Source organism: Siphateles boraxobius, unplaced genomic scaffold, assembly GCF_051911475.1.
Source record: "Siphateles boraxobius isolate OS27281-9 unplaced genomic scaffold, OSU_SipBor_1 65, whole genome shotgun sequence".
Classification (NCBI taxonomy): domain Eukaryota; kingdom Metazoa; phylum Chordata; class Actinopteri; order Cypriniformes; family Leuciscidae; genus Siphateles; species Siphateles boraxobius.
In genome coordinates, this window is record NW_027509192.1 from 411,756 (window position 1) to 700,113 (window position 288,358).

Below are 288,358 nucleotides of genomic sequence, written 5' to 3' on the forward strand. Positions count from 1 at the left end.
AGACATTTCCTCTTGAAATTCACCCAGTAATTGAAAGCCATATTTCTGCACTGAAGGAAGCTGTTTGCTTGATGCGAGAGGAACATTTTTAGTGTGTCTTTGCCTCCGTCCTCATCAGAGAGCAGCGGGGAGCTCTGAAATTAAGCGAACAAGCAGACACGGAGGCATTTCAGCCGATTTAGATGACTAAGTTGGATTAATAGCTCGTATTTTCATTCCCAATTGGACGTATGGAGGGACCCAAGCACTATGGGAGTGTGTGTGTGCGCGATCAAACTCTCTTTGGGCTCATTTCCATCTGCTAAAATGGGAAAAGCTCTGTGACAGCCAGACCAAAGCATCTCTCTCAACCGCTAATGCCTCCGCTTCATCCACTCCTACTTGAATTAGCCCTACAAATAGGCCAGTGTTTGAAATAATGAGTCAATTTAATGACTCTAAATCCAAAAGGTTTTGTCGGAAATTAGCAGCGTTGCCTTATAAATCAGAACAGTCATTAGCGCGGGCACCTAGGATAATGCTGTCCGTGGATCCGTTTGTGCACAAGTTTTGCTTTTAAACTCGGCCAAAACAAATACGAATGAGTTTCACTGCTGTTAAAGCAGTTAGCTATACACTAATGTATTTGTGCTTGAAAGCTGCGGTTTAGCTAAGCGCTACGCTCGACCTGATCTATAATGCTGTGAACATTCATTTCATACTTTGCTCTCAGTTTGGTCATGCTTGAAAGAGAGCTTTGATTCATGTGTTAGATGAAGTTCAGCAGTAAAAGTCTCTTAGATTTCTATCTGGTACACTATCGAGATTCACACACAGACACACACACAGAGAACTGAGCTTGTGCGATTACCTGTGTCTGTCCTTCTTCAGGTCAGGTCATATATTTGTGAAAAACATCAGCTGACTCAGTTTGCCATCAGTTGACAGAAGATAAGATGACACTTTTGAAAAGCCTCTTGTCCAGTCAGATTCGAGTATCAGAACTAACGGTTATACATATAGTAATAGCCCAATGAGCTTATTTATATTGCAAAATAATAATAAGTATAATAATATGCCAATTGTATCACAAATCGCGATATTGAGCCACTCAAAATCACCGCAAGGGAAATTTCTTTATCATGAAAGCCCTATATATATATATATATATATATATATGAATGTATAAATCAGGAGACAGAGACAGTCAATAATAAGTGAAGTGGGAGTCATTTAGTTAATATTTCGCATTAAATTTTTTTTCCTAAATATACATAAAGCATTATTTTTAGTGATAGTGTAATATAATTTGTGTTATTATTCAAAACTGATTCAAAAAAGTTTAGTTTTTTTTAAATAAAAGGTTTTTCTGGGAGACTCGAAATGTACCCCCGATTCTAGAATGAGTTGCATATATATGTGTATATATATATATATATGTATATAAAAAAATATAAATTGTCAAAGATTGATTGTTCATTGTGTGTATTACAGAGTCTCAGGTACCAGGAGTCCCCAGTTCTCTTCATGTTCGTCCTCTTGTGAACCGAATCGTGGTGACTTGGACTCCTCCAGAAAACCAGGATATTTTAGTCCGAGGTTATAAGATCGGATATGGGATCGGAAGCCCTCACGCCCACACGGTTACTCTGGATTACAAGCAGCGTTTCTACAGCATCGATAACCTCGGTGGGCGTCTTTAATGCTACAAATAATCAGCCATATTGTTGTATTAGGTGTGTTTTCAGACGTTTTATGTTTTCCTCTTCAGATCCCAGTTCCCATTACGTCATCACTCTCAAGGCGTACAACAACATGGGCGAAGGCGTTCCCATCTACAACAGCGCCACAACTAGACCTCAGTCCGGTAAGACACGCACACACATGTTAAATTGTGGCAGCTTAACCATCTCTATTCAGGCAAGATGACAAAAAAAAAACAGTCTTGATGTTATTTTGAAGCATACAGTCAAACCGAAAATTATTCAGACACCAGATATAATTTGTGATGTTTGTTTACTAGTGTGTGCAGGACACTTTAGTTCAGTTATGTAAGTGAGGATAGCAAAATAAAGTAAACTGACATATTATACACAAAAATTCTTCATAAAGTGACTATCAGTGAAATTTTTAAAAATTTGGGAGCAAAAATGATTGGGACACTTTGAGCTGATCATGTTTTGCTGAAGTGTTTTTTCTTTAATTGCTAATGCACATTTTTACACCACAGACTGAACAACATGAAGCATTGCTTGCTAATTGACTGAGCTAAACTGGTATTATCTAATTGTGTAGTTAAATTTAACAGCTGACAGATATTCAACATAATTCATGTGTGAGACAGTCTAACAGAAGGACGGACAAAACCAGTGAAATATCAATTCTTGTCATATTTTATTACCATTTTCTAAACAATGTGAGAAATGTTGCAGGTGTCTAAATAAATTTAGGTTTGACTGTGTATAGTTCATCAGAGCTCAGATCTCTGTTGTCTAGCACAAAACATGTTTGTGTTTCCGTGCTGAAAATGAAACGCATGTGTAAATCTGTTACACTGCAAGCTTTAGAAGTCAGTCTCAGATTGTTTTGTAGTGGAGACAAACTACGATGTGGAGTGTGTGTTTTAAATGTAAGATGACAGGAACCACACATGCGTCTGCCTCCCTCAGTTCTGGGATACGTGGCGTGTCACGTTAGCATACATCGAAACCTACAGGTGTGATGTGTCGCACGCTTCCATCCACACATCTTCCTCACTTTACATCAGATGTGTCACACAGCGAACGCCTCTGTTAAAGGTTTCCAGACCCCCTGCCGTCCCGTCAGCTTTGACTCGCTAGGCTTCGCAAACTTTTCTGACAGACTCCAGCTTCCAGAGCTAGTGTGCGAAGTGACCCAGAAATGAGTTGTTCGCCAAGAATGAGTGTTAGCATGTTTGCGGCAATCATTTGCTGCCGTTTTCTGCTGAGAATGCATTTTTTGTTGTTGTTGTTGACAATTAAATAAGTGGATATTTACTCAGAAGAAATCGATAGTCATTCCAGGTGTGTCTTAATTAAACAAATGTTCAGAGCTCCATCGATCAGCATGCTGAATCATGTGGGTTTGTGGCTCTTAAATTAGCACAGAAAAAACACTACAGCAGGAAAAACGTAAAAATACGCACTTTTTTACAGTACACTAGTATTATTGCTTTAGTAATATATGTCTTTATTGGTTTGTTTAATTTTTTGATCGAAATAATAATAAAGTAAAAAATATTATTTTGAATTATTATTATTGTTATTATTATTATCAAGAAAAAATGCAGGAAATATATCAGTAATGTGTAACCAGAGGTTCATCTGCTAAGAAAAGTAGGGTAACACTTTAACAATTTTACAGTTTCATTGTTTCATGTTACTATAGTTATAACTATAAATTATGCATAATTACATGCAACTAAAGCAAACCCTATAGTAAGTACAGTACTTGTATAATTACAGTGTAACAAAGACACCTTAAAATAAAGTGTAACCAAAAGTTTGCCCCACTGCTAAACACAAAAAAGGATGATTTTTCCAACAAATGACACTTTTCATTGACTTCCATTGTAAGTCCATTGCTGTGCACTGTAATATTGCTTGTTTTTACAATCAAAAGGATGAGTTTAAATTCATTTCTGTAATAATTGTCACAGATACTGTCCTTAAATTGCTTAGATTATATTGAACTTGGATTATTACTGTCCTTAAATTATATTGAACTTAATTTTCACTGAGTATTTTTCTGTATTTCTATAAATTCAGAATAATCCAAGATTCTTGTAATAGAAATTGTCCATTTGACAAATTATTATGTAATGTTTCTGCACTGTTTTATACTTTTAATTATGGATCTTGATTCTAATAATCTCTCTTTCTCTTTTTCATTCATTTTCCTCTTACTTGTCCACCACTGCACCATCTATCCATTTATTCCCGTCTAACGCTGATCAATCCTTCCATATTTTTTTTAAACCCATGTGATTTTTGTTTGTTTTGTTCTCCATTTATTATGATTTGCCTTGACTCATCTGTGTGTGTGTGTGTGACGCTGCTGTCAGACCCCATAGACCCTGATATTGATTTTTATGAACTCTTCAATAACCCATACACCCCAGCCCCCGACCCCACACCCATGCTGCCCCCGGTGGGCGTTCAGGCCACTGTCCTCAGCCACGACACCGTCAAAGTCAGCTGGGCCGACAACTCGCTCGCAAAGAACCAGAAGATCACCGACTCCAGATATTACTCCATCCGCTGGAAGACCAACATCCCCGCCAACACCAAATACAAGGTATCGTTATTTTGTTAGAAAAGGCTTAATTTCACTTTCATTTTCACTTAAACAGGGTTATTTTAGAGAAAGTCGACATGAAATGTAAGTTATGATAGTCTTTTATTACCCATTGTGACGTATATCCGAGTGAAACGGCTTCTCAAACAAGAACAAATGTAGGGCGGGGCTTGATTTTGTCCTAATGGAATTGATTGGATGGTTGTGGTTTGCTATTGGTGGATCTCATGTGAGTGACAGGTTGCCCCGCACTCATCATCAGAGAAGAGATGAGCTGCAAGAGCAAGGGAGAGTTATTCTGATTCAAGATTACGAAGGCACAACAGTAATGATATGCACAGATTTATCATTTATAATAAATACTGCAATATTCCATAAAAAAAGAATTGTCATATTTGATTTCATGGCGATTTTAAAGCTGCTGTCCATAACTTTTGGCGCTCTAGCGGTTAATAAACAGAACTGCAAGGAAGAACATTATAGCCGGAGCTACTTCTCTGTGTTTATGTCTATGACGAGACATCAGTGTAAAATAGTCCCATATAAACACTTATTATAGGTGCACCGTAGCTATTCAGGATGAGACAAAAACACGGTTTGGAAATTGGATTTATGATTGTATTTGCTTATTTTGTAACTTTTGTAAATTTTGTTCAAGAGGAAATGTCCGGGCCCCCAGAAAATAAATGATAAATGATAAGTTGTACAATGAAGATAAAATCTATTTTTTAGGGACAATTCAGAACATTTTCCCCTTAAATTCTCATTAGCACATTCAATTCTCACTGTTTATTTATTTATTTAAATCCTTATTAAGTTTATTCCATTCAATAAATATTACCATAATGTATCAAAACGAAAGTACATAAATAATAATAATATAAATAAAAGTATTTTTTCCTATTACTATAGGAAGCTTTTTGGGGGAATATGAGCTTATTATGAAAATAGATGTAAAAAAAAAAGAAAAAAGGCCCTAAAATGGCCATAATGGTCCTAAAAATAGACTTAACACAAAAAAAGTTACAGGCTTTAAAAGTAAAACCATAAAAAATAAATCATTACATGAAATTAAATAAAAGTTAACTGAAATAAAATATTTTTCAAAAAACGTATTGGTTTCACTTTATTTTGATGGTCCCTTAACACATTCTGTTGACTGTAAGTACATTTGCACATACATGTCTACTAACTCTCACTAGAGTATTAGTACAGTATAAGTAGACAGTTTAGTCTGGCAAAATGAAAAACACTCATTTTTATTCAATTTAACTTGATGTGAACTAAAATGAATGAAAAAAAAACTATATAGACATACTTTAAAAAGAAATTACTGAAACTTTAACCAAAAAAAAAAAGATATGACTATAACTAATTCAAAATATTAAGGAAAAACTATAATAGCATCTCAATGATACTAAAATCACGCTGGTTCTGAGGAGTGCGATTTCACTATAAGTGTTTTTCTCCTGCATGCGCTGAGCGCCCTCTAGTGAGCTTTCTCACACACTGCAGCGGAGACACCTGTGGGCAGTTCAATACTAGTGTCCTGCTTACTGCATACTACAGAGTATATAACATATTTTTTAATTAGTTATATGCAAAAAAAATCTGCAGTTAAACCTAGGTCTTCATAAATATGTTTGTTTTGTCAGACGGCAAACACCACGTCTCTGTTCCACACGGTGACGGCTCTGAAACCCAACACGCTTTACGAGTTCTCCGTGATGGTGACCAAGAGCCGCAGGAGCAGCACGTGGAGCATGACGGCCCACGGGACCACCTTTGAGACCAGTAAGAGCCCACAGCGCTTAAACACCATCACAATGATCGCTTTACCGTTTAGATGCTGTTCTGAAGATGAAATACTACAGGATTAAATGATAGTTAAACATTATTTTTTCTGTTACATTTTCTCTTAAACACTAATATACAGAACTTCAACAAATTGAGCATTTTGGTTATATATTGTATTTTGTTTATAATTTATGAACTAAATGCAATATATATCTATATTAGTGCTGTCAAATCGACTGAATGTGATTAATCACATCTAACATAAGTTTGTGTATGTATATATATATATATATATGTGTGTGTGTGTGTGTATAACCCTATATATAATTATATATATATATATATATATATATATATATATATATATATATATATATATATATATATATAATCACACATATATTATACAGACTTTTATGTTAGATGTGATTTAATCAATTTGACAGCACTAATATATATATATATATATATATATATATATATATATATATATATATATATATATATATATATATATATAATATATATTACATTAACATGCATGCACCAATTTTTTAACTAAGGTTCCCATTATGTTTATGCATGTATGATTGCAATTGAGCCTATTTTTATAAATAATGTACTTCAAATATGATTATCATTTGTGTTTTGTGTGTTGATGTTGACAACTTATTTTTTGTTTATATTAGTTATAAAGTACATTTAAAAAAAATGAAAAAGACAGATGTTTGGTTTCAGGATGCATGCAAAATTACTGCATATTTTATTAATGTCTCATTTGCATTTCAACATGATTTTGGGACAAATTGTTAAGACAATTATACTATCATAACTTGGTAAAGTTTTTAGTAATAGCCATTTACACTGTTTATTGTATTATATCCTTTTAATGGTGTTTGGTGTGTTTTGTAGTTCCCGGTTCTGCTCCAAAAGATGTGACTGTGATCAGTAAAGAAGGAAATCCACGAATGATCAACATCAACTGGCAGCCTCCAACCGAAGCCAACGGCAAAATCACAGGTGTGTGAAGAACAGGACGCAGTGTTTGACATATAACACACACAATCATTCTCATGATTTACACAGCCGTTCAAAAGTTGGGGTCGGTAAGATTTGTAATGTTTTTAAAAGAAGTCTCTTCTGCTCACCAAGGCTGCATTTATTTGATTAAAAAAATCTGTAAAATCAGTAATATTGTGAAATATTATTTCAATGTAGAACAGCTGTTTTCTATGTGAATATATAGTAAAGTGTAATTTATTCCTGTGATTAAAGCTGAATTTACAGCATTTTTACTCCAGTCTTCAGTGTCACATGATCCTTCAGAAATCAGTATAATAGGATGATGTGATTCTCAAGAAACATTTATGATTATTATCAATGTTGAAAACAGTCGTGTAACATTTTTTTTAGGATTCTTTGATGAACAGAAAGTTAAAAATAACAGCATTTATTTGAAATAGAATCTTTTGTAACATTATAAATGTCTTTACTGTCACTTTTGATCAATTTAATTCCTCCTTGATGAATAAAAGTATTGATTTATTTTATTTATTTCCCCAAAAAATTAAATAAAAATTCTTACCGACCCCAAAGTTTTGAACGGTAGTGTTTAATGTTACAAAAGACTCTATTTCAGAAAAATGCTGTTCTTTTGAACTTTCTGTTTATCAAAGAATCCTGAAATAAAAATGTAAATAACTGTTTTCAACAATGATAATAATCAGAAATGTTTCTTGAGCATCAAATCATCCTATTATACTGATTTCTGAAGGATCATGTGACACTGAAGACTGGAGTAATGATGCTGAAAATTCAGATTTGATCACAGGACTAAATTACACTTTACTATATATACTATATATTACGATATAGAAAACAGCTGTTTTACAGTGAAATAATATTTCACAATATTACTGGGTTTGTTTTGTATTTTTAATCAAATAAATACAGCCTTGGTGAGCAGAAGAGACTTCTTTTAAAAACATTCAAAATCGTACCGACCCCAAACTTTTGAACGGCAGTGTAAATTATGGATGCCAATCACAGGAACTAGATTACCGTAAAACTTCAAATAATAGCCGAGGCCCAAATAGACGCATGTCTCTTTTACACGCCTGGTGTGGCGACAGGTTTGGGTAAATAGAGGCCGGGTCTATTTTTTAGTTTCGGGTTGTATTTAATCTTCTAAAACCCGTCAGATCATCCGCTGTTTGGCGGCCGCCAAAGCAAATTTGTCTCCCGCCAAAGCCTTTTTTGATCGGTGAGTGATGTAATAGAATGATTGCTGCGCTTGACAAGGCGCAAACGAGCAGAGAGAGAGAGAGAGATAGAGAGAGAGAGAGAGAGAGCGCAACGGCCGCGCGCGCGCACTCTCACGTCTTCAAACAACACGAGCGCTGTCTTGCTCTCTCTCCCTCGCACATATTAATCAAAATCAATTGACACGATAGTAAAAGGTCGGAAGACCGCAGTTTCACGTGGAGCATTTGGAGATTTTAGAGACTCTAGGAACAACATCTCAATGAACAACATCTCAACACTAAATTATAAAAGTCTGTCTCATATAGACGCCTGTCTCAAATACAAGCCGGTGCAGTTCGACGATTTGGGAAAATAAAAGCCCGGGCTATTATTTGAAGTTTTACGGTATTGTATTATTACATGCGTCAGAAGGATGATTTTCAGACATCTCGTCTCTCAGGGTACATCATCTACTACAGCACCGATGTGAACGCTGAGGTTCATGACTGGGTCGTGGAGCCTGTGGTGGGAAACCGACTGACCCATCAGATTCAGGGTCTCACACTGGACACTGCTTACTACTTTAAGATCCAGGCCAGAAACTCCAAAGGCATGGGACCCATGTCAGACGCGGTGCACTTCCGCACCCCTAAAGGTGAACCCAGCTCATCGCTTACTCACATCCGTTACACACTACTTATGCTCACTTGTTCATTCTGTCTGTCTTCATTTTCAGCTGAACCATCTGACAAAATGTCAAGTGATCAAGGTAATTAAACATGTTTTTATTGTAAAGTTCAGGCAAACAAACAGGAATTTAATTAGTTCACAAGTTAGTCTAGTACAAAATAGTATAGAGAAATAAATAAAAAATAATAATACGATAAAAATGTGTCAAGGGCTTGGAACTGATTATTTCAACTTGAAAGCTCAACAATAAACCATGAGAAAACATGAGATCAAGTATGTGAACTTGCAACAGAACACAATTTATATTATTATTTTACATTTGATTATTTTATTTATTTCTAAATAACTCTTCGGTATATGTTGGTGTGCCTTAAGCATTCATTATAAACCAGTAATCATATGTTTGACAATTCTGCATGGATCGGATCAATATTTAAATTTTTCATTTATTTACTACTTAAATTATGACTGCATTTATTATGTAGCTGAATTATTTGTCCCATTTTTATTAAAATAATTTAGCACTTTTTAAACTTTTTTTAAATGCCATAAATTGTGTATGACAGATAGTTTAGTCATTTATCATGCATATATATGATTATTATTTATAAACGATTAATTAATAAATAACGTTAATTAATCTGTCTAATAACGTCTACAAATATAATAATAATCTGTTTACCAAGCTCTGACAATGTATGGAATATTATATTAAGAGATTAACAAATTGCAAGCCCAACTTTTACATGCATCATTCATTTTGACTGTCAATTTATTATGCATATATAATGAAATAATATTATAACTGTTTATGTGTACAAGTTTAATACGATCAAAACAATTTCCGGACATAAATATATCCTGTTAGCTATCTTTATTTGCAGGAGTTTAATTGTAGCTTTAAATTAGGGCTGCACGATTAATCGCAATTAAACCGCACGCGATTTGGCAAAGGCTGCGATTATTTTATGCACACTTTGTCAGTGCAGATCGCTAGTAAACGCTACTCCATCTGAACACCAGAGAGCGTCTCACACACACACACACACACAAGCCGCAGAAGTACGATAACACACATCATTCCAGGAAATCGCTGTAGCTGAATAAACAGAAGATTAAAACGCTTTAATTAAACATGACTAATAAACACACGACTGCCTTATTCTGTCAGAAGCACATCATCTCGCAGAAGGAGGAGCTCAACTGTCCTTATGAAGTGAGTTTGGAGTAAAGCATGTTATTAAATGTTGTATTTGTTGGGACAAGAGGTTCATAAATGCTTCTTACGTTTGACGCGTGTTTCTTTTTCAAATGCACGTTATAAGTGACTCAAACTCATAGTGCTTTCAGAGTGAGCAGCGTTTAAGAGCCGTACATCAATGACAAGCTGCGCATAAAACATAATCGCAGCCTTTGCAATTTCAAGCCATCTCGATTTAAGTGCGATTTCATGTAAATTGCGATTAATCATGCAGCCCGACTTTAAATGTAATTTCAGTGCAATTCTAGATAGTGTTCATCCCTGCTACATACCTGTCAATAACATGGCATTTATGTCAGATGCATTGTGGGATAGCTGAATGTCGCTGATGTCTTATTGCCTATAGGGCTGCAAGTCAAACCTGGTCACCCGACCCTGCCGGAGCACGGGATTGGATCCAATATGGGTAAACATGAAGACACACACTTTAAAGACAGACGCCATGATCTCAATGAGACTTGTGGTTTAGTAAATCTCTCTCTCTCTCTCTCTCTCTCTCTCTCTCTCTCTCTCTCTCTCACAGATAAACCAGGCATCACGGGCAGCCAGGAGAATCATATCCTGGTGATCGTGGTCATAGTTTCTGTGGGAGCGTTCACCATCATCGCTGTGGTCGTGGGAGCCGTCCTGTGCACGCGCCGGTCAAACTCCCATCAGAAAAAGTGTGTTCTTCACTCTTCTGCCATCTTTTAAAAACACCTGTATAACATCTGTATATAAAAACAACAAGCAATGAGACATTTTCTGTTACAGTGGTTTTACCACAGATAAAGAGTTTTCTTAGGCCTGTCATGACACAGTTTTTAATTACTTAATCAGTGCTGCATGATCTGACATTCGTCTCTCAAAACTATTGATTATTGTGTGATTGTTTTATTCCGTCACTACGAACCCTCGAAAAAATCCTGAAACTTTGTATTTTAATGTTATTAAAATACTAACTAATTATTATTAGTTGTTTTATTATATAATAAAATATTAAAATCCAAATTATTAAAATATGGGACTATAATTTTTTTTTAAATGCATATAATATATTTAAATGTGCATTTCGTAAGTATTTTATATTTTAATAACTTTTAAATATGTAATAAGATATTTATAATATTATGTATTAATATATGAAATCTATTTAATAATTTCATAAGATTCCAAAAAAATGTAATGAGGTCAAATCTAAATTTAATTTGAATTACTTTTAAACTGTATTTATGCACCATTGAAACTTTACTTGAAATAAAGATAAATTGAAATACAATAAAAAATATATATATATGTTAAATCAATTATTTTTTACTTTTATGTATATCCAATACATATATATATATATATATATATATATATATATATATATATATATATATATGTATATATGTGTGTGTGTGTGTGTGTATATATATATACAGAATTGTATACAGAATTAATGGCACCTCTGGTAAATATGATCAAAACTGGCTGTAAAAAATAAATCTGCATCGTTTATCCTTTTGTTCTTTCATATAAAAAAATTGCAAAATTCTAACCTTTCATTGAAGTGAATGAATTGAAAGTGGGGTGGAAATCACATTATGAAATAAATGTTTTTCTCCAAAACACGTTTGCCACAAATATTGGCACCCTTTTATTAAATACTTTTTGCAATCTCCTTTAGACAAGATAACAGCTCTGAGTGTTCTCCTATAATGCCGGATGAGTTTGGAGAACACCTGACCAGAGATCAGAGATCATTCCTTCATACAGAATCTCTCCAGATCCTTCAGATTCACAGATCCATGTTGGCGCTCCTCCTCTTCAGTTCAGTCCACTCATCAGGTCAGGGACTGGGACGGTCATGGCAGAAGCTTCATTTTGTGCTCCGTAACAAATTTTTGTGTTGATTTTGATGTTTGTTTTGGATCGTTGTCCTGATGGAAGATCCAAACATGGCCCATTATAAAATTTCTAGCAGAAGGCGTCAGGTTTTGATTTTTTATCTGTTGATATTTGATAGAATCCACGATGCCATGTATCTGAACAAGAAGTCCAGGACCTCCAGCAGAAAAATATGCCAACAACATTAAAGATCCAACAGTACATTCAATTGTACACATGGGGTACTCTTTATCCTTGTGTACCAAACCCATCTAGCGTGTTCGCTGCCAAAAAGCTCTTTTTTTAGTTTCATCTGAACACAGAAGCCTGTGCCGTTTGAAGTTCCAGTCGTGTCTGACAACTGAATTTGTTTGTTTGTTTTTTTTGTTTTTGGATGAGCGAGGAAGATTTCTCTTGAAACCCTCCCAAACAACATGACGTGATGTAGGGTTTTTTTTGTAGGTTTTTTTTTTTGGCTTTCTGACCCCCAAGACTCAACTAATCTCTGCAATTCTCCATCTGTGATCCTTGAAGAGTTTTTGGCCACTCAAACTCTCCTCACTGTGCATTATGGCAATATAGACACACGTCCTCTTCCTGGCAGATTCATAACATCTTTAGTTGATTGGAACTTCTTAATTATTGCCCTGATGGTCAAAATGGGGATTTTTAATTCTTTAGCTATTTTCTTACAGCCACGTTCTATTTTGTGATGGTCAACAATCTTTTGATGCACGTCAGAACTATATTCTTTGGTTTTACTCATTGTGATGGATGATTACGGGGATTTGGCATTTGTGTTTCCTCATATTTAAACTTCTGAGAAATAAGAAGTCATGGCTGGACAATGTCATGTTCCTAGTCACCCTGGTGTGTTAAAAAAGGTAAATATTAATGGGAATATACTTCAGACATATTTTACTCGTAAAAAAATTCTAGGGGTGCCAATAATTGTAGCCAACGTGTTTTGGAGAAAAACATTTATATAATAAAGTGATTTCCCCCCCACTTTCAATTCTTTTACTTCAATGAAAGGTTTGAATTTTGCAGATTTTTTTGAATGAAAGATCAAAAGGATAAACGATGCAGATTTATTTTTTACAGCCAGTTTTGATCATATTTACCGGGGGGGCCATTAATTCTGTGTGTGTGTGTGTGTGTGTGTGTGTGTGTGTGTGTGTGTGTGTGTGTGTGTGTGTGTGTGTGTGTGTGTGTGTGTGTGTGTGTGTGTGTGTGTGTGTGTGTGTGTGTGTGTGTGTGTGTGTGTGTGTGTGTGTGTGTGTGTGTGTGTGTGTGGCCTGGTAAACCCTACCTTATGGGGACAAAATGTCCCCATAAGGATGGCAATATCTGAAATCCTTGTTCGTGTGGGGACATTTTTTGGTCCCCATGAGGAAAACAGCTTATAAATCATACTAAGTGATGTTTTTTGAAAATGTAAAAATGCAGAAAGTTTTCTGTGATGGGTAGGTTTAGGGGTAGGGTTAGTGTAAGGGAATAGAATATACAGTTTGTACAGTATAAAAATCATTATGTCTATGGAAAGTCCCCATAAAACATGGAAACACTACATGTGTGTGTGTGTGTGTGCGTGCGTGCGTGCGTGCGTGTAAAAATTATTTTATTATAATCATGAACACCTTAAGTAAATTTAGCTGTAGAAACCAGTTAAATGCGTTAGAAAGGTTCAGTTGTGTTTGTGTTTTCAGGAAACGTGCAGCCTGTAAGTCCAGCACCGGCTCACACAAGTACAAGAGCTCGTCTAAAGACCTGAAACCTCCTGATCTCTGGATCCATCACGAGCGTCTGGAGCTCAAACCCATCGACAAATCCCCCGATCCCAACCCGGTCATGACGGAGACGCCCATCCCTCGCGCCACCCAGGACCCGGTGGAGCCCAGCCATCAGATTCAGGAGCTGGAGGAGAGTGTGTCCACTCGCCGGGGAGTGAGACCCAAAATCATGATGCCGTTCGACTCTCAGCCTCCACAACGTAAGTTCGCAGAGCAAACCGGCACATCGTTGATTGTCCCATAACATTTCAACCTGTCTTGTGCTCGTCATGCGGTACCATGTGTTTATGTGCTGTTCTTTCATGTCGTCTTGTGTCATAATAGCTAGATTCAAACCTAGTGAGCTTCCCTCTTAAGCAGCCTTTTTAGGCATTTAGGATATTCTCACTATGATAGTGCTTTGCTGAAAGATACGGATGTTGCCTTCTAAGAATAGTGATTCCAGGGATTGGCCTCAAGAATCCTGATCTTCATTTTTGCATTGCATATTATCCATCCTGGTCAAAATAATTCCAGAATGCAATACATTTAAAAAAAAAAAAAAAAATCCATTTACAATGGCAGATGATTGAAGATAAATTATTATAAATGTCTAATTCATTCAATCTAACAGATCAGTGTAATTTTAGTAAATACCGGTAGTGTGATTTCTATTTATTATGTTTATTAGAGCATCATAGGAACATGCTAACACCTAACTATTGAAATAATATACTATAATGAATAAAACTATTTTTTTTCATGAGATTTATTTTTATATCAGAATTTATTTTGATAATTTTATTTTTATTGATAAATATCAAAATGAGTATTTTTTTTTAATTTTCTAATTATTTGTGCACTAATGAAACTAACTGAAACATAATACAAGCATAATACAAAAAGTAAAATAGTTTTATATTTCTATTTAATATATTTTTACTTTTATAAAATAAAATATGTTCATATATAATATATAATCTTATTTTTGATTTTTGATTTTCAAACTATAATTTCAGTGAAGTAAAATTAAAACTACAACAATTTATTTAAATGACCAACAAAATAGAGCGCTCTAAATCAGTCAGTTGTGAGGCTGCGTCTCATTTAGGATGCTGCCTTAGTAGGGATGCTGTGTAGGCAGTAGTCTGAAAATCAGCTCACTAAGTGTGTAGCAGATGTGTTGTCGTGTTGATCTCACTGTGTGTGTGTGTGTGTCCTCTCTCAGCTGTGATTAGTGCTCACCCCATTCATTCCCTCGATCATCTTCATCACCATCATCATCACTATCACCTCCCGCCGCGCGGTTACCTTCATCACCAGATCAGCCTGAGAGCGCCCGCCTCCCCAAACACACACTTACACAAGTCTCCGTCTGCAGGTGAGACACACAGCTGACACCCCAAACACACACTTACACAAGTCTCCGTCTGCAGGTGAGACACACAGCTGACACCCCGAACACACATTTACACCCCAAACACACACTTACACCCCAAACACATACTTACACCCCAAACACACACTTACACAGGTCTCCGTCTGCAGGTGAGACACACAGCTGACACCCCAAACACACACTTACACAAGTCTCCATCTGCAGGTGAGACACACAGCTGACACCCCAAACACACACTTACACAAGTCTCCATCTGCAGGTGAGACACACAGCTGACACCCCAAACACACACTTACAACCCAAACACACACTTACACAAGTCTCCGTCTGCAGGTGAGACACAGCTGACACCCCAAACACACACTTACACAAGTCCCCGTCTGCAGGTGAGACACACAGCTGACACCCCAAACACACATTTACACAAGTCTCCATCTGCAGGTGAGACACACAGCTGACACCCCAAACACACACTTACACCCCGAACACACACTTACACAAGTCTCCGTCTGCAGGTGAGACACACAGCTGACACCCCAAACACACACTTACACAAGTCTCCATCTGCAGGTGAGACACACAGCTGACACCCCAAACACACACTTACACCCCAAACACACACTTACACAAGTCTCTGTCTGCAGTTGAGACACACAGCTGACACCCCGAACACACACTTACACAAGTCCCCGTCTGCAGGTGAGACACATAGCTGACACCCCGAACACACACTTACACAAGTCTCCGTCTGCAGGTGAGACACACAGCTGACACCCCGAACACACACTTACACAAGTCCCCGTCTGCAGGTGAGACACACAGCTGACACCCCGAACACACACTTAGACAAGTCTCCGTCTGCAGGTGAGACACACAGCTGACACCCCAAACACACACTTACACCCCAAACACACACTTACACCCCAAACACACACTTACACCCCAAACACACACTTACACAGGTCTCCGTCTGCAGGTGAGACACACAACTGACACCCCAAACACACACTTACACCCCAAACACACACTTACACCCCAAACACACACTTACACAGGTCTCCGTCTGCAGGTGAGACACACAGCTGACACCCCAAACACACACTTACACAAGTCTCCGTCTGCAGGTGATACACACAGCTGACACCCCAAACACACACTTACACAAGTCTCCGTCTGCAGGTGAGACACACAGCTGACACCCCGAACACACACTTACACCCCAAACACACACTTACACCCCAAACACACACTTACACAGGTCTCCGTCTGCAGGTGAGACACACAGCTGACACCCCAAACACACACTTACACAAGTCTCCGTCTGCAGGTGATACACACAGCTGACACCCCGAACACACACTTACACAAGTCTCCGTCTGCAGGTGATACACACAGCTGACACCCCAAACACACACTTACACAAGTCTCCGTCTGCAGGTGAGACACACAGCTGACACCCCAAACACACACTTACACAAGTCTCCATCTGCAGGTGAGACACACAGCTGACACCCCAAACACACACTTACACAAGTCTCCATCTGCAGGTGAGACACACAGCTGACACCCCAAACACACACTTACACCCCGAACACACACTTACACAAGTCTCTGTCTGCAGGTGAGACACACAGCTGACACCCCAAACACACACTTACACAAGTCTCCATCTGCAGGTGAGACACACAGCTGACACCCCAAACACACACTTACACCCCAAACACACACTTACACAAGTCTCTGTCTGCAGTTGAGACACACAGCTGACACCCCGAACACACACTTACACAAGTCCCCGTCTGCAGGTGAGACACATAGCTGACACCCCGAACACACACTTACACAAGTCTCCGTCTGCAGGTGAGACACACAGCTGACACCCCGAACACACACTTACACAAGTCCCCGTCTGCAGGTGAGACACACAGCTGACACCCCGAACACACACTTAGACAAGTCTCCGTCTGCAGGTGAGACACACAGCTGACACCCCAAACACACACTTACACCCCAAACACACACTTACACCCCAAACACACACTTACACCCCAAACACACACTTACACAGGTCTCCGTCTGCAGGTGAGACACACAACTGACACCCCAAACACACACTTACACCCCAAACACACACTTACACCCCAAACACACACTTACACAGGTCTCCGTCTGCAGGTGAGACACACAGCTGACACCCCAAACACACACTTACACAAGTCTCCGTCTGCAGGTGATACACACAGCTGACACCCCAAACACACACTTACACAAGTCTCCGTCTGCAGGTGAGACACACAGCTGACACCCCGAACACACACTTACACCCCAAACACACACTTACACCCCAAACACACACTTACACAAGTCTCCGTCTGCAGTTGAGACACAGAGCTGACACCCCAAACACACACTTACACAAGTCTCCGTCTGCAGTTGAGACACACAGCTGACACCCCAAACACACACTTACACAAGTCTCCGTCTGCAGGTGAGACACACAGCTGACACCCCAAACACACACTTACACCCCAAACACACACTTACACAAGTCTCCGTCTGCAGGTGAGACACACAGCTGACACCCCAAACACACACTTACACAAGTCTCCGTCTGCAGGTGAGACACACAGCTGACACCCCGAACACACACTTACACAAGTCTCCGTCTGCAGGTGAGACACACAGCTGACACCCCAAACACACACTTACACCCCTAACACACACTTACACAAGTCTCCGTCTGCAGGTGAGACACACAGCTGACACCCCAAACACACACTTACACAAGTCTCCGTCTGCAGGTGAGACACACAGCTGACACCCCAAACACACACTTACACAAGTCTCCGTCTGCAGGTGATACACACAGCTGACACCCCAAACACACACTTACACAAGTCTCCGTCTGCAGTTGAGACACACAGCTGACACCCCAAACACACACTTACACAAGTCTCCGTCTGCAGGTGAGACACACAGCTGACACCCCAAACACACACTTACACAAGTCTCCGTCTGCAGGTGATACACACAGCTGACACCCCAAACACACACTTACACAAGTCTCCGTCTGCAGGTGAGACACACAGCTGACACCCCAAACACACACTTACACAAGTCTCCGTCTGCAGGTGAGACACACAGCTGACACCCCAAACACACACTTACACAAGTCTCCGTCTGCAGTTGAGACACACAGCTGACACCCCGAACACACACTTACACAAGTCTCCGTCTGCAGGTGAGACACACAGCTGACACCCCAAACACACACTTACACAAGTCTCCGTCTGCAGCTGAGACACACAGCTGACACCCCAAACACACACTTACACAAGTCTCCGTCTGCAGGTGAGACACACAGCTGACACCCCAAACACACACTTACACCCCAAACACACACTTACACAAGTCTCCGTCTGCAGGTGAGACACACAGCTGACACCCCAAACACACACTTACACAAGTGTCCGTCTGCAGGTGAGACACACAGCTGACACCCCGAACACACACTTACACCCCAAACACACACTTACACAGGTCTCCGTCTGCAGGTGAGACACACAGCTGACACCCCAAACACACACTTACACAAGTCTCCGTCTGCAGGTGAGACACACAGCTGACACCCCGAACACACACTTACACAAGTCTCCGTCTGCAGGTGAGACACACAGCTGACACCCCAAACACACACTTACACAAGTCTCCGTCTGCAGGTGAGACACACAGCTGACACCCCAAACACACACTTACACAAGTCTCCGTCTGCAGGTGAGACACACAGCTGACACCCCAAACACACACTTACACAAGTCTCCGTCTGCAGGTGAGACACACAGCTGACACCCCAAACACACACTTACACAAGTCTCCGTCTGCAGGTGAGACACACAGCTGACACCCCAAACACACACTTACACAAGTGTCCGTCTGCAGGTGAGACACACAGCTGACACCCCGAACACACACTTACACCCCAAACACACACTTACACAGGTCTCCGTCTGCAGGTGAGACACACAGCTGACACCCCAAACACACACTTACACAAGTCTCCGTCTGCAGGTGAGACACACAGCTGACACCCCGAACACACACTTACACAAGTCTCCGTCTGCAGGTGAGACACAGAGCTGACACCCCAAACACACACTTACACAAGTCTCCGTCTGCAGGTGAGACACACAGCTGACACCCCAAACACACACTTACACAAGTCTCCGTCTGCAGGTGAGACACACAGCTGACACCCCAAACACACACTTACACAAGTCTCCGTCTGCAGTTGAGACACACAGCTGACACACCAAACACACACTTACACAAGTCTCCGTCTGCAGTTGAGACACACAGCTGACACACCAAACACACACTTACACAAGTCTCCGTCTGCAGGTGATACACACAGCTGACACCCCAAACACACACTTACACAAGTCCCCGTCTGCAGGTGAGACACAGAGCTGACACCCCGAACACACACTTACACAAGTCTCCGTCTGCAGGTGAGACACACAGCTGACACACCAAACACACACTTACACAAGTCTCCGTCTGCAGGTGATACACACAGCTGACACCCCAAACACACACTTACACAAGTCCCCATCTGCAGGTGAGACACAGAGCTGACACCCCAAACACACACTTACACAAGTCTCCGTCTGCAGGTGAGACACACAGCTGACACCCCAAACACACACTTACACAAGTCTCCGTCTGCAGGTGAGACACACAGCTGACACCCCAAACACACACTTACACAAGTCTCCGTCTGCAGGTGAGACACACAGCTGACACCCCAAACACACACTTACACCCCAAACACACACTTACACAAGTCTCCGTCTGCAGTTGAGACACAGAGCTGACACCCCAAACACACACTTACACAAGTCTCCGTCTGCAGGTGAGACACACAGCTGACACCCCAAACACACACTTACACAAGTCTCCGTCTGCAGGTGAGACACACAGCTGACACCCCAAACACACACTTACACAAGTCTCCGTCTGCAGGTGAGACACACAGCTGACACCCCAAACACACACTTACACAAGTCTCCGTCTGCAGGTGAGACACACAGCTGACACCCCAAACACACACTTACACCCCAAACACACACTTACACAAGTCTCCGTCTGCAGGTGAGACACAGAGCTGACACCCCGAACACACACTTACACAAGTCTCCGTCTGCAGGTGAGACACACAGCTGACACCCCGAACACACACTTACACAAGTCTCCGTCTGCAGGTGAGACACAGAGCTGACACCCCGAACACACACTTACACAAGTCTCCGTCTGCAGGTGAGACACACAGCTGACACCCCAAACACACACTTACACAAGTCTCCGTCTGCAGGTGAGACACACAGCTGACACCCCAAACACACACTTACACAAGTCTCCGTCTGCAGGTGAGACACACAGCTGACACCCCAAACACACACTTACACAAGTCTCCGTCTGCAGGTGAGACACAGAGCTGACACCCCGAACACACACTTACACAAGTCTCCGTCTGCAGGTGAGACACACAGCTGACACCCCAAACACACACTTACACAAGTCTCCGTCTGCAGGTGAGACACACAGCTGACACCCCAAACACACACTTACACAAGTCTCCGTCTGCAGGTGAGACACACAGCTGACACCCCAAACACACACTTACACAAGTCTCCGTCTGCAGGTGAGACACACAGCTGACACCCCAAACACACACTTACACCCCAAACACACACTTACACAAGTCTCCGTCTGCAGGTGATACACACAGCTGACACCCCGAACACACACTTACACAAGTCTCCGTCGGCAGGTGAGACACACAGCTGACACCCCAAACACACACTTACACAAGTCTCCGTCTGCAGGTGAGACACACAGCTGACACCCCAAACACACACTTACACAAGTCCCCGTCTGCAGGTGAGACACATAGCTGACACCCCGAACACACACTTACACAAGTCTCCGTCTGCAGGTGATACACACAGCTGACACCCCGAACACACACTTACACAAGTCTCCGTCTGCAGGTGAGACACACAGCTGACACCCCGAACACACACTTACACAAGTCTCCGTCTGCAGGTGATACACACAGCTGACACCCCGAACACACACTTACACAAGTCTCCGTCTGCAGGTGAGACACACAGCTGACACCCCAAACACACACTTACACAAGTCTCCGTCTGCAGTTGAGACACACAGCTGACACCCCGAACACACACTTAGACAAGTCTCCGTCTGCAGGTGAGACACACAGCTGACACCCCAAACACACACTTACACCCCAAACACACACTTACACAAGTCTCCGTCTGCAGGTGATACACACAGCTGACACCCCGAACACACACTTACACAAGTCTCCGTCTGCAGGTGATACACACAGCTGACACCCCGAACACACACTTACACAAGTCTCCGTCTGCAGGTGAGACACACAGCTGACACCCCAAACACACACTTACACAAGTCTCCGTCTGCAGTTGAGACACACAGCTGACACCCCGAACACACACTTACACAAGTCTCCGTCTGCAGGTGAGACACACAGCTGACACCCCAAACACACACTTACACAAGTCTCCGTCTGCAGTTTAGACACACAGCTGACACCCCAAACACACACTTACACAAGTCTCCGTCTGCAGGTGAGACACACAGCTGACACCCCGAACACACACTTACACAAGTCTCCGTCTGCAGGTGAGACACACAGCTGACACCCCGAACACACACTTACACAAGTCTCCGTCTGCAGGTGAGACACACAGCTGACACCCCAAACACACACTTACACAAGTCTCCGTCTGCAGGTGAGACACACAGCTGACACCCCGAACACACACTTACACCCCAAACACACAGTTACACCCCAAACACACTTACACAAGTCTCCGTCTGCAGTTTAGACACACAGCTGACACCCCAAACACACACTTACACAAGTCTCCGTCTGCAGGTGAGACACACAGCTGACACCCCGAACACACACTTACACAAGTCTCCGTCTGTAGGTGAGACACACAGCTGACACCCCGAACACACACTTACACCCCAAACACACTTACAAAAGTCTCCGTCTGCAGTTTAGACACACAGCTGACACCCCGAACACACACTTACACAAGTCTCCGTCTGCAGCTGAGACACACAGCTGACACCCCAAACACACACTTACACAAGTCTCCGTCTGCAGGTGAGACACACAGCTGACACCCCAAACACACACTTACACAAGTCTCCGTCTGCAGTTTAGACACACAGCTGACACCCCAAACACACACTTACACAAGTCTCCGTCTGCAGGTGAGACACACAGCTGACACCCCGAACACACACTTACACAAGTCTCCGTCTGCAGGTGAGACACACAGCTGACACCCCGAACACACACTTACACAAGTCTCCGTCTGCAGGTGAGACACACAGCTGACACCCCGAACACACACTTACACAAGTCTCCGTCTGCAGGTGAGACACACAGCTGACACCCCGAACACACACTTACACAAGTCTCCGTCTGCAGGTGAGACACACAGCTGACACCCCAAACACACACTTACACAAGTCTCCGTCTGCAGGTGAGACACACAGCTGACACCCCAAACACACACTTACACAAGTCTCCGTCTGCAGGTGAGACACACAGCTGACACCCCAAACACACACTTACACAAGTCTCCGTCTGCAGGTGAGACACACAGCTGACACCCCAAACACACACTTACACAAGTCTCCGTCTGCAGGTGAGACACACAGCTGACACCCCAAACACACACTTACACAAGTCTCCGTCTGCAGGTGAGACACACAGCTGACACCCCGAACACACACTTACACAAGTCTCCGTCTGCAGGTGAGACAGACAGCTGACACCCCGAACACACACTTACACAAGTCTCCGTCTGCAGTTGAGACACACAGCTGACACCCCAAACACACACTTACACAAGTCTCCGTCTGCAGGTGAGACACACAGCTGACACCCCGAACACACACTTACACAAGTCTCCGTCTGCAGGTGAGACAGACAGCTGACACCCCGAACACACACTTACACAATTCTCCGTCTGCAGGTGAGACACACAGCTGACACCCCGAACACACACTTACACAAGTCTCCGTCTGCAGGTGAGACACACAGCTGACACCCCGAACACACACTTACACAAGTCTCCGTCTGCAGGTGAGACACACAGCTGACACCCCGAACACACACTTACACCCCAAACACACACTTACACAAGTCTCCGTCTGCAGGTGAGACACACAGCTGACACCCCGAACACACACTTACACAAGTCTCCGTCTGCAGGTGAGACACACAGCTGACACCCCGAACACACACTTACACCCCAAACACACAGTTACACCCCAAACACACTTACACAAGTCTCCGTCTGCAGTTTAGACACACAGCTGACACCCCGAACACACACTTACACAAGTCTCCGTCTGCAGGTGAGACACACAGCTGACACCCCAAACACACACTTACACAGGTCTCCGTCTGCCGTTGAGACACACAGCTGACACCCCAAACACACACTTACACAAGTCTCCGTCTGCAGCTGAGACACACAGCTGACACCCCAAACACACACTTACACAAGTCTCCGTCTTCAGGTGAGACACACAGCTGACACCACAAACACACACTTACACAAGTCTCCGTCTGCAGGTGAGACACACAGCTGAAACCCCAAACACACACTTACACAAGTGTCCGTCTGCAGGTGAGACACACAGCTGACACCCCAAACACACACTTACACCCCAAACACACACTTACACAAGTCTGACACACCAAACAAACACACACTTACACAAGTCTCCGTCTGCAGTTGAGACACACAGCTGACACCACAAACACACACTTACACAAGTCTCTGTCTGCAGTTGAGACACACAGCTGACACCCCAAACACACACTTACACAAGTCTCCGTCTGCAGTTGAGACACACAGCTGACACCCCAAACACACACTTACACAAGTCTCCGTCTGCAGGTGAGACACACAGCTGACACCCCAAACACACACTTACACAAGTCTCCGTCTGCAGGTGAGACAGACAGCTGACACCCCGAACACACACTTACACAAGTCTCCGTCTGCAGGTGAGACACACAGCTGACACCCCGAACACACACTTACACAAGTCTCCGTCTGCAGGTGAGACACACAGCTGACACCCCGAACACACACTTACACCCCAAACACACACTTACACAAGTCTCCGTCTGCAAGTGAGACACACAGCTGACACCCCGAACACACACTTACACAAGTCTCCGTCTGCAGGTGAGACACACAGCTGACACCCCAAACACACACTTACACAAGTCTCCGTCTGCAAGTGAGACACACAGCTGACACCCCGAACACACACTTACACAAGTCTCCGTCTGCAGGTGAGACACACAGCTGACACCCCAAACACACACTTACACAGGTCTCCGTCTGCCGTTGAGACACACAGCTGACACCCCAAACACACACTTACACAAGTCTCCGTCTGCAGGTGAGACACACAGCTGACACCCCAAACACACACTTACACAAGTCTCCGTCTGCAGGTGAGACACACAGCTGACACCCCAAACACACACTTACACAAGTCTCCGTCTGCAGGTGAGACACACAGCTGACACCCCAAACACACACTTACACAAGTCTCCGTCTGCAGGTGAGACACACAGCTGACACCCCAAACACACACTTACACAAGTCTCCGTCTGCAGGTGAGACAGACAGCTGACACCCCGAACACACACTTACACAAGTCTCCGTCTGCAGGTGAGACAGACAGCTGACACCCCGAACACACTCTTACACAAGTCTCCGTCTGCAGGTGAGACACACAGCTGACACCCCGAACACACACTTACACAAGTCTCCGTCTGCAGGTGAGACACACAGCTGACACCCCGAACACACACTTACACCCCAAACACACACTTACACAAGTCTCCGTCTGCAAGTGAGACACACAGCTGACACCCCGAACACACACTTACACAAGTCTCCGTCTGCAGGTGAGACACACAGCTGACACCCCAAACACACACTTACACAAGTCTCCGTCTGCAAGTGAGACACACAGCTGACACCCCGAACACACACTTACACAAGTCTCCGTCTGCAGGTGAGACACACAGCTGACACCCCAAACACACACTTACACAGGTCTCCGTCTGCAGGTGAGACACACAGCTGACACCCCAAACACACACTTACACAAGTCTCCGTCTGCAGGTGAGACACACAGCTGACACCCCAAACACACACTTACACAGGTCTCCGTCTGCCGTTGAGACACACAGCTGACACCCCAAACACACACTTACACAAGTCTCCGTCTGCAGGTGAGACACACAGCTGACACCCCGAACACACACTTACACAAGTCTCCGTCTGCAGGTGAGACACACAGCTGACACCCCAAACACACACTTACACAAGTCTCCGTCTGCAGGTGAGACACACAGCTGACACCCCAAACACACACTTACACAAGTCTCCGTCTGCAGGTGAGACACACAGCTGACACCCCAAACACACACTTACACAAGTCTCCGTCTGCAGTTGAGACACACAGCTGACACCCCGAACACACACTTACACAAGTCTCCGTCTGCAGGTGAGACACACAGCTGACACCCCAAACACACACTTACACAAGTCTCCGTCTGCAGGTGAGACACACAGCTGACACCCCGAACACACACTTACACAAGTGTCCGTCTGCAGGTGAGACACACAGCTGACACCCCAAACACACACTTACACAAGTCTCCGTCTGCAGGTGAGACACACAGCTGACACCCCAAACACACACTTACACAAGTCTCCATCTGCAGGTGAGACACACAGCTGACACCCCGAACACACACTTACACAAGTCTCCGTCTGCAGTTGAGACACACAGCTGACACCCCGAACACACACTTACACAAGTCTCCGTCTGCAGGTGAGACACACAGCTGACACCCCGAACACACACTTACACAAGTCTCCGTCTGCAGGTGAGACACACAGCTGACACCCCAAACACACACTTACACAAGTCTCCGTCTGCAGGTGAGACACACAGCTGACTCCCCAAACACACACTTACACAAGTCTCCGTCTGCAGGTGAGACACACAGCTGACACCCCAAACACACACTTACACAAGTCTCCGTCTGCAGTTTAGACACACAGCTGACTCCCCAAACACACACTTACACAAGTCTCCGTCTGCAGGTGAGACACACAGCTGACACCCCGAACACACACTTACACAAGTCTCCGTCTGCAGTTGAGACACACAGCTGACACCCCGAACACACACTTACACAAGTCTCCGTCTGCAGGTGAGACACACAGCTGACACCCCGAACACACACTTACACAAGTCTCCGTCTGCAGGTGAGACACACAGCTGACACCCCAAACACACACTTACACAAGTCTCCGTCTGCAGGTGAGACAGACAGCTGACACCCCGAACACACACTTACACCCCAAACACACACTTACACCCCAAACACACACTTACACAAGTCTCCGTCTGCAGGTGAGACACACAGCTGACACCCCAAACACACACTTACACAAGTCTCCGTCTGCAGGTGAGACACACAGCTGACACCCCAAACACACACTTACACAAGTCTCCGTCTGCAGGTGAGACAGACAGCTGACACCCCAAACACACACTTACACAAGTCTCCGTCTGCAGGTGAGACACACAGCTGACACCCCAAACACACACTTACACAAGTCTCCGTCTGCAGGTGAGACAGACAGCTGACACCCCGAACACACACTTACACCCCAAACACACACTTACACCCCAAACACACACTTACACAAGTCTCCGTCTGCAGGTGAGACACACAGCTGACACCCCAAACACACACTTACACAAGTCTCCGTCTGCAGGTGAGACACACAGCTGACACCCCGAACACACACTTACACCCCAAACACACACTTACACAAGTCTGACACACCAAACAAACACTTACTATATATAGTTATTATTTTAAATTTGTGTGTATATATATTTGATATATATTAAATATAATTGTTATTAAGTTGAAACATATTATAGTACATAAATTAAATATAATCTAAAAAAATTTAATAAAAAAAGATTATACAATATTTAATATTCATGTATTACAATATTTTTTTATTTAACATTAAAAATATATATATTATATATATGTTATACAATATATTTTAAAATATTTGTGTATTTTAAAACATTTAATGTGTATATTATACAGTATATACACACAATAAAAAATATATATTAAATATAATTTATATTAAGTTTAATTTTTTTTTATAAATATAATATATTCTTCTTTTTTTTAAATGTTATATATATGTATACAAAACATTTTCTTTAAGAAAAGTATAATAATAATAATGTTATATAATATTTTAATATTTAAAGAAAATATGATGTATAGTGTATATATATATATATATAATATATATATATAGTTTTATTTTTTATATTCGTAAAATATGAAATAATTGTATTAATTGATTTATTTCTTCATCACTGTGTGTGTGTGTGTGTGTGTGTGTGTGTGTGTGTGTGTGTGTGTGTGTGTGTGTGTGTGTGTGTGTGTGTGTGTGTGTGTGTGTGTGTGTGTGTGTGTGTGTGTGTGTGTGTGTGTGTGTGTGTGTGTGTGTGTGTGTGTGTGTAGAATCTGTGAGGAACCCGCCGGCTGCACCTGAACCTCCGGTTGCCCCCAGTCAGCCCGTCACATCAGCTGATCTCCAGAAGACTGAGTCATTGATCAAAGAGGAAGATCCGCCCAGTATAAACCCAGCAGCGGCCCACATCCGGCCCATACATCCGCTCAAGAGCTTCGCTGTTCCAGCGCTCACGGTTTCTGCCCATAACCCGCCCACCTATGAGACGGCCTTACCCAGCACCCCCCTGCTGGCTCAGCCAGGTCCGCTCCCTGCTTCATCCATTCTAACATGATAAAAACGGTACTCTACGGCTTTCGCACCGGAGGAACCTTTTCATAGTTCCTAGAACTATTGGCGGAAGTTCCCGGATTTTAGCGTGTTCGCACCGCAGGAACTGGGAACGATTTTAATTCTAGGAACTCCTTTTGGAGGAACTAATTTAGCTCTTACTTCAGAGTCGGGTCTAAACCAGCACTACAGGAACTACAGTGACGTTAGTGTTCGCTGATTGGCCGAACGCACGCGAAACACCAGCACCCGCTATTTATTTTTTAAAAAACTGTGAACACAGATTATAGCCTGTATATTTACTCCAGAAATTAACTCTACGCACATGGAAAACAGTGATAGATGGGCCTCTTAACCTTTACCCTGAGGAGAAAATCCAACACAACTTTAAGGAGGCCAAGAGAAACATGATTATGTATTTCTGCTCAGCAACACGAAATACACACTAATACCTTTTCATATACTGTCTTTCTATGTATAACAGTTCTATCTAATAACGTATTAGACAGGACTGTTGGACAGATTGTAAACTAATGAACACTGAGAATGTGAGCTCAGGCTCTGGCTGGCGTCAAAATAAACACAACAACAAGCTCTGCTTACGACACTTCAGAGTTCATACTGGCGGTGCGAATGCAACCGGGAAAACATTCCTGTGGGAACCATTAGTTCTCGGGGAACCACTCCGGTGCGAAAGCCCCTTATGCAACTTTGTGGATTTATCATGAATCCATCCTCCACACCGTGTTTTCGTCATATCCTGATTCACTACGCCACGCCTATAATAAGTGGGACTATTTTAGACCGGGCAGCCGCTACTGCGTCGTATACGTAAACAGAGAGAAGCAGCTCTGACTACAATGTTCTTCCACAAGATGCATGCAGTTTTGATTATTAACCACTAGAGCGCCAAAAGTTTCATAGTGTACCTTTCAGAGAAACTACTGTGGTTGGTTGCTTTACGTGTGGGAGAGTTCATAGCATGTGCTGTTCTCTGTGTTTCAGCGCCCGGCGGGAAAACTGCGTCCATCGGGACACTAAATCGAGCTCGAGCTCCCGTGCCCGTAACAGTCCCGAATGCTCCTGACCAATCAGAAACCAGCAAGATGCTGGACATGGTGAGTGCCGGAGACACTTTTGAGTTTTTGTTGAATATTCATTATGAAACGTCTCGTTCACATTTCACCACAAATTTAAAAGAAGGAAATAAGATATTATGTTTTGCATATAGAAAATGAAGCCAATTTTTAGGACCAGTATTTTTTTTTTTTTTTACATTGTGACATAATTTGCATGACAAATAAACTGTTACTTAGTTTAATATTTAATAGATAATTAGTACACAGTCTCCAAATTTGTATTATTTTGTGCAGTAAAAAAATCTAAATTCTAAATCAATTCTCAAATCAAAATGGGACTTTCCCACACGGAAAAAAAGTCTATTGAATTTGTATATAAAATATATTTGTTGTCCATTGAAGTATTTGCTCGTTTACTTTATATTAAAAAATTCATGGAAATTGTAAAAAAAAAAAAAAAAAAAAAAAATTTCTTGTTTTCTATTTTTAATTTTAGAGTGAAGTGTGATCTTGACACCCTATTATTAAGAAAGTTGGAATCTGTGTTTAATTTGATTTATTTTTCTCTCTTCTTTTTTTTACCCATTTATCTTTTTACTCACCGGCCGAATTAATTTGAATCGCTTTCTCTTTCTGTGCCTAATTTAAAAAATGCACTGTTTTTCTTTTCCTTTTTGATTTGTTACACTTCTGAAATGCATGCCTTTTGTTTGTTTTGTCGTAGGTTGCGCTGTAGCGTTATTCTCTCGTTTCTCGGCTGCTCCAAACCCGTTTCCCTCCCTCGTGCTCCTCTCGCTTTTCCTCTTTCTGTTTGTTTTGTCGTTGTTTGTCCCTCCGTTGTCTTGCATCCCTCAGTCCTAACTCTAACATGGCTGGTCTGGCATGGCTCTCTCTCTCTCAGACGTATGAGACGGATGAGCTCTCGGAAGAAATGGCCCATCTGGAGGGTTTGATGAAGGATCTGAACGCCATCACTACAGGCTGAAGCGCTTCAACACACACGGCTGAACCTCGTCCTCAGGAACAACCAGGACATTTGAATGAACACTAAAACATCTCCGCTTCATCTTCTCCATCCTGCATGGATATTGCCAGAGAAATCTAGAAAACGATGAAAACTCAATGCCATTTTTCTCAAATCGGATGAGCCAATCTGCACAGAAAACATACTTTTAATGATTTTTTTTGGGGGGGGGGGGCGGGTGTATTTACGTATTCCATATTTTTAGCCTGTTTATGTACGTTTTCATTGTGTATACAGCCACTTTAGGACTTTTTTTTTCAAGGTCAAAAACCTCACATGCTCATCATACATTGGGCTTCATTCATGAAATGCAAGCAGAATAACTTTATGGAAATTATGCGTAAACCGTTCAAATCAGTGCAACAATTTACACATGAATTTATTAATGATTTAAACGTGTGGATCATGAATATGCTCGTTTGTTGCACATTCTTACATAAACGTTGCACATAAATGTTGCATTCAATCATTTCAACCATTCTTGCATAAATTGTCTATAACACCATGTTAATTGTTGCATTTGAATTGAATGCAGCAATTTACACAATAACAGTTTTTGGACAATTTACGAACCGTTATTTTTTGTTTGCTCATGATTTCAAATGAATGTGTCATGGCTTTATTTCAGTGTCTTACATCATGTTTAAATGCTTCATCTAATGCCGTCATCTCTGGAAGATCTCAGTGTCTCCTGCTCTGGGACGCTGGGAGCATTAAAGTCTGAATATGCATCTGCATTTTCCACTTCTCTCTTTATGCTCTGAACGACCATCTCAACTCAATCTGAATCCAGTGATGTTTGGTGCTTCAGAAACTCCTCAAACGTGGGACGCTTGTTCCTCATGTACGCTCCTCTACCTCCGGACCCTGACGCCTGTTTTCGGGGCCCCGGAGATTCATCATGAAGGAGTTTAATGCCAAGTGACTCTCAGATTTTTGTACTTTGAGAGGTATATATATATAGATATACAATGAACTGCAAATGTTTGCTTACATGAATACTTTGTACACTCTCAAAAAAGACAATTTTTATATATATTCATGTTTTGGTTGGTTTTTATATGAAAACGACACATTGCTTTGTAAACATTTTCCATGTAAGTTATGAAATATTCTGCGTTGTGTTTTCACCGTGCCGTTTAGCCGACCCCTTCTCCCAAAGAATGAGTGGAAGAAAATATCAGCGACGAACTCTGCCTTGCTCGTGTACAGTTTCTCACGTCATGAATGTCAATGTGGCTGTAACAAGGTCTGCTTATGAATTCTGTTGTTGTTTGTGTTTACAATAACAGGGGGAGATTTAAAAAAAAAAAAAAAAAGGAAAGAAGACACTGAACCATGTTGTGTGGCTGGTGTACCGTCAACTGTCATTTGCACTTTTTATATTTTGGATTTGAAATGAATCGCTGATGCCATGTGAAATATGAACCTATTTTATGTAACAATGATGTCACAAGTAAACAGCTGGTTTCAAAGACATTTAACTGTTGTTTATTTTGTTACGTTATTAAATAAGACCATATTTGCATTTGTTTTTTTGCTGGAAAACATATTGCTTATATTTGGTCAATGGAGAAAAATTGGATGTATAATTATTATTTATTGTAAATTATAGTAGCTTTTACACAACTTATCAATGCTGTTTTTACGCTCTGAAAAACCGTTGATGTATAAAAGGCAAGTTGTGGCCAAATCAAAATGGACCCAATACAAAGCCCTGTGGGACACCGCTGGTTAAAACAAAGAGCATGGGACTTTCCCACACTGAAAAAAAAGGCGTATTGAACTTAAAAGATTTATTCATGTTCATCAATTCCACGTGAATCAAAATTTGTTGGACATAATGGAGTTCCAAAGTGATATATGGTCCCCTGATTTATTTTATTTCAGTTATTTTTGTCACCACTAAATTATAAGATTGTGTTAGCTAGCTAACAAACTATTAGATAGAAATATCACATCAACTCTTTCCCTACCATTAACAAAATTTTCCGGCAATCCATGTTTCCACTGTTGTACGGTAGGGGGCGCTATTACACATCTTTGGAAAGAGTACTGACTATCTGGATCAAAAAACAGGCAATAAAGAAACAGGCAATAAAAGCATTGCTGATGATGTCCTTGACAAAAAATTCCACACTTTTTGTTCAAAATGTTGCTTTTTTAATGAAACACCCACAATAAATAAAATTTAAAAAAAAATTTAAACAGAGGCGCTTTCTTTTGATATATTCATACAACAAAATATTCTGGGGGCCATACATTTTGTTTAAATTATCAAAAATGCTGGAAGTGTCTTTCAACTTTGTTCAAAAACGCTAGCAGGGAAAGAGTTAATATCTAAGCATAGATAAGATAATGTTTGGTCATAACATTAAACTAACAAGTCTCCCCTTTTTATAATTTTGCTTAAAACACATTAAATAATACTCAATTTCAACATTTATTCAATATATTTTAAGTCCCATGCAAGTATGCTGGGAACTAGTTTCATAAATCAACAGCAAACCTGTTTTCGAGTGCTAGTTCACATTCTCGACTCAATGTTATCCAGCAGATTGAACGTTATCAAGTTTAGAAGAGAAGCATTATTTTGTTGTGTAAATCACAAATATCATGATTAAATCGGACACTCTGTTTTCCCTTTTGTTTTTAGCACATTTACAACCTACTAAGTAACATTGAAATTGATTGTGCTTGATATCATGTGACATGCAGCGTTTGTTAACTAGGAATTCTGCTCAAAATGCAAATGATATAGACCGAGTCATTTGTTTACGGTATCAAACAAAAATGAATAATCAGACAAAATGTGTTAATCAGAAAAAATTTATTTGCTCAAAAACTTGGATCTATACACTGTTGAAAAAAATCTTATCTCATCTGACAAAATTATATAACCCTTTCTGGTAATATCATCTGGCATTATTTTGTGTTGTTAACATGCATTTCAGGACCATTTTACTGCAAACCCTATTACACGTTTGTTTCAAAAGCTAGGACTTTCTGATGCTAAAAAAAATCAACCATGTTAAATTTAACCGAGTACTAGTAAAACTATTTTGATTTGACCGTTTACAATCAGTAGCGTAATAAGCCCGTACACATGAACAATGGTTATCCAACATTTATGCAGCGTGAAACAAACCTACATCACCTTCAGTCTTACGATTAAGACAATAATAGCAACGTTCTCCGTGTCCGTCAAGATTCCAAGGTAATGATTCTAATGCTTCCATGGAATTCTGAGTGCATGTCATTATTCTTTGGCACTAATAAAGAATGCAGAATAAAAATCTAATTATATTTTAGGAATGATGTTTTTGAAGTCTTCAGTAGAACATGTACCCTCTTCTTGCTATGAGAAGGGTTTGAGATCTTTTCATGATGTTTTTTTTTTATTTTTATTTAAGGACACTGATCACTCCTGTATCACTCTGGGTGACGGGGAAACATTAAATTACTTTATATACAGCATAACCGAGGTCAAAAAGGATACAGGAAATGTTCTGCATACATACAAATATACAAACTCACTGATGAACATTTAAACTTCATACCTTCAAAAAAAAAAAAAACACATAAAAGTAGTGCCTCTGCAGTCTAAACACCAAACTGGGACCAAATGAAGATCCAGAGCAAAAGCCGGTGATCGAGAGCAACGTTTGTGAGCGTAGCTGGGCTTTGGGTTCTGGATGAGCAGGAAGTGATGCGTGATTCCTGGCTCTAGTTCCTCTGAAACGAGCTCTGGGCGGCACTGGTGGCGGCGCTGGCGGCTGCGCTCTGGAAACTGCGATTCGTGAGGACGCCCTGGGAGAACTCCTGCTGGGCTTTCTGGAAACTGGCACCAGTGCGACGGTAGTTGGAATGAACCTGGAAAACACCAACGACACATGAATCCAAACCAAAGAGCCACAGATTTTTACTCAGAAACTCTGAGATACTCACCATTTTCAGTAAAAAGACGGACAGCGCGGCACTGGCCGTGAAGAAGGCCGCCACCACCATCATGATGACACCGACGGCTTTATTATGACCCATCGCTTCTATGGCAATAATCCAGCCGCTGGAACCAAGAACAACAGCGAGTAAACGATGTGTGGGTGATCCGGATAAATTATGCTTTGCCTACTACAGATGTCCATACAAAAGAATATTTCAGATCTTCTATTGTGAGTCGATACTTTTTTTTCTCCATGCATTTTTGCAATATATACTATTTGTTTTGTTTAAAATGAATAGAATTCAAATTTAAAAAATAAAATATTTACAATTGTTTGTATATCAAATCAAATTAATGCATATAACAAACCAATGAATAATATAAATATATATTCATACTGTATTAATATATATATATATATACACATTTTATATATTTTTATCTCTAATTGTATTCTATAAAATATGTATAAATACACATTTTATTAAATTCATATACACATATATATTAAATAAATGCTAAATAAATAATAAATAAAACTATTTGAAAACATGTTAAATATTTCCCATTTTTACAATATATATACTATTTGTTTTATTTATAATCTGAATTCTAAAAAAAGTAAAGAAAATACAAAAATAAAATTGTTTGATATTGAATTATATTCTATAAATGAATGCATTTATCAAACAAATAAATAATAGAACAATTATATAAATATATATATATATGCACACGTTATAATTTTATATATTTTATCTCTTATTGTTTTCTATAAAATATGTATACATGTATTACATTCATATTCATCATTATACGTATATATTAATTAAATTCTGAATAAATAAACATTATTTAAAAAATCTAAAACAAATGTTATACATTTCTAGCTATAATTCTACAATAGCCACATATCTATTTTTAACATTACATGCACATGAAATACTGATTTCAGCAGAATTTATGAAAACTAAACTAAAAGGAATCTAATCGTAGTTTCTAGTTTATAAATGAAACTTGCACAGATATGCAGGAAATCCCCAGTTTAGCCTCATTATACAAAAAATATTGAAATCTCAGAATGCTGCAACTGACCAATCAGAATGAAGAGAGTCTCATATTAATCATATTCTCATTAAATGTCATTAATGGAAGAGTACTGAGAAATCAAGCACTTTTATTTCAGGGCAAAGCGCTGCTTTAAGAGGAAAGGATAAAGCAAGAAGTTTCAAGTGCAAGAGAACATACTTCAGATAGGAAGCAAGAGTTTTAAAGGAAGTCCAGCAGCAGAAAACCGTTAGTTGAGGAAGAGACACTGGTCAAAGAGAAGAAGAGAGAGCCGAGTGTCAGAAAGAGGAGAAAAGACAAACGGTGCAGCTCACAGACTTATTTCTGCGCTCAAATATTCCTTTAACACTCGTATAGTGATAGAGATCCGTAACAAAAACTACTGGTGAATTACTGTAATCCAGAATGAAGCTGTGAAGAAATGCACTTATTTTCCTACCTGTTGCCCCATCTGGGAATGCCAACGCTGTGGATCACAGACACCACGATCTGAGCGAAGAAAACGAAGAAGAAGAAGAAGAAATTGAAGGAGCTGTCAGACCTGAAAGAGAAACACATATATGAATCAGCAAAGTGACAGAAATATGCTGACAAAATCCTATAAGGACACATCATCAGGGACCGGATTCACCAAAATCCTCACCATAGAACTTTTTTGCTTACAGTCGCTGTGGCTCGTGGTTTTACGAAGTTACTAGCCAATCAGCATTTTCACTGGCCACAATTTTGAGATCAATATCATGGGGAAAAACTGCCATATAGATATTTTTATATTATCTCATAATTTAGAAGCAGGATTATTAGGCTGCTGTGACTTTAAGACCTGAAGCACGGATCATTACATGCGTTTTCTTTCTCACCGGTTTATTTATTTTTTATTTTTTTTATTTATCCTTTATTTTACTAGGGGATGTCCCATTGAGATATTCAAATCTCTTTTACAAGGGGGCAACAATTACACAAGTTACACAGAATCACATAAACAAACACAACAAACTAAACAGATTTAGAGTACATGTTCACTTAAAACATAACTGACTGTATTTACGTGAATACTCATCAAGACTGGCATTTTGACATTATTTTGTGTGTATATGAATGTTTAAGTGCGATAAGCCGTGAAAAATAACTAAATTTAGTACCAAGTTTTTGGGAATGCACAAAATTCTTATCTTTATTCTTAAGTTAGAAAATAAGAAATAAACAGCAGTTAAAGGAATAATTCACTTCAAAATGAAAATTCTGTCATCATTTACTCGTCCTCAAGTTGTTTCAAACCTGTATGAATTTCTTTCTTCTGCTGAACACAAAGGAAGATATTTTGAAGAATGTTAAAGTCAGTCCTCGTGTGAGTTCACTAGTGTAACAGCGCAGCGCTTCTGTGTTGTACGTCACACGTAGGCTCACTATTGGCCGACGCTGGTCATGTGTGTGATGCGTGTAACGTACACTAGCGAACTCACTCGAGGCCCACAGAGAAGGAAATGAATAGTTGATTTAAAAGTCGTTATTTTTGTTTGTTTTTGCGCACAAAAAGTATTCTCGTCGCTTGATAAACTTAAGATTGAGCCACTGTAGTCACTTGGACTATTTTAACGATGTCTTTAATAACTTTTCGGGGAACAAGTTTCAATCCCTTAGAAGCCTATGGAGGAGTGATCCAGCTCTCAGATTTCATCAAAAATATCTTAATTCGTGTTCCGAAGATGAACGAAGGTCTTACGGGGTTGAACAACATGAGGGAGAGTAAATACTGACAGAATTTACATTTTTGGGTGAACTATCCATTTAAGATAGGTGGGGAAACGCATTTTTGTCTATGCTATCTGGCAACATAGGATTCCATTCATTATGCTAAGCTAAGCTAGCGGCGGTGCTGCCAAACTAAAACATTACATGCACTGAGACAAAAATGCGTTTGCCCAACTATCTAAATGTAGGAAAGACGGTGAATAAGCCCTATTTAAAAAAATGGTGCAGTGTTCCTTTAAGAAGAATTTCATTAAGAATGTTTGGTAAATCCGGCCCAGGTTGTGTCACATTAGTATATATTATATTAATATATTATATTATATATATTAAAGGAGAGACTCACCGGAAGGCTTTATAGACGGGCCTGTACCAGCAGAGGAAGGAGCACGGACTGAACAGGATGAACCAGAGGATGGAGAAGCCGAAGTCAATGCCTGCTTCTCCGTGATTGGTGAAGTACGCCAGACAGGCCAAGACGTTCAGAAACAGCGTCATACACTGCCCTGCACGGACACACACACACACACACACACACACACACATCAAACAAGAGCAATGTCTGATAATCTGATCCAGTCCTAAAGCTCAACACTGAAAGTCCTGTTTCCCTTCACAATACAGAAGTTAAATGGATTACAGAATTTAAAAAAATTTAAGTACAATTAAGTATAATAAATAATAAATTAATACAATATAATATTAAACTTAAACATTAGAAAAGGAAATTAAAGCTAAATAGAAATAAACTATTAAAAATAAAAATATTTAAAAAATAAAGTTTAATTCAAAATACTAACAAATACCACCACAGTATGTAAATAATAAATGAACACCGTTTAATATTCAACAAGAAAATAAAATGAGGTTTTATTAAGGTCTAAAATCAAACCATCAGTGGTCAATCAAATGAGACATTTTTTTAATGAAAAATTATGAATAATAAACTTTTTTTGTACTTGGAACAACATACTCCGATGAATCAATCAAAATAAAAGTATTTATATGTAATAAAGGAAAAAAGGGTTAAATTAAGCATTATTACCCAGTACTTTTTTAGGTAAGTACACGCAAGTTAACGTACTGTAAAAGGAAGCGTTTCCCACTATTTTACCATACGTGTACGCACAGTGTACTTACCCACAGAGTAAGTACAGAGTAGTGTAAGGGAACTACATGGGTGAAGTTCAGGTTTAGGGGTTGGTTCAGGGTTAGTGTCATTACTACATTAATCATGTGACGCAGGACTGTAAAATAAAGTGCTACTGAGAAAAACTTGATGTCGATGATGTTAAACTCACACATCCACAGGTAATACATCATCTTGCAGAGTCTCTGATGCTCCGCCGGGATCTCCTCCGAGAAGTCCTGGTAGAAGCAAGGCTTGATGGGAAAGAATTTGGGGAGAGGAGGCCAGTTGTTCTGTTTGCCTGAGGAGAAACAGATGCCCATATCACACAAAACTCGTCCAACAGTCACAACAAATAAAGCCGTCTGTTGATTTATGCAACTGTGTGAGTTCAGAGGTGTATGCAAACACACTCAGAAGGAAATACTAGCATATTGTGCACTAAAAACTGCATACTATTATTTTTAAAAGTAGCATGTGCCAGAGTTATTATTGATAACTTGTAACAAATTAGATTAATCGTGATTAATTGCATCATAAAAGTTTGTGTTTATATAATATGTTTGCATTATATATACGTGTGTGTGTGTGTGTGTGTGTGTGTGTGTGTGTGTGTGTGTGTGTGTGTGTGTGTGTGTGTGTGTGTGTGTGTGTGTGTGTGTGTGTGTGTGTGTGTGTGTGTTAAAATAAAATAGGTGACATTTTACAAAAGGTTCCATTAGTTAATTTATTAACTGACATGAACAAACAGTGAGTAATAAAACTTGTTTAAAAATAATGATTGATTTTAGTTAGTAATTGTTCATTGTTGGTTCATAGTTCACAGTGCATTAATTCATGTTAACAAAAAACACTTGATTTTGAAAATTCTATTATTAAATGTTGAAATATAACATTAACTAAGATACTGTAAGTAAAAGCTGCAGAAGTATTGTTCATTATTATCATTCATGCTAACTAATGAAACCATAAAAACTCAATATTGACTTTATTTCAGCCCAGGCAACATTTCTCATTTTTGTTTAGTTTAAGATGAAGTACTGCAATAACTAAAACTAAATCAACTCAAACTTATATAGACATATTTAAACGGCAAAAACACAAGAAAATGACCAAAAATTTAGAATTAAAATGAACCTGGAAAAATAGAATCTAATTAAAAACATGAACAAAAACTGTAATAGTATATCAATGAGTCTAAGAGCATAACATGCAGTGATAAATCTTTTAAACACGCAACATAAGCCCAGATTACACACAGTCATCTTGAAATTTAGTGTAGTTTTGTATAAAAATGCCTTAACTCGGGGCAGTCTGATTAAATTATGTCTCAAGAGCATGAAAATAGTGGCTGTAATTACAAATAGTTTATTCATCACACTGAATTTGAAGTCAGATGCATTGTGGGATACTGCATCTGATGCAAACGTAATGGTTTGGTGTACACACTGCGGGATGAGAGAAGAGTGTGTGTGTTACCTGCTGTCGCTCCTTGGCTCTGTAACTCTTGTTCTCGTCGATCGAGCTCGGCTGCTTTCCTCTCCAGCTCCTCCTGCTGTTTCTGCAGATTCACCTGCGCAGCCGCAGCCACGGCCTGCACACACAATTCAATTCACGTTTATTTGTATAGCGCTTTTTATAACACACATCATTTCAAAGCAGCTTTACAGAAAGTGCATGAGTCCACACTGCAATTTAGAGTGATCTGTTATCAGAGAAAACTGTTTAAGTTATGCATTTCAGAAATATACATATACAAACCCACAGGTAGCAAAAAAACGTATAAATTTAAACAATGTAATAATTTAATGCAGAAACAATGAGCTTATCGAAGTAATAAATACGTGTTTGTTAACAAATGATTATGACATTTAGAAAATACAGACAGAGATGGAACGCTTACAACCTTTGAAGAAGACACGTATAGATTGTGTGTGTGTGTGTGTGTGTGTGTGTGTGTGTGTGTGTGTGTGTGTGTGTGTGTGTGTGTGTGTGTGTGTGTGTGTGTGTGTGTGTGTGTGTGTGTGTGTGTGTGTGTGTGTGTGTGTGTGTGTGTGTGTGACGCTGACCTTTGGCCCGGGATCCACAGACGGCTGCAGGACCGCAGGTTGAGACGGGACGCTGGAGGCCGGGATGGTGCTTCCCTGACAACAAAAAACATCATTATTGGGATTTTATTAATGAATAATAAAATGCAAAAGATTGTTGTTTTGCATCATATTGCTGTTGGAGCATGCACACACGTCATGCACGGTTAACCATGGTAAAACCAGCTTATTGCTTTATTACATTAGAGTTCAGAGCACAATTACATAACTCTGATAAAGATACTCGTCTTATGCAAACAGTGGAATAATGTTTATTAGACTCACCGAGTTACCGTCAGGAAACGGAGTGAAACTTTCTATGCCATCGATTGTAGAGTTCGTCACCTGAGTGACAGACGGATCCTGAAAGAGATGGACAATATTATTATTAGATAATGATTATAATTAATTACTTATTATAATACTCACTATACCAATCAAATCATCATATTATAGTGATTTCTGAAGGTTCATGTGACACTGAAGACTGGAGTAATGATGCTGAAAATACAGCTTTAATCACAGGAATAAATTAGTTTACTATATATTCACATAGAAAATAGTTATTTTAAATTGGTGTGTGTGTGTGTGTGTGTGTGTGTGTGTGTGTGTGTGTGTGTGTGTGTGTGTGTGTGTGTGTGTGTGTGTGTGTGTGTGTGTGTGTAAATATTTATACATGAAATAAATATTATATTAAATAACTGAATATTATCGTTTCACAATAATAATTTATATTTTTTTATTGTAATTAAATGTTAATGTTTAAATGCCATTAAATTCATTTATTTAAAAATTAATATACATTTTTAGACATTATTATTATTTCATGGATCCAGAACAAATTAATCCAAATCAAATCTAAATTTATTTATAAAGCACCTTAAAAACCACAATGCACCCAAGTGCTGTAAAATTTCAAAAGGATAAAATAAAATACAAAAATATATATATTAAAAAAAAAATATATATATATATATATATATATAAATGAATGTAAATGCATCCAATTCCAACCCGAATGGTCCTTACAAAGTAGCAAAGGCCTCATTAAACAAATACGTCTTAAGATGTGTTTTAAACATGTTTACAGAGGCAGAGGATCTGATAGACACTGGTAAACCAATCACAGCTCAGGAAAGCTCGATCTCCTTCCTGACCGAGGGTTTTCAAGGAGCATCTGGTTTGCCATCTTTTCAAATTGAATTAAAAACATAATGCACAAGTTTTATTGAGTCACATGCCTCAATTACAATACGTAGTGACATCATCATCATCATCATCACAGCCTGGTGAACCGGTCACACTCATCCAATTATATTTCAGAGATGTCTCTGTGGCCACAATGAGGAAGTAAAATCCTGACATTAGTACTGATCCTTCCTTACACTAATTCACTCATACAGTCCATCAGTTCACGACTCTAAACCACAGCCGCCACACACACACACACACACACACACACACACACACACACACCTTCATTTGAGTGTTGTTTGCCCATGTTATTCTCTGCTATAGGCAGATGAGGACAACATCATCTAAATATATGTAGATTCCTCTAGAAGACTCTTCTCCTGAGAACGTTCACTGATTATTAATGTGAATGTATTCATTAATCATGTGACGTTGCATCAGCCAGTCAGAGCAGGACTTTACAGGAAGCAAGTTAAATATTGACCCAGTGCGGGACACATAAAACACAATAGATATGGAGGACTTCCTTTGTCCTCGGGAGGATCTTAAAAGGGTCAAATCTGGAAAAATCGAATTCATTGTCCTATAAAAATCAACTTTCAGAACATAAAACATCCAACAAAGGTCTTTTATTGAATCAAAGCTGAAAATATTCCTCAGAAAGTTGCAAAAAAATTACAAACGCACTTTTGAAATATGCAATAAGTGTGTTTGACTGTGTATCTGTAACACACCTGTTCTCATTCCCACAGGCCTCGACCCGAATCAACACAGAAACTCCCTTCAGACCGGCGCCTGACAGGACAACTGTGTTTTACAACACAAGTATCGTTTCAATTTGAGCAATTCTTATCAATTCCCAGTTTCAGTTCCAATATGGGAAAAAAAGTCACACATTTAGATATCAAACATATCCTGTGTTTTTGCAAAGCCTTCCGGATACCATGAACAAAAATCAGCCGCTTAAAGAACATCCAGTTAATAAACTAATATACATTTCCAACATTATTAAAGGCAAGTATACAGTCAGTAAATACAATGAGAACAAATATGCAGATTAGCACAAATAAATACAACTGAACAAAGTTCAGAAATTGATATTAATGTGAAACAACACTGTATAGGTTTCTTTTCATATTAATCCGTATTAAAGTTACAAAAGTTATTCAGTCAAGATCAGTGAGTGATTAAATTTTTCCTATGTTTATTGACTAACAGTAATGACACAGATTTATTAGGCTACTGTCACTTTAAGTCCTATACATGGATCTAATATACTGATACACTTGAGTGTTCTTTCTCAACTGTTTACATTCACTTCACACATAACCGACTGTGTTTACGAGGATATTTTGACACAATTTTATGAGTATTTCTATATTCAAGCTCAAGAAGACGGGTCATTAAGGTAATCATTAAGGTCTAAAATCTGAAAAGCACAAAAACGTCCATGTGTCAATCAAACTGTGATGTTTTGAAAGCACATCTCTGTGAGTGACAGGTTGCCCCGCCACCTCATCAGAGAAGAGAAGTCTCTGCAAGAGCGCGAGGGGAAGTTATTCTGATTCAAAATTATATTTCAACACACAAATAATGATGTGCACGGATAGGCTAAATCATTTTTGATCAATACTGCACTATTCTATTAAAAATAAGAATTGTCAGATTTCTCTACAGCCATATTCTCTTCTGGCCACAACAATCAACAGGTAATATGATGCAACTTATGAAACATGACATGCAATGTGAAAATGGACACTTTCATGAATCAAAACCATCAAAATCAGTGCATAAACATCCGAATTATGATTGTATTCCAGCAGACGAGCGATCTGTATTTCCCGTCGAGGGGGACGTGGAGCACAGGAATGTTTGCTTTGTGCATAACTCAATATTCTGCTGCATTAAAGAAACAGACGGAAACTATATGAGACTCCAGACAGTGAAAACACAACAGAGATGCCAGATGACAAACAGACTGTACAAATATCATTGTAAAACTAAAGCAAACCGTGATACGTCTGTGTGCAGGCGACACTTAAACTACACTTACAATGTCAAACTAATTGAGAGATTACAACATATTTTTACTTTTATAATTAAGCATTTGTCACACAGCAAGACTAAAAAACTAAACATGTTAATAAATGCACCTAAAATATACACTTCACATTTTACATTCATATTTACATGGATTTTAACCCAAAATTTTAATCTGGATTAAAACGGCATGTTATTTGTCAAATCCTGACTTGTTAATAAGCATATAATGTAATGCGTATAATGCATCATTATTATTTAATGTAGCATATAATGTCTATTTCTTATGCATGCCATATTTTCTTGCATTTAAAAATTGTGCATTTGAACTGCAAAAAAAACAAAATATTGCAATATATGCAATCTATATTCACATTACACATAGAAACTAGAATCATAGAATAACCGAATATTACCATTGATAAAAAGCTCATGATATCAAATACACCATTGTGAGATCTGACCGTTTTGCACTGTACAATGCATTATTGTCAGTCACGTTTGTTGTTTTCATTCAATAATCAAAATGCATGATTTCACTTGATAATGCAAATCATGTTGTGCAGAAAGAATAATGACAGCCATGCATGTCTTGATCTGATGCATTCAGAAATCTTGAGTTTTGTCTGACGCATTCCAGCTGGATTCTGTGGCGCATTAGAGATGATGAAGAGAAGAATAGTCGAGCACAGGTGATCAGAGCCTCACACTCACTGTGTGACTCACAGAGTTACATTCAGGCAGTTATAATGTTATTGCAGCGCTTGTTAACCGTGTTGTGACATTAACAGGAGTGGCGCTCTGGCCTTCAGCGTGTCACCAAACCTGCGCGGATACACACCCTTCACCAGCGACAACACAAGCTAACACCCGCATCAGAAACCATGACACGTCAACGGCCGAACCGAACTCATCTGACCCAAAACTCCCATCATCATTCTCATCATCATCAGCAACACAAACCCTGCGAAACTCCCCTAAACACCCGCTTAAACCCCTCAGAAGCGCTTCTCCTGTGGACCGCGCGTTTCTCACCTGGAATGGATTGACGTCGACTGTGTGATCGAACGGGTTAGAGTCAAATCCCGACATTGTGAGGGACTTTATCCGTCTTTAGAGTCCAAACTGAGCGGCACCAGAGAAACACTGCGAACTCTGCTGTTTCCTCTCCGCACTTCCGTAGTGAGTGCGAGACGCGCACGCGCTGCAGATCTGGCTGCGACGTCATCAGAAGAGACGGTTATTTTCTTGTTAATATTATTGTGAGGTGAACTTTTTTATATTCTGCATGAAAAAAATGTATATTCACAAACAAAATTTTCTGACTGTCAACTTAAATTTCACCTCTTTTTAAGGAACTCTATCTGCTAAAAAGAGTTTTTAAAATGATTAAAAATAAAAATACCACTTAATTACATTATATCGAGATTTTCTTTTTGTTATAAAAAAATACCGTATTTATTTTTATTTATTTAAAGTGAAACCACGTCACTATGTTAAGTTTGAATAATTGTTGTGTTGTAATTTTTTTCAGTGGGATAGAAAAATAAAAAGCATTTATTGTAGAATTATTCATATTATTGGGTTCTATAAACAATAAAATAGTCATAAACATGTTGTTCATTATACATTATACTTAAGTATTAAATTCTGTTCAATTTCATTATACTGAATGACATTTTCTCTATTGTTTCAATATGAATAAATAATAATAATATAAGAAAAACGTATTACATGTTTAACCTCCTTATTTTGTTACTTTAACTTAACCATTAGATATTCATAGAAATAGTCTAGATTACATTTTAAAATAAAATGTACATTAATGTTATTTTACGGAATGACATTTATTTACATCTAAAGGCCCGTGATTGGTTGGCGAGCCGTGACGTCACCTACGTGACTGTCAACGTTGCAGACATGGCGGAAGTGAAAGGTCAGTTTAATCTCACTTCACATTTCATTGTTTATTTTCCAAAGCGTTTACTAACAAGCAGCGGGCTGAAACAGAACTTGTTGTTGTTATCGTTGGTTTGTGTGTCGTTTGGGTGGATTCGTTATTTGTGCAGTTGTACGGATTTGAGTGTGTAAGCGTTTCTCATCGCTGTGATTCACATCCATTCATTCATATGACATCAGAGAATGTGATTTAGGTCACGCTTGTGCGCGGACGGTTTCGCTCAGATGATGATAGTGTCTCTGTGCCCGCAGTGTTTCCTCTGTGCTGTGTGGTGCAGAACTACGCCTGGGGTAAAGTGGGCCGGGACAGTGAGGTGGCCCGGCTCGTGCTCGGTGGAGACCCTCAGGCTCTCATCCAGGAGAACAAACCCTACGCAGAGGTACAGTGTGGATCTGACCCGAAAAACTCAATCCCCCACCAAACCCAAAAAACCCCCTCAAATTACTGTATAAAAATATAGATTATCTCTATATAAAATCCTTTCAAACTGATAGAAATTTCATGAAAAAAATAAACAGAATTTTGTTTATATCTTCCTCATGGATAACTTTTTGTTATTGCATGTGTTGTAATGAAAAATAGAAATAAAAACTCACTTTTGAGAAAGCCGAAGAGAGCCACATATACCTCTAAATTGTGTAATAATAATTATTATTGATGTTATAATTATACATCCCTGCATTAATTATAATTAGGGATGCACCGATATGAACAATTTGGCCGATACCGATAACTCTTTATATTTGAAAGACAATATATTGGCTGATAAATCTAAATTACAATTTTATGTAATTTTTGAGAGCCTGATTACAAAAACAAAAGTCTCACCATTTAAATCCAAGACATAAGCACACAATTATAATGTTCTTATAATAATTTTATGTAGCTTATATGACAGACTTGCGCTGAACATGTTTTTTCCTTTTTTTGATGTGATTTCAATCATATTTTAAGCAATTCAAAACATTCATGTTGAACAGTGCGCATCTGAAGTGTCTCAGCTGAAGGAAATAATACATTATTTAACAGCTTTAATATATCAGCCAAATTTTCTTATCAGGCCGATAACGGTAACATTTAAAATGAACATGATAACGATATAGTGGCCGATAAATCGTACATCCCTAATAATAATAATAAATAATAAAAAAACACACCTTTGAGAGCCAATGAGCCGAACATTGCAGAGACTGTCAAACTGTGTCTATATCCCTATTCAGACTATAATTGTTTCTCATTGTGTCGTAAGGTATTTTCAACATTTACTAGTCTGTGATTTTATTGCCGTCTGAATCCAGAATGTCAGTGTTTTTCTCCCAACACCCGCGTAAAAATCCACGGCCTACTGTTATTGACAAACACCAACGTCATACAGTGATTAGATTGCTGTCCAAATCCACATTCACTGTTTAAATCCTTTTTTGACCACTACCGAGTGCCAAACGAGAACTGTTTTACTTCAGATGCATTTTAAAGATCTAGCCTAGACTTTTATTACGGAAATCCTGAAAGAACAATATTAGTGTAACAATTTGAAATAGGCTGAATTATGTTTACCTCATGTAAATAAGGCTCTCTATTCATTTATTTCCACCAATTTCCACATTCTGAGATAAAATACAAGACAGAAAACCACAGTTTAAAATACAGTGCATTGTGCGGCTGTCGCACACATTGTGTATGAGACTTTAACAAGCGCAAGTGTCTCTGAAAATAGCAGCTCACTTAAAGGTCAGGTTGACATTCCCTTTATCTGGCAGTCTATTAATAAACCCACAGCATGTGTTCAGATATTCAGACAGTCTATTTTGAATAAATAACCATCTTAAAGGACCCTTCATTTTTGGTTTCATTACTTCTGCAGCAATTATGCACTTCACCCACTGATCTCTAAATATATATATATATCATTATACAGATCAGTGACTGCACCTTTAAGAACAGTTAATACTTATAGACAAAATGAATCTCTGATCATTACATCTTTGTTTTCTGTTGTCTTTCAAGCTTTGGATGGGTGCTCATCCCAAAGGCGACGCTCTCATCAAAGACAACAGGATATCCCAGAGGACACTGGGACAGTGGATAGCAGATTTCCCAGGCTGCCTGGGGTCAAAGGTCAAGGACACATTCCACGGTCAGCTCCCTTTCCTGTTCAAAGTGCTGTCCGTCAACACGGCTCTGTCCATCCAGGCGCATCCCAACAGGGTGAGATTGGAGAGCGTGCTCCTCATAGAAATGTACTCGGGTACGAACAGAACGATTCGCTGATTTAGTTTGTCCTTGTCTCTTGACAGGAGTTGGCTGCCAGACTCCATGCGCAGTTTCCTGAACATTACCCAGACAACAACCACAAACCGGAGATGGCCATCGCACTCACTCGCTTCGAAGGGCTCTGCGGCTTTCGGCCGATGGAGGAAATCTTGGGCTCCCTCAAAAGTGAGCGTTTAATGAACCAAACGAGATAACACTGGAGATGACACAAAATTGCAACCGTTTTACATTGTTATTATTATGTTTTTCTCATTGAATATCTCAACACCTGGAAATATGTCATATTGCAGAAGTTTAATGTGTTGCACACAGAGGACATTTGTGTGAATTGCAAATCTCCTAAAGCTTTTAAAATGATGGAAGTGTTTGTTTAATCATTGTTCACCAATGAAACAGAATCATAGCTAACTTCTGTATATTATACATGATTTTGTTTTGTACTTCGCTGTACTCATACAAATAATTTTATGGAAATTGTACTAGAAAAATAATTTAAAGTTTAGAGAACAAAAATAATTTAAATTATATATAAAAAATACATTATAATAAAATCTATCAATCTATAAATGTAATATATTTTGTATATTATATATATATATGTTATATATATATATATATTTGTTATATATATTTATTTATTTATTTATTTATTTAAGAACCTCAATACAATATCAGTAGCATACGTAAGTCGCTTTGGATAAAATCGTCTGATAAATGATTAAATGTAAATGTTAAATGTATATATTAGTTCAAACCATGCATAATATTAGCAATGAATATTTTTGATTGACTTTTCGCAGTAGAAGTGCCTTGGCTGCTCATATGAATACTGATTTAATAAAGAAGGTCTGTGTGTTTTCAGATGTCCCAGAGTTCCTTGCGCTGATCGGGACTGAAGCAGCTGAGGAGCTCCAGAGCGCTGTGGGAGACTCGGGCCGGACGTCTCTCGCGCTGAAGAAGTGTTTCACCAGAATGATGAACTGTGAGAAGAAGCTGTTTGTGGATCAGCTCAACATGTTGGTCAAGCGAATCTCAGAGGAAGGTGAGAGGAAACCAGCAGATTATTAAACGCATGCTATTCAAGACCTGTTCTGGTGAAACCCGTCTGACCTGTTAGATACCTGTGCATTTTAGAATTGAGTTTAAAATTGTTCTTTTTGTTTTTAAATACTTAAAGGGATAGTTCACCCAAAAATGAAAATTCTGTCAGTAATTACTCATGTTGTTCAACCCCGTAAGACCTTCGTTCATCTTCGGAACACGAATTAAGATATTTTTGATGAAATCTGAGAGCTGGATCACTCCTCTATAGGCTTCTAAGGGATTGAAACTTGTTCCCCGAAAAGTTATTAAAGACATCGTTAAAATAGTCCAAGTGACTACAGTGGCTCAATCTTAAGTTTATCAAACGAAGAGAATACTTTTTGTGCACAAAAAAACAAAAAGAACGACTTTTAAATCAACTATTCATTTCCTTCTCTGTGAGCCTCGAGTCAGTTCACTAGTGTAACAGCGCAGCGCTTCTGTGTTGTACGTCACACGCATCACACACATGACCAGCGTCGGCCAATAGTGAGCCTACGTGTGACGCACAACACAGAAGCGCTGCGCTGTTACACTAGTGATAAACTTAAGATTGAGCCACTGTAGTCACTTGGACTATTTTAACGATGTCTTTAATAACTTTTCGGGGAACAAGTTTCAATCCCTTAGAAGCCTAAGGAGGAGTGATCCAGCTCTCAGATTTAATCAAAAATATCTTAATTCGTGTTCCGAAGATGAACAAAGGTCTTACAACCCCGTAAGAACAACATAAAGGTGAATAATTACTGACAGAATTTTCATTTTTGGGTGAACTATCCCTTTAAACAATCCGGCATCGAGCTATTTGTCTGAGCTACTCTATCTACACAATCCCACACCTAATCTGAGATCTGGTGAAGAGAGACTTCTCTCTGTTTAAGCATAGAGGAGATCGAGCCTTCGCTATTGCCGGCTCTTCCGGCGTGTATCAGATCGACACAGGCTTTAAAGGTTGTATCAGCGATATCAGGCCCAAACAAAAATTATCACATTCATCTAATCTTTCCTAACGATCCGCTAGCTGCCCTCCCCATAAGCATGCTGTCAAAAAACCGCGTCTCTGTAGGCAGCCTAGGCTCTAAGATCTGCACACAAAAACAAATGGGTACAACCACCACTCAAAACCAAAATAAACAGTGTTCTAACCAATCACCGACAGGGGCGGGTGTTGTTTGTTTTTGCGCTCGTGCACGGCGCCTGCACGCGAAGTCGGAGCTGAAGAATAAGCCAGCGTCTATCAACCCTATGCTATCAACGGACCAGATACATTTAACATGGAAGAGGCAATCCCCAAGAAGAGAAGGAGGATTAGGGCGAGGGAATACCCTCGTTTTTCGTCAAAGAAACTAATAATAATCGGGAAGGCTTTTGAACGGTGGAGAGAACTCAAAGATTTGAAAAATTTTAAATCGGCCGCCGAGGTTGCACTGTTTCTTCTGGACAGGTGAGTAGCTTGTAGTGCTGACTTTTTTGTATGTGAACTGTGTGTGAAAATATAATTCTTTAAAAAATATGAGTGAAGCTCTACTAAACTCGGATAGCTCTAGCGAATATCAGATTGTAGGGATTTAGTGTGTGAGATTGGCATGCTAGTGAGCGAGTTGATTCTGACGAATTGGAATTCGTTGAGGGAGGGGCGAGCTAACTTGGTTTGTTTGGGATCTCGATTCAAACACAAACAGAAGTGATGTCACCCACAATCGCTGATACAACCTTTAACTGTTTTTTATTTGTCTCTTAAAGCCTTTTGTTTGTTTGTTTCCTTGGCTTCCAATTCACTGTGAGCTTCTGTCATGAAAGTGTGGTTTGCCCTGTGTTTCCTGTTTTTTTGTGTCTTTGTTCAGCTGTGCTTGCTGTTTTTAAATGTGCTAGATAAATCAAACAAACTTGAAACTCAACCCTGTTGTTTTGTCCCAGAGGCTGCAGGCAAAGACACCTCCAGTAGTAACGGAGAGCTGCTGCTCCGACTGCATTCCCAGTATCCCGGGGACATCGGATGCTTTTCCATTTACTTCCTGAACCGGATGGTGTTGCAGCCGGGGGAAGCCATGTTTCTGGGAGCAAACGAGCCTCATGCCTATCTGTCTGGAGGTCAGATGTCACCGCATTACTCATAAAACATGTTTCTTGAACATGGTATATCTTTGTAAAGTCTGAAAAAACTCAAAATTTAAATAGTAGTATTGTAGTTTCTGCTTAATATTCACAAATCATTCTTTAAGCAGGATGTGGAGTTGTAATTATTATATAAAAGTTATAATTTTTGTGAAACCTATTCATTTAATGTTCATTAATATTCATTTATTCCATACATTCATTTAGTTGTAATTTTTGTGAAATAAATTCAATAATATACACTTAATATTCATTTAATGTTCATTCATATTAATGTATTCAATTTAGGTTTTGTTGTTGTATTTTTTGTGATATATACAGTATTCATTAATATTCACTTAATAATCCATAATATTCATTTATTCCATGTAGGTTGTGTAGTTGTCATTTTTGTGAAACGTTCATTTAATATTCATTTATTCCATATATTCAATCAGTTGTACTTTTTGTGAAATATATTCACTTAATATTCATTTAATGTTCATTCATATTAATTTATTCCATATATTCAATTAGTTGTACTTTTTGTGAAATATATTCATTTAATGTTCATTCATATTCATTTATTCCATGTAAGTTGTGTCGTTGTTCTTTTTGTGAAACATATTTATTAATATTCACTTAATAATCCACAATATTCATTTAATATTCATTTATATCGTGTAGGTTGTGTAGTTGTACTTTTTGTTAAATATGTTTATTAACACTCATTAATATCAATTTACGATGTGTTGTGATCTTTGTGAATTATATTAATTAATATACATTTATTCCATTTAGGTTGTACTTTTTTTTTGTTGAGAAATATATTATTTAATATTCATTTAATAATCCATAAAATGTATTTAATATTCAGTTATTTCATGTAGGTTTTGTCATACTTTTTTGTGAAATATATTAATTATTCACTTAATGTTTATTAATTTGCATAATATTCAGTCATGCGTATTCGATGTTTAATGTTTCTCTGAATCCTGCAGACTGTGTGGAGTGTATGGCGTGCTCTGATAACACCGTACGTGCCGGACTGACTCCCAAATACATAGACGTGGATACGCTGTGTGAGATGCTGAATTACAGCCCGGCTCCGGTCAGTGCCAAAATCTTCCCCTGCGTACGGGACAACAGCGACCCCTGCGTCTACCTCTACGACCCTCCTGTGCCAGACTTCAGCGTCATGAGAATACAGGTGTGCCACACACCTGAGCTGTCTTTCATCACGATCCCATAGAGAGCAGTGGTCATGTATAGATATGAAACAGCTTCACTTCAACCATGCAGTATCATTATTTCTGTATTACAGTATTCCATATTATCACAGAAGCACTGGGATAAAAGTTTATAGTTGGGATATAAACACTGATGTCTATGGTAGCGATCAAAATAGAGCAAATCACCTTTTGAAAGTAACTCGATTCTTCAAACAGAATCATTATTACACCAGTAGGTGGCGACAAGAGACTGCTAATAATGTATTTGTCAATGAATCATTCATTCAATAGATTAATTCAAAAATGCTGATTCATCCAGTAATGAAACAAGTGGAGTCATGGGCTGCATCCAAAATCGCATACTTTCACTACTATATAGTAGGCGAAAAACATTATGTGTAAAAAAAAGTACGTCCGAAGTCACGGTACTCGTAAAAGAGATGACCTACTACTTCCGGCGAGATTCTTAAGTGTGTATTCGATGGACACTTTACTATCCCATAAGGCCAAGGGAGAGGATTTGTGAATGGAGGTGAACATGGATATATACACTAGATGTCGCCTTGGGGTTCTAAGCATGCGTCAAAACCGCCGCCATCTTGGAACAGGGGTCTTGTCATAGGAAGTAGCTAGGTAACGCTGAATTCATGGATGATGCCGGACTTTTCTGCTGCGTATGGATGTTCACACGAACCAAATCTAAAAACCAGACAGCAAGGGATTACATTTCACAAGAATGTGAATTTTTTTTAAATTTCTCTGGAGTCAATGATAAATACATGTCTGACCGTTGGAACGAACCAAAAAGACTAGAAAATCGCACTCATGGCGATTTCTGGTGATTTTATTTCCGTTAGACCTTTCCCTACCTTAGCCAAGTCGACATCTAGTGTATATATCTATGGGAGGTGATGTGACGCAACTGACGCTGGTAGGTCACATGACAATGACAACATGGTGAATGTAGTATGTCCAGATTACATTCATACTATATAGAACGTACTTTTAGCGGTCATGAAGTAATAACTTATTCAAAAGAAGTACCTACTCAAGAGAGTATGCAATTTTGGACAGTCGTTGAATCATTCATTCAAGAGATTCATTCAAAAATGATTCATCCAGTAATGAAACAGAGTCATTGAATCGTTCATTTAATAGGATTTTTTTTTTAAATCGAATGAATTAGATATTTTTTTTAATCGACTGCAGCAATGAACATTTCGTCAGAACCTCTAGTAAATTACATGTTATTTTATTTAGTTGTCTGTTCAGAATCGAGAGAGAATCATGACCTCTTTTTTTAATATTTTAATTAATTTAACGATTTTCAATTTATCACGAATTATGCAGCTCTAATATTATTATAGTAATATTATACTCATTTTCCTGGTGTTGTTCTCCAGATCCCCGCCTCAGAGCATCAGTACACCGTGAGCGCGCTGGAATCCGCCGGGATCCTGTTGGTAATCGACGGAGAAGCCGTCGCCACTTCTGCTGCCGCCCTCTCTGACATCACTCTGAAACGAGGCTCCGTGCTCTTTATTTCAGCCAATGAGAGCGTCTCCTTACAGGTGACATCATCGACGGGCATGACCATGTTCAGAGCCTTCTGCTTACTGTAGGAGACTTCATAAACATCCAGCGTCCATCTGTTCTGTCCTAATATAAACACACCGCTGAAACAGTTCAAGAAGAAACCATGTTCCCATGTTTTTGTCTTCATCACGAACTCGCATGACCCCTCTTTAGCCAGAAATTATGATCATTATGATGACATTTAAGAGTTAAAATTGCTATGCTTAACCAAAACAACTAAATATGAATAATGAATCGGTTTGAATTATGATTGAGGTTCTGTGTGCATGTTCTTTTAAAATATGTAAAAGTCAATGAATTCCTTTTAGTCAAAATGAAACGCAGTTCACAACGGTTTTAATTTAATATTGTGACACATTTACCGGGGAAACAGGATATTCAATCAGATTTGATTGGATTGTGAATGTTCCAGAATAAACTCAGACCAGAATGAGTTTAAACCACCAGCATTGAATGAACTATTGATGGGTTTTAGAAAATATGTTTTGCCTACAACAGTAACTTAAAACAATTGCTAACTGGGTATATTGTTAGCCCGCACTAGCGGTGATGTCAGCAAAAATTCAGATCAAGTTGTTACATTTTGATGAAGACAAATCATTTTTCTCTTTAGAATACCTTGCACTGCTGAATCATTCATAATAAGACAAGGAGCACGTCTTAACGGGGCCATATGTAAGAATTGTGTCATGTAGTAATCGCTGTTTTATTGCCAATGTGTGAACATCTTGTGATGAAACTTAAAAGACGAGGCCTTCCCCGTCTTCCTAAGTTGCCTATGAACGTCTGTCGATTGATTTTTATGCGAAGGACTCGGGAAGCTTTTGCGGGAAAAACAAAAGGATGTGATGGTTACGCGCTCCCGAGAGCCACTTCCGTTCTATGACACGTGAAATAATTTCTTATGTTCAGGATAGTGCCGAAAGAGCCATTATGTGCTGTACTGTCAATGTGTCATGCAAAGAAAAGGGATTCATTCAAATTATAGTCTCACCTCTATATACAGTAGTCTATACTACTCTCAGATGTATCCTAATCAAATATCTGTAATTTTAATTACCTCATCTGTCGACATGAAGGCAGTCAATCGCGGAGCTTGTGCTTACATACTCATATCAACATTGAATCACGATCATTCTCATGGACGTTACGAACACAAGCGATGTTGCTGACTGCAGTTCCCCTAACGGCCACCAGTGTCGCTAAAAAGTCGTTTCTGAAGTTGTGATTTCATGTTGAGGCATATAAATTAAATGCATGATCATCAGGGATGCATGATCACTCACTATTGGCTGCAAGATATAAACATTTAAAGAAACGAAATTTGTCCCGTTAGAGTTTTTTTGTTTTGTTTTTTGCATAAGGACGTATAACATAAAACCCAGACGGAGGACAGTAACAAATTAACTTTTACATAAAAATCAGGTAATGTAGACATGAGACCAATTTTAAAGTTTTTTAGACTTTTTCATGGTATTACTGCTGAAGAACATCGAGTCCTTGTTGCAGACATACTCTTCCATGAAGAACTTCCACGTTTTTTTTCACAGTTTTATGGGTTTATTGATTCACTTGATCTGACTACCAGTGCAACTGATTTTAAAAATAACCCTGCAACCTGAAAAAAGGGTTTTAATACATGTGAAACTTTATTAACGACTTTTATTCTCCTTTATTACTGTACGGCTTGATCTGTGGTTCTGTTTTATTGCTGTAGTTAGTTACTATTTGCACTAGAGAGCACAAAGGATGCTGGGAATCACCGGCATCCTGATGTTTGTTTACTGTATTTTTAGTGCCCTCTAAAGATTTGTACGTGTAAAACCAGAAGCCTGACCTCAACTCTGTTGGCCTCCGGGATTATTTCTATATTTTTGGAGCTGTATTATTCTGAATTGTTATGGGATCCAAGCATGTGTTCGACGGCTAAAGCGAGAGTCTGAATGAATGAAAGTATGGCACTTTCTGAGCTGTAATGGAGCATGTGTCTGACAAGAGGAACTCTGTATGTAATTCTAATCTCTAATAAATAACGGTTCTGTAATCTTTCAGCTGCTCATTTCTGACCAGTTTTTATTGCGTAAACACCAATGCAACAGGTTTTGCAGACAAAGGTTACGTTTCCCATTGCTCATTCAGCAGTTCATTAAACGCTTGTTGACAATGTCTTTTATTAGATCATCTTGTTTACTTTAACACAGTTATACTGTAGCGTCATGTTTCTGTTCTTACGGTTTCCTCTTGGATGAAATTCAAATAGGATATGATAGTAAATTTCATAAAATAATGCATTTTAGAGTTCATATCATGATGACATCATGCAACACAGCTGTTTTAAACATTTATGTTTTTTAACATAAAATCATCATATTAGAGTGATTTCTGAAGGATCATGTGACACTGAAGACTGGAGTAATGATGCTCATAATTCAGCTTTGATCACAGGAATAAATTACATTTTAACATATTCAAATAGAAAACAGTTATTTCATAATATTTCACTATATTCCTATTTTTATTGTATTTTTTATTAAATAAATTCAGCCTTGGTGAGCAGAAGAGACTTCTTTCGAAAATATTTAAAATCTTAATGACCTAATATATATGTATGTATATACAGGTCCTTCTCAAAAAATTAGCATATTGTGATAAAGTTCATTATTTTCCATAATGTAATGATAAAAATTAAACTTTCATATATTTTAGATTCATTGCACACCAACTGAAATATTTCAGGTCTTTTATTGTTTTAATACTGATGATTTTGGCATACAGCTCATGAAAACCCAAAATTCCTGTCTCAAAAAATTAGCATATTTCATCCGACCAATAAAAGAAGTGTTTTTAATAAATAAATAAAAAAGTCAATCTTCAAATAATTATGTTCATTTATGCACTCAATAGTCAATACTTGGTCGGGAATCCTTTTGCAGAAATGACTGCTGCAATGCGGCGTGGCATGGAGGCAATCAGCCTGTGGCACTGCTGAGGTGTTATGGAGGCCCAGGATGCTTCGATAGCGGCCTTAAGCTCATCCAGAGTGTTGGGTCTTGCGTCTCTCAACTTTCTCTTCACAATATCCCACAGATTCTCTATGGGGTTCAGGTCAGGAGAGTTGGCAGGCCAATTGAGCACAGTAATACCATGGTCAGTAAACCATTTACCAGTGGTTTTGGCACTGTGAGCAGGTGCCAGGTCATGCTGAAAAATGAAATCTTCATCTCCATAAAGCTTTTCAGCAGATGGAAGCATGAAGTGCTCCAAAATCTCCTGATAGCTAGCTGCATTGACCCTGCCCTTGATAAAACACAGTGCACCAACACCAGCAGCTGACATGGCACCCCAGACCATCACTGACTGTTGGTACTTGACACTGGACTTCAGGCATTTTGGCATTCCCTTCTCCCCAGTCTTCCTACAGACTCTGGCACCTTGATTTCCGAATGACATGCAAAACTGAGCAACAGTCCAGTGCTGCTTCTCTGTAGCCCAGGTCAGGCGCTTCTGCCGCTGTTTCTGGTTCAAAAGTGGCTTGACCTGGGGAATGCGGCACCTGTAGCCCATTTCCTGCACACGCCTGTGCACGGTGGCTCTGGATGTTTCTACTCCAGACTCAGTCCACTGCTTCCGCAGGTCCCCCAAGGTCTGGAATCGGTCCTTCTCCACAATCTTCCTCAGGGTCCGGTCACCTCTTCTCGTTGTGCAGCGTTTTTTGCCACACTTTTTCCTTCCCACAGACTTCCCACTGAGGTGCCTTGATACAGCACTCTGGGAACAGCCTATTTGTTCATAAATTTCTTTCTGTGTCTTACTCTCTTGCTTGAGGGTGTCAATGATGGCCTTCTGGACAGCAGTCAGGTCGGCAGTCTTACCCATGATTGCGGTTTTGAGTAATGAAACAGGCTGGGAGTTTTTAAAAGCCTCAGGAATCATTTGCAGGTGTTTAGAGTTAATTAGTTGATTCAGATGATTAGGTTAATAGCTCGTTTAGAGACCCTTTTCATGATATGCTAATTTTTTGAGACAGGAATTTTGGGTTTTCATGAGCTGTATGCCAAAATCATCAGTATTAAAACAATAAAAGACCTGAAATATTTCAGTTGGTGTGCAATGAATCTAAAATATATGAAAGTTTAATTTTTATCATTACATTATGGAAAATAATGAACTTTATCACAATATGCTAATTTTTTGAGAAGGACCTGTATATATATATATATATATATATATATTTATTTAATATTTTATTTTTATTTTATTTTTTTAAACAAGACATATAACAAAGCTTTTAGAAATGCAAGAATTGCAGCCTAAACTAAATTGTCTAAAGCTATTAAAATCATGCAAATTATTGAATCATTAACTTCTCTATATTATACATGATTTTGTTTTATACACTCATATTAACACACGTACATTTTTGAAAGTATTATTAAAAAAACTAATAGAAGAGATACTAATAGTAGAAGAGATCTAGTCCTGATATGCAAATGAAGGTTAACAGTTAATCTTTATGGGCCTCTTCCCAAAATCAGAAGAAAATAAATAATAATAAACAAATATTAATATTTAAATATAAAATACATAATACAAATATTTAAATATATTTATTTATTTTAAAAAAAACATCAGTACAATTTTAGTTCAAATCATAAAAAATATTACCAATGTACAAATTTGCTTCACTTGTTTGTTTGTTTTCTGAGACCAACTGGACATTTTCTAAGATGTGAATCATCCAAATGTTCCTCTGCTCTTTCTTCTCTTGTGATATCCAGTGCTTTACCGAAGTGATCATATTCAACACATTCAATAATGTTCCTAATGATTGACAGATGCAGCAGCCAATGAGTCCAGAGTGAAAATGTGCTGCTGAATCTGATTGGCCGTGGGTTTGAGGGCCCAGTAGAGTCTCTGCAGCGCTTGCACGTCCTCTAGAGCATTATGGGCCGCGTATGAAACTCCCAGAAGGCTCTTCACCAGGTCCTCCTGCTTGAAGCTCTGAAGGCCACTGTCTTTGAGAAGCTGTCGGGCCAACGGGAGTGTGTCCACAAATCCACACAGGTGTTTCTGGAAGTCTGACCTGAGGCTGAACTCATCCAGAGCTCTGACCAAAACAGGACAGTCGAACCTGCGGATGTTGTGACCCACCAGGAGCGGCCGACCCAACATCTGGAGAAAGGTAATGAAGGAGACCAGGGCTTCTCGGAGAGAGCTGGTGAGAAGCGGCCTGTGGTGGAGAAACAGACGCTGGCGTCTCACACTGAAACCTGTGATCCTGGAAGCGCTGGGTTGCATCGGACGACGAGGAACCATGAAGAGGTTGAAAGTGTGACTCCCACTCACTGCCGCCAGCTGGACCAGATCACATGAGCGGTCTGGAGATTCACAAGATATGCAGAAAGTAACATTACTGTATATTTACAGTCAAACCAACAATTACTCAGACACCAGATATAATTTGTGATGTTTGTTTACTAGTGTGTGCAGGACTCTATAGTTCATTTATGTAAGTGAGGATAGCAAAATAAAGTAAAATAAATAAATAGTAAATCGCATCCAAAATAACAGTTTGTGTTTACATAATATAAGTGTGTGTATTGTGTATAATTATTTTGTATATGTACATGCATGTACGTATATATTTAAGAAATATTTGCTTATATATATATATATAATTTGTAATATATATAAATAACACATTTTTCTTAGATATATACATGTATGTCTGTGTATTTATATATACAAAATAATTATACACAGTACACACACATATGTTATGTAAACACAAACTTTTATTTTGGATGCGATTAATCGTTTCACAGCCCTAATTTGGGAGCAAAAATGATTGGGACACTTTGAGCTGATCATGTTTTGCTGAAGTGTTTTTTCTTTAATTGCTAATGCACATTTTTACACCACAGACTGAACAACATGAAGCATTGCTTGATAATTGATTGAGCTAAACTGGTATTATCTAATTGTGTAGTTAAATTTAACAGCTGACAGATATTCAACATAATTCATGTGTGAGACAGTCTAACAGAAGGACGAACAAAACCAGTGAAATATCAATTCTTGTCATATTTTATTACCATTTTCTAAACTATAGCGAATAAACTGTGATAATGTGAGGAATGTTGCAGGTGTCTAAATACATTGTTTTGACTGTGTATACACCATACACGCAATACCAGTCAAAAGTTTGGAACATTACTATTTTTAAAGATTTTGAAAGAAAGTCTCTTCTGCACATCAAGGCTGGATTTATTTGATCAAAAATACAGAAAAATCTGTAATATTGTGAAATATTATTACAATTTAAAATAATGGTTTTCTATTTTAATATATTTTAAAATATAATTTATTCCTGTGATGCAAAGCTGAATTTTCAGGATCATTACTGCAGTCTTCAGTGTCACATGATCCTTCAGAAATCAGTATAATATAATGATTTATTATCAACGTTGAAAACAGTTGTGCTGCTTAATATTTTTTTTATAACCTGTGATACTTTTTTCGTGATTCTTTGATGAATTAAAACGTTTTTTAAAAAGACCAGAATTTATTTAAAATAGAAATATTTTGTAACATTATACACTACAGTTCAAAAGTTTGGGGTCAGTATTTTTTTTTAAAGAAATTAATGTTTTTTTTATTGACAGTAGAGATTTATATTGTTAGAACAGATTCCTATTTTGCATAAATGGTGTATTTATTTATCAAGGAATCCTGAAACAATTTCACAGGTTATAAAAAATATTAAGCAGCATGACTGTTTGCATTGAACTTTCAAAAGTTGCATTTGAACATAGAAAACCATTATTTAAAATTATAATATATTGCTGTTTTTTTCTGTATTTTTGATCAAATAAATACAGGCTTGATGACCATACACGACTTTTTTCATAATATTTCATAGACTAGGATTTGAGAATATGATTCCTAAAAATGATGTTACCAAGCCGTAGGTAACTTATGTTGTCAAAACTGAGCAGAGACTAGCATGGAAGCTACATCATTTACACATTTCTCATGGTTAATAAGGAATTGGTTTATAAAATCACATACCCAGACCAGTTGTTTCTAAATCAAAGAACACAGTACACGGTGGATGCTGAGAGCTAGAATCCATTACTCATTTTAAACTAATCGGATGTTGCTTTTCCGTCTGGTCTGCTATGTTGAATGTTTGGATCATGAATATTAATTACGGTACGACATGACGTTTGTCAGTAGTCCAAACTGATTGGCTTAAAGGTGTACGTCAGTAGGCGGTCGCTAATCCACAAGCGAATGAACGAACGCTCATGAGGGCGTGTCCTATGCATAACAATGTTCATCGATTGGACGCTCCTAACAAGAACGTCACCCTGAATGAATAAATATTCATGTTATAAACCTTCTACTTTAAACAGCGACATCAGGTGGACTGCAATAACCAGTCTATTTTTAAAAGAGTTAATACACTGTTTTTGGTGTAAATATTATGTTTTTGAAAGTATTTCAAAATCACACAAGTGTTTTTTTTTAAATAAAACAATTTTGATCTATTTTTTTAATCAGCACTTTTATTTTGAAAAGTGGCTCTAGTGATTTATGTACGGGCTAGAATAACGCGCCCGCCCGTGCATGTTTATGCCGTTACCCCCATAATTCGTGCACGTCTGATCACGTCTAACCTATTCGTCTAACACACTCCACTCTGCTTCTGGCTCTCGTTATAGATCTTGTGTTTTAAGCTATAAGGGCATATTAAGAAAGCACGCGTGCGTTGCCCTACATCTCCGTGTTTTGGTAAAGGATTCATTGTCTCAGGGTAAGTACATCAACTCATATTCAATAAACAGGGCCGTTATATTCACAGATTATTACTTATTTACATCGTATTGAATCTTGCTATCTACGCTTTGCATTATGTATATATATATATATATATATATATATATATATATAAATAATGAATTATAACGTTATAAGCACACACATTATGGAATTCAATATTTTATATAAAAATATGTGTGTGTGTGTATATATATATATATATATATATAAATAATGATGATTATATAATATATATTTTACATCACTAATGAAACATTTGTATGTCTAATTTATTTTCATGTGTTTCAGAATCATGGCTTCTCAGGTGAGGCAGAACTTCCATCAGGAGTGTGAGGCGGCCATCAACAGACAGGTTTACCTGGAGCTGTACGCATCATACGTCTACCTGTCCATGGTGAGAGAGCAGGCATTTATTATATCAGTGATCACTTATGACTAGGGCTGTATTATTATAATGAATAGTCTTCAGGGGTTCCATACTTACATTGCTTATTTATATTTGTATATAACCTGCTGTACATACACATATTGTCTATTGTGTATATTTATATTTTTATCATCCGTCTATGCCGTGGAAGCTTCTGTCATCAAGACAAATTGTATTTGTAAACATACTTGGCAATAAAGCTCATTCTGATTCTGATATGGGTTCATGGTTGACTTTTGTTCTCTCCAGGGATATTATTTTGACAGGGATGACAAGTCTTTGCCCAATTTTGCTAAGTTTTTCCACGAGCAGTCTAAGGAGGAGAGAGAACATGCAGAGAAGCTGATGAGTCTGCAGAACCAGAGAGGAGGACGGATCTTTCTGCAGGACATCAAGGTACGGGACAGGGCAATCGAGTTAGAAGTTCATCAGCTGGAGAGAATGAGCATTTGTTATGTGTGTGTGTGTGTGTGTGCACAGAAGCCGGATCGGGATGAGTGGGGCAGTGGTCTGGAAGCGCTGGAATGTGCTCTGGCTCTGGAAAAGAGCGTAAATCTGTCGTTACTGGAACTTCACAAGGTGGCAACTCAACACAACGATCCACATGTGAGTACACAACAAATAAGGTCATGACATTTTAAAATTGGCGATTAACTGGGTTATCTTCAACTAAAACTAAACCATTACAAAACATTGTTGTTTTAAAGTGGAATAAATGTAAACTGAAATTAAATATGTAAAAAATAAAATAAAAAAATAATAAAAATGGTTTTAACTTTAGTTAACGATAACACTGTTAATTACTCATTCTAATTTGTCAAAAAATATTTTTTTAAAAGACATTAAATTATTTTATTTAACTTTCATGCAATTTTAAGTACTAATATAACTAAAATTTAAATATATAAACATAAAAAACAATAAAATGACAAAAACACACTATAACTATAAATGTATATTAATTATAAAAAAATGTACTATGAATTATTTAATAATCACATGCCTGGAAAAGTCAAGAAAACTATAGTTAATATAAATTATAAACCACTTCATTGGTTATAAATTTCTCTTTGTTAGAAATGATTTTTGAAAATCCTTCTAAAGTAATCAGTAATCACTCCTGCAAAAGTTACAGTAGTTCTTCAAGTCAATAAGTTTGGGGACCTTCATAATTTGACTGGTAATGTGTCCAAAAAATCAATGAGTACTTTATTGTAAGAGATGTGAGCTTTGTTGGTCAGTTTTTCAAATGGGAGTTACCCAGAATGCCAAATCAGCCGGCTGGAAATAGACCTAATTTATACATTCGATCATCTCCTGTTGGGAGGGTTTGAGCTCAGACTGGTAGTTTAGCATCAAATTTGTCTGTGTGATCTCAAAGTCTGACCCTAGATCAGATCACGCCTGTAAAGAGTTTAACTGTATGTAGAACCCATGAATTAAAATCACCACCTGTAATTACTGCAACTCATTGTTAGTGGGAGAGCAACTAAAACCTGTTCTGAAGTCAATGGCGCAATATGTTTAATTTTTTTTGTTATTTAAAATGAGCCTATGGGCGGGTCACAACACGCACACACTCTGCTTATTACACACACACTCTGCTTATTACACACACAGGGACGCGCAGCAGCACACAAACATGCCAAATATTAAACATAAAAGGATTACAGTGTAAAAGATTATTATTGTGTACTTAAAGATATGGTGAATCAGGCTTGTCCCGTAGATGATCTGAGCTTTAACCTCACACACACACACACACAGCTTTAATCTCGTGTACGAGCAGATCCGCTTCCTCGCTAGAGAAGCGTTCAGTTTTTCCGCTTGCAATTTCGTCATGTAAATAGCGAATCCGCCATGGTGCGAGCACAACTGGCTTTTGAAGGGAATGGGAGATGAGACTCTGGTTGGTTTATTTCACGTTACGCCCAAAACACACCCAGTACTCATTAAGAGAATAGGGACGACCCTTCTAGACCATGCACCGACCATTTTTCCCGTTATTAAACTAGCAAAAGTGGATTCGGAACTAAAGCCCTGTTTACACGAGAACGCTTGCGGGTTAAAACGTAAAAATATTTTATCAGATGTGTCTTTCGTTTACACAGCGACAACGTTTTTGGGGCTTAAAGGATTAGTTCACTTTTTAAAAAACTTTTGCTGATAATTTACTCACCCCCATGTCATCCAAGATGTCCATGTCTTTCTTTCTTCAGTCGAAAAGAAATTGAGGTTTTTGATGAAAACATTCTAGGATTTTTCTCCATATAATGGACTTCACTGGGTACCAAACGGTCCAAGGTCCAAATTACAGTTTCTGTGCAGCTTCAAATGGCTTTAATAGATACCAGACGATGCATAAGGGTCTTAACTAGCGAAACGATCGGTCATTTCAAAAATAAATAAAAAAGTTTAAGTTTTACAAGCACAAATGCTCACCTTGCTCTGTTGTGTGATGCACGTTCGTGACTCTCCTGTTCGAACTCGTTCATCAAAATGAAAAAATCTTTTTTCGAGGCATTTCGTCCATTCAACAAACGAAATGACTCGAAAAAAGATTTGTTCATTTTGATGAACAAAGGGCGTCACAGAACAGAGCAAGGTGAGCATTTGTGCTTGTAAAACTTAAACTTTTTTATTTATTTTTGAAATGACCGATCGTTTCGCTAGATAAGACCCTTATTCATCGTCTGGTGTCGTTTAAAGCCCTTTGAAGCTGCACTGAAACTGTCATTTGGGCCTTGGACCGTTTGGTACCCAATGAAGTCCATTATATGGAGAAAAATCCTAGAATGTTTTCATCAAAAACCTTAAATTCTTTAAGCAAAAAAGTGAAACCACCCTCCAGAGTGGAAATATTAAAAACGCTCCACCGTCGCGTTCCCATCTAAAGGGTAAAAACACAAATCTGCTCACGGTGGCTCTCGTCGCGTACGCATTTACGTCACAGGCATGCGCCAGTACAGGAAAATAACAACCAACATGTCGGATTATTTCCATACGCCGGACCTTCAAGTTGCCCTAGCAGCTGATAAACGTACAAGAGTCTTTTGCTGTTCGCGTCACGTCGTTTGATTTCGCGCTACTAGGGAGAGAAGTAGAAGGAAGGTTGTACGCAGGCGCGAGGACTTAGTGTTGTTGTGTGTCAGTGCTTCACATTGCCACCTAGCCGTCTGGAGTGCATACTACATCGAATTTCACACACTTTCGCGTCACCATATGCATCCAGATTCCCCCCCCCCCCCCCATAACGCTCGTCTAAACGCAGAATAAAAAGTGATAACGCAACAACACTTTTGCGTTTTCTCTTCAGATCGTTTCCGTGTAAACATAGCCTAAGTGCACTTGCGCCGTGCGCTTTAGACCATGAGTTTAGATCCTTAAAATAGGGCCCTATATGTTTGTGAATGTCTGATGTGCTCTCCGCCGTTCTCTCACACCAGGTTTGTGATTTTCTGGAGACGCATTACCTGGACGAGCAGGTGAAGTCCATTAAAGAGCTGTCTGACTGGGTGGGCAGCCTGAGGCGTATGGGAGCTCCTCAGAACGGCATGGCCGAGTATCTGTTCGACAAGCACACTCTGGGGAAGAAAAGCTCTTAGACAGTCAGTCTCTCCTGTTTATGATGAAATCAGTCAGTCAGCCAATCATAGCCATGCTGGAAACCCTGCTGTAGTTTAGTAGAGAGCCTGCCCGAACATTTTATAAGCCGAGCTATAGCCAGGGTTCGAAACACACAATGGCCTTGTTCATTATCATTACATTCAGTAATATATGTATATATACTATTATAGTAATGAACACTAGGGATGCACTGATACTGAAATTTTGGCAGATAGCTGATAATTCTTTGTATTGAAAGCCGATAACTGATATTTTGGCCGATAAATCAACATTTTTATATAATTTTTGAGCCTGATTACAAAAACAAGTCTCACCATTAAAAGCGATGTCTCAAGCACACAATTATAATTATCTATTATAATTTTATGTAGCTTATATGACAGACTTTGCGCTGCACATGTCGCACTGAACTATATTTTCCTTTTTGAGGCAAAAAGCCTTTGATTTCAATCATATTTCAAGCAATTCAAAACCATCATGTTGAACAGTGCGCATCTGAAGTGTCTCAGTTGAAGGAAATAATACATTATTTATCGTCTTTAATACATCGGACAAAATTTCTTATCGCCCGACAACGGTAACATTTGAAATGAACATATATGGGCCGATGCCGATATGGTGGCCGATATATTGGCATCCCTAATACACACAACATTTCAAATGCAATTGATTGACAGATAAACTGTGTGCTCCTACTTCAGTGTTGTTGTGGATATTTTCAGCAAACAGTTTGCCTCGTACATTCAGATTAACAGTGTTAAAGACGGCAAATGTTATCATTCAACTGAACTGTTTATATGCCATATAAACGCATTATGTTCTTCGCCCATGCAATAAATGCACGACCCTGAATGAGTGCGGTTCAATATCGTATTTAATTCAACTACTCTGGTAAAGATAATGTTATGATCCATTTCTGATTTAAAATCAGTCTGAGCTAGAAACACATCTTCATATTTACTGTTAAAGCTTCACATTACAGGTAGACTACATTCTTTGACAAACATCTATTCGCACCCTGGCTATAGCCCAAATACCATATTCACACCACATTTAGTGCTTTAATTATATGCAATATTCTATATGTAATCATTCAAACTAGTTGATCTCAATAAAAATGCCTAAAATGAGTGAAGTTGTATGTGTATTTCTTTTAGACAGAACTGTATGGTATTCACTGGCAGGAAGTAACAAGGAAGAAAAAGTGACCACAATAGTTCAAAAAAAGAACAGAAGACATTTGAGAATAATCATGCATAATTAATGAAGTTTGAGAATAGATGCATAATTTATGAAGCTTTTCCTGGCTATGTGAAAGTGAGACAGCAAAAAAAAAAACTAATCTAGACCGATAACAACCTAAAATGAAAACTAGTTATTTTATTTCATTTTAATTTAACTAAAATAGCAAGCTAATTTCTGTTGAGTTTAATTTTAAGTACTAAATAACTAAAATTCAAATAAAAATGAATTACAAATAACTATTTTAGATATTTGAAACAACAAAAATAATACTCAAACTAAAATAAATATGAAAGCAGAAATATATATAAAAAAACTATAATAGGATATTAATGATACTTAAAATAACACACTTAATAAGTGACTTATTAATCACAGGTCAAGAAAAGTCATGGAAATTCCTATTCCTAGCCAAACATGTTAAACAACTGCATGCTAACTATAAACGTTCTGCAGTAAAATCCAGCCGAAAGTGAACAAGGCATTGATTTTACACATTTTTCACCTCATTCTGAGGAATAAGAATCACACTAAGTCCGTGTAAAGAGCACAAGTTGGTACAAAACACTTTAATTCTGTTGCAATCCCATAATGCATTGTGTTTGGGAGGTTTGTTCTGCATCAGTGGCTGTTTGTGAATCAAATCACTACATTTTCTTTAATATTATTTGGTTTTTCAATATCAAAAAATCATTCATTCGGCAACAATATTTATTAAAATGAGCAGTGGCGACTACCAATGAAGTGCATTCTATATAGACGCGTTTCTTGTATACAAACAGCGCATTCATGGGGCAAAGCCGCTAACAGGTGTAATGCCGAGTTCTGCATGCACCTCCCGGGAGGTAACAGTCATTTATGCAACAGTCAATCTCTGCAGATACCTTACAACATCTGTTCTGTCGAATTATTATCACCATTAATGAACCCCACAAATAATATTATAAAGGTTTTAAACAGTACTTGGAGCTGCATGCAATTCTTGGCATGAGTTAAGCAATACTACTGTTTTCTGCCTACTATAGTAATGAAGTATTTAGGATGCAGCCAGTAGTGAAATATAGACTTAATATGGAGAAGATCGAGTGGTTTTACTGATCCACATGATTTATCTCTTCCCACATACAGGAATATAATTTAAAAAAATGTGTGGAATCCATGTCAGAAATTGAATCAATTGTGCATGTTATGATTCATAATGCACTTTCTCCTCCAGAATATGAATTTAGGGGCAGCATATGTAATGTTGTTTTTTTAGGGTTTATGAGGTTTCTTAAATGTCCAAAAACACATCTGTAAGCCCTTCTCTAAACCAGCCTGAAAGAGCAAACTCACGCTGGTCTAAGCTGGTATTTTCCACCTAACTTAAGCTGGGTGCACACTGTACGAGTTTGGCTACGATTTGGCCGTCTAAAACAAATTTTGCAAATCCTAAAAGATTCCTCAGATCCTAAGCTAAAATCTGAAGTCTTTGATCATTAGTTTAACATGTTCACCGACAGCCGATTCATGACCATTGCGATCTATATCTATATGTGATCTATATAGAAGAATTTCTGGCAGTGTCAGAAGATTTGACTCCCAGTCCTTCAGTGTGACTTCTACGATGACGACCGTCAAATTGTCTTCGTTTTCCAAGAAAAGCCATGACCAAAATTAACGTTAGAGATTTCTTCGTAGCCACCATTTCAATCCCGCGTGTACCGCAGCTCACATCACGAACACGTCATCGATTAATGATGTGTAACTCCGGACGGATTTTCTTGCATGCGTCCATTTTTAACACGTCTTGACAATCTGTACTATTGTCAAGACGCGCGTCTGATGATGGTGCATTCAAGTCATCTCGTATAGATCGTATTTACGAGTTGAACGCACATGAACGCCACCACAATGTCGTGAATACAAGTGGGGAGCTCGGGATTTTCTTTAAAGGAGAACTCCGGGCAATTTTTAAGTTAATCTTGATCGTTATACCTTTGTGAGTAATGTCTATAGAAAAAAAAACGAACCGGATTGGTGCTTGCAACACGGAGCTGTTCCCGCAAACGCCCAGAGCTCCCCCTCAGCTACAAAAAACAGCAGTTATGGGGGCATATACATAAAGAGTGTCTTTGTGCATTTGTTTTAACAGACGCAAAATGCAATTAAAATGTCTGTCCAACATGAACAGGGCCCTTACATGTGACCAAGATGCGTTTAGCAACTTAGCCGTTGTTTAAATTCACCTAAATGGTGTTTTAGACGGCTAGCTGTAGTCTCGCGCTGAAGTCCCGTGGGAACTCAGTTGTAGCCCCGATCTTTAAGTTGGGGGCGTGTCAGTGAGAAACATGGCGGAATACCACGATACTTCTGTGATATTGTCAGGCTTTTCTATTTACAGCGCAGAAAGCTAATTGCCAGCACAGAATATGATAGCATTATAAAATAACAATGTAATATGTAACGATAAAGTTTGCAGTGGCTTCATAAATTAACTAAAAACATAAAAATGAAAAGCACACCTTATGCAAATCTTTGTTCTTCATTTTATAGAACTAGAGTTTAAGAGTATTTTTGTGTAATTAATTAAGAGAAAGTACACCGCCATCTTACATCGAACGCACCTGCCGTCGTAAACACGACTTTCCACCTCGTAAGTACGAACTTCCCAGGAAGACTTGAACGCACCCTATCAACTGCGATCTTACAGTGTGACATGGTTTACAGCGAGGATCATGTTCGTAGAGTCTGACGAGGAACAATCGTAAAGGACTATAATAAATCGCACAGTGTGCACTCGGCTTTAGAGCTGTTCCCTCGTTCTCAGCGCAACACCCAACAGATCCCCCTCAGCCAATGAGATGCCAGAGTCGTTGGGAGAGTTGTGCTGATTGGCTGTCGGCTGAGTCGCCATGGGGCTTGTGTTGACGGGATTGGCTGTGCTTGCGGTGGTGCTTCTGCTGATTGGCCAGGGGTTGTTTGCCGTACCGTTGATGTTTGTCGTGGTCGCCGCGTTCATGCTCCCAGAGCTGGCGGTGTTGATCGGCCAAGATTGAGGAGTGAAAGAAAACACCCTCTCTGGCGTAGACGGAGAAGGAGTCGTGTCTAACGAGAGACGTAAAGGCAGGGGACGTCGCAATGGCAATACGTGAACGGGCCGTGCTTTGGTTAACAGCTCGGGCACAGGATCTGGGAATGAGAAAGCTGGTCCTGAATGTTCACGGTCTTCTCCCACCCAAGGGAAAGCGGAGGAAGGAGGCGCGGGTGTATCGGGAGGAGCCAGGACTTGTGATCCCACCATTGGTTGTGCTAGTGAGCTGGAGCTGTCGTGAGCTCGTCGTGGTCTCGAGCGAGTAACAGGCGGAGGGATGCAGTGGATGGGCGTCTGAGGACAGCTGTAAAAACCAGGTCTTTCGTAGAGTGGCATTGAGGAGAAGGCGTCATCGGCCATGTCGGCGTCCCGGGAATGGTTGGGCATCGGAGCACTCTCGGGATTGAGGTAAAGCGGGAAGCGAGAGAAGGGGGCGCGGGGACGCCGACGCAGGAGCGAGACTCGAGACGTGGGAGTCGAGCGAGGGAAATTGGTCGACTGGACGCCCAGAAGACGACTCAAGCTGCCCAGGAACGGAGTGGAGTGATTGGCCTCCTCGTGCTCCTTAATCTGCTCCAGATTGTGCTGGAATTCCATGTCCTCTTTGGGAACGCTGAGAGACAGAGAGACAACCTTGTGAGCTTGTTTTTACCCCACAACTGGCCTTGAGGATCTACTGTTACAATACAATACAATTTTATTCATATGTGACCCTGGATCACAAAACCAGTCACAAGTATATTTGTGGCAATAGCCAACAATACATTGTATGGGTCAAAATTATCAATTTTATCTTTTATGCCAAAAATCATTAGGATATTAAGTAAAGATCATGTTCCATGAAGATATTTTGTAAATTTCCTACCGTAAATATATAAAACATTTATTTTGGTGAGTGAATGCAGCACAATTGCGAACATAAATGGACAACTTTAAAGGCGATTTTTTTCAATGTTTTAATTTTTTTGCACCCAGATTTTCAAATAGTTGTATCTCGGCCAAATATTGTCCTATCCTAACAAACCATACATAAATGAAAAGCTTATTTATTCAGGTTTCAGAAGGTGTATAAATGTCAATTTCATAAAATGTAACCATGTGACTGGTTTTGTGGTGCAGGGTCACATATACCACATTTAAAAACAACTGGTGTTGACCAAAGTGCTTTACAAAAGCCAAGGAAACAAACAATAAGATAGAAAACACATAAAACAGTAAAGCAAAATAAAGAACAATAAAATGGAAAACCTGTGAACTAAGGTAAAATATTGAAAAATATTGATAATCAAGAAATATTGAAACAATTGGCAAAAGATAAGTTTTCAAGGTGGATTTAAAAATGCACTAAGTTTGGGTGGATCTGATGTAAGCCGGGCTATTCCATAACTTGATCGCAAAAGCACGATCACCCCTATTTTTCAGTCTAGTTCTAGGAACAGATAGTAGATCTGAGTCGCCCGATCTAAGTGATCTTTACTGGGAGGGCGGATGAAATATTTCTGATAGGTACTGTTTAGCCTGGTTCCGAAAAGACTTAAATAACAAACAAATAACAAAACTTTAAAATCAATTCTGTATTTAACCGGTAGCCAATGAAGCAAAATCAAAACCGGTGTAATGTGTTTACTTTTACGCTTCCCTTTGAAGAGCTGTGCAGCGGCATACGTTTTAAAATCTTAAAAAATATTGTCTTTTGACTCATCATCACTGATCAGTGCGACTTGAAAACTTCCTTGTAAAGAAAAACAATAGATGGTAGCATTTGTTTTCAGTGTGAATGCTGCGATAAACACACGAAACACATCTAAAACGGGAAAGAGCTTTGAGATTGACTGCACAACTAGATTTGACCAGAAATCTGAGGTATATTTTCAGAGACTGCCGAAAGCTACAGAACAGAGAAGCAAATTAATTCACAGAAATAACTGGATCCAGGCAGTGAAAGGTGGATTTGCAGTTATTTTGTGTCAATGTGCTGAATTTAGGGGTAAAATAATATCCTATATATTCTATTGTTATATATTGTATTGATAACTCATCAATTAAATATTTACCATAATATATTCTGCATAATTGGATGTTTTTAAATAAACACTGGCAAAAAACTATACAAGTTTTAGGGCTGGACGATATGGTGATATATATAACAATGATTCCTGGTCTTAAAGGTCTTATTGTAATTCCAAAGTTTTCTTCCGCTAAATATTCTGTTTCACTTAGAAATGTCACATTACAGAAGTAAAGGTTTGTTTTTCACTGTGCTTTCAATGGCTGTAAAATCAAGAGAATTTAAAAAAAAATTTTTGTGCACCAGAATTTAAGGTTTAAGTGTGTGTATGTGAGGACGTCCATTCACCTGATGTCCAAAGCGGATCCCATGAATGAGGGTTTGCGGTGTTCTGCGCTGGCGGCGGTGTACGGCGGCTGAGGTTCAGATTCATCCCAGTATTTATCTCTCTCAATCAGAGGAACCAGATCATACATCTCATCCACTGACAGCAGAGACACCTGGGAGAAACACAACCATTTATCTTCGTATAAGCACAGGTGCTTACAAAAAGGAGAGATATTTTGGACACTTATTGCACTTCCCAGGAATTTTGCCATATTAGCTCACTAAATGTCATTTAAAAGTCTTTTAAGTCTACACTTAAAATTAGTTTTAGCTTGAAAAATGACTCCATTCTCTTGAAATATCAGTTTTATTCTACAAAAGGATAGATTTCCCTCATGGCCGCCATATATTGTTAATTATTACCATATTATATTATTAGACACTTTCAGTTGCCAAATATATAAAAAATTGGTGACAAATGCATCTGCAAACAGAGTATTTCTACAATGGCATCAGTAACCGAAGACGTTTGTGCAATACTGCATCTCTGCCAACAGATGTCAAAATAAATTCAATACATGATGCATAATCAAATATATATTTTTAGTGCACCTTTAAAAAATAGGGTCAGACAGTCATAAACAAATGTAAAAGAAGAAAATTGAACAGAGGCTGCGTCCTAAATCGCATACTTCCCTACTATATAGTAAGCGAAACAGTATGTGACAAAATAAGTGTGTCAATGTACCCGGATCACCTACTTTTTCCCGGAAAGATTCTGAAGTGTGCATTCGATGGACACTTTACTATCCCATGAGGCCACGGGAGAGGATTTATGAATGACAGTGAAGCGACAACTGACGCTGGTACTGTAGGTCACATGATAATGACAACATGGCAGATGTAGTACGTCAGGTTTACATTCATACTACACACACTTATACAATATAGAACTTACTTTTTTAGTGCTTGCTAAGTAAGTTATTCAAAAAAAGTACCTACTCAAAAGAGTATGTGATTTCGGACACAGCCAGAGAGATTGTACAACCAGACACAAATCCATAGAACGAGACAGAATGGCACAAAGGAGATCAACACACATGTCATTAGTGGGGCTGATGATGTACCTGTAAATTACGGTCCACAAGCCAGTTCGTCTCAAAGTCGTCATCATCCTCCCCAAAAGGATTAATAAGTTGCTCTGCTACCTGAAAAAAAAAACAATGCAATTATTTTCTGGGTTTTTTTAAAAGATGATGTAGCTACATTACGTCACTGTGATGTAACCATTATTAAAGTTGTGTTTCACTAAATTTGTTTTTATAATCAAGTTTTGTATATGCCATGTCAGCTGAGAGGAACACCATATAATTATGCTGAGGTTATTTAACACCAAACAGTCATTTTATTCATTATAACCGGTTATTAGTGACTGTGAATGTGAAGTGGAGAGCCAACTTATGTGACGCCTCACTATTAAGATAACATTATTAGCACACCTTGAGCCAGCCTGCATAGAAAAAGAACTGCAGTAAGGTGAACACAGGCAGGTAGAAGTCGAGGTTGTGACCCGGGTAACCCTGGGCGGGGTCAAGGAACTGTCGACCAATCAGACAAGTCAAAAAGAAACTGTACACAGCCACAGTTACCACCTAGCAGAGAGAACAGGACACACAACCTGCTTAAAATCATGACACATAATAATAATAGGCTTGTTTGAGATGCGCCTTGCCTCGTCTGAAATGTAGTCGAGAGTAAGCGCTGGAGGAGTGAAAAAAATCGTAGGCAAGTCGGACAGTTCTTGCTTCTCGCAGTGGATCTGACTCCTGCGAGATCAATGATGGATATCGCGGGATTCACGCTCATGCACAGTGTTGCCAATAAACTGGGTGTAATTTAAGTTCTGTTGCTTTTATATGAAAATAAATATAATGAACAAGACACCCAAAGTACTTGTTATTTAATTCCATTCCAAATAAGTGTTTATCAATCATTTTTTCTTTAATACAGACATAGACTATGTGTTTTACTTTTCTTTTCTTTGTGTGTCTGTGTGTGTGTATGTGTGTGGGGGTTTTTTTATAATAAAATGACATTGCATAACCCATAGAGATCGCACTGTCCGAGAGTTCGGGAAAATTCACACATAACATACACACATAAAACATGATATCCGAGTTTTAAAATCAAACATTACATCACAGTTGTTTAAAGCAGTGGTTCCCAACCCTGCTCCTGGAGTATCCCCAACACTGCACGTTTCCTTTGTCTCCCTAATGAAACACACCTGATTCAACTCATCAGCTCATTAACCCATGTGATAAGGAGCTGATGAGTTGAATCAGGTGTGTTTGATTAGGGAGACAAAGAAAACGTGCAGTGTTGGGGGTACTCCAGGAGCAGGGTTGGGAACCACTGCTTTAAACCAATCAACATTAAGCTGTGTCGTCAGCAAGTCGTTTCCTATCATGCTTTTGATCAGCGCAGTTGGTGGAGAGAACCTGCGTGTGACTGCAGAATCAGACACGTGCGCCTTGCGCTCGCGAGAGTTTTTTGACACACGTCAGCATGATATCAGAGCATGGCGGACCGCTCTCGGACACATTTCTAACCGGCATGCATTACGCACTGATCACCAGTGATCGGTTCTGCGCAGATTTTGCTCATCTCAAACAAGCCTAATAATACATCAAAAATTTCACACCCTTCAGAGTGCACAATTGTCCATTTCAACGAATCAGAGATCACTATTAGCCATTTGCAACCAATCAGAGATCACTATTAGCCATTGCAACCAATCAGAGATCACTATTAGCCATTCCAACCAATCAGAGATCACTACTAGCCATTCTAACCAATCAGAGATGACTATTAGCCATCCAATCAGAGATCACTATTAGCCATTCTAACCATTCCAACCAATCAGAGATCACTCTTAGCCATCCAGTCAGAGATCACTATTAGCCATTCCAACCAATCAGAGATCACTATTAGCCATTCCAACCAATCAGAGATCACTATTAGCCATTCCAACCATTCAGAGATCACTATTAGCCATTCCAACCAATCAGAGATCACTATTAGCCATTCCATCCAATCAGAGATCACTATTAGCCATTCCATCCAATCAGAGATCACTATTAGCCATTCCAACCAATCAGAGATCACTTTTAGCCATTCCAACCAATCAGAGATCACTATTAGCCATCCCAACCAATCAGAGATCACTATTAGCCATCCCAACCAATCAGAGATCACTATTAGCCATCCAATCAGAGATCACTATTAGCCATCCAATCAGAGATCACTATTAGCCATCCTAACCAATCAGTGATCACTATTAGCCATCCTAACCAATCACAGATCACTATTAGCCATCCAATCAGAGATCACTATTAGCCATTCAATCAGAGATCACTATTAGCCATTCTAACCAATCAGAGATAATTTCCATTCCAACCAGAGATTAATCAGACATCAAGCGGGTAGTTAATCATTTAGAAAATATTTTAGGTTTTATATATAATATTTGGTACAAATAATTTGACATTAACCAATGCTAAATCAATCAATACTGATTGTGAAAACTCATTGTCACAGGAGACACTACAATATCTGACTGAGATCATACAAACTTGATCAATTCAGCTTAGTTTCATTTCAGATTTTGCTTGGATCTATAAGGGGAAATCTGAACAAATAATAGTCTGGTTAGTTTTGTCTACTATTAGAACTAGTTAATGAAGCTAGTCGAGTTTGAAGCATCAAACCTGTGTGTACACGAGAGGCAGGCTGATCCAGTCATATCCGTACAGCCTCATACACTGAGAACGCAGTGTGTTCAACTCCTACCAGGAGAAAACCAAAGGAAAAAACGATTGTACACCGGAAGACTTAATCGAGTCCTCAGTTAAGTGTTATTTGAGTAACTTTTTCTCAGATTTGTCTCAAACTGCGCAATCTAGAGTTTCATGACAGAACTTGCCATTGATATTCATAACACAAAGGGTTAATTCAGGATAATTAGGAAATTTTTCCCAAACATCTCAATGGCAAAAATTGTCCAATTCACCTGAATTAACCCAATACAATCAGACTCACAGGAGTTATTAGTCTAAACACACAGACGAGTGTGAGACATACGTTGAGGATGGCGGTCATTGCGACGTCGTTATTGATGCGTCCTTCAGATCGAGCTCTCATGGCCAGACTGACGAACCACATGCAGGGAACCCAGAACTTATTATGAGGAGAAGGCAGTTCCTCTAAATGCCTCAGTTCCTCAGCCGTCATCAGACCTACAGCACAGGAGAGTTTCAGTCCAGCAGTCTCAGTTTGGTGAACCCATGGACTCATTTTTAATGAATTTAATTAATTGTAATACTGTGTGTGTGTGTTTGTTTGTGAGTGTGCATGTGTGAGTGTGTCCGTGCGTGAGTGAGTGTGCGCGTGCGTGCGTGAGTGAGTGTGTGTGTGCGTGTGAGTGTGTGTGTGTGTGTGTGTGTGTGTGTGTGTGTGTGTGTGTGTGTGTGTGAGTGCGTGTGAGTGAGTGAGTGAGTGCGTGTGAGTGAGTGAGTGAGTGAGTGTGTGTGTGTGTGTGAGTGGCTGTGAGTGAGTGAGTGAGTGCGTGTGAGTGAGTGAGTGTGTGTGTGTGTGTGTGTGTGAGTGAGTGCGTGTGAGTGAGTGAGTGAGTGCGTGTGAGTGAGTGAGTGCGTGCGAGTGTGTGTGAGTGTGTGTGTGAGTGAGTGCGTGTGAGTGAGTGCGCGTGTGTGAGAGAGTGAGTGAGTGAGTGAGTGAGTGCGTGTGAGTGAGTGTGTGTGTGTGAGTGAGTGTGTGTGTGTGCGAGTGAGTGAGTGTGTGTGTTTGTTTGTGAGTGTGCATGTGTGAGTGAGTGAGTGAGTGCGTGTGAGTGAGTGAGTGCGTGCGAGTGTGTGTGAGTGAGTGTGTGTGTGAGTGAGTGCGTGTGAGTGAGTGAGTGCGTGCGAGTGTGTGTGAGTGAGTGTGTGTGTGAGTGAGTGCGTGTGAGTGAGTGCGCGTGTGTGAGAGAGTGAGTGAGTGAGTGAGTGTGTGCGTGTGAGTGAGTGAGTGCGTGTGAGTGAGTGAGTGCGTGCGAGTGTGTGTGTGTGAGTGTGTGTGTGAGTGAGTGCGTGTGAGTGAGTGCGCGTGTGTGAGAGAGTGAGTGAGTGAGTGAGTGTGTGCGTGTGAGTGAGTGTGTGTGTGTGAGTGAGTGTGTGTGTGTGCGAGTGAGTGAGTGTGTGTGTTTGTTTGTGAGTGTGCATGTGTGAGTGAGTGAGTGAGTGCGTGTGAGTGAGTGAGTGCGTGCGAGTGTGTGTGAGTGAGTGTGTGTGTGAGTGAGTGCGTGTGAGTGAGTGCGCGTGTGTGAGAGAGTGAGTGAGTGAGTGAGTGAGTGAGTGAGTGCGTGTGAGTGAGTGTGTGTGTGTGTGAGTGAGTGTGAGGGTGTGTGTGTGTGAGTGAGTGCGTGTGAGTGAGTGAGTGAGTGCGTGCGAGTGTGTGTGTGCGAGTGTGCATGTGTGAGTGTGAGGGTGTGTGTGTGCGTTCGTGCGTGCGAGTGAGTGAGTGTGTGTGTGTGTGTGTGCCACAAGATGGCAATATCCGAAATCCTTGTCGGGACATTTTTTTGTCCCCATGAGGAAAACAGCTTATAAATCATACCAAGTGATGTTTTTTGAAAATGTAAAAATACAGAAAGATGTGTGTGATAGGCAGGTTTAGGGGTAGGGTTAGTGTAAGAGGAGAGAATATACAGTTTGTACAGTATAAAATCATTATGTCAATTGAAAGTCCCCATAAAACATGAAAACACAATGTGTGTGTGTGTGCATGTGTGTGTTACAAAAAGAAGAATGATATTTAATAGCTTCTAATTGACCTAGTTGCCAAGCCTTCATTTTTAATTTAATTATTTGCAGATTACATGTAATTATATACACAGTCATGAAATAATTTGCCTGAGTTTGTCCTGAGTTCACATTGTTTTGACCGTCATTAGGGAACGAAATGAGGGCAAGTTAAATCATGACAGGATTTTCATGTTTGAATGAACTATTTCTAAAACTGTTGCTAAAGCTCTTGGGAATCTGGCAGTAATTCCTTCATTTCCTCTTTGAGTTTAAATCCCAGATACCGGAGGGTACCGGCACAAAACATGGATTTAATCGCTGTTCTAGGCCACATTACTTTCCTGCGTGCAGTTTACCTGCTTGAACCAGGTGGCTCATGGTGGGGAACCTCTTGTACACAGCGGTGCTGATGGAGCGGTAGATCAGGATGCCTGACAGATTAGCGTAACGCATGAGACTCCTACGAACGAGTCTGGCCCCTTCATCCGCGCCCCGGACGTGTCCACTAACCAGCGCTGACAGGCGGTCCGTCCACGGGACGCTCTCGAACTGACCCCACCAACGGGACACCACAAGAGTCACGTAGAAACCTGCAGGAGTAATCCTGATTTTAGATATCCTCCTCTGATAGTCCCTTTTTACTTCCTTTAAATGTGTAATATGAGGATCTATTGGCAGAAATGCAATAGAAGAGCCATAACTATGTTTTCAGTGGTGTATAAAGACCTTGCATAATGAACCGTTATGTTTTTATTACCTTAGAATGAGACATTTATATCTCCATAACCGCGGGCGCCCCCTTCTATGGAGGTCGACATATTGTGTGTTCATGTTTCTAGTGTAGCCGACAGCGAACACACAGCGAACACAGAGCGCGTTTCCTCACTACCTTGAAAAATAAGTTTACAGTGGTGTATAAAGACCTTACTTAATGAACCGTTATATTTGTATTACCTTAGAATGACCAGTTTCTGTCTACACACACCGCTGGTTCCCTTATATCAAAGCCGTCTAAGGAAAGCCTGGCCACTCCCTATTAAAGGTGCAATGTGTAAACATTTTGAGTATCTATTAACAGAAATGCAATATGACATCCATAACTTTGTGTTCAGTGGTGTATAAAGAACTTACTTAATAAACCGTAATGTTTTTATTACCTTAGACATTTATATCTACACAGGCGCGGGAATCCCCTTCTATGAAGGTCGCCATATTGTGACGTCATGTTTCTACCGTAGCCGACAGCGAACAAACAGCGTTACAGAGCGCGTTTCGTCACTACCTTGAAAGAGAAGCCGCAGAAAGCTAGAAGAAGCTAGCCATAAACACCGTGAGCAGTGACTTTTCCCTTGTCAGTGGCGTAAATATGTAGTTGGATTGTTTCATGTAACTTAATTCTTCTCCCTCGCTGTGTTATGGCTTTGCTATGTGGGGATAAATGAGCTGGTTACGTTCGTGAGACAGCTGATTAGTACTCTTGGCATTGACCGTAAAACAGTTACAGGAATCACCAACCCGTCGATCTTGGAAGCATTTTAAGTCGATCAAGTTTCCAAAATCAGAGAAAAAAAGCCTATTGTGTGTAGTAAATGGTGTCTAGGGGATGCGGAGGCGCGAACGCTGTTACAATCATGTCATTTTTGCCGCACGTACCTTTGGGCTCATACGGACGCGTCCAGTATAAACAAGGCTTAACGCTTTAACCAGCTCAGCCACAGTAACAGCTCATATTAGCCAGCTAAACTTTTACTACCCTGTTAGAAAAAATATATAGTTGCATAGTTTCATGTGGTTCTTCTCCCTCGCTATATTATGGGTTTGCTATGTGGGGAGAAATGTGCTGGTTACGTTCGTGAGACAATCAACTAATTACTATTATTATATTATGTATTAAGACCCTTGATCCTCACCTGACTATGGCTTTGTAATCTTTATCCATGATGTGGTTTATAATGGACTGTGGTGGTACAAAAACTTGGTTTACTCTGGCTATTCTCTACTGTCTCAGTCGACGATGTTTGTCCCGTTTTAGCCACCGTAGCTTCTTCGAAAGGGAGGGGTGAGCAGTGGGCTGAGCCCTTAGTGCAAACTCGCAACCGAACCACTAGATGTCGCCAAAAGCTACACACTGCACCTTTAAGCCCTATTGTACCGAATTTTAGTTGTAGTTCCAACAGAGTTCCACTGGGGGGCGATCGTCCGAGTGCAAAATGAATGGGAGTCTATGGGGCTAGACGGCTAAATTTGTCTCTTTCACCCGATTGCCGTTGAAAAATCTCAGATTTGAATGTAGATTTTGCAAGTTCAACATGGGTTATTGGTCCAAAGTTGAATGAACAAGTACTTATGTCCTTTCGATTTCTTACAGGTTGAGTTGTTGTTGCCCCTAACACGCTAGCATTCTGCTAATGGACTTTGATTGGTCAGTGAAGGACTGATTACGTCCAGAGATACCGCTTGATGGCATCGTGGCATCCGAAGTATTTTCGGCGTGGTCTTTTAAAACAACAAAACAAAAACTCTTCTAGCACGTGTATTTACCTGTGTCAGCTTGTAAAAGAAAGTGCAGATCGCGAAAGCACCAAAGTGACTGAAGGATTGCCGTAAAGCAGTTCTCTGGTCGTACGATGTGTATGATGTCATTGCCATTTTAAAAGACTTTTTAAAGAAAATAAGTGACTCTAAAAAATCTTACACCCAGTAATCTGTAATTTCTTTGCATCTCCTTTCGAAAACAACATTCAAATTACTAGACAAAAAATTATATCCTGAGAAAAGTGGATTTTTTGGGGTATAGCTCCATAGACTTCCATTCATTCTGCACTCGTCCTGTGAGCGCCCTCATATGGAGCCAGAGTGGAACTGCAACCAGTTCAGAACCCGGAAGTTTACTGGGTGAAACTTCTTCCCATATTAGACATTCTCTGCTTATATTGAAACCCGCCGACATGTTTCTTTTCCCTAAACGGACAAACGCGTTTCGTTACTATGTTGCTCTTCGTGCGAGGAAGCAAGCTTAGTTCAGCGAATAAAACACTGACACAATGATGAACAAGTAACAATAATATTCGCAATAACATATAGTTTTACTGACTAATTAAGTAAACATCATTTCTTAATTTATCCTTGTAAAGAAACCTCATTGCTGAACTGCTACTCTCTGCTGTCTCAGACGACGACATCATTTCCTGTCGGCCACCGCAACTTTTGTTGGTTGCAATTCGTAACCTCACCACTAGATGCCGCTAAAAATCACACACTGCACCTTTAAGAAAATGTTCTAAAACCAATAATATCCTTGAGTCTGTTGTAAGCAGTGTTGGGTGTAACTAATTACTAATTAATTAGTTACTGTAATTTAATTACTTTTCCCTTGAAAAAGGGATTGCTCTTAATTTTTCTGTAATTTAATTACAGTTACTTCTGATGTAATTGAGCTATATACCGTGTATTGACCAATCCGATCTCACGGCAATACATATGCATTTTATGAGGTGTTTAAATCGTACAAATTCGTACGAATTAGCCATCTTGTAAAATAATTATTAAATGTCATTTGATCAGACTGGTATTAACTAGAAGAATTCTATATAAAACAATAGTGTTAACATCAAAATATATTGCAGATGTTAAAAAGTATGTTTATAATGTAACCTTCTCCCTTTAAATTGTTTGGTCAGTTTAAGGATAATTCATGCAATTTTATAGTGTTTATTTGAAAGAATTAAAACAGTTTCATGTCTATCCATGTATTCAGCTGGTTGAGGCTGATATCAGATTTAGAAAGTAATTAAATACTTTTTAGAGAGAGTAATTAGTACAGTAATCTAATTACACTGTTGAAGAGGTAATTAACTAGTAATTAATAAATTTTAGAGTAAGTTACCCAACACTGGTGGTAAAGAACCTTTCATTTTTCATATTGACAAAATGTAATATTGTATTGATTTGTGTAGCCTAATTCAATCTCTTATGATGTCCGTAAACCCCACTTGTTTTGTTTTATTTATTTTTTTCTCTTCTCACTGTTAATGTCTGTATCCTTTCATTTGCAATAATAATATAAAAAAATAAAAACCTGCAGGGCACATTCATCTGTGAGGACATTCTCATGAAAAGTCAAGAATAGTTTTAATCAAGAGAAAGAAAGCATTTACCCAGAACGAAGGACACAGGGATGAGTTGAGCGTATTGATCACAGTATATGGAGAGCTTCTCAAACATCCTGCGCTGCTCTTCAGTCAGAATACACCTGTCAATCAAACAGCGCTTGCTTAAATACTTGCTGCTTTTACCACATATTCAAATATTCAAAGTAAAGCCTTTTGACACTGTGGACTGAACGAAAATTTCAACAATATTCTACACTGATAAACAACACTAGCAAAAATATTCTATGCCTTTAACATGGTTTTGCAGATGGTAACACCATGTATTTAGATATACCATGGTAATACCTTTAAATTATTTTCAGTAACTTGAAGAAAGTAATTAAACATCATGATAAATGGATTTGGTAATCATTTAGTACCGCAGTATTATCATGTTTTTTGGACATAGTACAATGGTAACTCTATTTTTAAATTATGAAAATATCATGGTATGTATGTAACTATTTAGTTCCACAGTATATCAAAGTACCACTGTATTGTCATGTTTTTTGTACCATATATTAACAAAAGTCATGGTATATATGAATAGCCTATAGTACTTTTTTCTATGGGGGGGGGTTACCATTGTATTTTTAAAAATAATTTTTGGAGGACCATATAAAATTTACCCTTACAAAAAAGTCCCGGGGTAGCATCATGGTGTAATTCTGGTATCACGTGGTACTTTGAAATATAGCATTATTACTGAAATTAATTGTACTATGGTATTTACATGGTACTCCAATGTACTTACAGAAATACTATACTTGTCTACTACTATGGTAAATGTTGAAAAAATAATAAACCTGGTGATGGCATTAAATTATTTGCATTAGCTTTCTAAACATGAATATACCATGGTAATCATTTACTACCAAAGTACCATAGTATCGTCATGTTTTTTGGATATGTACTATATTAACTAATGCCATGGTATTTTAATAGCCTATAGTAATCATTTAGTACCCAGGTAATATTACACTTCCATAGTATTACTATATTTTCTATATACTATTTCTTTTTTTACCATAGTATTCTTTAAAATATCCTTTGAAGTACCAAAAAAGTGCATGGTACAACTGTGACATGTGTAGAATTGGTTCTGAAATTAATGTATCATGGTATTTCCATGCAACTACAATATACTTCCTGAAATAATATGCTACTATAATGGTAAATGTTAAAAAAAAACAAAAAAAAAACATGGTAATATCATGTCCCCCCAAAAATATGATAGTACTTTTATGTAAATGCATCTCCTTACAAAAATATACTGTGGTGGTACCATGGTACCGTGATAATTTTTAAAGATTTTGGACGTGGTACCATGATATTCTTGGACGTAAAAAAAAAAACATGATTTGTAGGTCATTCAATATCATGGGACATATCAAAGCACCATGATATAATTACCTGTGATACCATTATTTTACTATAGTAGCACCACTATAAAGGCAGTAAAACTGTAATAATAAGGTGAATGATCAGTGTTTACCTGTACGTGATGCTAATAGTGCAGTACATCACAGTGAAGATCAGCAGCTCTCGATACAGCAGCTTATAGATGCTTCCTTTCCATCGCAGCAGCAGACGATAAAAGGTGCCCAGACGCGCGTCTGCGACCTGCTGTGAGTACGTGACCGTCATCTCTGACGAGCCTCACAGCCCTCCTGAAGCTGACCTTTCACCTTTCAATTATTAGAGAGAAGGATGGACAACTACACATGCATGCTCAGCACTGAATCACAGTGCACACACACACACACACACACACACACACACAGATCACACGCTAGTTTGATGATAGTTAGCATGCAGCAACACCTAAACTGATTGCAACAAGTCAATTATATTCAAATGCATGCATGGGTAAAATGAAGCAAAACTAGAATTAAAAGAGAAACACAAAACTGTAAATCCAATGTAGCAAATGCAACTGCTTACTATTCCTCGTCTTTAGGCCTCAAATAAGAAATAAGCAACTCTACTCACAGCGTGTGATGTTGTGTGAGTTGATTTCGGTCTTTACCGGAACCGTTAAGAAGGAAGGAGAACATGAGACGCCCACACCTCCGGTCACTTGACCTGCTAATCTGTTTTCCACTAACAAAGAGGCATTGTGGAAAACTGGGGGGTTTGTTAATCTCAGCAAATCTTTCAAAACACAAGCACAAAAACTCACACATATTCAACTCGATCAATAGAGTCATGTATTAATTGCAGTTATGTAATGTAAATATGATGTCAATAATCAACCACTCCTAAATGATCCATGAGGAGTTCAGGCTCCGGTAAACACTCTGTGATGCTGAGGCCCTCAGCGGGTGTTTAGGGCTCGATGTAGGGCCCTCTAGTGGAGGAAATGCCCCGGTGTGTTTCATTAACCCCTGCCTGACCACAAGAGCTGCGGCTTCGTTCAGAAACAACCGTTCCGATCCTCCACACACGAGAACAGCATCTGAGGGTGTGTTTCACGGGAATGGAGAGACTGAAAGTGTGTGAAGAGAAAAACATGATCACTGCGGTAAGACTGATTTATCTGTTGTGCCGCTCACGCTGAATTAAAATAACACAGCATAGTGATTATAATCAAGGTATTAATCAATATTTCCCTTCTAAATATCAAATGAGTTGAATGACTTCTCTAAGCTTATGAGATTTTAAAGGAGAACTCCGGGCAATTTTTAAGTTAATCTTTATCGCTAGACCTTTGTGAGTACTGACTATAGAAAAAAAACGAACCAGATTGGTGCTTGCTATGCGGAGCTGCGACCGCGAATGCCCAGAGCTCCCCTCAGCTAAAACGGCAGCTATGGGGGCATGGACATAAAGAGCGTTTTTGAGCCTCTTAACAGACACAAAATGCAATTAAAATGTCTGTCCAACATGAACAGGGACCCTACATGTGAACAAGATGCGTTTAGCAATTTAGCCATTGTTTCAACTAACCTAAATAGTCTTTTAGACGGCAAGCTGTAGTCTCGCGCTGCAGTCCCGTGCTGTAGCCGGAAAAGGTAAACAATGTCCAGGTGGGAGGGATGAGCGCGATGGATTGTAAGGCGATAGAAACTAAACCATTTAGAGCTTTATAAGTCAAAAGCAATACCTTGTATTTAATACGGAACTAGATAGGTAACCAATGAAGTGATGATAAAATCGGTGTTATATGATCATATTTTCTTGATCTAGAAAGAACTCTAGCGGCTGCATTTTGGACTAACTGTAGCTTGTTTATTGAAGATGCAGAAGATGAATTATTGACTGATAGCATATTACGTAGCTTAGCAATGTTTCTAAGGTGGAAAAAGGCTGTTTTGGTAACATATGAAATATGCTTTTCAAAAGACAGGTTGCCATACCTGTCACGTATCCCGTTTTGGCCGGGAAAGTCCCGTATTTAACCCTTCTTTCCCGCCGTCCTCCCGTATTAGTATTTTCCCGTAAATCTCCCGTATTTTAACCTGCGCTATTAAAAAATAATAATGGCCCGGGGCGGATTAAAAAAACAAAAAACATTCGCAATCTGAGCTCTGTCACTAGCCACGCGATAACTGCCAACTGCAGTAGCCTACTACAGGTACAGTTGTCGCGAGGTTAGTGTGTTAGTGAGGTCAGAGTGACAACGCAGGAAAAAAAAAAAATCGCAGACGGATGATGGACGCTACGACAGAGACGGAAGGCACTCCTGCCACAAAACCAAAACCCTCATGTAAATACCGCGATCAATGGGACAGCGAATTTACTTTTCTGAAGAGGAGCAGGGTAGGGGACAGTCGCGCGTTTGGTAACTGCGACTTTAGCATCTTAAAACCTGTTAACCGTTGCCAGTGCGCCGGCGCATTGAAGCGTTTTTTGTTTGTTTAAATAGTTCAAAGTTACTATCAGATTTAATGTTATTACCTTGACAAACTATACATCATTAAAAAGATATAACACTCAAGTTTCAGTATTTGACCACTATTGTATTCTCAGAAACTTTGAAGATGTTTCATACAAAATAAATTTCTAATAACTTTACAAAACTTTGTAGCTATTAATAACTATTTTTTCATTATGACAATAATTAATTCTACATTTACAATAAACTGCCAGGTGTCAGCTTTCAAATGAGATCATACTTGTGATTTTAGTGCAAAGTGTTTATGAACTGTAGGCTATCTGTTTCAGTTTGGGTATGCCATTTCTGAGGATTTTTCAAAAGTGGGGTTGCAGCCTAAAAAGAATGCAAAGTCTGCAACAAATTTGAACAATAACTAACTAAAAGAGTAAAGAAAAGTTATGTGACATGTAAAGAAAAACTGTAAAAGAAAAGCAATATGAAATTAAAAGAATGTGTGGAATGAAAATAAAATGTAAATGTAGAGACAAGCAATGTTAAATGAACAGAAAATATGCAAATAAGCCTTTAAAATAAATGCTCTTCATATATACCCTTTTGTGTTTTCATTTAAGCTATAACACTTGTCTTAAAATGTAAGGGATAACGTGACTGGAGCTTGGTTGCGGTGGTGGGACTGTTCGCGGTGGGCGCCGGAAAATTTCCCTTATTTTCAAATCCAAAACTTGACAGGTATGCAGGTTGCGGTCTAGTATAACACCCAGGTCGATTACTGTAGCGGATAAAGTAACAGGGCATCCTACTATGTTAAAGTCGTGCTGTGAAAGGTTTTGTGGACGCTTTTTAGAACCGATAAGTATTACCTCTGTCTTGTCTGGATTTAATAAAAGAAAATTACGCGTCATCCAATCTTTTATATCATTAACAAAATCTGTCAATTTGGATAATTTAGCGTATTCATCTGGCCGTGATAAAATATATATTTGAGTGTCATCAGCATAACAATGGAAACTAATTCCATGTTTCCTTAGAATATTACCAAGTGGCAGCATATATATTGAGAATAATAAAGGGCCTAACACAGATCCCTGCGGCACTCCATAGTTTGCCGAAGTTATAATCGATTTTTCTCCATTTAAGTAGACGAAATGGTAGCGGTCAGATAAGTATGACCTGAACCAGCTTAATGCTTGTCCTTGAACACCAGTGTAATTTTGAAGTCGATCTAAGAGTATTGTGTGATCTATAGTATCGAACGCAGCACTAAGATCAAGTAAAACTAGTACTGAGATACAGCCTTGGTCCGAAGCTAAAAGTAAATCATTTGTGATTCTAACAAGCGCAGTTTCAGTGCTATGATGTGGCCTGAATCCAGACTGAAACTTTTCATAGATGTTGTTTTCTTGCAAGAAAGAGCCGATTGAGCAGGCACAACTTTTTCGAATATTTTTGACATAAATGGAAGATTCGAAATGGGTCTGTAATTAGCTAGGTTATTTGGATCTAATTGTGGTTTCTTAATAAGAGGTTTTATAACTGCCAGCTCGAAGGATCTTGGAACATGACCTAAAGATAAAGATGAGTTAATAATATTGAGAAGAGGCTCTTCCACTCTAGGTAACACTTCTTTCAGTAGTTCAGTTGGTATAGGATCTAATAAACATGTTGTTGTTTTAGATGAAGTGATAAGTTTATTTAACTCTTTTTGTTCTATGGTTGTAAAGCATTGTAATTGTTCTTGCGGGGTAATAATTGCGGCTGAATTATAAGGCGCGAGCAGAGATCGAACGTTTACGATTTTGATTCTGATGCTTTCAATTTTCTCGGTGAAGAAGTTCATGAAATCATTACTACTAAACTGTAACGAGGTATTTTGTTCAGAGGACGTCTGTTTATTTGTCAGTCTAGCCACGGTATTAAATAAAAACCTTGGATTATATCGGTTGTTTTCTATTAATTTGCTGAGGTGCTCCGCCCTGGCCATTTTAAGGGCCTTTTTATAACGTGACATACTGTCTTTCCACGCGATTCTAAAGACCTCTAAATTAGTTTTTTTCCATTTACGCTCTAAATTACGTGTTTCTCTCTTTAAAACATACGTAGTATTATTGTACCATGGTGCTATACTTTTTTCTCTGACCTTTTTTAATCTAATGGGTGCAACAATATCCAATGTTCTAGAGAGAATGGAGCTCATAGTACTAGTTAGTTCGTCTAGTTCATCTGTTTGTTTGGGTTCAGGCAGCAGCTGGGACAGATCAGATAAGCTATTTGTGTCATGATGGTACTATAGATCACAGGAAGCAAATGCGAGTGAAGATACTTCATTTAAACTCAGTCCAAAGCAGTAGCCAGAAGACACGGTGACGCAGGGACTTAAATGGTCAACCCGATGAGTGAAGACAAACGGTGCGAAGAATCCCAGGTGAACGAAGAACACACTCCAAGCACGATAAACACTCCACGGAACACGAGACGATCAGGAACAGGATAACCAGACAGGGACACACCAAACAACGATCTGACAAGGATGAGAGAACAGCAGTGAGTATAAATAGTGTGGTGGTGATCAACTGCAGCTGGTGATGTGATGATGAACAGCTGGAGCGGATCAGGTAATGCCATACAGACACGCCCCTCACACACGTGCGTTCATACAACAACATAAACACGAGACAAGAAGGGACAGAGAAAACGTCTACCGTGACAATTTGAGAAATGATCTATGGTGGATGGACGAATTGTTCTACCTGGTCGATAACGTGGCGCAGCATGACATATTATAGCAGTGCGTAATATGCAAGTTACCAAGTAGTGGTCAGTGACATCATCACTTTGCGGTACAATATCTATATCGGTTGGATCGGTTCCATATGATATAATTAAATCAAGTGTATGATTAAGACGATGAGTTGGTCCGGTGACGTTTTGCTTGACCCCGAAGGAGTTTAATAAATCTGTAAACGCAACCCCTAACGCATCATTTAAATTATCTACGTGTATTTTAAAATCTCCAACAATTAATGCTTTATCGACGTTGACCAAAAGATCTGATAGAAAGTCAGCAAACTCTTTTAGGAAATTGGCGTAAGGCCCTGGAGGTCTATATACGGTAGCCAATGCTAGGGATAATAGGGATTTTTTTCTTACATCTAAGAGCGTGACATTTAGCACAAGCACTTCAAACGAATTAAACCTATGACGAGTTTTGAGTAACATTAAGGGTATCTCTGTAAATTGTTGCAACACCGCCGCCACGACCGATCAGACGGGGCTCATGCTTATAACAGTATCCTGGCGGAGTAGACTCATTTAGACCAAAATAATCATTTGGTTTAAGCCAGGTTTCAGTAAGGCACAGAACATCGAAATTATTATCTGTGACCATTTCATTTACAATAACCGCCTTAGGTGTGAGCGATCTAATGTTTAGGAGACCTAGCTTTAGAAATTGTTTTTGTTCACTAATAGCGAGATTTTTAGTTTTAATAACAATTAGATTTTTTCTAGATCCCGCAGTAGATTTATTATTTGATCTTACTAAACGAGGAATAGACACAGTTTCTATGCAATGTTGTACACTAGTATTAATATCAATTAAATTGGTGCAGTAGAGACTGTGATTTGGATTTTTGGTTACTAGTCAAACGGTATTTAACATCTTGGAGATGTTATCCGACAGAAGATCTGCCCCGATTCTACTTGGGTGTAAGCCATCAGCGCGGAAGAGCCTTGGTCGCTCCCAAAACAGATTCCAATTATTTACAAAAATCAGTTTCTGCTCATTGCACCATGACAATAACCATTCATTTAGCGCAAATAATCTACTGAACTTTTCATGCCCTCGTCGGTACGTAGGAAGCGGTCCAGACACAATAATCGATGTTTCAGGCGATGTGCTGCGTACCGTATCGATAAGGCTCCTGAAGTCTTTCTTCAGAACCTCCGTCTGTCGCAGCCTAATGTCGTTAGCTCCCACGTGCAGCACAACAGCTCCGACGCGCTCGTCACCGTTCAAGATCCACTGCTGCTTCAATGTATATGTAATGACTGATTATAATTAAGGTATTAATCAATATTTTTCCTTCTAAATATCAAATGAGTTGAATGACTTCTCTGGAGATTTTACTTTATTTATATAAGTTACCAGTGTGATGACTGAAATGTTCTTTTCATGTATTCTTTAATGTCTGTATTTGATATCTGAATGCAGTGCTTGCTTATTTAACACAGCTTCCAGATATGAAATAGGGACTTGTTTTGTGTTTGAGAAAGGTCTTCAATGTGTTAAAACATATAGGGGTCATTGAAGCCAATAGTTTAAGGGGCCATTTCTTTGTAAAAGCCTTTCTTTCCAGTTAGACTAAAGTTTAGCTATCCTTGAGAGAAAGAACGCATTATCTTGAGGTTTTGAAAGGACTCTCCTGTTTATAGTGAGAGCCTGGCCAAATCCAACCTTGGAAAAGCTGTGTGTCGGTGTGTGTGTTAGTCTTCTTGGTTACAGGTTAAGGAACCACTGGCATTATTGGAGATTGACTGAGTTGTTGTTCTGGACATGCTGGTGCCCAGCAACCCAAATCTGCGACCTGGAAGGTCATGACGTGCCTAACTTCAGCTGCATAATCGATGGAGATACGCTTCAGTCTATCTGTATATGTGTGGAAAATTACTGTGTTTATCTATTTCATAGCCAATGAGAATCATTCATCCTGTAAGCAATGACGTAGCTTAGACCTTGGAAATCGTATAAATGCTGTGATCTTTGTAACTGTAAGCGGGGCGGCCTACGAACTCCTGTGCGAGTATTGAAGCTGACTTCTGCTGATGAAACTGCAAACTATCTTCAGTAAATATTTTCTTTAATTTTTTATAATTCTGACTCTGGGTCTTCATTCTTCATATCTGGTTCTGGGTCTTTAACTGTATACCCCCTACAGTAGATAACATACACCTGATATATTCGCCATTTTAACAGATGGACAGTAAGTTAGCAATGATGCAACCAGTGATGCTATTAATATTTATACTAATTTATGACTCAAGTCTTGGGTAAAAACCGTCTTTTTAGTGGTATGGGTGTAATGTAGACGCACGATAGACGGGAAAACAAACAAACTCCCAGCAGTCAACGAGGCTGACAAAAGCAGTCGATCGCAGGGCGAGCAGCAGTGAAGCAGTGTCTTGCTCTACGACCAACAACCAATGTTCAAACCGTATTTGCGGTTCCAGCCGTATAATGGCCAACAGTTCGAGTTGTAATTATGAGTTAAATGAGTTAAATGATTCAGACATATAGTAATAGTTACTTAGTGTATTAATAAATGGTTAATTAACATGTATTTCTACTGTAATTCAGGGTTAATTCAGGTAGTCATAAAACATTTAGTAGTGGTCAGTTAACTATTTTGTGAGCTCATCTAAAGTGAGGACTAGTTATGCCTTGAAAAGCATTTATAAAGGACATTTAGAGGCTCAGTTAAATATTTTGATGTTCTTTTATGTTCACAGTGTTGTTTGTTTCCTTTTTCTGTTTAGAAGAGAACTGAGTCTTTACATCTAATTTATAAATGCTTTACAAGGCATAACTAGTCCTCACTTTAGATGAGCTGCCAAAAATAGTTAACTGACCACTACTAAATGCTTCATAACTATCTGCATTTACTACATTTACTTACACTTAAGTGATCATATGAATCACTGACAACTCCTAAATAACTGGTTTGTAAATAATCCTATCCTTCATTTGGAAAGTATAAATTGATCATTAATAAAGAAAATACAATTACTAAACACAATATAGGTATGCTTCTAAATAAAGAATAAAGCATTTATACAAGAATAAAGCATTTATAGCTGTATTATAAACTTCTTATTAATGTCTATTAATGCTTTCTAAATTACAAATAAACTATTTACTGATGCTTAACTAATGATTAATAGCGTGCAGTTATTATAAAGTGTTAACAAACTTTCAAGTATTTTCAAACATACCCCAAAATACCTACTGTAATTATATAATGTTTACACAGGCATCAGAGATCACAATATGCATAGATAAACATATACAATAAAAAAAAGAATGATCAAACCATTAGTTATCAAAAAAAATTGAATTTTTTGAGGAAAGACCATTTGAATCCGTTTTTCATTCAACGGAGTAAAAAATACAGACGGCCCGGCGGCAACAGTTGGAAAGCAGAGGCGAGAAGACGCCTCTTATCATTCATAATATTATTTTTCTTATTTAACGCTCTCTCTTCATAGATACTTTCTATGCTTGGTTATACCAGTCCCTAACAATTTACTTGCCATTGTAATGTGCAATTGCACACACACACATATGTATAACTAAACACAGGGGACTATCGCTCTACACTGGCCAAGAGGGGACTAGACCTGCATCTCTTTCCGATGTCTACCTATACAACAGGGGACTCTCATAGCCTGCAATGGAACTGTGTGTGTGTGAACAGTGAAGTCTGTCTTCATTATTATTTTTCTCTCTTCATAGATACTGTCTATGCTTGGTTATGCTTTAGGGTTTATGACAGAAAATAGCTCTTTAAGATAACGATTTCAGGAAGTGAATAATGATTTTATTAATCAAAATTAACTCTTTTTTTTTTTTTTCAAAATGACCAGAAACACTACTCCCTTCTTGGGCAGTGTAGAGTGATAGTCCCCTGTTAGTAATATAAACGTGTATGTGTGTGTGTGTGTGTGTGTGTGTGTGTGAGTGTGTGTGTGAGAGTGTGAGTGTGTGTGTGTGTGTGTGTGTGTGTGCAGGTTTAGGGGGAGGGTTAGTGTAAGGGGACATAATATACAGGTTGTCCAGTATAAACGAACGTGTACGTGAAGCTTCTCTTCACGTACACGTTCTCTTTCATGTGTTCTGTTTAATATTTAAATATCCTATGTTTTCAATTAATCTCAATGAATCTCTTAATCAGACTCTTCAGATTGATGTTAATTTAACAGATTATATCTCTGGCTGCCTTTAATGCTAGACTGGACTGAGCACTGACATCAATTTTTAATAAAATATTTTTGTTTATGATCTGCCTTTGAGAAGTTTTCATAGAGCGAAGGATGTTACAGATGTTTTTAAGACAAAATTACACATACATAAATATAGTTGTGTCAAAATATGTAGAACTGTGGTTTTAAGGCAATTAACAAGACAAGACAAACTGCACATTTACTTCATTCTTGCAGGTTTATTAAGATGTCCTTTACAGTTAGGAAGATTAAAAGGAAAAGAAGAAAGTGATGCTGATGTTCAAGCGGCTGCTGCAGCTTCATGACGTTTTTTCTTGTGGTTTGGTCTTGCAGTTGTGCGCTGTTCATTCAGAATGTGCTGGTTTAACGCTGCTCTTATATTTTCCATTCCTCTGGCCCCTGGTCCAGCTATGGTTCCCTTCTACAAAAATATTACCATAATAAGAACATTATTTATCAAAATGTCCAAATGCTCAGAATGTAAGAGATATTTTTTAATTACTGATTTTAACATTTACTCTATATGCCATACCTGATTGCAGAAGGCTCTACCATATCGAACCATTGTGGCAATCTGTTCACAATTCCCTTTTATGAGATCATAATGTGCACACTGGTCACTTCCCATTAGTTCTTCAATGGTTTTGATCATGTCAGCCGTGCTCTGTGGTCTGTTTTGTTCATTGTCTACATTTTTCACTTTAAAGGGACCTGGTTTTTTACTGAATGCGCAGCCGGGTGTTGGGTTCTCTGTTGAAAAGTGATGCATTGTTAAAAGATTAATGAATGTATAATGGGTATGACAGTCTTTAAAAGATTTTGTAATAAATTTGAAAGACATGATGTCATACTCATCATCTCAAAAATGTTCTGATCTTCTGTCTTTCCCTTCACAGTCTCACCACCAACATATACAGCATAGTGACTAAATAAAGGTGTGCCGCCTAATATGGTTTGAGGAAATTCCACCAGGTCCCCAAATCTATACTGTGAAGATAAAAAGATTAAAATAAATAAATTATATATATATATATATATATATATATATGACATAACTGTAAACTGCACTAATAAACCATGCAGATACAGTAAGTAAATAAGTGAGTAAAACTGTGTTGTATATAAAATGTGTAAATCTTCTATCCTCACAGGTGCTGCTGTTGTCTGAGCTTTAACAACATGCACCGAGAAGCACAGCTGGAGAAACACAGCGATCAAAACACACTTCCCGCTCAACATCTTCATCTTTTATAGGCTCCTATATGAAAAAGAAACTCATTGAGACATGTGTACTGTCCTCTACAAATGTTTGACACTATAAGCAAAGATTTTCAAAAGAGATGCAGATACATCAAAGTGTTCTGCAATAGCTGATATTTTGGATATATTTCTCCCCAAATTATAAGATCGTGCTCTAAAACGATTAAAACAGCCATTTGAACATGTTTTTCACCAAACTAAGGTCAATGCTTTCAAAACAATTAATTAAAAAATTCCAATTCTTTAGATAGCACACAAAGTAATATCAAAACTATTGCAGTTTTCTCTATTCTTATGACAGATTTAGCTATATACACACACAGCTCAATTATTGGAATGAAAAATAATTATTTTTATTCCAGTTTATTCCACAATGAAGATCTGTTTTATATGAATAATATAAAGTTAAAAGTCCACACACATTGCTGCCACTGTATTCGTCAAGCCTCTTATTTCTAAGATTTTTTTATTCCAATACACAATATTGTTTAAACTGTGAATGTAGATTGTTTTTTAACAATAATTTAACACATTTTTTTTAAACCAAAAATATGCAAGTAAACCAACAACCCAAAATGGTTTGTTCCTCTACAGTGCTATAAAACTTGTACTCAAATTGTCCAATAAAAAATATCAAGTTCAAAACAGAAGCAAATCATCATTTTACATTTAATGCTAAGCTATTTAATTATATAAAGTATGTATAAAAAAAATACTTAGCCATGAAAGAAAGAAGGCTTTTACCTGAATTTGATGATCATGTAGTGAGGGCTACGAGAGACGGACGTTAAATAGTCATTTGCAATTATCATCTCATCAGAACCGTCATTCACGATTTACTTCTTATTTGAATAGACCCACTAATAAAACATTCACTTACAAGTCATATCGGAATATCTCTTGACGGCAGTTAAGACAATAAAAATGAGTGACAAAGAAGAGCAGAGCCTCAGATAATCCTGACAGACTGATAGGCTTCCATCTAAGCCAAGGCAAGTTTTTTTATATAGCACATTTCATACACAATGGTAATTCAAAGTGCTTTACATAGAAGGAATTAAAATAATCAAAATAAATAAGAAACAGTTAAAAATAAAAAAGGAAGTAAAATACAGTAGGCTACAAACAGTCGGACGAACAGTGGCACAGTGCTCATTCAGTAAATGCACAGTTAAACAGATGTTTTGAGTCTGGATGTGACTGTGACTGTAGGAGCACATCTGATCTCTTCTGGATCTGGTTCCAGCATAGTAAAAGCAGACTCGCCATGCTTACGGTGAACCCTTGGTACAGTATTTCTAGCTGATGGTATCCTAATGATCTGAGTGATCTGTTGGGTTTATATTCACTGAGCATATCTGCAATGTATTGAGGTCCTAGACCATTTAGTGATTTATATACCAGTAATAATACTTTAAAATCAATCCTATATGTAACTGGCAGCCAGTGTAAAGACCTGAGGACTGGTGTGATGTGTTAATATGTTCTGGTTCTGCTCAGCGTTCTGTATGAGCTGCAACGGTCTTATGGTGTTTTTGGGAAGGCCAGTGAGGAGTCCATTACAATAATCCACCCTACTGGTGATGAAAGCATGCACAAGTTTCTCTAAGTCTTGACTGGAAACAAAGCATCTTATTCTTGCAATATTTTTCAGAAGAAAAATCCAGTCTAATTTATCACCAGTCATCAAACATTGTTATTGTATTTGCATTGAAATTTTTCAGATGTTAAACATTTTTCAGATGTCTGGAGGTCAATTTGCACAGATGCAATCTTTAAATTTACATTTACTGATATAGCAGACATTATTCAAAGTGACATCACGAATGAACCCTACAGTGATTAAGTGCATGCACAAGTCTTTAAGTGTCTCCTTATAGAAGTATATGAACTATATATGCTTTTTTTATTACTACAACTGCAAGTCAATCTATTGAACCATTTACAGAGACTTTAAACCATGAGATCTAAAAGGATTTGTTATCCTGCAGTTTTAGTGAACAGCACAAAATGTCTTCTTGTCCATATTTATGAAGTTCTGTAAAATTTGGATTCAAACATTCAAAGTGATGGAAAATTATAGAAAAAATAGCTTTCTTGTGGTTTCCTAGTGGACAACATCAGTTCAGCGTGTCATTCTGAGTTGCCAAAACCTTTTTTTCCGACCTCCTCCTAAACCACTTGACTGATTCACTGAATCAACATTTATTTTCTCCAGTCAGCAGCAGTGTATGTGTGAGAGTAACACCAGTATGTGCACGTCACACGTGTATACATGCACAAACACGCGTACAACGGTCAACATGCTACAATTGACGCGAAAAACAAGGTGACCTCGAAAGCACCTGCTCTGACTCTACAGCACACACATTAAAAATGTGCTCAAATTCTGCTTAAACCCACATGCACGTGCGCACACTCAGCAGATGTTGCATCTTGCACAGTGTTTGTGTACACTAAAGGGTAAGAAATGGAGAATGAACACAAACACACACAATTTAAGCTATAGCCTAATATTAATTATTGATTAACTGCTCCACTGATCTGAGATGGCTTCTGGGTGAAAGCAGATGTACTGCGGATCCTTAAGGCCAGACACTACTGGCAAAAACAGTTTTTTCATGCATCTGTCAATTTTGGGCTTTTTGGCTTTTCACAAAGTGTTTTTTTTTTCAGACTAGTGGACAGAAAACATCCAAAATACACGTTTAACTGTATCTTTTAAAGCACTTTATCTATTTGCGTCTGTAGATTTTAATGACAGTAGATATCTTTAAAGGCCGTTTTCTATAAATATATATTTTTCCTCCTACATTGAGCCAGAAATTCCACTTCAGTAACACTTACATACACCAAACTTTACAGTTTTATTCTTATCTATATTATGAAGGTTTTTACAAAGGGGTTTGTTCATATACGATTTTTGTCACGATGACGTGGAAGCAAGGAGGGAGATGGATCCACATGCAGCACACTTTATTCAATAAACTGAAAACTATACAAAGACTCAGACAGGGGACTCACTAGGATTTTCATGGGGGCTAAGCCCCCAATGAGGGTATGTTTTTTTTTTTTAAATAATAAAAAAAAGTTAACACTTTAGTTTAGGATCTAATGCTCACTATCAATTTCATTGCCATGGAAAGGCAGGGTTTTAAAATCACTGTGGTCCCAAATGTGAGGCAGGTTAGGTAGGGGGGTTCGGGGTTTCCTCGAAAAAAATTTGAGGTTGGTAGGGGGTTCAAATTTTTTATTTCTCTGATATATGCATTTCAAGACATTTTTAAGACCAAAAAAAAGAATAAGAAATAGCTTTAAAACCATGTCAGTGGGCAGTAGATTATTTGTCAATACCTGCTCTCTCCTCATCTCCATCACTCTTTCTTTTTTTCTCAGCCTCTTCATCCCTTTCTCTTCCCCTCCTAAAGCTGGGCTTTTTTAATTTAGGCTACTAAAGGCTACAATTTGTATTATATTCTCAATATGTACACATTCATTATTACTCTTGTGCCTAACATGATGAAAACGGCTTTGTTAATGTTTCTTGTCCCCTCAGAATGACAGTAAACTAATTATTACATTACAGGTTACATAGGCCTATTTTCAGATCAAAATGGCGAAAATAGACTAAACTATATTAGTTTGTCTGATTATTTTTTGTCATTCGTTTAACATTTATGACCTAAAAAAATGTCAAATATGAAATGTTAAGTTTAGCTACTTACATCTTATCTCGCACTTGACCGTACGCGTCGAGTCACACTGTTAAAATTCGCGCTCAGCAGCGTCTGTGAACATAAAGCCCGCCTACTTTGATTTGATTGGTCATCTCAAATATTCTGACAGTGACGAGCAGTGACAGACCAATGAGGCTCAAATGAACACACACACACACACCCTGTCCTCTGTTTCTGACGTGCTCTCTGCTCGGCGCCACTGCGGATTGAAGATGAAGAATGCGCTGAATCTGATTATAACAAGACTGATGCGAACACGAATTTGTGTAGCCTACATTAATCACACATTTTTCTTAAATACAGGGGCAAACTAGCTAAACAAGATAACAAGGGGGCGTGGTTAATATGAAACACCTGGAGACTAATAGACATAATAGAGAACTGCTAAACAAGAAAAGACAGGGGAACACATCACAACATTGCTCATCCCTCGAGTGACCCTGGCGGAGGAGATCCCTCGAGTGACCCTGTCGGAGGAGATCCCTCGAGTGACCCTGTCGGAGGAGATCTCTCGAGTGACCCTGTCGGAGGAGATCCCTAGAGTGACCCTGTCGGAGGAGATCCAGGACCCTGGCAGAGGAGATCCCTCGAGTGGCCCTGGCAGAGGAGATCTCTCGAGTGACCCTGTCGGAGGAGATCCCTAGAGTGACCCTGTCGGAGGAGATCCAGGACCCTGGCAGAGGAGATCCCTTGAGTGGCCCTGGCGGAGTAGATCTCTCGAGTGACCCTGGCAGAGGAGATCCCTCGAGTGACCCTGGCGGAGGAGATCCCTCGAGTGACCCTGTCGGAGGAGATCTCTCGAGTGACCCTGTCGGAGGAGATCCCTCGAGTGACCCTGTCGGAGGAGATCCAGGACCCTGGCAGAGGAGATCCCTCGAGTGACCCTGTCGGAGGAGATCTCTCGAGTGACCCTGTCGGAGGAGATCCCTCGAGTGACCCTGTCGGAGGAGATCCAGGACCCTGGCAGAGGAGATCTCTCGAGTGGCCCTGGCGGAGGAGATCCCTCAAGTGGCCCTGGCGGAGGAGATCCAGGACCCTGGCAGAGGAGATCCCTCGAGTGGCCCTGGCGGAGGAGATCCAGGACCCTGGCAGAGGAGATCCCTCGAGAGATCCAGGCGGAGGAGATCCCTCGAGTTGCCCTGGCGGAGGAGATCCCTCGAGTGACCCTGGCGGAGGAGATCCCTCGAGTGACCCTGGCGGAGGAGATCCAGGACCCTGGCAGAGGAGATCCCTCGAGAGATCCAGGCGGAGGAGATCCCTCGAGTGGCCCTGGCGGAGGAGATCCCTCGAGTGACCCTGGCGGAGGAGATCCCTCGAGTGACCCTGGCGGAGGAGATCCCTCGAGTGACCCTGGCGGAGGAGATCTCTCGAGTGACCCTGGCGGAGGAGATCTCTCGAGTGGCCCTGGCGGAGGAGATCCCTCGAGTGGCCCTGGCAGAGGAGATCCAGGACCCTGGCGGAGGAGATCCCTCGAGTGACCCTGGCAGAGGAGATCCAGGACCCTGGCGGAGGAGATCCCTCGAGTGGCCCTGGCGGAGGAGATCCCTCGAGTGACCCTGGCGGAGGAGATCCCTCGAGTGACCCTGGCGGAGGAGATCCCTCGAGTGACCCTGGCGGAGGAGATCTCTCGAGTGACCCTTGCGGAGGAGATCCCTCGAGTGATCCTGGCGGAGGAGATCCCTCGAGGGACCCTGGCGGAGGAGATCTCTCGAGTGGCCCTGGTGGAGGAAATCCCTCGAGTGGAGGAAATCCCCCCCCCCCCCCCTGATGTAAACTGACTCAGGGGGTACTGTGAGCTTGTGGGGTGTTTCATCAGCCAAGCCCACAGTAAATGGCGAACCGCTCAAGTAAAGGGCCAGGTCAATATATCCTTCTGTGGTCCAGCCGGTATAGTCATCTGGCATTAGCTGAGCAATATCCTCATCCAGCCCGCTCCAGAACAGCTCCATGAGCTCGGTGTCATCAAATGATCCCAGATGACAGCAAGCCAAGAAGTCCTTCACATACCTCTCAATCGGCTGGCCATCTTGAAACATAGAAAGAAATCTTCTTAGCACCTGGTTTCTAAGAGCTGCTGGATCCATTTTGTGGTGAGTTCTTCTGTCACGATGAGGTGGAAGCAAGGAGGAAGCAGGATCCACATGCAGCCACTTTATTCAATAAACTGAAAACAGGACTCAGGAGAAGTACTCGGGACTCAGGAGCAGGACTCAGGAGCAGGACTCAGGAGCAGGACTCAGGAGCAGGACTCAGGACTCAGGAGTAGGACTCAGGAGCAGGACTCAGGAGCAGGACTCGGGAGCAGGACTCGGGAGCAGGACTCAGGAGCAGGACTCGGGAGCAGGACTCGGGAGCAGGACTCGGGAGCAGGACTCGGGAGCAGGACTCAGAAGCAGGACTCAGGACTCAGGAACAGGACTCAGGAGCAGGACTCGGGAACAGGACTCAGGATCAGGACTCAGGATCAGGACTCAGGAAATGTGTCATCAAATGATCCCAGATGACAGCAAGCCAAGAAGTCCTTCACATACCTCTCAATCGGCTGGCCAACTTGAAACATAGAAAGAAATCTTCTTAGCACCTGGTTGCTAAGAGCTGCTGGATCCATTTTGTGGTGAGTTCTTCTGTCACGATGAGGTGGAAGCAAGGAGGAAGCAGGATCCACATGCAGCCACTTTATTCAATAAACTGAAAACAGGACTCAGGAGCAGGACTCGGGACTCAGGAGCAGGACTCAGGACTCAGGAGCAGGACTCAGGAGCAGGACTCTGGGGCAGGACTCAGGAGCAGGACTCGGGAACAGGCCTCGGGAACAGGACTCGGGAGCAGGACTCGGGAACAGGACTCGGGAGCAGGACTCGGGAACAGGACTCGGGAACAGGACTCAGGAACAGGACTCATGAACAGGCCAACCACCATTGACAGTACAACACAAGAACTCACAAAGACTGAACTAAAACACAGGGCTTAAATATGAGGGCAAACAAACTAAACAAGATAACAAAGGGGCGTGGTTAATATGAAATGCCTGGGGAGACTAATAGACATAATAGAAAACTGATAAACAAGAAAAGACAGGGGAACACAGACTGACATCACAACAATTTTCCTGATTTTATGCATTTTATTCCTAAAGAAAATATGATTATTTTTGGCTGTTGACAGTATTTTCTGATTTGTGATAAATAGAGATATCCAAAATCACTTCTGTAAAAACCTTTGGCTCTAATATACCAAATAAATGAATCAATCATTTTCAACCTGACTTCATCCAATTTTCAGATTTTTGTTCTAGAAATGTATGCAAATTAGTGCATATTTAATTGGAACGCCTCATTTGCATATTTAAACATACAATTTCAGAAAACTTGTAATACAAAAAATGTTTGCTATTATTAATGTAATAAATCAACTAAAAAAGTATGGTGATCTTTATTAGTTATTTTTTTACCCTATTCACCTGGGGTGTCGGGAATACAGTCGGGAAGATGTGCGGTTTCCCTCAGTTAGGAAAATCCTGGCCGCCGATTGTTTTGAACTTGATGAAGAGTACTCTCCAATAAAGTCAGAATATGAATTACAAAGTTAACTCTTTTAGATTACTCAGTTAGAACGTGGAGCTCATACAGCTAAATATTACAATGGAGTCATTTCCCAGACAGCAACATAGTGTCTGCCCACATGTAACAGATGTGGGCCGGATCTGGGCCGACACTATGTTGCTGTCCAGGTTCTGACCGGCTGCTCCCATCTCTTAACCAAGTTTTTTACAGTAACAGTTTTGTGAAACTGTAAATAACTCTAGACTAGATACTTAAACCCTGAGCATGCGCATTCCTTTGTGTACGATTCTGTGAATGATTTCATTTGGCCGTATATTACACAAACATTAATGCTATAACTAGAATCGTAACCATAGTCGATGTAGTTGGCTCTAGTCAGATGCTCTAGTCAGATGAGTCGGTGAGAGAGAACTATGATTGGCTGTTCAGAATCAGCCAAAGAGCAAAAAGCAAAACTACGAGCAAAGAAGTCAAAACGGTACAGATGCCACTACAGGTACACCTGAGTCTTCTTTGGTGAATATTTTAATATTAAGATGAGCGGAGTGGAATAAAGAAAGTGATCAGCAGGACTGATATTCAGCGCTGCTTTGTTTTATGGTGTGTGTATCTGCAGTCTGCATATGTTTCAGTAAGACATTGGACAAACCTGAAACGATATGATTTGTTGTCCAATGCTTCACTCAGTTAACATCGCTAATAAAATGCTAATAAAATGTTTTCATGGCAAACCAATACTTCCCTGTTTACCTCTTAATTAAACATTTGGGCCTATATTGGTTGTAGGCTAGGACTATAATAGTTTTTAAAGCTTTTTTAAAGCTTTATTTTGGTCTTTTATCATAGACTTTTCACATTAGGGACACAACATTAGGAAGCTGCAGGTTCAGACGACTTGCACTAATAAGTCTATCATCTCTTTTATGAATGTGTTATCTGCATTTTCTCTTTTGATTAGGACACATCCTGGAGTTTCAAAATGGTATTGGGTGTGAATTTAATGTTTTGGCTACACATCGCAATATGTTGCAGAATTTTGAAATGCAAAAAATGTCAGGGAAATTCACCCTATCGACCCCTCATTGTGTGTGTTATAATCTTATACAAGGGATGAAATTATTTTCAATTATCCACACTCATTGTATAGCCATATAGCAAAGAAAAAAATCACTTGGAGGCTGTGTATTTGCAATATAGGTGAGCAGGGAGGACTGGAAGAATTTTTAAAAAGTGAAATCCCTCGAGTTTATTTAGTGTCACGGGGAATAAGAGAGGATTCAATTGCGAATGAAACAATAAACATTTATTCTAAAACACAGGTGAGAGTAGTTGAACGGTCAGATGAAGAAGTGGTGCCTGGGACGGTCTAGATAGCGCAGGGACTCAATGTTGGGCAACCCAGATCCTCCGTGGAAGTGAGAGGAACGATCAGGAAACCCAATCCACCGCTGAACAAGGACGGGAACGACGACAAGTGATCCTCAGGGAAGACAGGCAGAGCGAGCAATAATTCCGATAGGAAATCCACTGGAGACTCAGGAAATCAGCCAGGAGACAAGACACAAACCCAACGATCTGAAAAACACAAAACGAATGACAATAAATATAAATAGACATAGATGATGAGTGGCAGCTGGCGCTGATAATCAGCTGACTGGTAATCAAATATATGTATAATATCCCAGCGATGTATATGAGTATATGGTTTTTACAGTCAAAGATCCAGAGCCAGATATGATGAATGAAGACCCAGAGTCAGAATTATAATAAAGAAAAGGTTTACTGAAGATAGTTTGCAGTTTCATCAGCAGAAGTCAGCTTCAAGACTCACACGGGAGTTCGTAGGCCGCCCCGCCTGCAGTTACAATGATCACAGCATTTATACCCTTCACCAAGGTCTAAGCTACGTCATTGCTTCAGGTTGCAGTTTCTGATTGGCTAAGAACACATATATAGTCTAAGCAAATTTCCACACATGGATAGATAGGAGAGTAAGTCACCATTAGTCAAGATAGTTGTCGCACGATTCCTAGATTTAGCTCTGCGGTGACCTAGGAGGTCAGAGAATGGCGTCTTCGGGTCTGTTGTTGCAAGCCGAAGTGTCCCACAGCTCCTATACAAGACCTGCACAGAACATACAACACACACACAAAAGCACTAGGGAATCGCAGTTTCTCCAAGGTTGAAGAGGAGCTAACTATCATCAGGACAAACTACCAAAACATACTGATAATACATTCCCTCCTCAGGAAGAAGTACAGATATATAGACAACACATGCTGAGGGTCACATCAAAATGTATAAAAGCAGCTGGTTAACACTCACAGCAAACATTTGATTAAAAGTGCATTTAAATTATTCATTGAATATAGAAATGATTTATGTAGAAATGCTTATCCTTGATTATTAATCACTCATTACATATACATTTAAGCAGCAGTGGTTTCCAATCCAACCCCTTCAGTGGAGAAAAGGAGGGATCCAAGCATTGACTTTTCAGGTTCACCTGCGACTAGCTGATGTGCTTTGAATTCCTGAGGTTTACAGTGCAGTTTCCCATGATGCACAGCGATGAGAGGGTGGACAAAAGTATCTGATCGCTGACGTTGTCAAGCCAGTTGAACATATTTCATTTAAGATTAATATACACATCCCTTGATCAATTTTTACCTATCAAAGATCCAAATAAAGCGAGAGAATCTACCGGTGTCATGACAAATTCGGTCCTCCCTTGAAGTCGGGTCACCACAAACTGTCAATTAATGATTATTCTAAGTATTTCATTTACATAAATTTAAAATACGCATAGCTTACTATACAATGCGTAAGAAAAGACAATAGTGCATTGATTCACTGCATTAATTAATAATAATAATAATATCCTATTTAGTGAATTGAACATTTATAATGTTCATCACTTAATTTAACACATAATTACATTAAAAAAGATTGTAAATGCATGCAGGGTAATTGCAAATACGTGTATCATATCAGGCTAATCTGGTATCTGTAATGCTATGCTACATAAGTTAATACAGACAAAAATGGTCATTATAACGTATAGTTGATACTTTCTGTTTATTACTATTGGTTTTATGTACATATTTGTAAATAATTTCTTATTCTAAAGTTAGGGATTTTTTTACATCTGTTTTGTTGAAATAAATAATTTGTGAATACAGTCTGACTCTTAATTTTTTTAGTGGCATTTTAGTTGCATTTTTGCACATTTATGTGGCATTATTACAAAAACAGACACTTCAAACAACAACAACTAAAAATTTTAACCTTTCAAATATTTTCACAATATATAGCTAGCTATATAAAAAAGTTGTGATAGGAGCAGTAGGCCTAGTTGAATATATGGATCTATATGTCCCTCTGCTGGATATATAGAAAATATCTCTCCGTTGCTTTCTAATGCCAGTGACTTCATGCAGTCCTGCTCTCTAAAAGTGCCACTGATTTATCAGCTGGGTAAATTAATAAATACAATAGGTATAGTTAAATCTCAAACAGTGGGTAGTTTATAGCCACAAATATCGTCATGTCGCCAGGGGCGGTTCTGGGGGTTAGAACCGTTTTAAAGGGAACCGTCCCAGCGACAGCTTTTCTGAGACTGTAGGCTGTTAGATGTTTGGTTTTAAACAACTTGAAATAATTATGTAAACTTCGCAAAGCGTCTACTCTCAGAGAACAGATGTGGGTTACAAAATAACATGTTAAAAAAAATGGTTTAGTTTTGCTTTTATAAAGTGAGCGTGCATGATAATATTGCAAATCAATTAATTTTCCTATGTCAATTTCTGTTATGCCCATCTCTAAGATTATACAGCAGATTTTCTTTTGCGTTATTTGTTTTGTGTAGTATGTGTCAAGTTTACAGATGCAGATACATTAAACGTGTGTTATGTCATCACTGCTCTTTATTACACTACAATACAAGATTACGTGTCAAATAAATAAATAAGCTTGAAATCATTTTAGTTCATGTAAAGCGATTGCAGAGTGATACATGACCCAGTAAAAATTAATCCCAATAATCCTGAAAATATTTTAAAGGGATAGTTCACCCAAAAATTTTAATTCTGTCATAATTTATTGACCCTCATGCGCGCGTCTGCGACCTGCTGTGAGTAGGGGAGACCGGAGACAGTTGCAACACTTTTTGCATTTGGGTCTGTTACTCAGAGACGGTTTGGATTAGACGAACCAATTGTTTATAGAATAAACTTACATCTGTATGTTAATAGTCTAAACCATTTAAAGATAATTACAGAATCTACATTTTTCACAATTAGCATTTGAATTTAAGGAGTCAGATGTTGCAACTGACCCCGGGCCCGGGGACAGTTGCAACATTGTTTGGGGATGGTTGCAACATGTTACAAATACAATATATTACAATATATGTCGGTGTTAGCAAAATGATTATTATCAAAAATGTAAGTTATAATAATATTACAGTGTTATTTTATTCATCAGCTTTGATTAGATGACAATTATAGATTTGTTTAAATGATGGCCTTATGTGCAGATGTCAAATATTGAAATTGATATAAAATACAGTAGGCTTTTAGTGACAGGAAGAATGGAACAATTTGTAAGGCAATTAACTTTTATTTAGACTATTGTCATGTAAAACATTTTTTAAACTACATTTTATATAATATATATATACATACAACTTATGAAAAAGAGTTAAAAATACTACTATGTGGTCTGTTTTCATGCATTGTACGGGACTGTTGCAACTTTCCCGGTTCCTGTCAGCCATGATAAAACCACATGTGCTAGCTAAACAATTGACCTTGATACATCATACTAGCTTAAAGTTAACATATCACTAATTTAAACCATATAAGTTTGAGCTGAATCACAAAAACAGTGACAACAGTTTAACAAAAACAAAGCTCAAGAAAAAATACTTTCATACTCTAAAAACAGTTTTTCTTCAATAAATCCTGGAGAAGCTCAGGAATGTCCTTAATTTTTCTCTGGGCATCCGATTAAGCATGTGCAGTGTGAGTGTCATTACTCTAGCTTGTTTCTGGTTGGATAAAAAAGGACATGTTGCAACCATCCCCTGTTGCAACTGTCCCCGGTCTCCCCTACGTGACCGTCATCTCTGACGAGCCTCACAGCCCTCCTGAAGCTGACCTTTCACCTTTCAATTATTAGAGACAAGGATGGACAACTAGAACTACACATGCATGCTCAGCACTGAATCACAGTGCACACACACACACACACAGATCACATGCTAGTTTGATGATAGTTAGCATGCAGCAACACCTAAACTGATTGCAACAAGTCAATTATATTCAAATGCACGCATGGGTAAAATGAAGCAAAACTAGAATTAAAAGAGAAACACAAAACTGTAAAAACTTACTATTCCTCGTCTTTAGGCCTCAAATAAGAAATAAGCAACTCTACTCACAGCGTGTGATGTTGTGTGAGTTGATTTCGGTCTTTACCGGAACCGTTAAGAAGGAAGGAGAACATGAGACGCCCACACCTCCGGTCACTTGACCTGCTAATCTGTTTTCCACTAACAAAGAGGCATTGTGGAAAACTGGGGGGTTTGTTAATCTCAGCAAATCTTTCAAAACACAAGCACAAAAACTCACACATATTCAACTCGATCAATAGAGTCATGTATTAATTGCAGTTATGTAATGTAAATATGATGTCAATAATCAACCACTCCTAAATGATCCATGAGGAGTTCAGGCTCCGGTAAACACTCTGTGATGCTGAGGCCCTCAGCGGGTGTTTAGGGCTCGATGTAGGGCCCTCTAGTGGAGGAAATGCCCCGGTGTGTTTCATTAACCCCTGCCTGACCACAAGAGCTGCGGCTTCGTTCAGAAACAACCGTTCCGATCCTCCACACAGGAGAACAGCATCTGAGGGTGTGTTTCACGGGAATGGAGAGACTGAAAGTGCATGAAGAGAAACACATGATCACTGCGGTAAGCGTTCTGTGCTTGTATTTGACATGGAAAGGACTTTCGATGCACCGATTATATGGCATAATTAAAAATGACACTCTGTTAAAAGCAACCATGTTATTGACTGTTTCTTCATTTAATGCATCTGATAATGTATGGCACAATTAAAAATGACATTTACACTTCACTCTCTCTCTGTTAAAAGCAACTATAAATGTTACTGACTGCTGGATAAAGAGTATTAATTATTTCTTCTTCATTTAATGTAATAATGTTTATTTATAAATATTTAAATGCCTAAACATTTGTATATATCATTTATTATCAAGGTAATACCATGGTATTCATATAATTAACTTGAAAATAGCATTGTATATCATGGTAATCAGTATATATCAAAGCACTGTGGAATCATGTTTATATACTGTATATATATATATATATAAATATATATTTTAACCTCATATTTTAATGGTTTATTAATCAAAATTAAAAACAAATATCCCCTCCAGACATCACGTTTGACAACTACTGTATTTATTATTTTATACTTTAATAATAAGGATAAATGTTGTAGATCGACTATTTGTCCGTTTCTATGGTTAAATAGTTTCCGTTTAGTCTCTTCGAGAGCATGTTAGGTATATATTTAACTGACTACATTGTGACAAACATTAGTTCATGGTGCAACGCTTTAGTTACACTTTGATAAACTGAATGGACACTTTAACAGTGATGCATGCAGTAAAAAACTACAATGTCTTGTCTTCATCTCTGAACTTGAATCTCTTGTGTCTTTAACAGGCTGGCTGTGAGAAACGCAACTGAAGTGAACACTCTCAGGGCAAGTGTGTGTGTGTGTGTGTGTGTGTACTTTCCATGATGGACACTTTTGAAGGAATCCATCGTGTGCAGCTCTCCTGCTCTCCTGCACGATCCCGGTCTGTCCCGGGGTACGAGCTGCTGGTGGCAGGGAATTCTGGGATAGCAGTGTACTCATCACCTACGTTCTTCGGGAATGCTGATCTTACGGATCAGCACACAGCAGAGGAAGAGAGATGCCCGGTCGGGAGGTACGTCCAGACTTCACCTAAACAAAAATACCATAGTAATACTTTCTTTGTTTTAATAGCTTTAACAACAACCGGTCTAATGTTGTGTAAAAACTGTTAAAAAATGGTGACAGAGCAAAATCTTCCACCCACAATTGTTTTAGCGAACGAATAAAGAGGATGTAATCTCTAATTCTGCTGAATACACAGAACTGTACACACAATATCAATGTGTGAAAGTCAATCAGAATTAGGAACTTTTAAGTAACATAACATCACATAACAACAATAACATACACAACATAGCATAATAGAATGGAACAAACATGACAAACCAAAACCGAACAATACAACACAACACAACACGACATAACATAACATAACATAACATAACATAACACAACACAACACAACACAACATAACTTAAATCATAACACATAATGGAACAAACATGACATACCAAAACTGTACAATATAACAAAACATAACAACAATATAAACATAAAACATAAGATACACAACATAACATAACAAAATGGAACAAACATGACATACCAAAACTGAACAATATAACAAAACATAACATAACAACAATAACAAAACATTACATAACATAACATACACAGCATAACAGAATGAAACGAACATTACATACCAAAACTGAACAATATAACAAAAAAATAACATAACATAAAAACATTAACAGAATGGGACAAACATTACATAACAGAACTATACAAACAATTTAATACAAAATATCATTTACAGTACAAAAATAACAGAACAAACATGTTAGATCTGAACAAACAATATAGGCTAACAAAAATAAAAACATAACATAACATACAAAACAGAACAGATACAACAGAACAGGAGCACATAACATACAGAATAGAATAGAACCATTTGTTTGGGGCACATCACGTGATTCCTGGATGCCTCCACTGAGTCATGTGACCCGTGATTGACAGCTGGACATTTTTCCTGCTCAATCTCAGAGGAAAGTCTATCTGACTGTCCTATCCAAAACAAAACAAATCCAAACAGAGATTTCTCTCTCGGATCCGGATTCCGGAGTGTTTATCTGGATCAGATTTCTGCTATAAAGCTCAGTCGTGTTCGGAAAACCTCAGCGGGATCCACTGGTACTTTTTTTACTCTTTATTTCAGGAAGCGGAGCTGCAATTTTGCAACATTGTAACTTTGTTAGATTGTTTCATTGTCTGTGTTGTCGTCAGCGGGTCGCGGTGAGTCCTGTAGCCGGGCGAGGTGAGGGGAAGGGCGGGGAGTGCACACGGGAAATGCCGCGACTGCCTCGGAGCGATGACTTACATAAACAGGGCTGATTATGATCATAATCACAAACAAGCGTTTATTAATTCAAGCACAGGCAGCTCTTACATACTATATGAAGACGGGTGTGGCGTTATATTTTCATGACTGGATTAATTTGCGTACGATCCTTGTTGGGATTTTATGGGATTTTTTTATTGGCTAAAAATATGGACAGTTAGGAATCACAGTGGGATCTATTTGAGTGTTACTATCCTATAATCATATTTTTCTCTGAAGACTTGGGATATCCCTGTGATATATGAGAGTGTGATGTCCTCTTAGGGCTGAACGAATCGAATCGGGGGGGAAAGTGTGTTCATAAAGTTTAATCTTTACAGGAACCAACTTAAAGGGACAGTTCACCCAAAAATGAAAATTCTGTCATCATTTACCCGTCTTTAAGTTGTTCCAAATCTGTATTCTTTCTACTGCTGAAGACAAAAGAAGATATTTTGAAGAATATGGGTAAACAAATAGTTGATGACTTAAATATTTTGAAAAAATAAAATAAAATAAAAATAGTATGGAAGTCCCATCAACTGTTTAGTCACTAACATTCTTCAAAATATCTTCTTTTGTGTTTAACAGAAGAAAGAAACTCATACAGGATCGGAATAACTTGAGGACGAGTAAATGATGAAAGAATTTATAAACTATAAAGTGAACAGTTTAAAAAAAAAAATCTCTTTCCACTTGGGTTTTCATATAGGCCATATTGTTACCATAAAATAATTATAATTGTGTTTCCTGCAGATTGGTCGACCTGGAGCCAGAGCCGAGCCTCGGATTGGGGGGTGATGGGGGGCAGAGGAAGAAGATGCCCCCGGAGGAGGCAGGAGCACACAGACAAGAGACCTACAACATGTCCCGTCTGCGGAGTTCCTCTCTGGAGATCAAGGAGAAGGGAACAGAATTCCTCAGAGACCAGCTGGATGCTGCACAAAAGGTGCCACAAGTGCTATTCTTTTCCATTCTATTCCATTCTATTATATTCCGTTACATTCTATTCTGTTCTATTCTATTCCGTTCCATTATTCTATTCTATTCCATTCTATTCTAAACTATTAAAAGTAATGTTTTGCGGGGACTTTACATTTAGCGAAGAAAAAGGGTTTTGATGTTTCATTGTTGGTTCTTCAGATCAGTGTTTCGGATCTTTATAGCTCCAGCACACGGTTTCAGGTTACAAATTATGTGTTTCAGAGTAGTAATAACTGCTCACGTCTGTCAAACCATAATTGCAAGTTGGAAACGTAGTTTTTTGGTTAACTAGCCTACAACGTCACTCATTTGACTGTTGTGATGTCATGTCAGTCAAACAAAATGGCAGCAGTGTCAACAGTTCAATGATGGAGATACGTCTAGTCATATTATAGTTATTTTTAAATAAATGTTTTATTATTTTACTAAACTTATTTATTGTTTTATTATTCTATCTAATGATGATGGTGCCTGTTCGTTATTCATTATCTTCCAAGGCGATTTAGACATTAATGTACATGAATGTGAACTGCTTGGAAATAGCAATGAACCATTCAAATGTTCTCCTATTCAATTCTGTTTTATTGACCGCTGTCTGTGTTTTCAGGAGCTGAAGCTGAAAGACGAGGAGTGTGTCAGACTGTCTCATGTCAGGAATCAGCTCGAGCAGGAATTGGAGGAACTGACCGCCAGTCTGTTTGAGGTGGGCGGGACTAATGTGACATTATTGACACTGAATATAGAGGACTATTGTGTGGTGATGTAGATTTCAATAGTGAGACTAATATGTGTACCATAAAAAAACATGACATGCTCATGGATGGTTTTATTACATTATAAGGGTAAGTGGTCATCTAACTGGTCACTGTTTAAAGAAAAATATATAATCAATTTCCCTTCATAATCTCATTTTAAATGGTCCTGTTGTGTGACAAATTTATTTTTATTACAAAAATTATTTCACAATTGAAAATAGTTACTAGCCACTCAGCATTTTCAAACTGGCTAGTAGGACTGACTTCGTTACATGCCACTGCTGAAATACACACAAATTTAGCATGTGTTAATGTCAATCCCTGAATAAAACATATTATAAAGAATTTTTAATGTAAAAATATTTAATGTAATCTCACAATTATTATTAAATAAATAAATAAATAAATAAACACTGCAAGCATAGTTATAAAAACATTTGTAAAATGCTATTTAAAATAGTTGATCATGTCAGACCAGCGACATGTCCACTTCCCAGAAGTATTTCACGTCACAAACCTGTGTGTTCATCTCTGGTCTCTAGGAGGCTCATAAGATGGTACGAGAGGCCAACGTGAAGCAGGCGGCGGCGGAGAAACAGCTGAAGGAGGCGCAGGGCAAGGTGCTGTCGGTCTCTCTCTCTCACTCTCACTCTCTCTCTCTGTCTATCTCAGTCACTCTCTGCCTCACTCTGTCTGTCTCACTCTCTCTCTGTCTGTCTCTCTCTCTCACTCTGTCTGTCTCACTCTCTCTCTCTCTGTCTGTCTCACTCTGTCTCACTCTCTCTCTCTCTGTCTCACTCTCTCTCTCTCTGTCTCACTCTCTCTCTCTGTCTATCTCAGTCACTCTCTGCCTCACTCTGTCTGTCTCACTCTCTCTCTGTCTGTCTCTCTCTCTCACTCTGTCTGTCTCACTCTCTCTCTCTCTGTCTGTCTCACTCTGTTTGTCTCACTCTCTCTCTCTCTGTCTCACTCTCTCTCTCTCTCTGTCTCACTCTCTCTCTCTCTCTCACTCTCTCTCTGTCTGTCTCACTCTCTCTCTGTCTCACTCTGTCTGTCTCACTCTCTCTCTGTCTCACTCTGTTTGTCTCACTCTCTCTCTGTCTGTCTCACTCTCTCTCTGTCTGTCTCTCTCTCTCTCTGTCTGTCTCTCTCTCGCTCTCTGTCTGTCTCACTCTATCCGTCTCACTCTCTCTGTCTGTCTCACTCTATCTGTCTCACTCTCTCTCTGTCTCTCTATGTCTGTCTCACTCTATCCGTCTCACTCTCTCTCTGTCTGTCTCACTCACTCTCGGACTCTCTGTCTGACTTAGTCTCTCACTCTCACTCTGTCTGTCTCACTCTCTATCTGTATCACTCTGTCTGTCTCACTTTATCTGTCTCACTCTGTCTGCCTACTGTGCGTCTTACTCTATCTGTCTCACTCTTTCACTGTCTGTCTCACTCTCTCTCTATCTGTCTCACTCTATCTGTCTCTCTCTCTCTCTCTCTCTCTCTCTCTCTCTCTATCTGTCTCACTCTGTCTACTGTGCGTCTAACTCTGTCTGTCTCACTCTCTCTCTATCTGTCTCACTGTCTGTCTACTGTGCGTCTCACTCTCTGTCTCACTCTTTCACTATCTGTCTCACTCTATCTGTCTACTGTGCGTCTCACTCTCTGTCTCACTCTATCTCTCTCTGTCGGTCTCACTCTCAGTCTCACCCTTTCTGTTTCACTCTTTCTATGTCACTCTTTCTGCACATCTGTCGTCTCAGATTGACGTCCTGCAGGCGGAGGTCTCTGCTCTGAAAACCCTGGTGTTGACCTCTACGCCCTCCTCCCCGAACCGCCAGCTCCACCCTCAGCTGCTGTCTCCGGGCTCCAGCCGGTCCCGGGGCCACACGCGCAACAAGAGCGCCAGCGGAGCCCTCCAGCTGCAGACGGAGCCGCTGCCGACCGACGCAGCGACAAACCGGGAGGACAGAGAGGTGCACACACACTGCTGGACAAGATCACCGCCTTATAGTGTTGTCAAAAGTACCGACTTCGGTACCAAGTCGGTACTGAAATTAAAAAGATTTGACTCTTGCACTGTTGAGCAGAATCGTAAACACCTCTAATTGGCCATTGTTTTCATGCGCTCATTGGATATGTCTGTGATTGTCTACAATGAACAGCGCTTCAAAAACATTGTAAATATACATAAATGATGCTCTTCACCGAGCGCTTTAAAATTTCAGTACTGACTTGGTACCGAAGTCAGTACTTTTGACAACACTACTGGCTTTTAGAGACTAGTGTTGGTCTGTACCTGCATGATGAAAGTTTGATCACTGATTTCCTGCTGTTCTTCCTCTCTTTTCCTCCTCGGCCTGTATTTCTCTGATCTGTGCAGTTCCTGTTCTCCTCTCTCTGATACTGTGTGTCTGATTCCTGGTCAGCTGGTTAGTGTGACCTGTGTGTGAACTCTCTCTATGGCAACAGGGTACAAAGGGTTACAAATTAGAACTTTAGAACATATTTTTCTTTCTTGCTTGCTTTCTTTCCCTGGTGAAAAAAAAAGCAGCTTTTTAATTCAGCCCAAAAAGTGGTTTGCTGGTCTTTGCTGATTTAGCTGGTCCTGGGCAGCTGTAAAATACCCAAAACTCCCATTGTTAACTTAAACAAACTATTAAAAATCCTTATATATTATATAATCCTTTATATTAGATAAAAAATGACAAAAACACACAACACAATTACTAGAACTTAAACTAAAATGAAAATATAAAAATAAAATCTAATTCAAAATATTAATAAATACTTTAGTAGTATATAAATAATAGTCACACTTTACAATAAGATTCAATACGTTAACATACCTCTAAAGCTTTTAAAAGCATTTATTAATCAATTTCACCATTTACTAATACATTATTAAAATCAAAAGTTTTACCTGTTAATATTATTTAATGGACCTGAGCTGACATGAGCCAACAATGAACAGCTGTGTTTTTATATACTGACAATACTGTACTGTAATAAATGTATTGCTCATTTTTAGTTATTATTTGTTCATGCATTTAATTGCGTGAATTAATGGGAGCTTATTGTAAAGTCTTACCAACTATACTAAAATATCCTGAACCAGCAAACCAGCTTTTTCAGCAGAGAAACAAAACAAAATAGCAATCAACACATTAAAAAAAATAAAAAAGAGCATGAATTCATTGAGTGGTTAAAAATCATAAAGTGAATCTTCTGTGATGTAGATGGACTCAGTGTTGTTTGCGGAGTTCCTCTCGTGGAAGGACAAACCCGGTCTGGACCGTTCCTCAGCGTTCATCAGCAGGGTGTTCAGGGAAGATATCGGACCCTGCCTTTCATTCACATGTTCTGAGGTACGCCATCAGCTCTGTTATCTTTCTCTGTGTTCTCCGTTCCCTCAGACCTTCTCTCATGGTTTTTCTCCAGCTGTCTCAGTCTGTCCAGTGCGCAGTGGAGAACAACTCTCTCACCATCGAGCCTGTAGCGATGTCGTCGCTGCCCACGGTCAAAGACATCGAATGTGGAGGACCCAAGTAAGTCATGGATGGACTCACGGTAACTGTATAAACAAAACAGATCCGTCACCTTGTTTTCACACTTTTGGCCAATTTAAGGAATCAAATGTTGAATATTGCATGCATTTTACTGAAATTTAGACCGATAATACTATACTTTGTCAAATAATGTGCATTACTTTTCGTTATTTATATAATGACAAATCCAATCGAGTTTTTAACTCAAACTGAAAAACTAAAAAGTATGTGAACGCAAACAGTTTAGTTACGTGAGCACACTAAACAAAGGGGTGTCTTTTGGGCTCTACTAGAATAGGTTTTCATGCTTGAGTGTTCAAGAAACACTTTTTTTCCTCATATTCTCCATTGTTGCGGCTCCTCTCTTCCCAGTCTGTCAGTAACGCTCTGTTTAGTTCCTGTCTCTACGAAGCCCCTCCTTCTGAAAAGCACACTGTGCTCTGATTGGTCGGCTGGAGCAGTGTGTTGTGATTGGTCGAGCGCTTTGAGCGTGTTTGGGAAATGTCCCGCCCCTAAACCGGCAGTTTAACACACTACTAACTAACTCAACCAGGCCCCGCCCCTTTGTTCTGCGTATGAATTATTAGGAATATTTAGACGTGTTTGTTTCCGGAAGAAACTCAAAAAAAACAATGGAGGCGTTTCAGGGAGTTCAGAAACACTGACACTGATATAGAGAATCACTCATTTGATTACATGCATGGCCTAAATTTCCCAATACTGCATGCTTGAGTGCATAAACACTTACCTTCATACCAACACCTCTTTCAAACTGCTTACGCTCAGGACAATCCTGACTAAAGTTAAAATCCTTGGATTTGACATGTAGCATGTGGGACTCTATTTAAATTCTGCCTGGGGGCGACAAATACACATACCGTAAATCAGAGCAATTGCACTTTGATCTTGGAAGTCACGCTTTAATAGCACTTTAATCACACTTTAATCACACTTTAATCACTGTTTGATTTGGGGTTGTTTTCACAGCGTTTGCCGGACACCGATAGAAACGTAAGTGATTTCAAGAACCAAATGTGCATGAAATCCTGATTACACTCTAACACATCACATCGTCAGTTCCTCTCTGTATGGAGAATGTTTATTAGCTGATTTTTTAGATATAAATCTGGTAATTACGACATGGCATGACCACACCTATTGCCTGGTGTATCATTCTGTCCTGCTTGTGTCTCATTGGCCGTTAAGAGTGTTCAGGAATTTGATTGACAGCTTCATTGCCCAGTGTTCTCTTTTTGCTTGAACAGTAAATGTGCGTTGAGCGGGATGTCCCGCCCCTGCCGACATCGCATCAAACTGGGAGATAAAGAGAATTACTACTATATATCTCCGTCTAGCAGAGCACGGGTACATGTCTATATCACTACCTCTCATCCTTTATAACCGCATAAATTACGCAGGCTAACAGTAAACGAGATGTTAATTTCAGGAGGTTTTCTCTCCTCACAGATCACAGCGGTGTGTAATTTCTTCACTTACATCAGGTACATCCAGCAGGGCCTCGTCAGACAAGATGGTGAGTTCATCAACTGTAAACTAGTCTCCTAGAATTCACTTTCACATATATAAATATGAAAATATTTTATAATAAGAAAATGCATTAAGACAAATAATAGTAGTTAAAGTGTATATGTATATTTATATGTATTAATAATAATATATAATAAAATATGTATTTTATTTATATATATTATTTTAATATTTTATAAAAATCTATATATGAAATACCAATTTTATTTATTCATATATTTACATACAATATTGTAATAATATATATACGATTATATATACATTTATATATTTTTAATAATATATTTATATTTTAATATTACATTCATTTTAATATATTTTTTATATATATAAATATGACAATTTATTTAAGTCAAATAAGTGACCGAAAGTGTATATTTATATGTATTAATATATACAACAAAATATGTATTTTATACATATATACATACTATTTTAATATTATATTAAATAGTATATATATACATATAAATATATATAATATAATCTAAATATATATAATATTAAAATTAATGTAATATTAAATTATTATATATATATATATATATATATATATATATATATATAACAGATAAATAAATGTTTATTATATAAACATTTTATATATTAAAATAGTATATATAGATAAAATACATATATATATATATATATATATATATATATATATATATAATGTATAAAATATGTATTTTATTTATATATACTATTTTAATATTAATTAAATAACAAATCCCTTAATATTAAAATATTATATACCGGTGTGTGTGTGTGTATATATATATATATATATATATATATATATATATATATATATATATATATATATATATATAGGTACAATTCAAAAAATTTGATTATCGTGCAAAAGTTATAATTTTGATGATTATGGCTTACAGCTTATGAAAACCTCAAATTCAAAATCTATATTTTAATATTATATATCTAAAAAAATATTTTAATATTAAGTGATTTGTTATTGAATTATTTAGGTGGTATTTAAAAATACCATAATATACTACTAATAGTAAAATAGTGGATATTTTTATTACAATAAAGTATGTCAGAAGAAAACTGTAATTTTCCTCTGGTTGCAGTTCAGCAGATGTTTTGGGAAGTGATGCGTCTGCGGAGAGAGATGAGTGCGGCAAAACTGGGATATATCCTGACGGAGAAGAGCTAGAGAACCAGAAAACACACACACATCTCAACACTCACTCACACACTCCCATGACGGCGTTTTATAGCTACATATTCATGTATGTATTCAGGGAAACACTACAGAAGAATTCCCAGAATGCCTCTTTTCTCTGAGCCAATGGAATAACAGCATTACAGTTCTAGTTGACAGGTTTTGTGTTATTTTTGCTTTTGGAAGGACCGAACGCAATAAAAGTGCCACTTAACACTGAGGTAAACATCGGTAAGACATTTATATGTCAAGAAGTCAAACAACAGGACGTTTTCTTTCCATTTACCGGTAAAAAGTCTCCGACATTTAATTAGCCACTTTCAAAGTTCATAGCTTGAACCCTTATAGTCAAACCTATTGTTTTCAGCTCATCTAATGTTCCTCCGTTTACAAACAGTGACAAATCGGTCAAATCTCAGTTTGATAGAATTCTAAAAATATAGCAAAATTGGCTTTTATTTGCAGAAGTCTTATGCTGTGTGTGTTTTGTCGAAATTACAAAATTATATGCCGACATCCTGTATGTTCTTCCAAAAACAGTTTGACAAATATGTGAATGTTTTATATAATTCCAACAATAGAATGAGTTCTTGAATCATAAGGTCGTTCTAGAGCTTCATTTGATTTCACCTTGCAGTTTTGAACACTATCTTAGCACACTAAGGCGCTTTCTGTCCCAGCATGCTTTGTGCACCAGTTATTTCTGTGCACATTAACGGTTTACAGCTTTGAATGGGCAATCCTCCACAGGTCTTTTCTATGCAACCTCCTTAAAGTGCCAAGAAATGTGCCATGTGAGTTTGATGCACACATACGTCACTACCAGCACACATGTTATGAATGCTGAACCATCTTAGACACAAGTTATGGTACTTGTACCATGATGCATCACACTCCATATTATTCCCCTGTAGATAATAACTGTTGCTTGACTGACAATCGCTGTGTTACTGCACAAATACAGATTTTACGTGTTTACAGAGCCTTTTATGGGCCGTGGCCGCCATATTTAACTTGATGCGAGTGAAAACATGTCTTCAGATGGTTGTACCGTTTTGTTTTTTTAAACTGGAAATGTTTGGGAAATATGTGCAATGTTTTTTATCCTTGTTTTCATTCGCGACACATTAAATTTAGCGCCTACCCTCAGGTCCATTGCGTTTAAGTTATACTGCCTCGTCATGTTGAAATGACGGTGTGTGTTTTGAGTCTATTAAAGTCTTCAGAATATAAATTTGTGTGACTCGGATTTGTTTTGTGAATGTTGTCCCTGGAAATGTGCCAGAAAGAAGTGTATAGCATGTAAGAAACTGTGCTTTATTCATAATAATTTATGTATAAAAATCATGCTGGTCAAATATACATTTTTGGACTTCTACATGCATTGAATATGTATAATTATGATTTGATGAGATAATGGAACATAAATTAATTTATGATGCTTGAAATAATAGTTATGTCATATAATGTCAAAGCTTATTTAAATGCATCATACACACATGCATGCATGATGTCACAGCAAAAAGCCAGTCTCAATATGTGTACAAATTCAAGGCTAAGCTACAACAAAGCAAGGACAAGTACATCAGCTGATGTGACGTCACACGTGGGAGAGATTTACCTCAGACAAAAGCTTTTCTCAAGGGCGAGGACACTGGGAAAAATGTTAAAAATGCTTTGCAGGCTTGAACACGTTTCATTCATGTGTTTTTTCCATCATGGTTGACTGTGGTTATGAAACTGGAATATTGAACATGTAAACACACACCAATTGTGACCGAATCTGCACATTTTCCAAACCAGTTTTCCCTTGACTCCATTTCATCCTCCTCTCTGACAGCATTCTGCCTTCACCGTCTCCGCTTTCCGAAGGAAAACTCTGCAGGATTGACATTCTAGTATAAGTATATACTAGTTTAAACATACAAAACAACTGCTTGAACTGGAGATTCAGTCCTTCCAGAAAAATGCGGAGTTTTTTTGTGATTGTTGCGGCCAAAAATCCTTGATTATGTGGCACGTTTTCTTAAAGGGGTGGTAAAATGCCCTTTTCACAAGATGTAAAATAAATCTCTGATGTCCCCAGAGTGTGTGTGTGCAGTTATAGCACAAAATACCCCACAGATATTTTTATATAGCATGTTAAAGTTGTCCCTTTTTGAGGGTTAGCAAAAACACATCGTTTTATGCCGCGCCCTTTAAATGCAAATGAGCTTGAGCAGAGGGCGGGGTTTCGAGAGCTCTTGTGTGTTAGCAGACACGCAGACACACTAAAACGACAGAAACTGTTCTGCCCTTAATGTTAAAAGTGACAACATGTAGAATTCAACAGGACGTCTCTGAATGGTTAGTTGATGATTTATGTTGCTGATGTGGAGTTAACTATCTTCAATTAGCATATTCTGTCATGATAATCTATAAATCGCTCGTTGAGGAACTGTTGTGAGATGCACACAGAGTGACTTTTTATTGAATGTGAAAAGGAGGATGCTTAAGTTTGAGCTGACTCACAAATGTACTCTTAAACAACAACTTTTCCTCTTCTCCACATGGACTGCGTGTCCCGGGGGCGGGGTTTATGTACATTTTAGGGTTGCTGATGTCACTAACCCAGGAGGAATGTCGTGTAGTCTCTACCAGCTGTTTGTTGTAGTCCTTTGCTTTGAACTTTGAGCATTGTAACTTTGCAGAAGTTGTTTATGCTCAAACAGCAACATTTAACACTAGCTAAAGTTAGAAAAGTGAAATCGTGTTTTACCACCCCTTTAAAAAAATGTGATGGAATATGCGGGATATTTACGCAATTTTATGGGATGAAAGTGCGGGAACTTGCAAAAACTGCGGTTTGATGAAAAAGAGAAAAAAAGTGATTCCCCAACACCCTGTTCTCACTAGGCTACTACCTTAATGTAAAGAGTCATTTCTTATTACTTCCTATGTTTACATCTCGCAATTCTGACTTTATTTCTCAGAATTACGAGATATAAAGTCAGAATTGCGAGATATAAAGTCGCAATTGCGTTATAAAGTCAGAATTGCGTGTTATAAACTCACAATTCTGACTTTTTCTCTCAGAATTGCATGTTTATATCTCACAATTATGACTTTTTAATATGCAATTGCGAGATATAAAGTCAGAATCGCATGATATAAAGTCGCAATTGCGTGTTATACATTCAGAACTATTCTGAGAGAAAAAAAAGTCAGTCTTTTTTTTCCATAGAATTGGACTTTATAACTCGCAATTGCGAGTTTATATCTCACAATTCTGAGAAAATATGTCAGAATTGCGAGATATAAACTCACAATTATGTGTTATAAAGTCGGAATTGCGAGAAAAAAGTCGGAATTGTTAGTTTTTTCCTCTCACAATTCTGACTTTATATCACGCAATTCTGACTTTATATCACGCAATTGCAACTTTATTTCACACAATTCTGACTTTATATCTCGCAATTCTGAGAAATAAAGTCACAATTATCTTTTAAAATGTTTAATTCTGTGGCGAAAACAAGCTTCCATACTGTTTTACAGCTTTTCGATGATGGTCACGTCGCGTAATTACTACACTTCATAACGTTCCCATGGCAACAGGGGAAAATGGCTGCTCTTGTGTGAAGTAAACGCAACATTTTTCAACTTTCTGCTAAGATATATGTGACTTTTTTGCAACGAAAATGCGGGGATTATGAAATCCTGCATGCCCCGCATATTTTGCGCGGAAATCGGCAAATTATGCGTTGAAAGTGCGGCATATTTGTAAAAATGCAGCCCCCGCATAATTATTGCGGACTTGATTATGCATTGAATTATGCGATCGCATAATCACATTTTTCTGGAGGGACTGGAGATTATGACGCACCTTTTGTACCAGGCGAGGAAGAGCAGAAATAAAGCCACGCCCCCTAGGACTGACATCACTGACGCAACAATGGAGGAGGCAGAAAGGGGCGGAGCTGCAGCTTCTACATATGCAACAAAGAAAAGCTCATTTATGTGATTATGATTAATATATGCCATAGATGTCGGAGACTGCAGGTGATGGATGCTGCTCACCTGTACAGGTGTGACCTCCAGGTGTGTTGAAGCACTGCAGGTGTGGAGGGCAGACGGGCGGATGAGCAGAACATTCATCGATATCTCAAAGAACCAATAAAAACACTGTTTTAATAAACTGGCTGTAAAATGAATCAGTTCAAATTTTATTATAATATTTAATTTAATATTAATCGTTGAATATTATGCCATTAATATTTACCACATAATCTAATGTTATTTTACATTTAAAATTTAATTTAACTTAATTGGTCAATTGTTAGGAAATAAAAAAGCAAACTTTTTATAGGAGAATGATAATAGGAAATTCAATAATGATTAAAAATAAGTAAATTAAAAGAAAATGTACATACTTTTATGTCATGCAAGATATTATTGTAGCATGACATATATTGTAAGATAATGTCAGGAAATTCAAATATGGTTTGAAATAAGACCAAGTAAATAAATAAATAATATGTCATAATTTATCTTCTTATGTCATATAAGCTATTATTGCAATTTCTTTGTACACTTTATATTTTCATGAGTGTAAACATGACAGGATTTTAAATAAGTTTTAACAGAACATTTTCCAATACAGAAAAAAATAATAAATGCTGTAGGTTTTTACATTAATATTAATTGTTTCATATTTTTTCATTAATATTTACCATGTACATTTAATTCAATTTAATGACTGTCTATGAATGTTCAAACGTCCAAAAGTTTAATAGTAAATTTATTTACAATGAAATAATACTAAATGGATTAATTTATTTAATAGTAATTGTTTAATATTTTATCATTAATATTTATTTAATTTAAAATGTAGTCTACTGTTATTTTACATTTAATATTTATTGTAATATTTGATATTTAATTTAGTTTAGTCTGGTTTAAAGAATGTCAATGAAAGTCCTAACATCCAAAAGAAATGAGTAGATCATTCATCAATATTTGAAATAACCAATAAAAACATTGTTCTAAATTTTAATTTTAAATAGCCAATTTCTAAATTTAATTTAAATATTTATTTTAATTTAATATTTAACATAAACTGTTTAAAATTTTATTAATATTTACTATTTAATTTAATATGTAATCTAATGTTATTTGACATTTGATATTACATATTTAACATTTAATATTACATATTTAATTTAATTTAAAACACATGAACCTTGGCAGGTGGGTGGTTGTGCGCTCCAGCTGTGAGTGTTGGGGTCACAGGTGACGTGTGCGGCTCCCTGGAGAAAGTATCCAGTAGGACACTGATACATCACGGCAGAGTCACACAGCACAGAGAAACCCAGATGCAACCGCGGGACGGCACCACAGACCGGGTCTAAAAATGAGACCAAAACATAGGTTGAATATGAATAAAACACATAAAATAAAAGGATTATTTGATTCCCTTTATTCTTTCGGTCACTATTACCAGCGTCTGGTTCCCTCCACGCTGAGAGGTTCATGTGGGCGATGCGTGTGCAGGGCAGCAGGTCGTCAGGGCGGAGTGTGTGTGCGAAGGGATCATGGGGCACCAGACGGATGTGTGTGTTGTCACAGATGATGCGGGACAGAGATGTGGTGTGGAGAGCGTCTCTCTGAGCTGAGCTGAACACACCTTCACTCTGCCACCAGAACCTTAACCAGAATTACCATTTAACCCCCATCCTTCCCTCGGGGCATTTTGACCCAAAACAAATTTTTAAAACATGTTTAAAAAATTGAGTGTTCATCAGAGGGGTCCAAGACCCTAGGACTTTTTTCGCACTTGAACCACGAATACACACAAAAAAACAATTTTTTAAAGGATTCGAGGAGTTTTGTGTTAGAAATTTAAAAAAAGTAACAAATACTTCAATCGCGGGACAATTTGACCCCCTTAGGAATGAATGGAATGCGAAGAATGCTTCAGTACACATAGAAAAAACTCAAACTATAAATGTTAAAACCTTACCAAAAAAATTATTTTAAAACATTCACATGTGTATCTAAATGTATACTGAAGAGAAACTGACTTTAGGACCCAGCGGAACAGCTCATTTGCTCCATATAGAGCGGTAAGGCCATCAAGAGTCATGAAATATTGTGTTATATTATTTTTTTTCCACAAAAGGTCGGCAAAGACACACAATGTAGGAATTTTGACCTGAATGCATGAAATTGCGAATTATTTTGAATTTAAGTTGAAAGAATGTGAGGAATGTGCTTAAATGACTATTTATCAATTATTTATTAAAGGTCCCGTTCTTCGCGATTCCATTTTTCAAACTTTAGTTAGTGTGTAATGTTGCTGTTAGAGCATAAATAATACCTGTAAAATTATAAAGCTCAAAGTTCAATGCCTAGCGTGATATTTTATTTAACAGAAGTCCCCTTCCAAAGCCTACAGCGAACGTGCGGTTTGGACTACATCCCTCTACTTCCGTTTTTAATGACGTAATTAGAACAGTTTTTTGACTAATCTCCGCCCACAGGAATACACAAAAAAAGGGGGCGTGGTCTTGTTGAGCTCCCACGGCGAAGAGGAAGAGTATCGAGTGTGTTTGTCTTCATGTCGTCGAGACGCTGTTATTTTCATCACCTTTGTTTGGCCTTCCCAGGGACGCTGTGCTTAGAGATAACTGGTTACAATTTATGTTTAACTCGGTTCCCGAAAAATATAATCCTCATTTAAAACTATGTGCAGCACATTTTGCCGAGGACAGTTTCCTCAACCTCAATCTCAATCAGTTTAATGCCGGATTCGCACAAAGATTGTTCTTGAAAGATGGAGCAGTTCCCTCTTTGTCTGGAGAAGGCGTTGTTTATGGACCAAAACCGGTAAGTGTATTTTATTATTTAAGTTGGTGCGTTTAACCGTTTCTGTAACTAATTACACAAAGTGCAACGCTGTTTAGCTTTGTTAACTAGATGGGAATTGAAACTAATCCAACAAACCTTTTAAATAAGTGTAGTATTTCAATCAGACACCATCGATTGTTGGTGTTTGTAATCATCAGTTTAAATTATTTGTTGATTATATCTAATGTTTACTGTTTAACCACATGGTCGTTTAGCTGCAGCAACGCGAATCATTGTTCTATGTTTATGTAACGTTACTTACTGTAGTAAAGCCATGTTTGTTTACTATTCATTGCCAAGCTATTATGCTACACTAGTCATATGTACGAAATTGTAACTGTAAGAGGCGTGACCTTTCCGGGCAACGTGCGATAAGCTGCTGTCGAATCACAACACAGGATCAGAACTCGTTACGTATTTCTGGAGGAGGGACTTCATAGAACAAGGAAGTCATCGGCCTGTTTTTTGGACAGTGAAAACAGCTGTATACAGATAAGTAAATTGTGTGAAAAATACTGTGTTTTTTTACACGCGAAACATGAACACATGTTATATTTCACACTGTAAACGCAATCAAAGCTTCAAAAAAACATGAAGAACGGGACCTTTAATCAAATTTAATAATTGAAAGGTAAATTTAAAAAAAAGAGTAAAAAAATAGAAAGATTATTATCAAAATGAAATAAAAAAAGTATAATTTTAGGGCTTTGGGTCATTTTGACCCGTGAGGGAAAAATATGTTACAAAGTGCGGTGGGTTAATTATGTACTTCATATCATACATATAAATTATTACATTGTTTAAATTAATAAATTTTGTACATTTCTGAAAGGCATAACTCTAAATTGTAATGTGGACTCATGCACTTTCTGTAAAGCTGCTTTGAAACTATGTGTATTGTGAAAAGTGCTATACAAATAAATGTGAATTGAATTGAATATCATGCCAGATTGAAATCACTCAACGTTTAAATAAACAAGAAGTGTAACATCACGCTACCGGTCACCGTCTCGGAGCGTTCTGAACTGTTTTGCGATCAGGCATGCCAGCAGCGACCCCACACGACCCCCGGCCAGAGCGGGCTCTGAGATCGCCCCGACCCACACGTCTATGTTCTCGGCCGATCCATAGAGATGCAGCAGCTTCCTGGCCAGAACTACATTACCCAGAATCCCTGTTAAATCAGACTCGTTCGCAGGGGCAGAGAGGCCGCAGAGCTTTCGCCACGCACTGTAACCTGGGGAGAGAATGACATCACTGCAAGTCTAGCACAGCATCCTCACCCAGATTAAGGTCAATTAGTGAAATTCGTCAATTATAAGAAAATTAAATTAGCAAACTATTACTATTACTAAACTATTATTAAATATTTCAAATTATAGGGGAGAGATCATAAGAAATTTAATAATGATTGAAAAAAAAAGTACATTAAAAGAAAAAGTACAAGCCTTCTTATGTTCTTATGCAATTAATTATTGTATTTTGTCCCTTTTTTTCAGAAATTTTAAATCAAATTAAAATAGTTTTTTAGATTTGTTATGATTATTAGACTACTGCGTTTTGTAATGCAATTTTGTAATGTTTTAAGTAACACATATTCTGTATTTCTTTATATAATATGACTTGTTTTCCTTTTCTTATACAATGTTTTGCATTTCAAACAAATGCTGGCACTTCTGCTGAGAAAGCTTGTTTTTTTTTTCATTTTATTTGCATTGCTGCTCAAAAACATTGCACTATCAAAAGGCAACAACCAATTTATATATCAAAAATAATTCTGTAATATGCTTAGTAGAGTGCTTATGCAGCCATCAATTTCTTACATGGCATCAGAATCAATAGCAAGCATTAGTTTCAGCATTTTAAATGACTTGTGAGTTTGTAGTTCTGTTAGGATGCTCCCTCAGGGTCTTGTTTACACCTGGCCACATCATGTGTTTTCTGTGACCGGATAGCTATCAGATCGTGAAAAGACCAGGTGTAAATGCCCTCCGAAACGCATTTGAGAAGAATTTAAATCCGATCGCTCAAACAAACCACATCAGGAGGAAGTCTGAGACGCTTTACAGACGAAACTGGACAAGTCTAAATGCATCTGGTAGTTGAAACAACATATGTAAATTTTCCTCCTCCCAACAATGTTAAAAATAAACATGTGAGAGCGTGATATAGGCTATATGACATGTTCAGAGGTGTCAAGTAACGAAGTACAAATACTTTGTTACCTTGCTTAAGTAGAAATTTTGGGTATCTATACTTTACTGGAGTAATTATTTTTCAGCCGACTTTTTACTTCGACTCCTTACATTTTCACACAATTATCTGTGCTTTCTACTCCTTACATTTTAAAAATAGCCTTGTTAATCCTATTTCATTACGTCCGGCTTGTCATCGTTCAAAAAAAATAAACGAATAAACGATAAATCGCACCATCCGGAGAGAGTGATTGTGATTGTGGTTGGATGAGAGGTATAAACATATACTGTACCATAGACACCCTATTGGTTTCTGCACATGTAGTACACATATATGGTTCTTTAATGTATTTGCAATGTACTAAAATGCATTCATTTTCAATGGGCATATATGCGGCTGAAACAGGTAGCCTAGTGCATCCCAAATTTTTCAACATTAACATTTTAATATAACATTATAGTCATTATGGCCTTTAGAAAAATGTTTTTTGAGGAGGTGTGGTAGTGCAGGTGCGGCCTAAGCTTTTGTCCTTAATGGCATTTTTTTCCTTACATTACTTTTACTTTTATACTTTAAGGAGTTTTGAAACCAGTACTTTCACACTTTTACTTGAGTAAAAAGCTTGAGTTGATACTTCACCTTCTACAGATGTCTTTTTAAACCCTAGTATCTATACTTCTACCTGAGTAATGAATGTGAATACTTTTGACACCTCTGGACATGTTATAGCCAGATATGACGGCATCACTGCAGATGAGCAGCAGAGCATCTCTTTAGCAAGCCAACGTGCAAACTATCGCAAATCGGAGTTAAAGTAAGTCGCAGACGCTTAACACACAATCATCTTCTTTAAAAAGAAACAAAATGATCTTACCATGATGAAAGGTGCATCATATCTTCCGCTGATGCTGCTCTCTCCTATTGCAATCTTTGATTTTGAAATTAGCTGATGATCATATCTGTTGCACTGTCTTTTACTATGCCTATTGTTCCTTTAGTAATTTATTGTTTTGTACTGTCCCGTATTTTTTGCACACGTTTGCACGTGCACTTATGGAGGAAATTTTATCTAGTTTGTATAGTCTCATGTGGTTCTGTGATTGTCCTATGTTGTTTTTATGTAGCACCATGGTCCGGAGGAAAGTTGTCTCGTTTCACAGTGTACTGTACTAAACTATGATTGAACGACAATAAAAAAAACACTTGAACTTGTTGCTTTCGATGACGTGAACTCCATTAAATCTGCATATAGCGCGGGAATTGAAGATCGGATTTATATCCGTTTTACGAAAACACATTTATGTGACCAGGTGTAAATGGAATCGTGTTGATAAATCAGATATCTATCTGATCAGTAAAAACACATGAAGTGACCAGGTGTAAACAGGCCCTTAGAAGGCAGCTGCCTATATAGGTAATCGGTGATCTAATGACAGGCTGTTGACTGGCACCTTGTAAGCCGTGATCTCGTCCCCTCTGCAGGTTTAGCGCCGCTAGGTCGAGCGGCAGCCCTCCCTGAGCCTGGAAAAGCCTCTCGGTCAGCTCCTCCACCATCATCTGATCTGCTGTCTGCAGTTTAGCTGGGGACAAGAGTAAACCACGCAGCACAGGATCGATGCCTCCTGCACACACACAAATGTTCATTATGCATCATCATAATCTGATATGCATGATGAGTAAATTAGCATGCAATGATAAATATTGGCCTATTTTTCTTCTATCACATTTTGAGTGTCTGTTTGTCTGGAGCTGCTGGAGACTAACAACCAACTCTTGCTTGTATTTACACTTGAGTATTGTTTCCTTGTCATTCATTTGTCATAAAGTCACATCCACTCTTGCATTGAAGCAATGAAGGGAGGGCTGTGTTTGTTTCGGTTGATTTCAAATATTAACAGTGTTTCTCAGAAATCGCTTACTGCACCTTCAAGTGTTTATTTTAATACACTTTTTAAATTCTTGTGTCTTTAGATTTCATTTACAATACATATCTGTAAAGGCTTTGAGTCAGAAATCTCCACTTCACTAGCTTTACATACACCAAACTTTATTACTATCTATATTTTGAAGGTTTTTACTGAGGGGTTTTCATGTATATTACCATTTATATAACAATTTATTCCTAAAAACATGGTGAAATATTTTCTTATTCTGGATGTAAATTTTTTGGGGGGATTTATGAAGTGATAAAAAGAGATTTCCAAAACCCCTTCTAAAAAAAGTTAGACTCTAATGTCAACAAAATAAAACAAGCATTTTGAACCTGGCTTTATACAATGTTTGGATTTCTGTTCTGGAAATTCATGCAAATTAGTGCATATTCCATGAATAATAATAATAATACATTTTATTTAAAGCGCCTTATCAGGACACCCAAGGACACTGTACAAAGCAGATTAAAAAACATTAAAACAGTAATCAATAAAATTGGCAAGACAACATTAAAGTGATATGGGTCAGGTGGAATATGATTGTCTAAACAACAGAGTTTTGAGTTTGGATTTGAAAAGATTAAATGAGTCATGAATGCATCAGTAGCATATTAAAACTTAACATTTAAGAGAACTTGTAATATAAAACAACTGTGATTTCATTGTGAAATATGGTGATATCTGTTAGTTAAGTGTGTTTGTGAAACGAACCCTCTTGCACCATCCTCCAGGATGCAAACAAAGAGTGGTGTAACGGCAAAGCCGGGTGTTCGGGGCTCAACCGGTAATCGGGTCCGAGGCGGTTCACAACCGGGTGCACGGTCACGTGTGCAAACCGAAATGCAGCGGTGGAGAAAATGTTGGAGATGCTGGGGTCCGCATCAGGGTCGTAACCTTTGTACGAGGGCATGAGGACCAGGTTAGCACTGCGGCCCAGGACATGTGGCAAGTAGTGATCCCATGTCAAGATCTTCCAAAACAAGATTCAGCAAGTCCGATGCATGAATAAATAAAGTAACCTTTTTTTGTAACACTCGTTTTATATGTGGACATCTTCTCACCTGGTGGACAGCGCCCAGTATTTTCCTGGCCTCCTGGTACAGCGTGTCTGGGCTCCAGTGAGGATTGAGCTTGTGAAGCTCCTCGGCCAATCGGTTGTGTTCTCGCAGAAAGAGCGTGTGCAGAGCGATCATACCCAAGTGCTCATTGGCCCGAGAGTCACCTGAGACACGCCCACAAAAACAGAACGACAACCGGCCAGTTTGAATCAGAAAGCATTAGTGTGAAGACCTAGCTGTGACATTTTTGAATAAAAATATAAGGACAAATATTGACTTATGTTCGGTTTCGTTATAAGATGTTTTAGCTGTAATACCCTTAAAGTCAACATTAAATAAAAATTGAGCTATTAACTTTATTAATACACATTACTAGCCTACACACTACAGTTGGTACTGCATCTCCAGCACCCCACATTGGATGGAAAATAAATACTTAAAATAATTTATTTTATTTATTATTATTATTATTATTATAAAATTAAAATAAATTTAAAAAAATTAAAAAATACATAATAACAATAAAATAAAAAAAATAAAAAAGATTGTTTTATTTAATATTAATGCCAACAACCTGCTTGGAAACAGAACGATCGATTCCCTATGGATATGTTGAGCCTGTCCGCTGTCTCTGGTAGGGGGATGGTGTTGATGCGCTCTCGTGGGCCGCAGGGATCCAGGTGAGGTTGTGTGCGGGGCAGGTAGGGCATGAAGCCGAGCCCTTGGTCTGAGTGGAACTGATTGACAGCGAGCAGGCCGAGAGGGGACGAGAGGTTCCTCAGGACAGCGGCGAGCGCATCCGAGCTCCCGTAAACCATGCTGGCGTCCACGAATGCGGTGATGGCGTTCAGCTGCTCCCGGTGGCCGAGAGGGACGGAGCCGCCCGTACAGCTGGGAGCCGAGCGGAAGAACGGCATGCAGGTCTGAGTGCCCGTGCGAGGGTCAGAGAGGGGGATCTGAACGTGAAGAAAAAGAGACTGATGTTCAGACAGTGTTTACAATCTAGCAGGGTTTCCCTCGACTAAAGATTTCTCTAGTCGACTAGTAGTCGCTCATTTAAGCGATTATATTAATGAGCTACAAATCATAATAATCAGGGTTTGAAATTAACACCCGCCATAACGCTGTCAAATCACTAGCCAATTTGGTGTGTTACTTATTATGTTTACTCACTTTGCTGGGGAAGTTTGTGCAAGTCAAATCTGCGCAGATTTAGCGCAAAAACTCGTGAGTCATCATGATATATTAAATACAGCATATAGCGCAGAATCTGCTCATATGTGGCTTACTTGAACATAGACGTCACTACGTAACAAATAACGGCGCGCTTGTTCAGTTGCATTGAAGCTATAGCAAAGATTAAATAGCATTGTTATTTTCCAACATCCTTTTTTTTATGTTCTTTATATTGATACATCACACATTTTTGGTGAAAAGGATGACGATGAAAGAGGAAGGGAGGAGATGGCAGGATTTTGTTTGAATAAGAAATGAATGTGAATATATATTTATATAAGCTGTGACCTAGTTAATCTGGTTTATTTATTTTTGGCTAGTAGAAGTTCTGAATGGCCGGTAACCTAAAAATGTAGTAGCCGGTGAGTGCAAAAGTTCATTTCAAACCCTGATAATAAGCCTTTAATTGTCTATATATTACATAGCCTAATCACCACTCAAACGCACATATAAAGCTTGCCACAGTTCACCGGCAAAAGTAATAATTATGAGTGTGTCGTGAAAAAACAGGAGACTATTTAAACATTTTAATAATTTATTGATGTTTTGTGTTTTTGGCTTTAGATATTAAATCAATGATGCGGACTCGTCATCTTTGTGGACGCGCATATATATGCACACGTTTCATCTGGATTACATAATTAAGAATATTTGATTTCCACTTGAGTTTGTCTATTTAAAAGCAGACATTTCAAGCTTTCTATAAATATATATTTCTCATGTCTGTAAGGCAAGTATACAATAATTCTCAGTTAATTTTTTGTGACGCTCAAGTTTACTGAAACCGAGACGGCAGGAAGCGCATCCAGATTGTTTTCATTATTTTACAAAAGCACAACTTTTTGTTGTTATTGTGAGTTTACAGAAATAAAAGCAGACCCTATACAATTTTAATTACTCTTATCTGTATGACCAAAAATGTATTTTAAGTTAAACTTAAAATACGGCGCCTGTATGTCATGCAGTAAGCGCTCTCCACACAAACACAGTTATGCGCCTAATAATAGCGCACATTTCTCTAAGTTAACATTAGTGCAAACCAACTTGTAAAGTTGCTGCTATTTACATGTTTCAAGTGATAAGCCATATTTGAGGCTGATGAATAATAGGCGAATGTTTGGATTTCACTGACTAAATTTTTCACCACTTCCTGTGGAGTACATTTTTCTGCGACTAACCGACTAATACAATTTTGGTCGACCATGCCTCTTCTAGTTGACTAACTGTTAGTCGATTATTAGGGGGCAGCCCTACAATCTAGCATCTGTTTTCAGGGTGTACGTACACACCTGTATTGGGAAACACGGCGTGTCCCTGCTGCAGGTGTGTGTGCAGTCGGCTCCGGTCTTAAAGGCCGCAGTGCTGGGACTCTGAGGGGTCAGAGTCAGGTCATGATCGATCCACTGACCCCACTCCACCAGCAGATGAGACAGAGACGTGTCCAGAGAGATGTTCTCATTATGAGTGTACAAAACCTCCTGCGACACACTGCGGACCTGCAAAGAGAGAAGAAGAGAGACCGGAAGACTCAACTTCTGTACAATACCATTATCGGCTTTGGTGTTATTATATTATTTGGTGTTATTTTCATCTTTCGTTTAGTAAGCTACATTTAAAAAAAAAAGGTTCAATAGTTCCATTTAGAACCTTTAAACATTACATTCCAATTTTTTTTTAATGTTCTTCAAACTAGGGGTGAAAAAACAGTTCTTTTAAGAATGTTCACTGAAAGTTTTGTGGAACCAAAAATGGTTCTTCTATGGCATCACTGTGAAAATATCACTGTGAAAAAGTTGTTAACTAAAACTATAGCTATTGAAAAAAAAAACACTTTTCTTATTTTAAATAGAGCTGAATTTTTTTTTTATATTCGATGAAAAACTCAAACTTAAAAATAACAACATTTGGATGAGCTAATATTGTAATTTCGTTTGGCACAGAAAATCCACACTTTTAGCTTATATCTTTTCATTCAATTGTTGATAACATAGCAAGATGCATATTAAAGTTTATTTAAAGAAAATTATATGATTTAAATAAATAATTTTAATTATTTAAAGTCCCCCTGTAGTCAATAATTGTATCCCTTAAATCTCATCTATGATCACCAAAATTACATATTTAACCTTTTTTTCTTCATCATTTCCCATTGCAGTAACTACATGGGTTAAGGTTAGGTTTAGGGGTAGGTTCAGCGTAAGTACCTAGTTATTGTAATAACTATAATAAGTATATAGTATGTACATGAGAACATGACTGTAAAATAAAGTGCTATGGTATATAGAAAGTATTGTAAAATACAGTTTCTCATTGTATCCAAACACTTTAGCAAAATATAAACCCACCAAATGGCTAATAAAACGAACTAAATGTAAAATTGCGAAAGTAAAAAATAAAAACCAACTACAATTATAGACTAATAATTTTTAGAGTTTTTAGACAGTCTTACAGGTGGTAGTGTGTAGTTGTGGTATGTGTGCTGTGTGTTCCAGCCTCTCGGAGCCCCTCGAGGGTCCTCGTACTCGGGCGAGAGCCAGCGGGCGTAAGGGGTGTTCGCTGCACCCCAGAGAGGGTTTTCTCTGCAAAGACAAAAGATGTTTTCTGAGCTTAATAAAACTCAATGACAAATGGGTAACACTTTAGAATACTGCTCTTTCATCAATTAATAACTACACCGAAACAAACGAGTAACACACTATAAACATTCTAGTAACTACTACTAACTATTTCATTTAATAAAATTTTAATTTTATAAAAAACTAATTTGCGAATGTCGTAACTTTATGTATAACTGTATGCAAACTCAGCTGCCTATCTTGGTCAGGACACTTGTGTAAAAGAGATTTTAATCTCAGTAAGTCTTCTCTCCTGGTTAAATAAATAAAGTAAATAAAGGTTCTAAACAAACAAGAAACTCTGATTAACACATTAGTAAGTAATATTGCTCAGTTGAATGGGGTAATCCACTATTAGTTAATCAGTAACTACTATTTTTTTTCATGCCTCTCAGAGAACTACAGGTTCATAATTAACATGAATATTGCATAATTTATAATAAAAGGTGACGGTAACCCACTAGTATTGACTCAAGTGTTACTACATCCTTCTAAAGAACTACTAATTATTTGGATCAGTATTCTAAAGTGAAAACTTGATAACTACTTAGTATTGACTGGAGTCATTGTAAGCTTTTGAGATTTTTGTAAGGTTTTGAATAGTAAGTCCTTCCGATGGATTTGGTAACACTTTAGTCATTACTAGTGTGTTCCCATGATCTTCACTTTAGAAACGTATCCAAATAATTAGTAGTTCCTTTAGAAAGATGCAGTAACACTTGAGTCATTACTAATGCGTTACCATTACCTTATATTACACATTATGCATTATAATATTAATTATGAACCTGTATATAGTAGTTATTAGTAGTCTTCAGTGAGGTATGAAAAATAGTAGTTACTGATTAACTAATGCAACTGAGCACTATTATTTACTAATTCGTTAATCAGAGTTTCTTGTTAGTTAATAGTAGTTACTAAAATGTTAATAGTGTATTATTCATTTGTTCCTGTCTTAATGATGGAACATTGTTTGCGACACATGATATATTTTGTGATCCCATACAATCTGTGTGTGTACCTGTTGTTGCAGTGTCCTGTGATGGTACGGTAGCGTTTGGAAAGACAGTCAGATTTACACACGGGTCTCTGCGTCTCTGCCGAACAGCCTGTAACCTGCAGTATGGTCTCCATGTCTTCTGCACTTAACAGCTCTAAGATGCACACAACAAATGTTGAGATGACTTGTAAGAGCTTTCAGAGTTTTTTTAAATTGCGATTTTAGGCATTACAGGGATTATTCATAACAGATAAATAGAAAAGATGAAATCGCAAGTCAAAAATACAAGTGAAACATGAAACCTCCATCTGAACCCCTTATTTGTTTACTTTTAAAGGTGCAGTGTGTGATTTTTACCGGCATCTAGTGGTGAGGTTACGAATTGCAACTAACAAAAGTTACGGTGGCCGACAGGAAATGATGTCGTCGTCTGAGACAGCAGAGAGTAGCCAGTTCAGCAATGAGTTTTCTTTACAAGAATAAATTAAGAAATTATGTTTACTTAATTATTCAGGAAAACTATGTTATTGCGAATATAATTGTTACTTGTTCATCATTGTGTCAGTGTTTTATTCGCTGAACAAAGCTTGCTTCCTTGCACGAAGAGCAACATAGTAACGAAACAAGTTTGTCCGTTTAAGGCTACGGTAGAAACATGTCGGCGCATTTCAATATAAGGGAACCCTCGGTGTGTGTAGATAGAAACTGCTCATTCTAAGGTAATACAAATATAACGGTTCATTAAGTGAGGTCTTTATACACCACTGTAAACTTCTTTTTCAAGGTAGTGAGGAAACGCGCTCTGTGTTCGCTGTCGGCTACGCTAGAAGCACGACGACACAATATGTCGACCTCCATAGTCGGGGGCGCCCGCGGTTATGGAGATATAAATTTCTCATTCTAAGGTAATAAAAACATAACCGTTTATTATGCAAGGTCTTTATACACCACTGAAAACACAGTTATGGATGTTATATTGCATTTCTGTCAATAGATCCTCAGAAATATTACACATTGCACCTTTAAGTTTTTTTTTTATTGCGATTTTAGGCATTATTCAAAACAGATAAATAGAAAAGATGGAATCACAAGTCAAAAATACAAGTGAAACATGAAACCTCCATCTGAACCCCTTATTTGTTTACTTTTAATGTCTCATATGACACAAATGTGTGTGTACCAGTGAGGTCAGGTTTGTCCATGGAGTGTGTGTACACCATCTCTCTTATCAGCTCTACTGTGTTGTCGAGAAACTCGGCGGATCTGATGTGGATTTTGGTTTCCGGGCCAGTTTGTTTGAACAAGGCCAACAGGTCATTGGGTCGGACAGAACCGTCCGCTACTGACGACTTCACTCTGACAGAAATTAGAGAAAATAAAAACAATTAATGACATCATTTTGTAGCTCTAAACTCTTACTGTATGATAAAAATCAACTAATTTGTGTCTAGTTACATGTTTCTATTTCTGATTGGTTGATACTTCAATTAAATGGGCTATGACAGAGCAGTAAGGTTTTCTTTCCAGGGTATTTTATACGTCTGAATGCAAATGTCACCTCTCGTTGGTGTGATCGTACGCAGCATCTGTCAGCTCTCTGGCTCGGCGTAAAGCTTCCTGAATGAAACTAGATCCCAAATACACTGGAAAAAAACCACACAACATTTCACTACCAAACCGGCCATTTTTTTTTATCTATTTGAGTTGACAAAAACAGCAGTAATGTAATTAAAGTGTCTTATTGTGAACTTTATATGTACTTATCAGTCTTGTTCATGCAGTTGGTAAACGCAAAGAAAGCATTAAGTTACAAACTTTTATTTTTTTACCCAGAAAAAGACTAACTACTAGACATATATAGTTCAGTACCTGTTGCATTCTGGGAAGGAAAGAGAGATGTGGATGACAGCGGCAGAAGCAATATCATAAATACAGATATAATCATGCATGAGGAAGATTCCTGCAATAAGAAAAATATACATATACAAATTTACATTTGTACAAATTTAAATAAAAAATAGAAAATGTTTATATGTTAATGTATATACACACACACACAATCTATAATTATTATACATGAATAAACAATCCGAAAACTACACAAAAATATTTTTGTATAGTTTTTTTTCATCTGTAATAATATATTAATATTATTTTGCACAATTGTTGCATACTTTTGTAATAATTCGTTTTTATACAATTATTATTTTATATATAATTATTGCACATACATGCAACTATTATACAAAATAATTTAAATATTAAAATAAAAATTAATCAAATAACTATACAAAACAGTTATTAAACATGATAAAAGTTATTTTTTTGTATGGTTGATTGTTTTTTCCCCCTGGTTCAATAACTACAGTATAGTTACTACTATTGCAACTATTATACAAAAAATATAAATATGAAAATAATTAATAAAAAACTATCCAAAACATTGTGTATATATATATATATATATATAATTAAGAAAATTATATATATATATATATATATATATATATATATATATATACACACACACACACACACACACACACACACAAACTATAAAAATACACAAATATGCAACTATTGTACAAAATAATATTAATATAAACATTCAAATAATATATTAGTGTACTTCTTAGTTGTACTTACCAAGCATGTCGTATCCATCTGTACGGTCTTGTATTCTCACTTTTTTTCTTGTAAAATATATAACATTTTGTTCTTGCTTCAAAATAAAACTACGCGTTGCGTGGGCTTGTGTACAGAAGAGTAGCGGTAATGTACAAAAATACAATAAACAAATAGCAATGAATGCAGAAAAATAATCTTATAAATATGCCAAATAATTAGCCAGAGTATTTATACATCACAATATGAACAGTTTGATGATGTGCGACTGTATAAATCAGTGTAATTACGTGTATCAGGAGGTTTGTGTCGGCCGTATGTGAGGGGACTGACTTTTATACACTGGCTTCAGTCTACAGGTATGTGCAGAATTCGGTTATCTGTGTGACTGGTGACAACAATTCAACATCAAACGATCCCCAACACACAGAGTGAATGTCCTGCCCTGATCCAAACCCATCATCCTCTATCTAATGGAGTAATCGACCCAATCACTCCTCATGCAAGTCATATAGAGCCACAGCGCACGGTTTCACCTTCTGAACAAAACGTGAGCAGTGCTAAAGGCATTGCTAAGCTGTTCTAGGGTGTAATATTATCGGGTATCATAATATTTAACCAAGTTTTCTGTCCAGCAGGTGAAAATGATGCATCTGATCCCTTGGTAAAGTGACAGCACAGCTCTCCTCAACAACACACATGATTTGAGGAATCATTCATGTCTGGAGCTCAAACGGTGCAGGATGTGTATTACTTTTTGTAATGAGTTTGTTGCCGATATTTCCAGTAATGCCCCTTCTTTCTGCCCACCTGCGGATGACACTTCTGCTGGCACGGGTACGATCAGATTTAAGACACACCTGGAAAAGAGGTCAGTGGAGCAACAGAGAAAAACAGACAGTTCTGAAAGTCTGATAAGAGAAATTGGAAAGTGAGGAGAACAGAGTCGGGGATTGCAGTTTGATGACTTTAAAAAGGCTGTTGTTCTCGCCGAACACGAGTTTGACGCACAGAAGCGAATAACTTTACACGTCTGATTGGACCACGTGTGCCACATACAGGGGAAACCAGTGCCAAGCTGGTGTTTTTGTAACACAGCATGACCATTACCATCCAAATCTAGTGTCACTGTGAATAAAATCTATTTAATTCATTGCTAGTAGTCTCTATAAATTATATTCGATGCATGAAGAGTGAAAGAGATACTGACTTGTGCATTTAAAGAGACACTTTCTACACGATTATAAATTAACATGATACTCATATTTATTGTGCTTTCATTAAAAGCAGCCTGATAAACCAGATGGCATTAGTTACAAAAAGCTTTAGTTCATACATTCACATGTATTCATAATCATCTCTGTTAAAAGAACACAAGTCTGTTAGTTTTTCTTTGTTTGATAAGGCCCATGTTTGTTCTCAAATACTTGCAGATGAAAATCACATTAAGACAGTTAAATAGATAAACATGCATTTATTTTTTTTCCATATCTATTTAAGGAATATTGTATATATTCCTCATATAATTATGGAAAACACTTATGTAGATCGGATATAGAATCTAAAGCATCTTTACATAAATTAATGTATTAATTCAATAGGATAATTTATGTACAAATGGATTTTTTAATGATATTTCATTAAAAAGGCCCATTGTTAATACTGTGTCAACACCTTATTAAATAGCTAAATTGAAAACTGGAGATGAAATACCGAAGAACAGTTTAGAGTCATGTGACAGCAACGCAGCACTGCCACCATTTACAGCACAATACAGTCATATAAGTGCTGGTGCGAAAAAGCAATCTGTGTTAGATTGTGACAGAAAAGGTCCAGTGACCTGAGATGATCTGATCTAGAAACAGCCATACAGAGCTGATCCCAGAGCAGTTGTTTAATGACCACAGAGAGCACAGTGTGTCCATACTGAGAGCAGCACGGGCTTCTGGAGGCATACGCAGAGATCAGGTGGACACGGGGGTCTTAAGCGTGCTGAGACCACAGAAACCGGTCACAGCGCTCCAACATGGTCTGAATCAGTGCTCTAAAAGGACAGAGAGAATGCATGAGAACAAAAACTGTTAAACATTACCCATGTTCAGGATGTAATACAAGCACACTTCACAGTATATACTATACTATACCTACTGTTTTCAAATGGCATTCCTAAAGGAAAACTAGCGTACAGCACACTGCAGTATATACTGTATGCTGCCTACTATTTTTCAAAAACAGTATGCTAGGAATGGCATATAAGTGTGCTGCTTGCTATATACTGTACGCTGCCTACTATTTTCCAAAAAAACAATTTGTTTGAAATGGAATATAAGCATACTATGCAATATATACGCTTTAAACTGTCTATTATTTTCCTAAAACAATATGTTTGGAATGGAATACTAACGTTCTGCTATATAATGTACACATGTGCACGTAAACAATGTCTAAATTTGAAATAGCATGCTATTTCACACTACTCTTACTATTTCTCCTATATCCTTATATGCCAGAAATAGTACTATGCTAGTAAGCTATTCCGAATACAACCAATATGTTCAGAATGGAATATTAGCATATTGTGCAATATATACTGTACACAATCTACAATTTTTTTTAATGGAATAGTAGTGTACTGCTGACTATATACAGTACACAGCCTACAATTTTCCAAAAATAGCATACTACTATACCACTCTTACTATTTCTGCTAAATCCTTATTTGGAAGAAATAGTAAGAGTAGTTTGCAATTAAAAATTTAGACTATATATTTGGAATAGATTTTTAGCACAATGCGCGCAGTATATACTGTAAGACTGCCTTTTTTTTTAATGACATATAATGAAATACTACCATTCTGCTTGCTATATACATTGCCTACTATTTCTCAAAAACGGAAGGGTATATTATCATACTACGCTGCTTATTATTTTCCAAAACCAATTACATGGGAATGGATTATTGGCATAATGCAGAGTATAACTGTAGACTGCCTACTATTTTCCAAACCAATGTTTAAATTAGAAATAGCATACAACCATACTACTCTTACTATTTTTTTTTACATATCTTTATCTGGCAGAAATAGTAAGAGTACAATGCTAGTATGTTATTATGAATTCAACAAATATGTTCAGAATGGAAGAATAGCATACTTTGCAGTATATACTGCACACAAACTACTATTTTTTATAATCAGTGTGTTCTGCATGGAATACTAGCGAACTGCTTACTCAAAACTACAGTGATCAACATTTGAAGTGGATCAAAAAAGTTGTCCTAAGACAAGAACGGGTTTTGTTCAAAATTCATGCATGACTTTGATGAAAGGTTTTTGATCCACTTCAAATGTTGACTACTGTATATACTGCACTTTACTGTTTTTCATGCTCTCACCTTTGCCGCTTCTCAGCCATACGCAGCAGATCACAGACCAGCGTGGAGCGTGAACTGAGATCCACCTGTATCCCGCGTTCCTGGAGGGCCGTCAGGGCCTGGTCCGGCCCGAAGACTTTGACCAAACGCAGGATGATGTTCTCTGGGCTGACCCGAATGCTCCAGTCAGTTGAACTGTTTGATAGGTCAGAGGAACCGTCACTCGTGCCATTACTGTTAGTGTCGTCTGAACAGGATCCATTGGTGCTGCTGGGTGGAGATGAAGTGGGCGGCACTTCGTCGACTGAACTGATTTGCTGTGAGAGCTTGAGTAGCAAAACCCACTCATCAAGAGACTGAGGAACAATACCTACAGAAAGAGAAAAAGCGATATTTTAGGGTGAGTTTTCACGACAACGATATGCTTAAAACTGTGAAGTTTTTTACAGACGACACCATTGTCAAAACGATCCCCATTCACACGGATCCACGAAAACGACTAAAAACAGTGTATTCTGCTACCAGGCCGTTAGATGGCGATGAAACACTATAAACTGAACACGTAATACGCATGTGCATGACGTCATCGGCTTCAGAGATTTACGCTTTTGTTGTTTACACAGAGAACTTGTGTTTTCAGGCACCCAAAACGCCGTTGTCGTGTAAAACGACCCCTTAGATATGGAATAAATGCTGCAGAACTTATTCATGGGTTATTTAAGACCTAGTCCACACGTACACAGGTATTTTTATAAACATGGTTGTTACTCCTTTTTTTTCACTTGTAAAAAATAAATCGCGTCCACATGAAAACGCAAAAACATGCTATTAAGCTCTGTCAAGAGCATTACAAACCAACAGGTGGCGATATAACCCTAACCGTAAAGCCATGTTGGTCAATCAGAAACCTGGAAAAAAAAGGTTATTATTGTTCCGGTTCTGACGTCACAAGCCAAAATCTACGGTTTTACCGTCTACACGACAACACTGCAACCGGACTTTCTAACCGGAGTATCTTCACCCTGGCAGGAGTTTTCAAAAAAGTTTGGTTTCAGTGACCGGATACTGCGTTTGCGTGTCTTTGGACCAACGGCCAGACTGCGTAGAATGAAAGCTGTGGTTTTGAAAATACCCGTGTTAGTGTGGACAGGGCCTAAATGTCAGACAGACAGTTCTTGGTTAGCAAATTAGACTTTATATTGACAGTCTCTCTTCGTCTGTTCATCTAAAACACAGTTTTGCGTATCTGTGATTGTTTTACCATCATCCTCCTCTAGAAGCGTCATGTCATCCAGTCTGCAGATGGCGCTGAAAGCCTCTGCTCGCCGCTGCAACTCTCTGCACAGGTACAGGTAACCCATCCAATACCTGAGAGACAAATAACACAGTCACAGTTTATACAACTACCCATTCTGATTAAATTCTATCCATTCTAATTCTACACTCACCCTCGAGTTCTACACATCTCCAGCATCTTCTGTTTGGAGGTCAGATCAGCAGGCAAGCGGATCAGCAGAGACAGCAGACGCCCATAACCCCAGCTGAAGAAATGAGAGCGCCACCTACAGCACAGGAGACAATATAATCAGCGAAATAGGAATGTAGTATTTTTACCCCCCGTTTCACAGACAAAGCTTAAGTCTAGTCCCAGTCTAAAATGCATGTTTGAGCTGTTTTAACTGAAAGCAACTTCAAATGTCAGTGTTTTGTTTTTGTCTTGTTATCTTGAGACATTGTTTTGTCTCAAGATATACACTAGTAATGTTTTTTTCTAAGACACGTTTATAAAAGCTACTAAGAAGTCTAAGCCCTGTCTGTGAAACCAGGCCATAGAATATCTATCTATCTATCTATCTATCTATCTATCTATCTATCTATCTATCTATCTATCTATATATATATATATATATATATATATATACACACACACACACACACACACACACACAAACTTTCAGTGCATAATTTTTTTGGGACAACATTTGTTTTACAGACAAAGATCGTTTTGTACCTGGGCTGTCCGTCAGGAGTGAGTGTGTCATCCCTTAGTGGGGCATCATGGGATAACGCTAGTTCCAGCCAATCCTGTCGCAGAGTTTCTGGCTGGAGAAGAGAACCCAAGAAAGACAACCTGGGAGATGACAAAAAAATGTATAAATAGATTATTTTATATGTTCAAAACCAAGAATACAATATCACAGTGTAAAATGACAAATACACAACCTTAACAATCATGACTAACACACATTGTAAAACATTGTATAATGTAACACAGCCATACCGCTGCTGCTCGGCTCGTGATTGGACCAGATTGTCCAGATAAGGCAGAAAGTGGCTGGGTAAAGCCATAGCCATGATGTCAGAGGGGAGGATTGTGGGATAGAACTGCGGGTAGGCACGAACAGCCACCTCCCCGTGCTTCTCATAGAGTCTACAGAAAGAAAGCAAACATTGTATTCAATATAAATAGTTTAGAGATTTATTAATCCCAATGGGGCAATTCATTTAAACTGTCATGGTGCTTCCCATATAACACTTAACACATACATTCAAATACTCAAAACTACACAAAATGCTAGGGCTGGGAGAGAAAAAAATCGATTCACTGAGCTATCGCGATTTAAAAAAAATTAAAATATAAAGATATTAATTCAAATTCAATTGCTTTATTTTTATCCTTGCTTGGAGATGAGGTTGACAGAAGTTAGCCACTTTCGTTCCAACAGAGGATGAAATGTGTCGTTATCTTTGAGTGTTGAGTGACGTAATATCCCAAGTGGACGCGTGAAAGAGACGTGAGACTGAAAGCACTGAAAAGCCCTCGCGCTACTCATATGCTGAGAGAGAGATAAGACAATAGAGCTGGATGATTCATCTTTAAAAGACTGATCACGATTCAAACACCCACTTGATCTTTCAATTCGTCTGTCTATTAAACTTTGACCAAATCATATCGCAACATTCAAAGCTATGTTGGTGCTGCCGCTGACCCGGAGAGAGTTGTCAAAACAGCTTCACAAACAGTCTTTTCAACCTCATGGTATCATTATTTCTGTGATGCAATAGTTAAAATTATCATAGAAGTACTTGGATAAAAGTTTAAAGTTCAAATATGAACACTTGTGTCTACGATAGCAATCAAAATCAGCTTTTGATAGAAACTTAGTGCTTAAAATAACGCATTTATCGATTACATTGTGTGGCGACAAGTGACTGTTAAAAAATTTATTTTTTATTGAATCATTCAAGAGAATGGAGTATTGTATGATGATTCTGAAATAAAAGTCAGAAAGATGTGATGATTTGTTTTTGTAAATATGACTCATCTTATACATCATGTACAGTCTGTATAAGTGTATGATTTAGCTTTTCCCAATGGTCTAGTGTTAAAAAAATTGCAATATTGAATCGCAATACTTGTAGAATTACAATTCCTAAAAAAATAAAATAAAATAAAAAATAAAAATCACAATACATATCGAATCAGCCCCCAAGTATTGTGATAGTATCGAAACGGAATAGTGATAGCATCGGAAACCCATCCATACAAAATACATAAAATAAATCAATAATAAGTGAGTACAAAATGATGTATTCACACCTCTGCAGTTGACAATATTGATAATATATAGATATTAAGTGTATGTTTTGCTGTAAGTGATGTAAACTCACCTGTACAGGTGTGAGAGGAGCAGAGGTGTGTTCCAGGGCTGAAGTTCTCTCAGACTGCGCAGAGACTTCAGCAGATCGCCCTTCTGAATCACTTCCACCACCTTGCTGGCCTGAGTGAACTCTACCACCCGCCACAGATTGTTAATAGTATTAATATTAAGGCATGACACCTCAGATGAAAAGGGTGAAAATATAGAGTAAAATAATGATATCACAATACTTTCAAGTTCAAGTTGATTATGAATCACAAACATTTTTTTTATTACAAGTTTTCTGAAATTATGTTTAAATATGGAAATCCATATTTCCAGACCATAAATCTTAACACTGGATAAAGACACCTTTTTAATTTTGTTAACATATTATATTGAAATATTTTGGATTTCTCTTTTTATCACTCATAAATCATAAAATACTGTAAACTGCCAGAAACAAAACAATTTCACCATGTTTTTAGGAATAAAACGTTGTATAACATCAGGCGAATTATATATGAATAAACCCTTTCGTTAAAACCTTTAGAATATAGATAGGAATTAAACTGTAAAGTTTGGTGTATGTAAAGCTGCTAAAGTGGAGATTTCTGAGAATAAACTCATTGCCTTTTAAAATAGGTATTGTGATTGAAATCTACAGGTGCAAATAGATGCAATAAATAAAAAACTTAAAGGTGCATTTTAGATGTATTATTTCCACTAGTCTGAAAAAAAACATGTTATAAAAAGCCAAATAGGATGTGTCTTTCACTTGCCTTAGCAGAATTGCAATAAAAAGCAGGTTTATTATAACAGTTATTATTCATTTTTGTGAAAACGTACCCAGCATGCCAGCGATGTACGCCTTCAGCACCTCTCGGTGATCTCTGTATCTCAGCATACACATCTTCCTCACTCTCTCCTGGTCCAACAGGAAGAAGAACCTCCTCAGGAACACACACACACTTTCGACCCCTCCTCTACCGGGGCAGCCCATCTCCAGATAAAGACAGGCCAGCTGTGAGAGGTCCGCCTGGAGGTCAGGGGGCAGAGGTTTGGGGGAAAACAGCTGGATTAATTCAACATGGTTAGCAAGAGGAGGGAATGATGCTCTGACTGGGGCGGTGGAACAAGGGATGGTCTCTCCAAGGTCCTCTTCTTCAGTGAGGGTTGCGGATTCATCCAGGTTAGTAGACGGCGCTGTTAAGATCTCTGGCTGAACCACGACGCAACAGGACATTGATGAGACAAGCTCTTCCTCCAGGTTTTTCTCCTCTAGATTAGTTATTTCTCCAGGTACGCTGTGATCCTCCGGACCCAGAACCCTCTCCAGAACCGGGGCCCAGTCTTGGAGCACATCGCTGAGACAGACGGGGTCCAGTAAAACCATGGGGTTCTGGATCTGAGAGCTACAACAGAACACATATCAACTCTAATAGCAGTTCAGAGTCCAGTAAAAGGATCAGCAACTACAGTGATTGTCTAGTAGTTTCTGGAGTAATCTAGAGTATGACATGCTACAATTTATCTAAAAATATTTGAAAGAACTTGCAAAATGTTTATTTTAATTATTATAGATGCAATTTATGGTTTCACATTAATTGAGAGACTACATATATACAGTATATATATTAATCTGAATAAAAATCCTTCGTCACAACACAGGTCTATTAAAAATGAACAGCAAAAGGCTAAAAAGCACTGTGAAAACGTGAAAAAATTGTGCATATAAAAATACAATTTCCATTATGCATTATATATTCTAAACAAAAATCTTGAGAAAGAACTTACAAAAGAACATTAATTATTGACTGCAAAGTTTTGGGTAAGTAATTTTTTTTATGTATATGAAAGAAGACTCATGCAAAAATACAGTAAAAACTGTTTATATTTTTATAATAACATTGTGAAATATTATTATATTTTGAAAATGTTACAATTGAAAACAACTGTTTTCTATGTGAATATATGTTAAAATGTAATTTATTCCTGTGATGCAAAGCTGACATGATCAGCGATCCTTCAGAAACCATTCTAATATGATGATTTGATGCTCAAGAAACATTATTATTATAGTGTTATGCTGCTTCATATTTGTCTGGAAACCGTGACGCATTTTTTCAAGATTCTTTGATGAATAGAATTTCAAAAAAAAGATTTGAAAAAGGAAATCTTTTTTAACAATATAATCCATCATTGCTGATTTTACATAATTCCATTAATAATTCTCATTAATATGTAAACATTCATTAGCTTATAGTTTAACTGTCTGCAGCAGTAGGAAGCAACTCACGTGGCTTTCTTTGTGGCGGCTCTCAACTCCTGCAGCTCAGACTCCGAGCTGGACTGCTCAGCGTTCATTCTTATAGAGAGAGACAATCAAAAACCACAATACAAACAATGTAACTATATAAAACCATCAATAGCAGCAGTCAGACAACATTAACAGACTCACTCATGCTCGCTTTCCTCTGGAAGAGGAGTCGATGTGGCCGTGACCTCTCCTTGAACGCCTTCCCTGAGGTCAGGTCGAGGCCATAGATCTGAGTTCATCTGAAGCGTGTTGATCTTCTCCGTTGTCTTTTTCACAAAGCTAGAAACACTGACATACACACATTTACAATTATAAATCGCTACAATCATAACCAAGATCACCAATGACAGTCCAAATCATAAGCAGCTGGTTTTCAATAAACAACGTCTGCATACATAAAAAACAAAGAGAAGGAGAAATAATTGGTAACCTCACCAATCATGCGCATCAGCGTAAAATGAGACAATGTGTCAAAGACATATGTGAAAACGACAAAACAGGAAGTCACAGTTTTAAAAATAACCTGGGTATCAGCAGCTGCATTTTAATGAGCATTAGAGCTTCCTTATGACCCAGCCAATCAGACTGTCTGGTGTGAAACTTAAGAGGAAATGAAATCACAATGAAAAAAGGGGGAATTTATGTGGTCAGATGCGTGTGTGTGTGTGTGTGTGTGTGTGTGTGTGTGTGTGTGTGTGTGTACCTGTCTCGAACAGCCTGCAGGGCGACTCGTGGGGGTTTTGAGCGGAAAGACAGAGGCAGAAACTGCAAGCCGAGGTCTGACCTGTCCCCCTCTCCACGCACAGACTGAGAGTCTTCAGGAGAGCGAAAGGAGGAGTTGAAATGATAGAGAGATGAATGAAGAGAATGAGAATTAAGTCAGAAGATGTGGAAACAATTAGGTGAAAGCACGGAATAAAGCAAATAATAACTGATTCATACATGACGAGTGATCAAAACACCGGATAAATGATTAAACTGCTGCTCACTGATGTTTTTAGTGTATTTTATTGCAAAATATTTGACATACAACACACTGACATACAATTACTACTATAAAACCATTTAAAAATTCACAATATTGAAAAATTATATATTTTTTGTCATAAGTGTAAACTGCAATATTTGTCAGTTGCTTGGTTATTATTTTGGTCGATGGCTCTGCACGCAGTTAAATCACATTGGTTCCCTTTATTGAACATCAAAATTGTTATTAAAGATCAATTCTGATTGGCTGAGTTTGTTGCATAATGTAGTTATTTTTGCTTTCAGTGAAGATGCAAAAATGTATTTACTTATATCTTAATACATGTTCTTGGTGTTATTATTCTCCATGATTGATCCATGTATGTTATTCCAAATGCAAAATAAGAGTATGCTCTGCCTCTAAAATGGCTTTCCTTTTTGACTGATGTCACATTAAATAAAATTAAGTCCCACTTTACATTTTTATTTCTTGTTGAATATCCTTGTTCACTCTGAAATATGTCAAACTACTAAAAATGGGTTGCTTTAAGACAGTGTTACAGTTTCTGTGTAGTTTTACAAGCTGAATAGTTATGTGTTGAAGAAAGTCCCTATCTGGTCATTACTGAAATTTGAGTGGATTACTTCTTGTTTTCAGACAAGGAATTCCCACTGAAAGAGCCAAACTCTTACTACTTCCCTTTTAGGTTTGAAATCGATCTCTCTCTGTCTCACCATTGTCCACCTGCTCTTCCTCAGTGAAATTGAACTCCTTCAGCCGCTCCTCCTCAAGCATCGATTGGTTGGCGAGGGAGTTGGTGTCATCATCTGATTGGCTGCCTCTTCGGCTGATGACGCGGTAGATACCGCAGTCCAGAACGTTAAAGCTCTCCTGCGCATGAAGAGTTATTTAGCATTTTAAAAATGTGTACTCTTCGTAAGTGTACTTTAATTCGTAACATATGTGACCATGGACTACAAAATCAGTCACATGGGTCAATTTTATGAAATTGAGATTTATACATCTATGAAAGCTGAATAAATAAGCTTTCCATTGATGCATGGTTTGTTAGGATAGGACAATATTTGGTTGAGATACAACTATTTGAAAATCTGGAATCTGAGGGTGCAAAAAAATCAAAACATTGAGAAAATCGCCTTTAAAGTTGTCCAATTTATGTTTGCGATTTGCTGCATTCACTCACAAAAATATATATATATTTTTCAAATATATTTACAGTAGGAAATTTACTAAATATCTTCATGGAACATGATCTTAAAATCCATAAAAGATAAAAATCGATAATTTTGACCCATACAATGTATTGTTGGCTATTGCCACAAATATACCGGTGCGACTTGTGACTGGTTTTGTGGTCCAGGGTCACATATGTCTGTGTGTTTTGCACTCACGTGCGAGGAAATGCTGCTTCTGCGGCTGCTGCAGGCCGAGTCCAATGGCTCCAGTTTGCCGATCACTTCCTCCAGCTGACCAATCAGCTGCTGCTGGGAGGCGGAGTTTAGCTGAGCCTTGAGATGCTCAAGTCGATCAGTGGGGAGGGACTTCCTGGCCTGAAGAAATACAAAAGAGATGTAATAAATTGGCATGCAAAATGCATGGGGTGGTGATGGCGCAGTGGATAAGCAACATGCCTTTGGTGTGAGAGACCCGGGTTCGGAACCACTGTGAGACACCAATGTGTCCCTGACCAAGACACTTAACCCCTAATTGCTCCAGAGGCGTGCGACCTCTGAAAAATAGCAATTGTAAGTCGCTTTGGATAAAAGCGTCAGCTAAAATGAATAAATGTATCTCAATTCGCCAACTAATACTACGCCCTAAAAGTATGTACTCTTTTCGTGAAGAAAAAGTAGATACATTTGAGTGTGTAGCAAAAGTGTAGACAAGCTTTGGGACCAATGTTCCCTCTAAGCTGCGTGCGGTCGCGCACTTCTGAAGCCGCGGCCGCGCAGAAAAGAATAAAATGCCACGCAGAGGACTGACGCGAAATGTGTGGGGAAATCCATTTGATTGTAGTTTAAGTAAGAAATAATTTCAGTGCTCTGATCAACCGCTATAGAGTGAAAACTGGTGAATGCAGTTTACAGGTTTCATAGAAAGAGAATGATGTGAGCACGTGTGATTGATAGTGAGTCTTGTGTGCGGACCAAATAGCTCAATACGAGAGGCAACGAGAAACGCAAAGTGTGAAATAAAATCACATCATAATGTTTTAAAGAGGAGTGGTTTGATTAAAGTGGTGGACATAACGGTTGATGGACACAGAACGGTAACAATTACACACCCACCCGCGTGCAAATTCAAAATACATCATTAGTTTAAATCTATGTTTTTGTGTGTGGGGGAGTTTCAGGCATGGTTAGATTACTATAAAAGAGTTCACATATTCACTTTTCTTGAAAATATTTAGCTATTAGATCTATTTAAATGCTTCAGTTTGTTTTCATATTATAATAATATAATATGTAAACAAATTGAAGCATTTAAACTGATGTATTATATCACTTCAAATACTTCAATTCGTTTTTTTTATATTATATTACATTAGGCCTATATTTTATTATATTATAGGCCTAAATAAAGAATCTCACAAGGGTATGGTTTAGGGCTCATTGCCATTAAAAAGTTTGAAACCCCCTGCTAAAGAAAATATTGGAAATTCATAAGCAATAAACAATCATTTAACTTTGATGGTTTAATGCTTCCTGTACACAATTAATTGACTGTTCAAAAACACTTTATGTTTTTCCCAAACCATCTCAGTGTAACAGCTTACTTTTCTTTCATACTATATTCTATTATTGTAAAGAACTGAACTGTCCTGCAGAAGATTTTGTAAATTATTTTTCATAGGATTTCTTGGTAAAGACTGTACAGATAACAGCACTGTAAAAAAAAAAATCAGGTAACCTAAAATGTGCTTCATTTAGTGACTTCTTAATTAACTGCTTGTTTTTCAAAAATATGATTTAATACCAATAAGTTACATCAAGGGTCAAATAAAATAGAAATGGCACATTCAAGTTAAAAGTTACAACTGAATGTTGAAACCATTGTGTTTCTACGTGTGCTGTACAGGTCAGGTATAAAGAATATTTTTGCTCAGGTGGCGAAAAATGTCCGCCCAATAGAAAAAGGTTTTGCTCAGCAAGAAAAAAAATTAGAGGGAACATTGTTTGGGACATTCTATCACGTCATACAATTGCGTCTTTAACGGTTGCTCTCTGTCGCGTCCTGTCACAGTAAACTGGCCTGTCAATCATCTTGTCACAGTTAAAATCCTCCACATTTATTTTCATTTCCTACTGTATCAGAGAGAAATGCAGATCCCCAACAGAACCGGAAGAGAATACAATGCTGAATAAAGTCCTAGTTTTCGTTATTTTTGGACCAAAATGTATTTCCGATGCTTCAAAACATTCTAACTAACCCACTGATGTCACATGGACTACTTTGATGATGTCTTTATTGCCTTTCTGGACAAGGACAGTATACCGTTCATACATTTTCAATGGAGGGACAGAAAACTCTCGGACTAAATCTAAAATATCTTAAACTGTGTTCTGAAGATGAACGGAGGTCTTACGGGCTTGGAGCGACATGAGGGTGAGTCATTAATGACATCATTTTCATTTTTGGGTGAACTAACCCTTTAAACTTTGATTAGTCACTCAAGCCTTTATCTGAACCTCTCACCGTCTGTCCCACATATCCACCATGTTTTGTAGTTTTTAACCACTTTTTACTGTTTAGGATAGATAGTATGGACACTGAGAAGCAGGAAGAGACTATTTTTGGAATAGAGAACTAGCGGTATATACTCAACAGTATATACTACCTCTTTCTTAAACTAGTGTGTAGAACAGTAAAATGCATGCTAAATGTGTTCTTGTTTGTGCGTACCCTGGATGTAACAACGGTGTGCTGAAACATGCAGCAGACGGTGGCGGCGAGCGTCCAGTTCTCCCTCTTCATCAGCCGCTCCACACAGCGCTCAGGTGACACCAGCAACAGGTGAGACAAACGTCCATCACCATGGAGACAAAATACCTCGTTACGGAAAACTGAAATCTCCACCACATCTATAGAGGAAGACAGATATGGATCGAAGTGCCGTAAAATTATCAAAATGGTCATATAATATATATTTTTTAAATATGTAAAAAAATTATATATATATAAATTTTTACAGTGTATATATATTAAAAAATTATATTTATATTTAAATTTGATTTTTTAAATAATATATATTAGTAAACAAATATAAAAGATATACATATATAAAAAATTGTATTGTAAAAATAACAAAAATAAATTACTTTTTCCCATACATTTTTAAATATATTTTTATGTTTTATGTCAATTGGGTGATTTTATATCATTTATATTTATTTATTACCATAATCACATAACTATTAATTTCATAATAAATGTTACATTTATATATAATAAATGTATATAAATATTTTTAGGAAGACAGATAAAGACCCATGAGCTAAAATATTATAAAAGAGGTCATACAGTGTATTTTTTTTAAATATGTGATTAAGTATATTTTGGTGTGAATATACTTTAGTGCATGTGTCACTCTCATGACCTCTCACCTTTGACCTCTGTCCACAGCAGAACCTGACCACTGTGAGGGGTGAAGATGTAGATGGCAGAATCCGTCCAGGTGAGCAGATTTTGATCACTAAGAAACACAAAAAGTCAAATATTAACACCAAAACCCTTTCAAACCTGAGATGTTATCTTTGTAATCATAATACACACAGCAGATATGAAATACTGAGTCTTTACCAAAGAGGTCATGTGTTATTTTAATACAAGAAGTGGTTACCCAAACTGAAGGAGTCTTGGGAAAGCCAGAGACTGTGGACTTGTCTGTGCGGGATTGAAAAGAGGCTCATTCCTGAACACAAGACAAAAATGTAATGAGAGAAAAATATTGGAGATACAGAACTAAGGGCCAAAATGATGTCACAAGTAAGTGTTAAACACACAAACACACACTTGTAAGAGACGAGGGGCAGCGGTGGGCAGGCCAGCAGCTGTTTGAATTGGTGTGTGCTCAGGACTTCTCCACTGAAGCTGGACTCCCATATGCGTGAGCCGGGCCGGGCGCAGTACAGCAGGGCAGGAGGACCCCCCCCCTGACCTCCCTGACCCCCTTGACCCCGCAGGAGAAAACATGCCCCAAACTCTCCATCTCGCTCTTTATTACCCACACGCCAGAACTTCTCCCTAAGAGAAAGAGAGACAGGAACAGACTTAAAAGTATGTGTAATAATATGTTAAAAGGGTCCTAATGTGCTTTTTTACATTTTCATCTCTCTTTAATGTGTAATGTTGGTGTTTAAGCATGAAAAAGATCTGCAAAGATACAAAGCACAAAGTCCCTCCAGCGGGACTTATTCTCTATATCAGTGTAAGTGTTTCTGAACTCCCTGAAATGCCTCCATTGTAGTCTTGAGTTTCTTCTGGGAATGAACACGTCACAATATTCCTCATTTAAATAATTCATACGCAGAATAAAGGGAAGGGGCCTGGTTGAGTTAGTTAGTAGTGTGTTAAACTGGAGGTTATGGTAAGGGGCCAATCACAACACACCAGCCGACCAATCAAAGCACACTGTGCTTTTCAGGAGGGGGTGAGAAGAGAGGAGCAGCAATAATAGAGAATTTGGGAAAAATAATGTGTTTCTTGAACATTCAAGTATGAAAACCTATTTTAGCAGACCCGAAAACTAATCAAGAAATGTTTTCAGATTCTTTTTTCTTTTTCTTTTTTAACATTTGATATACATTTAATCTAACTTATGGTCTGAGGACACGGGGAAAATGTGATATCAATGTTAGATATGATAAATTTGATAAAGAGCAATCAAATAAAAAGCCCAATTCATACATTTCAGACATTTGCGTCAAGAATTCAAAGTGAACAAATAGTTTTTTAAACTAATGCGGGTAAAGGGACGTGTTGTCCTATGTTTCCTGCCAACACACACACCTCTCTGTGTCACACAGGTAGCAGCGGCTGAGAGACGAGACCATCAAGTGTCCGTCTGTGTAACCCAGCTGAACGACACGTGAATCCACAGTGGTGATGGTCTGAACTGGGAAGATCACAAACCCAGAGCCCTGTTTGGGAGCAAAACCAAAACACAAACAAACACACAAGCTCCGATTAGTAAAACAAATCGGTTTAAAAAAATCATTTAAATCAGGTAAATTCTCTTTTAGGATTAATTTATTTTGGTTTTTTTGTATAGTGTGTGCGTATATGACTTTGTCTTATGTGTATGCTTGTATGCTGCAGCCAAATTGCCTTCGGGAAATGAATAAAGATGAACTGAACAAGCATGGATTCAAAATTTATTTAAATAAAATACACTACCGTTCAAAAGTTTGGGATCAGTATGAATGAACACGTGAAAAAGTTTTCTTATACCTTCCCGAGTTTGGATGACCCAGCTCGGACGCAGGACACTTTTCCCCCGACATCTCCAGCAAACACTCGGAGAGCCACGGTGTCCCAGCACAGAGATGTTACCGTCTGTCCGCGATGCTCCCAGGACACACACACGCGTTCAGGACGGCCACGCCTCTCCAAGTGCAGCTCCCACACTGCCACCAGCCCCTGACTGGGGTACACACACAACACAAGCATCCAGGTTGTCAACTACAAACACCAGGAGCACATATAAATGCAGATGTGGCGAAGATGAATACCTTGTTGCTACAGCAATAAAGTCCTCATCATGGGGGCAGCATGAGACCTGCGTGATTGAGCCTTCCTAAATAATGACAAAGAAGATACACACTTAGCCACGTTTCCATTACAGATTTGCGCAACAATTTTCGATATTTTCTAAATGTCGATAAAAAAACATTGCAAAATGACGGCGTTTCCATTAACCGATGTTATGCGACTAAAACGTCATTAGTCCTCTCGCGATAAGTCATACCAAAAATCATGGCAATGGATGTTGGTAGGTTTACGTATATAGCAGCCACTGCACTGGCTATTAGTATTAATCGAAGGAGACGTGTGTGTTTTCCAAGGATCAATGGCAAGGAAAACCCCTTTTACTTATAAGTGGCACGTATGAGGAGTTTCTCATATCTGCTTCAAGGTCTTGATAAATTGTTGCATTTCTTTATCATTTAGAATCCAGTATTGTATTCCCGTATTACTTTTGTCTTTTATGAGTTTAATAAAGAACTCGGTCTCGTCTTCTGTACTAACACACCACATCATCTTTAAAGAATGATCAACTTTTACTTACACAGGTGACCTGTAAATGCGAAAAAACGGTTTTCTTTGTACCTTTGCGAAAAAATCCTTTTTCGAATTGCCTGAAGAACCACCTCATGGGAGCGTAAAAACTTATTTGCGAAATATGGGAGGTTTTGTGAAATTTCCATTGGGCGTATTTTCAAATCGTAATTTGAATGATAATGGATTCATTTTCACTCAGAAAATTGTTATGGCCGAAAAAAAAAACACATTTCACGATGTGATGCATCACAGAAATCAGCAGGACTTTTTTTACATTCCGTCCCTATTTTCACTCCTCTGTAAACACTTCCTGCTTCCTTGCAACTTAGCAACCTTGAAAAACACTTTTCATGAGTCAAAGCAGAGCATGATGTAAGTGAAAGATGATACCAATAGACGACAGTAAATAGTGCATCACTACTCCGACTATGACTGTGTGATCAATAACTACTTTACAGTGCCAATAAAACACAGGAAGAAGCAAACACATCATGCATATTCCATTGCAGACTGCACAAAGATTAAACACACAATTGATAACATTGGACAATAGCATTTCAACACTGCTGATAGTTCTATGCATCATCTCAGTCACTAACTGTGTTAAAGGGGAACTTGTGAAATGGGTTGGTTGTGTGTACTTTGTGTGTGAGGATGAGTTTCTGCTTCCAGCCTTCTCTCTGAATGAGGTGAAGTCCTCCGGAAGACGTGCCCAGAGCGAGCCACTTTCTGGACACTGAGAGGCATGTGCACTGCGGGACACAGACAGAGAGAGAAGGATATTAGAGTGAATCTCACAAAATGCACAGGTCATATTTCATCCTGAATTTTGAAATAATTAAATATAAGATTATTGATTGCTTAAAGGGAAAATTTGGAATAAACCGCTCAATTCATATAGAATTGTTTTACAATCTCTTTATGAACTTTTTGAAGCGTCAAAGTGGTAGTTGCGTAGCTGTCAATGGAGGGACAGAAATCATACAGATTTCATCAAAAATATCTTCATTTGTGTTCCCGAAGATGAGCGAAAGTCTTACGGGTTTGGAACGACATGAGGGTGAGTAATTACTGACAGAATTTTCAGAAAATAGCTATGAAGATAATTTCCATGCCACCCAGTTGTCATTAGCGTAATGAAACAATAAAATAATCCTCATTATTGATATTCAAAAATATTACATGCAACATTTAAATCACAATTATATACAAGTAGTGATTTTTTCAGGATTCTTTAACGACATTTATATGAAATTGAAATCTTTTGTAACATTGAAAAATTTCTTCACGATGACATTTGATCAATTTAATGCTTTTTGATTAATAAAATTATTAATTTCTTTAATTTCTAATAATCTAATACTATTATGTCACAATGCAAAAAAAAATTATATATATATATTGTAATGTTCTTAATGAAAAACATTTGTTTTCTCTTTTTTCTTTTCTTTTGGTTTTGGGGTGAAACTACTTGCCCCGAACATGTTTTGTTTGATTAATCTACTAAATTATTCCCCTTTATTATTCTTATGGCATGAAATCAAATAAATTGAACAGAATTGAAAGACGTTTAATTAAGCTCCTTCAAAAGTATACACTACCAACCGCAATTCAGGTCAACTTGGATAACAGTTGCCATAAAAGCTCAACCAATAAACACTTTACTCTTTCACAATAGTTGGGTAGGGAAGTGCGTATTACTTTGATACGTCCCGAGTCCAGTCGCAGGGCGGAAAGGAGGGGGTCCAGACAGTCAAACTCTGCCAGGACATGAGTGCAGGACTCCACAGGAACCACAGGAATCATCCTGCACCGGCCTGAGAGGAAACAATCATAACATTGGCTTTTTAGTGGGAATCATTAGTGAAATTTGTCTAACTAGACAGCATTTTGATGTCATAGATGCATTTTTAGGCATCATATGTGTATTCCAAACAGCAACTTAGGGCAGATTATGCATGCATGGCATGTTTTAACAAGCAACCAATCACAAAAATATATGCAAATATTGTTACCAGGTACACAAACATTCAAACAGGTGATTTAAGAGCCCTTTTTAGCAGCACTTTTGGTCATCATAAGTGGGTTCTGAGTCTGATTATGACCAAAAACGAGCCCTCAATAGGCAGCAGTACAGAGAGCTTACTAGGTTGAGACACAGCCTTCTTCAGAGTCATATGATTCCAGGGAAATTCAATTGAAAAAGCATGACTACCACGCATCTCTCCTCTATTTTTTTAGTGATTTTCCTTTGCCTTTCCACACAAAAATAGTTCAATTGAAGGACAATATATACAGACATAAACTGTATAAACTAAATGATATAAAGCAATGCTTAAACTAACCGAATATACAACAAAAACGTAATATATAATCTATTTTTGGAAACTTTTATTCGCTTTATTTGTTTTTCACACATTTGAAAGTCAGCAGAAAAGACAAAACGCTTAACTCTCTCACACATATACACATATTTTACCACTTCCGCTTAGTTTTGAACACATATTTACAAGAGTTTTATGAAACACTAAAGTTATAAGTTATAACGTTAAAGGTGAATCTCAAAGTTAGAAGTTAACGTTATAAATCAAACCGCCGCGTTAGCCGATTAGCATGACTGTCAATCACGAGATCCGAGTTTAAAACTCGCCAAAACAGCATAAAACATCGAATAAATCTATTTTTGTTTGAGTTTTTGTTTTTAAAAAAAACGGTTTATTTAAGGGTCAAAGTTGATCCTGAGCTGGAAATTTAGGTACTTTCACAATCAACGTTTTAGTTTCTACTTCTCGTCATTATTTCCTTAAATCTTTGGTTATATAATTTACACGTTAAAGGCAATATAAAAAACATTCTTTTTAAACGTTATTTATTTTATAAATAAGTTCTACTTATTTGAGTTGCTAAATGTCACCTCAAGCATTTCAATAACGTATTAAACATGAATTAAGATGTATAAACTCGTGTTTTACCTCCTCCTGAGTTCCAGACGCATTTAAATCTGCGAAACCTCCAGAAATGTAGTAAAAATGAATCATTTAATGTGTAAAGTGACGATCATGTGTTTCTTTTCGCCACTGTAATTCCTGCACTGTTTGACAGCTGACTGAAAACTGACCGGCGCTACTTCTCCATGGCGATCCACTCATTGTGTCGCGCAGTGATTTACACTCGCCCGGGAACTATTTCTGGCGCCTTTGGACCTCACTTACTATCAAATCCTTGGGGAACTTTACTTACTCAAAGCAAAACTTAATATCTTCTTATCATACATGAAAAAAAATTCAAGTATTATTTGAACATATCTGCTTTACAAACAAATTATTCTCTCACAGACGCGTAGGTGTTCCAGCTGTAGTTTGGGGTCCATTGGTCCATTAAAATCTCTGGTTGGTATTGATTGATATTTGAGACGCCCAGGAGAATAAAGCCTGTTCCATCACCAGAAAGCAAAAATAGCCAAGACTTGACCCTCAAACATCTTACGCCCTTGTAATAAATGTGTTTAAGCACCATATTCAGATATAGATGTAGGAATTGTATTATAAAAATAGCCATTACCAAATGCAAGCACATAGGATGACTTAACTAAACTGTATGGTGGATCATGAGAAGATAACATAACCTACAAGAGTATTGATTACTGCATACAGTCTGAGACCAATACAAAAAGAGTTAACTTAGTTAATGATGCAAATGGGGTTCACATTTGATTAGTGACTTACTGTAGAAACGGTGCAGAATCTTAATTTTATTTGCTTAAAATCTCTTTGTTTTACATTAAGCTGCTCAATTTGGTTTGAGCAGACATTATTCGTTATTATCCATGTCAGGTCGAAGTGTGTGGCAGTTGTTCTATGTTAACATAGATGTACTGGTCTAACAAAGGGTTTTCAAACAGAGTACCACAAGGAAGTAGTGGTTGTTTAGAGAAAACAGTGCAAAATGCAATTCCTGTCTCTGAAAACACTGAAATAAAGCGTTTCCTCTTCAAGGGTTTTATAGTGTAATATACCAGCTTCCTCGCTGTTGGTTAACCGAGTACTTTGAGGAAGCGCTTTTAATGAAACACACCAGTGTAACGGTTTAAATCTTGACTTTATTTGAAATAACATACACAACTCAGTGCAACTAGAGAAGACACATTATGAAGCAGTGCGGATGAGCATGTACACGTGTTTGTGGCACACAGATCAGTAATTGCACTACATTGAAATTATTATTACTATTATTTGTTACAGTATTGCTATACCCCTCCCCTTGGCATGTCTTGAGGGACTGATTTCCAATCAGCCTCAAGTCTTGGGAGATTTGAACTGGATTGCAATATCCGATTTGTAAAGAGTCCTTCTTATCCTTGACTTAAAAGCTTTTCTCTCAAACCGAGTCCTTTGCATTAAACGTTAGAAGTTCCTGAGATCTTTCCATGGTATTATTGAGCCAAGTTTGGTCATTGTAGAAATACAACTCTGTTAAAATTTCACATCTCACCTAGGAACTGAAATTATCCACTGAGAAAAAAAAAAACGGAAAAAAAACGGGAAAGGCAAAAAACGGAACGGAACGAACAAAGTAAAAGAGAGAAGTACAAAATTACAGTTATTTCTGACTGGCGTTGTCCATCTCCAAGTGGACCAATAAGATGACAGAATTTGCTCTCTTCAAGCCCCTCCCCCAGGCAGACATGCTCACTAGCACCTCCAGCTCTGATTGGCTGGAAAATCCGCCCATCAGGCCCCAGTCGGCCCAAGCTGGGAGAGTGTGTCTTTGTTCCTCTCCCTTTTCTTTAAATTCACCCATAGTCTTTTCTATCTTTCATCTTTTTCTCAGACTCCTCAGGTTTTTCTCATCATTCTGCGGGTTTGCCAGGCTTGGAACTTGTTGTACGCAGCCTGAAGCATTTCCTCCAGGTGGCCCGTTAGCTTTTGCAATCAGAAAACACAGAAAATTACTATGTAGTTCCACTGTAAGTGCATCAGAATATATATAAATCATATAATATGAACAAACACTTTTTTATATGGAAAATTCCAAATACAGGAATCACACTGGAAATTGTAGACACCTCAAATAACATACATTTTAGCACGGAAGAATTAAATTATGTAGTTTAACAAAAGTATTGTACACAACTGTGTGCAACATATCACATTTTTCCTGTTTATGCCTGTAAAGCTGCTTTGAGCTTGAAACCATCTGTATTGTATAAAGCGTTATAGAAATAAAGGTTACTCAACTTGACTAAACCCTCCAAAATATCTTGCCACATTGAATTTTGTTGTAGGTGCTTTACTGTAACTTATTTGAATCATAAACTTTACTTTTCTTAATGAAAGGAATGTACTATATTTTGTTGCAAAAATATTAATTATTGAAGATTTTATATTTTTAGGGGATTTCATGGACCTCACCTACAGTGTTCACTTTAAATTATGCACCATTTATTTCTATATATTGTAATAAAATATATAAATAGTCTTTATGCATTAAAAATATATAGCTGGGTTTTAAAATTTCCAATTAATTTCCTATGGCGGTCATTGACCACAAAGATCACAAGTGTGACTATTTTTTCAAGACCATTTAGCATGTTCTAATCATGTCCACATTTTTTGTGTTCATATAAGAAGTGCCACACAAGAGGGTTAATCCTGAACCAGATTTTCCACACAATTATGGAAATGGTAAATTCTGAAAAGCATTAATTATTCATGTGTACTCTAAGCAGTATTCAGAGAACCCATTATAGTAAATGGAGGGGGTGTGGTCAGGGGCGTGGCCTTACATTAGTGCTCAAATACTGCCTTCGGATCTTCTCTTGAAAGGGGCGGAGCTTCGTCAACTGGAATCTCTCCAGGTTAGATTTCATCTTTACCACCTGTATGCAGGAGGGATGGACTGATAAAACAAATCATGTTGCAAAAAAACAATACAAGTATAAAAATAACCTAAGGCACTCGAATAATTCATTTTTAGAAAAATATAAAAAGCATTTATTTTTTCAAGGCGTAGATTTTAAAAACAGGTGACAAGCTTGACACTTGTATCAAGTGCTTTGGATTGTTTTTCTTATGAGTGGAACCGTCCCTACACCCAAAGAGCACAGAGATACTGAGGTTACACCCTGTACAGCACGTTTTGCATTCCTTTTATTTATAAAAAATATACTACTTGCTTATTTTTATTTGGAAATATTAAATTGAAGTTATTGCAGGTGTACTCCTTGACCTTCTCCTCCAGGAAAGGAGTGCTGACGGGGAAACAGGACCAGAAGTGTCGGAGCAGCTCTCCAGCGGCTGTGTATAAGTGCTTCAGCTCGCCCTGAACATCAGTGGGCACTAATTCTATAGAAATAAACACAAAGAAAGAATAGATCAAGTTATTTGGACAGTAAAATGCCTTAATGAGACTTAAAATGCCTGGTTTAAACTCCTCGCAATAGCAGATTCAGATTATGTTATTTGATGCCATGTCAGCATTCAAAGCTATTTTCATGGCAAAAAATCAATCACAAAAATACAAATATCATTTAAATACAATAAAAACATATACAAAAACTATGGAAGCTTTTTTCCGCCACTAAATAAATAAATAATAATAATAACGACTTTTTATCTCACAATTCTGAATTTTTTTTGCGAGATATAGTCGCAATTGCATGTTATAAATTCTGACTTTATAACACATAATTGCGAGTTTATATCTCGCAATTCTGACATATTTTCTCAGAATTGTGAGATATAAACTCACAATTGCGACTTATAAAGTCCAATTCTATGGGGGGAAAAAGACTGACTTTTTTCCACTCAGAATAGTTTATATCTCACAATTTTGACTGTATAACACGCAATTGCGACTTTATATCTCACAATTCTGACTTTATAACACGCAATTGCGACTTTATATCTCACAATTCTGACTTTATAACACGCAATTGCGACTTTATATCTCACAATTCTGACTTTATAACACGCAATTGCGACTTTATATCACACAATTCTGACTTTATATCACGCAATTGTGGGAAACAAAGTCAGAATTGTGAGATAAAAAGTCGCAATTACCTTTTTATTTTTCATTCTGTGGCGGAAACAAGCTTCCATAAAAACAGCGAGTCACATTATAAAAGATTCTCTAAATTAACATGTGATAAAAAAATCCAAAACTGTTTCAGGCATAATCTTATTAAATAAGTAACTTCATAAAAGAGCATTCTGCTTGTATTAAGTCCAGGACTCGCAATAGCAGAGCGCATTAAAGTCTCAGCTGAGGCGAGTATATTTGATATTATTATAATATCAGTGTGAGGTCAAACACTGACGGTTAATGGTCTGTTGGCCTCCGCCCAGCATCAGAACTCCTCCAGGTGACAGCGCTGTGATGGCGGAGCTCGCTGCACTGCTTGACATCACCTAAAACAGGGCAGAAAATAAAACACAGTCTTGAATGCAAGTTTCAGACTTTAACCCACAGATCCACATCGACCTCTCACTGGTGTACCTGCGTCAGGCGGGGTTTATAGTTCCTCATCTCCTGCTGGATAATGCTGATGGAGTTGATCATGTCCTGACTGGTGGTGTAATGCTGTGACTGCAGCGGAGTCGGGCCATGAGAATATCTTACAGGAACAAACAAATAAAAAAAATACTTAATATGAAGATCTGTAGATTATCCAAACATCTACGGTGTCTGGCAGATACAGGATATAGGAACTGGGTGTTTACCTGTCTGATTTCTTCAGGTTCAGAGCGATGGTCTTACGCACAGTCTCACCCTGAAGGTCATCATATTCTATGGCTTCCTGTAATTTCACCTGAAGAGCCACAAAAAAACATGAGAATCTAGTGTTATTTATGTAAAAAAAAAGCAGACAGATAAAAGACTAATATGTCCTTAACAATTGATACTTATAAGATTTATTATAAATAATTTTTTTTATAAAAAAATTGTATTTTATCCATATTTTGGAACAATCCAGTAAAAAAAAAAAAAAAAAAAAAAAAATTATATATATATATATATATATATATATATATATATTATTATTATTATTATTTTTATTTATTTTTTTACTGGATTGTTCCAAAATATGGATAATTATCAAAAGTCATAATTGTTAGATACAATTTTTTAATTATGGCTTAAAAGTTAGGGGGCGAAACCATAAATTGAGACTATGAGATAAAAAAAGTCAATGACATAAACAGATGAAATTATGACAAAATTACAGAATTATGATTAAAAAAATATTTTTTATATATTATTAGAAAGTAATAATTATGATAAAAAGTTGAAACTTTGACAAAAAGTTGCAATTATGTCAAAAACTTCATGTAGAAATATTGATCTGATAATTATGATTTACCTAAGCATGATTTTGAAAAATATGGATAATTGTTTAAATTTAAAATGTATATAATAATTGTATTTATAAAGCTACATTTTTGCTACATCTAGAGGGGTCTGCTTTGTGTCGTGCCTAACAACATCCATTATCCCAAGAAAAATCCTTGTAATGCACAACCACGAGTGGCGCTTCACCTTTTTGAGTGGCGGCTGAAAGAAATCTGAATCTCTGGAGTTCCCATCAGTGCTGCTGGTCTCACTGGCTTGATCACTGGGAGCGTCCCTATATAACACAGAATATTAAACACATGCAAACACAAACACCCACACTCGCTGTTGAGTCGCTTACGCTCTGCGTAGGCCGGCTGCCAGCACCATGGCACTGTGGTGGTTAAAGCGTTTGATTATGGCGGAGTTGCTGTTTTCTCTCAGTGATTTGTTCGAGGGGTTTGATGTAGTGGGAACTTTAGCTGTGCCGTAACCCTTCAGAGAAACACAGAGAGAACCAGTGTCACCAAACAATCCTACGTGGAGAGGAACTGTCATTTAAAGTCTAACATCACCCACCTCATCTAATGTCTTATCCTCGAGTGAAAGCAGATCCACCATTGGGTTCTTTACTCCTTGGTTCACCATAGATTTCTGACCTGAAAAATGTGAATAAACAAACTCCATCAAAATACAACTCACACTTAGACACAGAAGAGACATTTAACACGCTCAGATGAAGTCAACCGTCCAAGAGAGATTCCTGCAGGGTATATAAGATCTCAAAACTACATAAAGATTTCACAGGTACAGTACCCTTCTCGTCCTGTTTGGCACACTCGGAGAAGATGTCCTGCTGGCCCGTGTTGATCCGGTCCCTGTGGAAGTAATGAGACTGAAAGAACCGCGTCCAGAACTCCTTCTCCGTCATGTTGTGAGGAACATTCTCAGCGTATTTCTGCTTGACTGCAATCAAAGACAAACAGAGACAGAAAGGGGTCATATTTGACACTTTCATAGCATTTTTTTTGTCCCTAAAGTCTCAAAACAGTTATAAATTCTAAATCTTTCACTACTTTTTTGAGACCTTAAACAGGGTACTATACCTTTAAGACTACTATATGTAAACGACATTTGTTATGATTGATTTGACCATCTTTTTGTCAAATTTTAACATCATTAGATATATCCGACGAAAAAACTTTTCTGTCATAATTGACATTTTATGTAGAACTTTTATCTAATAATTATGATTTACTTAAGACAAAAAGATGGAATTATAAGGGAAAATGCCATAATTACAAGAATATGAGAAATAATTATGACATAAAAAGTTGAAACTTTGACAAAAAGCCATAATTATGACAAATTTTATGTAGAAATTATGACTTCTCTCATAATTATGTTTTACCTAGGCATGACTTTTTTCTGTCTTATAGACCTTATGTAGCCCCGCCCCTTTTCAGCGCTGCGCTCGTAGTCTTTTGTCTTCCGGTCTGTATTTTCACAGCGATCCTGTGTATTTATGAATGAACGGCTCGTTTTAAAATCTTCCCGGTCTACTGACATTTGTTAAGACCTCTGCTTTAAACATTACAATCCTCATGATAACTTTCGTTAACTTCACATTAAGTAAATCCACTTCAAAAGCTAATTACTCCTGGACAGTGATGCCATAGAAATATACAGAGCGACCGCAAAAACGGAAGTTCAAAGACAATATTCTAAAGACGGCCCTTGTTTCTCTGGCGCATAAGGTCTATATGTGGCACAAAAACGCTTCCATTCATAATGCATTGTGACGAGCTCAATAATAAAACATGGAGAGAAACAATTCATTCAATACCAAAAGGTATCAATAAAATGCATTATGTATCTTTATGCTTATTAGAGTAAAACGCCGTTAGCTGTTACTGTGGCAAAACATACTGGGATAAATTGTCTATTAGTTTATAAATGATTTGTGTTCTAAATCAGTAAGTTATGAGGATCCATATCAGTTCAGATGTCGACTTAGGAGTCGCAAGTAGACAGCAAGGCAGCTCACTAGGGTTCAAACTCACATCGTTTGCAATGATAGAGATAGTTTGAGTAAGATCTTAAACACATGTCTCACCTGTAGGGTAAGTTCGGAAGATCGACTCGATGATGTCAGAGGTCAGATTGTACCGCAGGCCGTTGCATCCGTCTGTCTGTGGTCTGATGTCAGCCTGTAACCACGATGACATGATCATGAGGTGAATTTACATGTCAATGATCTTCTTAAATCATGATGATTATTAAAAATTATTATTTTTAATTACTCTAACCCTAACCCTAACCTAATCCATTTATCCGTGCACATCATTATTTATTGATTTTAATTCATGTGCACTCGTAATCTTTAATCAAAACTCAAAAAAACTTTAATCAGCTTTCCTGTAGCTCAAACAGTAGAGCGTTGGCGCTTACAACACCAAGGTTATAGGTTCGATTCCCAAGGAAAGCAAGAACTGATAAGAATTTAAATGTTGTAACTTGAAATGCAAGGTTACGTCTGCCAAATGCATAATGCAATTACTTCTGCCAAATACGTAAATGTAAAATTGTACCCTCCAAAAGACATCTGTTCTCTTCATTACGTGCGTCTCGGTGGAGCGTGGGACTAATTATCCTCCACAGTCTGACATTCAGATCTGCGCCAATATAGTTAGCAACACAAAACTTCCTACAATCCAATCAATTCCAGAGGCTGAAATTTTCCAGAGTCCCTACATTTTTTTCTCTTTCCAGATGCCATTTACCTTTGATATGTATCACAATAGGGAAGAAAAGACTATCGCAAATTTAGTTTCATGCCGATTTTAAACTGTTAGCCTTGTGATCACTAGCGGCGCCAGGAATTTGATTGTAGGTGGGCCTCCAGAAAACAGGATGGGCCAGTTAAAATAAACAAAGCAAAAAAACACACAAAAAAAACACCAAAAAAACGGGTTCCCCTTCATCTGCATTTCAGCGCTTTTCTGCGGCACTGAGGACAGCGACTCAGTAGCCTACCTGTGTGGCTCTTGTGTCGCTGTCCTCAGCTCAGTGCAGTAACGTTAGCCTAACTGGGGGGTCGAACACTGGACAAGAAGCGCAGCGCTGTGCCGCGTCGCGTCTAGGACAACTCGAGGTATATCGCACACTGGACCCGCACTTTCTCAGTCTATGGCCAGCAATACTGTTATGTTTAAGGACATTATGGAATTAAGACAATGTATGTACTATGTTATGATTGTAGCTACTGTACAATTAAATACAATCGTTGCTTACTTTGCAGTCTGAACACTTTTCCTCAGAGCGTCCGTTAACTGAATGAATTGAGAATATCAGCTGAAAATCCGATAACATCAGCAATTTTCATTTAAGCAGCTGATTTCTGTAAATGAATATAAAACTAAATGTATATTGCAGCACAGCGTGAAGTCAGTATATACATTAACGACGATTTGAGACAAATACATTTAAATTTAATATAAAACAAATGGCGCGGCAGGATTTTGGATAAGGTCCTGAGCCGTTGCTGGGCTCTGCAGACAGACGACGAATGGCGCCGCCGGTGTGTGTACACTCATAGAGAATAAAGTGTTTGAATTTCAAAGACGCGGCGCTGCGCTTCTCGTCCGGTGTGCGACCCCCTTAACCCACACGTGGGGGAGAAGCCGCTGATTGGTTGAGAAGCTTTCACTCAAAGCTTTCCTCGGGCTGCTTATTGGATGAACTGCTAGAATGAAAATCACTCACTACTCCCTATAGGCCTGGGTCAAAATGGGCGGGCCCGGACCAAAAAAGGGTGGGCCCAGACCCACCCGGGCCCAATGGTAGCGCCGCGGGTGCTTGTGATACGTTTAAACTCACCAGGAAGGCAGCAGAGATGCCAACTTCTTGTTGTTTGTTGTTGGCGAGGGAGTGCTCCACTGAATTCAGGCTCATCCGATTGGCCCAGAACTCCTCAGCGCTGATCACCTGACTCACCACTAAGTCCTTATAGAGCTGGAAAAGAACAGGGTCTTCCTGCAACATCCTGAAACATAAAGCATCAGCTGGAGGTCAACCAACACCAATTAGGTGGCCAATTTGCTGATGTTATAGTGACACAATAATCTAATGATGGCAAATGAGATGCAAGCCAAACTTTACCTGTTCTTCTCCTCCAGCTCTTTATTGGCTTTCTTCTTGAACTTGGGCAGGAGCTGCTGTAGCAGTTCTTTAATGGCGTCTCTGTCCTTCAGTGCTGTGCTCTCATTGGCAAAATGAAAGGTGGTGCTTTCTCCAGTGTGCAGAACCAGCTGGAGCTGGATCTTTGCCTTACCATCAGGACTGATCTTCTGACCTGCACAGGTATAGAAAAAAAAGTCAACAAATAAATGTGAATTGTGGTAGATTTTTCCCTAAACCTAACTACGTCCTATAATATTTAAACTCCAGCGCATCTAAATATCGCCGTCGGCTGAGCCTACTAACCCTAACTTAATGCGCAGAAATAATAACCGACAGACTTCAGCAAATGTCCTTTAAATGCTTTAATCACGGCCAGGAGATCTTCCCGAGCAGTTCTCCGAGAATCTCTCCCAAGAAGAAGCTTTAAGCACAGCCGGAGGATCTCAGACAAATTTCAGAGAGACTCCCACCAGTAAACACGAATACAAACGTTTTTAAGAATAGGGGTATGGTAAAATGACATGAAACATTACATAATTTCCCCACAATTTGATTGGTTCTTCATAGACAAGCCCTCTTGTTACTAGGTAACCAAAAGGTTTCACGGTTAGACATCGGTCCAGTTTTATTTCCAATTCCCATTTTTACACTAACATGACAAGTCATGAGTTTTCACTAGTTTCGAACAGTACATTTTGTTCAAAAGTTAAAATGGTAAGATGCCTAAAAGAGGAAGTCAGGTAAAAGTTTAGATAATCTAAAGGTCAGATTTTTAGAGTCAGAAACATGATTATTTCTAAAAGACAGTTTACTATCTTATCTATTCAAAATCCATCACAATATACACTGATGAGCAAAAACATTACGACCAGTCACAGGTGAAGAGAATATCATTGCTCATCTCCTAACAAGGCCAAATATTAAATCTGAATGACTCTTGACAAGGGCCAGATTGTTATAGCAAGGCGACTGGGTCAGAGTATCTCTGAAACGGCAAGGATTACGTGTTGCTCCCGGTCAGCAGTGCTGAGGATTTACTAACAGTGGTTCGAGGAGGGACAAACACAGGCGACAGGGTGTTGGACACCCAAAACTCATCGATGCACGAGGGCAACAATCCAGTCTGATCCAAGCCAGCAGAAAGTCACACAATATTAATGATTGTTATGAGAGGAAAGGAAAAGTGAAGCCAAAGCACCTCGATCGCCCCCAGGTGGCTGGTCCCAGTATAGGTCTTAAACCCCGCCCTCTCCATCTAATATAATGGAAGTGAGGCAAACTAAATAAAATTACACTTCAAATAAGTTTTTCCCAAAGATGTTTTATGTCATTTAAGGTCGTTTTTATCACGCTGATGTAAGTTTGTGCTCTTTTTCAGTTACTGAGTGTCTTAGTTATTTGATGCTATAAAAACGTGAGTGTGATGTCATGATTGAAAGCTGTGATTGACAGCTTCTCTAAACGAAGAAGTCACTGAGGCACCAACTGACTTTTTGGGGGATTTTTGGAAGGAGATTGGAGCTTCAACTGTAATTTCTACATTTCCAATGATGTAGAATAATTTCCAATAATACTATGATATTAGACTTAGCCTATAATAAAAGATAATGAATTTCAAACCTGAACCAAAGATATTTTCATTCAAAGATCAACAGTCTGTCATTAGTCTTTAGTCTGCCACAAAAAAGCGGCGTGTTGGGGTTTGCGGTACACCAGCCATGTCAACAAAACGAATGAATTAAAATTAGCTTATCAATGCATATCTAAATTCACGTCTACGGTATCTTTGTAGGACTACAAAGAAACAAAAAAGATGCTGCAGCCAATGAGCAGCCGGCGGGGGCTGCAGGACGACTCAACCTACACAAACAGTTTTTAATGTTTTATCAGACAATAACTACTCAAGATTTTGCTTTAGTATAATAATTTTCGGAACAATTAGGGCCGGATTCAGGATTCGGGACAACAGCTTGGATTTCGGGACATCTGAGGCCTGTACCATGATGGTAGTTGAACAAACTCGGGGTTACAGGATTAGTTTAGAGTTGACAAAACCAAACCAATCCAACCAGGCTTTGTTGGTACCATGATGCTGATCATCAACTTTCTCTGTCAACTCAGGCTTTGATCCTGAGTTTAGGAGTTTAGGTTTGACATCAGTAGCGAACAGCCAATCACATGTTGAGAAAGAGTGAAACTGAGATTAATTTCTCGCGAGAGAAGCAGCGAAATTCACTTATTAAATAAAAGTATTAAAATAGTAAGAATTTAAACAAATTTACACAGCAAGAAGAAAACAGCTGTCTATGAAAGAGGACAACTAAAAGAAAAAGCCTCGCTACTGTATATCAGTGCAAGTAAAAGTTGTGAAGTTATTTTATACAGCTGATAAAGGTATAGAGAGAATTGAACATTTAAGCTCACATGTAGTCATTTTATAGCTTCATCTATTGATGCTAAAGCGTATTTATATTACCTTTATATATTTATTCATTTAAACTGCGTAATAATAAATGATGAACTAAAATTGTACATGTTTGATTGATAAAGGGTATAATAATTACATAAATATCTAAATCATACAAATTTATTATTCTAAATAAGCATCACTAAAAACCAGACGATTTTGTCTTTAAAAATCATTTGCTATGTAGTGACCTTTAAATTGGAGTAGAAACAGGTGGAGTGACTTTATCGCATCAAACATGTGTCACTTTGCTCACAGCTGATTGGTCCAGGTTCAGTTTTCAACCTCTTACCTAGAACATAACCTCCCCCGGACCAGGTTAGCCGTGTAGCGTAAGTTACTATGGCGATGAACACTGCTAAAAGCCAAACCACTTTCATGGTCCCTAAAACCCAGGGTTGACGCAAACTAAACTGAAACATAGCTGTCTAGCCACCTAAACCGGCTTCATGGTATAGACCCCAGGTCACCCTAGTTGTCCATCTTTTTTTTTTTACAGTCTATGGTCACAACACACACTGCATCTCACTCTGCTGCGTCACTGCAGATCAATGGGCACGCAAGCGTCAGAACTGTTCTTTTACATCACGTGGACGGCAGTGTGCATGTGTGGTGTTGAACTGGGGAAGTGATGACACCAGGATCACTGTGGGACGACGACGAGCCAGTGGAGGGAGTGTGATGCTCTGGGCAAAGTTCTGCTGAGAAACCCTTGGTCCGGCCATTCATGTGGACGTCAATTTGACACGTGCCACCAACTTAAACATTGTTGCAGACCAGGTCCAGTCCATGACAATGGAGGAAGTGGCTATTTCAGCAGGATAATGCACTCTGCAACACTGCACACATTGCTCAGGAATGGTTTGAGGAACATGATGAAGAGATCAAGGTGTTCAATGCCTCCAAATACCCCAGCTCTCAATCCAACCGAGCATCTGTGGGATGTGCTGGACCGACAGTTCGATCCACGACGTCTTCACCTCGCAATCTTCAGGACTTGAAGGATCTGAGACCACAGGACACATTCAGGACTCTTGAAGAGTCCATGCCTCAGCGTGACGGTGTCGTTTTGGCAGCACATGGAGGACCAACAGCATATTAGGCAGGTGGTCATCATTTTTTGTCTCATCGGTGTGTACACACACACACACACGCTTTAGATTGCAAATATAACATATTTGGAGTGAGCAGAAACTGCTGAGGTCTTTTACCACAAATTTAATTTCCATGCTAACAGTGACTACTAAACATGATTTTTAGTCTGACTTGTGATTTCTACATTACCATATTTCATGACTGAACTTGAAAGGTTTATACACTATTAAAAATCGATTTCACTGCAAAGAAAAATCTAAAATGGATTTCTATTAATCCATGCATAATGTTGGGTTTTTAAGGCATTGCTATGGGTATTTTAACACGGTTGCACCCGTGCCGTTCGTCTATACCAGGGGTCAACAAACTCGGTCCTGGAGGGCCAGCGTCCTGCAGAGTTTACCTCCAAGCCCAATTAAACACACCTGAACCAGCTAATCAAGGTCTCACTAGGCATACTAGAAACTTTCAAGCAGATGTGTTGGAGCTAAACTCTGCAGGACAGCGGCCCTCCAGGACCGAGTTTGGTGACCCCACATCAAACAAACCCAAATGAGGCTGAAATGTGGGAGTAACTCACAGCGGATGTCGGCATAAAGGTGGCTGACCGAAAAGCGATCCTTCCCTTCTGGACCCCAGGCGATCCGCTCGGCCATCAGGTACAGAGTCCCGTCCTGCTTTCTCTGACGGACCCTCTTCACCACCAACAACACCTCCTCGGACAGAGACGCCATGACTACACAAACAAAGGGACCAAACCTCATTATTAATGCAGGACATTCAGATTAAAGATTTATTATGTGAACATAAATTGAACCTCCTTATTAAAGATGGCTCAAAACATAGTTTGTGGTTTGTGAAGGAAATAATGGACTCAACCCCATTAAAAACCTTTTAAGGGTTGTGAAGAAGGGTGTGCATTTAGCAGCTCTCAATAAACATAAAAACATGCAGAAATAAGATATTAACCTACATCAGAAACAAACAGCCAATAATCAGATTCAAATCAGATTTATATCAGATATTAAGTCAGATATGACAACAGATTCAGATTAGACTCGGAATAGAATCAGATCAGATATGACAGATTCAGATTAATCCGATATTAAATCAGATTCATATCAGATGGAGCTAACAGTACTAGCACATATCACTTATTCTTCACAAAACCCTTTGTTAAAGTCAATTAATTAAGGCTCATTCTCAGTATATGTAGACATAGAAATTCTAAACTACTGTTTTTTTTTAATGCCAGAGACATTTTAAACAACAAAACACATTTTAAACACATAAAGGTGAAGAATCTGAAATCTGCAACTGAAAGCTGAACTCACGCTCACAGCCGGTGACTTTAATTAACTGTTTTATTTCAATAAAATAAACCCTCACCTGGCGCTCCAAAGCAGCTGAAGCTGAAGCCTCAATATTGATCTTGTGGTAAGCGACGTGAAATCAGTGTTAATATCAGTATTTGTGTTTTATTTACAGTCGTTACGGACGCCGTGAGTGACAGCAGCCCTCAGATCCGCCTTAGAAACAGAGTGAAGCCAGAAACAGTGACGCGCTTCCTCATAATGGCTGCCAAACGGGACATATTTCAAAATTAAAGTTTTGTCTCAATGGATTCCATTTTAATAATATAATATTATATAAGACAATACTATACAATATAACGGTAATATAATATAATCATAGACTGTAAAAAAATATATGAAAGAATATCATATAGAACGCCCTGTATTACAATCATAAAACATATCGATTGTTTTTATTTAGAACGCAATATAACTTTTATTTTGACAGTAGACATCGCTCGTGTTCCGACTTTAGTCTTTCCTTATTGCTGCTGATGGAACGAAAATGCAACTTCCATACATGAAAGCAAGTGACAGTTCTTTGTGTTGATCACCAGGATAAGTCAATGAATTGGTTTGGTTTTGGTTTCAATGGCTTTGGTCAGATACGGCCGGTAGATGTAACCTGTAAAGTGAACACACCTGTCCTGATTTCAGATGTGTGTAGATCATGTGTGATTAGATCAGACTGTAGAGTCAGAGCCAGCTGGAGCTCCAGAGCTCATGTGCATCACACAGACTGTAAGTGAGCAAACATATTTTTTAAAATAGATGATTTTACTTTGCTTGGGTTTTCTACAATATTAGTCACATTTACTATAGCCTACCTAAGCTATGATAAAATAAAATAACTGATAACACTTACAATAAGGTCCATTAGTTAACTACCTTAGTTACCATGAACAATACTTCTTCAGCATTTATAAATCTAAGATAATATTAATTTCAACATTTACTAATACATCATTAAAATCAAAGGTTGTATTTGTTAACATTAGTTAATGCACTCTGAACTAACATCAACAAACAATAAACAGCTGGATTTTTATTACTAACATTAACAAAGATTAATAAATACTGTAACAAATGTATTGCTCATTGTTAGTTAATACATGAACTAATGTTAACTAATAAACCTTATTGTAAAGTGTTACCAAATAACTTTATTATTTTGTATTAATATTTTAATATGATTAATATTTTGTACATATCATTTACTTACATTTTATGCATATCCTTTGCTCACATTATATACTGTATTATAGAGTATATCTAACTTATTATCTTCTATCTATAATCGGTTTTGTTGCAGGTGGCAGTCGTGTTTGTGTGACAGGGTTCGGGTTTGGGTCCGGTTCCTCAGAACAGGTGTGCAGAGACACTTTTCCAGAGAGTCAGGGGTGCACAGACGCTCTTATCAGTGAAAGACACCTGACGCTCAACTTCACAGACAGAGTGGAATGCTGGGAAATACAGGAGCCACAAAACAAGCTTGTGTGGAAGAGGGAGCATGACCTCTCTGTCAATACCGGTAATATACAGATGTGCAGAGTCAATACGGTAATATACAGATGTGCACAGTCAATACCGGTAATATACAGATGTGCACAGTCAATACTGGTAATTATACAAATGTGCACAGTCAATACTGGTAATATACAGATGTGCACAGTCAATACCGGTAATATACAGATGAGCACAGTCAATACTGGTAATATACAGATGAGCACAGTCAATACTGGTAATATACAGATGTGCACAGTCAATACCGGTAATATACAGATGTGCACAGTCAATACTGGATATAAACAAATGTGCACAGTCAATACTGGTAATATACAGATGTGCAGAGTAAATACAGTAATATACAGATGTGCACAGTCAATACTGGTAATATACAGATGTGCACAGTCAATACTGGTAATATACAGATGTGCACAGTCAATACTGGTAATATACAGATGTGCAGAGGCAATACGGTAATATACAGATGTGCACAGTCAATACTGGTAATATACAGATGTGCACAGTCAATATCGGTAATATACAGATGTGCACAGTCAATACCGGTAATATACACATGTGCACAGTCAATACCGGTAATATACAGATGTGCACAGTCAATACCGGTAATATACAGATGTGCACAGTCAATACTGGTAATATACAGATGTGCACAGTCAATACTGGTAATATACAGATGTGCACAGTCAATACCGGTAATATATAGATGTGCACAGTCAATACCGGTACTATACAGATGTGCACAGTCAATACCGGTAATATACAAATGTGCACACTCAATACTGGTAATATACAGATGTGCACAGTCAATACCGGTAATATACAAATGTGCACAGTCAATACCGGTAATATACAAATGTGCACACTCAATACGGTAATATACAGATGTGCACAGTCAATACCGGTAAAATACTGATGTGCACTGTCAATACGGTAATATACAGATGTGCAGAGGCAATACCGGTAATATACAGATGTGGACAGTCAATACCGGTAATATACAGATGTGCACAGTCAATACCGGTAATATACAGATGTGCACACTCAATACTGGTAATATACACATGTGCACAGTCAATACCGGTAATATACAGATGGGCACAGTCAATACCGGTAATATACAGATGTGCACAGTCAATACCGGTAATATACAGATGTGCACACTCAATACTGGTAATATACAGATGTGCACAGTCAATACCGGTAATATACAGATGTGCACAGTCAATACCGGTAATATACAGATGTGCACAGTCAATACCGGTAATATACAGATGTGCACAGTCAATACCGGTAATATACAGATGTGCACAGTCAATACCGGTAATATACAGATGTGCACAGTCAATACCGGTAATATACAGATGTGCACAGTCAATACCGGTAATATACAGATGTGCACACTCAATACAGGTAATATACAGATGTGCACAGTCAATACCGGTAATATACAGATGTGCACGGTCAGTCAATACCGGTAATATACAGATGAGCACAGTCCTGATTATGTTGCTGAAGTAATCGGTACTGATATGATGCATTTAAACAGGACAAAGCGTCGCGCTGCCGTTGGTGCCAGGCGGGTACGTCATGCCCAGATCTCCTTTTTACCGTGCACTCTGCTCTGAACTGTGTGCCGTGAGCCTGGCGTTGGGCCCCGAACACGCTGTGCTGCTGACTTCAGTCGGGACTGTGTATTCCTGGGGATCTGGAAGGTACGAGGAAGATTGCCAGTAACACTTTACAATAAGGTTCCTACATTAGTTAAAGGTCCCATATTGTATAACTTTCTGAAGTTTTATTTTAGGTTTTGATGTCCTTAAGAATATATATTTGCAGTATAAGTGCCAAAAATCATCTCAATATATTTTATAGCTGCTTTCTCAGGGGCTCTGCCAAGAACAGGTCGATTTTGGCCTGTCTACTTAATATTCATGAGCCTCTCTTTTGATTGGCCTGTTGTTTTCTGAGTGACACACCATTGGTGACTGAGTAGTTCTGACATCACATTTATTCAGAAGTCCCAACAGCTCGTGAAAAGGCACAGCTACTTTATGCAGGCTGTGTACATTTGTCTTTGGATCGACTGTTTTGAAACTTATATGGTAGTTTAATAGCCTCGAGACCTCTGTTATCATGAAAAAAGCCAGAAAATTTCAGTTTTGACAATATGGGACCTTTAACATGAACCATCAATGCAAAATACTTCTAAAGCATTTATTAATCTTCTTAGTTCATGTTAATTTCAGTTTTTACTAATAATATTTAATATTAATAGTATTTCATATTATTTAATAGACCCTGAGCTAACATGAACAGTTGTATTTTTATTTACTTATACTGTAACAAATGTATTGCTCATTATTCGTTAATGTTAGTTTATTCATTAAGGAATGACTATTTTGCCAAAAATTATATATTGTAGAACTAATCTGCATTTATGGGTGTGCCTCACAAAACCTGTCAGGAACATATCTGTGTCATTTTTCAAATTATAAATAAGAAAATTAAGCATATTTTAAAAAATATTCATGCCAATTAACCCACTGGTGCTGTTTTTATTTTATTTTATCGGAATGGTAGTAAACTTGGTAAAGGATTTGGCACTTGCTGTGTGAACACAAAAAAAAAATCATAGACATGTTTCGAAAAAGTTAAACGGTCTTGAAAAAGATAGTCACACTTGTATTGTTCTCGGTCAAAAATGAGCACATTGGAAATGAATGGGTGCTAAATTTCATCTAGTGGAAGCGTTTGTTACTGCGGCCAAACAAAATCTTACCGAAGCTCATTTTTTGAGATATCAACCTCAAATTTGGAAACCATTTTGATTAGATTTATTTATATATTTAGATTATATATTTATTAGCTTTGGTTTCCTCACAGTCACAGAGTAAAATATGGTTTGAAAATATAAATTTCAAATTAAACTTTAACTTCTGTCTTTTTTAGCTTTTTGCCATATTATAAATATAATTTGGCACCATAAAATACCCTAAAAATACAAAATATTGAATTAAAACATTATCGAACTAAAATATAGTACGTTCATTTCATTGGGGAGGGGGGGGAATAGGTTATTTTTGCATTCAACATATTTTACCCACAAATTCTCATTACTGTAACAGCATTTTTATTGTTAGCTAAAACCATGTAAAACAATTTTTGGTTATTAAAACTAAAGCTAAAATAAATATAAATATTAGATGAAAAACTTAAATAGAAAAATTGCCATTGCAACTAATTGAAATAAAATAAGTTTAGATTGAAGTAATACAATTGCAAAAAATTTAATAAATTAAAGCTAAATAAAAGTGAGAGAAGCACACGACAAAATTATTAAAAAATACAGTGATGTGAATAAGTTAGGACACCCATGCTAAAGTTGCCTAAAAAGAGGAATAAAAAATAATCTTTTGGAAATTGATCTTAATGCCTTAATTAGAAAAATGAGGAAAAATCCAATCTTTAAGGACACCAATTTTCTTTGTGAATGAATAATGTATCATAAATAAATAAATGTTCTTCCTTAAAATACAGGGTGCATAAGTCAGGACACCCCTATGTTAAATTCCCATAGAGCCAGGCTGATTTGTATTTTTTAAGGCCAGTTATTTCATGGATCCAGGATAATATGCATCCTGATAAAGTTCCCTTGGCCTTTGGAATTAAAACATCCCCACATCATCACATTCCCTTCATCATACCTAGAGATTGGCATGGGGTACTTTCCATAAGATCATCTTTCAATGCAAATCAAACTAGCTATTAGGCTAACTGAAATAAAACCATGCCAATCTCTAGATATGGTGAAGGGTGTGTGATGATGTGGGGCTTTTTTAATTCCAAAGGCCAAGGGAACTTTATCAGGATGCATATTATCCTGGATCCATGAAATAACTGGCCTTTAAAAATAAAAATCTGCTGTCTCTATGGGAATTTAACATAGGGGTGTCCTGACTTATGCACCCTGTATTTTAATGAAGAACATTTATTTATTTACGACACATTATTCATTCACAAAGAAAATTGGTGTCCTTAAAGGTTGGATTTTTCCTCATTTTTCTAATTAAGGCATTAAGATCAATTTCCAAAAGATTATTTTTTATTCCTCTTTTTAGGCAACTTTAGCATGGGTGTCCTAACTTATTCACATCACTGTACTAAAATTAAAATAAAAACTGAAATTCTAAAAATAGAAGCTAATTCTAAATTTTAATAGATATTATAATAGTGCATGAATATTTTCACTGTAAATTATTTATATTTATATATTATATTATTTAGTATTTGTTTTTGTATTTGTATTTGTAAAACTGGTGAAAAAATGTGTCTTTAAACTACTCATTTCACATGATGAAACACGGTGTGTTGTTTTGGCAGTCACGGTCAGCTGGGTCACGGCGCTCTGACGTCGCAGGACGAGCCTCAGGTCGTGGAGGCGCTGTGGGGCGTCCCGATCCGGGCAGTGTCCGCTGGGAGCTGGCACTCCGCTTCTGTCAGCAGTGAGATTATCCCACTAACATTCCCCAGCGAATTCAGCTCTTTATGAGCATACTGTAAACAAACTGCAAAAAATGTTTCTGGTCCAAATATCTAAAAATTCTTAAATCGAGATGCACTTACTAAAGTAGTAAAATGCCATAAGATATTATGTCTTGTTTTCTGGGGGAAAAATCAAAATGAAGTGAGTTTTTTCTTAAAACAAGCAAAATTATCTGCCAATGGGGTAAGAAAAATAATCTTGTTTCCGTTTGAATTAAGATCATTTTTCTTACCCCACTGGCAGATAATTTTGCTTGTTTTAGGCAAAAACTCACTTCATTTTGATTTTTCCCCCAGAAAACAAGACATAATATCTTATGGCATTTTACTACTTTAGTAAGTGCATCTCGATTTAAGAATTTTTAGATATTTAGACTGGAAACTAGAGACAAAAATACTATGAAAGAATATAATTTTTTGCTGCCACTTCAAGGCTCGTTTGATTGTTTTATTGTAAAAACGGCAATTGCGCTATTCCACTATTGAATTGCTTGATAGACTCAAATTTCCTTTGGCCAGAAGAAACATGTATAAAAAATCGTTTTTCCCAATGGCAGTGATTATCTTAAATCGTACAATTTTCTAAAGGGATACAATAGTGTGTTTTTTTGTTGTTTGTAATGATGGAAACTTGTATAATTGTACAATTTTGTTAATTATGTGTTTGTTTTGTTAATGTGTGATGTGTTTTTAAGCATTAGTGTGAATGTATCTACATCACCAGGGTTCAAAGACAAATTTCTGCACTGTGACAAACAGCATCAACAGTTCAACTCAACTCTACTGATTGTTCATCTGAAATGTGTTGTTTATTGTGTTTAGCTGGCGGGGACCTGTATATGTGGGGCTGGAATGAAAGCGGGCAGCTCGGTCTGCCATCTAGAGGCCTGGAGGAAGAAAATCACAGAGCAAAAAGTGGCGGTAAAAGGACTAAAATATATGACTTTACTGAATGTACTCTCACGCGACACATCCATTTCCTCACGCAGTGAAAAAACATTGCAGAGCAACGGATTAGACAGAGCAGTAAACAAACTTTCAAAATCTGTCAATGTTATTCAAACAATAAATACCGTTTTGACGCTCTTTAATGTGCCTCAGTTCAACTGGCACGTGAACCGATCATCTTTTCATGTTTACATCTAGTTATAGCATAAAATAAATAAGGATACATGATATATCGGCCACCATATCGGTATCGGCTGATATATGTTAATTTTTTTATGTTATCGTTATCGGCACGATAAGAAAATGTGTCCGATATATTAAAGCTGATAAATAATGTATTATTTCCTTCAGCTGAGACTCTTCATATGCACACTGTTCACCATGATGGTTTTAAATTGCTTGAAATATGATTGGAATCTGTTTCTGTTTAGGAAACACTGACCAGACCATAAATAAAGATGAAAAGAGCCAAGCCGATATGTTCATCTCAATCCAAGCGTTCCCTGCTCTAGTGGACGTCCCGAATGTGTCAGAGATCAGCAGGATCAGCTGTGGATCCCGCCATACAGCCGCCGTCACAGGTGACATCACCGTTTCATCATTGGAGCGTAAACTGGACTCAAGAATCCCTGATGAAACCTAATACTGCTGGTTGACATGAAAAATCATTTTCTTCTTTCTTTGTAGGTACAGGGGATCTGTACACCTGGGGATGGGGTAAGAGTTTGCTTTCTTCTATTTATTTGTTAAATAAATCAACGTAAATAGACTGTAAATACACTACATTACGATTTTTTAATGTTTTGAAAGAAGTCTCATGCTCACCAAGGCTGCATTTGCTACAAAAATACAGGAATATTTTCACAATTTAACATTTTTCTAGTTTAATATCTGTTAAAATGTAATTTATTCCTGTGATCAAATCTGAATTTTGAGCATCATTACTCCAGTCTTCAGTGTCACATGATCCTTCAGAAATCAGTATAATATGATGATTTGCTGCTCAAGAAATTTTCTGATTATTTATTATCAATGTTGAAAACAGTTTGTGACGATGTCATCATGAAATTAAAGTATTTTTTTTAAAAATTCTCTAACCAAAAAAAAGCCAATTTTGAAATACTTTAAATTGTGCATCTTGTGAATATACATATTTGAATGCAATTATATGTGTCCTGTCGTATTGAATGGTTTGTGTTCTATTTAAGAGTGATTATATGGGTATTATTATTACATTTATTATGTATTGATTACTGGTGTAAATCCTTATCTTATTAAGTGATGGGTTTTGTGAAAGAGAAATCCGACCACACAAGATCTTTGTAAGTTTTCTTTAACTGAAACTTAAATTAATGATAGAAATGCTGTCTGGCACCCCAGCGTATAACGAGTGTGGGAAAACGTTACAAGTTGTGCTACTTCATAAGTTTGTGGAAACCGTGATGTACTACAGTAGTGGCCAAAAGTGAAGTCCGGAGGGGAAATTTGTTTTTATGACCCTTCAAGTTTGATCATCATTAAACCAACAAAATATGAGGAATATATATATGTATATATTTTAAATGTGAAGGAAAAACAAAACATTAAACTTGGTTAATTATTTAATTATAAACTGACAAAATTATTGGCAAAAAAGCAAATTACAGTTACAGTTTTATTTTACTATGTAAAAATGCATTAAAAACAAACCAAAAAGCTCTCATAGACTACAACATAATCAGTTATTAATATTTTTTGGTTCTCTCTTGTTTTTGATATGTTCATAATTTCTTTGCATGACATGCTGGTCAAAAATTATGTCCGCACAGTTTGGCATGTTTTATTGGCTTATATACATTTTTTTTTAAAACAATTCACTCCAGGCACAACTACACAATATGCTTACAAAATCAATTTTTATATAATATTTAAATAAAGGGGGGAGATTTCAATTTTCCTAGGCTGGACATCACTTTTGGCCCATCTCATTCTTTGATGAACAGAAAGATCTTAAGAACAGCATTTATTTGAAATAGAATCTTTTGTAACATTATAAATGTGTTTACTGTCACTTTTGATTAATTCAGTGAGTCCTTGCTGAATAAAAGTATTAATTGAAAATTGCTAAAAGTTGCCTTTCCTTCGTCTGTCACATCATTAGGTCATTATGGACAGCTGGGTCATTGCAGTGAAAAGAGCACAGATGAGCCGACGCTGGTGGATTATTTCCCTACTCACAGCATGTGTGTTCAGGATGTTGTCTGTGGGTTATGGAACACGTTTGTGTCCGCTGTGCCTAAACAACAACCTCCATCCTGACAGAAACACCCATTTCAGAGTGCCTTATGAATTCAAGGATGTCAAAGTTGCGGTATTAAGAGTTTATTAAATTAGGTACAAATATATGATGTAAAATACAGGAAAGTAGATTTTTTTTAAACAGTGAGTAAAAAATGTTTCAAACATATAAACCGTAGAAACATTAAACGAGAGAATACATTCACCTGCTACATTATTGACAGGTTAAAGGCACAGGTGAAAAATCTGGACCGGAGAGCAGCTTCCATTCTGTGTAAACTTCACAACACAATCTTGAATGAGCTGCAAAAGAGCATCGTCAGTCAGTGAGGATCAGGAGAAATATTGCCTTATGCGTTCAGAAGTTTAATAATTATCCTGTCATTTCGTGTGTGTAATTTCATATTTCTTTCTCACTTTTTTGCTTCACTACAAAAACAGGATGCTTCTTTTTTTTTACACTAACACAAAATCGATGTAAATTAGGCTTGTAACTGATGCTTTATGTGTTTTATCATTCTCATGCTGTAACAGAAAATGATGGGAAATGTAATTTTGTCGTGCAAGCCAAATATAATGTTAGAAAAAAATGAGAAATGTTTAAAATGTACAAACTAAAACTGAATTTTAAAATAAATGAATAAAACTATATAGAAATGTTTTTTAAAAAACTATTAAAAGTGATAAAAGCACCTAATTAATAAAATAAAACTAAAAATATAAAAATGCATAAATCAGCTAAATGAGTATGTCAAGCTTTATCGCTATTCCTCAGCTATTCACTAAATAAAACAAACTAAACTGGGTTGCGTTTCCCAAAATCATAGTAAGCCGACAATAATTTACACAACAACATTGTACTAACAATGTTTCCTTTGCGTTTTTCGTGTACAGACGACAGTATTGTCAAAACGATCCTACGGATCCGCAAAAATGATTAAAATTCCTCTATTCTGCTGCCAGGCCAGTAGATGGCGATGTCACTGTAACACTACGCGCCTATAGACTAAACACATATTATAAAACGGATAGTTTCAGGTCGTGCCTAACAACGGCCCTTAGCTGCTCTAAAACACGGCTTCGCAGGGCTTATTGCTTTAATACGCATGTACACGTTTTTTGTAGTTTACACAGAGCCAATAACGGTATGATGTAAATGAACGGCCAAAATGTATAAAACGTTTAACATTTTTAGTTGAAAACTGTGTCGTGTAAACGGCCCCTGAGTAGATCATAGAAGTATTGCAACCAATGATCTCACAATGCTTTTGGGAAACGCAGCCCTGTACAATAAACATTCGTAATTAAAACTTAATTAAACTAAAAGGCAGCAAAATATGTCAGATGACCAATTTGTAAATAAAAATAAAATACTTTAAGCAGAATTCTCTCACCTGACAAAATCTGGAGATCTGGAGATGACGTGCTGAAATTCGGAGAGGTTCACAGTTCCATCTTTATCGATGTCCGACTCCTCCAGGATCTGCACAATTACATTTGTTCACATTAATAAAGTTCATCTGACAGATGTCTCTCGTTTGTCATGTGTGTATCCAGCGGACTCACATTGCCTATGAGCTGCCTCATCTCCTCTACAGTGAGACGAGTGTCGTCCGTCTCGCCGGTCAGGCAGTTCACCAGCTTCTCCAGATCTCTAGCATCAAGTGTACCGTCATCGTCAAAGTCTGCAGCGGAACAGAGTAATGTTCAACAACTGCTGTTTAATAATGGGTTTTTGACCTACTTCTTGCCCTCAAACTTGAAAAGATTCAATTTGGAGTTAGAATGAAACCCGATCTTTTCTTGAAATCTTGGAGCCCATTTTTAGATTATTTTAAGGAGACGAGCTCTGGATAAACCCTTTTTTTCTGGTTTATTTAGTTGTTTATATGTATATGCATATGTGACAAATATGCATTTGTATGCAAGCATTTACTATGCTTGTTTAATTTTTGCTTTTTTTCCCTTTATTTAATTATGTAACAATCTGATGCTTGTACTGTGCTTGAGATGCTTTTCTTAATAAAAAAAGAACTGCTGTTTAATGTTGTTTGCTAAACTGTGTGAAAACTCAATTCAGAGTGTGTTCACAATTATAGTTCGGTTCGCTTGGTTCGGACCAAAAAAAAAAAAAAAAAACATTTAGTCCTGGTCCGCTTAGCGTACACATTGGCATCAAACCTAAAGACATATGGATGTGTTTACAATCTGATTGGTCGGCTTTTATTATGTATACGGAACTTACTGTACATCCATAACAATGCTGTGTTTGGGCTAAATGCGCTCGTTGTGTGTGTGTAGCTACATATGATGGTATTTTGACCAGCTGAGAACTTATGAAGAGCTTAAAAAGTGTGTAAAACAGTGTCAGGAATCCCTCCGTCACACAAACCGCGGTTCTGATGCCTGTACCGAACTGTGATGGACAACATCGTGACTATGATGAGAAAACACAGGTATCCATTCTGTCCTTTTTACGGTTGCATCCTGTGACATCATGTCCTGTTTTTGGTTCGTTTACATGTCTTTGATCTATGTTGTGTTCATATTTCAGGTGAACCGCACCAGAGTTGGTTTGAAAGCGGAGCAAGACTCATCTTTTCAGCGTCTCCGACTCTCTGTCCATGTGTTTTGATGCACAAGGGTTCAGATTGGAAGCATTGACACTTATTCAGATGAACCGCACTAACAGAGCAAGCCCAATTCGTTTTGATCTAACCAAACATGCCGAGTGTGAACACACCTTAAACCTCAATATTAACCATCTATATTACCAAAGATCCGAAAGGCGTAATGGGACTTGATTTCCAGGGTTGCCGAATCACTGAAGGCACTCAAGAGGTCCAGGAAATCCTCAAAGCTCAAGCTGCCATCCCTCAAGTCCGAGGTCGAGAAGACGTGACAAATCCTTTTCCGGAAGGGGTTCGACTGTGAAGGATCGAAACACAGAATTTCCAACAATAACAGCTTATATAGTTGAATTTCGAAGGATTATAAGAAATTATATTTTGCTTGAAGAAAATGACCCCTATTTTAAGAAACATTATGGTTTCTAAATTGTGACCAGAGTACAGACTTTATCTTTTACCTTCAGTTCAGGAAGCGTAAGGATCTTCTCCATGGACAGCCTGGAGCTGTACGGCCCATTTTCTCTGCCCTGGAGTTCAGAGAATCTTTTGTGTGCCCTAAACAAACACATCGACGATGAGCCCAAAAGTATCAAATGATAATCAATGACAAAAGTATCATTACATTGAATATCATTATCAATGTAATGACATTCAAACACATTTTAGTGTTAGTTAAGCATCCAAATAAACTTCAGAGTTCAGAGTCCACTTTCAATGACTTTACTGTATGTTTATGTAGTTTAGCTATTGTCACAACAAGTTAATTGATACCTTGCTGTTACAAATTCACTTTACTAGGAATGCCAAGGCAAAATGTACCATAGTAGAGAAGATGTACATGTGAAAATTTAATTATACAAAATATATAAAATCAGGGTAACACTTTATTTTAAGGTGACATGAGTTACATGTTACTACATGTACTTACTATAGTAATAGTAAATTATGCAAAATTACAAGTAACTAACCCTAACCTTAATTGTAACTCTATAGTAAGCACGTAGTCAATTAATATTAATTGGTACGTTTTTGAGTAAGTACAATGTAACTATGTCACCTTAAAATAAAGTGTAACCAAAATCAGTTTTAGTTTTCAGTTACTGACATAAAGTTAAAATATAAATATTAGGTGAAAAACTTCAATGAAAATTAGAATGGTCTTGGCAGATCACTGAAATAAAATTACTAAAAGTAAAACTGATATAAAAATGTAATTATAGTTAAATATAAATATTAAATATAACATTAAAAAATAAAGGATAATTTAAAATAAATACTATAACAATAATAGCTTACTAAATAATACAAAACAATGAAATTCTACAGTCAAAATTCACAATTAAAACTTAAGCAAACTGAAGGCAGCGAAATATAACAAATAATATAAAACGAGTTTAAGTAACGTTGCATTATGACCATACTTACAGTAAGATTTCTTGCTTAGTGAGAAATGTAAGCTCCTGTGTTACACAAAAAGGGGAAAATATAAACAAATAAAACCAACTCCTCTCTAAAAAGAATAAATTTATGTTCATAAATAATACATATATTAAATGTGTCTGTCTCACCTGATACTCTGATAGAAGATCTTTCGGCAACTTACTCGCGGTTCCCCCCATTACCGCCTGCTTTTGTTCTGCACGAATAGTACTTTAACTCTAAACTACAAAAAAGTCGATTAAAGTTACTATTGTTTCATAAAAACCAAGGCAACTGGCTGAAGTTTTGCTGCTTTTAGCTAACAGGCTAAACAAACTTTGGTCGAAAGGCTCTGCGCTTCCGCTTCCTGGATGACATATCAGTTGCTATGGGAACAGATTTGCAGCGTTCAAAGACCACAATGGATTTTTCTCTTATCTTCTTTTAAATGGGATTGTTTTATTTTATTACAAGGAAATAATGTTTTGTTGTAAAATAAAAAATACCTTCTGGATATTCAACTTTGTTTTTATGTGAAGGATAACTGTATAATTGTCAGTGATTAGGGAACTAACAGTTGAACTTATTTACCCTAATTAGTATATTTTTAACGTTACAGTGTTATTTTTACAAGTAGTGAATAATACTGATAATCAACGTGTATTTAATAATCAATAATTTCCTGGAACATCTTATTACACGTTATTTTTTAGTTCTAATGTATCCATGGTTTATGATTATGTCATATATTATTCTGACCAAATGTTTGAAAGGAAAGACATTAAATTATTCATATCATATCATGTTTCTCTGTCTTGGTTCTGCAATTGTCGAATGATTTCAGAAGGTGGCATCATATCACAAATAATAAATTATCATGCCAACTATGATGTATTTATTTATTTATGAAATAAATAAACAATTTACTAACGATTTATAACATGTTATAGCTATGTATCTTCTTCATTTATTGGCAGTACGATAGGTGATCAAATTTATTTTGAGGTTTTAAATCTTATGTTATGCTTTTAATTCGATAGTGAGAAGTATGAGCTCTTGTATCAAAGAAAATATTACAACACTCAAAAAATACTGTGTTGTTTCAATCCATGTTTGGGTCAAATATGGACAAACCCAACCGCTGAGTTAAAAAACTTAATTAAAGAATTTAAACCAACGGTTAAAAATGTTAAACCAACAAAATAAAAGCAATAAAAACACATTTTACTTTTTAAATCTGGTGCTCCAAAACATTCATTTTTGTTTTTCGCGTTTGCCATACGCTGTCAAAATATTTAATAATGAATATAAATAGAGGATCAAAGAACTTCTTATAAAGTTTTGCGGGATGAGGATGGGTTTAGCGCGTTGGACCTTTTCTCGAGTAAAAAAGTCCATCCAGCTCTACAGTCACCCGGCCCCCACATGACGTAGACACCTCCCACAATCCCCCGCGCGGTCACATCATGGCGGACGAGCTGGCGCAGGAGCTGCAGTCCGTAGCTGCAAAAATGCAGATTTTACCGAACGGAGACTCTCACCTTCCCAAAGTAGACGCGGATCCCGTTGATGAGACCGGGAAGAAGAAGAAAAAGAAGAAGAAGAAGGGAAAAGCGGCAGCCGTAGGTAATAAAGACGGAGGAAAGTGTCGCGTGGCCCTGTCAGTGACTGCCCTTTCTTATTAACCCATTAGAGCTTGCTATTTTTATATTTAATTCAGAGGACATTCTTTTACTAGGGACTAAATGTGTTTTAACAGACCTTAATGTTTATTTCATGCCCTGTTAGTGTTAAGTTAAAGGCTGGTTGGAGGGTAAAACTAGCTGGTGAACTCATGGCAGTTGTGTAATGTTGTTATGAGAGGGCACAGACTCCACGTGCGTTAAAAGGTGATGATACACAGGGCAACTTTTTGAGCAATGTTGCTGGGCAATGTTGCCGTCAACGGGCAACCAGATGAGACACAGGGCCCATGACCGATCTAAATTATTCAGATAGAAATATATTGCCCATTTTCAATGGGAAAGTGCCCAAACAACAATCGCTCGGCAAGATTGCCCAGCAACATTGCTCAAAAAGTTGCCCTGTGTATCATCACCTTTATATGACTATGTGCTTTATGTCTGGCAAATGTATGTTGCATTACAATATCTACATCGAATTCTCTTGACTATGCTGCAGAAGTGTAAAGAGTCCTTAAACCATACTTGAGTAAAAGTTCAGATGCCTTACAGTAAAAATGACCCGTTACCTATACTACTTAAGTTGAAGTCTTGAGTATTTGATTTTAACAGTACTTAAGTATTTTGTACTCATTATGAACAATATAACAAGAAACAGTTGATTTGGGAGGAGGGCAATCATGTTTTTTTTATGAAATCAAAATAAAACTGAACGTCTCAATATTGCAAATGACAGAACTAACAGTTGCGGAAATAAACTGCTGCAGAACAAGTTAAACTGCATTACTTATTACAGACGTATTGGAGTAAGGGCAGTACATATACTTAATCAAAAATACAGTCAAGTAGATAGTTCAATTTGCCATTATTTTTAATACTCAGTAAAGCTACAAATTAGCCAAAAAGATACTTAAATAAAGTAATTACATTTACTCAAATACTTTACTCCACTGCTATTCTGCATAGGGAACCATGAGGGTGAAGGAGAGTCGGACATCACTAAAGTGGCCAAACAAATGGAGCAACAAACTTTAGAAGACCAAGAGAAAGAGGACGAGCCAGAGGAAGGTTTGTCTAAAGTTAACTAAAGATACCATTGCAAATCCATGTGCGACAAGCGCAGTTTTGAGCACGAATCATGTTTTTTATTTTATATTGGCAGATGGTGAGGAGGGAGATTCAACTGGAAAGAAGAAAAAGAAGAAGAAGAAAAAGAAAGGCCGTGAGTGATTATTCAAATACTTCATACTTTACAAAATGCCGTTGTTACTCGCCATATGAATGGATGTTTATGTTGTTCATATTCCTTGTTCTCTTTCAGCCAAAGTTCAAACAGATCCTCCATCTGTTCCCATCTGTGAGCTTTATACCAGTGGAGTTTACGCCAAGGGCCAGGAATGTGAATATCCACCTGTGCAAGATGGGTACAGACAACAGCCGCTTACTGACTCTCTAAAACCTGTAGTCAACCAGTCTAAAGAAACATCATAGTGGATGTGTTTATCTCCTTTGCAGACGGTCTGCTGCCTGGAGGACGACCAACGAGGAGAAGAAGTTTTTGGATCAGGCTAATGAGGACATCTGGAATGACTTCAGACAGGCTGCCGAGGCCCATCGACAGGTCAGGAAGTACGTCATGAGCTGGATCAAGCCGGGCATGACCATGATCGAGATCTGGTGAGCAAATCCATCATGAGCTTTACTTTACAGGCTGTTTTTGCACTGATGATGTGGAAACTCATTAAATGTGATATAAAATCTGTTGGGCTGTGTTAGTAAATGCAAAATGTCTATAAATATATACAAGACATTATATATATATATATATATATATATATATATATATATATTAGGGCTGTCAGTTAAACGCGTTATTAACGGCGTTAACGCAAAACCATTTTAACGCGAATAATTTTTTTATCGCGAGATTAACAGTCTTTTTGGTCTAGCAAACTTTGTAGTTTTTTTTCACATGCTTTTGCAACAGGACGCGGCATGCGCGGCGCTGCGCTATGAAACCCATTCATTTCAAGGGCTTGCGCCGTGCGAGGACGTTTTGTTGCTTCGTCGACCAAAGCGCAAGTGGATCTAGCTGGACCGGAAACAAAACAACAGGCACGCGCACACACACTTGTTTGGGCTTGCGAGCCGGCCAAATAGGTTAACGTTACGTTTTGAGTGGATGGCGAGCGCGAGACGCCGAAATGGATGCCAATAAGATTCTGAATGGAAAGTTTACTTTTAAAAAGTTGGCAAATGGTTCCATTGACTAGACCAAAGTGATATGTGTGTTTTGTCGTTATGAACTGCTATCATCATCGCAGCACGTCCAGTCTGAAGTACCACTTGATGATGGCCAAGCACACACACACAGCTGATGCGAATTCTCCGCCCCCTCGTCAATATCAGTACCTCGTCAGTATTTCTTTCACCCTTTTATTGATGGACAGTGCTACATTGTGTTACAAAGAAATTATTTGCTCCAAGTGAGAATGTTATTGTGAAATTGAACACAGTATTGCCTATGTTGTTTTCAATAAAAAAAAATGTGCACAAAGCAAGCAATCCACTTTTTTCATGTTGATAAGAGCATTAAAATGAGAAAAAATAATGAACAAAAAGAAATCAAGAGACATTTAGAATAGATAAAAATGTGCGATTAATCACAAGTTAACTATGACATTATTTCGATTAATCGCGATTAAATATTTTAATCGTTTGACAGCACTAATATATATATATATATATAATTTATTTATATAGGTTTTTTTGTGATTTCTTCCTGATCACTTCCTACTTCCTGCTCAGCTACTGTTCGGACGCTCTCGCTTACTGCTCCGCGCTTTGCTCTATCGCTTTTATATTTCTATATTTTATTTCCTTTTATCACCTAATTTTAACTTCAGCAAATCAGCACAGTGCTCAAACGTTTGGATTACTACAAAAAAAAAGCAGAATTATTTTATTCAACCAGCCTCCCACTGAAAGCTTACATTCCGGGGAAGAGAAAACAAAACTGCCTACATTCATAAGGATAAGAAAATGCCTCCTCTGGAATCTACTTGCTGCTCTAACTGCCACAGACTTTTACAAAGGATTGCAATTCTTGAAACAAAGTTAATTGCGGGACCACCAAACCAGACGGAACACACAACAGAGCTTCGTCATGGACGTCCTCAGCATACAGCCGGTGAGTCCCATGAATCTAGTGCTTCTCGACAGGCCATACTGAGTGTAGAGAAACAAGCCGATCGTTTTACTAATCGATGGCACAAACAGGGTGCGAGACCCAAAGGCACTCGAGACATCAGATTGTCACGAGCATCACATATTACTGCAGTAGCATCCTCTACCCCAGATACGGCTCTGACAAGGACTGCAAACACTGGTCTCCTACCACCGCCTATACATCTTGAGAACAGATTTGAAGTATTAATGAATGAGGAATCCCCAAATTTGATGAATGTGATCACACACAGACAGAATCAGCCAGTAGCTAACACTGATGCTAACTGGGGCTCAAGGTCGAGCAGACAGCGGCACTCAGCTCAGAGCGCAGCCGAGCCCAGGACTCTGATAGTGGGCGACTCCATAATCAGAAACATTAATAGCAGGGATACAACAACGTGCTGCCTTCCACAAGCAACAACATCTGATGTAAACAGGGAACTTCAGAACATTCTGATGAAACATAAGACTGCAAATCGACTCATCATTCATGTGGGGAAGAATGATATTCATAAAGAGCAGTCGGAACTTCTTAAAAAGGATTTCAATGAACTTTTTGAAACACTTAAAAGACTGAAAGTTCAAACATTCATCAGTGGACCACTCCCAGCAAGAGGAACAAACAGGTTTTCACGGTTGCTTGGGCTTAATACATGGCTGCAAAAAACCTGCAATATAAAAGGAGTGAACTTTATTGACAACTTCAATCTTTTCTGGAGTCAGAGGCAACTGTTTCAACAGGATGGCCACCACCCAAACAAACTTGGTTCAAGAGTGCTAAAGGACAATATCTACTTCTCCCTCCGTCATCCTTCTGCAATGTGTGCCAATCCACTCAACCTGAATGGCACACACACACCTGGATACAGTATGAATGACCACAGGATTTCACTTCAGCCCCTGAATGGACATGCGGTTGACACATCACACAAGGACAGTGATAACACCACTCAGCCACAACAACCTCTGCTCACGGACACAATCTCAGCTGAGCCCTGCCCACAGAGCTCACCACAGACAGACTGTGACATACCAGTACTGCTCCAATATACAGCACCCAAGGACGACTTTCTGGAAAACAGCCAGGGAAACCAGGACAGCATATTACAGCCTCCAATAACACCAGAGCAAAAATCACTCTCACTGGAAACATTATCACTCTCTCCAGCATCTCCGCTTCTGTGCTTCTCAGAGAAAATGGAACAACTGGTGCACGCTGGAACTAGACTATCCCACTCTTTTGCTGCGAGCCCCCAGATACCAACCAAAAAACGCCAGGCCCCACAACCACCAAAGCCTACGGGCCCAGCTCGCCCTCCCCCTCCCCCTGTGAGAGCTCTTCGGCCTCTGCCACAGCGCCAAGGCCCACACCCTCCTCCAGCGGCTCGAGGTGAACCAAAAACAACTGATACCAGCTCTCAGTGATATGTGTCGGGTCCCCGCTATGATAACAATAACTTTCTCAAATGTTTACAGAACAAGCGGGAACCCAGTGTGCCTGTATGTTTTTCTATTGCTGTTCAATTACATGATAGAAAGTCTAAGGCCTTCAAAAGCCGTACAGCAAACCCATCTAATCTGGTGCCTATTACACGACATACCAAGATTGCTGTGGGGACAAAAAGTAAGACTGTTAAGTTAGCACTTTTAAACATCCGCTCACTTAAAAATAAATCACTTTTAGTCAATGACTTAATAACCACATACAACCTGGATTTTATGTTGCTAAATGAAACTTGGCTAGAAGAAAGTTGCAGTGCAACAGTCCTCAATGAAACAGCCCCTCCTAACTTTACTTTTATGAGTGTCTGCAGAGCTGTCAGAAGAGGCGGAGGTTTAGCTGCTCTTTATAAAGATGTCTATCAATGTAAGCAAATATCATTTGGGAATTACCCGTCTTTCGAATATCTGGGTATTGTGTTAAAAGGTGCTCCACGCATTTTACTTATCATTGTTTACAGGCCTCCAAAATACTCTCCAGCTTTTGCTGAGAACTTAACAGAACTGTTAAGTTCTATTTCCTCAGAGTTTGACTGCTTTGCCATTGCTGGAGATTTTAACATTCACATAGATAATGCAGAAAACAATATGGCAAAAGAAATCAAAACTGTTTTAAAAACTTTTGATCTGACTCAGCATGTACATGGAGCCACACATAATCGTGGACACACTCTAGATTTACTTATCAGTAAGGGTCTAAACATTTCATCAATTGTTATTAAGGATGTAGCACTGTCTGATCATTTTTGTATTTTCTTTGATATATTGATCTCTCCTGCCATTGAAGCTAGATCTGTGTCTGTCAAGAAGAGATGCTTAAATGAGAATACTAGTGTACTATTTATGAAGGCTATATCTTTAACACCAAGCATATCTGCTGACTCTGTTGATTTTCTCCTTGATTCTTTTAACTCAAAAGTTAAGAGTGTAATTGATGATATTGCTCCTGTGAAAGTCAGGAAGAAGAGTGGCAGACAAAAAGCACCTTGGAGAAACTCAACAGCAGTGCAAAATATGAAAAGACAATGCAGAAAAGCAGAGCGCATGTGGCGGAAGACAAAACTTGTAGTCCATTATAACATCTACAAAGACAGCATCCATGCTTTCAATAAGGAACTAAGCAAAGCTAGACAGACTTTTTTCTCGAATATTATAAACAGCAATATAAACAACACGCGCACTCTTTTTGCTACTGTAGAGAGACTGACAAACCCCCCAAACCAGATTCCCAGTGAAATGCTCTCAGTGAGAAAGTGCAGTGAGTTTGCTTCTTTCTTCTCTGAGAAGATCAATAATATCAGAAAGGTGATCAGCTCATCCTTGAGTTGCGCTGGGGTCAGGCAGATCAAACAACAGCACGAGAAAGTAGCCACTATGTCTGATTTCGAAGAAATTGATGGCAAAATTTTGGAAGAAACCGTACAGCAACTAAAAACATCAACCTGCGCCCTTGATGCACTTCCCACATCTTTTTTCAAAAATGTGTTACACAGCTTAGAAGCAGATCTCCTAGAAGTGGTAAATGCCTCACTTCTCTCTGGGAGTTTTCCGACCTCCCTGAAAACTGCTGTTGTCAAGCCCCTCCTGAAAAAGAGCAATCTGGATAAGACCATATTAAACAACTATAGACCGATCTCAAATCTTCCTTTCATAGGCAAGATCATTGAAAAAGTTGTCTTCAATCAGCTGAACAAATTCTTAAGCTCGAATGGATACTTTGACCATTTTCAATCTGGTTTCCGACCGCACCACAGTACAGAGACCGCGCTCATAAAGATAATAAATGATATTCGCTTAAATACTGATACAGGCAAATTATCAGTGCTGGTACTACTCGACCTCAGTGCTGCATTTGACACTGTCGATCACAAAATACTTCTTGACAGGCTGGAAAACTGGGTCGGGCTTTCTGGGATAGTCCTAAAATGGTTCAGGTCATACTTAGGAGGCAGAGGTTATTATGTGAGTATAGGAGACCATAAGTCTGAGTGGACATCCATGACATGCGGAGTCCCTCAAGGCTCAATTCTTGCGCCACTCCTATTCAACCTGTACATGCTCCCAATGAGCCAAATAATGAGAAAGAACCAAATCGCTTACCATAGCTATGCAGACGACACACAGCTCTACTTATCCCTATCGCCTAACGATTACAGCCCCATTGACTCCCTTTGCCAATGCATTGATGAAGTAAACAATTGGATGTGCCAAAACTTTCTTCAGTTAAACAAAGACAAAACTGAAGTCATTGCGTTTGGAAACAAAGATGAAGTTCTCAAGGTGAACACATACCTTCAGTCTAGGGGTCAAACAACTAAAAATCAAGTCAGGAATCTGGGTGTGTCTCTGGAGTCAGACCTTAGTTTCAGTAGTCATGTCAAAGCAATAACTAAATCAGCATATTATCACCTGAAAAATATTGCAAGAATTAGATGCTTTGTTTCCAGTCAAGACTTAGAAAAACTTGTGCATGCTTTCATCACCAGTAGGGTGGATTATTGTAATGGACTTCTCACTGGCCTTCCCAAAAAGACCATAAGACAGTTGCAGCTCATACAGAACGCTGCTGCTAGGATTCTGAGCAGAACCAGAAAATATGAACACATCACACCAGTCCTCAGGTCTTTACACTGGCTGCCAGTTACATTTAGGATTGATTTTAAAGTATTATTACTGGTATATAAATCATTCAATGGCCTAGGACCTCAATACATTGCAGATATGCTCACTGAATATAAACCCAACAGATCACTCAGATCATTAGGATCACATCGGCTAGAAATACCAAGGGTTCACTCTAAGCATGGCGAGTCTGCTTTTAGCTACTATGCCAGCCGCAGCTGGAATCAGCTTCCAGAAGAGATCAGATGTGCTCCTACAGTAGTCACATTCAAATCCAGACTCAAAACACATCTGTTTAATTGTGCATTTACTGAATGAGCACTGTGCCACTGTTCGTCCGACTGTTTGCACTGTATTTTATTTTATGTTTTAATTATTCTGATTTCTGTATTTTATCTTTTATTCTAAACTGTTTTAATTATTCTGATTTCTTTTGATTATTTTAATTTCTTCTATGTAAAGCACTTTGAATTACCATTGTGTATGAAATGTGCTATATAAATAAACTTGCCTTGCCTTGCCTTGCCTTGATTTAAAAAAAATGTTTTTTAGGGCTGCACAATTTGGCCAAATTTGTGTGATTAATAATATGGCTATAATATATAATTAATTAATATTACATTATTAATATTGTACATAACTTTTATTATTATTATTGCTAAATTAAAAATGTAAAACTTACTAAAAATGTGTAGTATTACTATTGTTGTATTGCTGGTGTCTTAATTTCTTTTCCTCCAAACTTTATACCATCAAGCTTTAATTTTGACAGAGAACTTAAAGCTTCTTTTATTAAGCACTTCTCATTTAATATTTTTTATTCCTTTATATATATATATATATATATATATAAATAAATTCATTAAAAAAAAGTCTAACCAGGTACTGGGCAGTGTTAATTTCGTTGACGAAAATAACGACGAAAATTATTCGTCAACGACATTTTTTCACAGACGAAAACGAGACGATAACTAAATAAAACCTAGTTTTGAATGACAAAGACTATGACGAAAATCTATTGACATTTTCGTCAACGAATAAAAACTAGACGAAAATGTTAGATAGTGACGATTTGGGAAGCGATCCGTCAGAACTGATGTCCTGCGTGTGTGGTAGATGCGCACATTTGTAGGCTACTGTAACGTGATCTACCCCGCGGTCATAAAACGTTAAAAAATGTGAACGTCTGGGAGAATGAGTAGAGCAGACATATAGATCTCTGAATAAGAGTGACGATGCAAAAAAGAGCTCTATTCGGTGCGGTTTTCTTTGCGCGCACACCTAACCCGAAGCGTGCAGTCATGCACAATACACCTGCAGCGCGCGAGTAGGCTACTGAATTGAGCTCTCTTTCGTGTCTGAATGGAGAAATACACAACAGTATGTCTAAATGTCCTTTTTGGAGAGTATTCATGTAAACTATGCTGGTTATGTCTTAAACTGTGAGTGTGTCGGATGTGCATCAGTGCAATTGTATCCGCATGTCATTGGACATGATCCGACGTCTTAAAGTGACAGTGGCAATAAACCTAATGCGGTCCGTGTCCTTAATTTTGATCAAGCAACAAAAGAAAAAGAGAAAAGCATTCACTGTTTGTTAATAGCTTTAATAAGGATTAATTATATTTAATTCATACAAATAAATATGTCTGCTTGAAAGAATAAAGAATGATGTGTAAGTAGTTATAAGGAATGAATATAACATTCATTGTAAAGAAGACTGTGTTGTACTTTAGGAAAAGTGGTTTTGTTTCATTTTAAGATATTTTTTAAGTAACAGCAGTTAAATCTGTATCTGTATTGCATGTTCAAACTTAAAAATCATTCATATTAATAGGTTAATAGATGTTTTCTCCGGGAGTATATGGGTTTGGAAATTTTAGAGAAATTCTAAATTAATGCATTACAATTGAACTAAACCCATTATATTTTAGTCGACTAAATCTACTGTAGATTTAGTCGACTAAAATGTTATTGTATTTCGTCGACTAAAACTAGACTAAAACTAAAACAATTCAGATGACTAAAATATGACTAAAACTAAATGGCATTTTAGTCAAAAGACTAAGACTAAAACTAAATCAAAATTTGCTGACAAAATTAACACTGGTACTGGGGCTCCAAATCAGCTTTTGTCTAGAAGCCTGTATGTAGAGCATTGGCTGCTTGAAATTGTATCAATATTATTCTGCATTGTCCCTGTTAAATAAACAAATAAATAAATTACAAGTATGGGGAGATGTTGCGTTCCTAAAATGCATGTTAAAGCAACCCAAATTTGTTGTAAAAGAACACAGTAACGCACTTCACTCTGAAACGCGCAACGTATATTTACTATATTAAATCGCATTGAGGTTTTACTGTCGATAATATTACTGCCATAATTGCAGTAGTTCCATATTAACACTCATCCACTATTCACATCTTGTTTTTTCCCTGACAGTGAGAAACTGGAGGATTGTTCTAGGAAGTTGATCAAGGAAAATGGTCTGAATGCCGGCTTGGCTTTTCCGACCGGCTGCTCGCTGAACCACTGCGCAGCTCACTACACTCCTAACGCCGGAGACCCCACCGTTCTCCAGTACGACGATGTCTGCAAGATTGACTTCGGCACGCACATTAATGGTACGTCTTTAATCATTCCTTATCTGTCTTGATTCCTTCCTGGTGCTTTTCTTGCTGATCTTCAGAGATGTTTGATTATTATGGCATTCCAGGTCGAATCATTGACTGTGCCTTTACCGTCACCTTCAACCCAAAGTACGACAAACTGCTGGAAGCTGTGAAAGATGCCACAAATACTGGAATTAAGGTAGAGTCTCATCTTTTTGCATTGTGATGTTATTTTTGTGACACCGCACATTTTCCTCTTTGTCAATATTGTTACTCTTTGTTATAATGCAGTTTAATACCGTAAAAACAACAAAAATACAGTAAAAACAGTAACATTGTGTAATATTACATTTTAAAATGTTATTTTTGTGATGGCAATGCTGAATTTTCAGCATCATTACTCCTAAATCTTACTGACCCCAAACTTTTGAACAGTAGTGCAAGTTTTATTGGCATTTCAGTGATTGTTGTAAAGGTTATTATTTTATTTCAGTGCGCAGGTATTGATGTTCGCTTGTGTGACATTGGAGAATCAATTCAAGAGGTTATGGAGTCTTACGAAGTGGATCTTGATGGAAAAACATATCAAGGTAAACATAGTACTACTTTTAACATCACAGACTTATACATAACACAAGATATGATGTTGCAGGTGACATTATTTTTCTTTCCAGTGAAACCAATCAGAAATCTCAATGGCCACTCTATTGGACAGTACCGAATACATGCAGGCAAGACGGTGCCGATAGTGAAAGGAGGTGAAGCCACCAGGATGGAGGTGTGTCCTGACTTTCTACTAACGTTTTTGTTTTACAGATTTGAAAATAGCTTTAACCTTTCATATTTGGGTTGTTGCATGTATATTTAGAAGGCTGTGTGTTTGTTTCTCACGAGACAGACTTTATCTTAGGAAAAGGGACAGACAGTCTTGAGAGAGTCTCATTCTGAGGGTTTAAGGCTAAGTTTGGGTGTGCCAGAATTATCAACACAACACAACCTCTATCAGTCACGCCACAGGGCTTAAAGAAAGGTGTAGTCAAGTACACTAGCACTCAAAAATTGGGGTCTGTAAGATTCATTTAATGTTTTTGAAACGGGTCTCTCACGGCCACCAAGGCGGCATTTATTTGATTTAAAAAAAAAAACAGTAAAAACAGCAATATTGTGAAATATCATTACAATTTAAAATAACTACTTTATATTTGAATATACACGAATCCGACGAGTGTTCTGTGTAGGCTGCCATCTTATGGCGACGCCATTACTGAGCTGTTACCGGTATGTAAACAAACCTCCGTGATAACGCACCCTCGATGACAGCTACAGCCAGGCAGAATGACTTGTTGGGTTGATGATGTTAGACAGTGGCCTCCAGTCACAGATGAAGGTACAAACGATCTTACAGATTATTTATGAAAATAGCTTGGCAAGCTAGCTAGGCTAATGTTAGCTAACGAGGAAACTATAAAAAGATCTGTCCATTTGGCAACAATAAATAAATTAATGAATGACATCAAATAAACGAATTCATGTTTTTCATTTGTGTCCATTATTTATCTCATTTTCACATTGCAAAAGGCAAGGGTAAGGTACAGCTGGAAAGGCCAATTAGTGTTTTTAAACCATGGAAAGAGGTCAATATAACAGCAGGAGAACAATTATGTCACATAACGTTACATTTAGCCCATTTAATGACCATAGCATGTTAATTTAAATAGAAAAAATAGCTATAGAGGAGATTTTGCTGAGCACTATATTATATATTTATTATATTTTTTACTTATGTCATTAAATAATTGTTATTATAACAAAAACTGCATTATATTTAATTTAATTTGTTATTTTAAAAAATTATTCTGTCACAGTCAAGCAAATCAAACATTAACAACAGACATAACAGTAATGTTACTAACGTTTCTGCCCCAATGCGTCTGTTGTTTTAAAGGTATTCAAGAGTATTTTCTCCTTCGCCTGGCAAACCGAACATGTTTTCCCACTCGACATTATAAAAGTTGTAACGTTAGTGACAGTCGAAAATTGCGGGCTGTTTATTCCAGTGGATGCAAGTTACAACTAAAACAATAGGAGGCAATGGCGCAACGCTACCCAGCAACAGCTCAGTTATGGTGCCCGCTTACTTCCGGTAGTTTCGCCAGATTCGTCTATATGTTAAAATGTAATTTATTCCTGTGATCAAAGCTGAATTTTCAGCATTATTCCAGTCTTCAGTGTCACATGATCCTTTAGAAATCATTCTAATATGCTGATTTGCTGCTCAAAAACCATTACAAATTATGATCAATGTTAAAAACATTTCTGCTGCTTTATATTTTTGTGAAACCATAATACAATATTTTCAGGATTCTTTGATGAACAGAAAGTTCAAAATGACAGCATTTATTTGAAATAGAAATCTTTATAACATTGTAAATGTTGTAACTTTCACTTTTAATCAGTTTAATGTGTTTTCGCTGAAGTAAAATTATTAATTACTTAAAATTATTAATTTTTACTAATCCACAAACTTTCACTGTAAGTCGACATTTTACTCTGAATGTGTAAATCTGCTCCTCCATTTTGAAAGTGATTATGTAGTGTTGTTAATCTCATTGTTAAGGGTTTAGTTCTGTCATTTTGACAGTGTTGTCTTGCCGGATTTCCTCTTTTACAGGAAGGAGAGGTTTATGCCATCGAGACCTTTGGCAGCACTGGGAAAGGCATGGTGCATGATGACATGGAGTGTTCCCATTACATGAAAAACTTTGAAGTTGGTCATGTGCCAATAAGGTGAGAAACATGCTAATCTTAGCACCATGTCCTAAATAAGTTTCCAGCAACAAGCAATTTGTCAATCATACCCAATAAGAAGATATTTGACATTTAAAGGGATAGTTCACCCAAAAAAAAAAAATTCTGTAATTTACTCACCCTCAAGTTCCAAACCTGTATGAGTTTATTTCTTCTGCCAAACCCAAAGGAAATTTTGAAGTATGTTCGCAATCAAACAGTTGATGAGCCCCATTGACTTCCATAGACTTTTTTTTTTTCTTCCATACTATGGAAGTTAGCTTATCGACTGTTTGGTTAGTGTTTTGGTCGACATTCTTCAAAATAACTTTTGAGTTCAGCAGAAGAAAGAAATTAATACAGGTTCAGAACAGCTTGAGGGCAAGATGACAGAATTTTTGTGTGAATAATCTAGAGCTGTAACGATATGCGATATGAAACCGAAATCGCGACACTCAGATCCACGAACCTGTCGCGGTGTGAGAAGGCAGAATCGCGACACTCCCAGAGTTATCTTTCCCGTCCAGATCCAATGCTACCACATCTTTAAATTACTATTAATATTATTTGAAGTTAACATTATAAAATGCATAGACTTGCACCACAAAACTAGTTGAGGATAAATTCTTTAATTTTACATTTCAAACCGCAAGCATCAGCAGCGTGTATTTTTTCTGGCGTGCATGTTAATCAACAAGTGCATTCACACCGGGAGCAGGGCGTGAGCGTCGAGCAGGAACGTCGCGTGAGCAGATGTGAAGCGGGGGTTTCGGCACCGAGTCTATTTTTGCTGCGCTGCTCACGCTCAATTAAAGTGAAAGCACGCTTTTGATGGACGAAATAAATATGATTTCACACAAATATTGTGAACCCCCACACCCCTCCTAAAAAAAGAATTGCGGTTTGTATCGAATCGTGGGTCAAAAATCGTGATTCTAACCGAATCGTTGTTTTGGTGTATCGTTACAGCCCTAGAATAATCCCTTTAATGTACTGGGAGCTCGCATATAGTTCCCTAAAGGGGCAACTGACAAGATTTTAGAACAGAATTATGTAATGTTCATGTTCATCTTTCCCAGACTGCCCAGAGCCAAGCACTTGTTGAACGTGGTCAACGATAACTTCGGCACTCTCGCCTTCTGCCGCCGTTGGTTGGACCGCCTTGGTGAGAGCAAATATTTAATGGCGCTGAAGAACCTCTGCGACCTGGGCATCATCGACCCCTATCCGCCTCTGTGCGACACCAAAGGCTGCTACACGGCCCAGTTTGAACACACCATCCTGTTGAGACCCACATGCAAGGAGGTGGTCAGCCGAGGAGACGATTACTAGGCCTCCACGTCACCAGTTTTTATAAATCTGTCCTCTGCTTTCTTATCACTTGAGTATTTGATGGGTAACGGCCTGAGTAAGTTAAGCTGTGCCTTCTCGTTTTTAACATGCTAATATTTGTTTGCATAACGGATGGTTGGAGGTAAAGATGTCCCCTTGTTTAACCGTGGTGTAACTCACTGGCACAGATGTGTACTAACAGATGTGCCCACCCGTAAAGTGCTCTAGAACCATTTTGTAAATGCAGACAACAATATGGTAAGTTTCTTTTGACCAATGAGCAACCCAGGAAAATGTGAAGTCAAAACCACATTTTTAATATCATCTGGATTAGGCTGTTGCGCATTTAATATTACACTTTTTTTTGTACACAAATCTTGGCGTAAGAGAGATTAGGAAATGTTCTAGTTTTGATTTATTTTCATTATCAAGTGCTGTTTGTTTCTCCCTTTTCAGTTTGATTCAATTGCTCATTTAGGCTGAAAAAGAGGACAAGATATTATTAAAGGTGGGGATTTGGCTTTATTCCTTAGTGCAAGAACAGACTTTAATGTAACATAGACCCTAAGATACTAAAATACTCATTGAAACATGCTTTCCTCTAAAAGCGGGCAATCATAACAAAAGTGGCGGTGATGATGTGTAAACATCTTTATTTTGGCTATGCTTGATTTCAGGTGAAGCCTGTTTGAAATCACCTTTCTCGGAATAAAGCACATGTGGTGTTTTATTTTGAAGTACAAATAAAATTTATAAGAAATTGTGATCTGCAAGTTGTTTCATGGTTTTTCTTTTTCTTTCACAGCTTTGTGTGTAACCAACTCTGATGTTCAAATTATGAAATGTAGAATTTAACCATAAATGAATATATCTATCTTGAAAATGTGTATTTTGTCACCACTTCTAGAAAAAATTAAATAAAATGTGATTGGGTGACACAATACGAAAATATTATGAAAATTTGGCTCGCAAAATCATTTACAAGTTCATCAAACAGTAATTTAATAAAATTAGATTTCATTTAGAAAAACAGGAGGTAACCATCAACTGCTCAAACGCTTTCCGTTAGGCTGTAAACGTAAGTACTGTTGTCATTTATACACATTATCACATCTAAAGAACATCTTTTAGTGTTTTGTTTAAACTGTTTTAAAAAATAGTTCACATTTCGTTTGGCTCTTTGAGTTGCGTGAGGCAAGCCTCGAAAATTACACAGAAATTTATTTTAAAAACTCGACCCTATTGTCCTTTTATGTACACACAAGTAGAAATGCATTATTTAAAGTTAGTTGGAAAATGTTACACAGAAAATGGCACTATTTCTCATAACTGCTAATTTTTTGTTAGTTTTTGGACTAAACTCAAGTATTGTTCACTGAAAAATTTCTTAAAGGGAGAGTTCCCCCAAATTGAAAATTCTGTCATTAATTACTCACCCTCATGTCGTTCCTTCCAACCAAAACCATAAGACTTTCGTTCATCTTCGCAACACAAATGAAGATATTTTTGATGAAAAGAGATTTCTGTTCCTCCATTGACCGCTACACTAGGTTGACGCTTCAAAATGTTTATAAAGAGATAAAACTAATCCATATGATTCAAGCGGTTTAGAATTGACACGATCGCTCGCTTTAGGCCTATGATGAACAGATTGAATCTATGCTTTTATTCACATATAATTCAGATTGATCAGCCTTCAAGTTGGTCATTAAGATTGGCCGTGTTTACGAACAGAGCTTTTTTGGTTTGAAAGTGCCTTCTGTGTGAGCTGTGCTTCATACATCGCTACAATGAACGATAGACTGGACCTTTTTTTGCCTGCGAAATTGTGCTAATGTGATGCGACCACACCTTTAGTGATTGGTAGATCTTTAGGCTACCAGTAGATGCCATTAACTACACCAAATTTCTCCAAGTATTTTCGATCTCTTTGAACCAAACAAACCAAGCGCTCATTCATTTTTACAGTCAACATGTTTTAAATGGATCCTCAGAAACTCTCCATCACGCTAATAATCTGGGGTTGCACCCGTTTCCTATTGCATTTGAACAGCCAGTCTTTCTTCCGCCCGTAGCATTTGGACAGCAGAACGTAGAGGACGGGATTCACGCAGGGGTGCAGATACTGGAGAACCGTGCAGGTGAAATGAAACATCTCCCATGAGCGCCCATGCCGGTAAAGTCCCAAATACACACACAGCTCTAGAACATACCCTGGCAGCCAGCACAAGGAGAACGTCCCAGCCGCCAAAAACACCATGAGAGACGCCCGCCGTGTGTTGCGGGTGCTGGCGAGGGACATAACGGGCCTCTTGTGCAAGAAAAAAGCCATACGCCCCGAGCTGACTGCGATAACCAGCATTGGTATGAGATAGTACAGCACAAATTGGCTGAGAACAACCTGGTAATGATGTTCCTGGGTAGTTGGCAGACAAACAGTGCTGTTACTCAAACCTGGGCCTAAGCTTTCCTTACTGGCGAAAATACGCAACGGTAGACTTATAAAGAAACTCAGGCCCCAGACTAGAATAAACATGAGTAGCACCAGGTCCATGGTTGGGGGGCGGTAGGGGTTGGTGATGATCATGGCACGAACCATTGATACAGTGCACAGGGAGTATGTGCTGGCGGCCAGGGAGAATGCCAGCAGAAACTGATAGACCTTGCAGGACGTGTTGCCCAGAGGCCAGGAGAAACTGATGGCGGAGTGGATGGTGAAGGGGATGAGGAGAAGCGTGAGGACGTCGGCCAGAGCCATGCTGAGCAGAAGAACGTCCAGGCGGTTTTTATGAAGGTTCTTGTGTTTGGCGAAGAGGGAGAAGGCCAGGAGGTTGGCACAGAAACCAATGCCCACTATGATGCCACAAGTGCAAGCAAAGATCACTCCGTACGAGTTTGTGGCTGCCTATTAGAGACCATGGGAAAAATAGTATGTTTTAAGTAGCATTTAAATCTTTAAATCGCTGTATTGAATTATAATAAAAAAAACGTTATTAGCATACCTAAATATAATTTTAAAATTTGTTAAAAATTATATAAATACAGTATAATATTACATATTTTGAAATACATTAATACAGTAGTCAACACTTGAAGTGGTTTAAAAAAGTTATTCAAAGTTGTCCTTAGACAAGAATGGGTATTGTTCAAAATTCATGCACTTTGATGAAAGGTTTTGATCCACTTCAAATGTTGACTAGTGTGTGTATATATATTTACACACACAGTTTATATATAAAAAAACATTATTATCTCTCAGTGTAAAAACATAAAAATTAGGTTAACTACATTTATCACTGTGCTTCTGAAAATATGTTCAATGATAAATTATATTATAAAATAACTAAGTAAAATTATTTTATTTGTTAACAAAATACTAATTCCTCTTGCATATTACCAGAGGAAATGATTTACTCACCATCTGAGACGTTCAGTTAGATATCCGTGTATTTGCAAAGATGATACATTTGTGCGTTCAGATAAGATTCAACAAATCATTTTTATTTTAGAGATGACTCTAAATGTGTAAAGATATAATCCTGCTTTAAGAATAGACAAAATATGGACTAAGCTTCCCTAATACCTCCGTTAGAATAGTGCCATTTACAGAGACAAAAAAAGGATATGAAAAATATCCATTTATCAATAAAGTCTTCTATTGGATTTGATTCAAAAAGCGACTTCTTGCACAAGATTTTATGTAGCGAATACACTAAATAACATATTTCGAATGAATGTCAGTCGTTCCCTGCTGGTTTTCCATCTCTCATTCTCTGATTGGAGGCTTATTGATTTGTGATTGATCTCTGGGCTCCTGCCTTGTGGTTAATGAGTCTTTAAGGCTTGGCATGTGATCCTATAGCACTCACAGGAAGTTGACAGAAGCTTGCATTTACCTCTCCATCCATTAGCATGTGCAGTGAAAGGTGTATAATTGTTGTTAGAACCATTTTTGTGTCTTTATTTGCTCGGTATTTGCAAACGAGCACACATTGATTGATTATTCCACCATCCCCAGTCACTAGTAACGGCTACTTAACCCATATTGATGAAGGGATAAAGCGATGCATTGTGTGCACTGACAGAAAATAATAGTAAAAACTTCACCTATAGTGGTGCAAATTATGAGAATTAATTTGGGGTTCTCTATTTTTCAGTTTTATTGTGTATTGCTTATCAATTTATTAATTGAAAATAGCAGAACATTAACTAAAATAAAAGAAAAGCTGTGTAATAAAATGTAAAAGATAGAAAAATACATAATGTAGACCAGCGTAACTATCTAAAGTGCATTTGAAAATCTCATCAAAATCAGCAGCATTGAGATACATTCAGGAAATAAATATTCCAATCAAATAAATTAAATATTACACGAAAAGTCTGACTGAATGAATACATTTAAAACAGGCTACTCTAATTGTAACATATGCAAATTAGTTTGTATATGAAGCATATTCTACGCATCAATTAAGACTTTAAAATAAAGAATTGTTTGGAGAGTTTATAATAAAGGCAAAGGCCTTTATTGTGAATAAAAAAAACAAGTGGGTTCTCAAAAGAGTCCTGGTATCCCATGCCATGGTGAAAGTCACTGACTGCAGCAGATCATGTGACCACATTGTATCACTGTTCATTTGCATAAAGTCTGCTCACTCATTAATGAGCTGTCAGTGTGATCGTCCCTTCAGTCTTGTCATGTCCAGGCTCTTTTAATGGTCTCTTTGCATATGTAAGGCTTTCCTCCTATCTGGGTCTCTCAATCTGCCCAACCCCATCTTCCTCTTCCTCTTCGTCACAGCTTTCAATGGCTGTTGCTCATATCTCAGGGTCTTGCTGGTCTCTTGCGGTAGGTTGTCTCTCATCCCTATAGTCTCTATTTGAAAGCTCAAGGGGAAGTTTTTGTTGCTGCCGATGTGTTTGGGACAGTGGACGGTGGCCCACAGCGGGGCCTGGACGCTCCCTTCGCTCTGGTACGGGGATATGGCCGTGTGCACCTGCGCAAGAAGCTCTTGTATTGACTTGCGCCTCTTCCAGTCATGCAGAGATCGGCCCCGGTCGTGCATCATCTGTGCGTGACCTACTGAACGCCGCCTGCAGAGGAAATATATTTCAAACTGATTTTAACCTCAAGTCACAAGCAGAGATTTTGGCATTTGACTAGTAGACAAGAAAAACATGATGCTTTATTATAACAATTTGACCTTCACTGCATGCAAAACTGCATTTATTCTGCATTGGCTTCTTAGAGCTCCTGTTTCTTCTGTTGCCAGCAGATGGCAATCTCAACTACTCTGAACAAGCCTTATGTTTAGAGATCTTGCAGACATCACTCATGTTCAAAAAGTAAGACGAGATCATGACTTACTGTCTGTTGTTGAGAGTGTTAGTGGGTCTGGATTGGACCGGTATCAGGACAGTTAACAGGAACACGGCAAACCCCCAATGCCTCAACATACTGGACAACTGGACACAGGAGACAGTCACAAAGTTATCAATATATATATGTTTATAATATTATTATATCATAATATTTTACTAGGCATATTAGTCTAAAAAATAATATATGTACTATTAGGTTTATTAGGCAAAAGATAAAATACAAATAATATAAAATATATAGTTTTATATTTTTTTAATTACTACATATTTTTATATATAATATAATATAAAATATTTGCCTTATATCATTTGAAAATCTGACTGATTTTAGTTTCAATATAATAGTATAATATTAAGTATAATAATAGTATAAAAAAGTTTCACCTTCTGCATGCATTTTAACATTATATATATATATATATATATATATATATATATATATATATATATATATATATATATACATACATACATACATTAACTTGAATTATTAATTGCTGGTACATTAGAACTGAGTTAATGTCCAGTACACAAGTGGAAATAATAATAGAATTATATCATAATTCATCAATTAACATGAGTTGTAATAGCCTACATTAAATTGCTGTTGTAAGGCTTCAACCTTGATAATATACTCACATGTAATGCCACTGCTCAGTAGATGTTACTGCCACCCGGCTTGACGTGTTACAGATGTTGAAGCCCAACATGTGACTGTACTTTCAATAAACCAGGAGCATCATCTGCTGCCTAAATGAAGCATGTTAATATGTCCAAACTCCACTAGTCCAGAAGACAAACTCTTCCTATGTCTCCTTCCAGAGTGTTTGAAGGAATGAATGCATAGAGAGAGAGAGGACCAGAGCGATGGGCGTTAGATTTATTGCACCGGTGAGTCTTGTAAGTCCCCTTTGCTGTTCACTGCAAACTGGAATAGACAGCAGGCGTTACAGCAGAGAAAATTAGTGCGCACTGCACACTTGTCTGTGTGTGTGTGTGTGTGTCTGCTGCACATGACTGCCAAAGTGTATACCAGACTGACAAACCCCACACACACACACACACTTCTAGAAACGCACAGGCAGACACCTTCATTGGAAAGAGGCTGGTATGCAGGTCTCTCTCTCTCTCTCTCTCTCTCTCTCTCAACACTCATGAAGGGATCAGGTTTGGCCAGGAGGGGGAGCATTTAACGAATAATCACCCATTGATCTCTAATCTGGACTTTTGATTAAAATTGTACGTATTTGTGCATTTCAGCGTATATACGCTGTTTGTGCATGTAAACAACCTGCAAAGTTACAAAGCACAAAGTCAGCCCAAAAGGTTCTCCAACAGAAACACTTGCCTTAAACGCCTCGTTCGTCACCTTGTAACACCTTACCTTGACCCGCCTTAACAAAGTTTTAAGGCTTGGAACCTGATGCTCGCCGCTTATGGTAAGGGTCGTTACTTTTCCGATACACGCTCTAAGTGATTGACCAATCAGAGAAGACTGCGTTTTTCAGAAGACAGAAACTAGTATTCAGACAGAGGGTGAAAACAGGTGCTGCAACTATGTATATGAAAAATAATGTGTTTTTGAACATTTATTCATTTAGACCTATTCTAGTAGACTCCCTGCTCAAAATTATGAACCTGTAAATGAGCATATTATGGTCTCTTTAATGTTTCTGTCTTTACTGCTTATTATTTAAGATCTTATCCATACACTGGGTCCTTTTAATGTATGAAAGCAAATCCCCAAAACTCCTGAAAGCCATTACAATGGACAACTGATATCTATAAAACATCAAAAAAATATGCTGCATCATGTTGAACGCCTAACATTGGTCTTTTACTTTGCATGGAAATTCTGTGAGTTCGGATGAACATTATAGCTTATAACGGAGACCATGAGACCCTCCCCTCCTAAAACATGGGTGAAGCTGGGTGAAGAAAGTAAACAGCTTTGGCTGACCACTGTCCCAAGAGATTATGACCATAACCTCAGTGAAATCAAGCCTGTGGGTGGGTCTGCTCGCCTCCTAAGCAAACGTAATGGTCAAGGTGGTTTTCGGGGAGCCCACAAAATAGTACCGCTTCATTTATAGGCCTCGGGGCAAGAGGTTCACAACATAACTAATGCTCATCAACTACAAATTAGTTCTGTGCGACACTAAAATATTCCATATATTTCCATGTTTATGAGGCAGTGCGTACATTGGAAAATAAACTGGCTTGCACAACCATTCAAAAGTTTGAGGGTTTTGAAAGAAATTAATACTTTTATTCAGCAAGGATTCATTAAATTGATCAAAAGTGACAGTAAAGACATTTATGTTACACAAATGTTCTATTTCAAATAAATGCTGTTCTTTTTTAGCTTTCTATTCATCTAAGAATCCTGAAAAAAAGTTTTCAAAATTGAGCATAATCAGAAATGTTTCTTGAGCAGCAAACAGCAAATCAGGATATTAGAATGATTTCTGAAGGATCATGTAAAAAAATGAGAATAAAGTAATTTTTAAAATAAATTAAAAAAGAGAACAGTTATTTTATATTGTAATAATATTTCACAATATTACAGTTTTTGCTGTATTTTTTATAAAATAAATGCAGTCTTGGTGAGCATGAGAAACTTCTTACAAAAAATCTCATCGAACCCAAACATATGGTGTTCCTTACACAAATGTCTTAATTTTTTTTTAAATATGTGCAGTTTCATGGACTACTTTTATGATTTGAGTCTATACACTGTCATGAATAGTAAAACAAACTTTGTAAAGATTCTTTAGAAATTTCTGCTTGTGCTACGGGAAAAATAACAGCATACAAGTTTGGAAAATGCATGGGGGGCAGTGGCAGAAACTATGACAGAATTAGCATTTTCAGTTTTTTGTAGACTGGACAATTGACACCTTTGAACACAATATAATTCTATCATTTGTATGTAATTCTCATTTATCATATAAATTATGATGAAATATGAAATAAACCCAGACTCAAAAACTAGTCAAACTGGATAGAAAAAAATGGGTATTGTTTAGAAGAACCTGAAGTGCTGTAAAAGATCCTGCAGTGAAACGTGCATTTCGTCCCATGAATCCTTCATATTCATTCTTTCTCTATAGTGGCCTTAAACTACTGAGAAATGTTTTGTTCTTTATTTCTAGCCAGTGACAGCATCGTCTAGCAATGTTCAAAAGGGTTTGACTCATCAACACTTATGTCAAAAGCCCTGCGTTTTTTTTTTATAAGAAATTGTTTAACTGTCACGGCTTGAGTTTCCTTTCCGCTTCCAGCGTACTCCTGTTTTGTTCTCGTGTTTATTTGTTTTATCATGTAACCTTGCGGGAACACATGACACGATTTCTTCCATTCGACCAGCAAAAAAAAATAAAATCAAAAAAATTCCAGCGGGCCGCGGCACAGCAGCGCTCTAGATTTAATCACGAGGCGTACGTGAATTCTGCCACCGGGGAAAGTCTCGGATTTTTTGCGGTCTTCTCCGTGAAATTGTTGAATGAAGAAAACATGTCATTTAACACCTTGTCAGTTCCCCCATCGACCACTGGCACTTGACCTTCTCAGCACTTTGACAAACTTTGATATGACACCTGTAGTCAAACGCCACTCTGAGTGAATCGTGGGACATTGGAGAAACATGCGAGCCAGCCACCCAGTATGCCATCTAAATGTGAGATTATTAAGACTGATGTCCCCAGCGAGGCCAATATTTTTTTTTTTGTTCTACTGCAGAGCGTCGGCAATTTATCATCCAAACATCCCACAGGTTTGTGTTGTGTAGGTACTTTTGGATCTAGTCCGGCGGGTTTGATTCGGTGCCAGAGAAAACATGGCCGCCTTGCCAACAGGCCGTTTAGAGCTCGAGTTGTGAAAGCTTGTCTGAGGGTTCCAGTAAATCCTTCTTCTAGCAGGTAAGAAGTTTTGGAAAGCGACGAGGCAGCTCCCAAAACCCCAACACACCTCCCACCGCTGATCTCCATAAGCACAGCTTCATTTAGGTCACTATTGTTCGACGAACGGACTTGTGTTATTTCATTCATTTATACTCACATTGCATCGATATACGAAGGCACCTAGAGGACTTCTTCATGAAAAGAGTATTCACACAAACTGTATTTAAATATTCAGCACTAGGGGCCGCGGAAAGGACAGACGTGTGTTCTCAATAAAAAACTATAGGTGAAACTTGTCAAAGTCAAACCTGATGTGTTCCTGAGCTCACAAAGCATACAAAGGACCTTTCACTGGCGAAACGCTTTGTATCAGCTTTTACTGCATGATATATTTCAATTTAATTTTGAATAATGTATATAGAACTATACATTGGTACCATTTTACAGTCTCAAACTATATTTAGTGTATGCAAAGTGTTCAATATAATTTAACTTTGTTTTAGAAATAACGAAAAAATATTTATAATTACAGCAAAAAATGTAATAAATTCATTAATTAGACAAAGACCATAAATATATATTATTTAATATGTGAGTATATATTTCTCTTACAGCTTTTTATAAGTAAACAACGTGGCCTTTATAAATATATATATTATTTAATATGTGTATGTGTGTGTGTGTGTGTATATATATATATATATTCACAGGTGAAACTCGGAAAATTAGAATATCGTGCAAAAGTTATAATTTTGATGGTTATGGCTTACAGTTTATGAAAACCCCAAATTAAAAATCTCATAAGTATAATCTTATGAAAAAATATATATATAAAAGTATAATCATGCATATGTATATAGTTATATATACTAAATATATTAGTTTCACCTTTTAATTTGAATTACTGAAATACATGAACTTTTGCACGATATTCAAATTTTTCGAGTTTCAGCTATATATATAGCCTATATATATACATATATATATAATGTTTATTTCTTCTCAAAGGCAATTCAAAACTCTACTATAGACACATATATACTATACATACATATGTACATACCAAGCTCTGCATAATAGACAATAAAGGCAATCTCAGAGATGAAGGTGAATGCTTTCATGTTGTCGAGCAGGTGCCATCCCATGTGGTCTGTCAACATTTCAGCGGTCAGCAAACCGCCTACAAAAACATGTTTCGATTTTATCTAATCGTCTGGAGGGAAAGCCCTTCCAGTAAATGCTTGGTTAGTTTAGCCCTCCACCATCCAGCCATACATAAAATATACAAATATTTACTGCATAATGGAGGTGAATGGGAGGTGTCCTTCTAAAGACCCACACGTATCCCAGAATCCCGTGCGGCGGGACAGATGAGTGATACGCCACGGTTAAAATGCATGCATGAAAAAGGGCTGTGTTTGCGCTGGAACAACGGGGAGCGGAAGGTGAACTGCTGAGGGGCTTCTTCAGATTTTGGGGATCATACATCATGGGTCTCAATGCCTGTTGACCTCAGTCCACTGAGCTGAAGGTGTGTGTGTGTGTGGGGGGGGGGGGGGGGGTATGGGGGGGTAGGAGAAGGCACACCAAGGCTGTGTGTGCCGCCACACAGTAAGGCCTTTTGCTGGCTGCCATGGCGATGGCGACCGCAGAATTGCCATGTTTACTTAAAAGCTAGTGCATAAGAGAACAGCAGACCACCGGCAGACGCCACCCGCCAGCACTGGGCAAGGGCTACGGCTCATCTTTGTTGAAAATGGCTCAGGAACCTGCTGCCTGCACAGGGCCAACCTAAATTTAGCAACAAACTGAAAAACCCTCCTCATTCTTAAAAAGCTGTTTAAGTTTCCAGAGCGAGAGGGTTCAGTGAGGGACAGGAATGGTCTGAGAGACTCGTTCTGTCTCGTTGCAGGTGGCGATCGAGCGCTTCGGTCCATCGGCTCGGTCAAGACTTGTGATTGTGCTTCCTGCGATGTATTTTCACATAAAACATGTCAACGCGAGGTTAAACATGCAGCAGGTTCAGAATCTGACTGGCCCACTGGTTAAATTTAAAAGTGATATAAAAATAGCGACTGTTTTGTTTGCCAATATTTTTGGTGTAGGCACATTGATTTAAAGCAGTGTGTAAATTATATAATACGTTTCTGAGTTGTCGAAAGGAGCATCAACCATAATTTCAGTATCCCAATAGTTACCTAAACGTTCACTTTTTCACCTTGTAGACACCACATGCACACGTGCCCTAGTGAGAAATACCGGTAAATCTATTCTGGCAATGAGAGATTGCAGGTAAATGGACTTGATGATGATATGTGTGAACAAAACAAGATTACAGGCATGACTACCTGCACTGAGAGAAATGATCCACTCTCTTTTTAACGTAAGAGCAGGCAAGGCCATTGTAACTTGAATGTATCGAGGCTTAAAGTCTCTTCTGCTTCTAGTTATCTTAGCTGTAGAAAACTGTTATGGTGCTTGATAAAGAGTGCATTAGTGCCCGTCCTCTTTTTCAGCGTTTTTTTTTTTTCAATAATTTTCCCATTGGGATTTTAAAGTCCCCCTGTTGTCAATAATTGTTTCCCTTTATAACTCATCTTTGATCAGCAAAATTACATATTTAAGCATTTTTTCCCCGTGAGAAATAATTCTGCATGCCCTAAAATAGCTTGAACTCGACACTCTTCCCTCATTTATTATACACGGTTCTATGAATATGCAAATTAGCCTCGCCTCCACTCACTCACAGCAGTTTAGTGATCCACTCGTTGACGATCACACGTTGATCTGATTGGTTACACGGTAGTTTGTGACGCCAGAAACACCAGCGATTTCAAACCGTGTTTTTGGTTCACTGCAGTTTTAGGGAGAAAATACTCAGCAATGGTGTTGATTAAAAACACCACTTGATTTTCAACACAGGGACTTTAATACAATCCTACTCAATAGCGCTCAGTGCATTTGCTGTTGCTGGTTACCTCCTCAGGAACACAGAGTTTGCGCATCTTTTTGGTGAAAATACACTCTAATTTGTAATATAACTTTTGAAGTGACTAAAACTCTGTTCTGTAGGTCTATATGATATCTAGATTTAAATTGGTTTATCATATGTAATATTAAGACACAAAATCGATTGTCTTGGTTTCCTTTGGAAGCACGGGTCCAAAATTGGCTTTCACAAAATACAGTTATACTAAGCAGTTGAGGATTATTCCTGTAATAATGGAGTATTGAAACACCCAGCCAAACTCAATTCATGTTAACTTCCCTGTGTGGGCCAGACCTGTGCATTGGGACATTAGGTGGATTTCTCTTCAGGTGCTTGGGTAATTGTGCTTGGCATAAACTGCCGGTTCTTTGTGTCGGCCCGCGTGAATAGGATCCTCAAGGTGGAATTCCTGTGCTAACATGGGGAAGTCACAATATACATGGTCACATGACCAGACGGCCCCCATGGATTGGTTTCGGTGGAAAACGGCCAGCTTGCACACAGTAGGTGGGCGTGGGTGGCAACTTTGCCCTTGTGCCCACTCAAGGACTCATAAAAACACCTGACAGTTCGTATTGCCTTTGAGTACAACCCAGTATTGACACGAGCTGACCTCCGTCAACACCAGCCAAACAAAACAGCAAAAATTCACTTAATAATTGAACAAATAAATGGAGAACTTGTTTGGCACGCCGTTCATAAAGAGCTGGACTGGCAGGCTTCGGGAAAAGGAGTCTCACTTTCTCTGTAGTGAGAGTTGACATCGAGGTGTGTGTCCTATAAGCACAGTTTGGACTGTCAACAGGGGAAATATACTGTACTAGGTTTTTCCAAGCCAGGACAAATCCATTCAGTGCCTGTGAAAAGCTGCCTCTCAATCAGCGCCACACCAAGGGCCTGATTCTAATTAGCCATGAATACAAACCTTTGAGACGCTGCTTGTTGTATGCTGGTCAAAAGTAATGTCTATGTGTCTTTTCATGCTCTACACAGAGGCGGTGATACATTGTTACTACAGCATCAAAGACCCTGTTACTTTATAGCTGGTATTAAGATGTGTTTAGGTCGATCGGATCACAAGTAGACGAGTGAGACATTCCCGTTTACACCTGGTGTTTAAATCTGTCTCTTTTGTTCACTTCTGTCGTGATTTCTTGGAGGGGAGGGAGGGACTATGGGTGAGTAAATGTATGGATTTTTTCAGTTCTTTCGATCTAATGGATGAAATAAGCTCGTGTAATTTACATATGAACATGACCGAAGGCAACGGAAAATCACACACAGAGCATCAGCTTTAGTTTCTGCTCTGACAGACACAAGACCAGCCGAACGCTGTGAGTGTGTGTTAGAAATGGAATGCATCAGGAATGGTGAGAGAACATTGTGCTTGGTACATTTATCATCTTCAAACCAAACTTGGGTCTCCAGACGACAGTTTAAATCCCGTCTGTCTAGAGCTCTTCATAATGTTACTCATTAGTTCAGTAGACGGAGAGAAGACGGTCGTCTGTGGCTGTTTGAACACATTCGATCACATGAGCGTTTACACTACGAATGCAATCCGGTCGAATGTGTTTTCAACTCCCTCTGGAAGTGTTGGAAAGTGGACAAGCTCAAAACATTTTAGACCCTGTTTACACCTGTATTTAGTGTCGTCGACCAAAACACATCTTAATACCAGGAGTAAACGGGGCAAAAACACACTCGCATCTCTTTTATTTAATTGCAGTTGATATTGCAACTGTCTGTATGTAATTGTAACGCACAGTTTTAAAAGCTCACGTTTTTAAAACGTTTGATCACAAACGGACAAACAGTCCCGCCTCCGCATTGGTTGAGTCAGTGTTGCTGTGATGGGCTGGTCGAGATGCTCAAACAAACGGAGCAATGTTTTGAAAGCACCACAGAGCCACAGTGTTTACACTTTTATGGCAAAATCAACCTACAAATGGCTTACTTATAGTTGTCTATGCATATTAACATAGAAATACCACACACTTCACCTTTAAGAAAAGATCAGAATGTTTTCTAGATCTCCAACATTTTGAAAATACCTCTCAAATGCTTTCATAGAGAGAAAATATGGTTATAAGCCACAAACCATATGAAAATTTCAGTTTTTACATATGCTGACAGAGGTTGTGTGATGGACAGACTAAACTGTGTGCTGAAAAGTACTGCAGTCTCGCAGTCAGTACTTGGACTTGGAAAGTTCAGTTTTAAGAGCAAGGTTTTGCATTTTACAGCATTGATTTCCTATTGTCAATATGCAGTTAAACCTCTGCCAATCCAACGTTTATCAAACGCCAATTGCATTTCAAGATAATCATATTTTGATCACTGAAACCTAATAACATGTTGACATTAGACGTGCAAAATGTGACTGATTGCCATCTTGCAGATGCTGTTACTTCAGTGTTCACAATGCATAAGCATTCTCATATTCCATCATTAAACAAAAATGTACAGTAAATACAATTCGAAGATTGTTTGATTTGGAAAACGTACACGCTTGGACAGTTTATACGTTTGAACATGTCATCACCCTGCTACAGTTTACACTGCATTCCTTTTTCAAAACCACTTTTATACACCCCGATGTTGATAATTGCCTAGTTTCTCTCAGATCCCTTTCCTGAGGGCACCACTGTTATGCTTTAAAAGACACTTTTATGTGGTGCTTGGCCGGTGGACTGTTTTCTGTATAAATGAAATACAATAAAGACAGAAAGGGTGTTTCTTAAGAGCTCAACATTTTCAAAGTTTCCCTCTCTGCTTTTCACTGGCAGAGCTCTCTTGGAAAAGCTTTAACTGAAGATTAAGCGTTAAAATCCGTGTGGTTTTGGGCACCGTTGCTATAATTCAGCTATATCCCAGAAACATAAGCGCGGGGCGAAATCACCAGCTCTCGCGACGGAGATCCAGGGTGCCCGACCTAAACCACAGCGAGCTGGAATCCAGGAAGACCAGACAGTGGTCAAAACCAACACATACATCCACACCCGCACACAAGCTCATGTTCATTATGCGCGTGGAGACCGTGAACCTGAGATGAGTGGAAAGGAGCCCAGATCAGTCCAAGAGATATTTGGACAAAGAATAAAAAAAGATCGATTGGAAACTCCCGAAGGGAGTCTTTTTTTCCGCTTTTGTTTAAAGTTTTACTCATATCACCCATTCAGGGTGTGTTTTCACACAGTAGTTCGGTTCAGTTGGTTTGGTCGTTTCCATTTAGTCCTGGTCCGCTTAGCGTTCATTTGGCATTTTAACACCGAACCTAAAGACATAGGGATGTGTTCACAATCTATTTGGTCGGCAAATATTACTTAGGCCTATATTTCTCGACGGAACTCACCGAACATCCAAAACACTGCTGTGTTCTGGGATAAATGCGCTCGTTGTGTGTGTGTAGCTACATATGATGGTATTTTGACCAGCTGAGAACTTTTGAAGAGCTTATAAAATGTGTAAAGGAGTCAAAACAGTGTCAGGAATCCCTCCGTCACACAAACCCAGATCTGCTGTGAGGAGACGCGGTTCTGATGCCTGTACCGAACTGTGATGGGAAACATCGCGACTGTCATGAGAAAAAACAGGTGTGATTGAGCTTTCTGTCCTTTTTAGGGTTGCATCTTGTGACATCATGCCCTGTTTTGGTTTATTTAAATGTCTTTGGTCCGTGTTGTGTTCATATTTCAGTAAATACGCACTAGAGTTGGTTTGGAAGTGGAGTGAGACTCATCTTGACAGCGTCTCGGTCCGCGTGTTTGATGCACAAGGGTTCGGACGGCAGCATTCACACTTATTTAAACAAACTGCACTAACAAAGCAATTGCGCTAGGGTTCGTTTTAATCCCACCAAACATGCCAAGTGTGAACACACCCTTAATGTCATTTAAATATTTAATGAAAATAAAATATGGTGCGATTTTATCCATTTATTAGGGCCCGAGCACCGATGGCATGAGGACCCTATAGGAATTGCTCTGTTTTGAATTGATTGGATCTTAGAGAAGGCTTGGTCAGCTGAAAATGTATATTATTTTAAGATGCAGAGCAAGCGTTTTGACAAAATAAAATACGATTTTTCTTTAGAATAATGTGCAGTGTTTGCAGGAGCATGCATTATAAGAAAGTAAATATGATCAATTTTGATTTCATGTTGACTTTAAGATTTTAGACTTAAGACTATTACTGGCTTCACATGTGCATTTCATCTGTGTTTACTTTACAGTGCTGTAACTGTTATACTTTGTACTTCTCCATGTGTGTCATACATACCACAAGACCAGATTGGTACCGGATTTGCTGCTAAATACGGTTCATTTGACCTTATGTGTCTGTCCTGTTACTGTAGAGCCTGGTCTAAGGCTTATGCTGCCATCTTTAGGTAGGATGTTATGCTGTAATTCCTCTATATTGAGTTAATCTTGCTACATAGAATGATTTAGTCTTGCCATGTACATTTTTAGTCTAACGTTTTGATGTTTTTAAGGGAAAATTTGCACATTGGTATTCAATAAAAATCATTAAAGATTTCACAGCAAAAAGACACGAGCTGAGCTACTGAAAATACTAAAAGACATTTTAATAGCTAGAAGAGTACTGGTACCGGAAACTATCAATCAGAGGACAGAAGGCATGTAGAAGCAAAACTTTTCAGCAGTTTATATCATTTTGATAATTTTGAGGCTTTATATGGTTAAAGCTCCTCCATGCTTACAAAATACCATGTTTTTTAAAAAACAGTAATTCTGCATAATTACCATTTTCATGTACCACGGAATTGTTTTAAGATTCCCCTCCCCCACTGTCTTGTAGTTATTATGAAATCGCCGTCAAAATCCCCACCTACGTTTTCTGTTGAACTGAATTCATAATAATGTCCCTGTCTTATTTTTTTACAGGCCTTACAACAAAGCAGAGTTTATTGTAAATAAACTTGATGTAAATTCAAGTGTGTGTTGCAGACGCACACCATATGCCGCAGCTGTCGCTCTGTGTCGGCCTCTTTGTTTTGGACCAGCGTCTGTCACTCTTCCGAGTTGACCAATAGGAGAACGCCTTACTTAACCCATTCGACCAATGAGCGTTGAGCTTTGTTCTAATGTGCCAGTTCCGAGGCGCGCGCGCACGATAGCCGTCGAGCTATTTCTACTTTTACCCGCCTTCGCAAAACCGCTTAATTGCGTATTTTAGCAGAGTTGTTTTTACTTATCCACAAGATTCGATGTTCAAACTTCCAAAAAAATCATTTTTTGGATGTGACAGACAGCTGTGTTTGTCGTAAAACCCCTAGGAGGACATTCAAACGGAAGGCGCGCGCCGGTTTGACGGTTGTCAGCGCGAGGAATCTTTTACTTTAATTTATTCTCGTTCGGGGGCTTACACAAGTTACCGCTTCGCTTTTTAAACGGGAAACTAAGTAATTACACTTGCATTTCGTAAGTAAAACCCGTGTTTCATACTGTACTCTGGTAAAGATAATAAGCATGGCGCAATTTCACGAGGATCCGGCGTTGCTCACTAAAGAGAAACTGAAGAGTGAGTTACTAGCCCATAATGTTCCTCTGCCGAGCGCTGACAGCAAGAAAGACGTCTATGTTCAGCTGTACCTGAAGAACCTGACCGTGCTCAACAAGAAGAGCCTCTCTCCTCCTTCTCCGGACACTTTCTCCAGTGATGAGGAGATGACAGCGCCGCTGGTGTCCGACAGAAGCCGCTCGGGGAGGGTGAGAGCTCAAACATTAGTCTTATGAAACCAAAAGCATTCATTAACACCGATTAGTATGCTTGTTCATAATTATGATGGAGAATCATTATAATACAATTATTATAATCCTATACATAATTAAAATGATGATCGTTCTAATAATAAGAGATTTTACAAATGCTGGCTTTCACAATAATATATGTAACGTTATTGTGCATTCCCCCCCCCACTGTTTTATGTCTCATTAAAATATTTCACATAGATTTATAATTGCTTTTTGATCCAGTAATCATTTCATACTAGTCTACCACAATAAAACGTTTTCTAAAAATGTTAATAATAGTTTTATTTTATACACAATCATATTTAATCAATATAAACTACAATGTAGGTACAAATAATAATGGAGAAAATTTTTAAACGATGACATGTATTTTCCTTCTGATGTTTCCTTAACCTCCAGAAAGCCACAAGAAAGACAGACAGAGTTCGGGCTGAGGAGAACGACTTTTTGGGATTGACTGATGAAGAGTTGAAGGTTCAGCTTCTGAAGTATGGAGTGCATACAGGACCAATTGTTGGTTAGTATTAAGGTTTTCCACAGCCTGATTGTGTTTTTGAATATTAATCGGCCAATATGAATGTCCTATATATGTGTAGGTTTGCATTGTATTCTCATATGTCTGGTTCTGCATCTCAGCAACTACACGTAAGGTGTATGAGAAGAAACTCCAGCAGTTCCTGGAGCATCCGCCACTGGAGAATATCCTTCCTGAACCCAAGATCACGATCCCAGAGGCCATCACCATCAAAGCAGACGGAAACCAGAACGGCAACATGCATTCAGCTGAAGATCAGTACAGCGACAAAGAAGAAGGTAAAGCAGGGATAATCAAGTCAAGTATCCAAATATCCAGTTGAGCTGTCTGCATGTGCACGTTCAAGTATATCAGCTACTGATTTTAAAAACCTGAACAGATTTTAAAACGCTATGCATGAAACAATTGCTGACTTTATAAATGGTTGAAGAGGAAAAACTGGGCATCATACACTAAATGACTGAGGAGTCATTCAGAACACATCATATTAATGCAGAAACACGCGTCTCGTTTCGTGATAAATGGAAACAAAATGTGTTGTAAAATCGTCTCAAAATATCAAACATGTTTGATCTCATCAACTGGATTAAATCAGTCTGAAGCTAAAAAACTAGAGTTTGTGCTCATTATACACTATGATATTTTCAGTGAAATCTGTCTGACCAAAATCTGCATCCAGTTTGTATATCTGCCATAAATTGTGCATAAATTGTGTAGTATATTCCAGCTTTAAGTAATCTATAAACCAGCTTAAATGCTGTAGCTTGTTGAGGAGAGGTGTGCTGTTATTTTACTAACCTATCAGAGTTTGCATGTGACCAGACTCCAGACAAGCACTTTTTCTTTATCAAACATAAACATTTAGTTGAGGCAATTGAAGACTTAAAGTTAGATATTTATGGTCATTAAGTCTCCTTTTCACCAATTTTGCTTTGCATTCGATTGTCAGAAATTGATCCAGTACCTGAGCCGGTTCCTGTAGTGACGAAGCCGGTCCGGAGCAGAGGAAAGACTCCAGTCACCACCAGGACCAGCAGCAGGCAGCGCTCTAAAGTAAAGCCTGCACTTGCACAGGAACAATACAGTTAGCATCACAATAGAGTCATCAGGCCTCGGTTTATAGTGCAAAATCTCTTACTATTAGAGTTTTCTTCTATTCAGCAGGTGGTGGAGGAGACGGCATCAGCCATTGAGGTGGACCATGAGCCATCCGTGGACGGAAGAGATATTCTGAAGGAAATCTTCCCCAATGAACCTGCCACACCAACTGGAATAATGTGAGTATAAAGATGTTGTCCTGAGTGAAGGAAGTTTCATTCACACATTTTTGTTACTAACAAAATAAATGCTAAGTGAAACACAATTTTATTTCATCGAGTTGCCAAGGCAACATTTCTTATTTTAATTTATTTTGACTATTTTAAAATAAAAACTTAGGTTACACTTTATTTTACAGTGAAGTAGTTACATTTTACCTAAATAATACAATACTCAAATAAGTAATTAACTACATGTACTTACTATAGAGTTACGTTTAGGGTTTGGTTTAGTGTTAGTTACTTGTAATTATTCTTAATTTACTATTATTACCATAGTAAGTACCAGACATGAAAATCACTCACTTTTCGGCGAAATTCGCCGTTTTGAAACCAAAATAGGTGACCTACGTGAATCGTGTAGATTCGATGAGAAAATGTTTAGAGAGGGAAGGGGGGGGGGGGGGTATACTATATGAAGTCATACTATATTATGATGACAAATTTAAGTCATTAAATTCAAGTTCACAAAAACGTTTCCCTCTGCTGCGGCTGTCAGTCATTCTCCATTCAGCATCAAACAGCGGGTCGCGTTCGGTTACAACCTTTACAGTCTATGGTTACAACACAGTCAACGATGAAACTCTCTCCAAGATGATTCAATGTTAATATTATTATACTTGATCCGTAGATAAAATGACTATCTTGCTGGACTTTATGGAGAGCACTATAATTGTTCTTCACACGCACTGTAACTGAAATTTAAAACTGTTAAAAGCAAAGACTCAATAAACTATTGCATAGATAGATACTGTATAATACACTACGTATCAATATGTCTTTCCTTTGTGCTTTGAACTTTTCAATGCGGACTCGGCGCGCTGTGACTCCGTGTTGTTTCCCGAAATCATTCTGCGTTCGGGATGCGCATAAGCGCTTTGTGCCGCACTGTATTGGATCCTTTCATAATCATATAATACTTTTGCGCAATGAAAGATTATTAATAGCCTTTTTTATTCTGTCCTATCTATCATATGTTGCTGCCTCATTAAACAGCTGTGATATACATTTAAAAAAAAATCTTAATTTTATAGTAGCCTAGTCTATATAAAAAATATTTGATCTTTCTGATTTTTATCTTGTTTTTCATTAATGTATTTTACAACAATACAAAGAGCAAAGTGTAACGTTTTACCAGATTTAGTGCTACACTTATTGTGTCTTATTTGTTCCCCACTAAATGTTTTTTTCACTAAAAGTTCAGATTTTATAAAATTATTGTACACTTGTGATTTTTCTAGACTAAATTTTACTGCTGAGTTATCCACTAATGTCAGTTTATAATAGAATTTTTGTCATAGGTTATGATCATATTTTTTTTGATTTGTTGTTTTTCTTTATAATGAAGTTGTCTGTGTTAAGTAGATTGTGTTTAACACACAAAAGAGTGATTATCAGTTCAACAGACTTATAGAAATTCTATTAGATTTTTTTTTTGTTTTTTGTGCTGGTATGCTAAAAATGCATCAGATTGATGCTTTAAATATGGAATATAAAAATTTTTCTTACGGGGGAGCATGCCCCCGAACCCCCCTAGATGAGTAATATCCTTCTCACCTTTTTCACCCCTAAACCATTTTCATGCCTGGTAATTACATGTAGTAATGTGTAACTACGTCACCTTAAAATAAAGTGTTAACAAAACTAAAACTGAATTGAAACTTATTATATAATTTAATAAAACTATTTAAAAAAACTATAAAAAGCCCAAAAGTATTAAAAATGACAAAAAAAAAGCACAACAAAATTACTGAAACTGACTAAATTAACTACAATTGACATGAAAACAAAATATGACAATAAAAACTGATATTAAGAATCTATAATAGTATCTCAATAATACTGATACTGAATTGTGCAACTGTTTTAAGGTCCCCCCCCCCCCAAAAAAAAACACTTTTTCTATATACCCCTGACATGTTTGATTATATGTAACTTGTTTATACGTTATACTTTTTTTTATATATGTATGAAGTTAGTGAAATAAATGCAATCAGTGCTTTAATTAAACCCATATTTATGTTTTCCATCCGTTCAGGGCTACACGTCGGAAGCCGATCCGCGGTGCGGCCGGGCGTCCTGTAAAGCCGCTGAACCTCTGGTCCGAGGAGTCGCTCCTTCAGCAGAACATTTACACCACGACTAAATCCTCCGTCACAGACGTTCGCAGTGCGGCACCCGCCGCTCGTCCCACTCCTCGCCGATGGCTCGCTTTCTGGCTGAAGCTTCTGGTGTTCATCGCACTGGCTGCGTCTCTGTACTACGCCTTCCAGAATGTCACCGCCGATCAGATCGACTCCTGCCAGCTCTATGTCCAGGACAATCTGATCACACCCATCCTCAATTACATTAACCTGGATTACCAATCAGGAGCTGGCGACAGCAAGTGAGCGGCAAATCCGTCGAGCCGCTTCAGCATGCATCTACCGTCAGACTGATTTTCTAGTCCTTTAAGGAGCAACGCATCGGCAGGGTTGGTGGAGGGGGGATTCTGGTTATTTCAGTTTGACCTAGCAGTCACATCTGAATAGACTTGTGTTTCAAGTAGTCTTTAAACTCTGTGTGCATCGTGTGTTTTGATCTTGCTTTGTGATTTTACGGTTTTTGTAGCATTCGAGACGATGTAGACAAGTGTAGTGTTCATTCATGATCGCTAGCAGTGAATCATTCGCCGTTCAGAATCACACAACGAGAGTTAGGACTCGCCTGCGTGTTTCTTCAAGTGCCAAGACACGGCCAACACAAGCACAATTCGGTTTCACACAAACATCACAGCTGGAAAGAAAAGCCTCAAGCTGAATGTCTGTAAAAAAAAAAATCTACGTTTTTCTGTATTAACCTGGTGAAGTTTATTTTTAGCGTGACTGAATCTGACATTAGGAAGTGTTGCTTATGAGACCAGAGTGAGAAATTTTTTCTTCCATAGTAGGGTGAATCTCACAAGGAAATATCTCTCATATTTCACCACAAATCAAAATATATCAATATTTATATTGCGTAATGAAAAAACACATCTTATTGTCATTACCATAAGGTGAAAAATAATTTTCATTACATATATCGTGCAAAAAATAAAATAATTTGTGTTACTGTTATGGTGGAAAATTACTGTTATACAATTTTTCTTTTTAAATCAGTATAATATTATTTTAAGTTAATTTAATAAATTAATTGATATAACTATAATTTATATCTGGGCACAATAATTATTTTAACTTAAAATTAGCATAAATTGAATTCAGTTAAAGTACAGCCACAGTGCATGTACTTAAAATTGACATTACAATAATGATTACATTTAGATACATTATTATTATTATTGGCTTTACAGTAATGAGAATCGGCTGGAATGTGCTTAATTGAAAATATATTTTTTTAAATTTGATAAATATTGTTGATTTTGTGGTGAAATAAGACTTTAATATAGTATGCTTGACGGTTTTCGTGAGATTCGTCCCGTAGCTTTTGTTTAAATGATTTGTAGCACTGAAAGGTTCGAGCTAACTGAACTACCAGATCAGATAATGTCTGGTTTTAGAACTAGACTTTTTAGATTGATATTTGTTTTGTTTTTTATCCTGAGCTTGAAAGAAAATGTGATCTTATATGAAAGTCTCGTGTAGTAAATAACGCTTCACTTCTGGTAAGAGACAGTTTTTTATTTTATAGGTAATGGTGGCTTGTTAAACGTATTGTGTTTGTGATGTTTTCATAATGTGATGTGGCATTGTAGCCAATATTAAGACCCATAATGAGAAGCAAGTCCGCCGACACTTGCCTGCTATTGACTGTAATCAGACGTCTGTGATTCATGACTAAACTGAATTCATTTCTTATTCTGTGATTTTTAAAAACGAGCTATTGTCCTCTGGACAATATGTACTAAGTATATATTCATTTAATTGAAAAAACAATACATTTGTGATGCATCTTAATTTGCAGGGGTTTGTTTTTATATTTTGCTACTCAGTTTAATCACATTTTAACTGCAATATTTTTCTAACGTCTTCTCTAAAATTAAAACTTTTTTTAAAAAGCAGTGGGTTACTTTTAAATAAATGTACATATACTGACTCCACTAACCACTAACTAACATCTTAGTTTTGTAATGCTGTGTCAAATGCAGTGAATGGTATACAAGTCCAAAATGCACTTTGTATTTAGGCAGCTATTTGTGGAAAACTGGGCATATGGAATGATTTGAATATTTATCCTTGATTCAATACAAATCTGTTGTGAAATAAAAGAAAACCATTGAGATCCCAGAGGTGACCCTTCCTTGTATATTTACAGCAAGGTCAGTTCAGTGACTGACTGACTGACACACACACATGACATTCCAGCAATTTTATTAAACCAGGAATGTTTCCATTTTTATAGGAGGTTTGACCTTTAGACACATCATTGCACACAGGAACTAGCAAGCCATATAATCAATAATTAGCTGCTGTACAAGAATAATGTACATAAATATGTCTCAAACGCACTAGAAAGACATCAGACGGTGACTTTGAGATGAAAGGAATCTCTTGCGTAATGTTCTCAGGGAAAGCCCCGCCCCTTTTTTGACCTGTCTAGTCGAGAGAAATCTACTATGGTGAAGGCTTGGCTCATGAATATTAATTACGTAATGTGACGTCATCCAGTTGGCTTGTCTGATTGGCTAAGACGCAGGTAGGTTATTTTTTCTGTTTCATTATATTAGTGAACAAAAATATTTAAAACGGTGATAGACTACTCAAAACAAAAAGTAAAATGTGTCAAGTGTTAATTATACTTAACAAATTACAACGCCCTTATAGCTTTTTTGCTTTTACATTTTTGCAGAACATTACAGTTGTGTTTAAAATATTCATTCAGTTAATAAACTATTTTTTTAATGAATGTGGAATTAATAATTGTATAAGACAAATTTTATATTTTCTTATAAAATGTATTATATCCCCCCCACACACACATATATATAGAGAGAGAGAGTAAAATGTCATTAGCAAATACAAATGAAAACAAAAGAATTTGAATGAATGTAAAATAGTTTTCTTTTATCACTGGAACTGTTCCTAGCTCGCTGTTTATTAATATTACTATGTACATCCATTGTGTGTTTTCTGCATTGAAAAAGCTTACTTTTAAAACAAAACAAAAAAAAACTTCCATATTAATATTCATGAGCCAAGACTTCCCCATAGTGGGGTTTGTAAAGTAGTGGGCGTGGCCTAAAGAGACGCATCACTTCCTTTTTCCGGTTCAGTCTAGCGCCGCTCTCACTCCCCGCTCGGTCTCTATGCGCACCGGTAGAGGAGAGGACGGAGGCGCCATTTTGCGACAACTTCTCTAAAGTAAGGGTTTCTCCCACTTTACAACACATTTTTCTTGGTTTTGACACACATATTAAACCGTCTTCTCACACTGTCCTCAGATACATACTTCTTAACGTGTTAAATGCTTTAGTTTAGTGTTATTTTCATCACAACGTCTTCCTCAAGAGCGCAGGGCCGTTGACCTCTCCATAGAATCACATGAGAGGACAAATGATGACTCGTTTAATGGACACATTAGCTGCTTATAAATGTGTTCACTGCCTAACCAATGTTTGTTCTTTATTCAGGTCCACCATCAGACATGTATCCGAGCACACTAACCCAACTGGCCCGGGGGAACCCCTTCAGCGCCCCGTTGTTCACACTGCAGAAAAGCGTTGAGCCCGAAACTAGCAGTCCCGTACAGAAGCGCAGGCTCGCAGCAGCCGCAGTGGCCGGTAAGACCCTCGGAGAACAAAAACCTCTATTTTAAATGCTTAAAATTCTGTTTAAATGGATGTAAAGGGGGTTTAAATAAGAGAGACCGCATAACCCATCGCACTTCTCTGTTTATTATTGTGTTAATGCTTTTGAAATGGATCAGAATTGGAAATATGAAACGCCATATGAACGTTGAATAAAGGTTAGATTATTAGTTAGCACTGTGATGACTAGATCCTGCCGAGCTGTAGTTTATATTATTAGGAAGTTCCCTTTAAATGCTTTAGTTACTGCATTTGTAGATTGTGTAGTTTAGTGTGACTCACAGTTGCCGCTTGCTGTGTGTTTCTGGCCTTGTTGCGTTCATGGAGGGCAGTGAAGGACAAAGATGGAGACCGCGTATCAAAGCTTTCGGAGGACCTTTTTACATTTTAATGAGTTGTGTAAATATGTCAAATGTTAAAATAGTATTGAGCCGGTCAGGGGACATGATGTTCTTTATTTAATGCGTCCTATTCTGCACATGACCTGTGTGTGTACCGGTACTATCAATGAGGGGCGATCTGATTGGCTCCGGCTCTCCGCAAGGCGCGTTCTGATTGGCCTTCAATCTGAGGAACAGGTCCAAGTCCGGGATCGTGTATCTTTCAGTATCTTGCCCATCATTTAATCGTAAATTTGAATACCTTTTTGCATTGTTATCAGTGCCTCTCCCTCATAGGCTTGTATAATAATTGTATGTAGATTTAGCTTTAGTAGAAACACTTGCATTGGTTTGCTTAATCTTTTTATCTGCTTACCAGAATGAATATGTCGACATAAACTGTAGATAACTTTTGAGTTTTGTAGGTTAAAGAGGTTTAGTGCTTTTAAAAGTAGTGTTAGTAAACTGTAACAAGTGTCAGAAATGAATCGATTAATAATTGATGATTGAAAATAGACTTAACAGAATTTTCGTATGTATAGATAATCATATAGTAATTAAATATACAGCCGTTGCCTTTTTTGTGGGTGTTTTCAAACTTGGCATGTTTGGTTGGATTAAAATGAACCCTAGTGCGATTGCTCTGTTAGTGCGGTTCATTTGAATAAGTGTGAACGCTGCCATCCGAACCCTTGTGCATCAAAACAGTCACAATGTTTCCCATCCCAGTTCAGTACAGGATCAAAACCGCGTCTCCTCACAGCAGATCTGTGTTAGTGTGTGTGACGGAGGGATTCTTGACACTATTTTGACTCCTTTACACATTTTATAAACTCTTCGAGTTCTCAGCTGGTCAAAATACCATCATATGTAGGTTTCGCACACACAACGAGCGCATTTAGCCCAGAACAATGCAGTGTTTCGGATGTTTAAGTTTCGTCACAAAATATTCGTAATAAAAGCCGACCAATCAGGTTGTGAACACATCCCTGTGCCTTTAGGTTCGGTGTTAAAATGCCAGTGTGAACGCTAAGCGGACCAGGACTAAATGTTTTTTTGTTTGTTTGTTTGTTTTTCTCTCAAACCAAGCGAACCGAACTACAGTGTGAACACACCCTATAAGATTAAACCCCCTTGGCATAGCTCATGCCATTTGATGTAATAGCAGGTGAAAGGTAACGCTTTAAAGTCCAGTGTGGAGGTTTTCCACTAACCCCCGAACAAACGTCTCAGACTTTGTGTAGATGAATGTGATTCCGTGTTTCTCTTCAGAGGGAGACAGCTGTGAGTTCGGCTCACAGAAATACCTTGTCCTCTGTGGCTTCGGAGGAATCCTCAGCTGTGGCACCACACACACTGCTGTAGTGCCCCTCGACCTGGTCAAGTGCCGAATGCAGGTCCGTGTGTGTGTTAGCCGAAGTCACCTGAGTGTGTCCGTGTGACCTCACCCCAGTGCAAATGCAACCCTTCATCAGCATGTTAAGTTTCGTGTTGTGACGCATGAGCATGTGTGTGTGTTGTTCCTGTGTTCCCCCACGTCACAGAGACGGGCAATAGCTGCGAGTTTGGCTCGTCGAAATACTACGCCCTCTGCGGATTTGGGGGCATCTTGAGCTGTGGTATTACACACACGGCCGTCGTGCCCCTCGACTTGGTGAAGTGCCGTCTCCAGGTCTGTACTCGCCTCCATCCCCTTCATCAAATAAATGAGATGGCATCCGTGGCGAAGGGGTCACTAACACGTTTGAAGTGATTTGGCTAACCAGCTAACAAATCTGATTATTTCTGATTGAGATTTTTTTAATGTGAGGTGCAATATCATTCTGCAGAAACAGTTTAAAATATGAAATGAAAGAAAACGCCATATTTTCTTATATTATGCAGAATGTTTAAGCCGCTCTTTTCCATAAAATATATTGAAAACTGAAGATCTTTTGAGTTTCGTGGAAAAAAGTTAGTTGTACGGTTTTGGAACAAAATTAGTATTATTAAATTGCCATTTCTAAGTAATCAAATTCTTGAAATTGAAATGTGACGCTCTGCCACTGATGTTATCCAAGTAACATTTGGTTTACTTTTTGATTTATTAATCTTGTTCCAGCATGTAAAAACCATTTTTGAAGTGAAACCATTAACCGTGTTCCTTCATAACCAGCCGGTTCCTGGTGAAGTTCCTCTGTTGGTGTTTCTGACTCTCATTGCAATAACCAAATGCTGCGTTTAGGTGGATCCTGCTAAATACAAGAGCATCTTCAATGGGTTCTCCGTCACGATCCGAGAGGACGGCATGCGTGGGTTGGCCAAGGGTTGGGCGCCCACCTTCATCGGATACTCCATGCAGGGGCTCTGCAAGTTCGGCTTTTACGAGGTGTTCAAGATCTGGTACGGTGACCTGCTAGGAGAGGTGAGATGAAGGATGTGTGGGTTTTAAAATCTTTTTTACCAACATTTTGGTCTTGGATCAATGAATAAATGAATTTTAAATCTATTCAAATTAGTAACTTAAAGTAAAATTCTGGCAATTCATTTGTAATTTAGGGGTAGGGTTTGGCTTTTAAGGTTAGGCGGTAGCACACTGCATTTAGAAGAAAGGAATGGATTGTGGCACAATAATTTTTGTAGTTTTTTTCAATTGTGGGAAGGCAAAATCAAAACTCAAATGTAATTAATTGCACGGCCCAATTTTTTTTTTTTTTTTTTTTTAGATGGCTAATAAATGTTTTTAATTTATATATATGTATGTATGTATATAAAATTACCTGTTAATTAATTAGTATAAATATTAATTTGAACCTATATTCCATGTAGCCATTCTCCACAAAATGAAGCATGGCAATAACCAAATGAACAATAAACATTGTAGAAGCTAGGGTTGGCTACAAAATATTGATTTCTCGATTTTAATCAGTTCTTTTTTGATTCTTAAAAAAAAACAAGAATCTATCTTTCAAACTATGCTGTTTTCAGCTGATGAATGAACAAAGCTTTGTATGTGCTAAACGAAGTCTCAGCTTTCAAATTCTGTCATTTTTATGATGAAATTTAAAACCAACACCGCTTCAGTGTTAGTAAGCTAGAATAAAATGAACCCTAGAAGAGCATTTTACCAAATAAATGCACTATTGCATATTCATTTTATTCTTATTTAACCCTGTTCTTTAAAATTTAATCTATGTTTGAATAAGTCCCATCATATGTTTATGACAGCCGCCATTTAAATGTTTAAATAAATGTAAAAAAAAAAAAAAAGAGTAGAAACATAATTGTCATTAGTTATGACATTATTATAAAACCTTGCTTTTGTTTAAATGCAAGTAGCCAATACAAATCAGTTCATTTATCATTTTTAAGTTGGTATACATTTTTTCCTTGACTATTTTTCATGTGCTGTACCTGATACATAACACAATTATCCGTTATTGAATTGGAATTGAATCGTGAAATTTGTGTCAGTATCCATACCGTAAGGTCCGTTAGCCGATGCTCATGTGTTCCTCCTGTCCTCTTACAGGAAAACTCGTACTTGTGGAGAACCTCGCTGTATCTGGCTGCTTCTGCCAGCGCGGAGTTCTTCGCAGATATGGCTCTGGCCCCTATGGAGGCGTGTAAAGTGCGTATCCAGACTCAGCCTGGCTATGCCAACACCCTGAGAGAATGTGCCCCTAAGATGTACGCCGAGGAAGGACTCTGGGCGTGAGTATCCTGCACTTTAAACCGGTTTAAAGCTCAACACGTTCCTTAGATCCACCTCTGGGGAGTTTCTCCGGTTCGGTTCTGGGATCAGCGGGATCGGGCCGGAGGCTCCCAGCAGCTTTACTGCTGTACAGTTGGAGGTGCTTGAGTCATTGGCGTGTGAGATCAGTCTACCTGCTTACCCAGCATCCTCTCTGCCCTGACCCTTCGCAGGAAAACACCAGGGCAGAACCGCTGGAGAGCAGACAAACTTTTTAAATAAACCAGCAAACCTGTTTATGTTGAGTCTTCGGAGAGTTAATGAGTGGTTGAATCTTCTGGCAGGTTCTACAAAGGTGTGGTTCCTCTGTGGATGAGGCAGATCCCCTACACAATGATGAAGTTCGCCTGCTTCGAGCGCACCGTCGAGCTGCTCTACAAGTACGTGGTGCCCAAACCCCGCAGCGAATGCTCCAAAGCCGAACAGCTGGTCGTCACATTCACTGCTGGGTACATCGGTAAGGAGGATTTCTGAGGATTGATTTAAATGGTGTTACACTTTACAATAAGGTTCTGGTCGTTAACATCAGTTAATGTGTTAACCAACAATGAGTAATATATTTGTTACATTATTTATTCATCTTTAACATTATTTAATAATAAAAAAAATATACAGCTTTTCATTGTTAGTTCATGCTGCTCCGATCTATTAAATAATAATAACGGATACAACTTTTGATTTTTAACCTTTTTTTAGTAAATGTTGAAATATTAGTTCATGTTAGCTAATGCAGTTAAGCAATGTTAACAAAGGGAACCTTATTGTAAATTGTTACCATTTTAAATTTGCTCATTCATTTTAAATAATGCATCTTAAATTATTCTAAATTATTATTAATATTAATTTTCTAATACTGTTATTAATTTTATATTATAATTGGTAGTAGTGATATTAATTGTATATATTCATTTTCTATTACTGTTAATTTTAATTAATATTTAATCTTCATTTATTAATTACAATAATTTATTATACATTTTATTAGTTAAAATGTTTTAATGTTATTAATTCAGTTTAATACTAGTTTTATATTCATTTTTTATTCTATATTACCTTAATGTCTATTAATATATTTTTTTCTATTAAATTTCTTTTTAATATTTTATTAAATCTGTATTTAATTCTAGTTTTATATTCATTTTGTATTATTATTATTGTTATTATTATTATTGTATTACCTTATTAATTTATATTTCTATATTTTTCTATTAAATTTCTTTTTAAATGTTGTTTTATTAATTTTATATTTAATTTAGTACTTTTGTAGTTTTATTTAATTAATTGTACTTTATCTATATTTCCATTAATTTCTTTCTTTTATTCTATGAAGTTATTTCTTAAATGTGCACATTATTCTCCCAGCTCAGAGTTCTTTAAACGGAGTAGTGATGCATGTTCCTCTTGTGTCCTGTAGCTGGTGTGTTCTGTGCTATCGTGTCTCACCCTGCTGACTCAGTCGTGTCCGTGTTGAACAAAGAGAAGGGAAGCACAGCCGCTCAAGTGCTCAAGAAGCTGGGGCCTAAAGGTGAGACTTTTCTTTTTCTGAAAGATCTCAATTCATTGTTTTACAATTTTCTTTCTTGTACAACCTGGGGTGCATTTCCTGTAAAACTTCGTAACTCGCTGCTTAACTACAAATGTACGATGCATCATTGAAGAAATCAACTAGCTAGTCACGACTGTTTCCCGAAACCGTATTGTTGCTAATCGGTCCTTTAACCACATTGGTTAATGATGTCACGCAAGTGCTGGAGTAATAACTTGTTTGAATGAATCTGTTTGAGATCGAATTAATGCTAGATGTTTAGCTATAAATTACAGGCAGGACGTCTGAAAACTATTTCTCATATTTCCAGATTCTATTATACTCATTCTAACGCACTGGAGCACATTCACACACGTGCACTCTTCAAAAACTATGCTTTAAGTCTCTTGACAAACGAAAAGACGTAAATGACATTTGTATGTATCCTAAATAATAGATATAGAGTTTGTACTGAATTTCAGCTTGCTTATTATCCTCAAGATAAGGAGTTATTGAGTCCACATGTCATGCAAACAAGAAACTGCCTCTAACCGCAGATCGAGAGCCGTCATTCCAAACACAAGTTGTCGATGCTGATCCGAATGTTCGTTGAAACGATGTTTTCAGGAAACACCGACTCGTTGAACTGTGCTGATAACGACCGTAGTTGGCTAACGATGCTTTCGGGAAACACACCCCAGATCAACACGTTCCTTAGATCCACCTCTGGGGAGTTTCTCCGGTTCGGTTCTGGGATCAGCGGGATCGGGCCGGAGGCTCCCAGCAGCTTTACTGCTGTACAGTTGGAGGTGCTTGAGTCATTGGCGTGTGAGATCAGTCTACCTGCTTACCCAGCATCCTCTCTGCCCTGAACCTTCGCAGGAAAACACCAGGGCAGAACCGCTGGAGAGCAGACAAACTTTTTAAATAAAACAATTCAGCAATTCCAGCATTACCAAATTGACTTTTTAAAATTCTCATCCACCCTCTTGACTTGTGTGTATTGTTTTTCAGGTGTGTGGAAGGGTCTGGTGGCCCGTATCATCATGATCGGTACCCTGACGGCCCTGCAATGGTTCATCTATGACTCTGTGAAGGTCTACTTCCGCCTGCCCCGCCCTCCTCCCCCCGAGATGCCCGAGTCCCTCAAGAAGAAGCTCGGACTAACAGAGTAGACAGCCAGTGAGATCCAGCGATCGCACACCTTCCCCTCCGACAGCTGCACACCTCCTGTTTTCTATATTTAATCCTGTCCTGAGCCCCACTCACCCCCGACATCACGATAAAGGGGAACCGCTCTCCTTCACAGGGCAGTTCCATGTCTAAATAGTCTATATAAAAAGGGTTGTGACCTGAATGAATGCCGTCTGGTTTTAACCTCTGACATTTGTGTTCAGTAGTACAATAAAGAGCTACCTGGATATTATACACAAGTCTCTCTTTTTGTTTCATGTTTTCATGTTCAATCAATAAATTGAGTTCTCATTAGTTTCTCTAAGGGTTGTTTTTCAAATGCATTGTCTAATTCTTTGTGGTTGCATATTTAGTGTTTTTGTTGCGAACATTTGAAATCTCTGCAGCAGTGTAAAATGTCATGGTATACAGTAACTCAGTACATGGTATACAGTAACTCAGTACATGGTATACAGTAACTCAGTACAGAAACGGTCTATGGCCAGTTGGGGCGGTGTGCTTTGTTTATTTTTGCACAAAAAGGGTTGCACTGAGTGGTGTCAGTTATTTTAGCTGTAGAAAATCAGTCTGTCATGCAGCTGTGTGTTGCAGACTGGTAATTGTTATATTTTAATTTGATAACTAGTTTAAAGTATGAGTAGGCTTAATGTTTGCTGAATGTTTTACAAAGAACATGCTGAAAATAGTCTTAAATAACCTTTTACTACAGTATTTCACAAGTTTTTTCCCCTGAATTATTCATTAACACCACTGTTGATATAGAAACTGACACACGAAGGTAATTACACCATGGCTATAGTAATAATTTATAGATGCTTAATGTAAGTAATGCTAAGATCAGAAACATGATTATAGGGATGTGCTGACTATATGTTGGCCAGCAAGATTTTTGTCCATTAAATAAAAAAGTGGTATAGAATAAGAGTTGGTTTGTAAAATTACCTCTGTTGACTTCTAGCCAACCAAGGCCAAATTTAACGATAATTAAATTAAATTAAAATGCTTACCAATATGATACCTACAGTATATATGGTTGATATCTAGTCTTTTTAAATCATGCTCTTCTACACTGGAAGCATATCCTAAAAGTTTTTATTATGGTTTTATTGGCATATGACAAAATGGGGTTTTTTAAAGATTTTTTTTCGGGAAATTGTAAGTTTTTTTATTCCACCAATTAATAATAATAAAAAAAAGGTAATTGTAACTCTCACACTTTTTTCTCGTAATTGCGAGTTTACATCTGGCAAATCTGACATTATAAAAAAAAGTCAGAATTGTGAGAGAAAAAGTCTTTGTGGCGGAAACAAGCTTCCATACAAAATCGATCCTCTTATGCATAACAAAAATTATGCAAATCATATGCACAAATCATATATTTAGTTCATGCTGCAGTTATGGTTTAGCCTACAGCAGAGATAAATTTTATAGAGATGTATTTTGTTTTTTTATTTTTTTAAATGTGTCATATATTTGAACCCGACAAAACAGGCGCTATTTTTAACGGCCAAATAATACCGATAATTAGGCAATTTAAATACAATATTGTCCGATAATGCTCATCCGATGTACTTATGATTTATCAGTGCTTGGATTAAAACTTTGCTGATGCTAAGTATTTTATTACGGTATAGCTAGTTAGGCTATATGACAATCATGCAGATTTTGCTTGCTGTATGTCAAGAAGAGTATTTAATAAGTAATTTGTTGAGGTAGTTTTAAGCTCTAGAGTCTAGACTCTCTGCTGTCTGACGTCGTGTCACTCATAAGTAAGGCTAATCATCAGAAAGTGACAGGTGTCAATCAGTCGCATTCCGCTAATCCACAGCTTTAACTGTGCGCTTGACCACACACACACACTCACACACGCCAGTATAAACTCAGGACCACTGTCGTGTGATTTCTCAGTGGTTTTAATCTCTCACCGTGTGTTTCAGCGGCTGTACAGCAGATGGCAGCGGATTACAGTAACTCCATTAGCCTGGCAAAGGCCTGGCACTAAAAGCACTGACTGCAGAGGACAGAGCCTCATATAAATACATCACACAATAACATGCTCGTGTCATGGTGGTATCTCTACCTGGGCGCGCAAAGCCTCTACACACACGGTAAGACTGACATGTGAGTGTGTTTTAACAAGAGTGGATGTTGAACATATAGTCTTAAATGACCTTGATTGGAAACGAGAGGAGGGTTACATGGATCAGAGTGTGTTTGAGTGTATACAGGACAGGACAGACGTGTGTGTTTGTGCACATGATACATCACTGGAGGAGTGTCCAGTAAGTGACCTTGATCTATACAGACAGCAGCAGATATTATAAACATGAAGCAGGATCTTCATTACAGCAGATTTCTTGTGATGCCTGTGTGATTTACTGAAGAGTATCTGTGTACCGGTGAGATCTTAACACATGCTTCTTTATTTCTATATATCATCTGTGTGTTATGATTGTTTTGATTATGAGATGAGGTTCTCCATTTGCTGCTCTGTTGACTGAGTTTTGGGAAATGTTGCTTGGTGAGGTTATTAATCATCAACATGGTTAGAGGTTGTTTGGGCAAAACTTAATATGGGACTAATTTAACCAACATGCTCTCTTGAGATTCACTTGCTTCACCTCAAATTAACCTCGTATTTTCCTTTCGAATTCTTTTAAAATATTCCTGTAAATTTGAGCTATAGCTCTTTCTGGTTTTTAGGTAATTGTTTTTCCCAGAATGATAATACGTAAATGAGTACAAGCATGTTATTAGAATCAACGAGGTATTTTTAACAAATAATTTATTTCTATTTTTATTTTTAAGTAGCCTACAATTTTACCAATTGTGTAGCTTTTTTTTTTTTAGTTTAAAAAAAGTTTTTGTTAAATGTAATAATTTAATCTTGTGAGAAATATTGAGATTTGATTCAGACTTTGGTGTATTCACAAATTGATGCATTGTAAAGATCTCTAGATGAGATTTTGAGATACAGGAAAAAGTTTCCAGTTGGTCTCTTTTTCATATCATTGCCATTTAAGAGAAATAATTTAGATATTACGCAGATGGCCATGTGTGTGTGTGTGTACCTACTTAACTATATTCTGGGGACAAATTTTTGCCCAGAAGTGACCAGAACCTCCCTTTATGCACATACTCATTTGTAAATCAGGGTTTTCAACAATGTAAAACTGCAGAAAGTTGTGTGTGATGGGTAGGTTTAGGGGTACGGTTAGTGTAAGGCGAGAATATACAGTTTGTAAAGTATAAAAATCATTGTGTCTATGGAAATATCCCCTTTTAGATATCAGTGTGAGTGTGTGTTTGCAATTATTTGATGATTTTCCATTGCAGTGTTGAATATGGCATCAGTCCTGCAGAAGCTCATCACTCCTCTGTTCAGCGGGCCGGTTGAACCGCCCAGGAATAAAGTGACGGTGGTCGGCGTGGGACAGGTTGGCATGGCCTGTGCCGTCAGCATTCTCCTGCGGGTGAGACTGTGAACGTTATGAAGTCATTGAACGTTTCAGGCGGCTCTCGCTAACAAAATTCGGACTTTGTAACCAAAGCACAAACATATTCCTTGTTTGTTTATTGATTGTACAAAAGGTTATGAACATTTTGCTCATGCTGAGGATGTCAGTAGGTCAGTGGGTCACAATATCAATCATTTTTCAATAGATTTGGGTCATGTTTGTCTGCGCTTGACTTTGATCCCTTTGTCCAGTTAGATAAAAAGTGAAGAACCACGGCCAGCACAAACATAGATGAGCAATTCTAACAGGTCAACAAAATTAGATTAGGAAAAAAATAAGTTGTTTGAAGAACCTGTATTGGCCAATGATTTGACATTAAATATATATATATATATATAAAATACACATACTATGATTTCAATACATTTCTTCTAAGAATTTTTTTTCCAAATTTTTTCAAATTATTTTTACAATTATTTTACATTTTTGTCTGTCTCAATGTCAATAATGTCTTGGTGTAACGGTCTCTAAAACATTATTATATCTATTTTTAATATTATTATTTCTTTAATATTTTATTTTTTTCTGTATTTTCATATTTTTATTATTAGAAGTAGTATAATTATTATTATTTGTACTATTATTATTATTTCTATCTATCATTATGTCTAAAAAATCAATGTTTTAAACATTTCTTTTAAAATAAAGTACATGCTTGTGTGTAGTATGAGTATATCTGATTTGTGAGTTATTTGTTGAATGGTGTGTTTGTTCGTGTGTGTGTGTGTGTAGGAGCTGGCGGACGAGCTGGCGCTGGTGGACGTGGTCGAGGACAAACTGAAGGGGGAGATGATGGACTTACAGCATGGAAGTCTCTTCTTAAAAACCCCCAAGATCGTCTCAGGCAAAGGTAGCTCACTTCTTCTGTCATATAAATGCCTCATTCGTTTATTCTTCTGTCACATCAACTCCTCAATGTTACTCAATGTTGCAAAAGTCGCCACTATGATGCTGGTGGTTGCCAGGGTGTTGCTAAGCACTTGCTAATATGTTTTTTATTATGTTACGATATGGTTGCTTGGGAATTTTGAGTGGTTTGTTTTGAAATAGAGATAAAAAAGCTCCCTTGTGAAATGTTTTGTCGCTCAGATTACTCTGTGACGGCCAACTCTCGTGTGGTGGTGGTGACGGCGGGCGTTCGACAGCAGGAGGGCGAGAGCAGACTCAATCTGGTGCAGAGAAACGTCAACATCTTCAAACACATCATCCCTCAGATCGTCAGATACAGTCCCAACTGCATCCTCATCGTGGTGTCCAACCCAGGTACTCGCACTCACACTCAAACTCTCACACACACACACACTGTCTCACACTCACACACTCTTACTATTACACACACACACTCTCACTATTACACACACACACTCTCACTATCACACACTCTCACTCTCACTATCACACACTCTCACTCTCATGGTCACACTCTCACTCTCATGGTCACACACTCACTCTCCTGGTCACACGCTCACTCTCCTGGTCACACGCTCACTCTCCTGGTCACACGCTCACTCTCCTGGTCACACGCTCACTCTCCTGGTCACACGCTCACTCTCCTGGTCACACGCTCACTCTCCTGGTCACACGCTCACTCTCCTGGTCACACGCTCACTCTCCTGGTCACACGCTCACTCTCCTGGTCACACGCTCACTCTCCTGGTCACTCTCCTGGTCACACGCTCACTCTCCTGGTCTCCTGGTCACTCTCCTGGTCACACGCTCACTCTCCTGGTCACACGCTCACTCTACTGGTCACTCTCCTGGTCACACGCTCACTCTCCTGGTCACACGCTCACTCTCCTGCTCACTCTCCTGGTCACACGCTCACTCTCCTGGTCACTCTCCTGGTCACACGCTCACTCTCCTGGTCACTCTCCTGGTCACACGCTCACTCTCCTGGTCACACGCTCACTCTCCTGGTCACACGCTCACTCTCCTGGTCACACGCTCACTCTCCTGGTCACACGCTCACTCTCCTGCTCACTCTCCTGGTGACACGCTCACTCTCCTGGTCACACGCTCACTCTCCTGGTCACACGCTCACACTCTTGGTCACACTTTCACTCTCTTGGTCACACGCTCACTCTCCTGGTCACACACTCACTCTCTTGGTCACACGCACACACTCTGTCACAAACCAAGCTTTATTTGAGTTTATAACAGTTTTTCTGCTACAGTGGATGTTTTGACGTACGTGACCTGGAAGCTGAGCGGCCTCCCGAAGCACCGCGTCATCGGCAGCGGGACAAACCTGGACTCGGCTCGCTTCCGGTTCCTGATGGCTGAGAGGCTGGGTATCCATCCCAGCAGCTTCAGCGGGTGGATACTGGGAGAACACGGTGACTCCAGCGGTGAGAGCGTGTGTGTGTGTGTGTGTGTGTATATATACTGTGAGAACATAGAGACTCCAGCGGTGAGACCATACAGACGTGTGTATATTAGTAAAGATATTTATATTACTATTAAATAAAACAAATGTATACAGTATTTTTATAAATATTTTATTTAATTATATAAAATATAAATTATAATATTAAATTATAAATAAATAATGAATAGTAAAATGGCATTAAAAATAATACATTATAAAATATAAATAATAAAATATTTTAAAAATTATAATTTGCATGAATGATATATATATATAAATTATGTAATTAATAAAATATTAGGATCATGTATAATAAAAATATTAAAATAATTATAATTCTTATGCATTATTAGCATACATGCTAATTAATATAATAAATAATAAAACAGTAGTTATTAAAATAATATTAGTGATATTTATTCAAAATTAAAATAATATGAATAATAAATTATATATATATATATATATATATATATATATATAATTATATAAATTGTAAAATGTTATGTTTTTATAAAATACATTCTATTTATTTCCAATAAACAAAAAATTTAATAAAACGATAAATATTGCCATCGAATTCTGAACATTTAATATCATTCAAGAACTCATGGTCTCTGTGTGTTTGTTTTGCAGTTCCTGTTTGGAGCGGCACTAATGTGGCAGGAGTCAGTCTGCAGAAACTCAATCCTGATATCGGCAAAGACACGGACAGAGAGAACTGGAAAGAAACGCACAAGAAGGTCGTGGACAGGTACGTCAGTGAGTTCGTCTTTTAGATATTAGTCCTAATTAATGAATTAGTATGCGAAAGGAACAATAAAAAAAATAAAAATATGCAACACTGTCATCACGTGACTTCACTACATTGCATGATTGATTCAGTGTCTCGTTATCTCACAAATAAATATACTTTATAATTCAGTTTGGTTAAAAAAAAAGCAGCATTCAGACAGAAATGAGTATGCACTACTTTTGATTCATGTGTTCACCGCAGTGCCTATGAGGTGATCCGACTAAAAGGTTACACTAACTGGGCCATCGGCTTGAGCGTGGCCGACCTGAGCGAGAGTCTGATGAAGAACCTGAACCGAGTCCATCCCGTTTCCACCATGGTGAAGGTCAGGACAGTGTTACTGAACCCTACACACAACACACACACACACACACACACACACACACACACACACACACACACACACACACACACACACACACACACACACACACACACACACACACACTAATGTTCAACAGTTCAGGGTCTGTTAGAGTTTAAAAAAAGAAACCAGAAATAATACTTTTATTCAGAAAAGACACATTAAATTGATCAAAAGTGACAGTAAAGACATTTCTAAAGTTATATTAGACAATATAACATTATTAGACAATATGATTGCTTGTAAGTAGCGGAGACCGGGGCTAGTTATCACACATTAATCCAGTAAATGTTTCTCACAGTGTATAGACACAACCCCTAAAGTCACTAAAAAAGCTATTAAAAATTAATCCAGTAAATGTTTCTCACAGTGTATAGACACAACCCCTAAAGTCTTGACCACTAAAAAAGCTATTAAAAATTTCCACCATTTTCCCAATTAAACAAGCCCATGCTATAGTGTTGTCATACTGACCTCAAAGAGCTACTTCACCCAAAAATGTTTAATTCTGTCATTAACTACTCTCCTTCATGTCATTCCAAACCCGTAAGACTTTCGTTCGTCTTCAGAACACAAATGAAGATATTTTTGATGAAATCTGAGAAGTTTCTGTTCCTCCATTGACAGCTACACACTTGTTCACTACCACTTTGACGCTTCAAAAAATAGATCCTAAAACCAATCCATATGAATTAAGTGGTTTAGTCCAAATTTTCTGAAGAGACACGACTCAAAAGTCTTACAAGTTTGGAACGACATGAGGGTGAGTAATTAATGATAGAATTGACATTTTTGGGTGAAATAACAACATTCAGTCGTGGGGTTAAATGGTAATCTAACTTGGCTTGCTGTCCTTGGAGGAGGCTCGAACCCGAGGTTCGGCTTGAGCTCAGAGTTAAAAAAAACCCTGTGGTGGAATTGTGCATAAGAGGATAGAGATAATTTACTGGAGGAGAAGGGCTTCCGGAAAAATGTGTCAATGGAATGACGTGATGTCTGCTGCTTATACAGGTGAAACTCAAAATTAGAATATCATGCAAAAGTTATAATTTTGATGATTATGGCTTACAGTTTATGAAATCCCCAAATTCAAAATCTCAGAAAATTACATGAAATCAATAAAAAAAGTATTTTAAACAGAAATGTCAGCCCTCTGAAAAGTATAATCATGCATATGTACAGTGCCTAGCATAAGTGAACACACCAATGCTAAAGTTGACTAAAGAGAGGAATAAAAAATCATCTTTTGGAAATTGATATTAATGCCTTAATTTAAAAAATGAGAAAAATCCAACCTTTAAGGACACCAATTTTCTTTGTGAATGAATAATGTATCGTAAATAAATAAATATTCTTCCTTAAAATACAGGTTGCATAAGTCAGGACACCCCTATGTTAAATTCCCATAGAGTCAGCAGATTTTTATTATTTTTAAAGGCCAGTTATTTCATGGATCCAGGATACTAGGAATTAAAAAAGCCCCACATCATCACATTCCCTTCATCATACCTAGAGATCGGCATGGGGTACTTTCCATAAGATCATCTTTCAATGCAAATCAAACCAGCTATTAGCCTAACTGAAATAACACCATGCTGATCTCTAGATATGGTGAAGGGAATGTGATGATGTGGGATATTTTAATCCCAAAGGCCAAGGGAACTTTATCAGGATGCATATTATCCTGGATCCATGAAATAACTGGCCTTTAAAAATAAAAATCTGCTGGCTCTATGGGAATTTAACATAGGGGTGTCCTGACTTATGCACCCTGTATTTTAAGGAAGAACATTTATTTATTTACGATACATTATTCATTCACAAAGAAAATTGGTGTCCTTAAAGGTTGGATTTTTCCTCATTTTTTAAATTAAGGCATTAAGATAAATTTCCAAAAGATGATTTTTTTTTTTATTCCTCTTTTTAGTCAACTTTAGCATGGGTGTGTTCACTTATGCTAGGCACTGTAGTTATATATACTAAATATATTAGTTTCACCTTTTAATTTGAATTACTGAAATGCATGAGAGAACTGTTGCACGATATTCTAATTTTTCGAGTTTCACCTGTATAGTACGCTCGTAATGATGATTGACAGGACTGAATGTTTAGGCTCCTCCCGAACCTACGTTTTGAACTTCATTTAATATCCTTCAGTAAATGAATGATGAAACCCATTTCCAGGCCTGAATGCAGATGTTTGTTGCAGGGCATGTACGGGATCGGCGACGAGGTGTACCTGAGCCTGCCGTGTGTGTTGAACAGCGCTGGAGTGGGCAGTGTGGTCAACATGACTCTGACCAGCGACGAGGTCTCGCAGCTGAAGAAGAGCGCAGACATGCTGTGGCACATCCAGAAAGACCTTAAAGACCTGTAACGCTCGCTAACTCACGACCAAGGGCTTTTATTCACAGCGTCCGGTGTTTGATCGCTGCTTCAAGACACCCGTAAGCGGTTCACTTAGAGGTGTTGCATAAGATTTTTTGGTAACACTTTATTTTACAGTGTCCTTGTTGCATATGTTACATGTGCTTACCATAGCAATAACAGTAAAGTATGCATAATTACATGCAACTAACCCTCAACCAAATCCTACCCTAACCCTATAGTAAGTACATGTAGTTAATTAATATTACTCAGTAGTTAAATATATAATTACACTGTAAAAATGACACCTAAAAATAAAGTGTAAGCAATTTTTTTTAAAATATCCTAATGCAAACATACACTGTCCAGCCAAAAATAAGTCTCTGTTTGGATTTAAATATGCAAATGCTTAAGAGTCTATGAATGGATCATTATTGCAGTGATTATTATGTTTCCAGCATGTTTGGGAATAGTTCCTCTAACCATAATTGATGGAGTGTGTAGCTTTTCATTTCTTAAACAACCATGTAGGAAGACACATCATGAACATATTCCAGGAAGATTCCTCAGGCTCAGATTGTGAAGGAATGGTTGTGAGGAAACATGAATAATCATTTTCACACATGAATCGTCCAGATCTTTCATTCACTGAAAGTCTTTGGGATGTGCTGGAGGAGACTTTACAGAGTGCTGGACTGAAGCACCTCTTGATGGAAAAAACATCACATCATTTAAAGTCTACTTTAGAAAAACGGTTGCCAAACATAAAACATGCTAAAAACATGATCACTGCAATAATGATCCAATCATACACTCTTATGCATTTGCCTGTTTAAATCCAAACAGCGACTTTTTTTTTCTTTTTTTGCCGGACAGGTATAAATCGTACTATCAAATGAATTTATATACTTAAAATAATCAGAAACGCATGACTGTCTCTGTAAAACAGATCTTGGTGTCTGAAAGCTTATGGTGAAATATAGCTGATGTTATACGCTACAAGTCAAAAGTTTGGATACAATTTACTGAATTGATGTTTAAAAACCGTTAGAACCAAAGTTTCAAATGCTTCAAATTAGCTTTGTAAACAAATATTAATTTTTTCAACATTTGATTTACCTTTTTTTTTATGCATGCATTGGAGCAGTGTCAAAAACCTTCAACAATGTTTAAAAACCTCCCATGATGCATATCAAGATGGTTGATGCATGCCCTGACAGAGTAAGAAGAACTGCAATCCAGACAATGAAAACTTTTTCCATTTCTCACTTTTGATCACAAAATGTGAAAAATAGCCATAAAGAATAAGTAGGAGTGTCCAAACTTTTGATTGGCATTGTTGCTCTTCCAAATGACTGTTGGTTACAGAACTACTCAATGTAGGCACTAAATGTTGATGTTGAAGTGCAATAATTAAGGCAAATGCTACAAATATATACACGTTTGTGTAATGTTTGCACTTGTATAAGGCTTTAAATGTGATAGCTGGACCAACAAGGATATAATCCATTTATTAAACAGAATCTATGTCGGTAAAAATGTATATTAGTCTCACATTTCAAGTATGTACAAATACTTAAACAAGTCAGTCATGTATCATAATGGCATATCACGCAGGTTGCTGAATCTCCTGGTGAGCACGAAGAGATGAAACAGTCTCCACTCCACTAGGTGGAGCTCATGTGGAAAACGTCCAAATTAGCCTCAAGATTTTGACGATTAAAAAGAGCAAAACAAACCAATTGGCACATAAAAAACTTATTTAAAAAAAAAAAAAACAGTAACGACTTTATTCAGAACCCAGTGATTCCTTCAGGTGAACTTCATCGTTCGTCGTTTCGGGGTGCAGTCCGTGGTCCCTGTCGCCCCCTGGAGGGATACGCGTGATGCAGCAACAATGACAGCGCCTGACTTGGTTTGGTTATCAGTCCCAGAAAAAACACAAACTTCTTCACAGGTAAAATATCAAAAATCGCATCCGTGGTTCAGAGAGGTTGGCCACCAAGACGCCTAGCCCGAAGCACATTATGACAAATATAAATATGAGCCACTCATAGAAAACTAAACCGTTATACCATGGTGTTGCTCTCGCCGACTTTATCCACAAGCTGAAAGACAAACAGAAAAACATAATGGTCAAAATTAATCATTTGACCGGATTTGAAGTATCTGTCATGCAAGCGCAAAATACCAAACCAGTGAGAAGAGTCGGCAAACTGTGGTTGACTTACTCCACTGATACCAGGAAGGTTCAGTAAAGATCCCAGAATAGGCACCCGCCTAATAAAGCCAATCGCTACTGGGAAAAAGCCCCTGAAAACAGATGGAGACACAATTAAAATCAAGTATTATTAAATTTGCCCCCCAAAAAACTTTTTTAAATGAATGTTCCCTCATAATCATTAATCAAAATAACTTCTCGCTCTAGCAGCGACATTTTTTTTCTGATGATGTGTTTACTGGCATGAGGGCGGGGCAACCTGTCACTCACATGAGATCGACCAATAGCAAACCACAACCATCCAATCAGTTCCCCATGGACAAAATCAAGCCCCCCTTACATTTGTTCTTGTTTGCGAAGCTGTTTCACTCATGCTGCGTATATACCCTAAAAGTATATACTCTTTTTGTGAAGAAAAAGTACATACTTTCGAGTGTGTAGAAGAAGCTTTGGTAGTGGGACATGCAATCACATAATAAAATTGCATAATAAATTAGTGTTTGTAATTCTGAACCGAGTCCTCATCCAAAGCACAGTGGGTTGTGGGTAATATTAGCCGTTAGAGTGTGCATGGAGCCACTTTTTGAAAATAGTAGACCATCCGGGGACTTTTTGGCATACTCTTTTCAATATACAATGCTTTGTAAAACACTTTTTTTAATCTCACGTACTATTTAGGATGGATAGTACACACATTGGTCAGTTATGCGTTACAACCCAGGCGTCCCACAAACGTCCTGAAAAGTGAAGCTAAAGTATTGATCGCCCCCTGGTGGCTGGCTGCAGTGCATGTCATTAAATCCATCCTCTCCATATCATCAAATGGAACATGTGCCAAACTAAAAAATTTAATTACACTTAAAATAATATTTTTCCCCAGGATGTTTTTTATTTTTTTTTATTTTGAGGTATTTCTTATCCACGCTGAAATATGCTTTAAAAACGGTGTAACATCATGATTGACAGCTGTGCTTGCAATATAGACCTTATTCAGAGCAGCGCCATGACAGGTATGAAAACGAGGCTGTGAGGGATACACTTGCCGTGTTTTCAATGGCATCTGTTGTAAAAGCTAGGTCATTCAAAATTCTCCACAGCTCATGTTGTCTGGAGTTTTTGTACATTTCTTGGAAAGGTATTTCTGCAGTGTTTCGTCAGCAACACAATACAACATATGAAATAACAGTACAACCCACTGAAGAGATATATGTCTATCCCTCAAAGCCTCGCCTTCATTCCCATTAAAAATCAAAGATGGCGCTGCTGTGAATAAGGTCTATGGGCAGGACCTTTATACCACTGAATGACTTTTTTCGGGAATATTTTGGTGAAATTTTCTACAGTCAAAGGAAGTGGAGACGATTTTTATAGCCTATGGTTACAACAGGGAAGAAAAGACTATCGCAACTTACATTTCATGCTGACTTTAAATCTGTTAATCTTGAACAAAAAAGTGACAGTGTAGCTTTAAATAAATAAATATAAACCCCTTTATGGTTACGCAAAACCACCCTGTCAGGGTTTGTGAATAAAACAGCAACAACAACAACAAAAACTCACCGGAAAAGAAGGAAAAATCCATAGACCTCCAGAACTACGCCTACAATTGGCCATCCTATCAGCACCACGAAAACGCCTCCCAGAAAGAAACCAGTGGCTTTCATTTTATGCCGCTGGAAGAAGAACCTGAATGTCCGTTCCAGTCCGATAACAAATGAGAGACCTCCAACGAACAAGATCTACAAACACACACAGATATCCATGTTCAGTTCAAGGAGGGTTTAATATCATAACACAAATCTGAGCATTCACATCACATTTTACTCCATTCTAACACAACTTTGTTTCCATACTTAAGCACACACTCACATTTCCAATGGCCAAGAGTGCTTTATCAAAGAACAGAATCATTCCGAAGAAGAGGAAAAAAACGCCGAAACCCGTCAGCCCCATCCCGATCTCTGATCAAACACAAGAACAGACTTCATTAGAGCTGAAATTACAAATCAAAAATTACAAAAAGAGAGTTACTGCATGCACATGAGTCATATTTGAGTGGTTGCAGAAATGAACATTAAGTACTTAAAGTATACTAGTAATAATGTTGTACAACTTGCAATTGTATTAAGCTTTTTCTTTTTTATGCTTTGGAAAAGATTTGATTACCATTTACCATGGTATTTGCATGGTACACCACAGCACTTGTTCAGAGAATGCCATGGTAATATATCTATCATAGATTGACAGACAGACATAGATGGATGGATGGATAGATAGATAGATAGATAGATAGATAGATAGATAGATAGATAGATAGGACATTCAACATCATAGATAGAAAGAAAGAATGTGGTAATACCATAGAACAACAACAGTATAATATGGTTTTACTGTTGATAAATCTAATTATAACCATATTTACATACTACATTACACCAGCATTCGGGCTAATTTGGGCACATTTACATTCATGGATGTTTATTAATGTACACTTTCCCTTTTTGAAATAAATAAATAAAGCCATAATGGCAGTCCTATTACCATGACATCACCGTTCTTCATTAATGTTAAGAGTTTTACTATATTTGATTGTACTGTTAGAGGCCAGGCCGTCTATCCTCATTCATTCCCTTTAATCACTTTAAGAACATTTTCAGCTTTAAAGCCGCATTTTCACTATTTCTATCACGATTAACACAGCGCAAACATACAGTAAATATGACTTACTCTGTGAATCCGATAATGAAATCATGTTTGTGTTGTGTATCAGCTGCTTTACTGACTGAAGAGTAAAACTGTTCTGTGTGTAATCGCCACGACACCGGAAACACGTAGAGATACTTTTAAAAGTCTGAAATGACGCAGAGACGCGCTGAAATTTTTACATAGTTTACAGTATTATTATTATGTACCCTTATTTTATTTAAAGGCTATTTTATTACTGCTAACTCTCGCGATTATGCAACTCCAACGTAAATACTGGCAAAGTTTGTTCGTTTGAATAAACCTACTCGCTTCCGTTCGTGATGTTGGGAAATGCAGTTTTCAGTTGTAACAGGATGCACTCTGAATTAGAGACAAAAAACTACAAATCCCACAATAGGAGGTGGGAAGCAGGAACGCATATCTGTCGCTAGTCAGGAGGCGTGTTCATTGAAGTGCAGGAACATTTACAAATGTATTATTCACAATGCCAACATCCGGATTAGTGTAAAGCCAAAATAACTGCTCAAATAATTGTTTAATTTTAGCCTTTGAGAATGAATACGCTGTTTGCGACCAGTTTGGTGTTTGTTGGTTGCTGCAGCAATGTTGTGTTTTTGGAACTTTTGGTTAGGTGAGTGGCATTTCTCTCATTTATGATCATTCAGTGTCAGTCATTTCTGATATGCTGTCATTTCTTACTTCTTTAAATCACATATTTTACAGGGATTTCCCAGGATGTGGAAATATTGTCACATTTGCCCAGTTTGCCTTCATTGCACTGGAGGGGTTCATATTTGAGACAAACTTTGGACGCAAGAAGCCACAAATACCCCTCAGGTTAATAATTTATACAATTTACATGTACACACGTGCATTTTAATTCTAACCATTTGCTTTTGGCTACTCAGACTAGATTAGTAGACAGTGAAAATTCATTGATCATTATAGGTGAATGTCAAATGATTTGCCTGATTCCCATCCCATTATGTTATATGTGCAATTGTGCCTTCATTCATTCATTCATTCATTTTACAAAAAATGAAATGCACATTTATGCATTTTTAGTGAAACAACCAGTTTTGCTTGTTGAACGAGGTTGTAAAAAGCAGTGTTTACCGTTATTAATTATTTGATATTATAGGTGAAAGGTGAACGGTGAACGCCTTGCTTTGTCACTGGTACAGGTGGTTTGCAAGTCAAAGCTCAGTTCAGAGAGCTTTGACAGATCAGTGCTGTGAACATTGTGTGTGTATATATATATATATATATATATATATATATATATATATATATATATATATATATATTTTTTTTTTTTTTTTTTTTATTCAATGTGCATGGTGTACATATTTGGGTAACACTTTATTTTAAGGTGCCATGACTTACACATTACTACATGTACTTACTATAGTAATAACAGTAAATTATGCATAATTACAAGTATCTAAACCTAACCCTAACCGCAACTCTATAGTAAGTACATGTAGTTAATTAATATTACTTATTTGAGTAAGTACAATGTAACTACGTCACCTTAAAATAAAGTGTAACTCATATTTGCATTGAATATCGGATATGAAAACTGGATACCACTTGCTGAATGTGTTGTTGTGACAACAATATAGCATAATATTTCACATACTTGAATGCTAATATACTGTACTGCACAGTTCAATATTTTAGATGCCATGGGCCCCCAAATATGATTATGTAAGAGAGCCCATCTTAAAATATCTTTTATAAACACCCAGTTTATACACACAATTTTTTTTTAAATAATAATAATAATAATAATATATATATATATATATATATATATATATATATATATATATAATCTACTCACTATAATAATTTACAGATTTTTTATTATTTATTTTATATTTATTGATTTATATTTTAATCAAAAATGTTTTTTTTTAATCTAATTTATTTATTTACTTATTTTATTCTTATTATTTATTTTATTCTTGTTTCTTTTTTTTGTTTTTTTTAATTACTGGAGTTTTCCACGTACCTCCTGTCACTCCCTGGACTCCAGTTTGAAAACTCCGGCGTTACGCTCGTGTTCCATTCCAAACATAGTCGTGTGGTTTTGAACCTCAACAAGATGACTTATGTTACAGTCTTTGTGCTAAATCTAGAATCACAGACCAGACAAAACACATCTCTTACATTCAGTGGTTCTTGACTGGTTTTGCTTCAGGACAGATTTTGTATTGTACATCTGTAAAATAAATAAAAATGACCTTAGTTAAACATTGTAATTTATACGTTTAATTAATTAATGTTTAATTTTTTTCAGTATAAGGGCATGTCATGCAAATTTGTTCATGTTGGAATCTGCCTAATTTGATTTTTTTTTTGCCAAGTAACAGATGAATTTGCAGCAAAATATTGTATGGATGCTCGTATTGTTAGATGTATTACATTATTCCGCATTCAGCATTGATTTTCTCTCTTGTCCATCAGAAGCTACAGCTTAATATTGCTGTCTTTCATGACCTTTAATGTCCCTCTTCTTTTGCAGTAACTATGTGATCATGGTGACTATGTTCTTTACCGTCAGCGTTATCAATAACTACGCCCTGAACTTTAACATCGCCATGCCACTGCATATGATCTTCAGATCGGTGAGTGTCATTCGTTTCATTCATTCCTTGCTTTGGAACTGTGCCTTAAAGATCTTTCTAAGTTCTCCTTTTGTTCACAGGGGTCTTTAATAGCAAACATGATTCTCGGTATTGTCATCTTGAAGAAAAGGTATCATGCACAAAATCATTACTGAAAGAGGACCTATTATGCTTTTTTACATGTTCATCTTTCTTTAGTGTGTAATGTTGCAGTTTGAGCACGAAAAACGTTGCAACAATGGAGAATATGGGTAAAATAATCAACATTCAAACATTAAAACCTATTCTAGTAGAGCCAAAAAACTAAATCAAGACTGTGAAAGGGTATAATATGGCCTCTTTAACTTTCAGTTTATTTTGCATATTGTTCACTCATATTACTTTTATTGTGACTGCAGATATTCGATGAGTAAATATCTCTCCATCGCTCTGGTGTCTCTGGGTATTTTCATCTGCACTATTATGTCGGCTAAACAAGTGGTGAGTTGCAAAACCAGCCTGGGTTGCAAAATACTGTATTAGTAGTTTCATATTATAAGAGACACAACTTACTTGCATTTCAATGCTTTATTTCACATTATATCTGCACCTAATACATCAGGTTTGATCCTTATGTAGAGTGTTGACAAAGGGGCCACAGAGGAAGATGGTGTTTATGCCTTCATGCATTGGCTTCTGGGTAATAATCTCACTGCACATTCAATGTTTGCCGCATTCTGCACAGTATACAGTATGGTTATATAATAATTAAAATAACATGTTAAATGACATTCGTAAAAATAATCATTTAAAATGGTTGTATTCACATTATTAGCAATATGTAGAATGTTTCATACAGTTATTCAATTAAGATTTGCACAGGACCATTCAGTTGACTGGTCAGCTTTTATATATATATATATATATATATATATATATATATATATGTATATATGTGTGTGTGTGTGTGTTATATATATATTATTATACAATATTATATTATATTATATACAATAAAATTGACAGTAAAGACATTTATAATGTTACAAAAGATTTCTTTTTAAAATAAATGCGGTTCTTTTAAACTTTCTATTCAACAAAGAATCCTGAAAAATAAAATGTATCACAGTTTCCACAAAAATTTGAAGCAGCACGACTGTTTTCAACATTGATAATAATCAGAAATGTTTCTTGAGCATCAAATCATCATATTAGAGTGATTTCTGAAGGATCATGTGACACTGAAAACTGGAGTAATGATGCTGAAAATTCAGCTTTACAATCATTACAATATCTTTGCTCTTGAATGGTTGTGTATATATTACATACTGCTAAAATAGGATCAGTAGTGTGGTAGTAATATCCTGAGTATGTGAAAAGTGAAATCCTTCTGAACTTTATTTTTTATTTTGGAGTACCCATAACCAGTCACGTAAGCAAGATATTGTGTTGTGTTTCAGGTATCGCCATGCTGACGTTCGCCTTGCTGATGTCTGCAAGAATGGGGATTTTCCAAGAAACTCTGTACAAGAAGTATGGAAAACACTCCAAGGAGGCTCTGTTCTACAATGTGAGTCCCTAAATGTACATATGATGCTGTCATATATGAGTTTGTGGGATAAAGTCTAATTTCTGTGCTTTTATTTCAGCACTGTCTGCCGTTACCAGGCTTCCTCCTGCTGTCAACGGACATTTACAAACACGCCGTGCTCTTCAGCCAGAGCTGTGAGTCTGACTCTATAGGGATTCATTTAGGCCGTGTTTACTCCTGGTATTAAGATGTGTTTTGGCCGACCGGTTCACAAGTGGACGACACTAAACACAGGTGTAAACGGGGTCTAGAAATGTTTTGAGCTCGTCCACTTTCGACACTTCCAGAGGGAGTTGAAAACACATTCGACCGGATTGCATTCGTAGTGTAAACGCTCATGTGATCGAGTGTGTTCAAACCGCCACAGAAGACCGTCTTCTCTCCGTGACCGAACTAATGAATAACATTATGAAGAGCTCTAGACAGACGGGATTTAAACTTTATCGACTGGAAACCCAAGTTTAGTTTGAAGATGATAAATGTACCAAGCACAATGTTCTCTCATCATTCCTGATTTCTCACACACACTCACAGCGTTCGTCTTGTGTCTGTCAGAGCAGAAACTAAAGCTGATGCTCTGTGTGTTTTTCCGCTGTCTCTGATCATGTTCATATGTAAAATGCACAATCTTATTTCATCCATTAGATCGAAAGAACTGGAAAAAGTCCATACATTTACTCACCCATAGTCCCTCCCCTCGAAGAAATCAGGACAGAAGTGATTAAAAGTGGACAAAAGAGACGGATTTAAACACCAGGTGTAAACGGGAATGTGTTTACTCTACTTGTGATCCGATTGACCAAAATGCATCTTAATACCAGCTGTAAACAGGGCCCTAGTAAATTAGTCCTCATCAATATATACTACCGTTCAAGACGTTAGGGTCGGTATGTTAAAAAAAATTTTTTTTTAAGAAATCGTTTCTGCTCACCAAGGCTGCATTTATTTGATCAAAATTACAGTAAATTTTTTTTTTAAATAACTATGTTAACATATTTTAAAATGTAATTTATTCCTGTGATCAAAGTTGAATCATCTTCAGTGTCACATAATCATTTTGATTTCTTATTGTTATCAATGTTGGAAACAGTTTTTGCTGCTTAATATTTGCGTGGAAACTGATTAAAAAAAAATCAGGATTCTTTAGTGAATAGAAAATTCAAAAGAACAGCATTTATTTTAAATAGAAATCTTATAACTGTCATTACAGTCACTTTTGATAAATTAAATGCATCCTTGCTGAATAAAAGGCTTAATTTCTGTGTATATAAGCCTTAAAAAGTTTGGCTTTGGAAATGACAAACCGATGACTTTCTCTCAAAGCTCCAGTGGAAATCCCTGTGATTGGTCAGTCGATGCCAGTCATGTGGTTTTACCTGCTGATGAACGTCATCACCCAGTATCCTTTCATATTTGTCATTTTAACATGTTATTTATGGGCTTTATTGGACAGGACTACAGAATCCTAATTGCATGCCAAGATTCAGTTTTATTTTGCATATGTCGACCTTATCCAGGTTTCTCAGATATGTGTGTATCCGCGGCGTCTTCATCCTGACCACAGAGTGCGCCTCGCTCACGGTCACACTGGTGGTGACACTGCGCAAGTTTCTGAGCCTCATTATTTCCATCCTGTACTTCCGTAATCCCTTCACAACCTGGCATTGGGTGGGAACGGCCGTGGTGTTCCTGGGAACGTTGCTTTACACGGAAGTGTGGTCCAGCGTTCGTGTGGCAATGAAAGGAGAGAAAGCCTACAAGAAGGCAGAGTAAACTGTACAGGAGTTGCAATACCTCTTTATTTCCGTTCGAGTGTGTTTGGTTGTCAATTTTCATTGATTTACTGTGAATGGATGAGAGCTTGAAGTGTGTTTGGGCCAATTTTATTACCGGTTTTTGAGCCAGATGTGTGTGTAAGTCTGTTAGAGCATTTGTCTGTGAGCTTGCACAATCCCTGACCTGTTTCAGATTGTTTTTTCATAAATAGACTTTTGTTCCTGCCACCATATTTATTTCACATAAATCTACTTCATTCAGGACTTGCAGCTTACCCAGTATGTATTCATTTCCACAACAAGTGTTTATTTATTTTTCCATTTTTATTCACACCTAGTTTCGGTAAGTCAGCAGAATGTGTCGGCCCGCTTACATGTGTGAAATAATAAAGTAAATAGGACTACAAAAGGTAATGCAAAACTTTTATGTAATCATTTTAAGCTGTAGTCATTATATCAGTTTTGACATTTTGTTGAGGCCTCTAGCGCTTTGTCAGGGTGAGCTAAAGCAATACTGTAGAAAACAAGACTGCCAAAACTGTATGAGTGTTGTTCATGAGGCTACAATTTGTAATGTTGCATGAATTTGTGTTTAAAAGTGTATTCTATCAGCTAAGTCCTCATAAACTAAAGGAACTCTTTGTCTTCTTTATTGGCTTTAAAAGCGTTGTACCTCCATGTGCCTGAGGGATCAATACCTAGGATTTTTATTGGGGTAATGTATTGTTTGTGGCTCATGTTGATCTCATGAACCCACAGTATTCTTTACAAAAATGCATCATTATTCCACCAAAATACAACAATTAATGGAGTTATTGTTAATATTGTAACATAAAAAATGTGGGATTGCGCTAAAAAGTTTTCAAGTGTATGATTTACATTTTTAGTACACAGAAACATTTAGTTTTGAATAAAATTAATAATAATAATCACCTCATGTATTTTTTACATATCATATTAGCCACGCCCCCAATTGTATGAGATACTACATTAAATACATGTTTCGTGTTCCCATTTGCTCACATAGCAAAAGAAACTTAATTTTGAAAAGAGGAAAAAATATAGAGAGAACGATAACGGCAGTCGGAAAAGAGAAAGTTGTCAATTTGACAGAAACACCCTCCAGTCCTCACAGCAGCGTTAATTAGTTTCTTTTGTAATTTGATGCAAAGGTAATATAATACAAGGTATAGTGTTATAAATGTACATAATTGTCTTAAAAAATATATATATATAAACCATCGCTGGATTTACATCATATTAGCCACGCCCTCAAACATCACGAAAAGCAGTCAGAAGAATGTTCACTTCAGTACTTCTAAACTTTACATATTTTATGATCCCTTCCCATAAACATATGTTCAAAAAAAGATTTATTCTCGATTATATACTTTCATTGTCTGGCAATAATAATTCGCTGTCTCTCAGTAGGTTTGAATGAACGCGGGGCTGTGTGTGCAGAGAAATTCCTCAGGGTGTGTGAGACTGAGTGGGAAGGGCAGGACTGACTGAACACGAGCTTTTCTGCAGATATTGAAGCCCGTACTGAATTTCCCATCAGATAAATCCCGTTTTTTGTGTTTTATTTACAATATTATCACATGATTAGAGGTAAAGGTACACCGTCGCAGTGATGGGAGGCAACAGCAGCTCGCGCCAGATTTCCCTCGATGAGGCCGATGAGGTTACATTCGTAAAGGGCATTCGGGTAAGTTACAAGTTAACAATAAACTTATGAAAACGAGTTTCCCTTTTCGTTTTTAAGTAGCTATAGCTTCATAATCTTTTGCTCATACAAAACTTCATTCGGTGCTTGCTTAAGAACGTAAGTTTGTTATTGTACTGCAGTTTCACTGATTCAGTCGAAGTCGTATAACGTTATCATTGGAATATCGTGGGAAAATGCAAGAAATGCATTTTTTGCGGAGATTTTATAGGTGTAGAACAAAATGCACTGCTGTGCAGGCCATGTTATGCTAAATATAGCCTATGGGTCATGCATGCATGCATGTTGACCTGATCTGCATACTAAGCATGCATGCATACTACACCTAGACATGACAGGTAAACTTTCATATTACTTAGGCCTATAGACATATTAGTATCATGGTACATGATTTTGGTTGCCAGTTTATATCAATGAATAATGGTATTGGTATGCTGTACCATGAAATTGGCAAAGTACTTAATTAATGCTAATTTCAATCAATTCCTGCATTATTTGCAATTGCTTGCATTTGCATTAAATAAAAAAATAACGCAATATCAGCTAATGAAGATCCACGAATCCTGATATTAATATCACAAAGTTTGAAAAAGACTAGTAAATTCAATTTGGACAACAATAATCTGGACAAACAAGTTATACAAGATCCTTGTAGGACCATCATACACTTAAACTTTCAAGCGATGCAGAAAAAAAAATCGCATATATCATTGTAAAAACGCAATAGTGCACAGTGCACACATATTTTAATAAAACAAAAGAAACTGTATATCAATGCTATTTCTGATCTGATGATAAACAGCTTACAGAGAGAGTGATTGATCGAATGAAGGAGTCTCCACCTGTGGTTCGCCCACAAGCGCCAACCAGATCATCATCATCAACTCCTCCGGTTGAGTCTTCAGTTCCAGGTGAACGTCATGTACCCATAATGCCTCATTCTCCTTCATACGCCAGTGCTTTGGTCCCTCCTCCTCTTTCGGAGTCAATAACACCTTTAGTGCCTCCTGTGACTGAGGAAACATCTACCCCTCCCTCATCTGTTTGGTCACCTGAGGGTCTTTCAACTCCTCCACCTACCGGTAATGAGCATGTAGTTGTACCTGATCCTCAGCCTGGATCTGATAACCTGGATCCACAACCTCCTAAACCCATAAATGCTCCTTCACAAGCCTCAAGTGAACCAATAACCGATCCTCCATTATTTGAATCAACCAGTGTACCTGTCGAACCCTTAACACCCCCTCCTGTCACAACCTCTACTACTGAACCTGTTACCAATCCAACTTCACCAACCACAAACCCACTTACTGAGCCTGTAACATCTTATGAGTCCTCTAATAATGAACCTGTTGTACCGATTGAACCCGTAGAGACTCCATCCTCCTCTGCTTTAGCAATATCTGCCGACCCCATGGAGTTACCTGATCCTTCACCTGTTGAGCTTGAGACTTCACCCTTCCCAATCTCCATACCTGATCCCGTTTTATCTGGATCTGGATCTGCTTCAGATGTGGCTTTGCCTGGTGAAATGCCTTCCAAGACACTTTTAACTGAAAAACCTCCTGTTGTTCCTTCATTAATCGATCAAGTCGAGGTCTTTCCACCACAAACACATGTTGGTAAGTTCATAATCTGGTATATTAGGCTTCGTACCACAATCTTTCTGGTTCATTTTTTTTACTGATTGACCAGCAAAATCTCCAATTGAATCTCAGTGTTTTATACAAATGCTTAACTTTTTTAAGCCTTAAAGAAGTCATAAAGTCAATGAAATGATCTGTCACACTCACACAGCGCTCTTAAATTTGGTTATTCATAACCTCCAACTTTATCCGCATAGTACATACAGTACCCTATACTCACATAATGCGATATATACTATATAGCAAATCTCAACTGCCTGATTTTTTATTTCAGTGCAAAATGTAACTATACCATAACCCAGCTCTTTATATAAAGTTGGATATTTGTTATGTCCAAATATATTTGCATGCATGTTGCATATTCGTGTAAAGCAATATACATCATAGCAAAGTCTAAACTCCCTGATGTTTTATTTCTTCGCAAAATGTTAACTATATTATCGGCCAGCTCTTTATATAAAGTTGTGTAAGTCTGTCCAACTTTTTCCGCATACATTAAGTAAATTTGACGTAAAACTATTTATATAGCAAATGTCAACGGGTTGATTGCTTGTATCCTCGCAAAATGTAAAGTATGTTATCGGCCAGCTCTAATCTGCTAAATAGGCATGAACATTTTGTTTTTCTGTAAAGCTTTGAAACAATGTGTACTGTAAAAAGCATATAAATTTGACTTGATGTCCGTATTTTGACCTACATCCGAGTTTTAGCAGGTTATTACTAGAAGTCTGTCATTTTCACCAGAAGGACCAGTTGCTGAAATTTGATTAAGTAAAAAAAATTAATTATCGGTTGCACTTTATTTTACAGTACCTGTACTTACCTAAAAAAGTACTGGGTAATATAAGGTAACTACATGGGTTAAGGTTAGGTTTAGGGGTAGGTTCAGTGTTAGTATCTAGTTATTGTAATTACTGTAATAAGTACATAGTATGTACTTATGATCTATAACATGCATGTTGAAAATAGATTTTCATCTCATGTCGACTTTAATCTCCATTCATGCTGAAATGTTGGTGTTTCTTCTGTTTAGTGAAAGAGGAAAAGTTCAGGAAGCAGATCAGAGAAGATCTCCAGAAGCTCCTGAACGAGGAGATGAAGATGGCAGAGCGTAATATGCGACAACAGTAAAAACCTATCTGATCGAGATCTTTCAAACACATACACTGCCGTTCAAAAGTTTGGGGTCGGTACGATATTTTTAATATTTTTAAAAGAAGTCACTTATGCTCACCAATACTGTATTTATTACATTAAAAATGCAACAAAAAAACAGTAATATTGTGAAATATTATTACAATTTAAAATAACTGTTTTCGATTTTAATATATTTTAAAATATAATTTGTTCCTGTGATCAAAGCTGAATTTTCAGCATCATTACTCCAGTCTTCAGTGTCACATGATCCTTCAGAAATCACTCTAATATGATGATTTGATGCTCAAGAAACATTTATGATTATTATCAATGTTGAAAACAGTTATTTACATTTTTATTTCAGGATTTTTCTTTGATGAATAGAAAGTTCAAAAGAACAGCATTTTTCTGAAATAGAATCTTTTGTAACATTAAACACTACCGTTCAAAACTTTGGGGTCAGTAAGAATTTTTATTTAATTTTTTGGGGGAAATAAATAAAATAAATCAATACTTTTATTCATCGAGGAGGAATTGAATTGATCAAAAGTGACAGTAAAGACATTTATAATGTTACAAAAGATTCTATTCTATAAAAATCGTACCAACCCCAAACTTGTGAACGGCAGTGTACGTTAGAATGCAGTGAGTTTTAGTGTTTAAACCGTGTTTATTTGTGTGTGTTTTCGTAAGTCTGGAGGAAGAGATAGCTGAAGCGAAGGCCCAGGCTCAAGCGGCGGCCCGACTCCAGATTCAGGACGAGGTCCAGAAGCTTCTGGATCAGGAGAAGCCGTCTCATCAACAGACTCTAGCGGACGCCATTAGCAGGGAGACGTTGAACGTTCGGGATGATCGTCTCATAACTCAGTATTATGTAAGTCAGCTTCTGCACACAGGATTGTTCGTTGTGTTGTGTGTGTGTGTGTGTGTGTGTGTGTGTGTGTGTGTGTGTGTGTGTGTGTGTGTGTGTGTGTGTGTGTGTGTGTGTGTGTGTGTGTGTGTGTGTGTGTGTGTCTGTGTTTGTGTGTGTGTGTGTGTGTGTGTGTGTGTGTTTGTGCGTTGGAGTGGACGTTTTTTTGACAGTTTAAACAGCTTCTTCTGTCTCATAACATGGGAATTTACTCCAAGGTAAACATATTATTAGCATAACACCATGGAGGGTTATTATAGTTAACTACAGGTGAAACTAAAAAAATTAGAATATCGTGCAAAAGTTTGTGTATTTCAGTAATTCAAATTAAAAGGTGAAACTAATATATTTAGTATACATAACTATATACATATGCATGATTATACTTTTCAGAGGGCCGACATTTCTGTATTTAAAATCCTTTTTTTTATTAATTGCATTCTAATTTTGCATTCTATTCTAATTTTCTGAGATTTTGAATTTGGGGTTTTCATAAGCTGTAAACCATAATCATCAAAATTATTTTTGCACGATCTTCAAATTTTTTCGAATTTCACCTGTAAAACTGAGACCATGAATAACAAATGTTTCTAATATTTAATATTTCTAAATTTCATTTAGTTTAACTTGATTTACTAAAATAACTGAAACTGAAATAAAATTTATAAAAACTATATGGACATATTTAAACAAACAAAATGATTCAAATTATTATTTGAAAAATGCAAACAGAATATTTCACAGTTTTAACATCAGATAGAGGAGACAAAATGTATATAGAATAGATAGATAGATAGATAGATAGATAGATAGATAGATAGATAGATAGATAGATAGATAGATTAACAGATAGATAGATAGATAGATAGATAGATAGATAGATAGATAGATAGATAGATAGATAGATTAACAGAGATAGATAGATAGATAGATAGATAGATAGATAGATAGATAGATAGATAGATAGATTAACAGAGATAGATAGATAGATAGATTAACAGATAGATAGATAGATAGATAGATAGATTAACTGATAGATAGATAGATAGATAGATAGATAGATAGATAGATAGATAGATAGATAGATAGATAGATTAACAGAGATAGATAGATAGATAGATTAACAGAGATAGATAGATAGATAGATAGATTAACAGATAGATAGATAGATAGATAGATAGATAGATTAACAGAGATAGATAGATAGATAGATAGATAGATAGATTAACAGAGATAGATAGATAGATAGATAGATAGATTAACAGATAGATAGATAGATAGATAGATAGATAGATAGATAGATAGATAGATAGATAGATAGATAGATTAACTGATAGATAGATAGATAGATAGATAGATAGATAGATAGATAGATAGATAGATAGATAGATAGATTAACAGAGATAGATAGATAGATAGATAGATAGATAGATAGATTAACAGAGATAGATAGATAGATAGATAGATTAACAGAGATAGATAGATAGATAGATAGATAGATAGATAGATAGATTAACAGAGATAGATAGATAGATAGATAGATAGATAGATAGATAGATAGATAGATAGATTAACAGAGATAGATAGATAGATAGATAGATAGATAGATAGATTAACAGAGATAGATAGATAGATAGATAGATAGATAGATAGATAGATAGATTAACAGATAGATAGATGAGTATGCCTGTAAAGCTAGTTATATTTATGCACATGGACATTTAATTTAATATTCAACAATATTATTGATCTCCCTGCATTGACACCATTATATGAGAACTGAATATGAGAACTTTCCTCCAGAGTGGCTATACATATATAAATGAACTAAATTAATAACTTTTTTACAACAAAAATGGACCATCACTGAACTCCCTTAATCTAAACTATGATGCTTTTTCTTCTAGAAACAAACTTTGTTGCATTATTTTCCTGTTGTCTCTGTAAAGCTGCTTTGAAACAATCTGTATTGTAGAAAGCGCTATATAAATAAATATGACTTGACTACTTTTTCTAAATTTCTAAACTTTAAAATAATTAGAAAATGGAAAATATAAAAATAAAAACAAATTAAAAATATGAATAAAACTATAACGGTGTCTCAAAATAATAAAATAACGTGCAAAACAGTGTTACGTAACATTTTCTCTGCATCCACATCTACATTGATCTGCATGTGTTGTCTTTACTTATTGCTAATGTCCAAACGTTAAAATGCATGAAGTGGTGAAGCTTTGCCGCTCAACTCCACTGTCGCTCATTTTCTTTTCATCTCTCTCTTTCTCTTGATCTGTGTCTTTCAGTGGATGGAGAGGAAGGTAAGACGCTGTCGCTCTTTCACTTCTTACAGAGACATTCGTGACATTTCTATTGAGTGTGAGTGAGTGAATGCTCAAATACAAGGTTCAATTAGTTCACTTTAATGTTCATAAATCTATCACACACATACAGCCTTTGGTGTAAATGTCATGTGTGAGCAATACTTTTTTTTATTGTGCTTCAAAAAAAAACTGAATGTGCCTTTAAACTCTATTTACTACAGTGATCAGTCATTTTTATGAGAGATTTACATGTCGATCCGGTCATAACGTGTGTTATCTTTAGGCTCAGAAGCTGGAAGAGAAGGAGAAAGATCTGGAAAATCAGGACTCTCTGTTCCAGAAGCAGATCGCCAAGATGCAAGAAAAGGCAAAATTATTCATCTCATCTTTCATATACTCTCCATAACTTGTGATATCACCACTGCATATAAATGATATTACATGTGTTGACCGTCTCTCTCTCTCGCCGCACAGGCGTCTCAGTTCACTAAAGACACAGCTGAAAATTACAGGAAAGGCTTAGAAGATGCAAACAACCGCTTCAGGTGAGTGTGCAAGAATAGTTTTACTAATATTTTCAATTAGCTTTTATTTTGATCATTTTAGTGTACTTGTTGTGTTCATGATGTATTGCAATTACAGAAATGAATTGTAGATATAATTACGTGCAGATAATTATAATAATAATAGTACAATGTTAAAATGCATCATTATTCCACCAAAATACAACAATTAATGCAGTTATTGTTAATATTGTAACATTACAAATATGTGAGATTGCGCTAAAAAGTTTTCAAGTGTATAATTTACATTTTTAGTACACAGAAACTAAAATGAATAATAATAATCACCTCATGTATTATTTACATATCATATTAGCCACGTCCCCAATTGTATGAGATACTACATTAAATATGTTTCGTGTTCCCATTTGCTCAAATGTATGTACATAAGTGCATTGTATCAAATGATTAATTTAAATGTTAGTATATTGTAATTAAAGACACCTAATATAAAGTGGGACCAGTTTAATTATTTTTTAGGGCTGTAAAAAGATGAATCGCGATTAATCGCATGCAAAATAAAAGTTTGTGTTTACATAATATATGTGTGTAAATACACACACATGCATGTATACATTTAAGAAAAAAAATTATTTATATATAAAATATTATATATAATATAAATTATTTATAAATATATATACAGTATATACATGCAAATATTTCTTAAATATATACATGCATGTGTGTGTATTTATATATATACAAAATAATTATACACAGTGCACACACACATATATTATGTAAACACAAACTTTTATTTTGAATGCGATTAATCTTTTCACAGCCCTAGTTTTTTTTCAATATTGCCATTTAGGTTTAATTTATTTTTATTTAAGTTTTATTTATTTACAGGTAATAATTTTAATGCTTCGGATTAAACTTGTTTCAGTTCTTTGCCAAAATTTTCGTTTAGTTTAAGTTTTTCAACTAATATTTATATTTAATTTAATTTCAGCTTTGTTTCAATGAACATAAATGTTTTTAATAGTTTTAGCTAACGATAATAACCCTGGTGCAAGATCAGTAAATCAGTAATCTCTTTCTCACTCTCTCTAGGCGATACCAAATCAAGCCAGTGTGTTTGGATCTACAGACTCAGATAATGAAGTGTTACTCTGAGAATAAAGGTCAAACTATGAGCTGTTCAAACATCGCATCACTGTACATTCAGTGTGTGGACCGCGCCAAACAGGTAAACCGGCAGGACATGACTTCTATTCAAAATAGCAATCTAAAATATTAATTAAATAAAGCTTAGAGGACATTTTGAACTAAGACTGTGGTTTCAAAAGGATTACAGAAATGATTGCATTTCTTTCTCTTTTTTCCAGGATAAAAAGTTGAGCACTGGAGGTTAACTTACCAGCCTGTACATCAGATCTACAGTGTCATGGTGAAAGAAAAAAGACATTACAGCAAATACACACATCATCTAAACCTTTATTGCATACTGTACAGCAAAATGTGCCATTTAAACATTTTCCACTGGAAGAGTGTGGGAATTTCATCCCTAAAGAAAAGGAAACTTTACACATTTCAGCAGTTTTAAATGTGCTTTCAGGAATATGAGCCATGATTGGACCACGATAGTGAAATACCTCAACTAGTTTTAAACTGTGAACTGTGAGCTAAATGATTTCAGGTGCTATATCGAGTGCGATTTGTGTGCACAGATATAATGATGTTTCTTGTTCAGTATCCCTTTATGTTTCAGAAAAATAATGCACACTTTTTTTTGCATGACCAAAAAGTACAAAGCGATGCACAATCTGGAAGCTGCTGTCTGATGATACATTTTTGTGTAGTAAAAAGTTTGTGCCTTTGCCTTGAAATGCTTTTGTTATGGTCATTTTGGGTAAATGTGATTGGCTTTGAGCAGCACAGTTTGGATTTCATTCAAATTTGTCAATGGCAACTCCTATAATAATGGGTTTCCACATTATCTTTTCCAGCCTCTGTAGGTTCTTCGTTGTGCAACTTATTTCCACTAGGTGGCGCTGACGTTATTGTAATATTCTTGATGTATTGTGGAGCCACACTGGTCTAGAAGGTTAAAAGGACGACCACAAATTCTGCAATCCTATTTTCCCAAGGCTCTGATCAGCAGAATGTCAATAAGTTTAGTATGAAACAAACATGAGCAGTTGTAAAATGAGGCAGTAGATGCATTTGCATCCCAAGCTTGTTTTCTAGTTTATTTAATTGATTTTATGCATAGGACGAGGGCTGTAGTTCTGTCAATGCTGTATTGTATCATACGAGAATGTGAAATGAATTAGAAATGATGTCCACCTGCCGCTGGAGTCCTCTGATAAACGTGTCCTACCAGTATGAACACATATTCTAGATTCATCACAGCAATTCATGCTAATTTCACATCCAGCACACTCTGCCTTAACCTTCTATTGCATGCATTAGAAAAGCATGTTTGATGCTAAATATTCTTGCATAAAATGGACCTCATTATTGAAATCAAAATCAATAGCCTTGTGTTTTATTAAGATGTTAGTTAAAGACTCATCATTTATTCTCAACCTCATGTTGTTTCGAACCCTTTGACTTATTTTATTGTTGACTATTTTTAATGGATGCTTATATGTTACTCTTTTGCATGCATTTACAACTTTCATGCATCAAAAAGGATACAATAGCATAATAAAAATATCACAGTACATATTTCAAGTCGTCTAAAGTCATATTACAGCTTTATGTGAGAAACTAATTGAAAATGACACAAATTTGCTAACAAATCTTTCCTTTAAGCAAGCTGATTGTTAAATCGGTGAGTTGAGCTCAAAAACTGCATCAGTCTAATTCTCAAATGAATAATTTGTGAACTGAATCAACCGATTCATTGAAAATATCTGACACAAGAATCAATCAGACTCAGACATCGTTAGTCCTCTAATGTACTCTTAACACAAAACATGTGGCTTTATGAGAAATGGAAAAATGAATCCTATATGGGCTACGTTTATGATGCTATCCTCTTATTTTCATTATATAGAAAAGACTGACTCAGATAATTTCCAAAAAAAAACTCCTTTTGTGTTTCACAGAAGAAATAAAGTCAAGTCTGAAATAATGTGAGGGTGAGTAATTGATGACAGCATTTTCATTTTGGGGTAAACTATCCCTTTAACCGTAGATAGATAGGATTCAAAAATCTAAATGAAAAACAAATAACAGCAACAATATTCAATAGCCATATTAATTTCATCCCACAGTTTGCTTCCGGACAATAAGTGTTTAAGCAATCATAACGTACAAATAATGTATATGACTGTAAATGCTAAATGAAGTTAATTGTGCTTATCAGTTTGTTATATGCTATAATTGAGTAATATTTTCTGCCTCGTTTGTCCTCAAGATGTTTTTAAAGAATGCTAGGATGTAGTGTGACCAAGAAAAGCTTAAATTCGTACTCATCTCTTCATCATTATAAACCGTTTTATATGCATCAGGTGCTTGAAAGTGTACAGAATTAGCTTGTTACCCAGAGTGCAATGAACACTCACCGAAACCTGAAACCAGGACGTACTCCTGGTTCCCTTTGTCTTTAAATCGAGCTTAACATGAGCAGACCGAGCTTTATATAAGATCTAACGGGTGACATTCACAAAACCCTTGTGGTACATTGACTGTTTACAGAGGGCTTGATGATTCTCAATTACAGTTTTATAGGACGATCTGAGAGGTGCAAATCTTATGAGAGCGAAGTGTGACTAAAGGTCACCGTGGCTTAATGAACGGCTGGTTTGGTTGTTTGAAGGGCCGTCAGAACCGTGAATTGCGGGTCCCCTTGTGACCTGGATTTTACAGTGCCATGAAACCGCGGGACTCTGGGTGGGGGGCTGTAACTGCAGGCTCCGAGTCTGCAGCTTCATACTACTCCATGAAACCGGCTTCTGATGTCTGCCAAGGGCATTTCAAATCAAATGTATGATCCTAGCAAATAACAGGACTCCGTGGGCGTGACCTGTTGATGCCGTAGTATGCCAGCTTGATATTGCTTTTCTGGTCGACGGTGAACTAGTCCCTGTTTGGATGCAAACTCACTCTGTGTCACTTTATAAGAGTTAATAAGCGGTTCTAAATTGTATAATTAACGGTGTAGCGACACCATCTATTTGTCTTAAATTTGGTAGTGTGCATTTTACCTGTCATCCAGTCGGGTGTATGAACATCTCAAGAACCTTGGTTTCCTTCATCTGTGGTTCAGATACACTCCTTTCTCTCCCGTAGCACTGGATTGAGATTCCTTGAATGGTAAATGGTAGGCTACTGAACACATTATTTCATGTTTTTTGTTTGTTTTTGTTTTTTACATTTATTGTAAAGCATAGCTCGGTTCCAAATCATTAATGATACGTTATTTTGTGAGTAAGCAGACCGTGATCTCACATGCTCAAGTAGCCTACACCGTTCATTTTGAATCAAACGTTGTATAAATCAAGAATAGCTCCAAAAGATTCAGCGAGAGACTCATTAGAACGATTCTAACAGACTTTGTTTGACTGAATCATTTAAAAGAACAAGCTTGTAAGAGTCATTTGTTTATGAATCGTTTTGAAACTTTTATTTCTTTCGATAGCTTCATCCCAGTGTTGTTATTGTTAACTAAAAGTAAATCGTTTTCATTAACTGAAATTAATCTGAAATAAAATTAAAAATATAAATATTAGAAAAAAATATTTAAATGAAAATTAGAAATGTTTACTTGCCAATTAACTGAAATAAAATAAGTTTAAGTAATACAATTAATAATACTGAAACAAATATAAATCTTTTAAGTGAAGCAAATGTTTATAATTTTTCTTCTTACAAAACTGAACTGGTTCTTCAGTTCCATGTGAATCGCTAAATCGGCATCGTCATTTGTCCATTTCGTTCTTGACAACACAGAATAATTCCCACTGAACGCACAAGGACAAATGCTCTCGTAATACTGGTGCACAATAGACCTCTAAGAGCTGGGACAATTTTCATTAATATGCAGATTTGGTGAATGGGAGCTTAACTTCAGTTTTTTGTGAATGCAAAATGAGGGACGTTTTGTCCTTGACAGCAGTGAGAAAATTACCCAGATGTTTCCTCAGATTTTACAGCATATGTCTTCGTTCGATGTCTTCCCTTCTTTTCTTTGCATATATCATGCGGGTTTGCTAGGTTCAAACCACCAACTTGTTTGTTTCCAGTTTTTAATTTGCGGTCTGTCACTCAAAGCTATCACATGACACTAGAAGACTTGGTACAGCGCAAGAGGCGACTTTTGTAAGTGCTTTTGGTGTTTTGTTAATGTTTGGAGCTTTACATATGAATCTCTGTGTGATGATTCGTCAATAATTGTCCCTTTTTGTTCCACAGAAACAATAATATCAACATATTCCTGCACAAGATGACTACAGATGGAGTTGTGAAGGAAAAGCAGCCATTGTGGCGAGATAATGTTCACAGCATCTGCGTTCATGTCAAAGAGCTGATGTATCTCGTCTTTTCCCCCACCTAGTTTATTACAAATACATGTATACACAGGCTACAAGTCATAATAGAGGTACATAACCGATCAAGAGTATGTACAAATCCCATGTATTTACAGTACATACAGTGGTTTATAAAGGACATGCATCTTGTAACTGCAGTAGTATCATTCTATGAAACCTATCATATTATATTCAAAGTTAGTTATATAAATAATCAGATTATTTGATACCTGCTCATGTACGACTAATATTCACATCACGTGGTTCCCTTTATGGATAACAGTGCTTTTATGAAAACTAGTCCTTTTTTTTTTAGAGGTTGCAAAGTGGCTTTAATCGGCATCTTCGGATGATAGACATTTCTGCCTGGCTTCGTGATCATCAAACGTCACTTTCTTATTCCGTTTAGGGTCGATCCAGGAGTTTCGAATCACTGCATTGTTCGGCAGCGGATCCGCCTCGATGATGGACACCACCCGTTTCTTCATTTTACTTTTCAGGACTTTCTGAAACTTCTGCCTTGTGAAGGCATACAAGAGTGGATGGAAGACCGTGGTGCCGTAAGCCATGACTAGAAAACCCATTCTGAGCTTGACGGTGAGGTCGCTGGGGCCTGCGCTGAGAATCACAGTGTTTAAAACGGTAATGGGCGTCCAACAGAGGAGGAACGTGGAGATGATTAGCAACGACATGCGGAAAACGCGCTTTTGCCGCTCACGGCGTTCCCGGTGGCGTTTGACTGCCCGTCGCAGGGCGATGATCACCGAGACTGACGTGCGCATGCCAAGTGGAGCATTTCCGCGGTTTCCGGCGCTGCTTTGCGAGGCGTCTGTGATCTCGGGAAGCTGTTGTTCAGATGTCGACATAAGAGAGAAGTTCTTTTTCCTCCTCATCTTCTTCTTCTTCTTCTGCGTGGCATGGAAGCGCGTACCAATGCGGATGTTGAGAGCCTGCAGGATCTTCGCGTATGTCACTAACATTATGACAGCAGTCAAACAGAAAATGGGGATTTGGGCCACTAGGTGGTAGTACAGGCCAAGTTCGGTGTAATACTCGTTTACGTGCACAACGGCGGTCTGATTTGCTTTGGTGGGCTCCGGTCCCAAGAATCCCACTTCGATAAATGGCACCAAGAAGCTGGCAAAAGACAACACCCAAATGCAACCCAACAGAGCCACTGCCCGTCCCATAGTCAGCACGCGATTGGCGGGTTTAACGGAGATGTCGTATCGGTCCAAAGTGATGGCTAGCACGTTAGCTGCCGTAGCTACGCTAGCGAAGGACACGCAGGCCTCGTGGAAGCAGCACACGAGCACCGTGTCGCTTTGCAATGACAGCATTAGCACGACGATGGTTAGCGGGATGCAGCAAACGCACACCAACACGTCCAGCACATGCAGGTTCATGGTGACGATGTTGCTAACGGAATTGACCAGGTTGGACTTCATGCAGTAGAGCGCCAACACGGTCAGGTTGCTGCTCAATCCCAGGACAATCTCCAGCATGAGGAATCCAGTCAGGGACACCTGGAAGCTGAGCGGGTACGGGATCGGGCCAGCAGCCGTCATGGCGGGACTCACGGCCTCGGTGATGTCAAGGACAGTAACGTTACTCATGGTGCTTTCTTCCTCCGTTGAGGGAGGGACGTGCATTATCCTGAAAGGTAAAAACAGCAGGATGCACAATCAGAGAAAAATGTAGAAATACCAGGCGCATTTGAACAGCATTGTTTCATTCAGAATTTAATGTCTTGAAGATGAATGGATAGCTTGAATGACAGATAGATGGATGGATGGATCGATGAATGGATGGACAGAGATGGATGGATAGATGAATGATAGATAGATGGACGGATGAATAGATTGATGGATGGATAGAGAGACAGAGAGAGATAGATAGATAGATAAAAATGGATACAATTCAGTAAATCCTTCTTCCTTTCATTCCAATTTGACTTCCTTTCAGCTGTATCCAATTTATTTCAAATTCACACTCGTTCACACTTCAATTCTGAATTTTCTACAACCCTCTTTGTTAGAGCCACTACTAATCCAAGAAGAACAAATTAAGTTGTCTGTAATGGCCACACCAAGATTTATTGAGGATCTTACTTATTGAGACCAACAAAACCGTTAGATTAAGGAATCTGTGGTAGATTTCGTCTGGATTCGAATCACCGCCATATACAAAGTTCTGTATGTCTTGTTCAGATTCCCTATGCGCCTGCTAATGGCTTTACATCTGAGGTTTCTATGCACGTTGACTAATAAAGCATTGGTTATGCACTGGCCAGTCTGTATTAGGCGCTGCTATGAATAGACTCACTTTAGGCATTATTTTTTTGTCCACAATGCATTTTCATTTGTTGCACAGTGATGGATTGCTCCATTTGCAAATGTGACTGTCTTTAGTGCTGCGTTTCATTCATCACCGTGAGAGAGAGAATTAAGAGAGAGAGAGAGAGGATTGTCGAGATGAGTATTAACCTGGCTTTTGTAATTTACTTCATGTAGATGCATGCATCAAGGTGCCAACTGGGTACTAATAACTATTTTTTTGTTTTGATGTAGGCTGACTGACACCTTGGAGTGAAACCATATGGAAACTCGAATGACTTCATGAGCTAAAACACAACACCTCACAGATCATCAAGCTTGTTTTCTGGACGTCGAACAACCTTGACGACTAATGACAACTGTCTAATAGTTTATTCTGCACATAAGTTGACTTACCCTTCCCCTTCCAGCTTTTTTCTCAGCCTCGGGAGTCAGCAGTCGAGACGGGAGAGTCTGGAAGGGGTACAAGTTGTACATCAGTCCCAGGCATGGCCTTTCAAGGAAGTATTCTGCACTTCTTAATCCTCGTAATCCAAGCGAATCTCTCTCTTAATGATCACGGATGATGTTTTTGTACTAAACCAATTGATGTGTTTGGTCCCCTGCCATGTCCAGACCTAACAAAGAGTTGGCATTCCCGTTTTCTTTAACACACTGATTGAGTCCAAAGAACATGACAAGTGATTTAGAGATAAACTGTCCATTTTGATTTTCTAACCTAGCTTGACCACTGAAAGCAATTGTTTCCGATTAATTATTATATCCACATTAGGGTTATCGCTCGATACCATCAGCACGGACTCATACCGTTCCTTCACTGCTGACATATTCCCGTTATTGCAGTTTTATGGGCCCTTGAAGGACATAAATCCATATTGATTATGCTGATTTGCATGTGCCATCTGGTGAAGAACCCAAGGTCGCTGAATTGTTTAGGTCAGCATGAGGGCGCTGGGGAATTGGTGATGTAATTTCCAGTCCCCTCACAGAAGGTCACCTTTAGGTTGCATTGTCAATGCTTTCTGAAGCCAATGATGATAACTTTTCACATCCGTGGTGAGCATGGGAATATCTTCCCCTGGGAAATCCACTCGTTCTGGCACGTCTTCCTGAGAGATGGCACTTTGGAAGCAGTTCTCTTCCACTCTTTGGTTCCACAATCCTAACAAGAAAAAAGCAGATAAGTGTTGAACAATCAATTATTCATTAAGCCTGCATCCAATCCAACATCAAGTAAGGACTTCCATGTGTTATCCATTCATCTTTTCCAAGCGGTCTGCGGAAATGCACTAGCTCTGGTCTTGCTTAACGTGTATGTGAAGGTACAAGTAACATCTGCAAACCTGTAGGGGTTGATGGATGGGCCCGTGCATCTTGGGAACAATCTACAAACACTCATTTCCAAAGCAATACCTTTTAGGGAAGGTAACGCAATCACCTGTGTTGTTTGTTATGTCTGTACTTTCTCACATCATTTTTCAGTCAACAGCCATGCAAGAATATGTCTGTATCGTGTGTAATGAGGTGGTCGTGTTCCAGCCGTGAATGAGATTTTACACTGTAAATTTTTCCCAGATGTTACAGTCCAGAAGACTTTGACAGATCGGGGGGGGACCGTAAACAGAATCAATTGGGTATTGGGGGCGAAATTTGTCAGCGGAGACGTGGATCAATAAACTAACTAAAGTCAGAATGCTGTTTACAGGCAGCGGCAAGTTAATCACAAAACGTAGACGACCCCTCAAATATTCAGATAACGGATCGATATGGGGCTTTCAATGACAAATTCTTAAACTTTAACCTTTGGTTTCTTCAGTAATGAAGGTTGCATTCTTCTAATAAGCATCTTTCCCCCCCTCCATCCTTCATTTTGCTGATTTATTTGAATTTTATTTACAAGGGCAACTCCAATTTTGACAGATTTCCCTAGGGAGATGTATATATTTGCTATTCCAAGTTTCGAGATCTGCTCTTTTGAATGAACACTGTTTAAAACAGGTTTTACATTAAAAAACTCAGCAGCATACATACTTATTCAATCACATTTTTTTTTCACCAAAGTTATTCAATATCACCAGCTTACCTTTGCGCTCCCAGAGTTCTCATCTGTCATGCAACGTAGAGCATCTACATCCTCACCGAAGCATAACCTGAGATCCACAAGTGCACAGACTTTTGTAGGCATTGCATGTCAGCGAGTCGTAAACCTGCTCTCCTTGAGGAGCATGAATCCAATCCCGTCCGTGCGAACTGTCAGCAGTGCCAGCGGAGTGAAACAGACTGACTTTGATCTACTGTCCTGCTAACTGTTTCTTTCACTGTCTTGCTTCTTTTCCTGTCTCTTGATGGCACACTTGCTTACACACGCTCTCTTTTCGAACTGTGATGCATTGAAGTGTTACCGATGCACCCCTCTGTTGCTCCTCCAAAACCTTGCTTGTCCCCCCTCTCTCTCGTTCGCTCCTTCTCTATCTTCGTCTCCCTCTCTCACTCACTGCGGCGGTTTTGCAGTGTTGCTCTCTGCTGTGATTGGTCTGTCGTAATGGGGTTAACCCTTTCCTCCCCAGAGAGTGAGGATGCACTCTTTTGTTTTCTTGTCGTTCTCTCCATCCAGCTTTTCCCTCTATCCTGCGATGGAAGCGCAGTCTCGGCTCGGCTGCATCTGTCAGTCCCTGCGGAGATGCTTTGGTTTCTATTTAAACACTGTGTCAGAGTTGCATGTTTTCATTCATATTTAATGCCGTGCTCTGTGATTAAAATGGATATGTGTCTTCTGGGAAAAGGACACAAAAAGAATGTGGCTGTGTTATAAACCTAGTGAGCTGTCTATGTAGGCAGCATTTTATGATGCGCAGGCAGTTTTTAAAGACTTTTTTGGCTACATTTTGGCTGAAACAGCATGGCTTGCATTCATAACGAAGAAGGCAGTGTCAGAATGTATTGCGATGAGCTCAGTGGGAAAAAATATATTATTTGTCCAGTACAAGTACCTATAAAAATTATACATGCACTAATATAAGACCGATGAGCCGATAATTATTTTGGTATGTTATGACAGGTGAATTTAAGCATTACAACATTACAATGTACAGAATGAAAAAAAAGATAGATATTTAATAAAAATTATATCAATTTACAAATTCTTTAATTTAAAAAACATAGTTATTTAATGATATTAAATATATTATGTATTCCTATGAATTTTAAGATTAGCTAAAGATAACATTGTATCAATGTTAGAAAATTATTAGTATTTTTAAAGATGAACATTTAGCAAGTAGATGTAATATTACAAATCTAATAGTGACCGGTAAAATTTACAAAAAATATCGGCCAATAACCAACATGAACCTTCATAATACAAAAAAATGGATTAATTAAACATACATGATCTTACCCAACATATTTTTGTATAAAATAGTGTATTTTACTGTAGATGCTATTGTCATGTGGTTAATGCTAATTGGAAATTCGAGTCTAACATGCATTTTACAAAGTTGAACGCTATTTGTATGACGTAAGAATAGCCGCATGTCGATAAAATTGTTCACTTACGAGATTTTAATTAAAAAGTAGGCAGCTCACTAGGATTTGAAACCGAGCATGTGTGTTAGATTTAGATGATGGGAACACTTAGCGTGTGTGTGTGATAAGTAGAGGAATTGTGATTGATAGTTTCAATTAAACCGGCCTGTCAGCTGGCAGAAGGAGCAGTCTTTCTCTATTCATTTTGTTTGGCTCATTTGGCAGGTAAGGGTGGGCGTCGAAAGTGACAGTCATAACAAGAATGTGTGCGTGTTTGTATTTGAAGCACTTGTTGGCGTGCAGCTCTTCTGAAACGTGCATGTTGTATTATTAAGTAGTAAACAGCCTCCTATAGACACGGCGGCAGCACTGCTGAAAACTTTTCACTAAAACCAGGCTCGATATTTCAGCTGCTATTAATATTTCAGCATGCTTTCCCAGCAGCCTTCCAACACTGCAGACTAATATTCGGTTATTCCTAACCACTTTTCTGTGTTGAGTGTTGGAGAAAAAAGACACTAGCAATAGCATACAGCAATAGTGTGTGCTGTGAATAAAAATTCACAATGATCATTCTAAATAACTATTTTGATTGACATAAATATTTTCATAAATAATCCTCCCTCCGCAGTCATGTGTCTTCTTACATGTTTGTCCATGCAAATCAGACAGATGAAGGCTGTGAGAAAAAAACAAGAAATAATAAGTATATTTTATAAATATGTTGACAAGTACTGTGGTGGTAACAGATGGTAATACTACTTTTGGTTCTGTTTTCAAGATTCTTATAGCATGGTAAAAATATGGTTTGAGCAATGAGATTTACCATAAGTGCCTTGAAATGCGGAGCATTATTCAATGTTGATGCAATTTCCACTGAGACAGGGCAGGACATATCAAATAGCTCCTCCCCTTTTTTTAAATAGCCAATAGCGTTTAGTTTATATCACAGCTTGGCCAGAGCCATTGAGCTTATTAAAGCCACAGTTTTCTTCATAATCTCTAGTCTCTGCCTCAGATGTCACGCCCACGGACCGTTGGCTGAACGTCTAATGCATATGGCACACTTTTCTGGAAACACTTCAGGAGTTTCAAAGTCGCGATCTGATTGGTTGAATTCTACAGAACGTCCAGGAGACGCATGTGTTATCTTTAACGGTCCGCCTGGAAACAAATGCTGTGACGGCAAAACCCCTCGTGGAAAAAGAACGCTATTGTGTTTACAACTTGACAATGAGCGCTTACCAGGATCAACTAAACACTGGATTTTCAAAATAATGTGAAGTTCGTGGCTCCATTGTTGCAGTAAACTTGCACGTTCTTGAATTAGTAATTTATTAGATGCACGCCGGTCTGTTATTGTAGAGACATCAACATTATATTTTCATGCCCCTAAACATGACGTGGAACAAAACAAACTGGGATAGGTTGCGTTACATATCAGTCAAACGTCCTCTTGGGCGGTCCTTGACCAAGAAAATCTAAGAAAAGTTCTGCCGTCAGTCTAAAGGTCTGGCTACACGAGACTACCTAATCTCTAACATTTCTTCTCCTAATCTTCTTCATATCACTTTAAAACACGGCATACTGTGCAGAATTCAAATGGGTCCACTATGTTTTCTGGTCTGCATTTTTCAGTTTTTTCATTAACGTGAAACCAGACTTTATGGAAAGCATATTTCAATTAATCTCTATCGTTCCCTATTCCCTATATACTGTAGTGCACTAGGTGCCATTTACTATGTAGAAAACAGTAAATGTGTGAACAAGTGACCAATTTCAGCGACAGCATCATCGTCTATTTATAATGTAGGGGGCGGAGCTTCAGATTCTAGAGAGCATTTGGTTGGATAGAAAATCTGATGAGAAGCTGAAGTGCAGCGTGATGTCATCAAAATCATTGATCCATACTGGCAGAAGTGAGAGACTTCAAGTTTTGAACGCTTATATCTTCCAAATGTGAATTTTTGTCATTGTTTCGGAGCACACTTACTTTTAGATAACAATAAGGCTTACGTATTCATACTAAAAGCCAAAAAACTTAGATTTTCACTTTAAGTTTCTGGAGTGGTAGACAGCGAGTCGACTGGGAATTCCAGCACTCAAGCGTTGTTTCGATCCGTCTGCTAGCGCTATGTGAGCAGAACAGCAAAAGCCCTATTGGACGTCTGATTTTTCTAGGCCTGGCCGTGCGACAGTCATTTCACAGGTCTAGAAATCAGCTTGAGAAAGGCAGAGATCTCAGCAGCGGCTCTTTTATCTCTCTCCTGCAGTGCCACTCATGGTCTTTGTAGCCGGAGTGTGTGCGGCAGTGTCCCAGTAGATTAACACAACGCTAATAGAGGCGCCCACCTTTGTGTTACTGAAGTGGCGGCAGTGTTTTAATCACTCGCCTCTTAATATGCACAGTAAATCTGAACGCTTCCTCGGCTGGAGCAGCGACAACGAGAAAGAACAGGAGAAGAAAAAGTTTTACATTTATATGTGAAAGATATAGGCTTCCAAAAGGAATGGATTAAGTACACTTGTACTTTAGTGTCCTGAGGGAATCCTTTTAGCGATTTCAGATGGCCCACATGTAAATCAACCAGTGCAGATTCACTTGTTCATTTGAGTTTATTGCTATGTCGTTTATTTTGATGCTGCTGTTCATCGACACTGTTGTATTTAGTCTGAATTTATCGGTTTAATTTAAAGCTGTCTCCCTATTCAAAATTTGTTTTTGTTCGAGAGAAAGTCATATCATCTGATAATTTCATATAAAATGATTCTGCTCCCTTCAATAAATTCAGTGTGATTTTTTAACAACTGGTGGTCTAAAAGTTTTCATATATAGTTCGCTATATCTCAAAAAACAGTTACAAGAAAGTTAAAAATATTCGCCCCTTAGCTTCAGACACGACTATGTTTATTGGTGCGTTTTCTTCAACCTTTTAATAGCTTCTTTTAGCCAAAGTTTAGGAATTAATTCTGAGACATTACATTAATTGTACAAGACACTTTGTCCAGTTTTTAAAACCCTTAATTGCATGTTCTTTATGATTTTTTTTGCAGGCCGGCTGATTGATTTGACAGCTTGATGTAGTTTTGCATTCGTTGTTATGCATAAATTTTTCATTTATTTGTACACACATGTTGTTTTTCATCCATAACCTGTTTTCAATCCTCTTACTTTAGTGCCAAATGTTCATCTCTGTGCAATCAACGAATAATAATTGGTCGTGGGCCTCCGCTAATGTACTTATACTCAAGTCGATGACTGCATTTATAAGCCCTTTGATGTTTAGGCAAACAAATCACTCATCTTTGTTTGCATTTATGACACTCTAAATCTGATTTGTGAGCGATACCCTGTAACCTGAAGTGATTAATCTTTATTGTTGAAGCTTGTAAATTTGATAATGTGGCCAGTGAGGCAAGACTGTTTTGTCTGTGTGTAATTGTGGCCTCTCTCTATCTTTCCCCCCTGTTGTCTCATTGCATCATCTGTTGTTATTAACATGTGCTCTGATTTGTTTGCTGCATGTGTTTTGTGTCATCTCTAGTCCTCTGTGGTGTAAGACTAACTGGTTACATGAATTAGAGCTGGTGAGGTCACATAATGACTGAAGGCACACATGAATAAATGCCATCGCTTATCATAAAAAGCAGACTTTCTGAATTGGGGTGTCAATTAAAGAATTATGGAAGGTAATTGATATTGGTTGTAAGTTGTAATTGTAAATGTTAACCGAACATTTAATTTTCATTTATGTATTGATGTCATTAAACCAATTTATAAGGTGATGGGTTTGTATCACAAAGAATTTCTTCACAGATAGCTAACATTTCCACACATAATATGCATCATTTCCTCTTAATTTTTTGGATCAGTGCTAAAAAAAAGGTCAGTGCATTTGTAACTAATTTTGTCAGAAAGAAATATGAAATTGGCCAATCATTGCAACTTCTGAATTCATAAATGTGAGGGCTTGAATGCAGCAGTAATCTAGTAAAACTGGAGACCAAATCATACCTGAAATCATACGGTTATTATGTTGCAAATGATTGTATTTTAAACAAATTGAGGTGGATGCAATTTCAGTTTAGAAGATGAAGTAAATCTGCCTCTTCTGAAGACTTTTGTTGGTTTTAGCTGGTCTCAAAGCCTGACAAAGCTGGTTTAACTGGATGACCAACTAGTATACCAGCCGGACCAACTGACAAATGTCCAAAACCTCTTGAAATCCTTCAAACCAGACCAGTTTGACCAGTGGAAACCATCTTGGTGCAAACCACCTAAAGCTAAGTTCAGAGGTCTTCCACCAGTTATGCAGGTGAGGTCAGTTATGTTTACAGTATATTTCACCTTTTTGTGGGCCAGTTTCTATGCATAAATATAAAATTGCTTGCTGGCTTATTTTGTGCTTAAACTGTTCAGTGAAAAACCATTACTTGGATGCAAACATTCATTCGATTCATCCATTTCAACATGTCCACTAGGTGCATCCCTGGAGAAATTTTGGAGCCATAAAAGTTGCTGATATTGTCTGCTAACAATAGTGCAAAGCCAGATTCAGCACGCTTTACATCAGGACCAAATGTTGGATATAATAGTGGCGATGACACACAACAGTGAACACCAGTCTTCCCATTAGAAAAGGTAAGTTCTAGTCCAAGTTATTTGTTTTAGTACTTGTGAAAGAGTCCGAATCAATATTGACTAATCGATTAAAAGTAAAATTAGTTATTATTAAGAATGCATTTTAACAGTTATGTGTAGCTTAATGCTGGGGAGAATGGTGATAATAACACTAGTTTAAAATATTTCTTTCCCAGCAAAATAATGTTGCAATTTTGACAAATACATTGATATTTAATTAAATGCTTTTATATAGAGTATGACAAGTCTATTATATTCCAGCGTACAGTATACACCAAAAGAGACAGAGAGTCACTGCAAACCCCTTGACTTCCTGTTTGAGTTGCATGTTTACATTAGCTTGTTAGCGTGAGAAAGGACAGGTCCGCTGTTTCAGAACGCAGCAGACATGCTCCAGAGGACACATTGTTCACCCCTCGGTCAGAGATTCACAAGAGAAACTGCTTGGTCATGCATTAAAAAAAACCTGGGGTTCGTCACGCTCGGTTTAGTGTTACAAGGGCTCCGTTATGAAACCTAGTGAGCCATGCTGCTGTCTACTACATCCTACACTAACAGTGAGGCAGCATGCCAACCCAAATACAACCTCTGATTTGCAACACTACGGTGAAAAAACAATGGAAAACACAGATTGTCCGATTTACTCGATTATTTGTGGTCTACCCAACAAAATTTAGTTTTTCTTTTAACTTGATTTCTTTGCTTTCAATTAATGTAATTCTCTAAAATGTGCAATATAGATTAAATTATGTGAACCAATCAAGTAGTCCAATGATTTTTTTTAATGTTGACTTAACTGAAACTCCATTTCCCAGCATGCATTGCATGAGACTTGATGGGGAGGATAAAAAATTATGGTGTTTTTTTGTGGTTTTGAACAAGATGTGAAAGAGGGAGACTTGATAGTGTTTAATGTTTAATTATGTGTTTTGATTTAGAAGCATTTAAATTACACTGGGTTATCATTGTAGTAAAAAGCTTTTGCTTAGGTTGAGGATGTCAACCCCCCCCCCCCCCCCCCAACCAGCCTAAGGCGGTTTTCTGGTTTTAACTGGTTTAAGCTGGTCTTCCAGCCTGGCCAAGCTGATGTTCAACTGGTTTTAGATGGTCTTTCAGCTGGTCTCCCAGCTTGACCAGCTAAGACCATTCTGGTCAGCTAAAAAAGTGTCCAAAACGCCTCTAAAACCTGCCCTGGGGGACCAGCTAAAGCCAGCCAATCTTAGCTTTCAGAAGGTCTACATCTGAAATCACATTCTTCCTAATCCCTACTGTATAGCCTAGTAGTAGAAAAACGGAGTGTGAAAAATGTCCAAATTCACAGTATTAATAAAACAGATGTAACATATGTAATGGGACATATAAATCAGGGAAACCAATAAATTCACTACAGAACGACTTCATTTGATGATGTTGAAGTTACCGAATAAATTATGCTTGTGTTACTTAATTGGTTCATGTTGAACCGATGTAAATGGTTAAATCATGTAAATCCACACTTTTCGTCATTCAAATTGCACTCCTGGAGAGATGAGCATGGGAGACTAGATTTTAGCATTGGCATGTTGCTGATGTAGTCATGTGACACAAATATTGGGTCAAATACTTTATGTAGCCTAAATAAATCAGTGAGTTATTTGTATGTATTTTTCCCGCTTTCTCCAATCTTAAATAAAAAAATTTCAGCCATGCATTTTGGTATTGCCTTTTCCGCACAATCCACATAATTATAATCTTTTTCGAATTGCATACATGTTTACAATGCCTTAAATAGGCAGCTCAGTAGGTTTCAAAATGGAGCCAAAAACATGATGAACACAGAGATATTATAAAGTCAAGTTTTGCTAAATTTAACCACTTTGATTGACACCACCAAGGTTTATTTTTTGATTTAACAGATCCGTAAGCACATCACCAGGACATTGAACGCTGAGTAAATGTTTGTACGTGAATCACATTTGTTTGTCCTGGCCAATATAAAACATGTCGCATATTTATTTTTTCTCCCAGGGACCCTAAACAACACACTGCGCGCTGCAGGATCATCCGATGGTTATCACGTGACGGTCACTTGAACGTTTGGGACGTGGACTCATCAATCACGGGCCCACGTGCGGTCCGAAACCCGCCACCTCCCGCTGTGAGGTTCTGAAGATGCGACGTGCTGTTTGTTTTTCCACATCAAGAGAGCTCTTCTCTCGGAGAACCAGAGGAACTTCCATGTAAACATTTGACGTGTGAACATCGGATGCAGAGAAGAAGGTCTCCCACTTTCTCACGATGAAACGCATCAGTAATTGTCAGGGCTTTCGAAAGCGGGATGCGCGCCTCCATAATTCTCCTCTTGAAATGGCAGACATTAGCATTTAGTACTGACAGACTGACTGATCTCTTCCCCGTTCCGGTAGTGATGACTGATATTAGCGATGCGCTGCGGTCTCTGAATGAACGAGCTGAGATGTTGTTTTTGGCTAGCTCTAGTGTTTTGAATATGTGGTGGATTTTTGGGATTTATAATAATAATTGAAAGCCGTTTTACTCTATTATTTGGTGCACAAAACTTAGATTAGTAATCTAGTCCAGTGTACATACCAAAATGTTTGTTATCTGTGGCGAAAATCAAGCTTTTAATGTTGTTTATTAGTCTATGTAGTGTTTTTAATATGCTTTAAGACAAACCATGTGTAAATTCATAAGTCGACAGCTTTGTTGAGTATTTTCTGCTTAAAACTGCAGTGAACCAAAGACAGTCTCAAAAACACGGTTTGAAATCGCTGGTGTTTCTGACCTCACAAACTATCTTGTAACCAATCAGATCAACATGTGATCGTCAACAAGTGGATCTCTGAGCTGAGCGAGTGAGTGGAGGCGGGGCTCATTTGCATATTCGTAGAACCACGCATACTAAATGAGGCAAGGGTGTAGAGTTACATTCAAGCTATTTTAAGGCATGAAGAAATTTGGTTTTAAATAAAAAACATTTAAATATGTATTTTTGGTCATTAAAGATGAGTTTTAAGGAATAAAATTATTGACTACAGGGGGACTTTAAAATGCATCGTTAGATGGAGATCATGCAGGACGAGAACAAAACAGAATTCAATAGAAAAAAAAGAATGGGTTTTGAGGTTTGTAAAAATGAGATGCAGTGCAACATGCGTTACAGTCATCGTTTGGCTAAAAAGTGAAATTATGGGCATTCAAAGGTAGCTGTGTATTCTGCATTTTGCAAACAGCATATAAATTGAAAATATTTCAGTGTATTATAGATGTTTTGCCAAATCCATCAAATCAAATTTCTATTTGGTGCTGTCCATGAATCTTTACAGTCTGGCTTCTTCCAAACCTGCTTGGATGCCCATCAAAGGCATGTAGTTAATATTCAACAAACTGCTCCCCACCTGCTGAGAATCATGCATTAACACATACAGACATCGTCCCAGTTGGGAACATTTCAGGTTCTCCAAATGCATAGAAGAGCAAAGGTGGGATTAGCTTTGGGAAGCACCTGGAAGATAATGCCTGCTTTCTATTTCCCAGAGATTACGCTGAAGTATCAGGCACTTGATCTGCCAGCCGTTACAGAGCGTGAGGTTAACGGAGGTCAACGGCCTTTTCCCAAACCAGGATATTAAAGTAGGTGATTAGGAAGCAGGAAGGAAAATGGAAAAACGAGAGCAATTGAATGATGGATGTGAAAAGAAAAAGAGCATCAGAGAGAAAGGCTGTGTTTGGAGTAGCATAACTCTAGTTCATACTTATTTTCATTAATTAAAAAAGTGAAACTATGTATGATAAATGTTTCAAATAATATGAGTAAAATATAAATGTATACATGCATATATTATAGTATATATATTATATATTTTGTTTATTATTAAAGTACTATAAAGATAGATAGATACAATAATGATATATCACAGTATTAATATTGTTGTATTTTTATATTTATATATTTTTGATATATTTAATTTTAATTATTATTATATGCAGTAATTCCAGTGAGGATTTGTTTTTGCACAAAATTCTTTTAAGAATGAAAGAGATCCATTTTAATTTCCAATTTGATGATTCAAAACCATAATTGTGGCATATTATTATTTAAATGATTATTGTCAAATAACAGCAACTTGTTCACATACTTTTGCAAAAAGTAGTAGGCATGATTCAGTGTATTGATTACTGCAGTTTTCAGTATATAGGTATTTTTTCCAGAGATCAGGTAGAAATACTTATGTTCACCTTGACGCACGTCGCACACTTGTTAAAAAAGTCGGTCGGGATAAAAAAGGAAAAGCTGGTTTGCCACATCAAAGGTGTGCAGACGCTTCAGTGTGTCCCGGCACAAACACACACGGCCTGAATATCTGATCAGACACAGTGGCATCAGGATTTTAGTATTCTGTGCAGAGAGAAACCTGTCTGTCCAAACCTTGGGCTGAAAGCTTGCCTTGTAAATAGCAGTTAAATTAGAACATCCACAGGCTGCGCTGTTGAAAGCAGAGAGATGCGGGATCTGCTGCTTTGTAGAACTGAAAGCTTGATGAAAAAGGGAAAAGTCTGTTTTCTGTTTTCCTGCTGGGTAAAAATCTCATACCTAGACTATTGGCAAGGGTGAATAGCAACAAAACTTTGCATAAAGGAATGGAAGTCTATTTAAAATCACCAAATTTTTGACATTGACAACAATTAAGGACGTTTAACACCCCCCCCCCCCCCCCTCACACACACACACACACACACACACACATGAACTATCTGCTTATTTATATGGTAAAGTAGAATTGCAAAATATACATTGTTTTATTTGATGTAAACTACATTCACACTTAAAGGTGGATTGTGTAATATTTCTGAGGATCTATTGACAGAAATGCAATAAGAGCCATAACTATGTTTTCAGTCGTGTATAAAGACCATAATGAATCGTTATGTTTTTATTACCTTAGAATGAGACATTTATCTCTCCATAACCGCGGGCGCCCCCGACTATGGAGGTCGACATATTGTGTGGTCATGTTTCTAGTGAACACACAGCGCTACAGAGCGCGTTTCCTCACTAGTACTACCTTGAAAAATAAGTTTTCACTGGTGTATAAAGACCTCACTTAATGAACGGTTATATTTGTATTACCTTAGAATGAGCCGTTTCTGTCTACACCATGGTCTACACACTACGCGGGTTCCCTTACATTGAAATGCGCCGACATGTTTCTACAGGAGCCTTAAACGGACAAACGTGTTTCGTTACTATGTTGCTCTTCGTGCAAGGAAGCAAGCTTAGTTCAGCGAATAAAACACTGACACAATGATGAACAAGTAACAATAATCATTTCTTATAATCAATAATCATAAAAGTAAACATCATTTCTTAATTTATTCTTGTAAAGAAACCTCATTGCAGAACTGGCTACTCTCTGCTGTCTCAGACGACGACATCATTTCCTGTCAGCCACCGTAACTTTTGTTGGTTGCAATTCATAACCTAACCACTAGATGCCGCTAAAAATCACACACTGCAGAATGTTAAAGAATTATGTTAATTATGTTAAAGAATTATGTCCAAACTTTGTTATATTTTCTTGAATTGATTTATCAATGCAATCCAATGTAATGGAGTAATACGTATTTTTTTTATCCACCTATCCATAAATCCATCCATCCAATGTAATCCATCCATAATGCAGTATGAGTTATAATTATTAATTTTAATTATTTAATAATAATAATAATAATAATAATACATTTTATTTATATTGCGCTTTTCTTGTACCCAAAGCGCTACAAGTACAGTACAAAAGTAAATGCATTAAAAATTAAGATAAATTAACATACACCAATTAAGACACAAACACCTTCTTAAAAAAGATGGGTTTTTAACAGTTTCTTAAAACTCGTTAATGTTGTAGCATTCCTAATCGTTAAAGGAAGTGCATTCCACAACCTGGGGGCTGCCACAGAGAAAGCTCTTTCACCCATCGTTTTCAGTCTGCAAGAAGGCTGTTTCAGTAGAAAAGAGTGGGCGGAGCGCAAAGATCGAGAGGGCATATATGGCGTAATCAAATCACATATATATGATGGTTCAGTTCCATGTACAGCTTTATATGTTAAAATAAGAGTTTTAAAATCAATACGGGCATGTACCGGAAGCCAATGCAGGTTCCTAAGCACACCAGAGATATGCTGACGAAAAGGAGTATGTGTAAGAACACGTGCAGCTGAGTTCTGTATGTGTTGCAGTCGCTTAACGGACTTTGCAGGTAGGCCTAGATAAAGGGCATTACAATAATCAAGCCTAGAGGTCACAAGTGCATGGACAATCCTCTCAGCATCAGGTAATGAAAGAAAAGGCCTGATCCTGGCAATATTCCTCAAATGGAAGAATGCAGATTTTGAAATGCTCTTGATATGTGCTTCAAGTGTTAAGTGAGAATCAAAAATTACACCAAGGTTGCGAACTTGAGGTAATGGAGACAGTACATTGTTTTCAATGTCTAAATTAAATGTTTTACCATTACAGGTAGCTGCAGGGGCACCAACTAAAAGAACCTCTGACTTAGTACCATTTAATTTAAGAAAATTGTGGTACATCCATAATTTAATTTCGTGCAGACAGTCAGAAAGCGTTGCTGATGTACCTGTGATATTAGTTTTTGTGCTAATATAAATCTGAGTATCATCAGCATAGAAGTGGAACCCCAAACCATGCTTTCTAATAATCTGCCCCAAAGGAAGCATGTAAATATTAAAAAGTATTGGGCCAAGGACAGACCCCTGAGGGACACCATGACATACCTGTCCAACGTTAGATTTATTATTTTCTAACGTGACGAACTGGGTACGATCAGTGAGGTAAGATTTAAACCACTCCAACACTGTACCGGAAATACCAAGCCAAGTCTCGAGTCTCTCAATCAATGTAGAGTGACACAGCGTATCAAAAGCTGCACTCAAATCTAACAGCACCAAGATAGTAAGAGCACCACACCAGAGTCAGCAGAGACGAGGAGATCATTCATAACTCGGACCAAGGCAGTCTCAGTACTATGTCCTGATCGAAAACCAGATTGAAAAGGTTCTAAAAGCTCATTCATGGACAAGTGAGAATGTAGTTGTGACATAACAACACGTTCCAAAACCTTCGCCAAAAAAGGAAGATTAGATATTGGCCTGTAATTAGACAGATCAGACACATCACACCCAGGCTTTTTAAGAACGGGTGTGATGGAAGCAACCTTAAGGGCTTGGGGAACAAGTCCAGTAGTAAGAGAAGCATTAACAATGTTCAAAATGAGAGGACTGATAGATGACAGACACTCCTTGAGAACATGAGTTGGAATAGGATCCAGAGTACAGGTAGAGGAACTCATCGTCATAATTAATTTGGAAATGTAATCAATGGTGACCGTTTGAAAACTAGAAAACCGGGTAAGTGGACAATTTACAGGCTGAATCTCAGGAGGTGCACACAAAGAGACAGAAGTAATAGACTGATAAATATTCTCAATTTTATCAGTAAAGAATATCAGAAAATTATTGCACTGCTGCACAGTGGAACAAATAAGTGGATTGGTAGGTTTAAGGAGTTTGTTGATTACTCTAAACATCTTGTTTGGTTTTGCAGTACCGTCATTAATGATTTGAGAGTAGTATTCAGTTCTTGCTATTTTGAGGGCATCGCTATACCGAACCAAATGCTCATCATACATAAGTTTATGAACAGTGAGCCCTGATTTTTTAATTTATTTGATCCATCTGTCCATTAATCCATCCATCCATCCATAAATCCATCAATCGATAATTCATTTAATCCATCCATCCATACAATGTAATGTAATGCAGAGAATTTGGGATAAAAATGTGCCTAATTAAAATATGAATAGGACATTTCTTAGTGAGATTCACCCATAAAGTCTTCCTGCTTGTTCTGGCTTCATCTATAAAAATGTGACATGTAAGCCAGAACAGGCAACACGATTTATATATAGGCCTATATATATATATAAAAAAATCTATAAAAATTTGATGCAATTCTGGCAAATCCAGCGTCCAGTTCTTCCTCAGAAACACTCACAGTAACAGTCCAGGAACTTGTAAACATGACTTTGGTTTCCTGACAGACTGATAAAAACCTGCGCATCTTCATTCACGGAAAATGCATAAAATCAGCCAGATTCTGCAAGCCTTTTTGTGTGCATATGCGTCAGTACGTCTGTTGATCCACGAGCGTGTGTGATATTGACACACTGACTAAAGACACACACATTATTACTGCTGTTTAAAGGTCATCCACTCGGACGCCTTGTTCTGCTTTTATCTGCATTTCAAATCTGCCACCATTCATTTCAGTCTTTCATCCTTTTCTTTTCTCTCACTTTGTACCTGTCTTTTACCTTTAGAGCCATCATAATTGAATAACCTTTACATCAATAGAGTAAAACACTCTTTGCTCCTTCTCAAAGGGTCATTGAGACGAAACACGGCCCATTGTGTCTCAATGCTGGCTTTATCAACAGGTTTTAATGGCTGTTTCAAAGGAGTAGGTAAATCCAGTGATGCAACTAGATGAACTATGTTTATATAGCTAGCTGTTTATTCTGCTCCTGAGATCAAACTAAGTTCAAAAGTTTAATACTTAATGTTAGGGGTTTGTTCATATCAATAACCCGGGCTATTTTGAGCCACACACTATGAAGTTAAAGAGATAGTTCACTAAAAAATGTAAATTCTGTCAGTATTTACTCACCCTAATTTTGTTCAACCCCGTAAGACCTTCGTTCATCTTCGAGCCCTCACTCGAGCCCCACAGAGAAGGAAATGAATAGTTGAATAAAGTCGCTATTTTTTTGGGGTGGGGGGGGGGTTGGGGGGCTGGGGGTTGCACACAAATACTGTTCTCGTCGCTTGATAAACTTAAAGGGACATTGTGTAAGAATTTCACCCATCTAGCGGTGAAATTGTATTTTGCATTCAAACGAATTGTGCTCTCCAGCGCCTCGCTTTTTCAAATGCGTGTTGCATCTACGGTGGCTGTTATGTACCAAAAAGCTACGACAGGATGTCTTCTAAGCACTTCGTCGAGTTTTCCTTCGGGTGAACAGGTTTGTTATTTCAAACAAACTGCAACTTGACACAACGAACAAACAAATGTTACAGTATGAATAATAACAGTGCAAAGGAGCCTTTTAAACTTGTGTGACAAGCGCCTCTCACTGCTCTGCTCCTCCGTTTCTGCTGCTTTCAGTCACGTGACGCTGGCTCTGAACGAAAACACGTTGTGGAAACGCGTTGGCCTAGTACTTTTTGACCCTCTCTATAATAAATTCTTTGTTTACGAGGATAAGTCAGATAATTGGCGGA

General features: G+C 37.8%; 22 protein-coding genes, 1 long non-coding RNA gene and 2 other non-coding genes across 42 annotated transcripts in view; 14 read left to right on the plus strand and 11 right to left on the minus strand.

Moving 5' to 3' along the window:
• The window catches only part of neo1b (neogenin 1b), a 145,968-nt gene extending 114,060 nt beyond the window's left edge, over window positions 1-31,908 (plus strand). Inside the window, exons 15-28 of one of the 6 annotated variants that reach the window (XM_077209974.1) lie at window positions 1,474-1,668; window positions 1,751-1,846; window positions 4,121-4,296; window positions 5,952-6,090; window positions 7,006-7,113; window positions 8,798-8,992; window positions 9,074-9,106; window positions 10,635-10,694; window positions 10,812-10,950; window positions 13,849-14,132; window positions 15,140-15,292; window positions 28,047-28,298; window positions 29,332-29,444; window positions 30,130-31,908. In XM_077209974.1, coding sequence (XP_077066089.1) covers window positions 1,474-1,668; window positions 1,751-1,846; window positions 4,121-4,296; window positions 5,952-6,090; window positions 7,006-7,113; window positions 8,798-8,992; window positions 9,074-9,106; window positions 10,635-10,694; window positions 10,812-10,950; window positions 13,849-14,132; window positions 15,140-15,292; window positions 28,047-28,298; window positions 29,332-29,444; window positions 30,130-30,141 — 1,955 coding nt within the window. In that variant the 3' untranslated portion in view covers window positions 30,142-31,908. Of the gene's footprint in view, window positions 1-1,473; window positions 1,669-1,750; window positions 1,847-4,063; window positions 4,297-5,951; window positions 6,091-7,005; window positions 7,114-8,797; window positions 8,993-9,073; window positions 9,107-10,634; window positions 10,695-10,811; window positions 10,951-13,848; window positions 14,133-15,139; window positions 15,293-28,046; window positions 28,299-29,331; window positions 29,445-30,129 lie in introns of all 6 variants that reach the window. The other 5 variants (XM_077209973.1, XM_077209971.1, XM_077209972.1 and 2 more) reach the window with 5 other exon arrangements.
• Window positions 31,909-33,240: 1,332 nt separating this feature from the next.
• scamp2 (secretory carrier membrane protein 2) lies at window positions 33,241-44,836 on the minus strand. Of its 2 annotated transcripts, none has more exons than XM_077209981.1 (9): window positions 44,675-44,836; window positions 40,691-40,768; window positions 40,388-40,462; window positions 39,798-39,912; window positions 38,491-38,619; window positions 37,536-37,695; window positions 35,880-35,981; window positions 34,378-34,495; window positions 33,241-34,302 (listed from the first exon to the last, which is right to left on the minus strand). In XM_077209981.1, exons 1-9 carry the CDS (start codon window positions 44,729-44,731, stop codon window positions 34,156-34,158), a joined length of 981 nt encoding a protein of 326 aa, XP_077066096.1. In that variant the 5' UTR covers window positions 44,732-44,836; the 3' UTR covers window positions 33,241-34,155. The 2 variants fall into 2 exon arrangements, with proteins under 2 accessions (XP_077066096.1, XP_077066097.1); XM_077209982.1 differs by lacking the exon at window positions 44,675-44,836 and adding an exon at window positions 44,227-44,348.
• mpi (mannose phosphate isomerase) lies at window positions 44,420-55,922 on the plus strand. 3 transcript variants are annotated; one of them, XM_077209979.1, is made up of 9 exons: window positions 44,420-44,906; window positions 45,503-45,575; window positions 45,851-45,978; window positions 47,607-47,807; window positions 47,897-48,038; window positions 48,736-48,915; window positions 50,874-51,047; window positions 52,052-52,260; window positions 53,686-55,922. In XM_077209979.1, exons 2-9 carry the CDS (start codon window positions 45,560-45,562, stop codon window positions 53,902-53,904), a joined length of 1,269 nt encoding a protein of 422 aa, XP_077066094.1. In that variant the 5' UTR covers window positions 44,420-44,906; window positions 45,503-45,559; the 3' UTR covers window positions 53,905-55,922. The 3 variants fall into 3 exon arrangements, with proteins under 3 accessions (XP_077066094.1, XP_077066093.1, XP_077066095.1); XM_077209978.1 differs by lacking the exon at window positions 44,420-44,906 and having other exon boundaries at window positions 45,484-45,575; XM_077209980.1 differs by lacking the exon at window positions 44,420-44,906 and having other exon boundaries at window positions 45,554-45,726.
• A 2,544-nt stretch (window positions 55,923-58,466) lies between these two features.
• plex9.2 (PML-like exon 9.2) lies at window positions 58,467-61,092 on the minus strand. Its single transcript, XM_077209880.1, has 2 exons — window positions 60,950-61,092; window positions 58,467-59,256 (listed from the first exon to the last, which is right to left on the minus strand). The coding sequence occupies exons 1-2, from the start codon at window positions 61,011-61,013 to the stop codon at window positions 58,700-58,702; spliced, it is 621 nt and encodes a 206-aa protein (XP_077065995.1). The 5' UTR covers window positions 61,014-61,092; the 3' UTR covers window positions 58,467-58,699.
• Window positions 61,093-61,290: 198 nt separating this feature from the next.
• On the plus strand, window positions 61,291-66,907 carry fth1b (ferritin, heavy polypeptide 1b). Its single transcript, XM_077209985.1, has 5 exons — window positions 61,291-61,697; window positions 62,012-62,117; window positions 62,400-62,546; window positions 62,631-62,756; window positions 65,597-66,907. Exons 2-5 carry the CDS (start codon window positions 62,016-62,018, stop codon window positions 65,753-65,755), a joined length of 534 nt encoding a protein of 177 aa, XP_077066100.1. The 5' UTR covers window positions 61,291-61,697; window positions 62,012-62,015; the 3' UTR covers window positions 65,756-66,907.
• Window positions 66,908-67,560: 653 nt separating this feature from the next.
• On the minus strand, window positions 67,561-86,131 carry best1 (bestrophin 1). 2 transcript variants are annotated; one of them, XM_077209983.1, is made up of 11 exons: window positions 85,799-86,131; window positions 84,432-84,927; window positions 83,935-84,177; window positions 82,446-82,540; window positions 78,645-78,878; window positions 76,571-76,725; window positions 76,198-76,275; window positions 73,927-74,079; window positions 73,555-73,635; window positions 72,449-72,600; window positions 67,561-70,705 (listed from the first exon to the last, which is right to left on the minus strand). In XM_077209983.1, the coding sequence occupies exons 3-11, from the start codon at window positions 84,084-84,086 to the stop codon at window positions 69,805-69,807; spliced, it is 2,001 nt and encodes a 666-aa protein (XP_077066098.1). In that variant the 5' UTR covers window positions 84,087-84,177; window positions 84,432-84,927; window positions 85,799-86,131; the 3' UTR covers window positions 67,561-69,804. The 2 variants fall into 2 exon arrangements, with proteins under 2 accessions (XP_077066098.1, XP_077066099.1); XM_077209984.1 differs by lacking the exon at window positions 85,799-86,131 and having other exon boundaries at window positions 83,935-84,127; window positions 84,428-84,469.
• A 21,525-nt stretch (window positions 86,132-107,656) lies between these two features.
• rab3il1 (RAB3A interacting protein (rabin3)-like 1) lies at window positions 107,657-119,421 on the plus strand. Of its 4 annotated transcripts, XM_077209987.1 has the most exons (12): window positions 107,744-107,811; window positions 108,595-108,863; window positions 110,932-111,124; window positions 111,767-111,862; window positions 112,457-112,534; window positions 113,666-113,878; window positions 115,142-115,270; window positions 115,344-115,450; window positions 116,438-116,461; window positions 116,716-116,815; window positions 116,918-116,984; window positions 118,093-119,421. In XM_077209987.1, the coding sequence occupies exons 2-12, from the start codon at window positions 108,670-108,672 to the stop codon at window positions 118,176-118,178; spliced, it is 1,287 nt and encodes a 428-aa protein (XP_077066102.1). In that variant the 5' UTR covers window positions 107,744-107,811; window positions 108,595-108,669; the 3' UTR covers window positions 118,179-119,421. The 4 variants fall into 4 exon arrangements, with proteins under 4 accessions (XP_077066103.1, XP_077066102.1, XP_077066104.1 ...); XM_077209988.1 differs by lacking the exon at window positions 116,438-116,461 and having other exon boundaries at window positions 107,657-107,811; XM_077209989.1 differs by lacking the exons at window positions 107,744-107,811; window positions 108,595-108,863 and adding an exon at window positions 109,781-109,988.
• Window positions 119,422-119,483: 62 nt separating this feature from the next.
• Window positions 119,484-138,044, minus strand: epx (eosinophil peroxidase). The gene is made up of 17 exons (XM_077209986.1): window positions 137,755-138,044; window positions 136,978-137,068; window positions 136,667-136,751; window positions 136,289-136,464; window positions 135,130-135,262; window positions 133,943-134,072; window positions 132,783-132,989; window positions 130,832-131,213; window positions 130,261-130,421; window positions 129,911-130,169; window positions 128,720-128,890; window positions 126,072-126,309; window positions 123,664-123,869; window positions 123,406-123,570; window positions 122,244-122,327; window positions 122,050-122,152; window positions 119,484-120,066 (listed from the first exon to the last, which is right to left on the minus strand). The coding sequence occupies exons 1-17, from the start codon at window positions 137,770-137,772 to the stop codon at window positions 120,009-120,011; spliced, it is 2,667 nt and encodes an 888-aa protein (XP_077066101.1). The 5' UTR covers window positions 137,773-138,044; the 3' UTR covers window positions 119,484-120,008.
• Window positions 138,045-138,977: 933 nt separating this feature from the next.
• Window positions 138,978-158,491, minus strand: hps5 (HPS5 biogenesis of lysosomal organelles complex 2 subunit 2). The gene is made up of 23 exons (XM_077209992.1): window positions 158,309-158,491; window positions 157,038-157,153; window positions 155,978-156,088; window positions 154,787-154,851; window positions 154,506-154,698; window positions 154,065-154,195; window positions 153,069-153,299; window positions 152,896-152,967; window positions 152,660-152,748; window positions 151,959-152,137; window positions 149,447-149,605; window positions 148,769-148,925; window positions 147,771-147,882; window positions 147,209-147,355; window positions 147,047-147,115; window positions 145,597-146,162; window positions 144,779-144,899; window positions 143,388-143,537; window positions 143,118-143,237; window positions 142,555-142,668; window positions 142,368-142,474; window positions 141,128-141,476; window positions 138,978-139,777 (listed from the first exon to the last, which is right to left on the minus strand). The coding sequence occupies exons 2-23, from the start codon at window positions 157,140-157,142 to the stop codon at window positions 139,717-139,719; spliced, it is 3,408 nt and encodes a 1,135-aa protein (XP_077066107.1). The 5' UTR covers window positions 157,143-157,153; window positions 158,309-158,491; the 3' UTR covers window positions 138,978-139,716.
• Window positions 158,492-159,415: 924 nt separating this feature from the next.
• On the minus strand, window positions 159,416-172,975 carry gtf2h1 (general transcription factor IIH, polypeptide 1). Its single transcript, XM_077209993.1, has 15 exons — window positions 172,804-172,975; window positions 171,995-172,150; window positions 167,832-168,024; window positions 167,550-167,715; window positions 165,787-165,880; window positions 164,487-164,636; window positions 164,250-164,329; window positions 164,032-164,165; window positions 163,878-163,965; window positions 163,061-163,149; window positions 162,837-162,954; window positions 162,658-162,748; window positions 161,565-161,680; window positions 161,122-161,214; window positions 159,416-160,258 (listed from the first exon to the last, which is right to left on the minus strand). The coding sequence occupies exons 2-15, from the start codon at window positions 172,146-172,148 to the stop codon at window positions 160,172-160,174; spliced, it is 1,653 nt and encodes a 550-aa protein (XP_077066108.1). The 5' UTR covers window positions 172,149-172,150; window positions 172,804-172,975; the 3' UTR covers window positions 159,416-160,171.
• A 261-nt stretch (window positions 172,976-173,236) lies between these two features.
• Window positions 173,237-184,108, plus strand: rccd1 (RCC1 domain containing 1). Its single transcript, XM_077209994.1, has 8 exons — window positions 173,237-173,510; window positions 174,082-174,300; window positions 175,843-176,008; window positions 178,677-178,798; window positions 179,661-179,759; window positions 180,218-180,367; window positions 180,474-180,503; window positions 181,927-184,108. The coding sequence occupies exons 1-8, from the start codon at window positions 173,336-173,338 to the stop codon at window positions 182,082-182,084; spliced, it is 1,119 nt and encodes a 372-aa protein (XP_077066109.1). The 5' UTR covers window positions 173,237-173,335; the 3' UTR covers window positions 182,085-184,108.
• cib1 (calcium and integrin binding 1 (calmyrin)) lies at window positions 182,132-186,502 on the minus strand. The gene is made up of 7 exons (XM_077209995.1): window positions 186,262-186,502; window positions 186,119-186,153; window positions 185,152-185,248; window positions 184,838-184,991; window positions 183,630-183,748; window positions 183,458-183,546; window positions 182,132-182,366 (listed from the first exon to the last, which is right to left on the minus strand). Exons 1-7 carry the CDS (start codon window positions 186,310-186,312, stop codon window positions 182,345-182,347), a joined length of 567 nt encoding a protein of 188 aa, XP_077066110.1. The 5' UTR covers window positions 186,313-186,502; the 3' UTR covers window positions 182,132-182,344.
• A 1,035-nt stretch (window positions 186,503-187,537) lies between these two features.
• metap2b (methionyl aminopeptidase 2b) lies at window positions 187,538-202,649 on the plus strand. The gene is made up of 11 exons (XM_077209996.1): window positions 187,538-187,738; window positions 188,761-188,862; window positions 188,957-189,016; window positions 189,116-189,218; window positions 189,310-189,471; window positions 197,588-197,769; window positions 197,862-197,956; window positions 198,251-198,347; window positions 198,432-198,535; window positions 200,429-200,544; window positions 201,624-202,649. The coding sequence occupies exons 1-11, from the start codon at window positions 187,579-187,581 to the stop codon at window positions 201,874-201,876; spliced, it is 1,434 nt and encodes a 477-aa protein (XP_077066111.1). The 5' UTR covers window positions 187,538-187,578; the 3' UTR covers window positions 201,877-202,649.
• Window positions 202,650-203,866: 1,217 nt separating this feature from the next.
• Window positions 203,867-205,826, minus strand: LOC143721268 (galanin receptor 2a). Its single transcript, XM_077211556.1, has 2 exons — window positions 205,773-205,826; window positions 203,867-204,781 (listed from the first exon to the last, which is right to left on the minus strand). The coding sequence occupies exons 1-2, from the start codon at window positions 205,824-205,826 to the stop codon at window positions 203,867-203,869; spliced, it is 969 nt and encodes a 322-aa protein (XP_077067671.1).
• A 606-nt stretch (window positions 205,827-206,432) lies between these two features.
• pthlhb (parathyroid hormone-like hormone b) lies at window positions 206,433-207,330 on the minus strand. The gene is made up of 2 exons (XM_077209881.1): window positions 207,242-207,330; window positions 206,433-206,967 (listed from the first exon to the last, which is right to left on the minus strand). Exons 1-2 carry the CDS (start codon window positions 207,328-207,330, stop codon window positions 206,586-206,588), a joined length of 471 nt encoding a protein of 156 aa, XP_077065996.1. The 3' UTR covers window positions 206,433-206,585.
• An 11,900-nt stretch (window positions 207,331-219,230) lies between these two features.
• tmpob (thymopoietin b) lies at window positions 219,231-226,039 on the plus strand. 2 transcript variants are annotated; one of them, XM_077209997.1, is made up of 6 exons: window positions 219,231-219,878; window positions 220,323-220,440; window positions 220,560-220,736; window positions 221,408-221,511; window positions 221,620-221,735; window positions 223,813-226,039. In XM_077209997.1, exons 1-6 carry the CDS (start codon window positions 219,639-219,641, stop codon window positions 224,162-224,164), a joined length of 1,107 nt encoding a protein of 368 aa, XP_077066112.1. In that variant the 5' UTR covers window positions 219,231-219,638; the 3' UTR covers window positions 224,165-226,039. The 2 variants fall into 2 exon arrangements, with proteins under 2 accessions (XP_077066112.1, XP_077066114.1); XM_077209999.1 differs by having other exon boundaries at window positions 219,501-219,878; window positions 221,623-221,735.
• A 935-nt stretch (window positions 226,040-226,974) lies between these two features.
• On the plus strand, window positions 226,975-234,625 carry slc25a3b (solute carrier family 25 member 3b). Of its 2 annotated transcripts, none has more exons than XM_077210001.1 (8): window positions 226,975-227,113; window positions 227,383-227,532; window positions 229,212-229,336; window positions 230,164-230,343; window positions 231,451-231,632; window positions 231,957-232,129; window positions 233,087-233,197; window positions 234,212-234,625. In XM_077210001.1, the coding sequence occupies exons 2-8, from the start codon at window positions 227,397-227,399 to the stop codon at window positions 234,370-234,372; spliced, it is 1,068 nt and encodes a 355-aa protein (XP_077066116.1). In that variant the 5' UTR covers window positions 226,975-227,113; window positions 227,383-227,396; the 3' UTR covers window positions 234,373-234,625. The 2 variants fall into 2 exon arrangements, with proteins under 2 accessions (XP_077066116.1, XP_077066115.1); XM_077210000.1 differs by lacking the exon at window positions 229,212-229,336 and adding an exon at window positions 229,484-229,611.
• Window positions 231,668-231,882, plus strand: LOC143721300 (small nucleolar RNA SNORA53). Its single transcript, XR_013196706.1, has one exon. It is a non-coding gene; the product is annotated as a small nucleolar RNA SNORA53 (small nucleolar RNA).
• On the plus strand, window positions 233,902-234,116 carry LOC143721299 (small nucleolar RNA SNORA53). Its single transcript, XR_013196705.1, has one exon. It is a non-coding gene; the product is annotated as a small nucleolar RNA SNORA53 (small nucleolar RNA).
• Window positions 234,626-236,289: 1,664 nt separating the features above from the next.
• Window positions 236,290-245,347, plus strand: ldhbb (lactate dehydrogenase Bb). 2 transcript variants are annotated; one of them, XM_077210002.1, is made up of 8 exons: window positions 236,290-236,499; window positions 237,728-237,864; window positions 238,642-238,759; window positions 238,999-239,172; window positions 240,084-240,257; window positions 240,914-241,031; window positions 241,275-241,398; window positions 243,647-245,347. In XM_077210002.1, the coding sequence occupies exons 1-8, from the start codon at window positions 236,445-236,447 to the stop codon at window positions 243,812-243,814; spliced, it is 1,068 nt and encodes a 355-aa protein (XP_077066117.1). In that variant the 5' UTR covers window positions 236,290-236,444; the 3' UTR covers window positions 243,815-245,347. The 2 variants fall into 2 exon arrangements, with proteins under 2 accessions (XP_077066117.1, XP_077066118.1); XM_077210003.1 differs by lacking the exon at window positions 236,290-236,499 and adding an exon at window positions 236,671-236,790.
• On the minus strand, window positions 245,300-249,040 carry golt1bb (golgi transport 1Bb). 2 transcript variants are annotated; one of them, XM_077210005.1, is made up of 6 exons: window positions 248,975-249,040; window positions 248,753-248,876; window positions 247,895-247,986; window positions 247,586-247,764; window positions 246,036-246,117; window positions 245,300-245,912 (listed from the first exon to the last, which is right to left on the minus strand). In XM_077210005.1, exons 2-6 carry the CDS (start codon window positions 248,775-248,777, stop codon window positions 245,874-245,876), a joined length of 417 nt encoding a protein of 138 aa, XP_077066120.1. In that variant the 5' UTR covers window positions 248,778-248,876; window positions 248,975-249,040; the 3' UTR covers window positions 245,300-245,873. The 2 variants fall into 2 exon arrangements, with proteins under 2 accessions (XP_077066120.1, XP_077066119.1); XM_077210004.1 differs by lacking the exon at window positions 248,975-249,040 and having other exon boundaries at window positions 248,753-248,903.
• Window positions 249,041-249,171: 131 nt separating this feature from the next.
• On the plus strand, window positions 249,172-255,359 carry slc35b4 (solute carrier family 35 member B4). The gene is made up of 10 exons (XM_077210006.1): window positions 249,172-249,362; window positions 249,455-249,568; window positions 251,262-251,364; window positions 251,445-251,494; window positions 251,763-251,844; window positions 251,983-252,043; window positions 252,804-252,913; window positions 252,993-253,068; window positions 254,258-254,333; window positions 254,461-255,359. Exons 1-10 carry the CDS (start codon window positions 249,286-249,288, stop codon window positions 254,705-254,707), a joined length of 996 nt encoding a protein of 331 aa, XP_077066121.1. The 5' UTR covers window positions 249,172-249,285; the 3' UTR covers window positions 254,708-255,359.
• Window positions 255,360-256,144: 785 nt separating this feature from the next.
• Window positions 256,145-265,493, plus strand: chchd3b (coiled-coil-helix-coiled-coil-helix domain containing 3b). Of its 2 annotated transcripts, XM_077210007.1 has the most exons (9): window positions 256,145-256,417; window positions 257,238-258,057; window positions 259,115-259,208; window positions 259,912-260,092; window positions 262,432-262,446; window positions 262,733-262,816; window positions 262,924-262,994; window positions 264,072-264,207; window positions 264,347-265,493. In XM_077210007.1, exons 1-9 carry the CDS (start codon window positions 256,343-256,345, stop codon window positions 264,371-264,373), a joined length of 1,503 nt encoding a protein of 500 aa, XP_077066122.1. In that variant the 5' UTR covers window positions 256,145-256,342; the 3' UTR covers window positions 264,374-265,493. The 2 variants fall into 2 exon arrangements, with proteins under 2 accessions (XP_077066122.1, XP_077066123.1); XM_077210008.1 differs by lacking the exon at window positions 262,432-262,446.
• A 2,925-nt stretch (window positions 265,494-268,418) lies between these two features.
• Window positions 268,419-273,332, minus strand: gpr22b (G protein-coupled receptor 22b). Its single transcript, XM_077209883.1, has 3 exons — window positions 272,918-273,332; window positions 271,231-271,996; window positions 268,419-270,154 (listed from the first exon to the last, which is right to left on the minus strand). Exon 3 carries the CDS (start codon window positions 270,148-270,150, stop codon window positions 268,831-268,833), a length of 1,320 nt encoding a protein of 439 aa, XP_077065998.1. The 5' UTR covers window positions 270,151-270,154; window positions 271,231-271,996; window positions 272,918-273,332; the 3' UTR covers window positions 268,419-268,830.
• Window positions 273,333-281,031: 7,699 nt separating this feature from the next.
• The window catches only part of LOC143720395 (uncharacterized), a 7,945-nt gene continuing 618 nt past the window's right edge, over window positions 281,032-288,358 (plus strand). Inside the window, exons 1-2 of the long non-coding RNA XR_013196541.1 lie at window positions 281,032-281,260; window positions 282,539-282,634. This is a non-coding gene — a long non-coding RNA (uncharacterized LOC143720395). The remainder of the gene's footprint in view (window positions 281,261-282,538; window positions 282,635-288,358) is intronic.

Excerpts from the sequence above, each read along its gene's own strand:
- scamp2 (XM_077209981.1), bottom strand. The coding sequence starts at position 44,731 with ATGTCGGGATTTGACTCTAACCCGTTCGATCACACAGTCGACGTCAAT. Across the intron at positions 38,620-39,797 it reads GAGCCAAGGAGCGACAGCAG|GCAAACAGAACAACTGGCCT; the intron begins GTAACACACACA and ends GTTTCTCCTCAG. Across the intron at positions 34,496-35,879 it reads ATTCCCAGATGGGGCAACAG|CGGCTGGATTATTGCCATAG; the intron begins GTAGGAAAATAA and ends TCTTGGTTCCAG.
- mpi (XM_077209979.1), top strand. Across the intron at positions 45,979-47,606 it reads AGAACAAACCCTACGCAGAG|CTTTGGATGGGTGCTCATCC; the intron begins GTACAGTGTGGA and ends TTGTCTTTCAAG. Across the intron at positions 48,039-48,735 it reads AATCTTGGGCTCCCTCAAAA|ATGTCCCAGAGTTCCTTGCG; the intron begins GTGAGCGTTTAA and ends GTGTGTTTTCAG.
- plex9.2 (XM_077209880.1), bottom strand. The coding sequence starts at position 61,013 with ATGGATTCTAGCTCTCAGCATCCACCGTGTACTGTGTTCTTTGATTTA. Across the intron at positions 59,257-60,949 it reads TTTAGAAACAACTGGTCTGG|ACCGCTCATGTGATCTGGTC; the intron begins GTATGTGATTTT and ends GTGAATCTCCAG.
- fth1b (XM_077209985.1), top strand. The coding sequence starts at position 62,016 with ATGGCTTCTCAGGTGAGGCAGAACTTCCATCAGGAGTGTGAGGCGGCC. Across the intron at positions 62,118-62,399 it reads CATACGTCTACCTGTCCATG|GGATATTATTTTGACAGGGA; the intron begins GTGAGAGAGCAG and ends TGTTCTCTCCAG. Across the intron at positions 62,757-65,596 it reads CTCAACACAACGATCCACAT|GTTTGTGATTTTCTGGAGAC; the intron begins GTGAGTACACAA and ends CTCTCACACCAG.
- best1 (XM_077209983.1), bottom strand. The coding sequence starts at position 84,086 with ATGACGGTCACGTACTCACAGCAGGTCGCAGACGCGCGTCTGGGCACC. Across the intron at positions 78,879-82,445 it reads CCCTGTGTCCTTCGTTCTGG|GTTTCTACGTGACTCTTGTG; the intron begins GTAAATGCTTTC and ends TTACTCCTGCAG. Across the intron at positions 76,726-78,644 it reads GAGCCACCTGGTTCAAGCAG|GTCTGATGACGGCTGAGGAA; the intron begins GTAAACTGCACG and ends CCTGTGCTGTAG.
- rab3il1 (XM_077209987.1), top strand. The coding sequence starts at position 108,670 with ATGATGGACACTTTTGAAGGAATCCATCGTGTGCAGCTCTCCTGCTCT. Across the intron at positions 112,535-113,665 it reads TGAAGGAGGCGCAGGGCAAG|ATTGACGTCCTGCAGGCGGA; the intron begins GTGCTGTCGGTC and ends CTGTCGTCTCAG. Across the intron at positions 116,462-116,715 it reads TGCCGGACACCGATAGAAAC|TAAATGTGCGTTGAGCGGGA; the intron begins GTAAGTGATTTC and ends TTGCTTGAACAG.
- epx (XM_077209986.1), bottom strand. Across the intron at positions 132,990-133,942 it reads ACAACTACACACTACCACCT|GTCCGCAGTGTGTCGCAGGA; the intron begins GTAAGACTGTCT and ends CTCTCTTTGCAG. Across the intron at positions 122,328-123,405 it reads ACAACCACCCACCTGCCAAG|ATATCGATGAATGTTCTGCT; the intron begins GTTCATGTGTTT and ends TGGTTCTTTGAG.
- hps5 (XM_077209992.1), bottom strand. The coding sequence starts at position 157,142 with ATGATTCCTGTGGTTCCTGTGGAGTCCTGCACTCATGTCCTGGCAGAG. Across the intron at positions 149,606-151,958 it reads ACACCGTTGTTACATCCAGG|GCCAGGAAGTCCCTCCCCAC; the intron begins GTACGCACAAAC and ends GTATTTCTTCAG. Across the intron at positions 141,477-142,367 it reads GCTTCTAGAGGAGGATGATG|GTATTGTTCCTCAGTCTCTT; the intron begins GTAAAACAATCA and ends CTCTTTCTGTAG.
- gtf2h1 (XM_077209993.1), bottom strand. The coding sequence starts at position 172,148 with ATGGCGTCTCTGTCCGAGGAGGTGTTGTTGGTGGTGAAGAGGGTCCGT. Across the intron at positions 167,716-167,831 it reads GAGCTGGAGGAGAAGAACAG|GATGTTGCAGGAAGACCCTG; the intron begins GTAAAGTTTGGC and ends TTTATGTTTCAG. Across the intron at positions 164,637-165,786 it reads CTTCCGAACTTACCCTACAG|TCAAGCAGAAATACGCTGAG; the intron begins GTGAGACATGTG and ends CTTTGATTGCAG.
- rccd1 (XM_077209994.1), top strand. The coding sequence starts at position 173,336 with ATGAATTGGTTTGGTTTTGGTTTCAATGGCTTTGGTCAGATACGGCCG. Across the intron at positions 174,301-175,842 it reads TGACCTCTCTGTCAATACCG|GACAAAGCGTCGCGCTGCCG; the intron begins GTAATATACAGA and ends GCATTTAAACAG. Across the intron at positions 178,799-179,660 it reads GCACTCCGCTTCTGTCAGCA|CTGGCGGGGACCTGTATATG; the intron begins GTGAGATTATCC and ends TATTGTGTTTAG.
- cib1 (XM_077209995.1), bottom strand. The coding sequence starts at position 186,312 with ATGGGGGGAACCGCGAGTAAGTTGCCGAAAGATCTTCTATCAGAGTAT. Across the intron at positions 186,154-186,261 it reads ATCTTCTATCAGAGTATCAG|GAGCTTACATTTCTCACTAA; the intron begins GTGAGACAGACA and ends TGTGTAACACAG. Across the intron at positions 183,749-184,837 it reads TTACGCCTTTCGGATCTTTG|ACTTTGACGATGACGGTACA; the intron begins GTAATATAGATG and ends GTTCCGCTGCAG.
- metap2b (XM_077209996.1), top strand. The coding sequence starts at position 187,579 with ATGGCGGACGAGCTGGCGCAGGAGCTGCAGTCCGTAGCTGCAAAAATG. Across the intron at positions 198,536-200,428 it reads GTGAAGCCACCAGGATGGAG|GAAGGAGAGGTTTATGCCAT; the intron begins GTGTGTCCTGAC and ends CCTCTTTTACAG. Across the intron at positions 200,545-201,623 it reads GTTGGTCATGTGCCAATAAG|ACTGCCCAGAGCCAAGCACT; the intron begins GTGAGAAACATG and ends CATCTTTCCCAG.
- LOC143721268 (XM_077211556.1), bottom strand. The coding sequence starts at position 205,826 with ATGGTTCTAACAACAATTATACACCTTTCACTGCACATGCTAATGGAT. Across the intron at positions 204,782-205,772 it reads ACATGCTAATGGATGGAGAG|GCAGCCACAAACTCGTACGG; the intron begins GTAAATGCAAGC and ends GGTCTCTAATAG.
- pthlhb (XM_077209881.1), bottom strand. The coding sequence starts at position 207,330 with ATGTTGAGGCATTGGGGGTTTGCCGTGTTCCTGTTAACTGTCCTGATA. Across the intron at positions 206,968-207,241 it reads AACACTCTCAACAACAGACA|GCGGCGTTCAGTAGGTCACG; the intron begins GTAAGTCATGAT and ends TTTCCTCTGCAG.
- tmpob (XM_077209997.1), top strand. The coding sequence starts at position 219,639 with ATGGCGCAATTTCACGAGGATCCGGCGTTGCTCACTAAAGAGAAACTG. Across the intron at positions 219,879-220,322 it reads ACAGAAGCCGCTCGGGGAGG|AAAGCCACAAGAAAGACAGA; the intron begins GTGAGAGCTCAA and ends CTTAACCTCCAG. Across the intron at positions 220,737-221,407 it reads GTACAGCGACAAAGAAGAAG|AAATTGATCCAGTACCTGAG; the intron begins GTAAAGCAGGGA and ends TTCGATTGTCAG.
- slc25a3b (XM_077210000.1), top strand. The coding sequence starts at position 227,397 with ATGTATCCGAGCACACTAACCCAACTGGCCCGGGGGAACCCCTTCAGC. Across the intron at positions 227,533-229,483 it reads CGCAGCAGCCGCAGTGGCCG|AGACGGGCAATAGCTGCGAG; the intron begins GTAAGACCCTCG and ends CCCACGTCACAG. Across the intron at positions 233,198-234,211 it reads CAAGAAGCTGGGGCCTAAAG|GTGTGTGGAAGGGTCTGGTG; the intron begins GTGAGACTTTTC and ends ATTGTTTTTCAG.
- ldhbb (XM_077210002.1), top strand. The coding sequence starts at position 236,445 with ATGCTCGTGTCATGGTGGTATCTCTACCTGGGCGCGCAAAGCCTCTAC. Across the intron at positions 238,760-238,998 it reads CAAGATCGTCTCAGGCAAAG|ATTACTCTGTGACGGCCAAC; the intron begins GTAGCTCACTTC and ends TTTGTCGCTCAG. Across the intron at positions 241,399-243,646 it reads CCGTTTCCACCATGGTGAAG|GGCATGTACGGGATCGGCGA; the intron begins GTCAGGACAGTG and ends TGTTTGTTGCAG.
- golt1bb (XM_077210005.1), bottom strand. The coding sequence starts at position 248,777 with ATGATTTCATTATCGGATTCACAGA. Across the intron at positions 247,987-248,752 it reads TTCATTATCGGATTCACAGA|AGATCGGGATGGGGCTGACG; the intron begins GTAAGTCATATT and ends GTGTTTGATCAG. Across the intron at positions 246,118-247,585 it reads GGATTTTTCCTTCTTTTCCG|GGGCTTTTTCCCAGTAGCGA; the intron begins GTGAGTTTTTGT and ends ATCTGTTTTCAG.
- slc35b4 (XM_077210006.1), top strand. The coding sequence starts at position 249,286 with ATGAATACGCTGTTTGCGACCAGTTTGGTGTTTGTTGGTTGCTGCAGC. Across the intron at positions 249,363-249,454 it reads TTTTTGGAACTTTTGGTTAG|GGATTTCCCAGGATGTGGAA; the intron begins GTGAGTGGCATT and ends CATATTTTACAG. Across the intron at positions 251,365-251,444 it reads TGCATATGATCTTCAGATCG|GGGTCTTTAATAGCAAACAT; the intron begins GTGAGTGTCATT and ends TTTTGTTCACAG.
- chchd3b (XM_077210007.1), top strand. The coding sequence starts at position 256,343 with ATGGGAGGCAACAGCAGCTCGCGCCAGATTTCCCTCGATGAGGCCGAT. Across the intron at positions 258,058-259,114 it reads TCCACCACAAACACATGTTG|TGAAAGAGGAAAAGTTCAGG; the intron begins GTAAGTTCATAA and ends TCTTCTGTTTAG. Across the intron at positions 264,208-264,346 it reads GTGTGGACCGCGCCAAACAG|GATAAAAAGTTGAGCACTGG; the intron begins GTAAACCGGCAG and ends TCTTTTTTCCAG.
- gpr22b (XM_077209883.1), bottom strand. The coding sequence starts at position 270,150 with ATGCACGTCCCTCCCTCAACGGAGGAAGAAAGCACCATGAGTAACGTT.